This window comes from Vulpes lagopus, chromosome 6 (genome assembly GCF_018345385.1).
Source record: "Vulpes lagopus strain Blue_001 chromosome 6, ASM1834538v1, whole genome shotgun sequence".
Lineage (NCBI taxonomy): Eukaryota > Metazoa > Chordata > Mammalia > Carnivora > Canidae > Vulpes > Vulpes lagopus.
The window spans coordinates 58,678,971-58,967,328 of record NC_054829.1 but is presented as its reverse complement, the minus strand read 5'-3'; the positions used below and the strand labels follow the sequence as shown (position 1 = coordinate 58,967,328).

Below are 288,358 nucleotides of genomic sequence, written 5' to 3'. Positions count from 1 at the left end.
TTGTTTTTCTGTCTTCTAGGTTCTTTAGAATTTTTTCTCTGCTGATGAAAATTTCCTTTATTTTTTAGTATACTCATGAATCTATTCTTTTAAAATATCTGTGTTTTCAGGGGGGTGTGGGTAGGAGTACATGCACATGCATGTGTTTGGTCTGCCTTCTTGATCCACACTTCCCTTAGAGGGATACTTGAAAAATTATTTACATATGGCCAATTAGTTGTCCTTCATAAAGCAAACAAAATATGGCTGTAGATTGATGAATTGTCATTCTGTTCTCTGGAAATCTTTTTTTTTTATTAAGATTTTATTTACTCATTTGAGAGAGGGAGGGAGAGTACAGAAGGAGAGTGAGAGGAAGAAGCTGACTCCCCACTGAGCAGAGAGCCTGACACAGGATTGGATCTCAGGACCCTGGAATCATGACCTGAGCCGAAGGCAGACACTTAACCGACTAAGCCACCCAGGCGCCCTTTAAAATCTTTCAGTAGTAAAAATACTATTCATTTGTAGGCCTTATTTTAAAGAAATGAATATCGATATCCTGAAGTACTAATTTAGTATCTCTCAAACAGTTTTCCCCGAAAATTGGTGTTTTTCGGCACTCTGTGTGCTTTTCTTACCTTGGAGACAATTTCTTTGAAAACAAATTTTCTTTTTTAATTAGTTGTTTTTGGACAATACAAAATTTCCTAAATGTGATATTTAATACTAATGCCTAGGAATTATAAACGGAAGTTCAATTTGCTGTATTTCTTATTCTTTTCCTTTATTTTGGACAGGGAAAAAGGGTAGAAGAATCTTTTCTTGTTTTCTTTAAAATGAAATGTCCATTAATTTGTTACATTACCATAGCAACATATTTTATATTCAGCTCACCTTTAGGGGTGACTTCCTGTACAGCAAGAAAACCTTGGAAGCTCATCTAATGACTAGCCTGATGAATTTCACTGCACAATGAAGCCCGTCTTCCATGCTGCCTATGGAATATAGGACCAAGTCAGCATGACCATAAACTCATGGCAGAATCTGTAGACTTATATTGGAAAATGAAAAGGAATTGAAACTTGCTTGTTTTAATGGTGGGCTCTGGTTTCTCATCCTCAAAAGCTTGATGCTCATCATAATAAAATGCTACAAAAATTGTGTCACATGAAACCAACATCTAAAGATTCTAAGCAAAACACCATGTCCTTAAATTAGGAAAATTAAGTGGCCCCTATAATTTAAAGCCTTTCTGTTACAGAACTGCTGGAGATGATTCCACAAATGAGAACGCTGTCTTAATTCTTGCTTTTTATTTTATTGACTCATTTTATTTGGAAGGGCCAGTAGTATTACAACCAGTGGTGCAGATGAGACTGAGTAAATAATCATGCTAGAAATTAATTATTGGATAGCTCAATAAAATAGACAATAAATAAATGTTACATAAATAAATACAATTAATAAAACAAAGACAATAGCAAGTATCCCTTAGTTTTTACTTCCAGGAACTATTACTTTATTATTAGTGACTTAAAAATACCATATCTCGTGGCACCTTGCTGCTTCAGGGGTTGAGCACCTTTGGCTCAGGTCGTGATCCTGGGGTCCTGGGATCCAGTCCCACATCAGGCTCCTTGCAGGGAGCTTGCTTCTCCCTCTGCCTATGTCTCTGCCTCTCTCTGTCTGTGTCATGAATAAATAAATAAAATCTTTTAAAAAAATAACCGTATTTTTAGCACTTTCCTCAGAAGGGGAGAAGTAATTAAATACATGGCTATAACTCAGTCCTCCTTGGCCTAGTTTGTAAGCTAATAAAATTTGGAGGGAGAATAAATTGGACTGTTATTAAAAATGAGGTTTTAGGATTTTTCAAGAGGAAACATTAATTTTGTGTTACGGCTTTTCATTCTGCTTAGTCTTTGGTTATAGATTCTGCATTACTGAATGGTTAATATATGTAGAACTGGGCATCCAAATGGCCAAGAGAGACTGTAAGAGTCTCTGGACAAACATTCCTGCTGGGCCAGATATGCTGTCATAATTTTCTGAAGGAAAAATTATCTCAGTGTTTGTCTTTATTCTAATTTAAATCACATGGTGATTTGCTAAAGCTTCAAAAATGCAATTTAATCCTGTTCAGTTTCCAAAGAGGGGTGAACATACAATGAAATGAATTAGCTAGGCCAGTCATAATCAAACATTGTAGGAAGCCAGGCAGATCCACCATATGCCAAGGGTTTTGCAAACAGATATTCTGTCTGGGAAAACTTGACACACTCTGTGTGTGTGTGTGTGTGTGTGTGTGTGTGTGTGTGTGGTAACTGGGGGATGTAAGATACCTCTTAAGGAGCATTACCCCTTTCAGGAAATTGTTCATATGACTTTTAACAAAGCACCAAAATTGTCACTGCATTTTGTGAGTAGTTAAATTCTTCTGGGAGATGAGGACAAAATTTGAAGTCACTATGAAAGCGGTCTTTTTTCATCTCGTACCTTGGTTCAAGATGGAACCCATATTCTCTCTAAAGGTAGTTTGTTCATCTAATAGAATGTCATTGAATCAGCAGCAGTCACTAAGTGTTTTCTAAACTCAGGGTAAGAAATACCAAAAGGGCAGCAGTATAGCATTAAGAACAGAGAGTCCTGAGTAAGACAGTATGGCCCTGTATGCTCGCTTTGCTACTGATTACTTATGTGGCCTTGGGCAAGTGACTTAACTCCACTGAGCTTTGAATTTTCTCATCTGTAAAATGGGAATAATAACCACATGATGTTGTTAGATTAAGTAAGGTAATCAAAAGTGAAGTACTTAGCACATATTTATATTGTAAGTATTCAGTAAACAATAATTAGTATTAATTTTATTGCTGTTATTATTAAAGCAGTCAAAAATACTCCAGCTTTTCCTCATGTAACAAATTCTTATTGTGCATTTACTATGTGTCAAGCCTTACTAAATACTGGAAATTAAGAATCTGCATCTCTGTTGGTTACAGACAGTGCTTTCTGCCACCTGACCTTAATTCTTTAAAGACAAAACCTTACAGTGAATCATTCACTTAAACAGATCAACCCATTACTACATTAAAATTTTTTAATTAAATTAAATTTTTTAATTTTTAAAACTTTAAAAAAATTTTATCACTAAAATTTTAGTGATATTTAATGAACAACTATAGCAGGAACAAATAAAAGTACACTTCAACTGACTTCTGTTTCAAATAAAATATTGGTATTAGGGTTGCAATCAGGATTGCAGAAATACCAGCCCACTATTACATGCCACTGCGATGCTTTCATGTAGATTTTTATTATTTTGCTCCCCTCCACTTTTTAAATCTGATACATGCTAAGATTTTCACATACATATAGCTACTACCTGCAAAGATGTGGTTTTGCCTCTGTGCAAGCATGGAATCCCCTTGATGGTTATGTTTGCTTGTGTACCTCTAGCAGCTAGAGGAAGAATCACATGAGGCTGCAGGGTGTCTCACTCTGGGTCTCCCCAGTGAGTGCACTCCAAGGTCTACCTTCCTGGAGAATGTGCTTTGGAGCAGGGTAGACTGTGGGCCAGGGGCTTGTCTGGGCTTCCCATTAATCTCTGAAGGTGGGAGGGTAATCCCTTCACAAATATGGGAATGGGGACTGCTCTGAGGCTGGCAAATAATAAACAATGAGGAGGTTTTTCATCCTGGATTCCTCCAGCCCTCCTCTCTGTAGTCCTCAGCAATAACTTAGCCCTTGTCTTCCTCTCTGAAGGATTTAAATGGAATGACCTTAATTCTTGCTTTGTTTGCACTCTATCTTTTAAGGAGCTGCAGTGAAGACCAAGACAAACAGTAGATTAACAGTGGTACCTTTTATAAAGCTGATTAGTTCTTAAAATATGCTGAAAGGAAACAAAACCAAAGGGGGGAAAAAAGTGGAATGGGGGCTAAGACAGAAGCCTTTGTCGGTGAGTTTGAAACAGCTCCTTTCCTTTCAGCAGTTGCAGATGTTGACCTTCCAGTAAAATATTTCTTTTGTGTGTGAAGGTTTTGCCACGATAGCGTTTATAGTATTAAGCAGGTACCTAATAAGCGTTTCTAAACAAATATTACGTTACTGCCTAATTTTGGTTTAAGGGGGAGAATTGTACTGAGGATGAATTCAGAAAACATTTGATTATGGCTCATGTGCTGCTCCTTGTAGCAGGGGCTATCAAGTGGCTGACAATGTCAAAATCAGAATTCCAAAGATGCTGTTCCATGTGGAGTCATTAAAAGAAGTACAGGCTCCTAGAATCTCTTACAGCTCCTCTGGATTTGAAGGAATTTACAGAGAAACTTCCAGGACACCTCAGTTATATCCAAATGAAAGCCAAAGCATTATAGTGTGGCAAAGCTGAAAGTGTGTCTCTGGAAAGAAAAAAATATATTAAAGCTCCACAGAAAATATGTCTAGAATCAGCTTCTGTTTCCTTGAAGGGATGTTACTGAAATTGTTCAATTTAATTTAAAGTTAAATAAAAATGTGAAAGGCTAGGGTGCATTAATAAGATGATCCATCTGCTTATAATAATAGGATAATTCACATCTTCATTGTCAGAGCAGAAAGCCTCCGATAAGGTCAATCATTAAACTCAATATGTCTCATTCTTTGATGCCGTCTCACTTAGATTCTCAGTGCCACTTGTCTGTCCTTCTTTTCCACTATGCACCTATATTGCAAATTTAGTTCCATTAGGTAGATGCTTGCACCATTATGAAGCCTGATTCCATCATGTTTAAAGTGCCAAGCCATTTAAATACGGTGCAGTCTTTGGTCATATTTAATCCAAACATTTACACACATCCAGCTCCTTCTTATCTTTTTAAATAGGATGCAGGGCTTATTTTTAAATTACATCCTCATTCATGCTCTATAAAAGCATCAAGAAAAATAGTCCATGGGATTTAAATTCTGGTCCACAGGTGCTGCTTCCAATTCCTGGCATGGCCATTAAATCCTAGCCCTAGTGTAATTCTCGGCATGACACTCTGTGTTGAGGCAGAAAAGATAAAATAGAAACAGCCATTTTTTCTGCTCCTAGAAATTATACCATGCTGAAGTGTGATGTAGCTTTTGCTTTCTTCCCTATTTATACCTAATTTAAAGAGCATTTTTAAATAAGCGCCCCTAGAAAAGAGACATCAGTGGAAAGTCATGATGCTTGAAATGAGGCAAATACCAAAAACTGTGAGGTGTGCATGATTTCTTTCACCATGTGGAGTCAGTTAGAGGTGCATCTATTTGGGGGAGGTTTCTGTTGGTGTAATGAATCTTACCATGACTTGGGTGCTAGGACTAATGCCAGTATATCCCAACAGTTCTGAATAATCCATGGTTCCCTTAAAAGTCCCTTGAGACTACCTTTTCCACAGATTCCCTCTCAGTAGTTTCTAGTGTCAGTATGCCCTGAAGATATAAGTGCTCTAGCTTCTTTTTTTCCATTGCTGTATATAGATATCAGTGCAGTAAGCAATCTGTCTTGTCAATCTGGAAGAGCAGTTCACACAAACTACTTTGTACTTAAACAAGCAAACAAACAACTTGGTCTCAACCTAACTTATCACATTGTGTACTTGAAAAAAATTCCTAACGCTGCATTGGGGGCCGCAAGGGGAGTCTGTGTGAGACAGATCCCCAAATGATCAGAATTGTACAGTTGTGCTGGGTGCACTTGTTTGTAAGGCTGCCATTTGTTCCCACTCACCTAGAGAGCTTGTAGATAGCCTAAGAGGTTTGTGTGCGTGTGCGTTTTAACAAATTGTCAAAAGTTGCCATGGGGAGAGAATAGAAAGAAAGCCCTTCAAAAAGAAAATTATTTTCAAAGCATCATCACCAGAAAAACACCCCTGCAATGGATTCTTTGAAGGTCGACTGCAATCTGAACTAATTGGGGAGGGAGGGGGGCAGAGCTTTCAGATTTGCTCACCTTTTGTAATGGGTCTCAGAGAAGTGATTGGTAGCCAAACGCTTCCTGCAATGAGTGGTTTGGGCACTTTCTAAGCAAAAGGAAAGGCTCCTCCAGTTTCTTCTTGTTCGTGTCACTGAGAGAGGTCACCACCTTCCCTCTTTTACTTGCCACTTCTGATTATTGGGTAGGTTCTGCTCCAAAAGTCATCTTTTGTTGTGAGGACATTAATCTTCTCCCCAGTGTTGAAATGCTTGGTAAGGAGGAGGGGTGGAAGCGGGAAAACTGATCTCAAAAGCCTCAAGATCACAGCCGAAGAGTGTTATTTATAGACCTTTACTGAAAATCAACTTCAATCTGTGTGAATGTACTACATTAAACCAATAACAGACAACAAGCTTATGAATATTTGGCTCAGTGATGAAATCGGCTGCAGCCCTTCTGCTGTGGGAAGGGAGAGAAACACAATCTAGGAAGTGCTGGTACTCCTCCTTGGAGTGTGTCTGTTGTGATTGCTAGCTGGTTTCCACAGATCCTTGCTGAATATTATGCCATTAAACAGTATGAAAGAAAATCAAAATATATGTTTACGGGGTACTAAATAGTAAGTGCCCTTTCAAATGCCTTTAATGGCTAGGCTTTAAAGTCATCGTGGAGTACCCTCAGAAAGGGAGAGCAGCGTGTTTCCCAGATTTCTGTGGCTGTAAACCACTATGAGATGCTGAATGAAACCACGCTGAGATGTATGAACACCCCACACTCTGTACCCTTTAAAGGCATATTCAGAAAGAGAAAACAGCTCTCTGCCATACATATTCTTGAATTTGTAGTTTTAATTGAAAAATTGATGATGTCTCAGCTGTATTTTCCCAGAACTTGAGTGACAATCCATATCTGCTTCAACATAATAATGGATATACTTCCTGGGGCAATTAAGGAAGGAATATATGTTTGGATGGTGAGTTGGAGTGAACAGTGGCTAAATACAGCAAAATACTTGTAGTGTGAAAATATAGATATCATTAAGAGCATTTAAGACTAAGTACAGTTCTTATAGTATACTCTTGATTGTGTTTATATTTATTATGTTAGATGTACTAGTACTCCATGTATGAACAGACACACAGGTCAAGGTAACTGAATAGGAAGTCCAGAAATAGACCAAAAACATTGACGTTAGCATCTGGTAAAGGAAGTATTATCAAGTCAGCGGGGAGAAAAGATGTATTATTCCAGAACTGGAGATAGGACGACTGGATAAGCCAGCAGGAAAAATCTAAAGTTGGATCTGTGTCTTATACCCCCTGCAAGGATAAAGTTTAAAAAGGAAAAAAATTAAAAAAAATTTTTTTTTTTCGTTTTTAAAAAAGGCACCTGGGTGGCTCAGTCGGTTAAGTGACTGCCTTCGGCTCAGGTCAGGATCTCCAGGGTCCTGGGATCAAGCCCTGTCAAGCTCCCTGCTTAGTGGGGAGTCTGCTTCTCCCTCTTCCTCTGCTGCTCCCCCTGTTTGTGCACTCTCACTCACTCTCTCTCTCTCTCTCTCTCTCAAATGAATGAATAAAATCTTTTAAAAAAAAAAGTAAGAAACCATACAAGTACTACAGAAATGCATGGAGGGGTTTCTTTGTAGTTTTGAAGTGAGGATAGAGAAAAAAGACAGGACCACAAAAGATTTGTATGGCTACATAAACATCAGAATTTCTCTATGGGAAGAAACCTTTATATGGAAAGTCAAAAGACAGATGAGGAGTTGGGAAAAAATATTTACCAACTCAGCATAACAGGGTACATTTCCAAAAAACATAAAGAGCTCCCAGAAATCAATAAGAAAAATATCAGCACCCTAAAAGAAATATGGGCAAAGTATTTAAAGAGAGGATTAACAGGAAAAGAAATATAGCAGGCTTTAAAATATATGAAAAGATATATGACCTCACTCATAACAGAAATTTAAATTAAAACTGTAGAATGTTACTATTTTTTTACCTATTGGGTTGGTAGAATTTCAAGAGTTTAATATTATCTTATGTTGGTAAAGCATGCAGAAACAGGTATTTTTGTACACTATTAAGGGAGTGTAGATTGGAACTTTAGAGGGCCATTTGACAATTTTCATCACATTTACAAATGCACATATATTCTTTTTTTTTAAGATTCTATTTATTTATTCATGAGAGACACAGCAAGAGAGGCAGAGACGTAGGCAGAGGGAGTAGTAGCAGGCTCCATGCAGGGAGCCTGACGTGGGACTTGATCCTGGATCCCAGGCTTACGCCCTGAGCTGAAGGCAAATGCTCAACCACTGAGCCACCCAGGCGTCCCCATATATATTTTTAACCTAGAAATTTCACTTCTGGGATTCTATCTTTTACATATATTTGCGCACATAAAATTAACAAATGTTTAAGATGATTTGTTATAAAAGTAAAATATTGAGAACAGGCTAAATGTTCTTTAATAGAGGTTGCTTAAATAAATTATAGTACAGCTATATGCTGTTGTAAAAGGAAGAAAAAGGAGAAGAGGGAAGATCTCTGTGTTCTGATATGGAAGGACCCAACCACTGGTCCTTAAGATACTATTAAGTGAAACATGTAGAACATCAAATAGCAGGCAGCCCCGGTGGTGCAGCGGTTTGGCGCCGCCTGCAGCCTGGGGTATGATCCTGGAGACCCAGGATGGAGTCCCACATCGGGCTCCCTGCATGGAGCCTGCTTCTCCCTCTGCCTGTGTCTCTGCCTCTCTCTCTCTCTGTGTCTATGAATAAAAAACAAAACAAAACAAAAAACATCAAATAGCATACCACCATGATGGATGAAGTAGAATAAGAATCTCTCTTTGGATTTTGCATCCTAACTAATATTTGCATAAGGAAATTCTGGAAGACTACAAAAGAATCTAACAACAGTGATTGTATGTGGAGGATAAGAGAGCTAGATAGATTTCAGGGGGTAGGAGGGAAACTTGTCAGAGTAAACCATTTCATGTTTTTAAATGTTTTAATCATATTTTACTAAATGTTACCTACTTGGGATGCCTGGGTGGCTCAGCAGTTTATCGCCACCTTCCGCCCAGGGTGCGATCCTGGAGCCCTGGGATCGAGTCCCACATAGGGCTCCCTGCATGGAGCCTGCTTCTCCCTCTGCCTATGTCTCTGCCTCTCTCTCTGTGTCTATCATGAATAAATAAATAAAATCTTTAAAAATAATAAAATAAAAATAAATGTTACCTGCTTAAATAATTGAATCATTAAAATAATGAAACAGTTAAATAAAAATTGAGTTAAATCATCCCCAAATCAAACAATTGAAAAAGTTTGTAATGACAAAAATAATACCAATACTAATGAAAGTAATTTCTGATTAAGGCAGGTATATGTCTACCAATGCAATGATGAAAGATTAAGAGCAGTTTTTCATGGGAACTATTATTAATTTGGTCCCTGCCTATGATATATCCCTCCATTTATCATATATCTATGCTATGTCTCTCCATTTTCCAGTTAAAAAATCTAGAAAATTCAAAATTAAACTGAAGAATGATTATATTTATTTTGATTGGCTTCAAAAACATTTGTTACCTTTTGAATAAAAAGTTCTCCTTTGTAGTCAGCTCTAATCTTTAAAAAATAATTTCCACATTCTCAAAGTAGAAATTGACCCTAACACTATCGTTCCACCAAAAGAAAATTTACCCAACTCTTAATTCTGCTTAATTCCTAACTTCCAACTTGCTATCTTTGGGTTAAACAGAACATAGGTTAAAGTAGCAGAGCCTCGAGAATCAAAGAGTTGATGCTACAATTGTGTAGTTAAAAACTATATTTACTCTAAATTGCAAAATGGTAGGTATTGTATGTGATGTTTAAGTTGCAGCAATTGTTCTAGTAATAAATGTAATATTCAGCAGCATTTTTCATAGATTACTCAGTTCATCATTAGTGCCATTTGCCTCTTTATAATAATGTGCACTTTCCTTTAGAAAGAGCTTGGTTATTTCTTTGGTTGGGCCTATTTGCTCCTTTTTTATGTGAGATTTTTCAATACTACGAAATGATGCAGAGCAAAAAAGGTCCATCCACTTCACTTGTGTTGCCTCCTGCGTTACCTAAACCACAACAGAACAATGACAGACAACAGAGCCTTTCTCCTCTCTAACAATTCAATCACCATGACAACCAGCAGAAGAACGTTGGGCCAGAAAAAAGCATTGAGCTTGAGGGACTAGACTAATCAAAAAATGGAATAACATGGCAACAATTACCCTGATGAGTGAGAGGGAAGCTGCAGATGCATTCAGACACCTATGGCACTGCAGACTCCACGCATTCAGCATTTTGTGTTTAGTGTCTTGTGTTTTTGAGAGCAGGTAAATAGACAAGATCGAATTGTGTAACAGAATGTCAGTGCTCTAGTTAAATAGAAAATTCCTTTCCTTTGGCTGTGCTACTTCAAGCGCATTGAAGAGGGTTTAGGGGAGATGAGGTTTTGAAGTGAAATGTGTAATAGATACAATATGAGTGCCACAAGGCAACATTATTTAGTTTTAAAAAAGTAAACTTGGGTATGTTTCCCCCCATCCACACCCTTTTTTTCAAATATATAGGCACAAATAAAGGGAGAATGCTGTTGAGTTAGTGGCTGGTGCTGTCTTAAATCTACCTTCTTGTCAAGAACATATATGATTCACTTCTCTTAACATGTTTCTGGGAGTATATTGATTCTTTTAACAAAATCAAGCACCATGATTTCAGTAGTGTCCGTTCTAATGTCTGGAGAAAGAAGCTTAAAGGGGCATGACAGTTTAGTGGGTTGGATAACAGGAGTATGGGAGTATCGTTACATGTTCTATTCATCTCCTGCCTCTGTAACTGCCTTGGTTTACTTCTGATATAATTCTTGCCCCTCCTGAAGAGAGCAACATAATGGATATGTCTCTTTCTTTTAAATAGCATTCATATTGGCATTACTTCTTGATTGCAGACATAGTGGTGGGTTGTAAATAAATTTTCTGTACACTGACCTTGGCCATGATTTTTCTAATTAAATTCTTCCCACCATTTTTGTACTTTTCTAGGTGCCATGTTTAATCAATTTGGTGATGTTTTTAATGAATCACATTATCCGGTTTTGATTTATCAAAGATAAATTTTTCTTCCCCTCCCCTAGGTAGAACAATTCTAATTAGGATTATTTCATTAAGTCATAAACAGAAACTGATAACCTCCTCTCAGAAAAAAAAAAGCAAACAGTTTGAAATACTGTCATTTTCACAGAGAAATTGGAGGTAAGAGGAATGAGACCTAACTTTTCATAATGCCCAGTTTAAATTGTTTGTGTTGTGGTGGGGTTGTTAAGGCTCCAGTCAATATACTTTGAGCTAGTTCTCTCTCCACAGACTTCATAGACTACAACATCTCCAGTTGTTACCCTCTTCTAAAACTTAGTATATTTTCTTAATCTGATTATTTTGACTTCTGTGACTCAGTATACCTCTCTAAAATGGGCTGCTTTTTTATTCTATGCTATTTTTTTTAATGGCCAGTAGGGAATGAGAGGAGGCAGCTGTATGGATTTACTTTGAGCATATAAGTAAATGTTTATTAACGATGAGAACTTTTTCTACATGAATGAGTTATTCTCTTCATTTTGGTGTTGGTTAGGCCAAAAGTTACCATCTAGAAATCACTCACTGGGAAAGATGATTTTAGATTGTCTTTTCTGGGTTAATTTTCCTATTGCTCAGGTAAAAAGAACACAGTTAGAATAATGCTAGCCACTTTAAAAATGTTCCTTTACTTGGGACGCCTGGTTGAGCTCAGCGGTTGAGCATATATACACCTTCGGCTCAGGGTGTGATCCCAGTTCAAGGATCGAGTCCCACATCAGGCTCCCTGTGAGGAGCCTGCTTCTCTCTCTGCCTATGTCTCTGCCTCTCTGTGTCTCTCATGAATAAATAAATAAAATCTTAAAAAAAAATATTTCTTTACTCTTTGTATACCTACTTCTCAAAAAGAGATTGAGGCAAGTTATACAAGAAATTTAATTCTAATAAAACAGAAACTCATTAATAGAAGCTAAAGGGAAGCAAACAAACACGAAGTGATAGCTGAATATTTTTAAATATTTTTAAAATAAGTTTTCACTTGAAATCATGAAATGCTGGCCAAAAAAGAGAACAGTTTCTGGCTCTAAGCTTTCTAGGAGCCAAGCAAAGAGAGAAACTCTGTGAGTTACATAGCACTTCTCAGTTTATCACAAAAATCATGTTAGTTCTTTAAAAGAGACAACCTTTTTTTTTTTTCTTTTTCTGTTTTCTGAACTCCTCCAGCTGGAATTCGTCCTGGTGTATGAGAGGCAGCCAGTGAGTTTTCACAAGAAGTTGGCTTTCAGCAGCCCCCTGGAGAAGGATTTGTCTTTCTGACTTTGCATCTTTCTGATGTGCATTCTGATCCAGGAGCAAAGTAGAGTCATTCTTCCGCTCTTTGTGATGGTGTAGAGATGAGGAAAGAGAAAAAGAACTTCACTCTCTGGTCATAAAGAAGAGTCCACATCCCCTGAAAGCGAGTTATAACAGCTTGTTTGGAAACCAACATATAGAAGAGAACTTGAATTTGACCAAGTGGTTTTTTGTTTTTGCTTTTTAAATCAAAGAGCTTCTTGGGCAACCCGGGTGGCTCGAAGGTTTAGCGCTGCCTTCAGCCCGGGGTGTGATCCTGGAGACCTGGGATTGAGTCCCATGTTGGGCTCCCTGCATGGAGCCTGCTTCTCCCTCTGCTGGTGTCTGTGCCTCTCTCTCTCTCCCTCTGTCTCTCTCATGAATAAATAAAACCTAAAAAAAAAAAAAAATCAAAGAACTTCTTAAAAGGTGGAGCAGCTGATGACTGGGTAGTTGGAAAGGGCTCATCAGCTGTGGTGGGCCTCCTCCCAGAAAAAGACCAGTTGAGCTGCTGCCAGATTTCATGTCACATTCGAATGAAAAACGAGGGTTTTTTATGAGATTATTGTGAGAAGGTGAGAAAACAACTAAATGGGCTTTGTAGGAGATAAACAGTGATATCTTGAGTAGACCACACTTTACAAAAGCCAGATCTTATTTTAGACAACATAAGCGTGATCATTCTTTCTACACAGTCCCCAATATTTTACTGTACTGCAAAGAAAATCTGCTTATCAGTTTTAACACCCTTCTCTGAGTTGCCAGATAAAAGGCCACAGCAATTGGAAGAAATTTATCTTTAAAATGTTTCTATTATGCTTGGTGACAATGCCGTTTCCACTCAGGACTTCTCTAGTATGTATTTTTTTTTTCCTATGGATGAAGCAGGAATCAAAAAGGACTTTTGCTCTGCCTCAGAAGAACAACACAGGCAAGCAGACACTGAGCCTGGCATTGCATTAAGCTCAGAAAATGCTTTAGGGAACCAGTGGTGCTGTGCTTGTGCATCAAGGCAAGAGACTTTATATCCTGGGAAATGTATTGTTGTACAACAGTTTGTGTGGGGATCCCAAATGGAGTTCATTCCTGTCTAGTTCTCCCTCTTTTTATTTCCCTTCAGTGGCCTTATACATCCTGGAATATGTCTTAAGGTGAGGCATCCACTGAGGTTTCAGACTAAGAGAAAAAGTAGCCCACTGGTTCAGTTTACCTTCCTGCACATGGTGTTTTCATTATAGGATTCTGAGGCAACATCTAGGGGGTGTCTACACTGTGCAGGTACCAGCTGAGTCATTTCGCTGACAATCCTCTCTGCAGCCTTACAGAAATAGGTATTCTTCTTCTGTCTGAATTCATGTGTTAATCTGCCATTCATTCAATACAGTTTTGGAGAATCTATGCTATGGGCCAGTAGATATAGTCATATATGTTGAGGATGAAGTGACAAATGAGATATGGCTCACTGCAAAGAATTGGAAAATCTAACCAGCAAAAAAAAATTAAGGGACCTCACTAAGGAAAGTATAGAATTAGAATATGAAGCCATTTCATAATTCTGAAGCTCATGCCAGTTCCTCCTCCACACTGCTGCTTTTCTTCACTAACCCCTATCTTCTGATTTGTGATTTTCTGAGGTTAAGAGCATTGATTTGGGGCTCAAGGCAAAATTTGCCACATTTAACTGAATGACCTTAGGAAAATTATTTAACCTCTCTAGTCTTAATGATTTTATCTATGAGACAAGAATGCTAAATACCTACCCCATAACTTTATTCTTAGGCTTAAGTGAGATTGTATATAAAAAGCTTAGCATTGTGCTGAGCACATAAAATGCTTAGTAAATGTAAAATATGATTATCATCATCTTCATTATGGTTTTATCTTACACTGAGGGGCCTCTGGAGCTGTTTGCTTTTACTAGAATTAAAGTCTCTTTCCTTCCTTCCCTGACTGGCTTTGCCTTATGGCCTGTCAGAGTTTTTGCTCTGACCTATAAGGTGACACTTGCCATGATTTTACTGTTCACAATAGGGGTCTATGGGAACAAAGATGGAGAAACGTACCAAAATGTTGTGTGGTGGGATGCCTAGGTGGCTCAGTGGTTAAGCATCTGCCTTCAGCTCAGGGCATGATCCCACATTGGGCTCCCTGCATGGAGCCTGCTTTTCCCTCTCCCTGTGTCTCTGCCTCTCTCTCTCGCTCTGTGTGTGTGTGTCTCATGAATAAATAAATAAAATCTTTAAACAAATGTTGTGTGGAACACTGGTTTTCTCCACGTGTTGGGATTTGGAAATGATGTTTTGTCTTTGTGCTTTTAGAATTTGGCAGATTAATAACATTAACAGAAATTGATTTTATTGAGAAAAGATTTCTAAACTTGATGTGTGAGTTGGAAGGGTTTGGTATTTCTAGACCAAAGAGTGACATGATGGGAGCTGAAGCCTCGAGAAATTCAAAGTGATGGTTGGAGTGCAGAATTGTCCTTGCCTTCTCCCCCGGTATACTGAGCAGACCATGGTTAATATGCCTTTGGAGTTCAAATTATGTCACTCCTTTATGGAGCTCTTGCCTCTGAAGTCCATATTGCATTCAGCCTTCCAGTGAGGGGCCGGAGTGACCTAATCCCATTGAGTAGGGGCCAGAAAGATTATGCCTTTGGCCCAAGTTTAAGGTCCCACATTCTGCTCTCCTATAATCTCATATTCTATACCATAACTCAGAGCAGTGTCTCAGTCCCTTCTCCCCAGTGCCAATGCTTACTGATAGGAGCAATCGGCAGGAGCCAGGATGTCTAATTTTATTTCATTTATAAGCAATGTCATTTCTTAATGGATTGAGGAAGTTTCATTCTTTCTCCTTTCCTCTGCTGCAACTAACTCTCATAACTGGTTGTTTTCAGCAGTGATTGACACGCTCTTACCTCATCTTCACGATCAATAGAACATGAAGGTGTGTTTTGTAGACTCTGAACTCTGTTGCTTCCAAACTAGGCTGTGATACTGCTATAAAGGTTATGACTCACTGAGGCATAGTTCCAGCCAATCCTTTGCTGCTGTAATCTCACAGGTTCTTTGAAAAATTCATGCCGAATCGTCATGCTGTTATTTGGGTCTACACAGGGTGACAGCTGTGTCTTCTAGTAAAGATTCAGTGTCAGGCTGGTAAATTATTTGACTTCTTGGGAATAACAGGCACAGGCTTACCCTATCAGGCCATGATAAGCCTCTTTCTCTGGCAAGAACTAATTGGTGGGAATACAACACCCCAGATTAGGAAGAAGTGAGTGGGTCTCATGGGCATGAGGAATTTGTAAACTGAGTTAGTCTTGACTAGATTTTATATCTCTTTAAAAAATTTACTAGTGGTAGCATGAGCCAGATTCTCCTGAACACATAGTTTATTATTTGGTAGTAATTTAGGCAATTTGGAGAGATAAGTTAAATAAATTTTTTTTTAATTTTTATTTATTTATGTATTATAGTCACAGAGAGAGAGAGAGGCAGAGACACAGGCAGAGGGAGAAGCAGGCTCCATGCACTGGGAGCCCGATGTGGGATCCAATCCCGGGTCTCCAGGATCGTGCCCTGGGCCAAAGGCAGGCACTAAACCGCTGCGCTACCCAGGGATCCCAAGTTAAATAAATTTAATCTCTGCTAATGCTTTAGCTAGCTAATGTATTATGTTTCCCAGGCACATCCTTTTGCTTAGTTAACTTGCCTCTGTTTCTAAGAGACCCTCCAGGGGTGATGCTAATGGTAGAATTCCAAGTTCCTGAAGACATCTTTTGTCAGAAGACACTTTGAGAGGCACCAAGTGCTCTCCTAGAAGGGACCCTTCTCCTAGAAGCCCCTTGTTACTTTAGATAATTTTAAAATACACCCTGTAAAGTCTTTTTTTTCTTTTAATATGGGAATAATTGAGCTTGCTTAACTTAATTGGCTTTTAGGAAGTTGTAGTGGTGTAGCCAGTTGAATGGTAACCCCTCAAAGTTTGTGCCCACGCAGAAGCTCAGAATGTGACCTTACTTGAAATAAAGGTCTTTGCAGATATAATTAAGGTAGAGATCTCAAAATGAGATCATCCTGGATTACCAGTTTGGCCCTACACCCAATGATAAATGTCCTAATAAAAGACAGAAATGGAGAGGGCATGGAAACAGGAGAATGTCATATGAAGACAGAGACAGAGATTGGAGTTTTGCTGCCACAAGCCAAGGAATGCCTTAGAGCCACTAGAAATTGGAAAAGGAAGGGAAGGATTCTCTCCTAGTTCCTTCAGAGGAAGCTCAGTCCTGCTCATATCTTGATTTCACACTTCTGGTCTCCAGTATCATTGAATAAATAAATTTCTGCAGTTTTAAGATAGGCATTTGGGGTAATTTGTTTTAGTAGCTCAGGAAAACTAATACAAACACATTCCTTGAGGTCCATAACCCTAAGTGTCCCTAGGGTGGCAGAATGATTTGGGAATGTGCATTACTTAGCATCGTTTTCTGAGAGGTCTGGATTAAGTTGGTTGGTTAGAGTTATGTTGTATTCTGTTGGCACCTAATGAGACATCAGCATATTTTAACTCACCCTGGAAAAGACCCCAAATCCAGGACACTAGCTAGCAGTTTTTGGTAAAGGACTGATTATGAATGCAATAAGTTCTTTATGCATTCTTTGGGTAAGTAAACAAATAGTTCCTAACACATTTTCCACTGGGAGTTCGCCTTCTTGAAGAACCTGAGGAACACCAAAGGTGTGAACAATAATTAACTTTTGATTGCAGTGTACAGCCAAAAAGTCCTGTTTTGTTATCAGTTCTTTGAATCTCTAAGAGATTAAACATTTGATTAAACATATTTCAGCAACAGAAACTACTGAAATGGCTTTTGAACCATTTTAGTCACGTAGCTGTATATTTACCATCTATGCAATGAAACAATATCCTGTACTCTGCTCATTTGTTTATGTGCTTGAAGGAACTGGGCTTCTACATCTATTCATTCCACCCTTTCTTGAACAACAAAGAAATGATTCAATTCAAGAAATATTTAGCCAGTGCCTAGTATGTGCCCTGGACACTATTAGAACTGGTGAGTTACAATAAATGTGAAAGGCAAGGATTATGGGTGCTTCCAGGTTAATCTAGGAGGGAGAACGAAATAATCCTTGCATCAGAGACACTTGTACTACCTGAGAGAGATACTTGGAGAGACATGCAAGCAAGTGTCCCTGCACTGCTGATTTTCTTCTTTTCTTTGGCAGCTCCTTCTTGGTATATTACCAGACCACTACCTCCCCTACTATCCATTAATTGGAGGAATCCTACAATATTTGAGTAGAGGTCTCTTTTCTTCTCTCTTTATCTCTCCCTGGACAAGAAAGTCCATACCCACTAATGCTTCAGTTGCTACCAAGATCCTCAGATACAGATCTTCTGCCCAGAGCTTTTCTCACAGCTCTGGACTGCTGCATACAATTACTTCATATCTCTTGTATGTCCCAAAGGTAACCTAGCACTTAGCATGCCCAAACAAAACTCCTTAGCATCGATGCCTCCTTCAGGTCTGTCCATTTTTCAGTGTTCTCCATGCCAGAGAATGACCAAGACAGAAACCAAAGAGTTAGCTTTGATACTTCCCTCTTCCATATCCTTATCTCTAAACCACCACAGAGTCCTATTGGTTTTACCTTCTGGATTTTTCTCAAGTTCAACTTTCTCTTCATTTCCACTGTCACTTCTCTAATGTGTGTTACAATCTAATCACAAGAGTGACTTCCATTACTTTTGCCATATTATGTTGGTTAGAGATAAATCTCAGGTCCTGTTCACACTAAAGAGGAAGTGGCACAACAGCAGGTAACCCAGGTCACAGGGCCATCTGAGAATTCTGCTATCATAGATCTCAGCTCCAATTCACTTCTTTAGGAAAACCTCCTCCAACCCAGAATTGGGTCTAATCCCATTCTTAACAAGTTCTCATAGTACCATGTACTTCTTTGTAGCATTTACCACAATTGTAATTTTAACTTAGTTGAATGACTGTTGGAGTACTCTCTGCCTCCCCCACTTACCAGTTTCCTGAGGGGCAGTTTTGTTCATTGTAGCACTAGGACTAGAACATTGTAGAAGCTCAAAACTGTTGAATAAGTGGACAGAAGAGTCATGGAATCTGTCTATATTTTGTTGTCTTGATTCCTCCTTTAGAAATCTGAGAAGTCTCACTTGTAGGCTGCTTGCTTAATACGTTGCTTCTCACTCTGCTGCAAGAATGATGTCTGTAGTGGATCAGTGGAAGTTTTATTGAATACAGGAGTGGGGGGCGTCTGGGTGGCTCAGTCAGTTGAGTGTCCCACTCTTCATTTTGGCTCAGGTCATGATCTCAGGGTCATGAGATCAAGCTCCGTGTTGGGCTCTACACTCAACACGGACTCTGCTTGTCCCTCTGTCTCCCCCAGCTTGCACTCTCTTGCTCTCTCACTCTCTCTCTGTTTTCCCTTTAAATATTTTTTAAAAAGAAAGAAAAGGAGAGAGGAGGAGAGAGGAAAGGAAACTAAGTTTTTATCCACCATAATGAAAACAGGCAGGGATGCCTAGGTGGCTCAGTGGTTGAAAGTCTACCTTTGGCTCAGGGCGTGACCCCGGGGTCCCTGCGAGGAGCCTGCTTCTCCCTCTGCCTATTTCTCTGCCTCTCTCTCTCTCTCTGTGTGTCTCTGGTGAATGGATAAATAAAATCTTTAAAAAAGAAAACAGGCAAATCAGGTTTTTTCAAACTTGTAACCACAATAAACATCCCAAATTGATGATAAATGTTAGCAGAAGTCAGGGAAAGAGTAGTAACCTGGAATCACCAATAAAATTTATTACAACAATTTAATTTTTATCTTGTTTTCTGGAATTTCAGATTAGCTTATGTTCAGGGGATCTGTGCTAAGCCATTGACAGATGTAGGTTAATATGGGAATTATGGCCAGATTCATGTTTGAACAATTTTAGAAAACAGACATTTGTTTGGTTACCTGTGTGGTACCTGGAATGAGCTTTCTTTCCCTTTGCTTTCCCTGTTCTATTTGTGGCCCAGGTTTGTAGGATCTTCCTCTTCTGCTTCATGAAGGTGGCTACCACTACTGCCTCCATGATTATCTCTGTCAATTACAGAACGGTTAATCTGTTCCAAGCCTGCACCAAACACTTTAGGTGTGTTATCTTGTTTACTTATTACAATCCCTGTTAGTATGAAATGCCTACCTTATAAGAGTGGTTCTCAAATTGTGACTAACATCAGAATCAGCTAGAGGATACTGGACCCTGCCAGCAGTTTCTGATTCAGTAAATTTGGTGTGGGGCCTGAGAATTTACATTTCTAACAAGTTCTTAGATATAGTTATGATGAGTCTAATCTGGGGTCACACTTTAAGAACTGCTGTTCTATGAGGTATTATCATTCCCCATTTTACTGATAAAGAAACTGAGGCTTACAGAAATAGATAAGGATAAGTTGCACAGCCAGGATTCAAATCCTTGTTGGGTGGCCCCAAACCACTAGGTATCACTGCCAGAATCAAACATTCTTCTAAATTCCTAACCAAAGGTCCAGAAATGTTAGGATAAATCAATCTTCAGAAAAATTCAAACATTCTTGATCACATTGATATGGTTGAAGTAACTACTCATATAGTCTTAAATGGTTATGTCATTAAGTTTCAGTCTGAAGTCTGTCATTAAGTTTGAAGTCTGAAAAGAGTTGACAGTTCGAAAATCTTAAGAAACAGAGGAATCCAAAAATAATTTGAATAGGTTGACTCCAGAAGAAAATCTCTCATTCACTTCTTTTTTTTTTTTTTTTTAAGATTTTATTTATTTATTTATGAGAGACACACAGAGAGAGGCAGAGAGAGAAGCAGGCTCCATGCAGGGAGCCTGATGTGGGCCTTGATCCCAGGACTCCAGGATCACACCCTGGGCCAAAGAGAGGTGCTCAACTGCTGAGCCACCCAGGCATCCCTCTCATTCACTTCTTAGAGAAGATGAAAATAGGTTGGCTAAGATCAGATACAAGTCTAAGCAAGTTCTTTTCTTGATGGGTATAAGAAAGGTCTAGCAAGCAGAGAGGAAAACATAACCTCACTATGTTCATTCTCTATGCAAATCTATACCTAGAAGCTTGAAGTTTTGAAGTGATAGATACTGTAGGTCAGGAGTAATTTTCAGGTCTTGCTTCAGTATTCACTTACTAGAAGTGGATCCTCCTTTCCATTCCCATCTCCCATTTCCTTCCTCTGGACCTCGCCCCTGGTGCTAACTTTATCCCAAAGTTAGCCTGGTTTTCCAGTCCTAGACTTGCCTCCCTAATGATAACCAGCAGAGTAACAACTTTATCTTTCTTTAACCAGTGTTTTTACAGGATTCTTCCCAACTTGCAAGCTTATAGATGCGCTATATTCAAGATTCATCAAAACATACACAAAAAAAAAAAACATACACAAAAAATAAAAAAGACATATACCTTTTTCTTTCTGTCCTTCATCTCACCAACCTCACTTTTATTTCTTTTTTTTTTTTTTTTTTTAAATTTTTTTAAATTTTATTTATTTATGATAGGCACACAGTGAGAGAGAGAGAAGCAGAGACACAGGCAGAGGGAGAAGCAGGCTCCATGCACCGGGAGCCCGACATGGGATCCGATCCCGGGTCTCCAGGATCGCGCCCCGGGCCAAAGGCAGGCGCCAAACTGCTGCGCCACCCAGGGATCCCCCTCACTTTTATTTCTTAATGAAATTTCTGCTCCAGAGAGCAAATCCCCTTTTCCTAAGCCTTTACACATTTTATTCCTGCTGCCTCTACTCCCGTCCCCATGCTCACCAGTTACCATGATTCATTAACCTCAAACCCCATTCAAAATCCCCTTCCTTAGGCATTCTTTCAGGACTGACTTCATCTAACTCAGGTATTGCTCATTGGTCTTAATGGGCCAAGTTGGCACAAAATTAGTAAAATTAGTTTGAGTGTTCAAAGGTTATTTCTATAAGTACTCTTCAGGCATTTGATAAGTGTTTTCTATCTTTCCAGACTGTAGGCCCTTTGAGAGCAGAGATTGTCTTCATTTCTTTTGTTAAGTGCCTACTGGACCTCATTCATTCATTCATTCCTCATATTTTCATTAAGTACTTCATATATTCCAGACAGTGGGCTCATCCTATTGCTTTCAGGAGAGGCTTGATTGTTTTCATAAACCCTGTACTTCCCAGGAGCTCTCTAATCTAGAACTTTGGACTTGGATGTGGTGGGTAGTTGTGAATTCCTTCCAATTACTTTTTGGGGAAGTCTGATATATAGTGCAGGAAAAGAGATCGGAGGAGGCTTGTTGGAAAGTCAGAGTGTTTTTGTGGTGGGGGACTGGGTTGGAGAGGGTGAGGGGTTAGGGAGTCTTTTTAGGAAGTTGAGTTGATCTGCGTAGCATTTCCTAATACAGATCCTTTTGTCAAATATTAAATGAAAGAAAAAGTTATTGTCAACAGCTTTGACTAAGGCAGGGACAGATACCTTATATTTTCAAGAGGCAGAGGCTAAATAATAAAAATCCAAAGAGAGTAGCTTTCTGAATACATCTGACTTGGGAGTGTAATGACTTCGAGTAGTATCTGTATTCCTGAGTCTCTCTCATCTTTTAAAAAGTAGTTGTTAGAATTGGCACATTGAGGTGCATCACTGGCTCAGTTGGTAGAGCATGTGACTCTTGATCTCAGGGTTATGAGTTCAAGTCCCACTTTGGATGTAGAGCTTACTTAAAAAAAAAAAAGAATTGGCACATTAATGAACCTGAGCAAGTTATAAATTAAAAGTAAGTTCCTTGAGTCATTATAACATTGTATATACAGGCATTGACATTGTCTATGATTATCTATGTATGTAACATTTTCTATATCCAACAGTTACAAAGGCAAACAATTCAAAGCTCAGGAATGGTTATATAGGGGCACCTGGCTGGCTCAAGTCAGTGGAACATACATACAACTCTTGATCTTGGGGTTTGTAGGTTCAAGCCCCACTTTGGGTCTAGAGATTACTTTAAATCTTAAATAAACAACAAATTTTTTAAATTTTATTTCATGTACATTAGAACTATTATATATGTTAAAGCTAAGATAAAGAAAATGGGGGCATAACAATATTTTATATTTTTGTTTATTCTAAACAATTTTTTTGACAGCCATAAAGACAAACCATCCCAGTAGTAAAGTGCCAACAGTTTCAACAGTTTCAACCCCTTTGTTACCCTGTCTTGCTCTGTGGCTAGAACCATCAGGTCATCCCATCACTCTCAGAAAGGGGCCCGAGTTCTTATGCTTTGATGGGTTTGTCCTGCATGAAGGGGACAAACACAGAGATCACTGGCAGATGTCTTAGGAGTTAGAGCCTAGTAGTCAGCAGCCCTCAGGGCTGAACATTAGCTGCTGGAAGATAACTTTATAAAGAAAGAACTAGGGAATCTCTCCCAAATGTTTTCTCAGTGTTCATCTTTTTCTTTCCTTTCCTTTTTTTCCCCCCTGTCAGCTTCACCTTCTTTGCCTTTGTTTCTCTGGCCTAAAACTATGCCAAAGCACACACTCATGGCTGCTTCCGTCATTCCATTTCAGCTAGAGGAGCTTTCTCAACATTAACACTTCCCTTTCCTAGAACCCCATATTAAACCCAACTGAAAGGCAGTTCTCTTGGAGTTGTCCTGTCCTTCCCTTCCAAACTGATGGAAGAAGGCAAAAAGTCTCATGCTGACAGAGGCAAGATAGATATTGGGAGGAATAGGCTAAAGGATGTGACAGCCTTATTTTCCCTTTGTGTCCCCCAAGCAATGGGGAAGGCAAACAAACTATTCCACAAAGACCCAGGGTCAATTGTTTTTACATATAAGATGCATAGGCATGATGTGGTGTGGGGACAACATGTTTTACTTGGTAATTTTGCAAAGAAAATTATTTTAACCACTAAGCTAACCTTGTTCCTTCTTGATGTACACCACTAACAATACAAAGTAAAACTTAAGTCTCTTATGTTAATAAATTCCAAGCATGCCCCATCATATTTGATGTAAATATCTTAGGTACATTATTATTATGAGGAGAGGAAGATATTAAAATTTCATCAAATTTTTCAAAACCTTCATGTTAAAATCTAATCTGTGGGGATTGGGGCAGGATTAACTAGAAAGAACATGAGGGAACTTTCTGCAGTAAGGGTAATGTTTTATATTTTGATAGGAGTTTGTGTTACACAGGTGTCTGCATTTGTCAAAACTCAGTGCATGTACATTTAAGATTTGTGCATTTCATCATGTATAAATTTTACTTCAAAAGAAAAAATCCATAAATATTGAACTCCAGTTAATGATATGTGTGAAGTATTTAGGAAGACATGTGCTGTAGTTTACTTTGAAAAGCTTAAAAAAAGTAAAATAAGAAAAGATAAGACAGACTGAGGAATGGGTAATATGTGATAAGGCAAAAATAGAAATATGTTAATGGTAATATATAGATGGTGGGTAAGTGGGTAATATCTAGATGGTGGGTAAACTCATTGTAAAAGTTTTAGAACTTTGATTTATGTTTGAAAATTTTAATAATGTTGGAAAAAGTTATTGTTAAGGGAATTTAATATCATCCATCAGCCAACTGCTGTCATTTTGGAATATCCCATTTATTCTGGCTAATGAACAAAAGTAACATTATTATCTAACTCATTAATGTTTTATTTAAACAATATTTTAAATGTTGTATTGAAGAAATAATACCTGTCCCTGTGAAGACTCTGGATAAAAAAGTCTTTATTGGAAATGATGCCTTTATTCTATTGTACATACATTGATAGAGAACACTAGTTTTGAGATGGGAGGAAGCAGCATTTAATCACCCACAATACTGACATATGTTTTTCTGTAATCACTGCTATATTAATCAGACGTTAATTTTATCTATTTAAGGTATTTCTGTGATTTTTCTCATATAATATGAAAAAATTCAAAGGAGGTGACAATATAGAGTTCTCTATTTTTGCTTTGTTTTGTCATATTTGTATTTTGTTTACCTTGTTTAAAAGAAGAGAGGGAATCCTTCCTAGAAATCAGATGTCAAATAATTTTAGATGTCAAGTAATTTTAGATATAAAACATATTACGGTGTATTGTCTCTCAGTGACCCCTCAATTCAACAATCTCAGTGCTAGTTCATGTGGAAATTATACAGGGAGTAATATGTAAAACTTTGGGGTCAGATGTCAGTTTAGTGTCTTGGGATGTCAAACTGGGTCTTAGAGGATCAATTTTTATATCTTCCATAGTACCTAGTAGAGTAAGCACTAGGATGAATGTTTAGTCCGAGTTGTAGAAGTTCAGAGGTCAAGTTCCTAAACATATTGGAAATGAACCAACCTGATTAAAAGTAAACTGTTATTTTACTTAGTGATCAAATATCAGTGTAAGGAATTCTGAGACAATGAGAAACTTGAAGGTTTTTCCAAGATATGTGACCCTCCTTGGAGAAAAGAGATCCTCTGCCAGGGAACCAAATATTGTGTGGTGTGCTTGATTTTCTTAAAATAAATATTACAGACTTAATCTGCCCAAATAAATCAAAATGGTATCCCTGGGAGACGTAGGTGTTACAATTCTTGGCAAACTTTTGGAGCCCCCTTCTTGGAGTGGTATTCAAAGCCTATGGCACTTTCTTTTGAATATCTTCAGAGAAAATAGATTTGATTTCTGAGGTAAGAAATTCATGCAGAGGCCAGCTGAATTGAGTAGAACTGGTTTTGGAAAGGGGTGCGGCTGTAAATTGACCCTGATTTTCTTGATATAAATTCGTTCTTAAATTACCAAAGAAGAATTTCAAAGCTGTGCTTAGCGTCATCAGAATACATGCATAACCTCCTGCAGTGACTGCTTTGCAAGGTGAAGCTTAGGGAAAAAAAATAATACAGTCACACCTAGAAGCCTGGGAAGCATAAGCACACATTCCCACTGACCAGTGCTGCTCAGAGGGAACCAGGGCAACTATACCTACACTTCACCTGGCTCCTGAAAAGCACGGGCTTCTGAGGCAGTTTGCAGGCAGTTCCATGCCTTCCTCAGGGCCTGATTCTACAGAAGCAGTTCTGGAAAATAGGCTGCTTAACATTTTGCTTTGTGGAAAAGCACTGGGGGGAGGCAGGCTGAACACCCCAGGAGCTTTAGAAATACCCCCAAAGCGCAACCCCGGTGGCGCAACGGTTTAGCGCCACCTGCAGCCCGGGGGCATGATCCTGGAGTCCCAGAATCAAGTCCTATGTCGGGCTCCCTGCATGGAGCCTGCTTCTCCCTCTGCCTGTGTCTCTGCATCTGTGTGTGTGTGTGTGTGTGTGTGTGTGTGTGTGTGATGAATAAATAAATAAAATCTTAAAAAAAAAAGAAATGCCCCCAAAATTTAGCAAGAAAGAGAAAGCTGTCATTCACCTTCAGGTTCTGGTATTCACCCAGATTTGGCTGCTGAAGAGCAGGCAGGTGATGGTCCTCAGGTGGTAAAAGCTAAACACGGAAGATGGAAGCAGCCTGAGTCTTGTATGCTAACCTGAACCCTGAAGTGCTGGTGGGAGTGTGTTTTCTGGGAGGCTTGAGAGCAAGATGAGGTGTAGGACGAGTCATGGATAGCCAGCACTTGGAGAATGCAAGAGGGTGCATTGGCTGGTGTGGGTGAGAGGGGTGGAGTTCGCGTTGGTGGGCAGCAAGTCACAAAAGTGTAGAAGAAAATCAGGGGCCTTGAGCCTTCATGAATTCTCCCCTGCTGCCTCTGACACTCCTTTGTCAGGAAATAACATTTTTCAGTATAATTATTTTGTGCTTGGGCATTTACATTTATTCTGATTTTTGGCTTATCCAGATTTTTTCTTCTCCTTTGAGTGACATTTCCCATCCAATTCCTAAGGCATAGCAGTTTACTTAGTGCTTCATGTTTAAGTGACATCTTACCACCGTCTATTTTCTAGACAGATAATTATGATGTCCTTGATACCTTGAAACACCACCACCTCCTGTTTACCACCACACCCTCTTGTAACCAAAAATTTGCAAAAGGTATTCTCATGCTCAATTTTTTCTTCTTTGCAGGTTCAGCATTTAGAGTTAGTCATTTTAAAATACCACAGTTTTAGTGGATGAACTCCCAAATAATTTGCCCTATTCTGTCACCATTTCCTAAGGAATTTTCCTCCTCATTCTTTCCCTCTTTCTTTAAGAAATGTGGTTCCTTTCACAGGAGCTGGCAGACATTAAATGCTCGATAAACATATCATGAATGAATAAATGAATGGTCACTTGATAACACAAATCTTTATGAGGTGGTTTAACCACCATGTTTTCTAGAGGCATGGAGACAGATGACTTTGTGGAGTCCATTTAGTTGGTAGGCTTTGAGCATTTAAAGACATTCCTTTAGAGAACTTTGAGTGAAAAAAGGGATACTGTAGTCCATTGTCAGCATCATGTGAGGTGAGTTGGATAAGAAGGTGTCTGTAAATAAATGTGTATGTGTCTGTATATATCCCACCATATAAACACATAAATCTAACCATTCCTCACATTCATCACATGGTATTTGGCAGAAATTCTTTTATAATCAATACTCAATACATAGCTCTAAAGTATCCACATTTCATGAAGAATCTTATGCCTTTTTATTCATATGTGTCATTGCAACTCATGGACAAGGTGAAGTCATAGAATCCTTAGTGCTAGAAGTAGGCCTCGAGTAATGGATAAGGAGACTCAGCCAGAAAAGTTCCATAGGCTCCCGAATCGACACAGGAGGCTGATGGCAAAGGAGAAACCAGACTCCCAGGTTTCCACCGCCTCTTCGGCCATGTCTCAGCAGCCTCTTTCTTATGGAGGATTGTCACGGTGCTGAGAGTAAGTAGTCTGTCTTGGGAAAAGCTCTAAGAAGCAAAACATAATAGACTATTTTCTTTTCACACAAGAGGGCTTAGTGACTTAATGGGATGGGAAGAATAAATAAAAAGATTTAAAAAAACAATTGTTAGAAATATTCTTTCTTTTAAATTGCCACGAACAGAGCAATATCTGTAAAAACTCCACATACCTAAATAGTTAGGTGATGTTTTATTTTGTTTTTTAGATTAACTAATTTGGTATGCTTTGGGGTTAACTAAGGGTTCCCTTTTTTTATTTTTTTTTAAAGATTTTATTTATTTATTCATGATAGACACACACACACACAGAGAGAGAGAGAGAGAGAGAGAGAGAGGCAGAGATACAGCAGAGGGAGAAGCAGGCTCCATGCTGGGAGCCCAGTGCGGGACTCGATCCCAGGACTCCAGGATCATGCCCTGGGCCAAAGGCAGGCGCTGAACTGCTGAGCCACCCAGGGATCCCCAGGGTTCCCTTTTAATATTAAATACTCTTGGGAAATGTCCCACCTTAAGTCTATTTCACTCACTAGCTCACATAAGGAACAAGAACATTAAACACATTGAAATTTGGAATATAACTTAGAAAAAGAAGTTTTGAAAAGAATATTCAACAAGAAGGGGAAAAAAGCAATTGACTTCACAATTACGGGTTTCAAAGAATAACCTTTTCTTAAAAACTTATTCCTATTTTTACATGTACTTACTTTTGAAGAAGTTCTCCTATAGGTAAATAGTATTGTTTTCATTTCTGTTGCTGTAATAAAATATTATAGCTGACCAGTTGGTGGAGCAATTACATTTCCATAGCTCTTAATGGCTATTTTGCTTAGATACTGGTAACTTAATTGGAATCAAGAAAGAGACTATTAATATCATAGGACTAACCAAACTGATCACAAACTTTCAGGAGGAATGACAGACAAAATCACTTTAACAACATCCAGCCCATTGAAGAAAACCTGTAATTAAATTAAAGTGATCATTTCACTCATGACAGCTGGAGAGTCCCCTCTTACCTCACCTCCAAGAGATAGACCCCCTTCCTACAAAGTCACAGTTACAGGTAGACATGAGTAAGGAATGCAGAAAGGTCAGCCTTAGTGCTTCATCTGCCAGAAGTCTGAGGTTAATGCAATTATAATTTTTAATGGCAAACCAGATACCCTTTTACAAGACCATCCAGTTTCAATATAATTATTAGCCTCTTTGGTTTAAGCAGCTGTTCTAGAGAGACTGCCTCTGGGAAAGCAATTTGCTCAATCCAGATTTCCTTCAAAAGAATGGTTAGCTGAATGTTTACCAATTCAGTGTTTAAGTCTCCCAAAATCATTGTAGCTCCTTAGAGTACTTGAAAACTTTATTCACTTGTGATATATTCAAATGAAAAATATAAGAATCAGTATAGTTATGATTATGTGAACAATATAAATTTGAGTAAACAAAAGACTATAAAGAAATATAAAATGCTAATAATGATTGTACTTGCATAGGAAGACCGTGATTTTTTTCTCATATTTTCTTTGATTTTCAAAATTTTCTAAAATAAATGTTTATTAGTTTACTTTAAAAGAAAACTATTGGGCAGCCTGGGTGGCTCAGCGATTTAGCGCTGCCTTCAGCCCAGGGCATGATCCTGAAGACCTGGGATCGAGTCCATGTCGGGCTCCCTGCATGGAGCCTGCTTCTTTCTCTGCCTGTGTCTCTGCCTCTTTGTCTCTCTCTGTGTCTCTCATGAATAAGTAAATAAAATTAAAAAAAAAAAAAAGAAAAGAAAACTATCTTAAGGTGTTATTCAAAAGGTAGGAAGTGAGTGCCAGTGAGCTTAAAAGAATGATATGAATAGATGTATATGAACAAAGAGCATTATCTTAAAGCTATCTAAATACATCCTTGCCATAGAGACCAGGCAATACAGAGGCTGGACACCTCCTCTTAGCTGAAATCAAGAACTTGCACGTGTTGATCAAGTTATGTTGCCTGGCAAGCTGAGATCAAGTTATGTTGCCTGGCAAGAGAGACCACGGACTGGCACAGGTTAGGGTTGAATTGGATGTCTTATTTTCTAAAATCCAAGTTTCTTGCATACATACGTTGAAGCCAGTTTTAAAAACAAATATTTTTAAGTACCTACAATATGTCAAGCACTGTTCTATCCTTGTTCTCTTGGAGCTTATATTTTAGACTGGAGGAGATTAAGAATAAACACGTAAACCAAAAGAAAAATAGAGAAGGGGGATAAAGAGTGTCTGGAATGGGAATAGGGAGGTCACTTTCTAAAATGATGGCTAGGGAAATGTCACTGATAAGGTTATATTAAGCTAAGACCCAAAATAGCCTTGATGAATCTGGCACAAGAGTTCTAGGTAGAGGAACCATCAAGTTCAAGCATGCCTAGAATGTCCCGGAACTAGCCAGGAGGCAAGTCTGGATGAAGCAGTGTGAAGAAGGAGGGTTTGGGAAATGAGGTTAGTGGTAATAATGAGATACTAGACTACTTAGACCTTGTAGAGCATTCAAAGAATTTGGGCTTTTACTGAGAAGAATGAAACTATTGAAGGGCTTGGGACAGAGAAGTAACTTGATATGATTTTTAAAGGATCACTCTGGCAGTTTTAGTGAAAATAGACTGTAGAGGGAAAAAGCAATGGTAGGGTCAGGGAGATCAGTTAAAAGACTATTGAAATAGTCAAGACAAAAAATACTAGTGGTTTGGACCAGGGAAATAGCAATGGAGGTAGTGAAAAGTGACAGTATCCTGAATAAATCTTGAAGATACAGCCACATGATTGCTAACAGATTAAATATGATACAAAAGAAAGAGGAGCCAAGGACAACTTTAGATTTTTGGTCTGAGAAACTGGAAGAATAGAGTTGACGTTCACTGCATTGGGGAAGACTGTGTGAAAACAAATATGGCTGCAGGTGAGGATTTGGTTTTGAACATACATGTTAAATATGAGTTACTTATTAGATAACTAGATGGACATGTCAGATAGACAACTGGATATACCAGTGTCAAATTGAGGGGAGATCTAGGCTGGAGATATAAATTGGGAAGTTGTAATACTCGATACCACTTACAAAGTGAGTGTAGATAGAGAGGAAGTCCAAGGACTGAGCCCTCCCATGCTTGGATATTTAGAGATTAGAGATATGAAAAATAGTCACCAAAAGAGACAAGGGCCAAATATGGCCTCTGTACATTGGTCCCTAGGTTGTTTATTTCTTCACTGTAGGCTGAGATTTGTTAGTTCAAAAGCCCACTGGCACCACACTCAGGTTTTACACATCCATTCATTTTAGAAATAGTCCAAACAAGCGAAATTTTAAACCATTTAGAACCTGCCTGCTTTACATTCCCTGTAAAACCTTACTGGACAGTTGTTACCCATTGAAAAGATAAAGCCTTGGGATTATAAGACTCCCAAATTGCCATAACCCTGGGTCTCTCTGACTCAGAGACTCCTCCTTGTGTTGTTGAGCAAAGTTTTCTAGACATGTAGCATCCATTTCTTTTTCAAGATTTTATTTATTTATTCATGAGAGACACAGAGAGAGAGAGAGAGAGAGAGAGCCAGAGACACCGGCAGAGGGAGAAGCAGGCTCCATGCAGGGAGCCCAAAGTGGGATTCGATCCTGGGACTCCAGGATCATGCCCTGAGCTGAAGGCAGGCACTTAATGGCCGAGTCTCCCAGGAGTCCCATCGTTTTGAACAGTTAACATGAAAATGAACTCTAACAAAATGTAAATTAAACACAGATCAAAAATAGGAGAAATTGTGCTATGGAAGGACTAGCAGTTAACATCTGACCCATTTAAAGAATTAAGCTTAAATAATCAATGAAAATGTGATCCTTGAAATAAATGCAATATATGAAATATTTTTTGAGGAGAAGGGTGAGTACGTGCAGGGAGGGAGTGGAGGTGTAGAGGAGTAGGAGTACAGCTAACAGAACAGAACGATGAAAAACATTTTTTGAAAGAAAAATATTGCAAAAAATAATTTTTAATGTAAAGTCTGTCTAAAGCCACAAAAATGTTAATAACTAAAGCATATTTTGTGTTGTGTGCCAGATATCAGATTCTAATTGCATGTTTTTTAAAAGACATGTATATGAAGCAGAATAGGGACCCATAAGAGGATGGATTTACACATAAATATCAAAACAAAATTCCTGAAAAAAAATCCTGTCTAAAAATATCAACAAATCAGTTGCTATTTACTCTGAGAATACGAGAATGGTCTAACATTAGGAAATTGATCAGTGCTATTTCTTACATGAACAGGTTAAAGTAATAAAATACTCTGTGTCAGGAGGAACCTGATAAATCTATTCAAAATAAGAAATTATTAGAAACACAGGCATTAAAGATTTTGCACCTAATATGATGAAGAATGTCTCTGTCAAAACTAAGTCATAATAAAAACTCTAGAGGTATTTTTTTACGATTTTATTTATTTATTCATGAGAGACACAGAGACAGAGGCAGAGACATAGGCAGAGAGAGGAGAAGAGTCCGATGCAGGACTTGGGACTCGATCCCAGGACCCCGGGATCATGCCCTGAGCCAAAGACAGATGCTCAACCACTGAGCCACCCAGGTGTCCCAAAACTCTAGAGGTATGTAAAAGAAATTCTAGAGGTATTTTATAAAAGATGAGGGACAAAAAGAATGCTAACTACTAACACTATTCACCATTTTTGGTGGTTTTAAATATGTCCACAGATTCTTTGAAACTTATCTTGAAAGCAGATTCCCCAACTCAGTCAAGGTTTCAAATGACTTGTAATCCTGACTGACATCTCAACAGCATCCCATGAAACGCTTGGGTCAGAACTACCCAAATAATCTGCTCCTGGATTCCTGACCCTCAAAAACTAAGGTAATAAATGTTTATTGTTTTAAGTTGCTAAGTTTAGGGGTAAATTTGTTACACAGCAATGTTGAACAGTATACCCTTGCTTAGACAGTTCTATTCAATATCAAATCAGTTACATAATTCATAAAATGTGCTATGACTGTGGGAATGAAGGAGACAAAAACGATTTCTGAAGATTATATGAATTGAGTGAAAATTTTTTAAGAAGTCAAAAACTAGGGCAGCCTCGGTGGCGCAGCGGTTTGGCGCTGCCTGAAGCCCAGGGCATGATCCTGGAGACTCTGGATCGAGTCCCACGTCAGGCTCTCTGCATGGAGCCTGCTTCTCTCTCTGTCTCTCTCTCTCTCTCTCTGCATCTCTATGAATAAATAAATAAAGATCTTAAAAAAAAAAAGAAGTCAAAAACTAGAAGAAAATATAAGTGAATATTTCAGTGATCTTTAAATTAGCAAAATAAAAAACATTAAAAACTATAAAAGCAATACTAAAAATCATCATTAAGATATCTAACATTTCGGGATCCCTGGGTGGCGCATCGGTTTGGCGCCTGCCTTTGGCCCAGGGCGCGATCCTGGAGACCCGGGATCGAATCCCACGTCGGGCTCCCGGTGCATGGAGCCTGCTTCTCCCTCTGCCTGTGTCTCTGCCTCTCTCTCTATCTCTCTGTGACTATCATAAATAAATAAAAAAAAAAAATTAAAAAAAAAAAAGATATCTAACATTTCTTAAGCACATACTTACTATATGCTAGACATTGTATCAATCACTGCAATTCTGTAACTCATTTTATTGTCACAGCAATCCACGAAATTGGGGAATTGAGGTTTAGAGAAGTTATTTTGCTCAAGTCTGTAGCTAATTTATTGGATCTAGGCTGTCTAAATGCAAAGCCTCTGCTCATAAGTATTTAGAGTTAAAACTCTAAAAAATTTGAAGTACTGTTGGCAAACTATGGGAAAAGAGCCTCAACATGTGACAACAGATGAGTGTTTAAAATATATAAGGATGTACAAGAATGTTCATCACAATGTTATTTGTACATAAAACAAAAACTCTAAGTATCCAGCAGTAGAGAAGTGGTGAAATTAACTATACAAATTCATAAAGTTGAATTTCTTGCAATTATTAAACAATTATGTTTTAAAATCCATTAAGAAAATGAAGAACAGGGGCAGCCCGTGTGGCTCAGCAGTTTAGCACTGCCTTCAGCCCAGGGCGTGATCCTGGAGACCCAGGATCAAGTCCCACGTCAGGCTCCCTGCATGGAGACTGCTTCTCCCTCTCCCTGTGCCTCTATCTGTCTGTCTGTCTCCCTCTGTCTCTCATTAATAAATAAATAAAATCTTTAAAAAAAAAAAAAAAAGAAAATGAAGAACAGGCCAGGAGAAAATAGTCACAAAACATTATCAAACAAAGGACTGGTAATCAGGATATATAATGAACTCCTAAACTCAATAATAAAAAGACAAATTATCCAATTAAAAATAGGCAAAAGGGATCCCTGGGTGGCGCAGCGGTTTGGCGCCTGCCTTTGGCCCAGGGCGCGATCCTGGAGACTCGGGATCGAATCCCACGTCGGGCTCCCGGTGCGTGGAGCCTGCTTCTCCCTCTGCCTGTGTCTCTGCCTCTCTCTCTCTCTCACTGTGTGCCTATCATAAATAAATAAAATAAAATAAAAAAATATATAAAAATAAAAAAAATAAAAATAAAAATAGGCAAAAGATTTTAGAAGACATGTTAGAAAAAGAACAATGTGAATAGCAAACACATGAGAAAATGCTCATTAGTGATCAGAGGAATGCAAATGAAAATTAAAAGCATAATAAAATACCACTTTATACTCACCAGTATCAAAAAGACTACAACATAAAATGTTGACAAGGTTTAAATACCAATTGGAACTCTCATACATTACTACTGGGAGTGTAAAATGGTAGGTACAACCAGTTTAGGTAAAGTTTCACAGTTTCTTAAAAACTAACCATATACTCACCCTAGCTCCAGAAATCCCACTCTTAAATATTTACTCACATGAAAGAAAAACTGGCATTCACAAAATAACTTGTCTAAGAATATTTATAGTAGATTTATTCATAATGGTCAAAAACTGGGCTCAGCCTAGGTATCCAGTAGAAAAATGGATAAATTGGTATATTCATATAATGAAATAGTAATTAGCAGTAAAAAGGAACAAATAGCTGCTTGTTTGTGTATAAATACAGCAAATAGATAAATCTCAAAAAAAAAAAATGCTGAAAGACAGAGGCCTCACACAGAAGAGCACATACTGTATGATCCCAACCATATGAATTTCAAACTAGACAATGATATGAAATTCAAGACTTGGCAAAACTAGGGTTTGGTGATGCATACAGGGATTAATTGGACATAAGGGGACTCTCTAGGGTAAGGATAATGTTCTATATCTTGATATGAGCTTAGGTTACACAGGTATGCATTTGTCAAAACTTTGTGCATATATACTTAAGATCTGTGTATTTCACTGTATGTAAACTTTATGTTGAAAGAAAAGCAGTAAGATTGGACTGTAGTTAAAAATATAAATGCTGAAGTATTTAGAAGGAAGTATAGTGAAGTCTGCAATGTCTACAATGCATCAAAAAGATAAAATGGGTAATGAGGTGAATAGATGACCAAACGTGTGATAACGCAAACATAGTAAAGTGTTAGTGGTCAAATCTCGGTGGTGGGTTTATGGCCATTCACCATAAAATTCTTTCAACTTTTCTGTAGGTTGAAAGTCTTTATAATAACATGTTGGAAAAAATTATGTTTTCAGACAAATTCAAACATCTCACCATATTTTTTTAAAGCAGAAAAGAATGTTGCATATGTAATATGATATAGTTTAGAGAGTATGGAAGCACTAAAAGAAAAGTGGTTATTTTGGGGGTTTATGACAATAGATAAGTTTAATTTTTTTTTTTAAGTTTAATTTTTAAAATATTTTCTTCACATTTTCAGAACTTTCTACAATAAATGTGAATGACTATTATCAGAAGAAAAGTACTGTTCACCTAACACTCTTTAAAAGCAGTTTCAAGGAAGCAGATTGTAATTTAGAGCCCAGAGGTACACTTTCCGATGGTCAGAACTGGATACAGATGGAACAGATCTTGAAAGAGAATTTAGCAAGGTTTGGGGGATTTTAAGATAGCCTCAAATCCTGAGACCCATATGTGAAACAAAGTGCTATAGAAATGAAAAGACCGGGGAATCCCTGGGTGGCTCAGCAGTTTAGCACCTGCCTTTGGCCCAGGGCCTGATCCTGGAGTCCTGGGATTGAGTCCCACATAGGGCTCCCTGCATGGAGCCTGCTTCTCCCTCTGCCTGTGTCTCTGCCTCTCTCTCTCTCTCTCTCTCTCTCTCTCTCTCTCTCTCTCTCTCTGTGTGTGTCTCATGAATAAATAAATAAAATCTTAAAAAAAGAAATGAAAAGACCTCTTAAGCTTTCCTAACCTATTCCAAACTCAGAACTACTTCATGCAAACAAAAATGCTAGTCCAAGACTTCCTGTGCCAGCATACATACGGCCTGAGTCAATATATAACTGAAAAGTCATTCTAGGCACCAAGTCAGAGTCACTTTAACATCTTAGCTGTGCTGTAGGGGTGGTAGAGTCCTAACAGTGTTTCCTACTGCAGAGTGTTTTCGAGAGAGCAGAGCACTTCACTGTAACATTACCTCATCTAAGTCTATGACAACCCTGAGACACGTTACGGGGAAATGTGATTTCCAATGCCGAAGGCAGCAAGATTGTTCAGGGACACCTGAGCACTGACTCTCTTTCCTTCTGTCATGTGGGAATGGTCCTTGGTGGTAACTACTTGTGCTTCGGTGTGACTAAGAAATCCTGGTATTTGTAAACATTTTCTTAAAGAGATGCACAAAGTTTATCCAAGTATGTTTTTCTGACTTCGTATAATAAAAATGTGTTTTTTTTTTCTTTAGTCCTTTTAGCAGCCTGTCTGGAAGGAATGTCAGTATTAGCTAAATGCCCCACGAGGAACCCAGGGATAAAGGAAAAGCTGAACAGAGGTGTACTTCCTTCTCTCCTGCTCTTTGTGAGAGTATCTTACAGTTACGGGTTTTGGTGTATAAGGGCTTTTACTGTCAGCTAGTGATGCAAGTTGATATTGTCTCTATTTTTCTGTCTTTATTTTTTTTGTAGACAAGGAAATTGAAATTCAGAGAGATTAGATAGAAGAACCAGGACTAGAAGAATGATACCAGTGCTATTGGTGGAACATAAATGAGAACAAATTTTTCCGAGCATTGCTCAAATGACTTCCCAGTAAAACCTGTAAAATCCTTTAGGCTTGCCAGCAGATATGAGAAACAAACCAAAAGAATGCTAATTCACACTTTGAATTCAAGTTTGAAAAATGTCTGAATGCTGTAAATGCTGCCCTGAGCATTCTAAAAGCTTTATCCTTTGTGGGCAAGACCATATGTATCCAAGATGAAACATTGGGTGTTCTCTTTTTCCCAAATGATAGCAGAGAACTTGAAGAAAGAGCTTTGCCTTGTATACTTTTGATTGATGCTCCATTTAAACTGGGACTTTTTTTTGTCTGAGACATTCTGGCTGCTTGCCCTATTCATAAAGACAGGGCAATTGCATCAAAGATAGGCCAAGGAAGAGAGTTTGGAGTGAGTGTGCAAATACATTACCACAAAGCAAATAACAATGCAATAAATAGTGTAACATTTTTGGAAAGCTCCTAATGAAAAACTAGAATGGGATGAAGGCAACAAACATTTCAGTAGTCCAAAATCATTACTATGAAAAGAGATTCAACTCCAAAGCTTGGAGAACCTTCAACAAAATCTTTTCAAGCAAGACCAGCATAGATGATTTTTTTCTAATTCATGCCTTCAAGGTTGCAAATATAAACAGTCCAGAATAGAGTACTTCTTTGTTTGATTAAGTTCTATTAAGTGTAGTAAATCCTGTCTTTACTGAGCCAAGGGCCCCTCATACTGCAACCCTAGAACTAAGGGGCCAAACCCAATGCCTGTGCTTCAGTTAACTTCAACTGGTGTGTTAGCTGCTTCTGCTACTTTCCGGGTTGCCACAGCCTTATCTAAGGACTTCAAAGAAAAAAACTCCAGAAGAGCAATGTTATTTTCATTTTTCCAAATATTGAAGTCCATCAGGTCACCCAAAAATCTGCATTTCCAGACTCTCTCCAAAACTCCACATGCAACCCATGGCTGGCTTTAGGTAAAGCCTAGGTAACTGCTGAGGGCAGAGTTGACTGGGAAGAAGACTGCCCACTCTAGAATTTCAGGGCCTTCAGCAAGAAGTGAATGCCTGCCTCTTTGCATTCACTTCCCCTAAATATTTCTCCAACTCCAGGGTTGCCTGAAATCATTCAATCAGAACTTGCTTCTGTTAAAATACAATACTACTGGAGGAGTTAATAGCAACTTGCAACTTAGTGTGAAGATGTTTATCAGATTCCTTAGGAAGAAAGTTGTGATGGAACAATATTTGTGCCCTTCCAGGAAAGCAGGAAAGAGGGGAAAAGATTTCCTGAAGGGGAAGCTTCGAATATGGACACCTTTGGATTACACGATTTTCTCCAGCTGCTCTGGTCTTAAAAGTTAAAATGCTCTCCACCTCTATCTTGAAATCTTACCTACTTATCTGATAAACTATTTCAATCAAAAACCACATCAAATTTGTGCCCAATATTTCTCTATCTTGACCAAATAAAGGAAATGAATCACTTTGCAAAGCACACGGAGAACAGCCAAAGCAATCTGCAAATTGTGTAACTCTGTCCCAGCTCTCCGCTCTATGTATTCAGCAAGGACTTTAAGAGAACCTCATTCTTGTTCTCCCTCTGAAATGCACACACCCAGATTTTTTTTGGTACATTTGCCACCTCCAGTTTGGGAAACAAGGAAAAAAATAGTAACACTCCCTTTATTTTGTGCTTCTTCCTAGTGTTTTGTCTTCATATTGAGATACACTGGAATAGACTTTTGACTAGGAAAATGTAGACGGTAACTCCTTTCTTTGGACACACAGACACACACATACACCATGTGACAAAGAATTGGTGGCCGATGTAACTCTGTTTTTAGCATGGAATGAAAAAACCTGAGGGACAGGAGAGGGAATTGATTTTCCTGAATCACACAGCCAAGCTATTGGCAAAGCTTGGAACTAGACTCAGGTTTCAGATATTCTGCTTTATTGTTGTTTACTGAGTTGTACTAACTGTGGAGACTTACTATACTTTCTGTTTCTGAAGCTGTTTTAAAAGCAGCCAAAGTAAGCAGGTATATTATTTTTGCTAAGAGATGGTGTGATGTTCTCTCAAACTATACTTATCACTGAATTCAAGTACAGAATCTTTATAAAGTCTCTGTGCCATTATTAAACTTTTAACTTCAAAAGCATACGAGGTAGACGTGATAGTATACTGTAAATGGAATTTAAAGGCAAATTCAATTTTCTTCTTAGAGCTGTCATGAACTTCAATTCTGCTGGCCATATTTCATTTGTCACAGGATCTGAAATGAGTACATATTGTGTGCAATTGTGTAATGTAGTTGTCCTAAACTTTAATACATTTACTTTTGAGTACCGTTTACAGATTGTGTCTCTAACACGCACAACCAGAGTTATTAAAGTTTAAAAGTGCACAAGGCCCTTATGAAGACCCTGTTTATAGCTCAAGTACAGAGCACAGGAATTCTGGCTAAATTACCTCTTTTTGCCGACAGCCCATTTTCCTTTAGGCTATACAGTATCAAGAGAACTGTATGTTCCTTTTCAATGAAAAGGAGAAATTCTTAAACTCTAGTGAATAACTGGTACTAAAAGGCATGGCTTCATTTTTAAAGTGCTTCCTGCTTAGAATACACACATAACGTCAAATCTAACATAGGGAGACTAGGAATTGACAAAAGGCACTAAAGATAAGTAGGAACAATAAATCAGATGATTAGAAGGCTGACTATTCTGTAGACACATGCCATTCAGCAGCTACCAATTTAGACACTAGCATTTCTTCAAAGTCTGTGCAAGTGCATATCATGTTTCTTGAACATTCTTAGTTCACAAGGATACAGTTCTTCTCTGAATTCTTAAAGCATCTTTAAAGTTACTGAACTCAGGATCATCTGGCCAATTCATGGAAGAGTTGGCATAGATAGTTCCCTTTCTTTTTCTGCCAGACCCTGTCTTAGTCCTGGGGTAGGAGTGGTTGAATTTGTTGCATGGAGGGAAAACCAGATCTCAGGGATGAAAAAGGAAGATCCAAAGCTGTCTGAGGGCTTGGCCTAGGTGGCTTACAAAATTGGGAAGCTCATATTGAAGAAAAGGTGTGGGTTTTACTTTAAATATGTTGAGATTGGGGGATCCCTGGGTGGCTCAGAGGTTGAGCGTCTGCCTTTGGCTCAGGGCAAGATCCTGGAGTCCCAGAATTGAGTCCCACGTCGGGCTTCCTGTGTGGAGCCTGCTTCTCCCTCTGCCTATGTCTCTGCCTCTCTCTGTGTCTCTCATGAATAAATAAATAAAATCTTTTTAAAAAATAATAAACATGTTGAGTTTGATCTGATTGCAGAGCATCACATCTGTTTGGCCGGGTCAGATCAAGATTCTTGGAATAATAAAGGCCAGAAATTTTGTGAAAAGGGCAGCAATCTCTGCAGAATGACAGACAAAACAAGTTTTAATTTTAGTAATGAAGTTTCAAGCTTGATTCAGTGACCTAGGCAGTGTGGAGGTTTGGATGATATGCCAAAGCTTAGTTAGAGTGGTGGGCAGGACACCTTCACTGTTTCCTTAACAGCAACTGTGGCCTTTTTATTTGGAGCAAGTCTTTCATGGTCAGCCCCATTTAGTAGGTTAGGTCAAAGGACCGCAAACTACAGCCTGTGGCCAATTCTGGCCCATCCCCTATCTTTGTATAGCCTATTTGCTAAAAATGTTTCTTCCATATGTAAATGGTTGAAAAACACCAAAAGCATAATAACGTTTCATGACACATGAAAATGATAAAATTCAAATTTCAGTGTCCATAAAGTTGCATTAGAACATATCCACATCCTTTACATATTATCTATGGTTGCTTTCATGCTATGATAGCAGAGTTAAGTCATTGTAGCAAAGAACGGCCCATAAAACCTAAAATATTTATGTGATTCAAACATTCTTCTGACCCCTGTCTTAAGTCTTTCAGAGTTCAGGCACCTAAAGGTAGTTTCTGATCCTTAGCATTCCCATCCATCCATCCATCCATCCATTTGTCCATCTATCAATATATCCAGTCATTTATCCAGCCAACTAGTATTTATCAAGTATATACTATATGAAGCTGTAATGAGTCCCAAGACCTAATTCCCCCCTCAGTACCAGTATTACATAGCGGCACAATCTCCTCTTGAAAGAATTTGGCATTTAGTTGGAGCATTAAAATACTTCACAGGATAGTGGAGGGCTGAATTTTCAGTATTCTTAGCTTCCTTCTCATTAGAGTTCTCTGTCTCAAGGCTTAGCCTTCCCTATGGCTGAAGAGGGCAATCCCTGAAATGAGAATAGGACAGGGCAGCCCAGGTGGCTCAGTGGTTTAGTGCCGCCTTCGGCCCAGGGTGTGATCCTGAAGACCCGGGATCGAGTCCCACATCGGGCTTCCTGCATGAAGCCTGCTTCTCCCTCTGCCTGTGTCTCTCTGCCTCTCTCTCTCTCTCTGTGTGTGTGTGTGTGTGTGTCTTTCATGAATAAATAAGTAAAATCTTTAAAAAAAAAAAAAAAAAGAGACTAGGACAGAAACTGCAGCTGTCAGCCCCAGGGCTCCAGTTAAATGGAAGAGAATTGCTGAGGTTGAGAAGTAGGCTGCACCTGAGGAGCTATAGCGTTTGCCCAGCTATCTAGGACTTGTTTCTCCAGCTCTAGGTGCAGGGCCATGTTAAAACTATTATGGGCCTTATATGCTTTCACCTTTGTGGGTGCCTTCCTCCATAACAAAATAATATAAATTTAAAATGTTGTGACTGTGTTGGTGTAAATAAATATGAATATAAATCAGTGTGGGTTCTTTATTACTGTATCTGTTTTTTTTTTCTGATTTCAAAGAAATTAAAAAGTAATATTTTTATGGATCCTTTAAAGTATTGTGGGCCAGAGGCACTGTGCCTACTATGTTTACTGGATATGTCAGCCTTGGCTAGAAGCTATAAAATCTAATGGAATGGGACCCCTACCAGCCAGGGGAGAGCTCAGAAACATGGATCCAGTACCTGCGGGCTCAGTCTAAATCCCTCCCATGAAGTTCTGATTTATAAGGAGAATTACAAACTGCCCCCTAAGGACTCCAGCTCCAGTTCCTCCAGTGGCGCCTTGCACCTGTGAACCAAATTGATGTTTCCCACTTCTGGTATCATGTCTAGCTGAGCTACTCAATAGACATTTTTCTATTCTATTCTATTCTATTCTATTCTATTCTATTCTATTCTATTCTATTCTATTCTATTCTATTCTTATTATATTCTCTTGAGGGAGAGAGAGGGAGGAGGGGAAGAGAGAGAGACTCTTAAGCAGGTGTGTGGAGCCTGATGCAGGGCTTGATTTCACAATCCTGAGATCATGACCTGAGCTGAAATCAAGAGTCAGATGCTTAACTGACTGAGCCACCCAGGTACGCCTAGACTTTTTTTTAAGTTAGAATTTTATAATGTTATTGTTTTTTAAAAATCTGTTTGATAATAGAAATCATTGATGGAATTCATATTGGAATTTCTCATTAACAAAGAGGACTCTAGGCATACAATGTGTATCTCATGCTTATATAATTTGGGATCTATCACTGCTAGCGCAGCACCATATACTTTTGATCTGAGATTCTATCAGCTTCACATATGAAAGACAATTTGGTTCTCATTAAATATAATCTACTTGGACCATAACCTACTGTCCCTTCTCTGTATAATTTGGGTATTTATGTTGAAGAGTGGAAATCTGAGGCTGCTCTTTTTTCTTCTCTGTAGAAAATTCTGTATTTGAAAGAATGTGAGGGGGAGAATGTTTTGGATATTCTTCATTCAAAGTGCAATGGTCTTTTTTTGGCTGTGTTACACTTAGATGGGATCTTATACCACCCTGCAGCACTGTTTGCTGGCAGTCCAAACTTGTGAAACCAACAGACCTATATCCTCTGCCTCAAGTTCTGTTACTCACACTTTTCCTGCTGTACCCTAGTGTAGACTATTTATTGGTAGGAAGTGCCCTTGTCAGAACTGCCTACCACTGCTCATGCAAATTTCCAACACCTTCAACTTTGTTTCTTTCTTAGAGGTCTCTTGCAAAGGCATTTTGTAAATGTTGAATAGTTGAGGAAATATGGGGTCAGTGGGGGACAATATTTTGGCTTCCTCCAAATGCATCCCAGTTTCTTATAGGGTTAGCAAGAGTGCAAGTTATTACAATGGTTTTGGAAAACCGTTGCAAAATACACATTAAAAGCTTTAAAAATGTGAATGCTCAAAGTGTACACGTATCATGATGAGCACTGGGTAATGTATAGACTTGTTGAATCACTATATTGTACACCTGAAACTAACATAGCATTATATGTTAACAATACTGGAATTAAAATTTAAAAAAATGTAAATGTTGGGCACCTGAGTGACTGAGTGGTTTAGCATCTGCCTTTGGCTCAGGTGGTGATCCCAGGGTCCTGGGATCAAGTCCCACATCAAGCTCCCCACAGGGAGCCTGCTTCTCCCTCTGCCTGTGTCTCTCCCTCTCCCTCTGTGTCCCTCATGAATAAATAAATAAAATCTTTAAAAAAAATGTGAATGTTCTTTTTGGCCCCAGTAGTTCTATTTTAGAAATATAGCTTAAGAAAAGTATCTTGGACATAGGCACATAGTTTTGTTTTAAGTTGGTGACTTTTTGTAACAAAAGTTGGAAATAGTCTATGTGACTAACAGATAACCAAGTAAATGCTAATATTCCTAGATAGTGAAGTATCATAAAGCCATTAAAATAACGTAATGAGGGCAGCCCGGTGGTTCAGCGGTTTAATGCTGCCTTCAGCCCAGGGCATGATCCTGGAGACCTGGGATCGAGTCCCACATCGGGCTCCCTGCATGGAACCTGCTTCTCCCTCTGCCTGTGTCTCTGCCTCTCTGTCTCTCTCTCTGTCTCTCTCTCTCTCTCTGTGTCTCTCATGAATAAATAAAGTCTTTAAAAAATAATAATAATAAATAAATAATGTAATGAGCACTGGGTATTATATGCATCTAATGAATCACTGAATTCTACCTATGAAACTAATAATACACTGTATGTTAATTAATTGAATTTAATTAAAATAAAAATTTTTTTAAAGTACCAATTTTGGAACCTAATCCTTTTTTTTTTCTGTGAGGAACCTAATCCTTAAAAATAATGCAATAAATTTTAAGTAACTATAAAATATTATACAGTACAAAAATATACCAAACCTACAAGTACAGCATTATGTAAAATTTGTTTAAAATTTAAACATTGTTTTTATACATAGAAGTATATATTTATGTTTTGTACTAAGGGAAAAATATATATATATTTATGTTTGTAATCAAATGCATCTTTTTTAATATCTAAAATTAATATCTAAATTTTTTATATCTAAAATTTTTAGATGATAAAATTTTGGTATCACCATACAGTGAAACTCTATAAATGTATATCCATGCAAATAGATGTTTGTAAACATGGAAATATCTTCAACATATATTGGAAGAAAAAAATAGTTTCATGGATTGTAATGATTTCATTTTGTGAAATAATGTGTGTACATATTTATGCATAGTTTATATACCTGTAGTCTCACAGAGGGAAACTAGAAATGTATGCTTCTGACTTTTAACAATTTAGAAAGGAAATATGAATAGTTATCACCTCTAAGTAGTAAGATTATGGGTGATTTTCTTTTTCCTTTGTGTATATCTAGACTTCATGTATTTTCTACAATACATACTCATTACTTTTGTGTTATTAGAGAAATAAAAATGATTTAAAAATGTAGTATCTGCACAGTAGTGGAAAGCTGCCCAGTTATATCTGTCCTGAGCCAGAGAGGAAATATAGCTGTGGTCAGGCCATGTTCCTCCCCACCATTTTCTGTGTGGTATTTCAGTCAGAAATGTTTTCAGCTACAAGTAACAGAAAATCTAACAGACGGTAACATTTGTTTACGCATTATGTCTGGAGGTAGGCAATTTCAGGATTGGCCTGGAAGTTTATTACCAACCTTCTTTCTCCTCTGTGATCCTAAAGTATTGGCTTTTTATCTACATGCATGAACCCACATGGTATTAAGATGGCCACTCTCTCCCTTTTTACATTCAAGGCACAAGGAAGGAGGAAGAGGCTTCATTGGCATGTCTGCAAAGCAAGTCTTTCTGGGACAGGGGAAAAGGGGCTTGGGAAGAGTGTTGAATAAGCCGGTCAGAAATGTTGGCCCCAGGTGAGAAGGGGCTGTTCAATTTGTTGACACATGTCATAGGCTGATTATTATTTATGTCATTATAGCTTTCTGAATCTTAGTAAAAAGTTTCTCCAAGATGCTAGGAGTGAGTTGTTTAGTCATCGCAAGTTTTCCTTTTTTTGTGTTTAGGGGAGTTTGGAGTATGCTATGCAGAAGACAACTGACTGAGTTTTGAGTTTTCAAACATTCACCACCTTTATTTCTTATAAGTATGTGAAATAAGTATGTATGGTTAATAAATAAGTTTGAAACTATTTGCAAATTTTGCATATAATGACATTGGGAGCTGAAGAGATAAAGAAGACAAGTGTTCATAAGTCAGAACATTTTTACATTCAAGGATAATTAACTATTGAGCTAGATACGGCACCGTAGTACAGTTACAGATCAGACACATACTTCTATTGAGTTTGGTTCCAATATATAATCTAATGATAAAAGATCATTTTAGAAATGAAAGACACATTGTCCCGACACATATCCAGGAATGTCACCTTTCTCTAATGTCAATGTTGCTTTCAGTTAAGCAATTTTGCTGTATTCTATCTGTATAATGGGCATTACTTTCTGTAGTACCTGCCTTGCTAATGCTTTTTGAATTAATTTGGTGATAATGCATAAAAGGCTTAAGATGAAAAGTTCTAGGCATTAATATTAGTTCTTCTATTGGTGTATTTAGTGCACAATGGCTACTCAAACAAAACAAAGAAAAAACCCTGAGGGCAGCCCCGGTGGCGCAGTGGTTTAGCCTCGCCTGCAGCCTGCAGTTTGATCCTGGGGACCCTGGATCAAATCCCACTTCGGACTCCCTGCATGGAGCCTGCTTCTCCTTCTGCCTGTGCCTCTGCCCCTCTCTCTCTCTGTTTCTCTATGAATAAATAAATAAAATCTTAAAAAAAAAAAAAGAAAGAAAAAACCCTGATAAAAGGTTGAAATTCTCTGTAATACGTAGGTGGTGATGTTACTGGCTAAATGGTTAGGAGTCATTTTAGTATTCTCCCAAGTGTAATTCTAGAAAATAAAAATTAAATGAGCCTCACTTAGAAACAGAATTTGGAGTTTAATTGACCTACAGGCTTCGAATATTCAAACAGCAAGGTTTTATGTCATGTGAGTATCTCATTTGGTGTATTATTCAATTCATTCTAGCTTAATATTCTTTCTTACTGTTTTCCTGTCATTTCCTGCAGATAACCATTGCTAAATGAATGAGTTATACACCATCATATATATTACTTCATTTCTCAACTAAAATGCTTCCTCAGCATTTATGAGCTTTCTCTCTACACAATATAAATCTTTTTGTCATGCCAATCTGCATTAAAATTTTCCCCAGTGGTTTCATACGTGTGTATGTTTCCTCCCTAACTACAAGAATAGAAGGTGCTTCCTTTACTTTCTTTGGAAATACTAATGAAAATGTTAATATAACAAACATAATACAACCCTTTATGGGTTTTTTATGTTCACATGATACTTAACACCATCTTCAAAGCATTTTTCATATCTGTTCATTTGATCTTCATTTGTGTGTGTATTTTTCCTATAAAAATACCTGAATCATATATATTCATAGCATTTTTCCTTGCCAAATGAAAAAAATTCTAGGGCACCTGGGTGGTTCAGTCAAAGCGTGTGCCTTTGACTCAGTTATGATCCCAGGATCCTGAGATGGAGCCCCAAGTCAGGCTCTCTGCTCAGCCAGGAGCCTGCTTCTCCCTCTTTCCCCTGCTTGTGCTCTCTCACTGTCTCTCTCTCTCTTTCAAATAAATGAAATCTTTTTTAAAAATTCTAGTCAATTCATGATTTATAAAGTCTTTATAAAGACATAGAATTACTATTTTCATAATATTAACTTACACTGAGAGGCTAGCACTAATTGGTTGACCTAAGCCTTCCTCTTTGGGAGAGCCAAGCATAGAAACTGAGTGAAGTTTTGATTTGCTAACATTGAACTTACTATAAGCAACTACAGCTTGGGACTAATATAATCACTTTAACATGACTTTTTGGCTGAACAAGTGACTCTAGAATAAAGTCTGCATCTCTCAGCCTTTCATGTTGCTAGGTATGTGACTAAATTCTGGCAAATAAATTCTGGACCCCTGCTTAAGAGCCAAAGATGTTGGATGCATTTAATTTAAAGAAAACACCAATAAATTTTCCAAACACCAATGAGAGAGTATAGCCAAATGGAAGAAGGAAACAGCTAGTTGATTGTGATAGCTATAAAGGAAGGAATTGGCATTGGAATCTCTGATTCTGATAATTTTTAAAATAAGGAGAGCTGATATAAAAAGATAAATTTTGAAGATTTTATAAAACGTTTGTATCACTACTTTTATACATATTCTTCTGAACAGTTTTTATAATTTACACAAGTATACATTAATTCTGAATACCTTTTCTTTCCCTATGGAAATTCTTCTGTATCCTTTAAGATTCCATTCCAGTGTCACTCTGCCATGAAGCTCTTGAACCCTCACCCTGCCCCTTTTCTGAGCACAATTGACTAGAGGGAATTTTGAAATTGGTAGCCCTCGTAGACACTTCTAGTCAAGATGGAAGCTAAAGCAAGGTGCCAATAGTCAGATGGGTTGTTACCAACAGTTTTTTCTTTAGAGAGGTCACCTGCTGAGCTTGCTGTTTATAGCCAGGAGACATTAGTGTTGATTCTTTGAACTTTGTCCTTAAAAAGGTGAGGAAAACTTCCCTAGCATGGGTACTCGGGAAATTTGACGCTGCTCTCCAGTTTCCTTGAGAATTTTTAGTAGTTTTATTGTGCCGCTTTAGTACTTTGACTTTGATTTCTGTATACCCCAAGGTCAGGTCAGCTCTGCTTATAGCTTATTACTTAAAGCCTTCAGACTGTCCAGAGCCTGATCTTTAACATGCATCCACACCTGCATGTTTGTTTCTTTGCTTTGCAGGGGATGGGGGCTCCTTTTCAAACCTAAGTTTCAAAAGACAGTAGCCAGAATTTATGCTGAAGTGGAGTAACAGGCTTTGGATCGGAGCAGTGTCCTACTACAGGTGAAAAGCATGTATTGATTACCAAAAGAAAGTTAAAAGCAATTTTTCTCCCCATTTCAGCACATTGCAGCTTTTGGCCTAACCACTCGTAGCTAAAAAAGCATTCTTTCCTGATAATCAAGCTTCAGCTGTCTGAATTTCAGACCGAGCCTCTCCTCCTGAGCTCTGCTGAAGAGCTGCTTTAATTAACCATTATACCACAGATGTTATTGATTTTTTTTTTTTCAAATCTGGTTGAAACATCATTGTGCTGGATCATGGCCAAAACTAAGGCCTGAATTTGTGTGTGTGTGCTGCTTTTACTCCTTCTGCATACCTTATTAGTCTCCATGTCTGTTAAGTGCAATCCTTAGTATTAACTCAGAAAATATAGAATTGATTTTTACCCTAGCAGCTGTGATCTAAGGGCTCCTAATTTGAAATCTGAAAACCTCAGTTGCTGAGGAAGTCTTTCTGCTGTTACTCTACACTTCCTTGAAGTAAGCTTTTTATTCTTTAATTTAAAACAAGAAATCTCCCTGTGCCTTTTACTTCTGTTTCTTTTACACACATTTGGAGGTTTCACAGGAACATGACCCATTCTCCACATTTTGAACATGCTTCTGTGAAAGGTCCCTGAACTTGATTGACTCTTGTCTGTCCAGAAAGTGTGACCTGCAGTGTGGACCGTATGAAATTTTGAAACTGAAGTGTCTCAACACTCTCTATAGTTTGAAGAAAATTTGGAAGAAGTTGGGCAACATCCACTTTGAGCACATTGCAGGGTATCAGAAACAATGGGCATCTGCATTCCTTTTACAATCCCCCTCCCAGTGATGATGAACTCAAGGACCAATCACAGTAGGTTCCTCAATTCTGATAAGGTTTCTGTGAGTTTCGTGATACATTCTTTAAGCATAATTTGAAGCTTTTAAAATATTGTAATGGCAGCTCTTGACCTTTAAAAAAAAATCACATGGAGCAAGAGGTGGTGAAAAATGTTTATTTACTCTGCATTAGTGGCTAAACTCCTGTTCCCTTCTAGAACTGGTAGTTCTTTTATACTGGGGAACTCACGCATATCACCCCTATTCTTCCAACATGAACCAGACAGGCCCACTTGAGCTTTAGAAACAATGGCCTGCAGTCGGTCTTATGCCTCAGTGAGAAACAACAATGCAGGCCTCTTGACGAATGCTGGCGTTGCGAGTGGAATCTTGCAGTTCAACATGTCTGCTGAACAGAAGTTGGAAAAAGAAAAGATCATCTTGTAAACAATTAATTAATGTTTGTCATGAATTATCATTTTTACTTCCTTCTCAAGAGGCTCAAAGGGAATAAAAAGGCATTTTTGCAGGTGGTGGCATTCAAAGTAAGGGCAATCAAAGGTTTGAGAGCTGAGGCACAGCACTCTGAGTCTCTAAGGGTGAATGGTGCCAGGATTAGAGCACAGCGGGGGGCTGAGGGCTTCAGGTGTGAAGCTTAATGTTTGTGATCAGCAAAAAAAGTCTTGAATTTATCTAAACTGCTCTTCTGCTAACAGTACTTCTAGCACATAAATGTTCTGAAACTGACAAGTGTTCTCATTGCTCTTCTAATGCAAACATGATCTGCATTTGAAAGATTCATCCCTTTTGCCTAATTTAGAATGTGCATCACAAAGAGCGTTAGATGATGACCCCACAAAGAGAGAACACACACACACACACACTTCAGACGTGCATGCCTCATGTGAATACACACATGCAAACTGCTTCTCTCTTGCCTGGATCTTCTTGGAAGCTCCCAGCAAGGGTCCTGCAGGATTTTCTGTAGATTGCTAAACCAGGTTGAAAACTAGGAGATTCAGTAGCCATCTGACCAATGAGTTCCTCTGAATACAGAAATAATTCCTTTTCATTTGGTTTAGATAATTGCCTAGAATTTATCATGCTGCATTTTAATTTGTAGTCCTTATCTTGCCTTTCCCCCACCCCTTCTCTCAGCAGCAAGACATAGAAGGTTATCCAATATGTAGAAATTTTAAACACCACACACACACACACACACACACACACACACACACAACCAATGATAATAAAATCTGCTAAAGAATTGTATGTTGACAACTCCTAGAACCAGTACCCAAGGCAGGCGTTGTTGATGGTTAGAAGGTTGCTAATATCCATGCAAATGCATCTGATTGCTTAATGAATTCTCTATAACTGCTGCTGAAGTCTAAATACCCATTTTCTCCCTATATTTCATCCATAGATGCCATCTACTTGAAGAGCTCCAAGAAGAAACTCTTAAGTGAAAGGTTGATAAGACATGACTTAGTGAAAATCAGTCATAGGCAAAACTTGGAAGGACCAAGATGAGTTTGAGATTGAGTTAATTTTAACCTAACCTTCCAAAATTCTTCACCATCCCATGCTACCCACCCATTTTCTTTTCTGCATTTATATTTCATATCCTTTTTGTATTCACTTGCCATAATCCAATCAACACAGGCTCTTGGGGCTTCAAGCCTCCTCTTTCTTACTGGAACACTGAGGCATCTAAGATGACAAAGGGCAATGTAGGCACAGGCTTGCCTTAGCTCCTCCGGAGCTGACGAAGCCTAGTGCACTCTGAGCTTTGTGGCCACCATCCTAGATCATGTCATTGGGTTTTCCCTTGAATCCAAACATGTAATACAAACCTGTGGGCTCAAACTATAGTAGAATTTGGGCAGAAAGAGCCAATCTGGAATATCATCATTTAAGGGACATGAAAGGAGTTTAAGAAGGTTTAGAAGAGAAAGGGACCTAGAAGGAAAGAAAACCAACACAACCTCTGAGATAGAAGGGAGGTAAAGGACCCCCTTTCCTGAAATTTTGGGCAACTTCTGGTTTAAGTTAACTCTGAAGAGTAAAATGACTTACCAGAAAAAGTAACTTAATTTTTCATAATTATCAGTTATTCAAACCCAGTAGTCTACCAAAGTATTTAATTTGGTTTCACACTTTTTGTGAAGATCTTAAAATACCATTAAAAGCCTCATGCCAATTACTTTAGAATCACATATAAAAATAGTGCAAATAGGAGTGCCTGCTTGGCTCAGTCAATATGACTCTTTAGTTGGCATGAAACTTCTGGTCTTAGGATGAGTTTGAGCCCCACATTGGGCATAGAGTTTACTTTAAAAAAATAGTGCAAATAAACTAGAAATGGTTGTGCTTAAACTGAAAAGGAAGAGAGTTCATGAGCCTTGGTAGCTGGTATGGAAAGGAGCACCTCAGACTGATAGGTACTTTGGGATTGTTCCTAACTCCCAGGATCCTCGACCTTTATCAGGGTCTATGGCTCTGCCGGGTGGTCTGTCCCATGCCCACACTGTTTGAATCTATCTAATTACCCCTAGCCTCTTGCCGAACAGTGTTCTGGATGTGTCACTATCTCTAAGATAATTTGTATGGGGAGAGGAAGCCCACCTTTATTCCATGCTTGCTTCATGTGAGGCTTGATGTCACACGGCACCATTCATTCTGACTACTTTGTATAGTATATGGCACTCACTAGTGCTTGGTTGGAGGGGTGGTGTTGCTGAAAAGGGGAAAACTTAAAGTCTGTGTGGCTTTTATTGGTATTGGATCAAGTAGTCTAGATCTAACTGGAAAGTGTTTTACTGAGGGATGTTTTTACAAAATTAAGAGCATTTAGCTTTAAAATAAATGGCATTGACTAATCCAACCATAAAAAAATATGCAAAGAAATATTAGTCTGATACCCTCTTCCCACCAGGAATGGCAGATTGCAAAATAGAGGGCAGTGATTTTTCATAGTTTTTTTTAAAAGCAAACAAATAGATTCCCTCAGGTGTTCAGCTGCAAGATGCACTAATCCAAAGCAGCATAGTTTGAAGGAGTATTACTAGGAATATATCTACTTCCTTCTATAGCAGAAAAAACTGAGTTTTTGAAATAAAGTCTTCCTTTAAATTGCTAATAAACGCCACCCCCAACCATCCAAGAATGAGTTGATGATCAGAGAATTAAAAATTACCGCTTGAATGGCTCTCTCCTGGTTGGATCTGTCTTTTCCAAAGGGATTGACCTTTCTAGGACTACTGCCTTCCTGAGAGGTCCCACCTACCCTGTTACTATTTTAAGGAGATCTGTGAAAGCCTCCTTCTTTTGCGGCCCTACCCCCACCCCCATTATGCCACCACTGTGTGCTAGTGCTTGAAATTAATCAAGGGCCCCTTCTGGGAAAGAGATTCCTCTTTGAGAGAAACGGAACTGGACACTTTTCTGCCTTCCCGCATCCTCTCTCCTTGCCAGACCCTGCTCCCCAAAGCTCCCCAGACAAAGCCCCAGAATTCTGAAGGAAGCTGCTAGAAGCCACAGACCTGTCTTTGCCAGACAGCTGCTGTTTGAACCCAGCTCTGACCGTAAAATCAAAAGTGGGTCCGAGGGAAGCGGTAAACACTGTGCAATGAGCCTTTTGAAGGCAGCTGATGCCTCATTTGGGGTGACATGTTGTGGCTGATGAGTGTGGATGATGTGGGGTTTTCGATAAGTGCCTCATCAGTATCCTCATCATGCTCGTGTTGCTCCGCCGCGGCGTGTGCCCTGACTTGATTGTAATTGCCCGAATCTGCTCCCGCTGCTCAGGCGCGCACAGTAATATGCAATAAAACAGCAAGAAGTGAATGTTAACCATCTGAGTTCTGACACGGCAGCTCTGCAGTTCAAGATCTCCATTAAGAACCCCCCCTCCCCAAAAAAAAAGTCTGTAAGAAAAAAAGGAATCAAAGAATTCCCAGGGTCTGCTTCTGTGATCAAAGGGAAAGCCCAGAAATTAAAATGTTTAGCTTTCCTAGTCCTCACAGGTAAAGACTAACAGAGAGCTTGCTGGAATTTATAACAATTATTGTTACATCCCAGGTGCCCCTGCTTTGGCACATTAGCTCTAAAAGTGTGCTGTGCAGTTGTCTTTTCCAAGTGTCATCATGGTCTACTTTCTTCAGGGCCAGTGAGCCCTAATCTGTCAGTGCCTGGGTAATGCAGGGGGTTGTTTCAGATGCTGAATTCCTCAGATCCAATTTCCAGCAACTAGAAGAGGCAGACACCTGAAACAGTGCTTAATCAAATCACCCATGGCTGACTGGCTTGGTTGTGCAGAGTGACCTAAGTTGTCCCATCTTGCTACCATCTCCACACACCGATGGAGGCCTCATTCAGTACTTTGAAATGAAACTCTAACAGTGTCCCAGGCACCTGGGAAACCCAACTCTTAGAGGGTTAGATGATCCCCAGGACTGTGCATTTATTTTTAAAGAAATAATTTTCGTAGGTAAGTAAAGTTAGATATCATTTTCAGTCTGAATTTTAGCATAGGTCTAATGATAAATATACACACTTCAAAATGTAACTCATATTATAAACCTATTTTTCTTAGCTTTTTCTTCTACTCTGGAATGAACACAATCGCTTATCATTTGGAGGTAAAAACTACTATCCAACCTCTTGTCTATGTAGAAGCATTTCTTTAAAGCATCTCAAAGAAGATATCATATTCTTTGCAGTTCCCTGTTAATTGAGTCCTTTGGAAGCCAGTGGCAGTGGCAACTTCAGAATGAGATTTTAATTACATATGGAAACCTTTACCATTGTTTTTCATTTTGAACACAGTAGAGTTTTCTCAAAAGCATTTTTTTGTCCCCATTTCCAGTAGCAGTGTCTTTTCAGAACTTTATAAATACTGTTTGTTTAAACTGCGGGTTTTCTCCTTGCTTAAAAAAAAGGGGGGGGGCCTCCCATCTGAAATTAATGAATTCAGCCTGCACTCTCACTTGCAAGCTCCTATACAGATGGAGTTTCATTAACTGTTTGAATATCTGTATCAGTAACTGCTCAAGAGAAACAATTCCTGCCCACATGGATAATTAATAGAACACTTCACAGAAAAAGACCATCTCTTACTGAAACTACCTGGCTCTTGCTTAGCAAATCTGTCAGGTTTCACTTCTTCCTGCCCATGCCAGTCCTTCCTAAAAGCATCCAGAAAGCTCCTCTTCATTTGGAATGACTAACTGATTCCCTACAACTGCTGCAGCCCACCAGCTCTTGCCTATATGCCTGGTGTGTTCTGTTTGGGGCTGCACAGAGAGAATGTAATTACCTTGCAGCTGGTACCCTCAATAATGCTGTAGGAGGCAGCCTTTTCTCCACCCGAAGGACATGCTCTAGCCTGGTGCTTGGCAGACCCTCTGATAATGAATGGTCTTATCCATCTTTTATTATAAAGCAAGATTTAACCCTGAGTTTTTGGTCAAATTCCCATGTAGGGTCATTGCATTCCAGCTTTTAAACATCCCTTCCCCCATCCTGCCCTGCAAATTTAGGTAGAGAATTTCCATTTATTGCCTGCCTTACCCAGGTGTGCAAAGTCAGCAAGGCTGTGCTTTCTCACAGCTGCTACTATTTATCCAAGGAGTGGCTAAATTTCAGAGGTGGGTGATTCCAGGATAGAGCTCTGGCTTTTCTAACTAACTTGGCATTCTATTGCAGTTTATAAAAGATACTCCCTTAACAGGTGACATACAAATAAAAGAGTTTAGGATTTTTAAACTCTTAAAGACAAGCACATTAAATTAATACAATTTTATTTTATTTTTTAAGATGTTATTTATTTATTCATGAGAGACACAGAGATAAACAGAGACACAGGCAAGGGATGTGGGACTCCATCCTGGGGTCCTGGGATCATGCCCTGAGCCAAAGGCAGCCACCCAACCAGGGGTCCCTAATGAATACAATTTTATTTTATTTTTAAGATTTTATTTATTTATTCATGACAGAGGGAGAGGGGGAGAGAGAGAGAGAGAGAGAGAGAGAGAGAGAGAGAGAGAGAGAGAGAGGCAGAGACACAGGCAGAGGAAGAAGCAGGCTCCATGCAGGGAGCCTGACGTGGGACTCGATCCTGGGTATCCAGGATCACACCCTGGGCCGACAGCGGCGCTAAACTGCTGAGCCACCAGGGCTGCCCCAAATACAATTTTAAAATAAGGTTTTTAAAAGCTAAAAGGAATAAAGGAGATGCCTGCCTTCGGCCCAATGCTTGCCTTCTGTGGTTGGGCGCCTGCCTTGGGCCCAGGGCGTGATCCTGGAGTCCCTGGATCGAGCGAGGAGCAGCACAGCCTTGCTGACTTTGCACACCTGCTTTTGTCTCTGTCTATGTCTCTGCCTCTCTCTGTCTCTCATGAATAAATAAAATCTTAAAGGAAAAAAAAAAACTAAAACAATAGTAATTGTGTTAGAAAAACAAGAATGGAAAAACAGAATAGATAATTCCAGTGAAAGTGAGAGTACCCTAAAGCAAGGTGCTACAGGAGGAAAGAAAAGCAGCAAATGTTATCAAGTATATCAAATGTTACTTGGGCACTAGCAAATTTCTTCGCAGAAACTGATGTGCCTTTTTTTTCAGATACTAGTAATAAAGAATTTGCAAATAAGTGATGTATAAAATATTTGGCGCAGGGGGGGGTTTAAGGTTCTGTCTTTAACCAATATCAATTGGTTAATATGATAGACCAAAGAAATGATAAATTGAAAAGAAACTCCATAGAACTTTCTAGACGTAGAATGTGTGAGCTTTAAAATGCATATATTCCTTCCAAGTATTGCATGTATGTGTGTGCTTACATTGTGTGTGTGTGTTCACATAAATCTGAGGCAAGAGGTTGAAAGAGTTTGCTCCCAAAAGTAGTTTTCTACTATAGCAATTAAGAAAAAACAGTGAAAGGAGGAAAATGAATTTTGTAATACAAAAACGCTTTTGTTAAATGGCAGGTTTAATCAGTAAGAATGCATAAGTCAGCTTTTAGATGGTGTGTCTTAGAGAACTTGATTGGATTCAGGCTGGTAAGTTCCGGCTGTGAATTCTGCATAAGTTGAAGAATGTACAAAAACTGCAGCATCAACAGTTCATTTCAAAACTGTTCTAGAAACAAAACAAAACAAAACAAAAAAAACAACGCTGCGGTAACATTTCAGCATTAATAGATGGGGTTGCCATGGGCACCAGAGAGAAGCTCAGGATCAGGACTGCTGCCTGAGGTTACTTGAGGGGGATGGGCATATGCAAGAGGCAGGATATATGGGGTCTGGCATCATCAGCTGAATGGTAGTTTGTTTATTCCATGGGGCCTCAACAAATGCTGTGTACTGTTAGTCAGTGGAAGGGAATGGACCCATATGCTTGTAATATGCTTGTCAAATGAGAAATAACTGATGCCCTTGAGAAAGAGAGAGACTGACCAGGTCTCTTGGTCAGGTAATAACAAAATTACTTGGTGATCCGATTCAGTTGCCCAGGTCTTAGTTCTGCTCCCAGGTGCTATAGTTTAGGGAAGTGACTGGCCAGGTCTTCTTCCTGATTGCAGATTAGCTCAGGTCAGAATTAACCCCATACTGTAAATATGGACGGAATTTGATAAGCCTGGGGCAAAACCAGTAGAAGATTCAGGGAAGGATTTAGATTCTTCCAGAGTCAAGATCTGGAATTTGAGTTTATATTCAAGAAGAGAAGAGGTTTAGGTAGCTCAAATAAATCACCCCTCCTGATGGTTGGGAACTTCCTGCAGCAGACTTGATTGACCCCAAAGGGCCAGAAATATAATGTGTCCTCAGATTAGGACCACAACTCTAAATTGAAATGGGGTTGAAAAGAACAGTTCAACTTATTATATTTGATTACATAAACATATAGAAGGAGCTTTCTTGATTAATGGTAAATTCATAAGAGAGTGTCTGTTAGTAGTAGCATCATAAGGAAAGTGTCTTAATGAAAATGGTGCAGCAGAGAAAATGAGCCAATACAGAAGTTGAGGACTAAGACAGTCCCATCTTTCCAAAACTTGGGTCAAAAGAAACTAGGCAAGGATCGGATTTTTATTCCTTTTTTTTTTTTCAGCCAATAAAGTGAATTTTTTAAAGAAAAAGAAATCCCTGGAATAAACTAGAAATGTGCCTCTAGACAGACAAAGGGAATGCAAAATTAATTTCTTGATGTGAAAGGGAAGGCACAAAGAAGCCTTCTAGATGAGATACCTTTGGAGAAAATTTCAATTTCACTTTCTTTTCTTGCTTGCTTGCTTTATTTTTTTCACAGATATACTCTGTGGAACACCTGAAAGCCTTTTTATTATTTCTTATTTTCTTTTTCTTTTACTATGTGGTATACATTCATTTTTTTTTTATCTCCCTTCCAGTGTTGAAGCAGTTCTCATTTTTCTAGTTTTGTTTCTGACACCTAGCTGTGACCAATAATACCTTCCATTGAATCTTTTCTTTCACTGCTCAGTTTTTCTTATTTCCCTCATCTCTCCTTTCCCTTCACCTCCTCCTTACCTCTTATTAACTCTTGCAGTTCCAGCTATAGTGTGGCTCTAGTAAAGATACACTTCTCTCTCCCCCCCACCCCAAGCTTAACCTGTTTTTCTACATATACTGAAGTTTCTATCCTTGATTCTAATTAACTAGATTCATGGACTCAGTCATTTTAGCAAACAAGGAATTCTTACATTAATTTAATATATATATTAATATGTATTTGTAAGATACTGTTTTCCTTAGGAGAATAGAGCATATTATAGTCTGGGCATAGAACAGCTCCACAAAATATTGTATAACCTTGCTAAGTCACTGACTTCCAATTATACTGACTTCTAATAATACTGAGTTATGGCATGATTTGAACATGACATGATGTCCTCTATCATTTTTTCATATGGTTTTTCTTATAGGAAGGTAATGAGTATCCCATTGAGTGTCATTTATGTCAGGAAGACATCTTTAGGAAGCGAAACTTACAAGAGATGAACTAAAATTTTAAATTGCCAGATAATTTTAATATCTTAAGCTCTTCTTCCAGAAACATAGATGGCATGATATTTGGGTTCATTTATAGTTTCTCACCATTAAAATCCCGTATTTATTAAGGAGAGTTATTACAGTACCTTTCCTATTTGTGAATCTTTGCTTTATGTTGTATTCTTCCGCAAATTTATATTTTAGTGTTTCTCTACACAACACTCTGAAACATAAGAAAAAAAATAATGTTCTTTAAAACCAGGGATTATATTTGCTTGTAGATATGGAAGTTGTAAGCTCTTAAAATAATATAAAGTCAGAAAAATATTAAAATATACAAGAGTAAAATAGAGAAGATGTAAAATCTCAATGTGATTATTTATGAGAAAAAAAGTTTTCCTTTAAACCTACCCAGAGAGGAGGTTTTTTTTTTTTTTAACTTACAATTTGACTTAATATTCACAGTTTATGTAACACAAGAGACTCTGTGAGTTGAGGAGCTTATTGAAGCATTGATGTATGTGGTGATATATTCTGTATGGATCAACAATGAAATTTTTTACAAACAACTTAAAAATTTCCTTTTTGGTGGTCTTTTCCACTTGGAAGTAAGGCTTAAGGAAAGTACTTTTATTTTTTTCTCTTCCAAGGCAAGACTTGCTTTTAATACAACATAGAAGTGAATCTTTATTTTTTTAAAAATTTCAATTTTCCAGTGAATGGAAACTTTGAAAAACTTAGGGGAAAACTTTCTGGATGTATCTCAGTAGCAAAGGAATGTTATTATTGTGACAATATAGTCATTAATTCCACCCAACTTACTTTAGGTCATTAAGTAGAGCAAATTTAACATAAATGAAGTAATTCATCTTGAGGAAGACTATAGTCAAATTAAACTGAAATGTGAAATATTTAGGAAATCCTAGAAACTATTTAATGTAATATTTTAAAAAACATTTTGAAAGTTATGTTTTCCAAATTCAGAAAATGCATTAACTCTGCAGGCTTATGTAACCTTAGAAATCATGAAATTCAGAATTGATCTCCATCACACTGCTCTGAAGTACTCACAAAGCCAAATGGATCCAAAATATTTTTCATGCATCTCATATGACTTTTTGATTGAACTGTCATATTTAACATCAAAATATGTATTTTTAAAAACTTATTAGAAAGTTATGGCAAATTATCTTTTTGTCTTAGGACCAGTTTCCTTTTTTCATTTTAGTACTGTCTTCCTGTATTTTCTTAGATGTCACTTAAAGCATCATCAGTTGGACTTAAACAATAATATTTTTATTTCCACCACGTTCTGGGAAAGATTTTTGTATTAATGAATTGCAAAGCCTGTGAGTTTGGGACATGGCTTTTCTTTTATTCATGAATTCGGAGGTATTGTTCCAGTAAAATATGCTTTCAGGATTGCTGAGGATATCATATTCTCTTAATAGGCAACAGTAATTTTCTCCATCTACATTATGTCTCTCTGTGTCAGTCTAATAATTATATGCTATCAGTTTTGTGTCATTTCCTCCGGGATTCCCTGTCTACTGTGCACCACTTTTGACTGTTTCACTTCATTCAGCATACACTCTAATTGCCATATCAAAGGTTTACTTGAACTCATTTTTAAGTATAATGCATTTGACCATAAAATCATGCATTTGCAGTTGAGTATGCATTTATATCAAACTTACAGCTTAAATTTCACTTAGGAGGAAAGCCTCATATTTTAATGCAGGTTTTGAATGCAGATTTACTATAAAATAAGTGAATAATAATGCCAGGTTATTTTGGAAAGTGTTCTTTTATGCAATCGCTGCATTTAATACAATCACAAAATGGCTGCCCAACAGGTGGTCTTTTCAGAATGTTAAGCCACAACAATCAGAACAAAAAGGACACCAGAATCTAATGTTCTTCAGAATTTAAAAAGCTGTTCACTTTCTTTTGTTAATTTTCAGATTTAGCCATGTTCATTATTGTTGAGCCCCAAATGCAGGACATTCTTTTTTGACATTTTGCCCTAAATAGACACTGACCAAGGCTGACTCTCCAACTAGCTGTTTTGTCACAAGCAAGCGGAAACTAGTCATGAACAATGAGTGTGCATTCTTGGTACTTAAATGGCTAAGGAAAGGACCAGTTTTGACATGCTGCAAATCTGGCAAAGTCTGGGTTAACAAAAGTGTGTTTGACAAAAGATAAAGTTTCTTTTCCTATATTTTCCCCAGAAGTAAGTATTTAATTATGTCCTAACACATTTTCCTCTTCTTTGCCTAGAGGATTATATGCCTTAGTGACAAGCTCATTCACTCTCTGAGGTTATCGTGTGGCATTATGGACCATACCATTCAAAACTCTCCTTAGGAAGAAGCTATTCTTTAACCAATAATTATTCATGTAAGGGAAAACAATTACAAAAATACATAATTTCATTGTAGAGTTAGCATTATGCTATGGTTTTAGCATTTTATAAGGTAGTTATTGGGACTTCACATCAACTGCAATTGATAAGTATTGCAATTTAATTTTCTAAGCAAAAGATGAAGCTATATTAAATAACAAGAAGAAAAACATTTCAGAGGATTTGCATTTATAAATACTCAACTGAATAAAATAAAAAAGTTTTTATGTTTAAATGCGAGACTTAAAGTACACCTTAGAGGAAGTTGTTGAACATCTTATCTTTCCTTGTAAAACTTGTAGCCTTTCAAATTGAGGTTTTAAATATTAATATATACAGAACATGGCATTGTTTATATTGCCATAAAGCTAAATAATCCTTCAGTTAGAGAAAGAGGCTTGTTACAGGTGTTCACAAGAAAGGCATAAATATAGATTTTATGAATAAATTGAATTAATATATATCTAATAAATTCCATTCATCTGCAATCAATATATAAGAAAGTTAAAATAACTGAAGTGTTTTTGTCTGGGTAGTGTAGCAGAAAGAAAGAAGCCAAAGAAAAAAAAAAAAAGAAAAAGAATCTTGCATTTCAGGGTTTTGTTTAAAAATACAGCCTAGAAAATGTCATGGGATGCTCCAAGTCACCCTTACCTTTTGCATCAGTTGTACTATTTAAAGAATGCTAATGTTCAGAATGGTGAACAGCATTTAGAATTCTGACTTGTCTGTGCAATCATCAAAAAAAGATCCCATTACATCTGGTAGAGTTTTTAAAAACCTCTTTACATTATTGTATCTGAATCCTTGACACTCAGTAATGCATTATAAGTAGAACTTTCAATTTTCAAGATACATAATCTTTTTAAAAAACAGAGTTTATTGTGATGCTCATTGTTTTTATTAGACTGACCTAAACAACTTTAATTCTTTAAAGATTCCAAGGCTTTCTGGTTTCTTAAATTTATTTAGATTTATCCAAATGACAAGTCTAAACACAGAAGAAAATATCTATATATGTTTGTATAGCCCATTCCTAGAAAAAAAAACAGTGAAACGTTCTAAATAGACATTGATATTTCAGTGGTACTAATTGTAATTCAAAGCAAGACTATAAAGGTGTGAGGCTCAACATTACTAAGGTAGGTAAGAATCTATTCATTGAAAAAAATTAGAATCACTAATATCTGTGAACTATTCGAGTAGACTGTGGCTCTCTGGATTATCAAGTGTATATATCTTTACTTATTTTTAACAGATGATTATAATTTTTTATCCCCTGGTTCAAAAGTGTGAGGAGAAGTATAAATCTTCAGTGTAAAATATAATATCACGTAGCATTGGAGATGACCTTTTATTATGCTCTTGGAAACTTTGTTGTATATTGTAAAACTAGAAAACTATGCCATAATTAATTTGGGTAGCTAGTCCAGGCACACAGACAGAAGTAATTCACTTGCACTTAGGAAATTGATTGGTAGAGAGAATCTATTTTACTGCTGAGACCAAATAGATTTTTCATGATATTGTTATGCTAAGTTGAACATCACACCTTTTATGTTCTCTCCATTTGGCCTTGAATAAACATCAGTACAAAATTAATCTAAATGGTTTGCAAGTGGTCATGAGCAGTTGCCCATCTGCTTTGGACCGAATTATACAAATCAATTACATGTACATAAAAGCCAAACAACTGTAGGTAAATCAACACAAAAATAAAATGGATGAACTCTTAAGTTTTGTTCATCATATATAACCCCTTTAGTAACCAAAGATGGGTAAATTACACTCATTAACCTTGAAAAATTAGGTGATTTGTACATAATAGGTTTGAAACAATACCCTTCTATTTCCAGTTATGATGAATATTTTGTCTATGACACAGCATAGTTTAACAGAAGGTCTACAAAGGGGATTGTTCTAATATGGTTTGTTCCTTCCTAGAGAGATTGTTCCATAAAATTAGCTTGTATTTGTTTTTCACTTTAGAACTCAAGCTAAAAATCCAATTACTTAGATAAAGGAGAACATTGGCTATCTAAGGAGTAAAGTATGAAGAAATCAGCACTGGGGCGCCTTGGTGGCTCAGTTGGTTAACATCCAACTCTTGATTTCGGCTCAGGTCACAATCTCGGGGTCATGAGATTGAGCCCCATGTCCGGCTCCATACTAAAGTGTGGAACCTGCTTAAGATTCTTTCTCCGGGGCAGCTTCGGTGGCGCAGCGGTTTAGCGCCGCCTTCAGCCTGGGGCGTGATCCTGGAGACCCGGGATCAAGTCCCATGTCAGGCTCCCTGCATGGAGCCTGCTTCTCCCTCTGCCTGTGTCTCTGCCTCTCTCTGTGTGTGTCTGCCATGAATAAATAAATAAACTCTTTAAAAAAAAAAAAAAGATTCTTTCTCCCTCTCCCACTGTACCTCCACCTTCCTTTCTCTGTAAAAAAGAAAGAAAGAGAGAGAGAGAAAGAGAGAGAGAAAGAAAGATTGATTTAAAAAGCAGCACTGAGGGACCCCTGGGTGGCGCAGCGGTTTGGCGCCTGCCTTTGGCCGGGGGCGCGATCCTGGAGACCCGGGATCGAATCCCACGTCGGGCTCCCGGTGCATGGAGCCTGCTTCTCCCTCTGCCTATGTCTCTGCCTCTCTCTCTCTCTCTCTCTCTCTGTGACTATCATAAATAAATAAAAATTAAAAAAAATAAAAAAATAAAAATAAAAAGCAGCACTGAACCTGTGGGCAGGGGCTTACCTTGAAAGAGGCCAAAGGAAACACTGTTTAAGCTTTCTATTGGATATTGGTCAAAAAAGTCTTAAAGGATTTATCACTGTTATTTTTTTAAATAATAAATTTATTTTTTATTGGTGTTCAATTTGCCAACATACAGAATAACACCCAGTGCTCATCCCGTCAAGTGCCCCCCTCAGTGCCCATCCCCCATTCACACACACACACACACACACCCCCCCCGCCCTCCTCCCCTTCCACCACCCCTAGTTCGTTTCCCAGAGTTAGGAGTCTCTCGTGTTCTGTCTCCCTTTCTGATATTTCCTACGCATTTCTTCTCCCTTCCCTTCTATTCCCTTTCACTATTATTTATATTCCCCAAATGAATGAGAACATACACTGTTTGTCCTTCTCCGATTGACTTATTTCACTCAGCATAATACCCTCCAGCTCCATCCACGTTGAAGCAAATGGTGGGTATTTGTCGTTTCTAATGGCTGAGTAATATTCAATTGTATACATAAACCATATCTTAAATTTTTATTTATTTATGATAGTCACACAGGGAGAGAGAGAGAGAGGCAGAGACACAGGCAGAGGGAGAAGCAGGCTCCATGCACCGGGAGCCCGACGTGGGATTCGATTCCGGGTCTCCAGGATCGCGCCCTGGGCCAAAGGCAGGCGCCAAACCGCTGCGCCACCCAGGGATCCCTAAACCATATCTTCTTTATCCATTCATCTTTCGATGGACACCGAGGCTCCTTCCACAGTTTGGCTGTTGTGGACATTGCTGCTATAAACATCGGGGTGCAGGTGTCCCGACGTTTCATTGCATCTGAATCTTTGGGATAAATCCCCAGCAGTGCAATTGCTGGGTCGTAGGGCAGGTCTATTTTTAACTCTTTGAGGAACCTCCACGCAGTTTTCCAGAGTGGCTGCACCAGTTCACATTCCCACCAACAGTGTAAGAGGGTTCCCTTTTCTCCGCATCCTCTCCAACAAACCTGTCAGTGAAGAAAACTTGCATATTGGTATAAAGTTAGGCAAAATCTGAAAAATTTTAGCGTTTCTGAGGCTTCCATACAAGTAAAATTTATTGAGCTTACTTTTCTAGCCATGAGACTGTTGAGGAGATCATTACCAGGGAGCCCTGAGGGACAGATTTTGGATCGTGGTTTTCTCTTTTTGGTAATGAGACATTTCAGTGTCACTTACTACATGTTGGCTGCCCCTTCCCCTGTCAGGGAAGCCTCCAATTTACAGGATCTGGACTGAAAATTCCAGTGTCCAGAATGCCTTTGGAAGAAGCCACTGGCTCTAAGTTCTCCCAACTGAGACAAGCCTATGCATAAAAAAAAAATTGGATTGTTTTAGAGAAAGAGAGTATTATGTTGGCACAGGAAGAATGATTTGACTACTTAACTGATTAAACTGAAATAGGCTATGTACGTTGATAGTAATACTGTTATGGTTAGTTCTGTGTGTCAACTCTACTGGGCTAAGGCATACCCAGATAGCCAGTAAAACATTCCTAGGGGTATCTGTGAGGGTGTTTCTGAAAGAGATTAGCATTTAAATTGGTAGACTGTAAAGATCATCTTCACCATTGCTTGGTGATATCATTCATTCTATTGATGATACAACATCAATACATGATGATAAATACAACAAAAAGATAGAGGAAAGACAAATCTCTGTTCTGTTGAGCTGGGAAATCCATCTTCTGCCCTTGGACATCAGTGCTTCTGGTTCTGTCTTTCAGGTTTGGAGAGGAACTACACCACTGACTTTACTAAAGCCTCTAGCTTGCAGATGTCAGATCATTGGACTTCAATCTCCATAATCATGTGAGCCAGTCCCTCCTAATACGTCCCTACCTGTCTATCTATTTCTCCTATTGGCTCTGTTTCTCTGGAGAACGCTAATATACATGCCTATGATACCGCATCAGATGCTACTGATGTGGACAAAGATGCCTTTCTGTGCTGCACATGTACTTAAAATGACCACAGAAAACTGTTCTCTTTTCATCCCTGTCTTTTGTCACCATTTTTCATTTGTTTATACTAACTTGTTTTGAGTATTTACTCTGTCCTAAGAGCTTTATATCTTTCATATGCTTCATACCCTTCTCCTTCCTGCACTTTCTTCTAAAGTGACACGTGCTATAAATCTAGCATATCCAGAGACCTAAATCTTTAGTGTATTCTGACAATTTGTCTTGGCAATCTTTCTTATTTCCATTTGCCATCTTTCTGCATTTTTTTTTTTACCAGCATCTGCACACATCTTGATGTCTTAATCACCCTGGGTTATTGCTTACCATTGTTATGTTTTCAGAGCTCTTCATGCATCAGGAAAAATCCAGAGGATTTAAACTTGGCACTGGGGGAGTTAAAACACTTGAGGAGTAGTGTACGTTCTTAATTAATACAGAAAGAAGAATCACTTATAATTTATTAAAAAATATCCAGTGCTGATCCAAATAATATTTTGGAGTAAATGGGTATGTAGTGAACAGTCTTCCATGGTTCCTCATTCACTGATTTTTCCTGCTGATGTGAGGGCTGTTCAAAATAGCACTTCACTTTTTGGTTTATTTATTAAGATCCTGCACTCAACTCTAAGAAATTAGCCTCCTAGAGGTGAATCACTTCCTACACAGCAAAGGAGAAATCTGTTCCTATAGCAAAGAAGAAAATCCTGCATCCATTCCTGGGACAGACAGTAAAGAAAAGATCAAATAGATTTATTGAGTAACCTATTCCAAGTGTGAGATAGGGCAGCCTGGTGTTTAAGTAATATGAACTATAGTGTCTGAAAGGGTGATCTTGTTACTACCCATTAGACAAGGGGTATGTCCAAAATGGGAACATGATGGTTTTTTTTTTTAAGATTTATTTATTTATTCATGAGATACACAGAGAGAGGGAGAGAGAGGCAGAGACACAGGCAGAGGGAGAAGCAGGCTCCATGCAGGGACCCTGGTGTGGGACTCGATCCCAGGACTCCAGGACCACGCCCTGGGCCGAAGGAAGGTGCTAAACCGCTGAGCCACCCACGGATTCCCCACATGGTGGGTTTTTTGGTGAACTTTTAAACTCAAAGCTCTTTAGTAATTGAAAAACGGAATAGTTCAGGAAAAGTGTTTTCCCTACATAGGATATTCTGAAAGCTAATAACATAACTGCACTGGAAGAGACATTGAAAGAGCTCTAGTCAAGCCGTGTTTTTGGTATGTTAAAATCATCCTGTTGCGAGTCAGTCTTTGCTTTAATTATCTGTAAAATGCTCTGGCAGTGGGAATGTTTCTCTTCCCTTCTGTTCTCATACTGGCTGTTGGTTTATTGAATCAGAATTTTCAGACTTTCCACTTCCATTTCTAAGTAGCTAATCCCAGTTAGACTTTAAGTTTCTCAGAGAAAAACATATTCCTCAATAAAGCCCACCTTGGAGACAAAGGTATATAGATTTGCCCTTGACCTGCCTGACTAAGTGGTTCTATCCACAAGCCCAAAGAAGAGGCCAGACAGGGGCTAAGAGAATTACTAAATTTGGTCTAGCCTCTCTCCCCTTCCTACTCTTCCATCATTTTTCTTTGCTTCTTTGCTAATAATAATAGAAAGATACAAAACATCTACCCATATTTAGAAGAGTATTAAAAAATGCAAATGAATAAATTCAAAAATCTAATAGGCTTTATTCAGTGATTCATGAATTGGGCAGCATCTCATCTGGCAAAGAGAAAGGAGCTCTGAGGAGCTGTACAAAATGGAAGGCTTTTATAGGCAGAAGGGGGGGAAAGAATGGATTGTCTCAGGCAAGGTCATTTTTTTTTAAAAAGATTTTATTTATTTATTGAGACACACACAGAGAGAGAGAGGCAGAGACGCAGGCAGAGGGAGAAGAAGGCTCCATGCAGGGAGCCCGACGCAGGACTTGATCCTGGGTCCCCAGGATCACACCCGGGCTGCAGGTGGCACTAAACCGCTGTGCCACCAGTGCTGCCCAAGGTCATTTTCTTTTTGGAGATGAAAGGGGTCTTTCAGGCAGATTACCTCACTAGGGCTGACCAGGAAATTCCAGATGGACCAGTTAAGATTACATTCCTGGGAGGGACTGATACTGCAATTAGGTTAGGTATTAAGTCTTGGTTTGCTGATGTGGAGCTCAGCACAAGTGACTCCATTTCATTTTGGACCTGTTGTTTCTTTTTAAGAAGGAAAAAAGCTCACACATAGCTCACACCATGCCCCATGGAGAGGGCATATATATATAAAACTTTCACTGCATTTGTTCAACTAAACAGTTTTCTCCTTGTTCAGATATAGCAAGTGGAAAACTTATTAAATATGTATTAGTGTGAGGGCTGTCCCCTAATCTCTTACTTCTCATAACACTTCAACAATTATTCAAGAAACACTGAGTAGCGACTGTGGATGGTATGTTGAATATACAGATCCTATCCTCTTTACCTCAACAGATTCACCTGCCTCCTGGCTAGCCAGCCTTCTCTTTGAGATTTATTACCCTGGGCTAGCATTCTCCCCTTGCACCTTCCCTGTCAAAGTGTACCAAATTTGTGTTCTATTACCTGTAGTTTTGGTAGATGATTGGTCAGTTAATGAGGTAAGTGGGTAATGACACAACCATGCATATTAATCCAGGATCTCTACTCAGTATATGGTTGCCTGACTGGCCCTGGATTACCCTGTGACTTTGAGAGGGCATGAAGTAATGCCTCAGAATGACTGGATCTCTCTTCAAAAAAAAAAACCAGTTTCTATTCTAGAATTTTTGGTGTAAACCTGGATAAAAGTTTATTTGGGGGACAGGAGAACCCCTGTTCCCTGTAGCAAGGAGTGTTACTTTGCCAGGCATCCATATTCTACTAAAAGTAGCTGGCTTTCAGGGATCTGCATGCTGATCAAGCTTTCTTGGCCAAAAGCAAATACCAGGCTAAATGAGAGGGATTGTATTAAGTAAGTTAATAAGTGGATTTCTTTTCTGTAGCATTTCATCTTTAATATTAGCACCTCAGCAAGAAGGCCATCTCTTGGATTCTGAAGTTCAGTAGGAAGTATATTTGTGGTTACACTTGTGGTATTCCAAAAGAAATGCAAAGTTGATAATCGTCATAGCTTTATCTCTATTTGGGAAGCAAATTGCCCTTTTTTGCTCTTATCAAAAGGTTAATTCCTCAGTTTTATTTTTCCAGTTAATTTTTTGACTTTGCTCTAGCTGACCATTTTCTCTCTTTATTCTGTCTTTGTTCAAGGTTACCTCAACCTTTCCCCTCCCCATCTACTGCCTAACTTGGCTGTACTGTAAATATATATATATATATATATATATATATATATATATATATATTATTATTCATAGAGATGCAGAGAGAGAGAGAGAGAGAGAGGCAGAGACACAGGCAGAGGGAGAAGCAGGCTCTATGCAAAGAGCCCGACGTTGGACTCGATCCCAGGTCTCCAGGATCACGCCCTGGGCTGCAGGCGGCGCTAAACCCCTGCGCCACCGGGGCTGCCCTGTAAATATATTTGTACAACTTTTTGTACAGGCAAGAACGTAGGCTTGAGAGAGCATGAGGCAGGTTAATCAATCCTGCCTTTTACAGAGGGCAGGACTGACCTGAATCTCAAATCCCTTATCTGCAAATAGGGATAATAATACAATAACCTCTCAACTTAATGTAAAGGTTAAATGAAATAATGCATGAAAAAAAAAAAAGAAATAATGCATGAGAATGCCTTTATCCTTGTGTGGTTTGAGGAAGTAATCACCATACTCACTCACTCATGCCAGCTCTTCCTTTTTCTCCATTCATTAGGAGAAATTCACAGAGTTGAATGAAATTGCCAATGTTTGCTATACATATAGTAACTTTAAAAACTACATTTAAACAGACCATAATAAGATATTTAAAACAGATCTACTATGGTTTCTTTAGAGGGCCCCTTTTCTGAAATTATTTGACTGTTTTCAAAGAAAGGGTCTAACCAGGAAACACCAAAGTGTTTGATTCTTTTTTTTTAAGGTAATTTTCCCTCATGGTAATTTTCTATCTTGTCAGTTATGTGTCTGGTGTATTTTCTGCAGGACAGACTTCTATCGTTTATAGCAAATGGTTAGCTTTAAATGGAAATCAATTATATTAACAAATGTGTATATGCATTAGATGTATAAGAATAGTTAAGAGTGGAGAGATAGAAGTGCCTAACTTTTCCCGAGTGTTTGCATGAAAAACTTTCAATTCTTCAACACAGTGGAAAAGAAATGCGCTGAAAATAAAAATTAGAGCCTGGGTGGCTCAGTTGGTTGAGCATCTGCTTTCAGCATAGGTCATGATTGCAGGGTCCTGGGATCCAGCCGAGCCCAAAACAGAATCAGACTTCCTGCTCAGCAGGGTGTCTGCTTCTCCCTCTTCCTCTGCCTGCAGCTCCCCCTGCTTGTGCTCTCTTTTTCTCTGTGTCAAATAAACAAATACAATCTTTATTCTTTTTTATTTTTTTTAAGATTTTATTTATTTATTCATGAAAGACACACACACACACAGAGGGAGGCAGGGATCCCAGGGATCCCACAATTACAATCTTTAATAAAAATAGATAAAATAAAATTCTTTGACCATAAATCAAATCTTCCTTTTATCTTGGAACTGCTTACATGGAGATGATTTTCCAGAGAAGGGAGACAGATAGTAAATGTGATATTTAAGACAATTATGTAGTTGGTTAGAAGAAACTGAGTGTTATGAAGAAAGAAAAAAAATAGAGCAAGTGAGAGGAATCTGTAAAATCTTAAAAAATGGGAGGGGGGCGGGAATCCCTGGGTGGGTCAGCGGTTTAGCACCTGCCTTTGGCCCAGGGCCTGATCCTGGAGGCCCAGGCTCCAGTCTCACGTTGGCCTCCCTGCATGGAGCCTGCTTCTCCCTCTGCCTGTGTCTCTGCCTCTCTCTCTCTCTATGTCTCTAATGAATAAATAAATAAAATCTTAAAAAAAAAAAATTGAGACGAATCTGGAGTCTGGGGGAGAGGGAAGACATGATACATACTTCGGTTGGGATAGAACCCATTGCAGGGTTGCCAGATTTAGAAAAAAACAAAAAACAGGAATTTCAGTTAAACGTAAATTTCAGATAAACAATGAATACTTTTTAAAATATACAGTTGTCCCATGCAGTATTTGGGACATACTTACACTAAGATGCTATTCATTGCTTATCTGAAATTCTGAAATTCAGATATAACTGATGCCTTGTAGTTTTGCTGGTTCAACACCCCGCCCCCCTACAACCACCACCACCACATTAAGAGTGAGATTTGAGCAAAGATAGAAGGAGATATGGAACAGCAGTGTTGGGAAAGAATGCTCCATGTTGATAGATGGGACTGTGGTGGGTACATGTACAGCAGCAAGGGACTGAGGAATAATGAGGAAATGAGAAAGAAGGGAGTGGGAAGATAATGGGACCTTGCAGTCCTTTGGAAATATTTTGCTGTCTTTCTTGAATGAACTAAGTAAAAATCCACTGTAGAGTTTTCTGCAAAGACATGTTGTAAACTAACGTCTTATTTTTAAAAAAATCACTCTGGCTGCTGTGTTGAAAATATAGAACAGAGGGGCAAGGACAGAAGGAGGGGGTTTTGGTGTAATCTAGAATAGTGTGATGGTGGCTCAAACTGAGGTGATAGTGATGTTGAAATGTTGAGTTTGGGAGCAACTGGTCAAGAAAGAATTCTTGAAACATCTTTTGTGCAAAAGATAAGTCCTTTAATAAGGACTGGGACAGGATTCATGGGCACAAAGAGCTGCACCCGGGGTTGTGACAGGTGACTCATTGGTTTGGGATAGCATAAGTCTCCAAGGAATTTTGGAAGCAAGGTTTCCAGGACCTCAAGGGGGCTAGCTGTTGATGGGAAAAGGTCATTTATTACTGTGTAGTAAAACCTTAGTCATGAGACTCTTCAGTTGTATATCAGTGGGTCATATGGTTGGAGGATGATTGCTAAGAGACATCTTGGGAAGTAGGGATAAAGGAAGTTTCCAAAGGAATTTTTATATGTTAAAGAAGACTTACAGGATCTTGAGGGGGTCTGGCTAATGTTAAGCTAAGAGTGCCTTTTGCCTTTAGCAAAGTATCAACATTAAGGCAACTAAGTTCCCAGAGGAAGGTCACTTTGCTTGTTTCAAGGACTTGTCAATGGGCGGTAAGTAGTAAGGAAATTTAGTTTTTTCTTTTGCCTTTGTTTCTCATATCAATAGTAGTGAAGCAAAGAGAAATAGTTGGATTTTGAATATATTTTTTAAGAGACAACATAATTTTCTAACAAACTGTTTGAAAAATAGGAATTAAAGAATGAAAGGTAGTTTTTAAATCTCAGAGCCTGAAAAGAAGGGAGCTGCTGCTATCCACTGGGATAGGAAAGATGTGAGTGGAGCAGGTCAGAGGAAAATATCAGGAATCTACTTTTGGAAGTGCTAGATTTGATAAAAATCAAGATATCTGTGCAGTGCCTTTGAGTAGACCACTAGATATAGAAGTGTGACCTGGGAAGGAGATGTAAATTTTGTGCTCTCCATAAACTCCATTTAGATCAGCATTCCCAAGAGAAATGGCTTGTCACAATCCTCCTCAGGAAGTATTTGATCCTTCTAGTTTTAATGAGAAAATATCTTTGTTTGAACCTGTTGCTTTGTTTAGTTTTTTATCACCTATCCATCACTTTTCAAAGATTGAGGCAAGAGTGATAGATTTAAAACATTTCTTCATTTTTTTAATCCTCCTGAAATCCAGGAAAGTAGGAAGAGTTGTTTTTCTTAAACAAGGTCCCTTTTAGTGAGATTTTTCTCAAATTTGTCATTGAGGGTCTCATTCTAGATAATCCTGTTCTTTTTTTTTCTTTTTCTTTACTTTTTCTCTCTCTGTTTAAAAAATCTTGTTCTTTTCAATTTGATTTCAGCTCTTTCAGAATCAGGATATAAATAGAATTTAAAGTCACACAAGTATCTAGGGCCAAGGCTTGCTGGATTCTGAGTTTATATGAAATATGTAGCAATTTCTAATAGAGGTGATAGGACCATTTGAAAAAAGGAACATTTTGAACCTAATATATCTAAGGTGCTGAGACTTCAGGGACCTAACAACTGGGTCGAGGTTGAAGAATAAGACCTAAAAGATGTTATATTTTAATTTTTTCACAAGATAGATTCCAACTTTTTTTTACAGTATTTAAAATAGACTTTTACAATATCAAACAATTTTAAGTTACATGAAAATTTGTTAAATTGCTCCAAAAGCATTGGATTAGGATTGAAGTAATTTGGTTTTAATCCTGATTATTTAACTACTTAGCTCTGAAGTCTTTGGGCAAATCTTTAACTTTTGGCATAATAAAAAATGTCATATTTAAAAAATGAGGAACTGGGATCCCTGGGTGGCGCAGCGGTTTAGCGCCTGCCTTTGGCCCAGGGCGTGATCCTGGAGACCCAGGATCGAATCCCACGTTGGGCTCCCGGTGCATGGAGCCTGCTTCTCCTCTGCCTATGTCTCTGCCTCTCTCTCTCTCTCTCTCTGTGTGACTATCATAAATAAATAAAAATTAACAAAAAAATATAAAAAATTAAAATAAAAAATGAGGAACTAATTTTGCAGCTGTTTACCCCTTCCTAGAGTAAGAATGAGATATAATTCAGATTAACATATGAGAAAGCACTTTAAAAGCATAAAGTAGTCTACAAATTCAAGGGATTATTTCCCTATTGTCAGCAGTATTATTTAATCCAAGAAGAATTCCATCTAATCATTGACATAAAACATAAAATTTGGCTATTGGCAAAATATAAAGCAGGGGTGTACTAGTATTTCTTGAAAGAGAATAGTATTCTTTCAGTAATGGTGTTTCATTGATGAAATGAGTAAGAGTTTAAATATTGAATGATGGCTAATTTCTGTTATATTTCCCCTTTGAAATTTTAGATATATAGTTCTTTGGCTGAGAGCAAGAAATTATCTGGAAAACTTTATTGAGGGAATAGGCATCTCCCAATGTTGGTCTTGTCTCCCAGTAGCAGATAGCTAGTATAGGTAAAGGGAAATACTAAAACAAATAATTATTGATCAATTTATTAACACAGATTTAAATTTCACATCTATATCACTGTCCGCATATTCCTGAGCCTTACATGATAGTTGTATTTGTTTCTTCAGTTTAAAGTAGGGGACAGGGATGCCTGGGATGCTAAACTGCCTGCCTTTGGCCCAGGACATGATCCTGGAGTCCCAGGATGGAATCCCACGTCAGGATCCCCGCAGGGAGCCTGCTTCTCTCTGCCTCTCTCTCTGTGTCTCTCATGAATAAATAAGATCTTTTTAAAAAGATAAAAAATAGGGATCCCTGGGTGGCGCAGCGGTTCGGCGTGTGCCTTTGGCCCAGGGCGCGATCCTGGAGACCCGGGATCGAATCCCACGTCGGGCTCCCGGTGCATGGAGCCTGCTTCTCCCTCTGCCTGTGTCTCTGCCTCTCTCTCTCTCTCTCTCACTGTGTGCCTATCATAAATAAAGAAAAATTAAAAAAATATATATATTCAAAAAAAAAGATAAAAAATAAAAGTAGAGGACATTTGGCATGTGGATGCTCAATATTTTTAATTGAGCTAAAGTAGTCTAAGCCAGGTCTGGAAATGTAATTCCCTTTGCCAGTGATCGGTTTAGGAAGGCACGTGATACAGTTCTGGCCAATGAGATGTAAGAGGTTGTCTCATAAGAAAAGAGACACCTGAGAAGAAATGGTGACATTGTCCCACAATGCTTCTTCTCTGTCCTGCTGCAGAAGATGTGACATCTGGAATTGTGACAGTCATCTTGACACCATGAAGGCTTTGAAGTAACAGCAGAAAGATGGGAACTGTCTTCAGTGACAGTTACCGACCTAGTGAATTAACCAGCCTTGATTTTTTTCTTTGTGTGTAATAATAAACTCTCTCATTGGTAAAGCCAGTTGAGTAGAAGTTTTCTGTTATTTGTATATGTTGTGCCCAAGATTGCGAATCCGAGAAACCACCGAGGAGCCAACACCGGTGCAAACACACGGGGGGTTTATTTACAAGCTCGAGCCTGGGTCCAAGCGTACCCGACACAGCGGAGCAGGGACTTGGACCCCGAGACTAAGAGGCTGAGCAACTTTATAGGGGCCAGTGGCCAATGGGATACGCAGAAAGTTGCACAGTCATGCTGATCCCGACACTCGCAGGTGGCCGATTTAGTTACGTTTTACCCTAAAGTATCCGTTTGAACTGGTCTATCACCGAGCCGATTTCCGATTAGGGTGTGCCCTGGGCTTGACTAGGGTGGGGCAGTGCCCTAAACAGGTCGGCACAAGGCGGGTACAGCGCAAAATAGAGTCAGTCCTGCTCTGCTTGTCCAAGGGTGGGGGATTTTGTTAAATTTCCTGGGTCCCACAGTATACAAAAGATTCTCTAACAGCCTACATTGATTAAGGCTTGAGGGCAGAGATTCCATCTGTTTTATGTATCTGTATATACCCAGCCCCTGTGTATAGTGCTGCTTATTCAATAATTTTTTTTATTATTCAATAAATGTTAAATGAATAAATAAATTTTCTGTAATTTATTTTTTGTTGTTGCTTTTGCCATCCTGGTACAGTGGACTGACAACCTCAGGCAACAGACTAAGGTTAACAGAATGCCCTTTCAATTCCCTTTTTCCAACTTTACCTAATAAAGGCAAATGAAGGTCAGAGGCCAGGACTTTTCAAGTATCAGTCATATTTTTTTCTCCAGATTTGTTAATTGGCATGAGAGTTCATCTATGCTTGTCTTTCTATTGAGATCAGGATTCCAAGAGCAAGGGGGAAAAAAAGGCAGTGAATAGCAGCTATTTAATAGGCTGCCACATGAAGGCTAAAGTTCTTTAGCAACAGTGAATTTCAAAGCATACTTCCCATGCTATTAAGCCCTAAATGTTAAAATCAACTGAGATGGTACAGGAAAGAAACAGAATTGTCACTGTTAAAAAACGAACATACATTTTATGCTTGGTTATACTTTCCTGTCTACCACTAGATATGTCTAGTTCTATCTGTAATATTTTTATTTATAAATAACTTTCATCCCTTTTTAAAAATAACATTCTAGTAAATCTCTGGAGTAGCTTGTTTTCCAAGGTTGGAAGCTATGTGCATGAAAAGCTACTTCAGAGGCTGCCTCACAAAGTTCAGGGTGCCATCAAAGAAATAAAGAGAAGACACAATTTAGGTGTTCCCTCATGAGGTCCCCCAAATGAAGGACACAATTTATTTATACATTTGAAATGTTAAATAGTAGTTAAAATAGGCAAAGTATAGCTACAAAAATCAATGTGGTTAAAACTCTAATGTTCAGTGAAAAGGAGGATGAACCAAGCATGACACAATTAATGTAACCTTTTAAAAACAGAATAGTAAAAAAAAAAAAATGCATATGAATGATGAGTACAAACTTCAGGAGTATGGTTCCCTCTGATAAAAAGAGATGGGGGAAGGGGGGGGAGGAGAGGGAGGAAGCACGGGGGTGGGGTGGGCAATTGGGTTTTGCTAGAATTACTTGGTCTGTTCCTTTAAAAATAGAAACCTGAAATATATATGGCAAGTGTTAATATCTGTTAAAACTGGGTGGTTATCTGATACTTATTATTATCTATACTCTTCTGTATGCTTGAAATAGTTCATACTTTTTTTTTAAAAATCTAATCCACAATTCTAGAGTGGCAAAATCTATAAGTAACCCCTTCTGTTTGATATCTAAACTTTTATCAATATTCATGCTCTTAAGATAACTTGGAAAAAATTGATTTATAGCAGTGTTAAGGTAATCCTAGAAAGGCCATTTAAAGATAATAGTACTCAGTAATAAATTCCTCTGACAGTACTGCGCTTACCAAGAGCTGCAAGTTATGAGGTAAGTAAGAACATTGGAAGCATTTTGTCCTATAAAGATGGGTTGCTTTGGAAATGGTCCCAACTTTTTACAGGGAGAAAGCAGTTTGCCAGCTACTTAATACTTTTTTAAAAAGCAGAAGCATGCAAACATTTTGCAACCCAGGGATTTTCTCACAGTTTTATTCATTCCTTTTGACTAGTTTCCTAGAAGTCGTGGGGAAGTGATCTCACAGGTCTTAAATTTCTTGGAACCATTTTTTAAAATTAAATCTTTGAAAGTACTTTTAGCCTGCCTATGTATATGATTTTTTTTTTACTTTAGTACTATTATAAATAATGTTAGGCATATATGAATTTTACAAAGATCTTCAGATTTTAAAAATGCATCTTTAACTTTAAATATACCAGAAAAAAACAGTCATTGCCATTTACCATCTGGGTCCAGTGAATCTTAAAATTATATATATATATATATATATATATATATATATATATATATATATATATTCATTCATGAATAATTTCATTTCATGAATAATTTACCAACTATAAAGCTGTTGTTCAGTTAGAAACTTTAATAAGAATTTAAGCTTTGTGGGCAGCCCCGGTGGCCCAGTGGTTTAGCACCACCTTCAGCCCAGGGCATGATCCTGGAGACCCAGGATCAAGTCCCCTGTCAGAACCCTGCATGGAGCCTGCTTCTCCCTCTGCCTGCCTCTCTGGGTCTCTCATGAATAAATAAATAAAATCTTAAAAAAAAAAAAAGAATTTAAGCTTTGTAAACACAATCTTTATTTCTTATATATTGGCTTTAAAGATACATATATGTGTGTGGTATGTATATGTATATATGTATATATGTGTGTGTATAAAATAGGCAATGTCAGTTGAATGTGACCAACTGCTCATCATGTAAATAGTAACTCAACATTTCATATACATTTCTATTAGGTTCAAGCTTATTGTTACTTCTGGTTCTTCTTGCACTTGCATCGTGAAAATGCAAAACAAATGGCATGATATTTTGAAGAAGGATGGCAATTATTGGAAAACATTTTAATTTTTAGATTTATAAGCAATTACAATGACCACTCCAATAATATTTTCATTTCCTCATCACTTATTTCCTTTCAGTCACCTTTGTATACATAGCCATCTTTAGCATTTTTCAACTTAGGAACTATATCAAGTAAATTCTGGTACATAAACATCATAAAAAGTCAAACAATTATAACCACACCATCCATATAGCAAAATTAGATGGTCTAGGTCCTTGTAAAATTTGCACAATGAAGCCCATCCTGTTGAATAAGTAGATGAGAATACCGGATTTTCTCATTGTCCTTAGAAATACATGGTTCAGGGCAGCTCAGCGGGTGGCTCAGCGGTTTGGCACCTGCCTTCAGCCCAGGGTGTGATCTGGAGACCCAGGTCAAGTCCCACGTCGGGCTCCCTGCATGGAGCCTGCTTCTGTCTCTGCCTGTGTCTCTGCCTCTCTCTCTCTGTCTCTCATAAAAAAAAAAAAAAAAAAAAAAGAAAGAAAGAAAGAAAGAAAGAAAAAAGAAACCTTAAAAAATAAATATATGGTTCAGGATGGCTCGTGGGTGGCTTAGTCAGTTAAGCCTCTGCCTTTGGCTCAGGTCATAATCCCAGGGTTCTAGGATCACTGCACTGGACTCCCTGCTCAGTGGGGAGTCTGCTATCTTTCTCCCTCTCCCTCTGTGTGTGTGTTCTCTCTCACCAATAAATAAAATCTTAAAAAAAAAAAAAGACATATGATTCACTAATCTAAATTTGAGAAAACTGATTTAGAATATATAGTCTGAAGACTCGTGGTCTGAGATTTGGCTTATACGGTCAATCTCATCAATATCATTAGGGTCCAGAGTACTGCCCTCTGTCTCTTTGCATTGACTTTCTGATTCCTTTAATAATTACGGAATTTCTTCTGTTGATTTCCTTCCACTTGCCATTGTAGTCAAAACAAAGAATTCTGAACTATCAACTATAATCATCAAAAGCCTTAAAAAAAAAACTCTAAAGATGGTGTCCCTCCAAACTTTTATACCTTCTTGAAAGATAATGCGGTACTTTGGGCAATGCTATATGAAAACTGAAGGATGATCATTTATTTTACTATTACATACCATTAACATTCTTCTCAGTGATTCCATCATTGTTCCATTTCCTTACTACTTAGTTTTTTAAAGTATAGTTGGAAATAATTGATTAATAATTAAATAATTCCTGAGATGAAATATTTCAAAAGATGTAGGAAGAATTAAATCACAGAAATCCCATAATGTATCTTAGAGTTATGAAAGGGTCCAGTGGGCCTACATAGGAATTGAAAGATAAAAGTTTTATTCTATTTTTAAAAAGCACATTTTCTCTTTATCCCTTGGAGAATATTAAGACTAAAAGTCATGAAATATCTATCTTTATAAAATTAGAACTACTCAAAAATGAAACACACAGCTAAAATTTTGTTCAATGGACCCATGTATTATCTCGGATAGTCATAGAAAAAAAAGTATTTCTTAGAGAACTAAAGACTGTATAAAGGTCTAGATCCTACAGGGCTTTTCATCAGTGTAGATCACAGGGGCAGAGTTTCGGCCCATGCTTTCTTTGTTGGAAATGTTCCTCACTCCTCAAAGGATTGGGTGCATGCAGCTGGCTCTTTTTATTCTCAAATATCCCAACACTTGGCCACAAGTAATTGGTCTAGGGGCAGATAGTTTTTAATACAAATTTCTCTTTTTTTCTGATTTTAAATCGTAATAAACATGGGGCACTAGAGCCAAAAGAGTTAGGGTCAGAGCTAGCAATACCATAGACACCAAGTCTTAAGCAAGACTAAACTGAAGAAAAGAAGACATTTTCAGAGAAGTCAAGCTATAAGCAGAATGAAGTGGATATTTAGAATCCAGACAACATGACCCACTGAGGGGGAGACAGTGACAAAACCTGGCTGAACTTACCGCAATTTGAATTATATTCTTTTTAACACCCCTTTACAGAAGTTAGAGTTGGGTTTCTGTTTCTTGAACACAAATCCCTGAAACAGAAATTAGTGGCAACAATGGGATTGTAACAGACTCTGAGAGAAAATGAAGAACTAGCTATGGAGTCAAGGCAGAGGGATGGGATAAAGGCAGGAGTGACAAAAAGGATTCCCTAGAAAACCAGTAGTATGGGGAGGTAAGAGCAAGATAGCTAAACCCTTGTCTAAAATCTCTTGGGACCCAAATCACACGTCACTAAAGGCAAAGCTTCAGATTTAATAGTTGTCAAATGTCAGGGAGCCTGGGTAGTTCACTTAGTTAAGCATCTGCCTTTGGGTTAGGTCATGATCTCAGAGTCTTGGGATGGAATCCCATGTCAGACTCCCTGCTCTATAGGAAATCTGCTTCTCCCTCTTCCCCTGCTCATGCTCTCGCACTCTCAAGTAAATAAAATCTTAAAAAAAGAAAAAAAGTCAAATGTCAAAATGTAGGAGTGTGTTAATTTCCTGTGGACATAATTAAAATGCAATGGCGAAAAGTTTTTTTTTTTTTTAATTTATTTATATCAGAGACGGGGCAAACATGAGTGAGCCACCCAAGTGCCCCAGTGAAGTTTTCTATACCAAGTTGTCTGGCTAAAAACAGGGAATAGTAGGAATTATGTATCTATTTTACAAAGGGAAGTGTTTTCTACGGAGATTGTTGAAGATGAAGTACAGATACTATTTATGAATCTGGGAAAGTTCAGGGCTCAGGAGTCTAGAAATTGAAGATATCTAGTAGTAAGTAGATATCGTTTGGGAAACTAGCCCTTTCCGGAAGGATAAACTTTATCATGTTAATTACTATCACCCACACTAACTCCCAGCCCCTAGTAAATCACTTCTTAAGAGTGGAATGTAATCTGTGGAGGGAAGGGATTTTTACGGGTAGACTGTGGAAAAAGTGCTTCCTGTTCTACAAACCTTTTCCCACTTTTCCTCCTTTGTTCTCTTGAGGGCAGGGCCATTAAGAACAATGGGTCTAAGAGCTGAATTAACAAAAATCCTGAGGGAATGGTCATTAGGTAGCCTGGTAATTAAGGAAGTTTACCCCCACAGGAATTCCTGGCATTGCCTTTTAGTCAAGTATGTACTTCAGAAAGACAATGATTGAAAGCTCACTAAAATTCTGGGGTAGTTATCATCAGAACCTTAGTCTTGAACAAGTACCTGTACCAACTCATATCAACATGGTGTTGAGTCCTAGTCTCTTCTGGAGGTTCTGACTCAAGTAGAAAGGATGCTGGCCCCAGACAATACTTACTAAAGTGGAGAGATGATGGACTCCAGTGTCCTTCAGAAGGCCTGAAGGACAATGGGGAAAGTAAATCCTTCTAATGGACAGATTCTGGGACTGTCAGGCATGATTTAGAACTTATTCTATTGCTAAGAGGGTCAAGAAACAGACTCAGGACATTTATTTAGGGGCAGACTAGTGACCAGTATATGATCCTGTTTTCTAGGTTTCTTCCCTACCTCTAAGTCAACCTCTTTTTCTAATTGATCATTTTTATTAATGTTTTTCCTATTGTATTTTTGGCATGATGGTAGTAAAATGTACCAGTAAATCCAGAGGTCATTCTGGCAGGGTGGTGATTACAATAACCAGATGGAGACCGAGGAGCAGTAATTTGTAGCTGTACCTGTAATACTGGATCACAGTTAGGCAAAACTATCTTGAAGGAGGGGTCACTTTGCAGAGAAGAAATAAGAGTGGTAAGATGTTAGTGGAATCAACCTAGTAGTTCACATCCTCTTCTTGGGAATGATTCCAAAGCTCCATTTTTTACCAGGTAGCTCCACTTTCAAGGATTCCGCAAATGGCTGTGTTCATACTGCATATTTCTATGAGGAGGTCCTGGCCACAACTCAAAGACCACTGATCACACTGAGTGAGATTCAGTCTCAGGAGCAGAACTAAAAGATTCCAAGAGGTAAGTAGCAGTCAGTGGAGTTGTGAGGTTCTATAGAGTTGGGTTCAGAGTATGCACCATGGCAACTCAAAGGCATGAATGCCAAAGCTATGGAGACAGGGTTAACATGTTACCCCATATGGAGAAACAGTAATGAGAAGGCCTTCAGAGAAATCAGAGAGAAAATAAAGCAGACACAAAGATGATTAGGTATAAGAGAAAAAGAACAAAGAGAGAGACAGAGGGAAAGAGGCACACAGGAAGAAGGAGAGCAGAAAAGGAGGTAGGGGGCAGAAACAGAATTAGACATAGAAACAGCCAAGAGGCACCTGGAGACACAGAGAAGAGATGAACTGTTGGTGACCTCCTAGATACCACTATGTCCAGCTATACTTCTTGCAGTTAAATGCCAGACTTCGGATTATTTTTAACAACTTCCTGTTTACAGGCTATTTTAGGTGACTTCTGATTCTTGCAACCAAACAGTTCTTGACCTAAACATCTGCTCCTTGACTGTAGCTGCATCTTATTAAATGTTTAATTTGTAACTATGGAAATACATATACTGCCTAACATAACTGGGATTCTAAAAACGTGAGGCTGAGAGGGACTATTTGTAATATCTAAACACTTTCAAAGACAGTCTTGGTTTTATAGAGTAACAATAGCTAAGATTTACTGAGCACCTCCCTTGGGCCAGTTTCAAAAGCTGTGCATGCATGATCTCACCTATTTATGACAAGTGTAGGTTTTATTATGATCAATCCCATTTTGCAGATAAGGAAATTAAGGCACAAACAGGTTAATTTCATCAAGGACACAGTCATTAAGAGAATAAAGATGGGATCTACTATTTATTTACATTAAAATTGACATTTGAAAAAAAGTATGCATTCATTTAAAATTCATTTCAGTTGATACATTTTTGTTGAATGCCTATTAAATACAAAGTACTAATTTAAACTAATAAATTGGTTAACACTGATGTTACAAATATAAAGTCCTTTTCAATATCACTATTCAAAATAAATCTGTGGTATACACACACACACACACACACACACACAGATGTGCTTTCAAATTAAGTTTTTCAATTTCCAAATACCTCCTTTAAAACAGAAGGGAATACATTCTGACAATGCTGTTTTTAATACCTTAACCATTTCAAAATTCACTGGAATATCTGAAGATAACTTGTTGCAGGCTAAACTCACATGAAAAGAAACCTTGACTTCAGAGGGAAGTCTACATTGATAAATACATATCCACTTTGTTAATTGCAGTGTAAGTTACATGTACATATAAAAAAGTAAAATGACAAGAATGAGAGGAGTTTTTCACGGAAGGTGGTGAGTAGCCAGGGATTCTGCTTCTCTTGATTTTCTGAGCAGGGCTTGTTTGAGGGCACTAATTTTTTCATCAAGTTCAGCCAGTGAATAGTTCTGCTGTAAACAATAAGAATACAAATTGCTGAATGATTCTGAAGTCTCTTAATGCAGATAAAGTGCTAAATGAACTCTATTTAAAATATGGTAAATATCTTTTTTTTCCTTCATGAGAATAATTCTTAAAGTGAACTATATATGTTGACTATATCATTAAAGATATAAAATAATAAGGCTTAAATATTTCTTTCTTTCTCTTTCCTAATGACAAAGCTCTCCTGGACCTCTTATACTTTGAAAGGATTGTAAAAACCTTTTCTTTAACCAACTATTCTCATAATCAATAATAAAAAAGTTAAACTTTAGGATTAAACTGCTGGAAATTCTCTTGATGGATCAACTGCAATCAACTACCTCTCCTGGAAAAAACAGATGCTCTCAAAAATTTACTCAAAATTTTACAATTAAAAAATAAGTAGTATGCTACTCTTAAAAAATAAATTAAAAAAAGTTTAAGCTTTCCCCAACTTTAATTTTACATTACTGCCGTGAACAGATACCAGAACCTCACTAATTAAGATTCAACTAATTAATACAGTAGTACTGTGGACAAGTGAGTGGTGGGCTTAAGTCAACTTCTGCCAAAGACCCTTTTATGATTTAGATACTGCTCATCAGTAGTGTCAGCAAAGGGGGGAGGAGGAGGGGTGCCTGGCTGGCTCAGTGGGGAGAGAATATAGCTCTTGATCTTGGGAGTCCTGAGTTCAACCCCCATGTTGGATGTAGAGATTACTTAAAAGGTGGAGGGTGGGTACTAGGGTGTCGGAGTGGCTCAATCAGTTAAGCAGCAGACATTTTTTGGCTCAGGTCCTGATTTTAGGGTCGTGAGATTGAAATCCCATGGGCGTAGTGCATTGGGCTCTGTGGTCAGGGTGAGGGTGGGGTGGGGAGGTGTGGGATTCGGAGGGTGGGTGGGGAAAAGTGTCTGAGATTCTTTCTCCCCCTCCTATTTTCTTTCTCTCAAATCTTTTTAAAAAGCAGAGGTTATGTTACCATTTATTATTTTTCAGCATTTTGTAACTGATACATTCTGCTACAATTAACAGCTAGACAGGCTTTTATATTTAGCCCATCTGAATCATTCCATGCCTTGAAATAAAATTATTTAATTCAAGTCCATAAATTTAGGCTGCCCTTTTTTTCCAGTGCTTAAACCCCAGGATATGATCTAAAAGCAACCAAAGTAGGAACTTTTGATAAGAGAAATATAAAACTAATCAAACTATTTCAGAAGCCTCCATGAGAATGCAGTAATTTACCTGAGGTGGTTGAACTTTTCTTCTTTTTCCAGAAAAGCTCTAGATTAAAAGTAAAAAAATAAGTAATCAATGCTTAGAAAATCTAAACAATTTTATTTTATAGAATACTGAACAAAATATGGAGTACCCTGGCAGAAATGAAGCCCACAACCCTGACTAGGCACTAGCTGCCAATGACATCTGCCTTCGTTTATCTTGGAAGGTACCCTCCAAATGATGATAATAAAAGGACATGGTAGTAACATTGAAGCAACATGCTCCTCCCTAGCTATACAGATATTCCCATTAATTCCCAGGTTCTAATGAGGATAATTATGGAAGGAGATGCTCTGGGGTCTTTTTACTTAGTTTCCTTTTTTCTAGCCTTTCATCCCAGGATATTGAACAAGTGAAGCAACATTAGACAGAGGAAAACACAATTTAGAGTACCTGGCCAAAGGGTGAAAAAACACACATGCACACACACCCTTGAGTGACATTAAGGATCATTGTGATTGTGCAAGCAGCTATCCACTGCTCCAAGTGACTCAAGGGAATGCCGATCGTACCCTGGTCCTGTCAGTGACTGGAACAGACATGGGCCCAATTCTGGCCAGTGAGTAAGGGGGAGAGCTTCTGGAAAAAACGTCCTCATTCTGAGAGAGAGCCCTCAAAGGATACAATTCTTCTGGACACTGCTGTATCTGAACAGGACACCTGAAAGTAGCTGTCTTGCCATTGGCCTGGGAAAAAGCCAACACCAAGTAGAACTGACAACCCTGATTTAGCCAATGAATCAATTACCGTGAAGGGTATACTACGCTGAACTTCCTTTATAAGATAATTTCCACACTGTTTTAAGGCAGTTTGAGTTTAAATGTTTATTACTGGGATGCCTGGGTGGCTCAGCGGTTAAGCATCTGCCTTCAGCCCAGAGCGTGATCCTGGAGTCCCAGGATCAAGTTCCGCATTGGGCTCCCTGCATGGAGCCTGCTTCTCCCTCTGCCTATGTCTCTGCCTCTCTCTCTGTGAAATAAATTAAATAAAATCTTTTTTTAATGAATAAAATATCATGAATAAATAAAATCTTAAAAAAAATGTCTATTAAGCTGACAACATTCTCACTGACATGCTGCTGAGCCTTTTAAACTTTGACCAAATGAATTTTTTTAGATTTTGTTCTTAGTCTCACAGAACCCCAAACTTCCGAATGGCAAATTAGTATACATTTGATAAAGACAAGGTCAGTGTAGGTGGCAAAATTTTCTCATGAACATTTCTAACCACTGAGATTTAGAAGAGAAGGTAAAAATTCACATTTCCCTTTGTGTCAAAAGATGTTTCAAAGAATTTCCAGGTATGCCTCTTATCAGGAAATCATAAAGCGTTGGAATTATTAAATATGGGGGGAAAGTGCTTATATAAACAGGTTCCTTCCTTTGCCAAATTGAGCTAGATACCTGTGATGGGGCCCATAGGCAAGTTAGGGCTTAATGTTTAATTTTGGTCAGAAGACTTCTTAGTCTTCTGCCTTTCCAAGAGGTGATTAATAAAATACACTTCCCCTTATTTTCCTAATAGCTTAAGTCTGTAAAATATTGATAGTTTCCATGTCACTGAACAATCAGACTATTATTATATCATTAAACAAAGTGAGAAGTATCAGAATCAGGAGAATAAGGACTGATTCAGTAACTTAAACAGTAAAATATGGTCTTTGGGGGCTTAACTAAGTGTAGTTTCTTAAATATTTCTTCTCTTCCAGTCCCATCCCACCACCTTGATTCAGATTCTCATTTCTCCCTGGTGTGGACAATGATATGTTTCCTAAACTATCTTCCTTGATTCTTCTCTCTCTTCAACTCGGACTTCATAATGCCACCAGATAGGAACCTAAATTATAGGCTCCTCTTTCTCAAAAAATTATGCACCAGTGACACTGTAATTGCAAACTGGTTAGTGTGCCCTTCAAGGCCTTCCAAAACATGTTTGCAATTTAATTTTCCAGCCAGATCCAGTTGCCATCTCTTATTTCGGGCCCACCACACACTTTACAGGAGATTAATTCCCTCTCCCTATCCTTTAGAACCAGGAGTTACCATTATAGACTGGAGTTAAGATTCCACCAAGTCAGTGCTTTGGAACAAGTTACACATCTTCAAAAATCCAATAATGAACTATCAGCCAAACCCCATACATTCATACATTTATTCAATGCCTACTAGAGCCTATATGCTCAAAGATGAACAAGACAGTTCCTGCCCTTCAGAGGTTCACATTACAGTGTGAAAAATAGATGTGTAAACATATAAGTGGTAAGTGCTAAAAATCAGGAAAGTGCTATAAAAATGAACTTGTGAAGCATGTTATATTTACTGTTTCAAAGGTCATAATTTAAAAATCAGTAATTCTTTGGAAATACTCATAAGGATTGTGTGTTTTATTATTTTTTTAAATTTATTATTATTATTTTTTTAGATTTTATTTATTTATTCATGAGAATACACAGAGAGGAGAGAGAGAAGCAGAGACACAGTCAGAGGGAGAAGCAGGCTCCATGCAGGGAGCCTGATGTGGGACTCGATCCCAGGACTCCAGGATCACGCCCTGGGCTGAAGGCAGGTGCCAAACCACTGAGCCACCAAGGGAATCCCGTTTTTTTTTTGGAGTTTTATGTCTATTTCATAACTGAAAAGAACTTCACTTTTAGTCTACTTTTGTTCTATGAGCCAAATACAATTTACATTTTTTTTCTATTAGCTTTTTCCCTTTTTTTTAAAAAAATTTTTATTTATTTATGATAGTCAGAGAGAGAGAGAGAGAGAGAGAGAGAGAGAGAGGCAGAGACATAGGCAGAGGGAGAAGCAGGCTCCATGCACCGGGAGCCTGATGTGGGATTCGATCCCGGGTCTCCAGGATGGCGCCCTGGGCCAAAGGCAGGCGCCAAACCACTGCGCCACCCAGGGATCCCCCCTTTTTCCCTTTTCATATGCTGCACTTTGATGTTACTCATGATAACCAATTTCTATTCAACTATGAGTCTGCCCAATGTGTAGAATTCACCTATATATGGGACGCTCAGCGGTTGAACTTCTGTCTGCCTTTGGCCCAGGTGTGATCCCAGGGTCTCGGCATAAGTCCTGAGTGTGGCTCCCAGGGATGGCGCACATTCATTCTATTATGGAAGGGTAAGTGAGTGTGAGACTTCCTTCCCTTTGGTGTTGTAACATATTTATTCATAGGACTTGAGGACAGGGTTAATCTGAATATTTAAACATTTTCAGTATTTCATGTTTCCTTGTAGCTCACTATTAACTTGGACATGTCATTTCCAATACTAATCCTGAAATGATCCTTCTAATCAAATAGATACCGTTTAATAGATTTGGAAGTATTTTTTTAAAGTACTAGTTTTATCACAGGTATGGCAACCTAACACATCTAGGCCCATTCTGCTTATATTTGTAATGCTTCCTGGGACTGAAGTTAGGTAGTCACCAAGTTCTAGACTTCAGGCCTCTGACAGTCTTAGTTTTTACCCATTCTGTTGTAACTATCACCTCTTACACAGACTCTCCTGATTCTCTCAAGTATAGGTCCTAACTCTTGAAAAGCTTAGCTGATGTTTCTATCTGCTAACCTGATAGGACTTTAAATTCACATTTCCTCCCCAAATATCTCCCCCTTCGGATTTTCTTATTTCTGTCAATGATGGTATAATTTTTCCAATCAGAAAGTAGACTCATCCTTTCTCTATATCTCTTTCCACAGCCAATCAATTATCAGTATTTGTCAACTTTATTTCCCGTCTTTTGCATTAATGTCTTCTATTCTCACTCTCTTGTTCTTACTTAGTCCAGGATCTCACTTCACATCTATGGTAGTATAAAACTATCTCCTCATTCTTAGTCTCTCCCTTCCCATTTATCTTCCAGAACAGTATTAGATAAATCTTCTAAATAGCTTGCAAAAGTTACTTCCCTGCTCAAATAGCATTTAGACTTTAAATACTTTATATTTCTGGGTATAGCATTTAAGGTCCTTTATAAGCTGACTATTCTACCTCTTTAGAGCCAAACACTCTAAACATTCTATGCTGTGTATAAGAGACCCCCAAAACAAGATTATGATTTGAAGGGTTGTTCTTTTGTTAACCAAGTTCAATGACACGTAGATATTAAGCTTCATAAATCAAAGAGATTAATGAAGGAGCAAGGTCTCTCTGGAAGCATCTAACACTATGATACTCTCTTGTAAGATCAGTTCTGTTGTAACAAGAACTGTATTAACAACGTATGAAATTGAACTAGAAAAAATAATCTGCCTACGGATTACTTAATGAAGGCAGCTTGAATGGGAACAGCTTACAGTAGACTGTCATAGGCAAAAGCATAAAATCTTTATCAAGTTTTCTAGGAAGATACATTCAAAGAATAATCATAAAATTGGAAAGACCTTTGTAATTATGTAATACAACCAAGAAATCTTCTAAATTAGACCAGTAAAGGCCACATTTATACAGCTACTTCATAGATGGTTTCTGAAACTAAATAAATACTAATAGTTACTGAGATTTTACCATGTACTAGGCAGTGTGCTAAGTGCTTGACTGATATTATCTCATTTAATCCTTGCTTCAGGCCTCAGAACTTCAGTAAACCTCATTTTTTCATGAGAGTAATAAATCACTAAAACCCTCTAAATTTCTGATCTTTGGGATTCATTGCTCATGTGTTATGTGATCTGCCCTCTTCATCTGGAAAATATTTCTCTTCTGTACCTTACTCTAAATACTCAATTTACCACTTTGGAAAAACTGCTGCTATATCTAAATAATTTTAAATATATTTCACCAGTTACTTATAAGGATTCATGCTAATGAGTAATATTTTCTTTTTCTTTTTTTTTTTTTTAAATATTTATTTGAGACAGAGAACATGAGCAGGGAGGAAGGGCAGACAGAGAGGGAGAAGCAGGATCCTTGCTGAGCCAGGAGCCTGATGCAGGGCTCAATCCCAGGACCCGAGGAACATGACCTGAGCCACAGGCAGACGCTTAGCTGATTGAGCTACCCAGGTGCTCCATGAGTAATATTCTCACTAAATGTTTTATAAATCAAAAAAATGTGTTCACTTCTACACGTTATTTTAGTTCTTTCTAATATGGTGCTGCTTTAAAAAAAAAAAGAACCTCAGGCATTATGTATGTAGTCACCCCAAAAGACTGAGGAAAATAACACAATGAGCTCAGGATCACTTGTCTGAAACCTGCTGATAATCAGCACAACATTGTTTCTTAAAGTCCTTGGAAAAGGGGATAAGGATGAATCAATGAATGCTAGAGTTGAGGAATTAAACATTGACTAGTCTTTCAAAAAGCTTGGTGGTTAAGGTAAAGAAAAAAAATAAGGTGGCAGACTGAGATGTTTGTTTAGTATGGAGGAGAAATGCATAACATGTAGGAGTGGAGGGAAGCAGTCTGTGGACAGTGAGGGATTAAAGAAACAAAGGATAAGCAACATAGCAGGATCCCAGAGGAAGCCTTTGTTCTATAAGCTAGCATGTTCATAATGACAGATCAACAACTACCCAGGCTCATTTATTATGCCATGAAAATGGCTGAAGTTTGAGAATTTGGGTAATATATAACAATACCTCTCTAAAAAAAATTATGAGTCTATATATAATACAGTATTTCAGAATCACAATTTTAAATTTGAGGGTAACCCCCTACGTATGACTATGTTCAACTTTGAATTATTAAAACAGTGTTTTGCCTGTAGCAAATGAGAAAACTGTTAATATGAAAGCATTGTAAAATAAAAAATATATATACGTTTAAAGACACTTATACTTACTACGGATTGAAAATATTCAGGAGAGATTCCTTCCAATTCAAGGATTTTATCCTCAAGTTTTTTAATTCTTTGATAAATATCCCTTGGCACTGGACCACCTAAATACATTTAAAAAAAAAAAAATCTGAGATACTATTGAGTAATTCCTCTTACAATTTTTATTCTTAAAATACCATGCAGGGACACCTGGATAGCTCATTCAGTTAAGCAGCCAACTCTTGATTTCGGCTCAGGTCATGATCAGGGTTCTGGGATCTAACCCTGAGTTGGGGGCTCCCTGCTCAGTGTGTAGTCTGCTTCAGAATTCTCTCTCTCCCTCTGCCCCTTCCACCCCCTCTTTAAAAAAAAAAAACAAAACCAACCAACCAACCAAAAAACCATGCATAGAAGATACTTATGCAGAGGTATGGGAAATATTTAAGCCTGAGAGGATAATGAACAAGAGTAAAATAAAATGAAATTCTTAGCTCACATTTTCTTATCACACACTATAGGGCATATTATTCTATTACATCTCTCCCCAAGCCCCATTTATGCTTCCTATATTGCTAGTTTTATGTTAAATTCATTACAAGCTACTGAAGAGTTCCTGCATAGAAAAAATTATACTTCTGATAGATTTTGATAGTTACTTGGGAGGAGAAAAATGCACAGGGACAACTAACAGCTCAATTCAGTGACTGCTGTTATGTCTTTACCACTTCCTTCCATTTGTATTTCTCCTTACATGCCACATTTTCTCTTATAACCTCAAAAAATGTTAAAAGAGGAGCTTTATCATAATTCTTAACTAACAAACTTTCCATAGAGAGGGAAGATAAATTAAGGTTACTCAAATTTCAAGGTTACGATTATATACCAAACCCTCTTATTTCTCAGCACCTCAATGTGACCATTCTGTCTACAACCCCCCATCTCTCTATGGATACCACAACCTCCAAATTGGTCTCCTTTCTGCCTTGCTTCCATAGTCTATTCTTTTTTTTTTTTTTTTTAAAGATTTTATTTATTTATTCATGAGAGACACAGAGAGAGGGGCACAGACACAGGCAGAGGGAGAAGCAGGCCCCATGAAGGGAGCCCGATGTGGGACTTGATCCCGGGTCTCCAGGATCACGCCCTGGGGGCGCTAAACCACTGAGCCACCCGGGCTGCCCCTTCATAGTCTATTCTTAACACAGCAGTGACCCTTTTAAAATGTAAAAGTCAGTGTCATATCTCTGCTCAAAACCTTCTACAGCTTTTGCATTTCACTCAGATTAAAAATCAGAGCCTTTATAGTATTCAAGGTTCTGCACAATTTGGACCTTGTCTCCACACCCTTATCATTCTAGCCACTTGATTCCTTTTTTCTGTTATTCAAGTAGGCCAAATACTCTCACCTGTACTTCCCTTCTTCTCCATATTCACAAGGCTTGCTCTCCCCAACTTCAGGTCTGAGATCAAAAGTTTTCTTATCAGCAAGGCCTTCTCAGACCACCCTGTAAAAAATATAATGCTACAACCTCCCGCCTCACCACAATCCCTATCCTTTCTCTTATTTTTCTCCAAACTATTACTACTACCTGACAGTCCATATATTTTGTTTATTGCCCATTTAGCTACTTTAATATAAACTCCAGGAGGGCTTAATATTCTTTGGTTCATTGGGTTTGGCTGTGCAGCTTGTGCACTGCACAAATCTGGGAACCATCAGTTCACAAACCACACAGGTGCTCGATATTTACTGACTGAATACATAATTAGATAATCATTATGCAATTAAAGCATATGGGCAAATTTTCATATCAAAAGTATCACCTTGTTAAATACAAAAACTCTAGGAATAGGTTTTTTTTTTGAGAATGTTTATCTTCGATTCTGGGTTGTTCCTGCTCTTGAGTAAGGTAAAATGAATAACTTATTCAACTGACTTTGCTCTTGCTGTCTCCTTTACCTAGAATGTCTATATATCTCACTTCTGTATCTTTCAAGAGCTAGTTCAAGCTTTACTAAATCAGTGAAGCACTGCCTCAATCTCTTCACATGGAGGCTCCTTGTGCCCCCACCATACACTTCCTTCATAGCCCCAGTAACATTTCACTTCAATATTATTCTTTCTTCAGATTATAAAGTTTTTGAAGCTAGGGACTGCAACTATATCATTTTAGCATCCCTTATGTCTAAAATAGCACTTGGCACATAGCAGGCATTCAACAGATATTTTTCATAATTAACTACTTGATACAATTAGATTTTTTTTTTAAATCTAGAGAGAGAGGGAGGGAGAGAGAGCACAAGATGGGGAAGTGGAGGGGCAGAGAGAAAGAAAGAGAATTCCAAAAGGCTCCCATGCCCAGTGTGCAGAACCCTACAAAGCTCAATCTCATGACCCTGAGATCATGACCTGAGCCAAAATCAAGAGTTGGATGCTTAACTGACTAAGCCACCTAGGTGCCCTGATACCATTAGACCTAATAAGCCAATCAATCCTTTTATACAGTTGTTTTTTAAAATCCATTTATTATGGGTAAGGAGATTAATTTTTAATGCTAATCTCCTATTACCCTCATAGTTTTACTCAGTCTCATCTTCTACTTCCATCCAGCAAATACTCCAGCTAGACTGGACTCAAATTCCCTAACTGTATTTTTTGTGCTGCCTCAGTGCTTACAGATGATGTTCCCTCTTTTTGGAATAATTTGCTCCTGTCTGGTTACTACTCCTTCAAGGGCACAAATGTCACTTCACCAGGGGTGCCATCTCTTGACAGTAAAGAGCTGAACAATAACTTTGTGTACCCACTGTATTTATCTGAAAAGGTGAAACGAGCAATAGTTCATTTAAAAACTCTTGAATACCTGGTTTGGTACCAGACACTGCACTAAGTACAAAGTTAAAGAACATGACAGATAATTTGCTTTCACAGACCTTATTATCTAGCAAGGGAAACAGATATTAAACACACACAATTGTGATAAATGCTATAAAGGAGGATAGGGAGTTACCAGGTGCTATTGAGACTACATAAAGAGAAATCCATACCAGTCTAGGATCAGGAGGAGAAAGCATAGCCAAAGCCTTGGTAAAGGCCCTAGGACAGCAAAATGAGTGGGAATTGGGAAGCCTCCAGATGGGGCTAGAACTATCAATGTAGATCATATCATGTTACTTAAAATTACAATCCCCTCCTATCCCAAGCCTTTTTTATCCTCTCCATGTCAAGCTTTTATCTGTAGCTCTTCTTATGTAGCATATAATTTATGTACTAGAATTTCTGTTCACATGTATTTTCAGTGCCTAGAATAGCGCCTGGCTCATAGTAGGAACTTAGTATTTATCTGTGGAATGAGTAAGTACTAAGTTTGGTATGCATATAAGGGTAACAAGAAACCACCTAAGAATTTTCAGCTGGGGAATAACAAGATCAGATTTGAACTTCAGGAAAAGTAATTTGGCCACTGGTAGAGAATTGGTCTTGAGAAGAAGTCTAGTGGCAAAGCAACCAACTAATACCTTTCCATCAGTCCGAGGCAGAGAACACAGTGATTTCAACTATAGTAGCTGTGGAAGTAGATAGAAGCAGATAGTTCTTGAGAAATATTTAGAAGAATCAAACTGGTGATTAGAAGAATCAAACTGGTGACTTCTGGTGACTAAACAGGGAGAGAGACTCAGGCTTTGCAGCCAGTTAAGATTGAGGTTTGATTTCTATTTGTGATTACTACCTTGGGCATGTTGCTCGAGCCCTCTGTACTCAGTTTATCTGACAATAACAGCATTGACACCTTACAGGGGTACTATTAAATACTGAGTGAGTTGACATATATACTACTTTGAGAGTGACTGGCACCTTAGTATTATTTAGTTCACTTCCCCTGTGGCATTTACAATTTATATGCTTATCCTGACTGAAAGATCCCTGAGGACTAAGATCACACTTACCGATATTTTGTACCTAGCACAGTGGGTGATAAGAATGACATATGTGATTAAGTTACGAAATTGGTGGCAAGAAAAAAGACTACATTAGGGATCCCTGGGTGGCGCAGCGGTTTGGCGCCTGCCTTTGGCCCAGGGCGCGATCCTGGAGACCCGGGATTGAATCCCACGTCAGGCTCCCGGTGCATGGAGCCTGCTTCTCCCTCTGCCTGTGTCTCTGCCTCTCTCTCTCTCTCTCTCTCTCTCTCTGTGTGACTATCATAAATAAATAAAAAATTTGAAAAAAAAAAAAAAAGAAAAAGACTACATTAATTTCCAGCTGAGACTTAATAAACTGAGAATGTCAGTATTTGGAATCTGTTCCCATTCTACTAACAGTCTCAAATTGGTGAGAAGTGTAAGAGGAGGAGGAAGAGCATAAACACATAACCATAGATTCCTTGAGAGTAGGGACTATGCTTATTCATCTTCGTACCAATCAGAACAATGTTTTGTACATGGCAGGTACTTAATGGAAATTCTATGACTCAATAAATTAGAGTTTCTTTATCTGTGGGGCACTGCCAAGCACTCTGCTTACCTGTTTGCAATCGCAAGTGAGCCTCAATATTTTGTAGTCGTTCTTCTACAGCCTGATTACCACAATCTCGGAGCATGCTGTTAGGCTTATGACCTGACCCTTGAATTCCTTCAGGTCTAGTCTGTGGTCCATATGTATTCACAACTCTAGAAACTAAATAAGAAACTTCTGAAACATAAATTTAATAGGTTTAAAGTCAGAAATTCTATCTCCCTAACAGTACTTTATATTCTTTGTATGAAGACCATCTAACCATCAACCCAAGTAAGAAGCCAAGACTTTTTGTTTAAAAATAAAATTTAGACAGGAAGGTGATTTCTATTTCATTTTGCTTATAATCTACAATAAGCTTCTGTCAATGATGAAGATATGTAGTGGATACTTACCTTTCACATGACTTTTAAATCCTGGGTAAGGAGTAAAAATGGCATCAGTTCTTGCACAACTGTTTTCTAAGGAGAATTCAGATGAGTATAAGTTTAAATATATTCTTAACTTCAAATGTATGAGATTTTGATAAACTTTCAATAATTCAAATTAACATACTACTAACAAGAGAATTATTATTTTAAATAATAGTAATTAAATTACCATCTTATACAGGATAAAATATAGTGAACCTTACCCTCTAAAATTTATAATCTGTAATCTTCTCTAATTTTCAGATTTACATACAGAAAAATATCAGCATTCAGTGGCATAACTTAATATAATTTTTAATAAACACCAATATCTCCCCAAACCATCTGGGTCTTTGGAGAAAATATATTTTATAGAGAGCATTTTAATTCTAAGACAAAGAGACATTATTCCCTTTATTTCATCATATAAATAAAAAGAACTCAGTACTTTTACTGAAATATCTATTAAAAAAATACAGCATTTTGATATTACTGATCAAATTAGGGATCATCTAATAAAAAGGATTAATTATACATTATACATTTTTATTTCAGAACTCCACACAAAAAAGAATAACACATACTTTTCCACTTTACCTAGGTTTCCAATGCTCATTTAAAAATCAAGAGCAGCCCAGGTGGCTCAGCGGTTTAGTGCCGCCTTCAGCCCAGGGCGTGACCTGGAGACCTGGGATCGAGCCCTGCATCAGGCTCCCTGCATGGAGCCTGCTTCTCCCTCTGCCTGTGTCTCTGTTCCCCCCCTTCTCTCTCTGTATGTCTCTCATGAATAAATAAATAAAATCTTAAAAAAAAAAAATCTCTAATCACAAAAGCTATCTCTTTCCAGACTGCTCTTTTCAAAAAATGCAATTTTTGGAAAAATAAGTTGTAAAAATTTGTTCTAATTTTTTCTAAGCTGAGAAGTATAATTTTCTTCAAATTAGGTATAAGCAAATAAATTAAAAACCCGTGGGAAAACTGGACTAATGTTAACATAATATAAAAATGTTTCAAATATAAAATATTTAAAATGACATTAAGTAAACCATGCATTGATGTAAATTTCCTGAAAAACTCCCCTGATTTTATAATAAAAAATAGTTGGTAAAAGAGATTCTGAAAGAAAATTCTTTTTTTCCCTATGGAATTAAAAAAAATAAATCTGATGTTTATATTTTAAGTCAGATTGACTTAAAGGAAATACACTAACACTAACACATTACAATACATTCATATTTTTTCACGCTAAGTTTCCTTAATTGTTCTGCTGACAAATCAAACTGTATGAATATAATTCCAAATTCATCTTTTGTATATAGATACTAAACAAAATCATTTTCTTTTTCTTCCCTTTCTCTTTGAGACACCTCAATATACGTCTAAAGGGCCATCACTTCACCATTCTCTTTCTACCATTTCATGGGGCTAAGGGTTAAAAAAAGAAGCTATCATCCATTCCAGAGTTATATTCCAAGTATATAGATTAACTGACCCATCAGTGAGAAATTCAGCATGGTGTGAAGATAGTGAATGTATGAGTGCTAGTCACTCTCCACAGCAATTCTTGCTAGCACTGTTTTGAGCCAGCAAGGGATTGAATGGACCAGGGAATCCTGCTGAGCATTTCAATTCTTGTCAATTTCTATCCCCTGGTGGTTTATAATAATAGAGTTAGCAGGGAGAACAGAGGAATAACATTAGTGACACATGTGCTTGCTCCCTCAACAAACCCTTTCTCATAGGTTGTTTGCAGTTGGATGGACTGTACCTGAGATTTTGCCACTATTGTACCTGTTCTGAAAAGCTAACAGGAATATACAGTAAGTCTAGAAATATGCATATATAATGTTAATAGCAGAAAAGGCTGAATTTAGGACCCACTTGAGCCTGTATTATTTCATTATTAAGAGAATCAGTGCACCAACATAAGAGTCAATTCTAGGTTCATCTGACAATTCTGTATTCATAATAATTAGCTAAGAGATGTTACAGGCAACAAGAAAAGTGTTCATTCCAATTAGGAACTCTTCTCCATAATTTTTTCTAAGAACTACTTGTTCTGATTATTACTAGGATGCCTGAGTAAGATCTACGCCAGTGCTATGCAGTATTTTGTATTCTGCAGCATACCTGCAGATCTGTAAATACACTATAGCATCAAGTGGAGAGGAAAAGGAGAATCTGATGAAAAACACCAAATGTATACATTATGAGAGAAAGGAAAAAAAAAGCATAAGACACCATAGTCTTGATGACAGATTGCTTTTATCGTGACAGAAAACATTTCAAAAAGCTAAGGAGTAGCGAGAAAACTGCTCCCTCTTGAGGAGTATTAACTTTACTAAGCTCACTTTATGTATTAACATAGTTTCAAAAGTACATTTATAGGCTCAAAATTTATATAGCTTAGTTCCTTATTAGTGAGACTAAACAATGCAGTCACCCATACTTCATTTCCTAAAGGAACTTTAAAAGAATCTTCACCAGTGGCAAACATTAGCCCTTTTATGTCTGGATTTATTTGATTTTTTGCATAATTAAAACGAAAACTGTTTTTGCAATGTAGTCTTAATAAATAGAAAGAATTTCTGTTGCCTTAGTTTCTAAATAAACCTGTGAAATAAAGTGTGATTTAATGTTCATTTTTAAAAACAAATGAAAAATCAGAGCAACTCTAAAAACTATGCTTAAAATCCTATGAAAATTTACTTCTTCCAGGTAGTTACCTTGATTACAATCAATAACATTGCAAAATTCCCTGACGTTGTTTTCATTGATTTCAGCTTGCTTTCTTTCAATAAACGCAGATATTCGTCTGTCAATCTATAAACAATAAGTATGCATGTTTTAACAATTCAAGCATAAGACTTAAAATCATACTCTTCCCACCCCCAAATAAAACCTTCTTACTTCTGCTTTTCCAGCCTTTATTTGTACTACTTCTGGATCAAAATGGATCTGTGTCTTTTTCACATCTCCTAAATCACAATCTTCGTGCTTTTCTTCCTCTTGTAGGTCACTAATGGGAAATTTGGCATTTACTTCATTCTTGTTCCCTGTTTCTGTTCTTTCTATCTCTCCAACAATAGTTGTATTCTCCTCTTTAATCAGAGGCTGAAGTTTTGCTAAAAAAGGCTGAAAGAACACAATTCCATCTGCAGAGGTTCAAACTAATCAAAATTAATTACATATTTAATATTCATACAAATTTCCACTAAGTAAATGCAATATTTACTACCAATTAACTACATATAAAAACTTGGCATATCAGGACACATACATCTGATCACATGTAAATGTTTGCTGTTCTCTGCTATTGTGACCATTATAATTTGGTATAAATCTGCTTAAAAAAAAAAAAAGAAAGAAAGAAAACCTGAGGAAATTTAAAATTTTCTTTGAGGGAATCATTCTGTCACTCATCTTTTATTTTGTGCCAAATCAAAGCCTCAGCCTCTGGCACCAATGCCACTTAATTAACATGTCATTCAAATGCCTCCTCAGAACACTAAGGCTTAGTATTTTTCCTCCTTAACATGAGAGCCAGTGCTCTCACTCAGCAAAGCCCTGCATTATCACTGTATCACTGGAGATTCTCCACTTGAAACTGCAGTTGGCCAAAGTGAATGAGAGAGCACAGACATGAAATATATAGGTGTTATGCTGAGTGAACACTCAGGCTTTTCCTGACATGGCAAGATATCTTCTTGGGTCATGAAATTAAATTTTTAAAAAAGAAAGTGAACAAGGAAACAAACAAAAAAAAAACCTACCAAGATCCACAGCTGAAAAGAGATATATGTCTATCACTATACTAGAGGGGGTTAAAAAAAAACAAAAAACCGATTATATAATGTAAATTATACTACTCATCTCCCTCCCCCCCATAATCAGGCCTCAATTGAGTTCTATTGCTCATTATTTCTGTCCTTTAACATTAGGGTTAACTATTTCAACATGAAACAGAGTTAAAATTTCCTATAAAGGCATTGAACAGAGAGCTGAAAATTAATGTTTATTCCATTAATCAAAACACACCAATACTTGCCAATGTTCCAGTTATTTTTCATACCTATAATTTTGCTTGTTGTTTATTATACCAAGTACTCTTCTGAAACCTTGTAACATTTTGATAGCAGTAAAATGACCAATCCAAACAGTTCTCCCACTTACCTTCTGACACTTCATATTTTATATTTTGATTAGAGATAAACCGCAAACTTACAACAATTATAATTGCAGAGATGTTCAATTGGAAACCAGCAAGATCATAATACTGTTCAATTATTGAACTGAAATATTAAAAATATTGCAATACTATTATAAATAATTCAATGTTGACTTCTAATATAAAGGATGAATTCAAACTGTTAAGATAAAATAGTGACTGGCTACTTACTAAGATGAGACATTAATGTCACAGAAATTACTTTCTTTTTAAAAACTATGCTGAAACTGTTTAATTGCAATAGACACTCCAGGATGTGTCATGCTGGGATAATGCCACTTCTTGAACCACTGAAAGCACTCCATGAGCCTCCAAACTCACCCAAGGCATGGAATCATTATCATAGCATGACACACACCTGCCGTGTCTTATTGCTTAATTATAACCCACCATAGATGCAACTGTATTGAATTTTCAGTCCAAGTCTAGAATTGAATAGAATTGCATTCATTCAATCTTCATAGCCACACTGGCCTATTGGGCTATATTTCCTGACTGTTCGGATCACTATGTAAATTAACAGATTTGGATCTAATCTGGCTGAAGTAACCTTTTATTGATAACACTATTAATACAATGTTAGGACAGAACTGACAAATACTCCAGCTTATAATTTAACTACAATTAATTCCCATTCTTAATACTGACTTAACATTTTTAACAAGAAATTTACCTGTAAATATAAAACATGTTGCTCAAGTGCACTAAAGAGCAATGCGGGCTGGAATGCTGAGAGGCTCTGGAGCTTGTTCCAATCGATTGTAATTTTCACCACATCATCTCTGAGGTTAAGCTTCAAAGGGGCAAACCAGCAACATCACAAAAATTACACGATTAAGCTGTATATATAGGATGTCACAAAAATAGTATTTCTTTAGGGTAACATGACTATTTAGCTCAAAGTTATCAGATTTTTAACAATACATTAAAATGCTCCACCTCGTTACCATTTTAAAAGGCCATGAAAGGTGCAATTTTCATAGAAAAAACACAATGGTATCTCATTCTAATTCTATTCTTGGGTCTGTGTAATGGGACCATCTTACAGGTGAAACACCCATCCACAAAAGATGGAAACATGAGGCTTTTTTGATACTTCATTATCTAAAACCTTTGGATAAGGGCCAAAATAGGCTTGCCCTATTCAGTACTTCCAGCTCAGAGCATTAAACAGAAGGGGCAGACACATTTATGAAAGTTCTCATACAAATATTTCTTTTTGTTAAATATGTACACAGACATAACTGACATATATCATTACCCTGATGTTTTCTGAATCATATTTTTATCATTTTCATCTTTAACCAACTTTAAAATAATCTAAAAATCAAGATTATTCATACATATCATAAAGCCTAGGGATAAATGGCAACATGTTTATCTACTTCAAATAAAAAACTATTATCTAGCTGTGGAAATCTGAACGTGAAAAACAAATACTCCTCCACAATAGTGAAATAAATGGTCAGAGACTGAATGGAATGGCTAGATCTTTTGCTAACTAGTATTTTCTAATACTGTGTGAGGGGGCTTGTCATATAAAACTTATAAGTTGGCTATGTATGACCTATTAGAATAAAATTATAAACAGAAAACTATCAAGAACCTGAATATAAAATTACCATCAAAATCAATGAAAATTTTAGAGTGAAAGCCTCCATCTCTAGGCTTTCAAGTGAATACAAATGAACCTCATAAACTTTTCTAGAGACATGTGTTTACAGCATACTATAAAGCTATGATGCATGGTAGAATTAAGTTTTTTTTTCAGAAATCATTTATTAAAAGTCATGTTTTCTACAAAATAAAGGCAAGTATTACATTAGTTCAAATACAGATGTTATGAGTTGTGATTCTAATATAACAAAAAGATGAATCACTGTACAAAAAACCAGAAATCCAAAGTTACCCAAAAAAGGCAGTATACTTAATGAATACTGTATGACAAAAATTTACCACCTTTTCCATGAGACAAGAAACATTTAAAGTCTGTATCAGACAACTATAAAGAAATAAGAAATTTTGGATAGGCTACACTGGCAGAGATTAGATTATATTAACTAAAGTTTTACATTAAGATTACTGCATTAATCTTAGTTTATATTATTTAATTACTGTACTCCTACAGTCCTCTAAGAGATCTACAGTTCCTAACAAATTTATAAATAGAGTTTTGGGATAACACAGACAAATCCTCAAACAAAGTAAAGCATCAAGTTTCCTAAAGAAAATAAATAAAATAAATCTTAATGTTGGGATCATATTCTCCTTTCAATTCAGCATAATTATGTAAGCCTTTCAAGCACAATTAAAGACACTTGGTTTTTTTAAAGAAAACTACATAATAATACAAATTAACTTTAAAATTATCCTAATATATCCAACTATTTATTCAACAAATTCCCTATTAGTAATATGAATTCTATGCATTTTTACCCTTTATAACTTGTAAACGTAAAGCATTCACTCAAAAATGTATTGGTGTGACATTAATATGGACTATTTAAGCATTTTCCGTAAAAAATTAATATGAAACTCCAAGCTAACAATAAATAATGCTTCAACTTGGTAGAATGAGCCATGCTGTGGCAAGCAATAAGGTTAAAATAAGTAAATTTGAAATCTGGGATACTTTATAACATTCAATTTTATGTTTCCTATTGAGGAGAGCCAACAATATAATGATACTATGCAGAATGAAACTAGGCATATTGAAACTTACTTTTTTTTTTTTTTTTTTGAAACTTACATTAAAAAAAAATATCCCATAAACCTGTTGCAAAAGTACATAGTGATTTCCTCCAGGGGCAATTTTATAATATTGTGGCTTTCATTCTTCCCTTTAAACAATACATCTCAAAATGTAAAGACTAATATCAAAATAGTATTTAATTGATGAGACAATGATTTAATTTTTTGACACCTGTATAGATGGTCCCTTCAATGTGTCTTGTAAACTTTCCAAATATGTACTCTCAACATTTTGGACAGGTGACATAAGTAAACTTTAATCACAAAATATGCGAAGGTTTAAAATCTGTAAATGAGTTTTAAAAATTCAGTATGCAAAAATATTTCAAAAGAAATGTTTAAATTATTTCTTAATGTTACTTTAAAAAATTTATCACCGCTGAAAATAAAACTGTAAATTACAGGTAAGCATAAACTTTTTTCATCGTGACATTAAAATATAAATAAACCTTAAAATTCCAATATCCAAGACAGAAAACGTTCTCAGACTTTTAAACCATTACAGGTCTTGGGTGATAAGACTAAAATATTAATGTCCCCAAGTCTTTAAAAAATTTTAATAAGTTGGCGGCAAACAACTGAGCTCAAAAGTTACAACTTTTAGCAGATTCTGTTAATAATTGTTCCGTTAGACCAAATTAAATGTTTAACTTAGAGTAATGCTTTTTCTAAGGACAAACATATTAGGATTTTTAAAAATACTGAAATAACCTTTTAAAAAATTAATTCTCCATCCACTCACGGCTTTTAAAAATAACTTTTTACAAACCAGACAGGTGTTGTTTTCATAAACATTATCCTCGACATAAATGTTTGCTGTGCCTACTACATGCACTAATACCAACCCCATAACAAACTTTTAGAGTAAAAAAATATTCCAAGATACAAAAGATTTCCTTTTTAAAAGCAAACAAACTTATTTTCAAGTTGTTTATCATTTGTAATATGCTTTGCATTTTATTTCATGAAACAAAATAGTTGACTTGATTGAATAGTGTAAGGAGTACTTTTATTTAAACCCAATTTATTATGACATTTCTGCAGAAGCTATTCATCAGTCAGTTAAATTAGCTAATAATTAAATGACAAACAGTTCTGATGCAAACTCTACCAATCATGGATAACTCATCGAATTTTATGCAAGAAGTATTTACATTAATTCCTTTCATTTTTCCTCCCCATGTGAAAGGGTAAGAGATGCACATAACAACCAGAAGGAAAAAAAAAAAAAGAGAGAAAGAAAACCAAGTGACTCCTAAAAGCAAATCAACCCAAAAAGAGCGGAGAGAGCTTTGCCAAAACTCTCAGGCCGTTACTTCTATCAATTTCTATCACAAATTCACTGAAGGATAGGGGATGCTGAGCGCCAGGCACCCTCCAAACCCACAAAGCGTTTTACGCCTTCGCTGTCTCCAAGCTTGTTCTTCTGGGAGCCAGGTTTTTCACTTACACTATCCTCTCACTCTTGGGGAGAAGAATTGCCAGCCCGTACGGCCTTCCTCACTCCGACCGCAGCTAGGCTCAGGCTCCTCCGCCGGCCTCAGCTACTCAGTCCCGGTCCCCCGCAGCCCTAAGCAGCCCCCCGCCTCCGCTAGAGGAAAAAAGGGGGGAGGGGCCGGAGAGTTCCCAAACCCTGCTCTGCTCCCACAGACCACCACTCACTTGTCCCACCAGGCTATGCAGTGAGCGAAAGATTTCGCGGAGCACCTCTTGGGAGAGATTGGGGCTGCAGCTCCGTTCCGGACTCCTGTCACCACTGCTCGAGCGGCTAAGCTCAACGGCAGCAGCCATGACACCTTCGCAGGCTACCCCCGCCACCACCAAGTTGTGCTCACAACACCCGCCCCCCTCCCCCTTCCGCTTTCGTCGCTGGTAAATGACGTAGAAAACACAGCGTCTCGTTCAGCCCGGGCCTTCGAGGACCCTCGTGACTGACAAGCCGGTGCGCCAATCAGGTGCAGCTGGAGCGTCACGCCAAGGACCCGGAGCGGGTAATTGCCGGCCTGGCGGAGCTGCGTACGGAATTTGGGACGGTGATTGGGGCGGTGGTGTAGTGAAGGTTAGCGTCTGAAGCCTGTCTTGTGTTTTTAGGTGTTGCTTATGAGTGTTGATAAGAGGAAACTTAGACTTAAACGTTGGAATTTTAGAAGTTAAAATTTTAACTTTTAACATGGCGCTGTGGAGTGGTCTGGACAAAGATTGCTGTTCGGGGGTGCAGCAGGGCCCACACCTCTACACCCTGGAAAACTCTTTCACGTACGCTTGTATTTAGAACATTTTCACTTCTGCAAAGTTTAAACTTACACAAATTAACGTGACTAATTTTTCATGTGAGGGAGCAGAGGCTATAAAAGAACAATAAAATGCTCTACTGTTCCTGCTGTACTATCAACGGAAGGAAGGGCATTAATTACTTTAAATCTGCAAAATAATTACGTCAAGTTTTAAAACGTGCATCAGTGGCTATTCTCTGAGTGATACTGTAGAGACACTCACCTAAACCGTTCAAAGAAGTGAGACACTCCAAACGATTCTAACAGTTTAATTCAAATAAGTAATTGCATGCATGCAGCACAATCTTTGAAATTAGAAGAAATAAATGCGAATTGAAATTTGACAGCGTATTTGACATCAGATAGATTTATTAAAAGATATTTGAAGTACTTTTATAGTCCAACATTTAAAAGCTTTGTTGTTCAATTGAAGAAAAGAACAAAGGTTAGAAGAATTTTAAATGTTAAGCTCTATTAAAAAACAAAACCCGTCAGTTCAGAGATTAGGGACAAGGTATTTAAAATTCTTAATTCTAATAGTCTAATGCATTTACAGTAGAGGAAGCAAAGGTAGAAACTTGCACAATATGTATTCTTCAGTTTTAGAGTAGGCTGAATGAAAAGGAGCAGAATAGGCATCAAGGAACTGGAATGGGGTCAGTCGGGATAAAAGAACGCCTTTGACCTGTCCCTAGGGAGCCTCTTAATTAGGCTTTCATTTCCAAAGATCACCAGGCTTGACAGGATCTTGAGAAATCTTGTCTGTTCCCTTGTTCACAGCAAGATATACAATTTATAATCCAGCCTATGTCTAGAAACATCCAGAAAAAGATTTCACAATATATAATCCCAAATTGAGCAACCTTCTCATTCAAGGCACTCATCTCCATCTCTAATTTAAATTCATGATTCTTTGCAATGCTGTATATTTTCTTTGCCTCTGGTTCTCTTTTTAGAAGAGAATAATTATAACAGGGTAACTAGAAAAAAAAATTTATGTAACGAATTAGCAACCAGTTTCAGATCATTTGTTTTCATCTACATGTGAAGGTTTTTTTTTTTTTTTTTAACCAATATTCAGGACACTGTTAGGAAACGGTTGGGGACATGTTTTGTATATTATAAGAATACCCCATAGATGTTTGGGTTGCCTGAGTGGCACAGTCAGTTAAGTATCTGCCTTTGGCTCAAGTCATGATCCCAGGGATTGAGCCCCACATTGGGCTCTCTGCTCAGCAGGGAGCTTCCCCCCCCCCCCCACCGCTTCTGCGGCTCCCCGTGCTTGTGCACTCGCTTCCTCTCTCTCTGTCAAATAAGTGCGTAAAATCTTTTTAAAAATACCATTTTTAATACAGTAGTTCTTGTTCCTGTCTGTGCCATCACTGACTTAGAAATTTCAAGTTTTACCTGTTCCCTTGAACCTCTATTATAGAATTGATGGTCATTTGATTTTATATAAGTTCTCTATGTTAAATTCTGTGTTTCAATATCCAGACTTACACTTACATCTTGGTATTGCTTACTGAGATAACATTTGGGGTTTAACTCTTTTATGCATTATTTCTACTTTCTAAGACCTTTCTTACTCCTTTATGATGTTTATTACCTTCATTTTGGAAAATTTCTTATTTTTGTCAATTTATTTTAAGTAGAAGAGTTTGTAGGCTGAAAAGATGTGGATTTCCTTGGGCTAACTTTATTTTTTTTAAGATTTTATTTTTTATTCATGAGAGACAGAGAGAAAGAGAGAGGCAGAGACACAGGCAGGGGGAGAAGCAGGCTCCATGCCCGGAGCCCAACGTGGGACTCCATCCTGGGTCTCCGGGATCATGCCCTGAGCCCAAGACACACACTCAACCACTGAGCCACCCAGGCATCCTCCTTGGGCTAACTTTAAATAGAAATATGTAGATAGTAATGTATAACAAAAATATGAAAGTTATGACATGTAGAAAAGGAATAAAGGAAATAATTTTCCCTTTATAGAAGACTAATTATAGTTTATAAAGTGGGTTTCTGAAAAATCTGCTGCCTAGCAGAAATGATTCAAAGTGTTAGTCTTAGCATTACCAGCAGAATTAGAAATACTGCCCTGCAAGTTTATGATAAGAATCAATTGAGAGGCTAGAAAGTATAAATGAAATCTGGGCTATCTATCTTATCAACAAAAATGTCCTTTATAAAGAGCCTTAAAGGCACAAATCCACTAAATAATCCAGTGCACAGCAAAATGCCTGCAGTATTATATGTGCTCAACAGATGTTTGTTCAATGCATATAGTACAAATTTTAACTAATGTAGCAAAGGAAAAATAAATATTATTTATCTTCTCTGGCTCCCCATCACCTGTGGATAAGTGCAAGTTCCTTAGAATGGCATCTTACGTTCTTCTCATGATCTGGCCTTTGCCTAAATTTTCAGCCTCGTTTTCTGCCACAAACCATCTTGTGCTTAATGCTTCTGAAACTGCCTTTAGTTCTTCAAAACTTTACTATTTTTGCATTGATATTTTGTTTTTGTTTTTTAATTTATACCCCTGCTTGTAAAACGCCTATTCCTCCTTCAAACTCCAGCTCAGAAATCTCTGGAAAGTCTTTCCTTAATTCTTCTCATCAAGAGTTTATCTTTTCTGCTAAACTACTACAACTTGTATATACTTTCCATTGTTGTACTTATTCAATTGATATTGAAATTTCCTTGACTCTGAGTCTGTCTCCTCATTGAACTATGAGCACTTATGTATCACGTTTTTGTGTTTAAGGTTTGCTATAGTACCTTGCATACGGCAATTACTTAGTATATGCTTGTTGAGCTGAATTTATTTGCCTATCTAGGGTGAATAGATATGTAAAATGGAAAAAAAATTGCTACTCTTGACGGGAAATTGTAACACATAGTAAAAATGATATACAAACTCATTTCAAATAACAAAGCATGTCTGCTTATCCTCTTTTGGAGTAATACCTGATTCAAAGTGCTCAAATTTTTCTTAATGAATAAATATAGCTAGCCTTCATAACCATTCTCATGAATGATAGCCACACCAATTAATTATACCTTCTATATGCCAGACAATCTGATCAGCAGGGAGATATAAAAATGAATCAGACAAGGACTCTCTCAAAGAGTTCCAATTTTAGTGGGCTAGATATATATGCAAACAAACAACTATGATATAATGTGACAGTGATCATTTTAGAAGTATGTATAAGGCAATACAATTAATTAGTTCCTTTGGGAAGATGTTTGGATTCAGTGTCAGGAAAAGCTCTAAACACTTGATGTAAAACATGGATTGAGGCTCAAATGATGAGTTTAAATTTCTCAATTTAGATAAAGCATGAGAAGCAACTTGAACGTGCTTAATGTGTTTAGGGAGGATACACTGAATAGAAGTAAGGCTAAGTCAGCATTTCCCAAAGTTTGTTCTGCTGAGTACTAGTCCTGTAACATACTTCTCTTAACAAGTTTCCATGGCCAAATAAGTTGGAGTATTATTGACTAATTGTGTTGCCATGTCATGAAATGGATCACAACATTCCACTTTCTGTTAGCAAGGAGCTCATACTACAATCAAAGGACACAACTAAACAAATCCCAGAATCCCATCTTTGAGGATATGTTTACTGGGATTCTCCATACCAATTTCTGAGTCAGCCAGGGTTTAGTTAGAAAATAGAAGCCATACCTGTTATTTGAACAGAGAAAATCTTAATAAAAATTGTTATTAGGATAAATTGTTGACTCAAAAGATAATAAGAAAACAATAATATATCATAAAGTTAGCAAATTCAGGAAACAGCTAATCCATCTTGGGCTAGGGGAACAAAGGGAAGAGTTTGGAATTATTAAAATTTAGCTGCTTAGAGGAACATTCCTGTGAAGTCTCCCAGAGAAGGAGGTGGTGCTCAGCTGGGATTGGTATCTTAAGAGGTGAGGGGATGTGATGAGGCTGATTTGGCAAGTGTCTGAAACTGCAAAGAGAGCATCCAAGCACTGAAGGACAATTCCATGCAGTCTGACAAACATATAACTGGAATCCCTAAAGGAGAATAGAGAGAGATTGGGATAGAAGAAACATTTCAAGAGATGATGGCTGAGAAATTTTTTTTAAAGATTTTATTTATTCATCAGAGACAGAGAGAGAGAGAGAGAGAGAGAGGCAGAGACACAGGCAGAGGGAGAAGAAGCAAGCTCCATGCAGGGAACCTGATGTGGGACTTGATACCGGGACTCCAAGATCACACCCTGGGCTGAAGGCGGCGCTAAACCGCTGAGCCCCCCCCCCCCCCCAGGGCTGCCCAATGGTTGAGAAATTTCCAAAAATATTGATAGCATCAAACAACAGATCCAGGGACGCCTGGGTGACTCAGTGCTTGAGCATCTGTCTTCTGCCCAGGGCATGATCCCAGAGTCCTAGGATCAAGTCCCATATTGGGCTTTCTGCATGAAGCCTGCTTCTCTCTCTGCCTGTGTATCTGCCTCTCTTTTTGTGTGTCTCTCATGAATAAATGAATAAAATCTTAAAAAAAAAAAAAACCCACAGATCCAAGAAACCCAGAGAACTCCAGTATTAGTTATGTACTGCTGTGTAACAAATTACTCCAAAACTTAGTAGCTTAAAACAACAAAAATTACTTGTCTCCTAGTTTCTGTGGGTCAGAAATAGGAGTGGCTTTGCTTGGTAGTTCTGTCACCCACTGTGGAGAAAGCCAGCAAGGCAGAAGCCATAGTGCCTTTTAGGACCTAGATTTTCAAGTCATACACTCTCACTTCCATCTGATTCTATTTGTTAGTAGCAAGTTATGATATTTGGCCCATATTAAGAGTAGGGAAATTAGGTTCCACATCTCCATTTCAAATATGAAAGGGAAATGAAATTTTTTTTATGTAAACAAAACGAAGATATTTGATTATCAGCAGACCTGCACTATAAGAAATGTTAAAGGAAGTCTTCCAGGCAAAAGGACTGTGATAGCAGAAAGACATTTGTATCTACACAATAAAATAAAGATCTTAAGAAATAGTTAAAATAAAATGACATATAAAAGACATTCTTTCCTGGGGTGCCTGGGTAGCTAAGTCAATTAAGTGTCCCATTCTTGATTTAGGCTCAGGCTTTGGCCTCAGGGTCGTGAGTTTGGGCCCCATGTTGGGTTCCACACTGGGTGTGGATCCTACTTAAAAAACAACAACAACATTTTTTCCTCATTTTTATTTGTTCTAAAGATAGTTAACTGTCTAAAACAAAAATAGTGGCAAATTTATTGTGGACTTATAGCATATATAGAAGAAGTGTGTGACAACAATAACACAAAAATTAGGAGGGAGGAATTTTAAGTGTATTTATATTGTAATAGAGCAATATATATTTGAAAGTAGACTGTGATAAATTAAAAATGTAAATTATAAGCCCTAAGGCAACCACTAAAATTTTTTTAAAGAAATAAAATTAATAAGCTAAGAATGGAAATATGAAGGAATCATAAAAATAATTCAAAAAAGTGTGAAAAAGAAGGAAGAGAAAAGAGATGGGGCAAATAGGAAATAACAAGGTAATAGATTTGAGTCCAACCATAATAATAATTACATTAAATGTAAATGATGTAAACACAAATTGACAGCCCAATTAAAAATTAAGATATACTTATATGCTGATTAGTGGGAACTCACTTTAACTATAAAGACAAGAGATAGGTTAAAGGTTAAAAGATAGGAAAATATACTGTGCAAGTACCAATAGAAATAAAGCTGGAATGTCTATTTTATATCAGACAATGTAGACATCATAAGAGTAGTATGTAATGTTAAAAGAGTCAGTTCGCCAAGAAGACTTAAAATACTGTTTATGTACCCACAACGGTACTTGCGAAACATTTCATACTATCAGCAAAAACTGCTAGAACTGAAAGGAGTACGACATAAATCCACAATTATATTTGGAGACTTCAACACCCTTCTCTCAATAATTGGTAAAAAAAATATAGAAAAACAGTATGTTTGTTGCTAATTTTAGTAGAAGATACACCAACTAAAAGAAAATGGCTCATCAAGGGAAGAAAGGCACATTTTAAATTTGTTTGTTGTTTTATTGTAGTTATTAATCACCTTATTTATTTTTATAAATGCTTACCTTAGATTAAAAAATTTTTTTGCAGGATGCCTGAGTGGCTCAGTGGTTGAGCATCTGCCTTTGGCTCAGGGCATAATCCCGGAGTCCAGGGATCGAGTCCCTCATCGGGCTCCCTGCATGGAGCCTGCTTCTCCCTCTGCCTATGTCTCTGCCTTTCTCTGTGTCTCTCATGAACAAATAAATAAAATCTTTTAAAAAAATGTTTTTTTCCTTGAAAAGTCATGTAAATCAAGCTTTATATTCAATCCTCCTTTCCTCTTTGACCTGCAGTTTCATTTCAGAGATAGTATTCATTTCTAATTCATTTTTCACAAGTCAGTAATTCTTAATATTTAAGATTTAAGTTTTCCAATAAATGTATAAAATCTATATGAAGAAAACTGTAAAATGCTTTTGAGAAACACAAAGTAGACTTGAACAAATGAAAAGATCTCCTGCATTCTTGGCTAAGGATTCAATATCACAAGGACAGTTCTTTCCATATAAATGTATAAAGTTAATACTCACTGTGATCAAAAATATCAAAAATATTTTTTTCTGGATTTGGAATGTTCATTTTAAAGTTAATATGGAAAAATTAGGCAAGAATAGTCAGGAAAATCTACATATGTTATGCTTTCATAAGAAATTATTATTGAACCTTACACAGGCTTTAAAAAAGAAAACACCAAAAAAGTATATTTTATATTAAATCACATATTCATCCTTTCTGGTGCTCTTCATTCCTTTGTGTGGATCCAAATTTTCATCTGGTATCATTTCCCCTTTGCTTGAAGAGCTTCCTTTAACTTTTCCTGAGTGAAGATCTGTTGGTAATGACTTCTCTTCAGTTCTTCTTATGGTTATGGATCATATTTTCCTGACTTTTTGGTTGCGAGACATTATAAATTTTACAATGTTGCTTTATGGATTTTGAAGCATTCTTTTAAGTAGGGTTTTATTTTGATATACAGTTAAATTACATGTAATCCGTTAGCTGCTTTTTGAGGCATAGTTTTAAGTTTTGTCTTGGCATGTTTAGAGTAGCTGTAGGCCAGGACTAAATTAGCCCCACAATGAAAGCAATACCCATTCTGAGTGTTCTAGTTAATGTTCTTTGTATTGCAAGAGCTTTTCACCGTTTTTGATGAAAACAAACTATTCTTATCCCTATCCCAATATGAGCACTGGGAATTGTTTTGCCTATTAGTTTCCAGCCTTGAGTATTTCCTCTCACATGTACGTGAATCAATACTCAGCCAAAGAACCAAGGAGACCTCTGTGCAGATCTCCAGAACTATCTCAGCAGAGCTCCCTTTTCTCTGGTACTCTGTTCCACCAACTCTCACTGCCTTGACTCCTCAAACTCTGATTGCTGTCTCCTCAATCCAGTGACTTTATTTGTCCAGTGACAACCAGACTTTATTTGCATTCTACCTGCAGGCAGTAAACTGTCTATAGGCAGTGAACTGATGGCAATTATTGAGCTCAACTTGTTTGTTTCCTTTCTCTCAAGGATCACACACAGTCCTATACTTCCTATTATCCAATATCTAAAAACAGTTGCCTTTTTTTTTTTTTTCTGTTTTAGTTATTTTTTTCACCTAGTTGTTTAAGTGAGAGAATAATCTGGACCCTGTTACTCCATCTTGGTCAGATATAGAGACTGATTTTATTATTAGGCCTTTTGATTCTCTTATGGGTCATGCAGGGGTTGTGACACTCAGCACAGGTAAAACCCTTCAGAATTGAGAAAGCCAAATTTGTGCTAAGCCATGAGTACCAGCAAGGCAACATTTTCATTGTAGGGACAGGATGTTGGGCAAAGCACATATGATTCCCAAATGTCCCTGACAATGCCTCGACCTCCAGTTTTCTACTGTTCTTAAAAGTTCATTCTCTGACCGATTTAACACCACTTAAAAGAGTGGTTCTGTTTGTTTAAAGAACTACAAGTCCACTTCTCTAAACATCTGAAAGCAAAGATCTGTGGGTGTTAAACTTTCTATATTCTCATGTGTCTGAAAAATCTTTATTTTGTCATAAGTCTTAAGTGATATTTTGACATAAGTCTTAAGTGATATTTTGACTAGCCAAAGGTTTGTAGGTTCAAAGTTTTTTTGTTATTATTTTTACTCAGTACCTTGTAAGTATTTTTCTGGATTTTGTTTTTTCCTACTACTAATAGTACTGATAAGAAATATAATGACAATATTTTCTCATTTCTTACAGTGTTCAGTATTTGCCTGGAAGCTTGACAGTATACTTTACTTTATACAAGTTTCACCATGAATTTAGATATGAATTTTTTAAACTTAATTTTGATCAGCATTTGATAAATATTTTAAATAAGTACACGTGGGTCTTTTAAAAAGAGTTCTGCCAAATTTATTTTAAGATATTGCCCACCTACCATTCTCTCTCCTTTTCCCTCCTGAAACTATGTAATCTAATGTCATTTTTTATGTATTATATTTTTCTTGTATCTTGGTGCTGAGAGCTTTCCTCAGTTCCATCTCCCCACTCATTAATTTACTTTTCATCTGTATTTTGTCTGCTATTTATCCCGTTTTCTGAGTTTTTAAAATATAAAATACGGTTTTTATTTCTAAGATGTCTGGTTATTTTTCTTAACTACTAAGTATAGTGTGTGTTTCATCACCTGTTTTTGTTTGTTGATTTCCTTTTTCATCTCTTTGAAAATATTAAGTGTATTCATTTAATATTTCTAACCCAGATTTCTGTATTCTGTCAAGCATTTACTGGCCAATTTCTCCCTTGGACTGTGTGGGGATAATCCCACCAACTTCATAGAGTTGTATGAAATCAGATAGTATTAAAAATTCAGAGAACACCGGTAGCACAAATAATAAGCCTACTTTTTTTTTTTTTTATCACTTTTCTCATCATTTGACTATATTCTGTTCTTTGATTCTCATTGATAGTCCCATCCTTACCCCTTCTATTTTGCACCATCTATTACTTTAAGAAGAAATTAAACGTGTACATGTCATTCATTCCTTCTCCTAATTGTTTTCTTCTTCCATTTTTTTATCTCCCCTAATTGGAAATTCTATAATATCCCTCAAGATTGGAAAATGTCTCTTGGCATACTTCCTGGTTGACTAGTAGCAGTTTTTCTTATATTCTACCTTTATTTTAGGGAAGCCTAAATCTACTTCCTGTGTTGATAAATTGGCTCACCACACCTAGTTGCTGAAGTGATTACTCTTCATTGCTTTTCTCAATTACGTAATTATCTTTATTAAATTAATGCATTTAAATGCTAGCACATTGTGCCATGCACATAGTAAGTTCTTAGTAAAGTTAGTTATCATTATTTTAACTTCTTTATCTTTTTGAAAAGAGAATGATAATTAAAATTTTTTTCCTAAAGATTTTATTTATTCACGAGAGACACAGAGAAAGAGCGTGGCAGAGACACAGGCAGAGGGAGAAGCAGGCTCCACGCAGGGAGCCCAATGTGGGACTCCATCCTGGGTCTCCTGGATCACACCCCAGGCTGAAGGCAGTGCTAAACCGCTGAGCCACGAGGGCTGCCCAAGAATGATAATTAAAATTCATGATATTCTTTAAATATCTTATTATACTAAAATAGCAAAATGAAAATTGATTTGAGAGTTTCTCTTTTTAACATTTAAGGGAGATGAAAGGAAACCTTTTTTTTACAGATTTTTAAGGATTGTAAAAATAAGATTGTTCTCAAAGGCTGTAACATTGACTGCATAAAATCAAATCCCTTCTGATCCTGTGGCTGCTTCTTGTATTTGGTAAATGTAATCTTGTCATCTATGCTAAGAAATTATTCTAAAACACAAGAAGTTTTGAGCATAAAGATCAAATGCCTTTCGGTTTTTCCCCAAAATACCTTTCTATTTATACATGTTTAAAAACTAGAAATATCTTGTGAATTTACTCTGATGATACCTAAAGACTCAAACAAAAGGGAACATGCTTGTTATGATGTAAAGAGAAAAATGTAGGATAATAAACTGTATAGGTTGTTAACTCAAATACTGGAATAATGCACAGAAAAAAGACTGAAAGGAAATTCACATAATATTAACTGTGATTGGTTTAGAGTGATCTTTTTCTGCTTACTTTCCTGATAATTTTTTCCTATAATTTTCTACAATGACTGAATTGTTTGAAAAATCAAGGAAATAGGGCAAAAAAAAAAAATCAATGGTCTAGTATTAGCTGCATGACTTAACTTACAAGTTGTTCAAATCAATTGAGATAGAGTATGTGAAAGCATGTTGTCAACTATAAACTGAAGTAGTAAGCTAAATTATTGTTATTATCAATAACTGAAGGATAATATAATTAATCTTTTGAACTCTTTGCATGGAGAGCTCTCTTTTCAGTCAATTTCATCTAATTTATTTTTGTCAATACAAATGGGGTTCCAGAACACTTGGAAAACCTCCCTGAGGATAATAAACTATATTATCTTTTTTGTTATTGCTTTGAACTTTACTTTGATGATAACAAACAAAACCCTTTAAGCTGGTTTTACCTCCTATTCTTATACCCAAGGTAGCAGCAGTATCTCCCTTAAAAAAAAGTGGGGGGAGAAGAAAAAATAAAACTATTCAGATTTAAAATCTGTAACTTTCTCTAAAAGGTGAGTTTATAGTTAAAGTATGGGCAAAGAAAATACCAAATTTACAGGAACAAATATATACTTATTAAGTAACACATTAACTGCAAGTAATTTCATATGTAGATTATATGTAATTTGAATGCAATTTTCTAAATTTTTTTAATGTGGGTAGTTTCAAAAGTCCTTTGGTGTTTAATAACATGCTATTATTAAGACAGTTGTTTAAGTGCAGATGTTTTGTTTAGTGCCTGATGCTTTCAAGATACTGCCTATGAGAATGTTATAACTTATAGTTGAACTATTTTGGGGCTCTTGACTTCCTTCCTTCTTGGTACCAGTTATGTGTCTGATGCTTTGGTAGACAGTGGAGGGCCAGCTATGAACAGGCCAGATATAGATCCATCCTTGGGTTATAGAATCTTGTCACACAAATATTTGAGTGTCTGGTTTGTACCCAGCCCTATCCTGAGAATTTTAGGGTTCCCAAAGAAAACTGTACCCCTGCTGAAGAGCTTTTGAGTTCTTACCCTCTTGCATGGTATTTTCCTGACTGCTACATAATAGTTTATTTTTACTTTACCTGACTTCTAAAACAGAAGAATTGAGAATAACCAGAGTCAGTCAGCTTTTCATCTAAGACTAGGTACCCAGCTAAACTGAGGAGAATCCAGGTGTGAGAAAATTGATTTAAAATAAAAGATACTAATTCTGCCATAGAGTTTTAGAATTATGATGTATTCAGTCATATCATTTTTGAATAAGTTAATGCTGTTTTGCTATATTTTCTTATGGTCATTTCAGATATGCAGACATGGGATATATAAATTCTGACTAGCTAATGAGCAGCATAAATGAATGACAGTAGAGACTATTAACTTGTATATATTTAATGTCTTCTGAAAGGAAAGCACATTTATTTGAAAAAATAATTTATAGGGCTTATAGTATAGGATTTCCAAAATCTCACAGTGGAAAAGTAAATGTTATTTATTTAATAAAAATTTTATAACATCTTGCAATTAATATTCATTTAGTTTTATGAAAGTTTAGAAGTTTACCATAAGAGGACACTTCTGTGGACATTCTGATATAAATAAAACAATTCTAAAACAGGTTTATTAATCATACAACTATTTCAGAAGTCATGTTAGAATGTGATTTTAGAATATAATTCTAATTCATTTTTTATGGGTTAAGGATGTGAGAGAAATGTCATGTAACACTACATTATTTGGAGTAGAGAGGGCTTGCTTATAGGGAAGTGAAAAACTCCATTTTGTGTTTGTTAAACCCCTAGCTTTCTGCCATGCCAACCCTGACTTTTAGTCACCACCCTACCTATATGTGTTTCACTGATCCTTTTCCTGTTCTGTAGAGAATTTTGTTCAAATAGTATTCTTGGAGAAAGCCATACCACTGTCTACCTCTGGCCCAATGCAAAATCAATCTAACCTACTCCAACTGGGTTTTTATTGCTGCTTCACAATCTTGTTATTGATCTCCCATTTATTCCCCAGCACACTTCCCTCAGCAGGTGCTTCAGATCCTTCTGCTCACACATCTAATTCACTACTTACCCTTTCCATTCTCACCAGATAATATCCATCCTACTGTACTGTGAAATTTACAGATAGCTAGTGCTTTTTCATTTTTCCTGGTCTCTACCTTAAACAGCAAATTTTTATTGTGTATCAACCATGTGGCAGGCTCCTCTGCTTATTGCTGGCATATAGTACATGCTCAATAAATGTTAAAATGCATGTATTGTGTTGATGAAAAGATAGGTTTAGAGGCTGAAATACTTTAGGTAGAGGAGAAGGAGAAAGGAAGTACACATTAGATACTATGGCCTTGGATGTTCTTTCTTAGTAAAGAAAGATGGTTTCCTATCTCAAAGAGAGAGGTGTTTTTTATTTCCAGAGCTAGACTCTTCATACCATTCCTTTCTTCTTCCTTTTGAAGGTGATCTGACTCTCTCAAAGGAGGACAACTTCACTATATCGAAACACACCCCCCTGAAACCCATCATCATCAACTAAAACATTGACCCTACTGACTATAACCATCCCATTTTCATACTTCCCTTTTGCTTAAATGCTCTGCAGTTACTACAGTATACTCATTTCCTTGTTACCTATATTGTCCTCTTGCATTCATTTGTTCTGTTTTCTTATTCCCATCTACACCAACTAAAATCTCACCTATTTATTTTTAAATTGCACCTATTTTTTAAGACTCACTAAGCCTTCTTTGGCCCCTGTAACTGGAACCTTTCTTGAGGGGGGCCTGCAATGTCTGTGCTGCTCCTATGGCATATATCTTAACCTGCCTTCTACTTCTATGCAATGCCGTGGGTTTCATGTCGTTAACATAGACAGGGTTCAGTAGATATTGGTTGAATGAGTGTTGATAAATTGAATATCTTAAATGGGGATGACAAAAGAAAAAAATGGTTAATATTTTTATAAAATAAACTTTTGCTTTAATCACTCTAATAAATCATTTTAAATGCTATTTCTATCCATGTCTTGGCACTCCAACAAATGAAATTGTCAGCGATTTGGCTAGTTTTAGTTTTTAGCTAGCAGGATGTTATTGGAAATAATGATGTTGGTATAGCCTTATTCCTTGCCTTTATTGTGGGAGGAAACTAATGCCTTATATGTATTACTAAAGTCTAGATTTCTCCAATGAAACTTAAAGGGATTTGAGAGTCACCTGGAAAGACTGGCTTCTGAACCAATTTCAAGGTGGATTTTTAAGACTACAAATGGGAATTTCTGGTTTGCTTTCAAATGGTTCTGATATTCTTCATTTTGTTATGTTTTACAGCTGGTACTGGTTATCACTGCACTTTATTAAATGGCATCCCCATTTCAATTGAGAGTTGAAGAGGTTCTTGGATAAAGAACTTTAAAAATCAGGTACAATAATAACGTCATAGATGATTCTTGGAATTTGCTAAAATGAAATGCTGCATCTAAGTGCAATATAAGTACAACATCTTAGCCATATAAGATCATTATCATAAAGTAATCATCATGATTAAAAAAACTCTAATTGAATCATTATTCTTTCCAAAAGATTTGAATTCTAAGAATACATCTCAGAAGCTCTCAAATTTAATATGGAGCAGGAAATATTGCAATGAGTCCTCAAGAGTGAGAAATATAAAAAACAGTTGTGCTGTTCTTTCATTGTGTTTTTTAAATTTCATTATTCATAACTGTATAGTACTTATGCATGGTGAAGAATGTAGTCATAGGAGAATGTATCTGTCAGCATATTAGTATATAAAAAAGAATAAAAGTAAAAATGAAATAAGCATGCTCAGTAGGTTCTCATATTTCATATTTGAAACTTTAGCTATATATTCCTTTTGAAACAAATATAAAAAAACAAATAACATTTTTAAAGCATGTATGTCATGACTAAGTAAAAGAAACTTTTATGTAGATAGATAAAGCTAGCTCTGTGATTTCTTATTTTGACTGCTTGGACAATACCAACAGCAAGATAATGGCCCAAATATGCATATCAATTTGTAGCTATAGCTACAAGGACACAAACGATATTTTAATATTCAATTAGAAATATTACATATATAAAATTCATAGAAATCTAACACTAAATTTTGTGGTGGTTAAGATTTTCAGTAAAGTCTATGGTCAGTATAAAATTTCAGAATTTCAGGTGTGCCTGGGTGGCTCAGTGGATGAGTGTCTGCCTTTGGCTCAAGTTGTGATCCCAGGGTTCTATGATTGAGTCCTGCATCAGGGCTCCCCATAGGGAGCCTGCTTCTCTCTCTGCCTGTGTCTCTGCTTCTCTCTGTGTGTCTCTCATGAATAAATAAATAAAATCTAAAAATTAATAAAATAAAATTTTAAAATAATGTTCAGAGTTTGAAAGTACGATAGATATCACAAAGGAGAAAGAAAAGAAATTGTAAACAACCCAATAAAATGTTTGAAGGATCTACTGAGCTTGATTCTTTGTCCATCAGATTAAAAAATGAAGTGCCTAATCTTACATATTTATAGGTTATATTTTAAGATGCTTTAATTTAGTCATTCCATTTTTCAGTCTTCTCATATCTTGACATTCTGAATCCCATTTGACCTAAGTAAGCTATTTCAGCAGGGAGCATAGACTATGCTCCAGTAATAAACATTAGGGGCTTGAAACAAGTTTGTTTCTTGCTCCTGTTACAGGTACATCAGTAGTTGGCTGGGGTCTTTGCTGTACATTATTCTCATTTAGAGAGCCTGGCTGAGGAAGGGGGTCTACCTGCATTCTTTCACAATTATTGGAAGGAAAAAATAAAATGGAAAATCGCACAAAATATTAAAGCTTCTCCCTAAACGTGATATTTAGTGCACTAATGAGTTCCACATCCACCTAGAAAAGATTGGAGATGGCAACTCTTTTAACTCATTCTCTCTTCAAGCCAGATTTGAGTGTTGCTTTGTTTTCTAGTGCAGAACTAGAGGGATATCCATGGATGATAACTTTCTTCAAGGACGAAATATAAGAGAATGTTATATGGAGCAATAGGGTAAACTGTTTTCTTCTCTCATTTGTTTATGGATTCATGGTCTTCTTTTGCCCCCAAGGAGACTATAATTTGGTGGGAAACATAGGTCTAGGCTCCATGAAACAACTGAAGAATGAGGCAGACTATCATATCATTCCAGTGAATGGTGATAGGCCAAATAATAAAATCAAAAAGGTAGATGAAATTAAGTGAAAGATCAGTGTTGAGTAACTTAAGAAAATTTCCTTGAAGAAAGTATACCATTAGATGGACACAAAGTATTAGGTTTAGGTTGACAGAAAGAAGGAAAGCATGTACTTCTAATAAGAGACACAGCAACTAAGAAGTCAGAAATGGGAATTAGCAAGGAAAAATCAGGGATGAAATTTGCTCAACTCCCTAAAGGGTGAAATTAAAAGTTGAAGTGACACATTAGGGTTAGTTTTCTGTGAACTTGAACACCAGGCTAAAACAACACCAGGCTAAAACAACACCAGGCTAAAACATTTATATTTGACCTGATGGAAAATAGTAAGAAACTATGGATTCAACCAAAGCCAGAATAAAAGAGTGTTTTAAGTTATAGGAGTTTTAGGACGGCTGGGTGGCTCAGTGGTTGACCATCTGCCTTGGGCTCAGGGCGTGATCCCAGAGGAGTCCTGGGATCGAGTCCCACATCTGGCTCCCAGTGAGGAGCCTGATTCTCTCTCTGCCTATGTCTCTGTCTCTCTCTGTGTCTCTCATGAATAAATAAAATCTTTAAAAAATAAATAAATAAAAGTTCTTTTAAAAAAATTTATAGGAGTTTTAAGGATACATCTGAAGAAGAAATTCCTAAGAAGTTAATATTTTGTTACAAAAAATTTTTTGAGAAAGCTGAAGACAGGGTTCCTTTTAGACCTCAAGGAGTTTGAATCTGGTTGGGGAGATAGACTGTGCCTTTGAGATTAAAGTAGTCTTTGGTTAAAGTATAAATTTGGTCACTGATGCTTTTCCTAGAAATAGTTAAGAAAAATAAACTTTAATTCAATTATCCAAAAAAGTTTTGATTCTTCTGCCTGGAGATAAGAGGTTGATTTAGTTTATGTTACAATGATTAAGAAACCCACACATATACCATAGAAGGTAAATATGTACATATGCCACCTAATAAGAGAGCTTATGGTGTTTTTAAATCATGAAAAAATAAAAATTCATTTTGTCCTAGTAATTAAAACATGGACCATGGTTTCACAGGAAAAGCATGGATCATGAATCCAAGGTCTGCAAATTGATAAAGAAGTAGAGAAGGTTAAACTACTCTGTCTTCTAAGCCTCAATTTACCCAACAATAAAATGGCAATAATGGGGCACCTAGCTGGCTCAGTTGGTAAAGCATGCAACTCTTGAACTTGGGTTGTAAATTTAAACCCCAAGTTTGGGTAGAGTTCACTTAAAACATTTTTTTTAATAAATAAAATGGCAATAATAATTGTATCTACCTCAGAGCTGTCATTAAATGATGAACCATATATAAAGTACCTAGCATATAATTGGTATGGCAACAGTAACGGCAATGATTGTATATAAGTAATTACTAAATATTATTGAATTGAGTTAAATTTAAGGAAAATTTCCTGTCTTCATATATTTATAAAAATTACAAAATTAGGGCAGCCCGGGTGGCTCAGTGGTTTAGCGCTGCCTTCAGCTCAGGGCATTATCATGGAGCCCTGGGATCGAGTCCTGCATTGAGCTCCCTTCATGGAGCCTGCTTCTCTTCTGCCTGTGTCTCTGCCTCTTTCTCTGTGTCTCTCATGAATAAATAAATAAAATCTTTTTAAAAATCACAAAATTAATAAATCCTAATTTATTAATGATTTATGAACTAAAATTTACTTCATAATATTATTTTTATTCTAAAAATAAGTAAAAATAATAAGTAAAATAAATTTTAGGTCAGAGAATACAATGTTATATTTCTAATGTGTTTGTGATCCTTGATGGATTTGTTTCAGTTAGCAGATGTCTCTCTTCCTACCCCCAAGGCAGAAACTTTTATCAGTGACTATTCCCCAACTGTGGTGAGGAGTGTACTCCTATTTTTCAGATGAAGCTATACAAAATAAGTAGCATTCAGGAAGTTTGTTGAAAAACCAGTACTTTAAGTCATGGCATTTGGTTTACATCACTGTGTTGACTTTGTTGTCCCTCAGTAGTTTTAGAGTACCTTGCTTTTTAGAGGAAAAGTTGTGGTTATGAGTGTGTCAGATCTTCACACTATCCCAAGGACCACATTTGGCCAATCTAAGGTCCCTAAGGATTTAATCCTTTAGGATTTAATCCTAAAATTGTACTCCTGGTTCTTCCCATATCTGTACTATACATTGAGTATAAGAGATCTGAGAGTATGGTAATAAATAAAATGAAAATGAAGAATTAAAATAGAAATTCATATTTGATAGCCTTAAGTAGTAGTCATGAAATTTTAATTTGAAATTGTCTTATTAAATTTTAATTTGAAAATGTCCTGTATAGAGGCTTTTGGAGCTTTTGGCTTAATGGAGTATTAAGGTCTGATACTTCCTCCAACTGGGTGGATCAGTGTAGTGAGATACTAGTGTTCTTAGTCTATACAGTTATGAAGAAATGAACAATGGTAATCTTTCTCCTGAAGTATTTATTTTGGTGGCTCCTCAAGAGATAGTCCAGAGTTTCTGCTTTACTGGAGAATCATCTACCTCATTACCACTTTGGCATCACTGATCACATATCTTAAAATGGATTGTGTGTGTGTGTGTGTGTGTGTGTAGAAAAAAAATCACTCAAGATGGCAAAGTAAATTCTTTGTTACTTAGTTAGACTAGGTAAGTATTTCAGCCTATATGCGAAGGGAGTTTTGCACAAATGCATTTGACAAAACACTGAGGAAAATAGACTTTTGTTACTAGACATGAGTGTCTATGCCATACAAACAAACAAACACACACATCTAACCCCTCCTAAAAAAAATAAATAAATAAAGATAAAAGGAAAGGGGGAAAACACCACAGCTTAAATGATAGGTTTTGTAAATGCTCTGCTGTTTTACAATTTTACAATTGAAATCACAGTTTCCTTTTTCTTCTTTCTACTTTTATACACACAGCCTAGAAGATGGACTTTTGGCAACCCATAATAGACTGCTCCTTTCCCAGGTATCTCCTGCTTGTTTCCTTTATCTGTGAATAGGAAATGGCTTAAAGGCACCTGTGTGATGAAGGTCCCAGGGGCAGCTGCCTGACTAGTGAATGCCTGATTATGTGTTAACATGCTTTGTCAGATATTGGCAGAATCTGTTCTCTTCTTTTGCCTTTTCAGCAAGGGTACCATTGACAGCCTGGCTACCCATTTATAGAAATGTTGTCCATCAAACTGTGAGGAAGGACAATAGTGTTTTTCTGTGGCCAGTGACTGTGGGAAACTTTTCTTTGGCTATTCAGGCAATTTTTGTAGCTTGCTCTGAAGAGGAGAGACTGATGAGTGCAAAAAGTACAATTAAGCAAAGCCAGACTTCAATTGAAGGCTCTAGTGTAGTCTGCTGTTCTCATTTTTTTTTTTATTTAGGGAGGGGGAAACCCTATGGGTTTTCACGTTGCTGTGTGGCATTCAGCAGGGGGCTATTACAATCCTAAATTTTTTTTCTAGACCACCTAATTCTAAGTTAAAATTAAATGTAATGAGAGCCACTTGGAGTTCTGAATATTTTAAAGCATAATTCCCACAGAAGGGATTCGACCTAAACTGCAGTGAGCATCAGTTGGCTAATTATAGCTGCATTTTATATTACAGCAGGTGTCAGATGCAGTCATCTCAATAAAGTCCACATAATACTCTGGGAAATAACAAAGACTTTTCTTTGAATGTGGGTACTAATTTCTGCTAGGTGTCATATGAGCCTTGATACTTCTTATTGGCATTAACAAGAGCACTGCAGCACTCAGAAATGCTTTTTGCTTGGGATGAATTGATACTGTAAAGCACTTACCAGTCAGACTTGGCAGATGTCAGTAGTTAATACTAATGTTGCAGAGGTCGGAATATAATGCAAAGAGTCTTATGTAAATACTCTTAGATGATGGGCTGGTTTTGAGAAGGCGCCTGAGCACTGCACCAACTCACTTAATGAAAGTTAAATAGATAGCAGTGGGATATCTGCTTTTAGTTTGGCTCCTGCTTTATTGCAAGTCCTTCAGAAGTGAAGGGCAGATGGTAAGGCAGTAAACTAGGTGAACAAAATACACTGGACTTGGATAAGGACTTTTTATGTTCGCAGTACTTTTCTTGAACTTGTGTGGGTGATTCAAATTACTAAAGTGACAGGGCAGAGGCATGCCTGAAGATAAGGGCTCCTGTGCATATCCCATCGATAAAAAATAAATTAAAGTTAGAAACTATGTCTGCAGCTAAAATACAATTAGGCAATGGACTAGGCAAAAGGGATGCCACTTTAAAATCATGGTAGTTGTTCTGCACTGCTCCATTCTTTTAGAAGTTTTACAGTTTGTCAAACCTATTGTAGTCATGTTGGATCATAGCAAATGGGATAAAAATGGAAGACCTATTAAAATCTTGTTATAAAATACCAAAAAAGATAAGACACAAAGGCAGTTGTCCTTAATTATATCCCCCAAATCAGCTTTGGGGTCTCATCTTGGTAGGTTACAGTTTATGTACATCTCACAGCAAATTCTGTAGGGTGCTATCAGCAATAAGGCAGAACTTTAGGAGTTTAATATTCATTTAACATTGATTCAAACAATGAATGAATACTGGCAGGAGCGCAGCCCTATTAAGCCCAGCAGTAAAATCCAAGATAAGAACGAGAACACATTGTCCCCAGAGTGCTGACCATTAGTTCACAAAAGCAGTGTCCCCCATAGCTGTTTGAAGAGCTTTCTTTCTTTCTTTCTTTCTTTCTTTCTTTCGAGAGTAGGGGAAGGGACAGAGGGAGAGAGAAGGAGAGAATCTTAAGTAGGTTCCATGCCCAGCATGTAACCCAACGCAGGGCTTGATCTCACAACCTTGAGATCATGATCTGAGCCAAAATCAAGAGTTGGACACTTAACCGACTGAGCCACGGAGGCACTCTGTTTTGAAGATTTCCGTTAATTCTTGTTCAGATCATATATGATCATGGATTTTGGTAATTCCAGGACAAAACTGTGAAATAGTATGAAAAGTTGCAGATAAATCACTACAAAGGAGAACAAGTAATCTGCTAATGGCAGTTGTTTCCTTACAGTCTTCAATAATGTTCAAGTGTTTTAAATATTTAAACCTCAATTGTGAATAATTTTATTTTTTCTTACATAAATGTAGTATTTATTATAGAAAATTTAGAAATCACAGATAAGATTCAGTAAAGAAAATCCATCTACTACAGTGACTCAGATAACTTAGTATTTTGGCTTCTATCATGTTTACTCTTCATCCTGCATTTATATACACATATAAAATGTTTTAAATAGGGATCCCTGGGTGGCGCAGCGGTTTGGCGCCTGCCTTTGGCCCAGGGCGTGATACTGGAGACCCGGGATCGAATCCCATATCAGGCTCCCGGTGCATGGAGCCTGCTTCTCCCTCCGCCTGTGTCTCTGCCTCTCTCTCTCTCTGTGACTATCAAAAATAAATAAAAATTAAAAAAAAAAATAAATAAAATGTTTTAAATAATGGAATTTTAAATAATGGGATTTAAATATTTTATAATTATCTTTTAAAACAAACCTTATGATATACTAAGATAATAAGAGTATTATTTATTTATAAGAATAAATAAGAATATTTATTTATTTATTTTTAAATATTTTATTTATGCATGAGAGAAACAGAGAGAGAGAGAGAGAGAGGCAGAGACACAGGCAGAGGGAGAAGCAGGCTCCATGCAGGGAGCCAGACGTGGGACTCGAACCTGGGTTTCCAGGATCACACCCTGGGCTGAAGGCAGTGCTAAACTGCTGAGCCACCCGGGCTGCCCTACTAAGAATATTTATATTATTTAAAGTTTAAGGGGATCCCTGGGTGGTGCAGCGGTTTGGAACCTGCCTTTGGCCCAGGGCGCGATCGTGGAGACCCGGAATCGAATCCCACATCGGGCTCCCGGTGCATGGAGCCTACTTCTCCCTCTGCCTATGTCTCTGCCTCTCTCTCTCTCTCTGTGTGACTATCATAAAAAAAAAACGTTAAAAAAATAAAAAAATAAAGTTTTTAAATTTATTTGTTTATTAGAGAAAGAGAGAGAGGGAGCACAGAGGGAGAGGGATAGGGAGAAGCAGACTCCCCTTTGAGCAAAAAGCCTGATGTTGGGCTCAATCCCAGGACTCTGAGATCATGACCTGAGCCAAATGAAGGCAGATGGTTAGTTAACTGAGCCACCCAGGTGCCCCAAGGATATTTATATTATTGTATATTCTTTCACAACACATTTTTATTGATTATATAATATTCTAGTGCATGGATATGACGTACTTTCTTTCTAAATTTGCTATTACTGTTCATTTAGATTATTTCCTATCTTTGTTTTAAAGTCTTCTCATCTGATGTAAGTATTGTTACCCAGCTTTCTTTTCATATCCATTGCATGAAAAATGCTTCTCCATCTGCTCACTTCAATCTGTATGTGTCTTTAGGTCTGAAATGAATCTCTTGTTGGCAGCATATAGATGGGTCTTGTTTTTTTATCCATTTCATCACCCTTTGTCTTTTGATTGGAGCATTTAGTCTATTTACATTCAAAGTAATTATTGATAGGTATGTATTTATTGTCATGTTGTTAATTGTTTTATAATTGTTTTTGTAATTCTTCTCCATTCCTTTCTTCTCTTGATCTCTCATGATTAGTTATCGCTCTTTAGTGATAACTTGGATTTCTTTCTCTTTATTTTTTTGCATCTCTATTACTGGTTTTTGATTTGTGGTTGCTATTCAGTTTATATATGACACCTGAATATAGCAGTCAGTATTAGGTTGATGATCACTTAAGCTTGGACCCGTTCTTTACTCTTTTCATTTTTGAGTCCCTTAGCTGATTTTTACAAATATACTTATTTTTACTGCTTTTGTGCTTCCTCTTTTCCCTTACAGTCTTTCCTTCCCATTCAAAGAATCCCATTTAATGTTTCTTGTAGGGTTGGTTTAGTGGTCATGAATTCCTTTCACTGTTGTTTGTCTTAGAAACTTTTCATTTCTCCTTCTTTTCTGAATTATAGCCTTGCTAGCTAGAGTGTTCTTGGCTACAGATTTTTTCCTTTTCTGAACTTTGAATATATCATGCTACTTTCTTTTAGCTTGCAAAGTTTCTGTTGAAAAATCAGCTGATAGCCATATGGGGTTTTTCTTCCATGTAACTGCTTTTGCTGCTTTTAAAATTTTATCTTTATCACTACTTTTTGTCATCTAAATTACAATGTGTTGTGGTGTGGACCTTCTTGGGTTGATTTTTGGGAGGGACTTCTGTATTTCCTGGATCTAGATTTCTGTTTCTTTCCCCGGAATAGGGAATAGTTTTCAGCTATTATTTCTTTAAATAAATTTTCTGCCCCCTTTTTTTCTCTTTTCCTTCTGGGATCCCTATACTGTGAATATTATTACTCTTTGTTCTCATCTTCTATAATTTTCTTTTCTCTCAGCTGCTCAGCTTGATAATTTTGCATTACTCTGTCCTCGAGGTCACTGATTTGTTCTGCTGCTGCTTCTGGCCTACTCTATTTCATCTAGCATGTTTTTAATTTTTATGTTCTTCATCTCTGGTTCTTTTTTTATCTCATTATTAAGAGTTTCACTGATATACTCCACTCTTTTCTCAAGTCCAGTGAGATCTTTATGATCATTATTTTAAATTCCCTATCTGTTGTATTGCTTATCTCCATCTTGCTTAGGTCTCTTGCTATGATTTTTGTCCTGTTCTTTCATTTTGGACATATTCCTCTGTCTCCTTAGTTTGTCCAATTCTTTGGGACTGTTTCTGTGTTAGGAAAGGTAGCTACAACTCCTGTACTTGAAAGTAATAGCTTTATGAAGAAGAGGTCCTATAGTGCCCAGCCATGCAGTGTTCCCTGTTCATCAGAACCTGGCACTTTAGGGATGTCTCCTATGTGTGAATGTGCATGCCCTGCTGTTTTAGCTGAGCTACTTTTTCCTTCAGTCCAGTTGTCTACAGTAGCTCTGTTTGCCTATTATGGACAATGTTTGGTTCCTATGGTGTTAGTGAGCCAGTCTAGGGATGCCTTGGGCTTGAGTTGAGTCAGACCAGATGTTTGCCAGAGATGCAGTAGCACCAAACTGCAGGGTGCTTTCCCTGTGTTATCCCCTGAGAAGCTTTCATTAGTTGGCAGAGCTTGCAGTCCTAACAGTTGTCTACTTCCAGCCTACTGCTGGGGCCTCCATCTGACTGGTGTGTGGGTTATCTTTCCTTCTTTCTGGGGCAGGAGTCACTTTGAGTGGTGCTGGCCAATGTAGAGGATACTTGCACACTGCTAGGTCTATGGCACTGCCTTGTATGGGGTCTGTCCAAAAATGTATTGGAAAGGTAGATCCATGGAAGCACAGTATGGGGAGATGGGGCAGTAAGACAGCAATGATAGCAAGCTTTGCATGCCCAGGTCCTCTGTGGGAGGGGTCCTGTACTGCCTGGGCTGAGATGGCCTGTCAAAGGAGTGGATTGGCTGAAGCACAAACTGGGGGCAGAGGAGAGGGTGTTGGGCATGGCAACAGTGTTATTAAGTTAGATAGTGAGTCCTGGGGTGGCTGTGTGTTTATGTTAGGGGATGGGGAAGGGAAATGGCACCTGCCAGTTCCTTTTTCTTGGAGGAGTTCCTCAGCAATTTCTGTCTCTCTGAGATTAGTAAATAACTCTACCTTCCATATGCTCCAGGCACCTTTCAAACTGCTGCTTCTATGCTCTATTTCCATGGGCTGTTTGTTGTGCTGTCTTTTTTAAGGGTGAGGACTCCATTTCCTCTTACCCACTTGGCTCTCCCAGGGCTGATCTTGCTGATTTTTTTAAATTCTAGGCTTTAAGTCCCACTGGTTGTAAAAACACATGAAATTTGGCTCCTCTGTTTTTCAAAGCTAAATGTAATGGGAATTCATCCTCTGTGGGCTTTCCAGTGTGGAGGGCTGTTTCTCTTCCTTCTCCATGCGCATAGCATCCCTCCCTCCTGCAGACAGTCCTGCAAATCTATTTAGTTCCTGAGTGCATCTGGGTCCTTTCTACCCTCTTTGATGTGGCTTCTTATCTACCTTTAGTTGTGGAATTTGTTTTGTCTTTGGGTCATTCTCTGGGTCATTTATAAGGACATGAGTGTTTTCTAGTTGTATCCATGAGACAAAGTGTGCCTAGGATCCTCTTACTCTGCCATCTTCTCTGAAAATCTAGATTATTTCCAATCTTTTGCTGCTACAAACCACACTGTAATGACCACTTATAACTAGATTTTTTTTTCTAATTCCATGCTAATTTGTTTATTCCTGGTAGTGGAAAGGCTGGATCAAAGGGTATGTGCCAAAAAACAAAGACATCATCTTTAATAAAAGCTATAGATTTTAAGATACCTTTCATAAAGAAGAAAAATATCTTAATATGAAATTTTTTATTGCTTTCCATTTAGGTTTGAGATTTTAATTGTTGAGAGACTTTAAAGTCAAGAGTTTAGTTAATACTAAATTGTGAATAGAACAGAATTTTTCATCTAACTAAGAAATGGATCAGTTATTATCTGATTAATATACAGGTGGCTTCTGTAGCCAGGATATTTTCAGTATAAACAGAATCTATGCAATATATATCACCTGGCAGCATAGTGTGAATATTCAAGGTATGGGGGCATTATTTAGGCCTTTATGTGGAAAGAGCTCTAGTATATATTTAAATATTATATGAGCAAAGAGTTTGGATGTACATTGGATTATTACTGCATTAATTGGCACTATCCCTTTAATATCATGAATTTAAATAAAGAGTGAAAAGGCTGCCTCCAATTTAAACTATCCAGTTTCAACTGGCCTTCACTGTGGCTTAGAAAGCTTTTGGTACATAAGTTCTTTACATGTTTCACATAATATTCCAAACCTTCCTCATTCTCCCTCAGGCTAATCTAGGAAGACTCATAAGAACGAGAGAGAGATTAAAGGCACTAATTTCTATGTTTTGCATTGATAGCAAAATAATTTATGTTTTGCTTTAATAGAAAATTAGGGATAGTAAGTGATCTTGGAAATATTGTTGGGCTTTGTCCTTTTCTAGATAGGGTACCATAACTGTAATCATTGAACTTGAAGTGGGAGAGGTTAGCTGATTGCCTTAATACAGCATGTAACCCTCAAAGAGAGCCAAGATACTCCTGCTTTGTAATATTTTTAGTTCAGTGATATATCCTACCTTATTAATGCATTCCATGATTTAATACAGTCCCTTAAATTATTTCACATAGCAGATACAAATTGAGACAGTTGCCTGATATTTGGCATTCGAAAAGCCTGTCTGGGCTCTCTGTCAACATGGTTTTGAGGAAACCATTTCTTTTCCACCTCTAGACATTAGTGGATTTTAACAGCTGGGTGTGGCCATGGAAAAAGTAACTATAGGCATACCCTGAGATATAAAATCAGAGGCTTAACACTGGAGGAATAAAGAATTCATTAAAATAATCCTAACAGTCTGAATAAACAAGCAAATAACAATAATAAACCCTGGAATTGGGGGACCAGTGCCTGTTTTATATAATCCTCCACTTTAGGGATGGACATAATACCTAAACAGGGTTCAAGAAAGCTTTCCATGGCATATTTTATAATGGGAGATGTTAGGTAAGATTTCTTTCCTCAGAGAATATCTGAGGATGTACGTTTAGGACTGCTGGCAGCTATGTCACTTTTCCTACACAGAAACTGCCTGTGGTAGGAGAGAATAAAGCCAACATGGAAGAAAGAAATAGAATAAGAGGCAAAGTGAGGAGAGATACCAAGAGAATGCATTCAGAAACAGCTGGGCAGACAAACTGACCCATCTGATTCTATGCATCCCAAAGGCCAGTTTCAACACTTCTGTGTTATGGCAAAATAAACCACCTCATCTCTTTTTCTTCTTTTACTTGAACTACTTAGAATTGGGGTTCTGTTACTTTCATATAGAGTCCCTGCTAACATTCTAAATTTCCTATTTGTGTACCTAGTACAATTTATAGAGTTTACAGTTAAAATTAGAAGTGGGTTCCTCTTCTCTTGAGCTCTTAGTAGGGAACCAAAGAGAAATATTGAGAAATCACACTAGAGAGTTCACAGTCCATGAATCCTTCTAATTTTTGTTTTAGTGACTATGTAGTAAGCATTTTAATTTCAGTTCTCAGATTAATTTAAACTGTCATTCTAATTTTTTAAAGATTTTATTTATTTATTGAGAGAGAGAGAGAGAGAGACAGAGAGAGAGAGAGAGAGAGAGAGAGGCAGAGACACATGCAGAGGCAGAAGCAGGCTCCATGTAGGGAGCCGGATGTGGGACTCGATCCCGGGTCTCCAGGATCACTCCCTGGGCTGAAGGCGGCGCTAAACCGCTGCACCACTGGGGCTGCCCTGTCATTCATTCTATTATCATTTATTGATGTTTTTATATATGCAAGGGATAATAGTAAGTACTACAGAGAAGTAAATAAAATAGCTCTTCTACCTTGAGGAGGCTGCCAATTTGGTAATAATCATAATAGCAAATATTTACATATCTGGGCATTGTTCTAAGTGCTTGACATATATCCTTACCACAACCCCATAAAACAAGTGTTAGTATTTCCTCCATTTTATGGATGAAGAGACAACCACAGAAGCTTTGAGTAGCTTGTTCACGGTCCCACAGCTACAAATGACAGAGCTGGAGTTTGCACCTGAGCTGTGTGGCCCCAGAGCCTGAGTTCTTAATATTTACTCTATTGCCTCTTCTGGTAGTAAAGGCTAATACTTTATAATAAGAAGTCTTTATATAAAAAAATAAGATGATATCAGAGAGGGAGACAAACCATAAGAGACTCTTAACTCTGGGAAACAAACTGAGGATTGCTGAAGGGGGGTTGGGTGGGGGGATGGGGTAACTGGTGATGGGCATTAAGGAGGGCATGTGATGTTTTGAACATTAGGTGTTATACACAACTGATGAATCACTGAACTCTACCTCTGAAATTAATAATACACTATATGTTAATTAATTGAATTTGAATAAAATAAAATTTTTAAGAAGATAAAGTATAATCATTCATTTGTATTATTTATATAGTATGTTTCAGAAATGGTAGATCTTAACTATACCTTTATAGAATGACTCTATAAATTGTTAAAGTATTTACCTGTGTAGAAACATCCTCATCTCTTGTACATAGAAAAACACAGCATGGAGAAAAATAGATTCAGTTACATGTCTAGCAATTAAAGCTTCTCTCTATGAACACAAGCTTCTTTAGTGTTTTCTAACATTTAACCACTTTTTTTTTTGCTGATTCCAAAAAGGGTACATTTATTTTGGGTATATAGAAAATATAGAAACATATTTAAATCACCCAGAATTGCACTATCAATAAATACCCATTGGTAATATTTATTATTTAGTTTATGGTATGATCTTACAATTTTTATTTCTGTTAAGTAGGACAGTAATATCAAAAATATTTCTCCATTTTGCTTAGTATGAGAATATTGATTTTAATATATTTTTTTAAGTTTCTATTCCAATTTAGCTTTATGGGGATGCTTTTCATATTGGGTTTTTGATCATTTATATTGAGACTGGTTGATATAACACTCAACTGCATTAACATTGTTTCTAGAAACCAAGAATGTATACCAACTATACATTTCATAGCTGTTATACCTCATTTAATTTATGTATTTTCCTGGATACTCATAAACAGGACAGATATGCCATTTCTTGTTTGAGAAGCACCAATCAAATTTCTTTTTTTGAAGAAATAATTCTGTCTAGCTTTTGTTGGAAATATTACCCCAAAAACCCCTAAAACTATTTGATTTTTAAAAAATATTTCATTATTAAAATGTGAGTATTATAGGATCTTAATCCTAACTAGTATCAATCAATGTCTTTTTAACATGTTAACTGGAATTAGTTGAGTTAGCGTTTTGGAAAATAAACCAGTTTCTGGGAGTGAGGAGAATGAGACTGAAAAGAAGTTTAATCCAATAGTCAGGTGGCATGGGTTCAAATCCTGCCTTTACCATAGCCTCATTGTATTCATTCTCTGTACCTCAGTTTCTGTGTCTGAAGAGTAGGAAGTCTTATTATTAGCTATCAGTTATTATCACAATTTCCAATCATTGATCTGCATTAAGTAATTAATACATGTAGATGTTAAGAATATTATTTTAACAACTTTCTTTTTTTAGCACCTACTATGTGCAGGACACTTTAAGGTGCTAAGGATTCAGCAGTGAACAAAACAGAGTTAAAAATAAAATCTCTGGGGGTGCCTGGGTGTCTCACTCAGTTAAGTATCCAACTCTTGATTTCTGCTCAGGTCCTGTTCTCAGGGTTGTGAGATCAAGTCCTGTATTAGGCTCCACCCTGGGTGTGGAACCTACTTGAGATTCTCTTTCTCCCTCTCCCTCCAGTCCTTTCTTCCTCTTTCTTTCCATCCCTTCCTCTCTAATAATAATAATAATAATAATAATAATAATAATTAATAAAAATAAGTCTCTGACCAAAAAAGAAAAAAATGCAAAAGAGATAAGTGTGCCAGTTTGGGGGAGGAGAATTTAATGTTAAACAGGATGGTGAAAGAAAGCCTTGCTAAAAATATGATTCTGGAGTAATCATTTGAAGGGAGAGAGGGAGTAAACCTTGCAAATGTCTGAAGAAAAGGAGTTCTAGACAGAAAAGACAATGCAAAGGTCTGGGAAAAGTTGTAGTTAATGGATGATGTAAATAACTCTGATATGTAGAAATTCTGACATGTATATTGGCTGGGGTCATGCCGACGCAAAAATGACAGTTAAATTAGAATTTAGTTTAAAATTTTAAAACGCTGTCTGATTACTTGCTGGCATGACATGAGTTCTTCTGACTTGCTCTGCAGTGAAACTGGTCAAAATTATTTTAAAAAACTGGTCAAAACTGGGACATTTGGGTGACTTGGATAGTTAATCATTTGCCTTCGGCTGAGGTTGTGATCTCCAGGTCCTGCAATTGAGCCTCACACTGGGCTCCCAGCTCAGTGGGGAGTCTGCTTCTCCCTCTCCCTTTGCCTCTCCCCCTGCTTGTGCTCCCTCTGTTTCTCTCTTTCCTGTTTCTCTCTCAGATGAACAAATTAAAAAATCTTTTAAAAAAACTGATCAAAATTACAAACAACAAACAAAAACAAATCATGCAAAACTTTTGGAAATGATCCTAAGGCAAATGGCAAATGAAAAAAAAAATCCACTCAAGAAAATCTAGGTTAGAAAAAGAAAAACAACTAGGTTTGAAAGGCAAGTCTGTGGTATTTGAACCACTTCCTTTCTCCCATCCCAAACCAGGGAGGCAGATTCCCCACCCTCACTCTCCTATCTCCCAGTTAGAGGGCTTTCTTCCTGGGACTAGCAGGACCCTAGCATTTCTCACCCTGCCCCCAACTGCCTGTTGCCCAGATTAATTACTGAGTGAGTGAGCAAGAAGTAGAGGATCCCTTCTGCCCAATCCCGGCTTGTAGTACAGAGGCTCTACCTTGGAAGTAGCATGCTAGAAGAACTAGGGTCCTGATAACCATTCCCGTAGCTCCTGACATGTTAGTTTCCTACCAGAAAAAGCAAGTTAAGAGGACCCTGAGCACTGACTCAGAGTTTGTCTTAGAGAAGAGGTCAGGCCATGAGCCACATATCTTCTTATCTCTTCCCAAAGTAATTGTCTTCATTTGCAACAGAGAGTGGAAAAATTTAAGCCTAAGGATGCTCTCAAATATAGTAGATGTGTAGTAAAAAGCAGTTGGGAAGAAATTTGATTTATGAATCTAATGAAGATATAGCCAAGACTGAGGCTGATTAGTTTGCAGGATAGAAAGGAAAATAAGACAGCTGAGAGAAACTTTCCTAGGGTTGGAACAAATATTAAACACGTCAAAAGCTATTCCTTCAAAAGAGCCACGATTTGATTAAATTTGTTTGTACAGAAATTAATTCCTTATGGCATTATTGAAAACAATGGAGCAATCAGCCTGCAATTAGTGGAGTTTAAGAGCTGGGTGTGGTCTGAGAGAGAAAGTGACTATAAGCATTCCCAAAGTTGTGCCTCTTTGAGGAACAACATCAGCAGTGTAACAATGTGGGAGAAAAATAGACTTCACTAAAATAATCCAGCCTGTCAGTAAACAAATAATGAAATAATCTCGCTGTGGAAGAGAGGGTAGCAGTACCCAGAGCTGCAATATATTATCAAAAAAGTTCAATTTCCAATAAAAAATTATGAGGCATTCAAAAAAATAAGAGAATATAACTCATACATTGGGGGGTAAAAGCAGTCATCATAAACTACCTGTGAGAGCAACCCGATGTCAAATTAATAAAAAAACATTAATATTTTAAAATTATTTTTATAAATATTAATAGACGACTATTTCAAAGTAGCCTATATATATATATATACACACACACACATATATATATATACACACACACATATATATATATATACACACATATATATCCACAGAACTAAAGAATGACTAAAGAAGCAAAGGAAGGTATGATGACAATGTCACATCAGATAGGAAATATTAATAAAGAGGAATCATAAAAATGAACTAAGTGGAAATTCTGAAGTTGAAAAGTACAATAAATGAAATAAAATTATTCAGTAGAGGGTGTCAACAGATTTGAATTAGCAAAAGAATTAGTGAATTCAAAGATAGATTGATAGGGATCATACAAGCTGAAGAACAGAGAAAGAAAATAAGGAAGAAAAATGAACAGAGCTTCAGAGATATGAGACATCATTAGATACACCAACATACAAGTAATGGAAGTATCAGAAGGAGGGGAGAATAAGAAAAAAAATATTCAAAGAAATAATGGCTGAAAACATCTCAAATATATTGAAAAACAATAGCCTACATATTCAGTAAGCTCAACAATCTCTGAATAGGATAAACTCAAAACCACAGATACAGCATAGTAAAAATGATGAAAGTCATAGACAAGGAGAAATCTTAAAAGCAGCAAGATAAAGGAGATAGTTATAGGGAACCTTGATAAGATTATAAACTGACTTTTCAATAGAAACAATGAAGGCTAGAAAGTAGTGGGCTAAAGTATTTAAAGTACTCAAAGATTAAAAAAAAAAAAAGTTCAAGCAAGAATTCTATAACCAGCAATGCTATCTTTCAAAAATGAAGGCAAAATAAAGACTCCCAAATAAACAAAAACTGAGAGAATTTGTTTCCAGCAGACCGATTTTACAAGGAATACTAAAGGAAGTTCTTCAGGCTGAGAGCAAGTGACCCCAGACAGTAATTTGAATACGCACTGGTAAAGAGCTTCTTGGAGTAATGGCTGATCTCACCAGTTGGACACGGAAAGTGCATGAGCCTGGATATCTTATTGTGTCAAAAAGTAAAGAAATATTCAAAGAATTATGGTGTCATGTTGAAAGAACACACAAGGCAACCTGAAGGCACTTCCATTGGGTAAATCTCAGACAAATGGGCACCAAAATAAGTAGTTTTAGTAATTATTTATAGCACATTGAATCAAACAGTAAACCATAAGTCCATACTGATAAAATAAGTAACTAAAATTTTAAATTTAGTTATTAAATAAATAACTAAATTGATTGAAAGTAAGATGAGGAAGGGGATAGTTACATAGTTTTAAAGTATCTTTTCACAAAACTCTTACTAATTACATAAGGGAAAAGAGAAACTTTATAGTGAAGATGCCATGGCAGATATCACTTAATTCAAATTATCAATGTGAATATCAATAATAGGGCAAATTGAAATCATGAGATGCCATGCAATGTAAATAGAGATGTTGAACTATTGAACATGAGATGCTATGCAATGTAAATAGAGATGTTGAACTATTCGACATCTCTGAGATATTCTAGAAAAATATTCTTACCTAGTCATGATGGAATATAAGGAAACATTAAACAAATCCAAATTGAAGAACATCTTATAAAAACCCAAAATGAGGAATATTCTACAAAGTAATTTTCAAAAGTTCAAAAGTGTCAAGGTCACTTTGGTGGATTGAACCTAAGGTGACCACCCACACATACAAAGATCCCTGTCTGTTGGTGTTCACACCTTTGTGTAATATTCTCCCCTTCAGTTTGAGTAGAACTTGTGACTTGCTTTTAACCAATACAATATGGCAGAGGTGATGGGATGTCACTCCATAATTATATATGATGTATATAAGACTCCATCTTATTAGCAGAGGCCCCAGAGACATTCTCACTATCCTTGATGTAAGCTGCCATGCAATAAGTGGCTGTGTTGAAGAAGCTCACATGGTAGGGAATTGTGGACTTCAAGGTGGCTTCCAGCAAGAAATTAAAGCCTTAGTCCTGAAGCAGCAAGAAAATGAATTCTGCTAACAACCTGAGGGAGCTTGGAAGCAGATATTTACCCACTGTAGCCTCTGATGAGATCACAGCATTGACTGACAAATACAGTTCAGCCTGGTGAGACCCTGAAGCATAGAACCCAGCTAAGCCAGGCCTGGACCCCTGATCCACAGGAACTTTTAAATTATAAATGTGTGTTGTTTTAAACTAAATTTGTAGCAATTGTTATACCATGCATAAAACTAACATAGTTGTGAAAGTCGATTAAAGACTAAGAAAATTTCAGATTAAAGCATACTAATGTGTTAGACAATTAAATGCATGATTCTTTTCCTTTCCTTTCCTTTTTTTAAATTTTATTTTTCTAAGTACTCTCTACAGCTAATGTGGGGCTTGAATCCACAACTCTGAGATCAAGAGTCACATGCTTCACTGACTGAGCTAGCCAGGCACCCCTGCATTACATGATTCTGAACTAGATTCTTCAGACAAATCTTTGGAAAACTTGAACAAGGTCTGAGAATTAGGCAGTAGCAGTGTGTCAATGTTATTTCCCTGATTTTGATGGTTATTTTGCAGTAAAGTAGGAAGAAATGTGTAGGAAATAAACATTAAAAATTTAAGGATGAAATAAAATTAGTTAATAAAAGTGTTTTTTTCTTCACTTTGCCTAACAAGATTATTTTTCTACTTAATTGAAGGAAGCATTGCTTCCTTCCACCTTTCCCCTAATGAGTAGGGAAGGGGATAAAAAAGAGGAAATTAATATTTGATAATCAATAACTGTGTGCCAGAACTCTAATATCCACTTCACATGACTTACCTACATTTAATCTTTCTAACACATGCTAAGGTAAATATCATTATCCCTGCTTTATAGATCAGATTGGATTGACATTCCTATTTTGTACTACTTCCCTCCACCATGTGACTTTTCATTACCTCCCACAAGAATGGGCAGAGTCTATTTCCTCATCTTATTATTGATGTTGATGTTAGTCATGCAGTGTACTTTGACCAAGTATAATGTGGGGAGAAGTGATGTGAGTCAAGGATTATTATGTGAATTGATTTCTTTGTTGTGCTTTCGCTGTTCACCATAAAAAGAACATGCCTGCACAGCTCCTATTCTGAAGAGAATAAGGAGAAACATAAAGTAGATCTGAACCTAATTCAAAGCCTGACGCCAGTCCAAGCAAATCTTGGCAGAGCAGAATCACAGTCTGCCCAAAGACTTGGTTATTGTCGTAAGCCCCTGAAATTTTGGGGTTATTGGTTACATAACATTATTGCAGCAATAGCTGACTGATACACCGGCTCAAGTTCATCCACTTATTCAATTGGTTTGATTCTAAAACTCATACTCTTGGGATGCCTGTGTGGCTCAGTGGTTAAGCATTGGCCTTTGGCTCAAGGTGTGATCCTGGAGCTCCCTGCATGGAGCCTGCTTCTCCCTCTGCCTATGTCTCTGTCTCTCTCTCTGTGTCTCCCATGAATAAGTAAATAAAAATCTTTTTAGAAAATAAAATAAGTAAAAAATAAAACTTATACTGTATTTTTTATTATTACTACTACTCAACTATATTCAGAAGGAAAAAAATCTATGTTAATTGAAATCTTTTCAAAGTGTCTTGATAAGTTTATTTTTGCTTCCTATATTATAAATTTGTATCTTTAAACCATCGTCTTTCCGTAGTAAACTCAGGCATTTATCATAAAATATAAATGTAAACTTAATATATGTAAACTGGAACTTGAGTTCTGAGCTATCTGGGTATAGACTATATTGGTCATAGCTTTTAAGTCAGAAGTCTTTAAGATTAGGATCTATGTTATTGAAGGTATGCTGTTATGATTAGATATACACTTTGGTCATTTAGGATTTTTAAAAAGATTTTATTTATTTATTATTTTATTTTATTATTTTATTTTATTTATTTGAGAGAGAGAAAGCATACAAGTGAGGGGAGAGGCAGTGGGAGAAGAAGAAACAGAGTTCCCATTGACCATGATGTGGGGCTCAATTCCAGGACCCTGAGATCATGATCTGAATGAAGGTCAGATGCTTAACTGACTGTGCTACCTAAGTGCCCCTAGGATTTTTAAGGATGTGCCAAACAGTTACAATTCAAAGAAGTAAATCTGCAGGTCACTTGTAGGGATTTAGAAGTTCTTCAGTTGGTAAAAATTTAGTTGGTATAAGAGAGGTCTCTGGTGCCCTGTGTTGCATCCCCTCAGCCTACTTCTGATTACAATCACAGTTTTGGTGGACAGTAATTGCAAGTTCAGACTCAGGCTGTTATTGGCTCACTTCAGGTGTGCACTGTGTGGTTTATCTTTCTGCCTCAGCATCTCCTCCAAAGATACAGAACTTGCTGGACCTACTTTCAAAGGCAGTCTAGAAGGGGGAGAAGTTAATGTCTCCAGGGCATTCTCAACCAGTTGGGACAAGGGCAGTAGCTAAATGCTCTAGTCCTCTGTTTTGGGGTTGGGCAATTCTGGAGGGCAATTCTCTATATTTCTTAATGATCCAGGTATAATGGATCCATTATATCCAGCAACCATCTTGATAACACATTTTATTGCTATCTCCTTACCTGTCCCACTCCCACAATTCATTTACTCCTGCTTCCTAGAATATCTCCAAGGTAAATTACCTTCACCCAAATTTTTGCCTTATTAAACTAAGACAGAGTTTCCCAGAAACTGAGGAACAAATAAATACTCCTCTCCAAACCAACATGAGTTTGAATATGGCAGGAGTATGAGAGAGGCAACCTCAGTGGGTATGACTCCCCCATTTTTTTACTTAGATCATGTCGGAACAGGGCCAGTTGGCACCAGGAATGCATCAGTTTTACACACTGATCTTGAAAAGTTCCTCATCTATGCTTCCAGTTTTTGGCACCTGGCTACCTTTGTTTGTATTGTGGGACTATATTGCTATGACTCCTTGCAGCATGAAGGAGGAATGGCCTCTAGTGCTCAAATCTTCACTCTAACTCACTGGATAACTTTGGGCCTGCCACTAAGCCTAAGTTTCCACATCTGAAATGAAAATTGTATAAGTAAACGTGCTTTATAGATTGTAAAACACCTTAGCATTAGAGCCAGCACAGTATATTCATTAAGAGTATCAGTTGAAAACAGCTTATTAGTTGCATAACCTTGGGCAAATTACTCGTCATCCCTTAATAGGGGTAATGGCAACACCTACTTCAAGAGAGTTCTTGAGAAGACAGAATGACATAGAGCATGTAAAGAATTTAAACAGGACCTAAAACATAGTAGTTAATAAGTGTTAAATAATAATATTTTTTGTAAAGAGATTTTATTTATTTATTCATGAGAGACACAGAGAGAGAGAGGCAGAGACACAGGCAGAGGGAGAAGCAGGCTCCATGCAGGGAGCCCGATGTGGGACCTGATCCCGGGACTCCAAGATCATGCTCTGGGCCAGAGGCAGCGCCAAACCACTGAGCCACCCAGGGATCCCCTAAATAATAATATTATTACAAAATATTTATATAATCAAACAAATTATAAGTGTGTAAAATAAGCAAAACTCTGCACAGGAAACAATATTGTATTATTGTAAGATATTTTAAGCAACTAATTTTTTAAAGTTTTTATTTAAATTCCAGTTAGTTAACATACAGTGTAATATTAGTTTCAGGTGTACAATTTAGTGATTCAACACTTACGTAGAACACCTGGTGCTCATCACAAGTGCCCTCTTTAATCCCTGCTACCTATTTAACCCATCCCCTCACCCACCTCCACTCTGGTAACCCTCAGTTTGTTCTCTATAGTTAAGAGTCATATGAATAAAGTCATATGATATTTTTCTTTCCTCTTATTAACTTATTTCATTAAGCAGACCTCTCTAGTTCCATCCATGTCATTGCAAATGGCAAAATTCCATTCTTTTGTATGGCTAATATTCCAGTGGTGTGTGTTTGTGTGTGTGTGTACCACATTTTCTTTATCCATTCATTCATCAATGGACATTTGGGCTGTTTCCATATTTAGCTATTGTAAATAATTGTAAGCAGCTAATGTTACTTACCCTGATGGATATAGTCGTGTACTCAAATATATGCAGTACCAAGCAGTATGCACGGAATGTTGGGGGAGGGTTGGCGTTGAGCAGGGCATGCATTGAAGAATGGTTTCTATCCTGATATATGAAAATTAGGGTTAAGTGCTTTAGTCAGTGAAAGTAGTCAGTGAGAGATGCATAAGCAAAGCCACAGACATAAGAGTATTGTGGGATTTAAGACTAGATAAATATGTTGAGTCGAGGTTACAAACAGTCCAGAATGGCAGGCTGGATTTTTCTCTGGACAGCAGGAGAGACCCTCTGATAGACTTTTAAGCAGTGGTGTAAACAGAGCACTGTGTTACGAAAGTTAGTCTGATAGTGCTTCATGTAAAAGCACAGAAGAGGGAAGCTTAGATACCAAGAGATCATTTGGAAGAAATGATCTAGTACTCTAGTAGTAAAGGGATCATGGTCTGAACCAAGGTATGGCAGCAGAACCAGGAAAGTCAAGACACATGTGAGAAGCATTTTGTTGGATAGGTTGATGATGATATATTCTTTACCCTTTACTCATAGAAAAGAACTTACCTAACTGGTTTACCTCAACATAGCAGCCAATATAGAAATAGCCAGTGATTTGTACACAGCTATACAATGCACTCATCCTTATGATACACTTTTGTGGAGTTTGCCAATGGTAACCTTTTTGCTTATTTAAGGCTTATGCCTTATCACTCTGAAGTGTTCTGAAAGGTGACCCTGGAAATCTACACAATGAGTTAATAATAGGCAGTGGCAAGGGTGTACATTCCTTAACAAGTAACTATTGCTTCTGAACTATCCATGAATTTGGGTTGACCCTGTAATCATTCTTGCAGAATAACCTGTGAGAACTAGTATTATCCCTGTTTTGCAGATGAGAACATTAAAGTACAAAAAGAGAATTTTTAAAGCTCTCTTTATAAATTTTGTCCATCCTTCTAGTCTTAGCTCAAGTATCTTCTCCTGAGGACTTTACAGAGCCTAGAAAAAATCTGAGCTCCTTGAACACTTGTTTATAGTTTTTCATGATATTTAGAGTGGATATTAGAGTTATTTGTGTACATTTTATATCTCATTTATTTGATCACATGTTTCTTTAAAATAGAGGCTATTGTATTCATCTTCGTATTCCCCATAGAGCATGTCCTAGTACCTGACACATAGTAGGGGCTCAATAAATGTTTGTTGAATTGATTGAAGTATGAACACTAATAAGCCCTAGCCTGCAATGGGTATGTTTATTTGAATGTTTAATTGGTAGTTTCCCCATGGATCCCTTGAAGTGTGTGTTGATACCTTAGCAGCTCTTTGAAGTTTGATGCATTTAATTAATTGTGCAATCTTTTCAGAGTTCTTGTATCAAGAAGATAGATTGCATATTATAATATATTCATTGTTCATTCAGAAAAAGACCTTTTATCTATTTCAGTATTCAGTTAACAAAGACAACAAAGAAGAGAAATAACTGGATTCAAAGTATTAACCAATTCCATTCTCCCCCAAATTAAATATTTTAAGATCTTCTCTGTTGTATTTCATATTCCTTTTTCCCTGCTTTTGGTCAGAAAGGATCCCTTCCTAAATGATTCCACATGGTTCTATTTTTCTTGTGTTTTTACTTTATGTAAGCATTTTAAAAAGAACACTGGATTTCTCTAAGCTGCAGTTTATAAGAGGACCTGTTTTGAACCAGGGGGAGTTTGCTTACACGGGATGGAGCCAGGAGGAGGTGTGTGTCTTGCAGGTAAATACACAGCTACAGCCTCATAGATTAACGCTGCTGTGGGGGCTCTGTACTTCCAGCCCTCTTCAAGAGTAGATATTCTGTACCCTCCAGCTTCCAGCAGTTTCTAGGCTTTGGGATATAGTAAACCTGGTTTCCTAAGAAGCATTTTTGGTATTAGAGCACCATTTCTCAAACAAGGCTGATCATAAAAGTGACTTAGGGTGTTTGTAAAAAAAAAAAATTATTCTAGAATCTACTTCCTAAAAGCTTCAGGGGAAGGGCTAGAATACCTGTTTTTAAACAAAGCACCTCTGATTAAACCTTATGATCAGGTGAACTAGGACACTTTCATATAGTGGTTTAAAATACTGACTCTAGTACCTCTCACTTAATGGCTATGTAAATCTTAATTTAGTTTCTTCAAATGTAAAATGAGGATAATTACAGTATACAACTATTAGAATTTTAGAGAGGATTAAAGTAAATGATAATGTATGTTAAATGCTTAACATAGTATCTGGGACATAGCCCTCAATAAACATCATCTGTATAGTGCAATCTTTTCCCCTTTTACTTATAGCCACAGTCTTGCCTTTTAGAGGATGTTCTACATCTCTAGGTCACTTTTTCCAGGAAATCGTTCCTGTCTAACTAGAAGAGATTCTTTGAAGTCCTGACCTTACTAAACCCCTGCAGTATCTCTCCTAGGAAATCACACTATTTTTTGTATTTCCCTGGCTTAAGAAGGACTTAGGGATGTACATTCCAATACCCTAATGTCATTTTCTTATTTTTGGACTATTTCTTATTCATTTTCAGTTAGCTCCCTATTCATGTATAGCTGTATAGTACCTTTCTAGGACCCATCTCCTTCCTACTTTCTTTGTAGACTGGGCGATGTGGATGACCTCCCAGATGGTTCCAGGATCCCTCTCACACCCAGAAAATGTTCTGGTGTGCTTGTTTCTTTGATGGTTATAAGATTTACCCTTCCACCAAACATCTTTTCATTGAGCTTTCCCTTTGCTGCCCAAAGAGAAACTCTATGAATGCTTGTCCTGAATTTTAAAAGCTAACATGTTTTCCTCACTAATAGTAATCTAAGAGTAAACCTTATTAAATTTTTATTATATGTTTTTCTAGTCTTTTTGTCTACTTCTCTGAATCAATGTTGTCTCAGTTAGATTGTATAATCCTGAAAGAAGTTTTCATGTTTTCCTACTGTCTTAGGAAAAATTCTGCACAACTATGTAATAAATGCCAAAACAGTATGATACTGATGTTGGTAGAAAATACAATGGACTTGACTCAGTTTGTTATATTGTTCTTGTTCTAGTAAAATTCTTTTGGTTCTAAGGTATATTTGCATGATTTCTTTTCACTTTAAAAACAACTTAATGGGCAGCCTGGGTGGCTCAGTGGTTTAGCGCCGCCTTTGGCCCAGGGCCTGATCCTGGAGACTGGGGATCGAGTCCTATGTCGGGCTCCCTGCATGGAGCCTGCTTCTCCCTCTGCCTGTCTCTCTCTCTCTCTCTCTCTCTCTCTGTGTCTCTCATGAATAAATAAATCTTTAAAAAAAATTTAATGCACTATTAATCTCTGTCTCTGCATTTCTCCAATTTTAAGAACCACTTCTTTGTGCTAATTTGTCAAGCAAAACTTAATAACTCCTGAAAATTTAGAATACAGAATTTTGAAGCATTCATTTGCTTTTCTTGGCATTTACTTCCTTAAAGAAGTCAAAAAATTATTGAAGCATGACTTTTTCATTCCGGAGACTGCATTGGCTATCTTTAATCAAGCTGTGCTTTTCTCAGTGTTCCCCATTTAATCTCCTAAAATACTTCCTAAGACTTTGCCCCCCACAATGGAATCAAAACTAAATGGTCTGTAATTTCCTCAAGTGTTCCCAGATCCTGTTGTAAATAATGACATTGTGCTGGCCACTTTCCAGTCTGAATGAAGTGACCTTGTAAAAATGTCTGCTCACTCTTCTATAATGTCTTTTTCTACTTTCTGTAGGGCTCTTGGATACAGCTTGGCAAACAATACCTATTCCAAGAAACACCATTCTTCACCTCAGTATGTTATTTCCTTCATATAAGCAGTACTGTATCCAGAGCTAAAAGACTTATCTTTAAAAGTTAATTAATATTTTAAAATAAGGAATTATAGGTGCACTGTGACAGAAGGCCAGACTGGATGACCTATGAATGATCTGAATTGACAGAAAGAAAATCTATTGTGGTTTTGTAAACTCTTTAAGAAAGTGTTGAATTTCCATCTAGTCATTAGATAGCTTTTATTGTAATCATGTTCAATGCCTTTTTTAAGAAAAGGAACTATTCCAACTTTATAATACAAAAACACTTAAAATTAGTTATTCTAGTCTGGCAGTTGGAAAGGAATATTTCACATTATTGGTAAAGATAGATGTTCTTTCCAAGCAATTATGTTGAATTCAAATGAGACATATGTGATGTTTTGGTTGTCCCAATGCTCGTCCCCCCCTCCCCCTGTCAAAAAAAAAAAAAAAAAAAAAAGAATCAGGACATCTGGCAAGGCCTAGGAAAAAGCAGCTAAACTCACTGAAGGAACAGGGTACTTCTCACATGAAGACAGACTAAAAATACAAAAACCTATTAGTGTGAAATAACAAAGGCTGAAAGGGGAGAAGTAACTGGGACTTCTGAATCCCCAGCTATGTGGGACCACCAGCTAGACAAGCTAATTAAAATTAGCAACCCATTTTTGTTTATGGCCTACAGGAGCATACAAGTTTTAGAAATCAGATACAAGTACTACAACTGAGAGGAGTTAAAGAGAGGGAGACGTTGGTAGTTTTCAACAGATGGCAGTGATTTTATTATTTTCTTTAAGAAAATCCAAAGGATAATCAACTTGAGAGAGCATTTTGAACTTCAGAAATCAAATCAAGATTTAAAGACATTTTTGTAAAGTTGTGAAGCTAAGAAATAAGCCAGCAATGTTTTTTCCTCATAAGATAGAAGCAAAGTAACAATATTTAAAATTTGGTTGTTTGGTTCTTATTTTGAGTAAAGCAATTGCTTTTGCTCATGCTTTTGTAACTGTAAACATGACATGCATCTGCGGGGTCAGCATGTATTCATTTACCTTCCCTTGGCATTGTTCAGCTCTATCAAACACCTGTAACACAATATGCTCCATTGTAGGAGACTGGCAGCAAGGTCCTATTTAATTAACTAATTGGATGACTCATCCTACATGTAAATTAGCATTATTAGGCCTTTTATAATGATTGTTGAAGCATTGTAAATTAATTTTCTTACTGGCTATGACCATCATTTGCTGCTATCACTGCTATCACAGTATTTAGAGATAATGCCATGCACAGTGGGAAACCTCTATCCGCAGAAAATGAACATGGTCATCCTTGGATCACCAATTAGAAAACCTATTGTGTAGCAAAAACATCATTTCTATGCTGTAATATGATCAAATAACCATTAATTACCTTCACTAGTGAGAATTACCTTCTTTGTTGGAGGAGTATTACATTCCATATTATAGTTCAAAAATGTCAGGAGAAACCAGCAACAGAAACATCAATTTCTAAAACTGATACATGTAATCCAAATCATATTAACCTAACATGCTACATGTCAGGTTAAATTAGCATAAGCTTTGTTACTGAGTCTGAATAAGATAGCTTACCTCTTAGCCTTTAGATGTATTGATTAAATAGGTCATCCTCACCTGCCCATAAATACAAATATAATCAAACTGCACTGTTCTCCAGGGAACTGAATAGCAAAAATACCTTGATAAGTATCCAATCCAGATTCATGATAATTAAGAGCCTGTTTCTTTGCCTAATGCAGAGATGACAGGACAAAGATAAGCAAATTCCTAGAGGCTATCCTTACAGCTTGTCCATGGTTGTGTGTGTGTGTGTGTGTGTGTGTGTGTCTATGTGTGTAAATATGTATGCTTCCTACAACCAGGGTCCTGGAACTTTCTTTCATGAGATTCTCTTGCTTTCATGAGAGGGATCTGTGACACCACCTTCCCTTCCAAAGTACACCACCTTAGAAGCTCATGTGGAAGCAGCCATTGTGGAGAAGACTGCCCATGTATGAGTGTCATGAAGGTTCAACCATGAATGAACAGGAATGCCAATGTGAGGTCCCTGTCTTGTTCAGCATAGCCATTAAACCTTCACTGGGGAAGGATTTGATGTGATGGTCAGGAGACAGAACCCTGGTTTAGGTTGCCAGGATTTGGCCCAATTCCTACCCTTTAGAAGCTATGTCCCTAAGGCAAGATACTTTAGCTTCTCTGCGGCTCAGTTTTACTCATTTTAAAATATTACTCACCTCAAAAGTCTGTCGTGGCTATATATATTCTCAGGGAATTTCTGGTGGTCTAAATAGCAGAACCACAAAATGAAAAACTAGTAAGTTTGACTACACAAAAATTAAAGTCACTGCAGGACTATAATTATCATAGATAAAAATAAAATAAAAGGATATATTTTATTTTAAAATAATCCAGCAGGGCAGAGGAAGAGAGGTAATACAGGCAGGCATGGTAATAAATGAATTAAGTTTATATGTATATTGATAATGCTGGGTATTTAGCCCATACAAATTTTTAATCTATTTTCTTTGTTTATGTATTTGGGATTTTCTGAAATAAAACATTAAAAAAAATAAAAACAAAAATACCATGGACAATATCAAAAGAATAATGACAAATTAAGGGAAAAAATATTCATAAGACATGAAATACTAAAGGGCCTAATATATAAAGAAGTCATACAAATCAATTAAAAAAAAAACCCCAACAAATCAACATTTCAAAAATAGAAAATGAACACAATTACAGAAAAAAAGAAAAATATATCAAGTAAAGTATTTATAAAATATATATTTAAACTTTAAATTACATTTTATTAATTTAAATAAATATAAATTCTTATTTATACTTTAACAAAATAAAATTTCATCATATTTAAAATATATCAAGTAATGCTCATTTTATTCATATTAAGAGAAAATACAAATTAGAAGCAATAGTGAAAATCCATTATGACCTATTGAATTGGCAAAAATCAAAAAGTTTTATAATATATGTGGGTAAGAGTATAAAGTAGTATAACTTCTTTGGAGAGCAATTTTATAATACCTGTGAAAAGTTAAAGTGTACATTCCTTTTAACCCATCAGTACTGCTTCTAGGAATTTGCCTACAAATATATTCACATATGAATCCAAAGCAAAACATACAAGGATATTTTATGTAGTTGATTGTAATAGCAAAAGATTTGCAATATCCTAAATGTCTATTAGGAAGGAATTGGTTAAACAGATTATAGCATGCCCATGTAATGGAATACTGAGAGGTGGTTAAAAAAGAATGAGGCAGCTCCATAATATGAGTTGATCTCTCATGCATTAAATGTGAAAAAAAAAGGAGTAGAACAGTAGATTAATATATGACTGAGTGTAAAATATATCCATATGTTTCCATATGTATAGAATAAGAATCTGTAGAAGGATATATAAAAACTGCTACCAGTGGGTGCCTCGGGAGAGGGGAAATGAGGTAGAGGAAGATACAGATGTAGGATGGAGTCTTACTCTTCACTGTACCCTGTGTCTTTCTAAACTTTTTTTATTTTTTACTGTGGGCATATATTAGCTATTCATAAATATATTTTTTATATTTAAGTGCTTAGAATTGTGTTGGTATGTATTAATCACTCAATGCTATCTACTCTTAGTGTACTGTTGCTCTAACCTCCATTTTAGGCCTATCTTTCACTCTGCCTCTGCACATACCTTTTTACAATCAAAAGTGAATAAAAATCAGTCCCCAAATATGCTCTGTTTTGCTGTTTCCATACTTATATTCAAGTGCTTGCCTCCTCTTAGAAGGTCCCTTTTCCATCTTTACCTATTGAAATTCTACCTACCTTTCAAGGCCCAATTCAAATTTATGTAACTGCTTCAGCCTTGGTTTTCACGTCTGTTAAATGGGTGGTAATAATAGAAGTTGTAACAATTAAATGTAGTAAGGCAAGAAAATCTACTCATGCACTTATTTAACACGTAGTTCTTAGTTACCTATTTTGTACAGGCACAATGATAAACACTTGGGCTAGAACCATGAAAAAACCAACAGTATCCCTGCCCTCATGAAGCTCACGGTCTAGAAAGGAAATTTCCTTACTATTGATAAATGCTATGACAAATGTGGAAGGATGTGGAAGTGCAGAGAAGCGGCACCTACCCAAGAAAGAGAAATGGTTGAGTTGAAAGGAAAGTCAGAAACAAAATATGATTTTAATTTTGAGTGAACCCAAAGAAGTTGTAGGTAGGGAGCAGCAGAGAATTGAGAAAGATTAGTCTTGACACCTCTCATGCTCGTGACCATTTTGAGTCATTGGTCTCTGTACCTCAGATAAACAAAGGCAATCCAGAAAAAAAGAGGCAGTGTGCCTCTTGCCCTTAGTCCGGAAAGCTCTCAAGGGTGTAGTTTTTCTGCCGCCCCAAGCCTATCATCTTTCATGAAGGCCAAGCCCTTCAGACTATCATACAAAAAACAAAGTTCTTTACTGAAGAGTCAGGCAGTTCTGGAAATGGTATTATAGGGGGAAATAAAAGTTTAATTTAGATATACCCTTGTACTAACTAAGGGCTGAGGCCTTGCAGAATTAGGAGTACCAAAGCATAGTGCCTCCCCAGCCTCTAACCTGCTCACTTCTGCCAGAGGTATCCCCCCAATCTGGTTCCCTCTCCCCGTCCTGGACTCCCTACCCCAGCCCCCATCTCAGACTTTCTTCAAGACTCCCAGTTAGGTGAAGCCCATGGCTCTCTCTGGGAGCAACTATCACTCACCCTTCAGAAGGAAGCTGCTTCTGGCTCCTTCTAGCACTTGCAAACTCAGGCAAGGCCCCAGGTTTGATCTAGATATGAGCTGAAGTTCTCAACTCAGTCCATAGCAACCAGAGGAATATTTTCATTCCTTGAAGAGAATGTAGTAAGAGTACAGTCTTCCCCACTGATGAAAGATGTGTCACTGGTAGAGTAAATGCAAGGTGTAACAACAATCATTCACCTTATCAGACTAATTCTCCATAAAGGAAAGAATATTTCTTCTATTAGCCTGGTTTGGTCTTGACCTTTAGGGACAACTGCTACCAACCCCTGCTATCACTATGCTGAGAAACATTTTCCTCTTACAACTGAGATCTGACAGCTTCCAAAAGCAACCACTTGGGCCAATTGGAAGAAAAAGTTACAATAATATCTAATAAGATCCTTTTGATTCAGATGCCCTTCTGATGGAGGTAAGGAAAAAAGTTTGCCAATTTACATAGCTGCTAGTTGAATTTCTCTTTCAGGAATTTGTTTGGTTTGCCTTTTTCAGGAGGAAGCTCCTCTCACTCACACATTAAAAATATGAAAAGAAAGAGAAAACAAACAAAAAACTCTGAGTCAAAAATGAAATTCTGTGATTCTTTAAAGAATTGTAGAGTAAACCCAGGTGACTCCCCCCATGGCTTCTGCGACTATGCCCAGGTGAAAGCAAGAGAAGCTTTCATTAGTTTTGATCAAATAGCCATGAACTGGAAACATGATTGGGTTAAACAGCACAAAGAATCACATGGTGACTCAGTGGCACCTAGGAGACAACCCTCCAGGTCCCAGTTTACCTCTAGAAGAAGAAGGTGAGGTCCAGAGCCTCTCTGAGCATGTGCATGGCAAAAGATTTATGCTGCCCTCTGCTGGTAAGCAGCTCTACTGCAAATTTTTTACAAGGGGAAGGGGGCCTGGGTAGATTGACTACTACCCCACTTCTAGCCCCCTTCCTAGCAGCCTCAAAGAGAAATAATCAGTTACACTTAGAAGTTGAGGGGAGTGGGATTGAAGTGAGTGTGGAGTAGGGGGCGAATATAAGACAGAAGAAGCAGAAAGACCAGAAACCAGTAATATGTCACTATTAGAATCTAATATAGCCCACAGGGTTCATCTGTGTATTTGCTTTGTGGAGAGAAATTTTCATTAGGACTATCATGTGACATTTGAGTTACTTAGTAGTGAATGCATTCAGAAAATGCATTTCACTAATGCTTCCCTAATTCATAGGGGCTGCTGTTTTACCAGTCACCATGATCCTTAATCAGTGTAGTTGTATAGCATGTAGATGGTCTATAAAGGTGCTTCATAAAAATCATTTAATTCTAAATTACATGAGTGCACTTAACCCTAAAGATATTAAAACTGATTGTTTGATGTATTGCCATGGGTAGGTAGAAATTCAAAAATAAAAGCTTCCTGCACCTAAATCAAAGAGCACCAAGCTCATAGCCACTTGGTACAAGCACATGCATCAGTGTCATGAAGCTGGGCTATGATAAACTAACCCATTTTAGGCTTTTAAACTGTAAATATGAAGTACTTGAATTTGATCAGCAATGAGATACATAAGTGAGTTTTTCCGAGCAAAGTACTGTGTGTGACCTGATAGCCTGTTAGAAGCCTGTGGAGATCACCTGTCATTTATTTGCAGACTTGGTGAGGGCAGCAGTGGGGCCAGCCACTGGTGTTTGGCAGGGCTGATACACAATGCTAGTCTAGACTCTAGCCTAGAGGCAGGTTGGTGTGAGCAAATAGGAAAGAGCAATTTTCATTGACTCCATTTTTACCTTGAATTTTCCTTGTAACTACATTCAGACTTGCTTGACTCACATTATACAGCCCTCAACGCAAAACCATGTCTGTGACAAAACAAATCAGTCTTGATTATGGATCAAAATAAATTTTGGAGGGATATGTCCATCAAATTTGAGGTATCTCAATAATTTCCATGCTTTAATGAGTATAGTAAGAAAGATTATAAAATACCTACTCTTTCTCTGTTCCAGATAACAAATATGCTTACCTTTTCATTTAAGATTGTTTTCTCAGTTATGAGATTGACTTTGCTTTTCTTTTTTTAAAAAGCTTTCTTCTAAGTGGTTAAGCTGGCAGAAGAGAAGAAAAGAGGTATCCTTTTCTCTTGTCCTTCTCTCCATGTTAACAGTGCTTTATGTCTGACTTTTAAAAGCTTCTGTAAAGCTGAAGCTTGTAGAGTCATTTCAAGGAAAATGGAGATTTTGAGAAATATCCAGGAAAATGCACAGATTCCCTACATCCCATTGAGAACTAAGTGGAATTGACCAATCAGGTAGCTAGCTCATTGTGAATCATCTATGTAGTACCTGTTGAGTGTAATATAATACGGTAGGTGATGAGAAACTTAAAAATAAATGGAAAATAAAGTCTGTATTCTTGGAGCATACAGTCTGGCAGGCCTAAGTTCAGAAGAAAACACCCATTCTTTTATCATGTAAGTGCATTCAATGCTGGCAAAAGTCAGTTTCTCTCGAAACAGCCTCTGAATTGGAGATTGTACACAGGAGACTTTCTGGGGAGTGTGAGGAAGTGGGAGAAGCAAAGGTTGGCTGAGGAAGAAGTTGAGCTGTGATGCAATTGTCATAGAGGTCTCAGCTAATCCTCCGGAGTGCTCTGGGATGAGGATAGTCTTTAAGAGTTGTCCCAAGTGGAGGCAAGAGGATCTGGCTTTTATGTCCCTGCATTGACTAGTCTTTGGATGCAGGCTGCCCCCATGGAGGAAGCAAAGCCTTGGTTGAGGCAAATCTTTTTGGCCCAGGGAAACTTCCAGAAAGGGACTCAGCTTTAAACCTTCAGCAGGCAACACTCCCAGCAGCTGAGGGTGTGGAGGATGAGGGATGAGTATCTTGGTCCTGACAGCAGGAATCTGGGTAGTACACTATAGCATCCACAGTAGTCCCACCTGTGTGCTTCTTGGAGCCATTTGCTTTTTACAGTAACTTCACTCCATCTGGAAATAGCTTCTTCAGATTTGTGCTTTTTGGGTACACAGCCAAAGGGGAAAATGACAACCCCTGCTACTGTTGCTGGTCTCAAGGACCATATCTGATACTTGTGTCTTTGTCCTATATTTCTTATTCTAGATTTCCTTTACCCTTGGGTAGCATCTCTGCTGGTCTAGATCACTTAACTGGCAGGGTAATTTAGATCCTCAGCCCTGAGGGTTATGAGCTCCTGGTCACCATGCACTTCTTAGACAATGGCTACTGCATATGTCCAGAGAATACAAAAACAAACCCTGGTGGATCATCCGAATAAAAAACCTCTAGACCCATTGTATAATAGCAGCTCTGTTTTCTCCTAATGGTTAAGGCCAATTGCTTGGTAAAGATGGTGACTTTCTTCGCTTACTGGTGCCTTGGCATGAGATGCCCAAAGTGACTAAGCAGAAACTATTGCTTAAAGTTTGAAGCAACTCTTATTGTGTCCCTTGGTAAAAGTATTTCCCCTGTAGGAGTTAGGATTCTTATTTTCATAGAACCAGAGCAGATCACTGGGAGTGTTTTAGTAAGCAGAACCATCCCTACTTTTATTTCTTTATTCCCAGTTCAATATTTTCTATCCATTAAGGACATATAACTACATGATGATGATTGATTTCTGGTATAGACCATGTCCTAGGGGATGCTGCCCATAGTTGCAGGGCATCAAGACTAAGCTGGCCTCAAAAGAAGCTGACCTCAGCCAGCCTTGAAAAGGCTGTTCTATATATTGTTTTATTTCACTCCCTAAGGACAACATCTTATGGATGGTATGGTATTTGCCTACTGATATCCCCCCTTCACTTTAAAGACAGACTCTCGGTCCAAGTCAATGTTATATGAGACCCTGTGTTGGTAGATAACTCTGAGCCCTCAGACAGAAATACTGCCCAAGGCCTCATAGGCAGGAAGGACAAATCTGTACCTGGAATAGATATCATTTCCAATCAAGATGAATTGCTGTCCTTCCCAGGATAGAAACTGCCCAAAGTAATCAAGTTACCACAATGTAGTTTCCTAATATGATATGCCCTATGGGAGGCTCAGCTTGGTCTCTTGTTATTGGTTGGACATTTAGCAACAGAAGTAACTGGCCTGAATGAGGAGAAGGCTATACTGTTAGGCCCATAAAGTCTCCAGTTGTGCCACCAAAGCTCCATAAGCCTATTGTACTGCCATCAGGATAACAGAGATTAACTTATTTCATTGTTGAGTCTTTCTGAGTAGTGCCCTCCATTATTGATGCTCTCTAGTGGATGCTAACTTGGGATACAAATATCTTCACACTCATGCTGCTATGGACTGAATGAATATGCCTCCTTTCTGAAGCCCTAATTCCCACTATGATGGTATTTGGAGATAGAAAATTTGAGAGGTGATTAGGATTAGATGAAATCATGAGGATGGGGCCCGGCCTAGTCCAATAGGAAGTTTCCTTATAAGAAGAGACACCAAACAGCTTGTTTTTACTCTCTCTGAACATATGAAGAAGAACACACACAGGCCAAAAGGATAATTCTCACCAGAACCCACTCTGGATCAATGCTGGCACCCTGAACTCGGTCTTCTAGTCTCCAGAACTGTGAGAATATAAGTTTCCGCTGTTTAAGCCACCTATTCTATGGTATTTTGTCATGGCAGCCCAAGCTGCCCTCCTATATTTCATCCAAATGTTTTTTCCCAGATCTCCTTATCCCAGCTTTTAAAAATCTTTCTTTCTAGGCTCTTGACCAACCAAACAGGCCATTTGCTACTTCCCATGAGTCTATTAATATACTTATATTAAGCCATTTCTCTTTCCACACACAGTAGAGGCCCAAAGTTCTGTACATTAGGAGGATTTCCCTTGAGCACTCTCTTTTAGGACCATATGTGTGTGGGACCCTATAGAAGCCATCATTTTTTTGGCTTCTACCCATATACTAGGTGATATATCCATGAACCAAGCTTGTCCTTTTTTTCTCTTCTGTGATCTGGTCACAAGGGAGCTTGTGTTGACATAGGTTTGAGTTGAGGAAGAAGTTCTGGTGCAACAGTGGTAAATGATCTGGATTCTGGGTCAACTGTTTTAAGCTTACCTATGTACTCCAGCCCTGCTCATACCCAATCTTAATATACCACTTCCATCTTATGATAGAGTTCTTCTGAGTCCTTATAATTTGGTGGTTCTAACAAAATCCAGTTTAATTCTTGCCATATAGTCAATTGACATCCCATGGTTTTCATCTCTACCAGGACCTAGTAGCATTCCAGGAGCTAGTTTTAAACGGTATGGAGTTCTATGGTATAGGTGGCATGTTCTTGCTCTATAATCCTACAGCTCTACATTTTAAGTCTTCTATTGGTGGTTGCCATAAACTCCACACGGTGTGTTTTCCAAGTGTGAAAACAATAGGGTCTGCCATATTTTTTGGCCCAAATGGCAGAGTTGCTTGCATCTCAACCCAAACCTGCTTCAGACCCTTTACTCCTCTGAGCCTCTCTCAAAACTGGCAGCCTTCTATGTCATCCAGTAGATGACTGTTGTAGTATTCCCACATGTGCAATATCCTGTCTCCAGGGCCTGAAGAAATGTATCAGAGGTTTTGCTTCCTTTTCAGAGATGGAAGGTGCAAGATGCTATGATTTGTCCTTTATTTTGGAAGGGATATAGTGGCATGCTCCAGACCACTGGACCCCTAAAAGCATCACTAATTTGCTGGGCCCCTGGGTTTTCATAGGGTTTATATCTCACCTTCTGGGTTGCAATTGTCTTAACTAATTCTATAATTATTTGCCACTTTGTACTCAAATGGTCTTGTTAATATAACATAATGAATCATTATGATGTTCTGTGGAATATCCTGGTTTTCTAAGTACTTTCAGGCTATCAGAGAGGGTGGGTGAGTTAACACAACTGTGGGTCAAGAATGTAAATGTACACCATATTTGTCCCACATGAATGCATAGTACTTTGATCCCTCTATCCAGATCACTGGCTTCATACCATGTACCCAAAGCTGTCTTCATCTCTTCCAGCAGAAATACCATATGTGACATAGTAGCTGCAGTTGAGACTGCTATTTGGTTGTTTGCCATAGTCCACTGTCATATAGAATTCACCAGTTCTTTTTGTATTGAGCCAGACTTGGGGATAATGATGGGGATCATTACCCCTGTATCCTTTATGTCTTTAAGGGTGACATTAATCTCTGCTATTCCCCCCACCCCCCAGGCCAGGTATCAATGTCAACTCAAATCCTGTGTCCAAATGTCACTGAAATATCTGTATTCCTCATCATCTGCTCTACGGTTACCTTAGTAAATGACCATAGGTCTCATAGGGAAGGGCTACGGGAATCATTACTGCATATTACTAGCCATGATGCTGCAGGGTCATAGTCTCTCATTCAGTGAATGGATTTCGGGTCTGGGAACTGGCTTAGATCCAAAAACTAGGCAGAGGATCATGGTTTGTTTTTGTTTTGTTTGATTGGGATGGTTGCTCTTATTCATTCTTGATTTCTTTTGAGTATATAAATTAAGTAATACCCTTGTCAGCTGACATCTGTCCTGCCCCTGGAAACGCTGTTCTATTAACCATCTCCATACTTTTCTGAATGTCACACTATGCTAGCTGCCACTCTGACATGACTGCTCATTAATTTTGTGTTCAACTTACTTTTGATAGTTATGTGCCATCATCTAGCCTCTATATTTTCAGGATATAATTAGCCCCATTCTACTGTCACCAGTGCTATAATCAGTTTTTTACCATAAGCTATGGCCTGCAAAGTATATCTGTTCTGACATACTCATTTCTCTGTGACTTTTGATTCCATCTGTGATGGACTTCTCATCTAATGTAGGAGATTGTTTTTTCTAAGCTTCCTACAGCACATTAGCGCTGACTCCTGGGGTTGTTGCCAGAAATTAAATCCTGTGTCCCAAGCAAGTATTCTTGTACTGATAAACTCTCCTTTATCTAACTTCACATTTTACCTCCTTTAATCCAGAATCTTTAGGAACCAATCCTATAACATTATCCTGGCTTTTGCCAATACATTTGTGGGTTGGTTCCCAAATTCCTTTAGCATATATAATCCCTTTCCTCACTTACAGTCCTAGCACTTCCCTAGCTGGGTTGTGTTGTGACTTGATCCTTTTGTTGGTCTGGTAGCCAGGAGGAAAGTGGGCATAGATCCCAAGGAGAACATATATGATTTAGCAAGCAGAGGCCTTTACATCATCCTCAGGTGGGATGCAAGGGGAACTAGCTTTTGGCAGGAAAGCATAGTTTCCTTCTGAAGATCTAGAGGACTCAAGACTCATCTGCGTTTTTATTTTTTTCATTTATTTTTTTTAAAAGATTTTATTTACTTATTCATGAGAGAAACACAGAGAGAGGCAGAGACACAGGCAGAGGGAGAAGCAGGCTCCCTGTGGGGAGCCCGATGCAGGCCTCGATCCCAGGACCCCAGGATCACAACCTGAGCCAAAGGCAGACACTCAACCACTGAGCCATCCAGGCATCCTCATCTGTGTTTTTAAAGTTCTTTTGTGCAATGGTGCAGGTGTCAAGTCCCAGGATCCCACTCATCAGTCAGGGTCCTGAACTTGGTGTAGGAGGCTTGCTAGGATTAAGAAATCAACACTCTCTGTGACCCTTTTAATCTTAAAATTAAGTCCTGGTCTGACCCTCAGCATTTTCTGTCCCCTTGCTGTAGGAAATGAGAAACTATATACAGCCATGGAGGCCCTGTGACTTTCATATCTTGCCTTAAATTGGTGGTTAGTTATCTCTCCTTTGCCTTTTCATTATCTTTGTCAAATATGTATTGATAATACCTAGCAACAGTCAATCAATTCCATAGTCCTTATAGGTACTTTTCCTGTTCCTCTCAAACATCTGAGGTATTGTACCGGTCAGTACATTCCCTTCTACTGGCATCTTGTCTGGTTCACCACCTATAAGAGTTCTAATAATTGCATTGATATGGCATGCCAGAACCTATCAGTACTTCACTAACACTAGTGGGGTCCACCAATTGGACAGTGCATAAGCCAGCCTCACAATCCTATTTTATAGTCAGTTTCCTAGGATCATTCCTATGCCAGCTGTCTAAGTTGCCAACTGAGGAGATTTCCTTGCTAACTTGAAATGCCTCTAGTCATACTATAATTTCCAGTATACCAGTGTAACATAGATCTGTTGGTTTTCTCTTTTTTTTTTTAAGATTTTATTTTTTTATTTGAGAGAGAGAGAGAGAAGAGCAGAGGGACAAGCAGACTTCTCACTGAGTGCAGGGCTCAATGCAAGGCTCGATTCCAGGACCCTCAGACCATGACCTGAGCCAAAGGGAGATGCTTAACCAAGTGGGCCACCCAGGTGTCCCCACATGGGTCTGTTTTTAGACTTCCTGTTAAGTTCTGAAGATGCACATGCCTATTTTGGTATCAATACCCTGAAATTATTGAAAATTATGAAGTTATTTTTCTTTTTCAATGATAAAACTTTATCTTTTTCTGGATAAAACTTAAAGTAGACTTGTAAATTCCTAATCTTCAAAAATTATGATTTGAATATTTATTAAAATTGCATTAAATTTATAGGGTAATTCAGAGAGTGGTGTTACAACATGAAGTTTTCTCCCTCTAGAAACCTGATATTTCTCTCCGATTATTCAAATTTTCATTTATTTACTTCAGTAATGTACTATAGTTTTCTTTGATCTAGATTATGATGTACATTTACACACATGGGAAGAAGGCTATTGTGTATGAGTTTTTCTCTATTATATTTTGACGTTTTACTAGAAAATGATTAATTTTAATTTTTTTTCACTGAATTTTACTAGTCTGATTGCTTTTATTTATTTATTAGAAAAGAGTTGGGGAAGGGCAGAGGGAGAGTTGGGGAAGGGCAGAGGGAGAGGCAGAGAGAGAATTGCAGTTCAATTTGTCTCCACACCTAGTACGGAGCCAGATGCATGGCTAGATCTTACATCCCTGAGATCACGACCTGAGCCAAAATCAAGAGCTGGATGCTTAACCAACTGAGCCACCCACATGCCCCAGAACTGTTGCTTTTTAAAAGGAAGGCCTCTGATGTTTTTTACCATTAAGTTTGGTGTTTGTGGTTCTTTTCAGATAAATGCTTCATATTCTTTTATCGACATTTTCTTCTTTTTTGTGAGCTCTGCACCCAGTGTAGGGCTGGAACTCACGACCCTGAGATCAAGAGTTACATGCTTTACTGATTAAGCCAGCCAGGTATACCCCATCTTCCATTCCTAGCTTATTAAAGGTTTATTAGTTTATTACGGTTTCAATAAGAATGAATATTGCATTTAGTCAATTGCCACTGAGATATTAATAAATTAATCATTGTTTAGAAGATGGCTGGCAGACTGCTAGTCATCTGAGGGTAGAAGTATACTGAGCATTTCGGAAATTAATTACCTTTCTGTCTTTCTAAAATGCCTTCTAGGTAGAAACTCCCCAGAATGAAAGTACATGTACTCCAAACTGAACACACACTTGGGAGGGATAGAGGAATCCACTGGGCAACTATATCCCTGTTTGAGCGCAGAGAAACTCCAAGAAATGCAGACAGGGATGGCAGCAGCCAGAGATAAAGAAAAAGAGCCAAGTTGAAAGAATATTCTTTAATGAGTACACTGGGTCCCTATGCCAGAAAAGGGGCATCAGAGAGAGTGTACCTGTGTGTGTTTATCATGGCATTATAAGATGCATCACTTTTGGCAGACACACAGTTTAACTCCTCAAATAACTACACTTCGAAACTCTAGTTCTTCTCCTTATTCTTAGAGCCCATTGCTTGGAGAAAATGAGCTACCTTAGAAATTGAGATTAATGACAGTCTTCTCAAGGAAAAGTAATAAAAAGTAGACTTTCAAGTAAACAAAATAGGTAAAATCTATGTGCACATTACTAACCCATCCTTAGTTGAAGCTCATTTGAAACTTAGGTCTTTATTATTTGCTGTTTATGTTGTATGCCAGTGCTTAATCAGCTTGTCTCTTTCTATGATTGGTTATACAGTTTCCAAAACAAACAAACAAGCAAACATTAAAAGCTGTTTTGTTTATAGGGTAAGCGTATCTTTATTCCCTCTTCTATTAAAAATGTAAGCCAGCCTGGTCTTTTTTTCACTTGCCAAGGAATCAAGGCAGCCAAGAAGCTCTGGGAAAACAGGGACACTTCCCTGTGGTTCTACCCATTTTATACAGCTGCAGGATCAGGAATGCCAGGGGATCTTTTAAAAGGTGTCAAAGGAAGGTTTACTTTAGATCCCTAAAAAAACCTTTATTATAGGAAGGGCTTGCTCGGAAGCTGAACCCTGTATCAACTTTGCTTTGGAAGGTCTAAGAAGATTATTGTGTTCTCAGATATTTGGGGAAAATAAACAAGAAAACCAGTGCTCCGGTGTGATACAGGGGATAGAAACAAGGGTATAAGCAAGGACCAGGTTAGTCAATAAGACCTGACAATTTGACTATTATTTTATTTTATTTATTTTATTTTATTTTATTTTATTTTATTTTATTTTATTTTATTTTATTTTATTTTATTTATTCATGAGAGACACACGGAGAGAGGCAGAAACACAGGCAGAGGGAGAAGCAGGCTCCCTGTAGGAAGCCAGATGTGGAACTCCATCCCTGGGATCACAACCTGAGCCAAAGGCAGACACTCAACCACTAGGGCCACGCAGGCATCCCTTGACTATCTTAATGTCTCTGGAAGTCATCTCCCATTTGCATTTGAATTTACATTGCCCTACCCTTATCACTTTTCATCTAGATAATTGAAACAGCCAACACTCTACAGCCCCAGGATAACTTTTCCCACCTACCTGCCTTCTGTTCTCAGAGTATCTTCCTTCAATGCAGGCTGATCGCGTCACTGCCTAACTAAACCCCCTTACCTGCAGTAGCATTTTCCAAAGTGAGGTCTCAATTGGAATCATCTGGAATGCTGATTTTAAAATGCAAATTTTGAGCCCTAACACATCAAGATCAAAGCCTCTGGGTGTGTGGAATTTTAAAAAGCTCTCCAGGTGATTCTTTGCCACATTACAGTTAGACAACCCCTGAGCCACTGTAAGTGCAAACTCCTTGTGGCATGAGAGAGCCTTCAGAATCTGGAACCTTGGCTTATTTTCTCAGCCTCATCTCCACCAATCACTCCCCATTTGTCCTAAAAAGCTGCACCCAAATAAACAACTTGTGTTTTGTTGAAACATGCTGGGCATGTCAGGTATCTGTGTCTCTTGATACATCATTGCCTTTTTTTCCTTTGACTGTTAAAACCCCTGTGTATCCTACAACTCATCTCCTCCTTGAAGCCTTCCTTGATGATGCTGTCCATAAGAGTGTCTTTCTTTCCTTGGGACTCCCACAGTTGGGTGCATGTTATTCTATTCCAGCACTCACCCCCTAAGCTATTGCTCTGTAAATAACTGCCCTTCTTTTATATGGAAGCTGCTGAGAGCAGAGCCTGGATCTTATTTATTTTCAGCATGTTAGAGTGCTCAAAAGGGATTGACTGAGGGATTGAATGAGTATTACGGTTCTCATTCTGACCAGCACTGTCCAATCAAAATATAAATGTGAGCGTTATGTAATAAATTTTTCTAGTAGCCATAGTAAAAAGAGTAACAAGAAACAAGTGAAATTAATTCTCCTAATATACTCTTGCTTAACGCTGTCTATCCAAAATATTGTCATGTCAGCATATAACCCCCATCAAAAACTATTGAGATGGTTTATATTCTTTCCTCATACTAAGTCTTCAAAATTCTAGGGTATATTTTATGCTTAACATACGGCAAACCAGACTCACGTTTGAGCACTCAGGTGCTTAACAAGCACAGGTGCATCGTGGTTACTCTATTGGACAGCATGGTTTGAGACTAGAGAGGATGCTGTTAAGGTGTATGTGCGAGTCTTCGCAAGTGAAAAAAAATGCAATCTAGGTCAGTGTTCATCTTTGGTGGTTACGTGACACTGGGATGGTTTTTACCAAGACTGTTAACCTTGGCCTCATTCACCGCACAGAGCTGTTGAGTCCAGTTCTGACTGATGGTCCTGCATACCAGCTATACACAGCCCACAAAGAAACTTCAGGACAGTGAGCAGCTAACAAGCCTCCTTCTCTTCCAGGCCTTTGGAGCTGAAATGTCCAGATACACTACCTCTCTAGGGAACATTAAAGGCAGTAAGAATGCTGCATTCTTTGGTGTGCAAAGCCACACCCTCTAATGCCATCATTACGGAGGCTCTGGTCACCAAAAGAAAAAGCCACAGAAATGTAAATACAGTTCATTTTGTAGATGCCGTGGTAGAGGTAAGCTCCAGGTATCCACACCCTCTAGGGACATCATTCCATCTGAGGGAGGAGATTTTTAAAATGTCTTAAGCAGGAAACTTAGAACACTTCCAAGACATGAGCTGTTTGTCTTGCTCAGGCCTGTCTGCTGGCTCCCTCTAACTCAACCTCAGTGAGTGCCGAGCTCAACCTCTCCTCAACCTTTCAGGTCAGAACTAAGAAAAGAAAATGAATCTCCAAATCCTTGCCCCATACTCTGTTGACCTCAGTTAAGAAACCTGGTGCCAACTGGCACTAAGTGTAGGGTGGCACCAGCAGTCGACTTGGCATTCCCTGCCTGGCATCTTCTTGCTGGGCAGTGACTCAAAGTAGTCTTTCCATCTGCTCCCTCCTTTCCCCCACCTCATTTTCAATTAAACAATCAGGTACACAAATTAGCATTGGAACCAAAATGGTTTCCTGGGAAACTAATGATAAAAATCCCAGTTTTAAAACATTTTCTTTGCAACCTAGAGAGCAAAGCCATGTCTTTCAAGAGGACAAAAGCCCTGAGCCAGAGAACTCCACCTTATGTAAAAAAGTGTCCCTGACCAGAGATTCTGGAAGAGATGAAAAGTGCTATTTGAGGCTTTCAGAACATGCTGTATGTATTTTCCTATTCTTACTCCCACATAATCCTTGCTCTCCACTCACTCTTGACTGTTTTTACAGAAATGAAATATTTCCTTGTTAATTAGTTTTCACTGGGGACCTCCTTCCTGAACTCTTTAGAATGCAAGCAGCTGGAGGACAGGTCAGGATTTTTGCCATTGTCAGGTGGACCTCTCCATATTATATGTCCATCCAGAGAAGTATACCCCCTGGAAATTATCTCAGAAAAAAATTTACATTCCAATAATAATATATGCATTTTGTATGATAGTTCATAGTTTACAAAATGCCTTCATATGTATTTCCTCAATTTAACTTCACAATAGTTGGAGTAGAAACAACAGGTTCAATATTCATATGAATATCCCTAATATTCAGGATTCATGTGAGTATCTGTAGAAGCATTCGTTCAATTGGTGAATATACTGAGACCCTCTGTGTGTCTGGCCTTGTGGAATGCACTGGGGAACAGAGCTATCAAAACATAGTTCTTGGGCAGCTCGGGTGGCTCAGCGGTTTAGCTCTTGCCTTCAGCCCAGGGCCTGATCCTGGAGACCCGGGATCGAATCCCACACCAGGCTCCTTGCATAGAGCCTGCTTCTCCCTCTGCCTGTGTCTTTGCCTCTCTCTCTCTCTCTCTCTCTCTCTGTCTTTCATGAATAAATAAATAAAATCTTTAAAACAAAAAACAAACAAACAAAAAAAACCCCCATAGTTATTTCTGGGAGGAGCTGAGTCTTGTGGGAATAGAAAACAGACAATTAAAATCTATATAAACACTCTTGCAGATATATACAGCATGCTGAAGGAACACATGAGAGGGACCCTTAGTGCAGAATTTGAATATCAGATAATTTCTTAATCTGAAGAAATTAAACTTCTTAATAATGGAATTTCTGATATCCTAACAAACTAGTAAGGGAGCTGTTGCAGGGAGGCTTTCCCGGAGACCCCCAAATCACATACCACTGGCTGTGTCTTACCTGGAAGGTATAACTATACTATGTATATAGTATGTATGCAGTGCACATACAGTTATAGTATGAAACCAGAAGTTGTGTAGTAGTCATAACATTGGATATGACTCTAAATTGCCAGGCCTGGGGGGCACCTAGGTGGCTCAGTGGTTGAGCATCTGCCTTCAGCTCAGGTTGTGATCCCAGGGTCCTGGGATCGAGTCCCGCATTGGGCTCCCTGCAGGGAGCCTGCTTTTCTCTCTACCTATATCTCTGCCTCTCATTCTGTGTCTCTCATGAATAAATAAATAAAATCTTTTAAAAAATAATAATAAATTAATTAATTGACAGGCCTGATTCTTTCACAATATACCAGGATCTGTATGCTCTCCAAAGGAGTATTAGACTTCTAAAGTAGAATAACTACTTCTGAATGCAGCCTCTGCTTAAAACAGTTTATAATCCCCCTTTATTGGCATTTTCTTCAGAATGTGGAGGTAATATTTCTCCCCTATCTTTTTCTCTTGTTTTCTAAATACACATAGATACTCATGCTAAACAATCCAGTATCACTCAAGTATACAATTTAAAAAATGAAAGTCTCCCACAATCATTTACCTCCCTCTGCCATATGCTGTTGATAGTTTGCAGCATATCTTTCCAGGTTTTTTTTTTTCCTTGAAAATTTTATTTCTTTGAGAGAGGGGGGGAAGGGAGCACAAACAGGGGGAAGGGCAGAGGGCTTCAAAGGACAAGCAGACTTCCCACTGAGCAGGGAGCCTGATGTGGGCTCCATCCTGGGACTCCAAGATCATGATCTGAGCCAAAGTCAAACACTTAACCTGCTGAGCCACCCAGGTGCCCCCTTTTCAGGGTTTTAAAAATGTATGTGTTTATACATTTTTTTTTTAGCAGAAATGTGACATAATATACATCGTATTCAATACCTTGTTTGAGGAATAGCTCTCTTAGATAGCTTTACATCTTGGCACAGAGTCAGCATTCATTTAAGTGACTGCATAGCCATTCATTATGCAGATGCACTATAAATTATTTAAACAAACTTATGGCAAATGCTGGGCTATTTTTAATAGTTTTTCAGTTTTATACACAATGCTGTAATAGCCTTACAAACACTTATTTGCTCATTGGTTTGAGTATTTCTTTAAAACAAATCCCTAGAAGTTGAATTGATAGCATGTTCTTCACAGATCCTCAAGGGGGGCAGAGCTTTAACATTTAAGAATAACAAATCATCTAAAAACATATTTGTCAAAATACAACTTAACATTAAGTGGGGAGGAGGGGAAAGATTTACTGAGAAGCTACTAACTGGGAGTCAGTCACAGGGCTAGAAACTTGTGTTATCTCATTACTTCTAAAAATTCTGAAAATTATTGTTCCCATTTTAGGGATGAGGAAATTGTGACACAATTGTGAGAGGCTAAACTTTTCCAAGGTTACATAGTTATCAAATGGAAGAGCCAGGATTGGAGCTTAGGTCTTTCTGACCTGCCATTAAGTAGGATAAACTCACATTGCTGGTTTCTTGATTTAAACTCCAACTGACTCTAAAGAAAATCTCAAAAACGTTTTGATCAGTTCCAGAAATGCTAAAATAAATACACATCTTATCACAGACATTACACATCTGAAACATAAATTCTGCTGTTAATTATAAAATGTCTCATTAACTTAGTTACCTCTTCTCCCTGTTCTTACTGAATAACAGTGCTGTTTATAAGAAAAATGCATCAAAAAAAAAAAAAGAAAAGAAAAATGCATCCAAATACATACACTTCTTTGTTCTGAAATCCTTTTGCTCTAGGTTTATGTAAATCCTGTTATTTAAAACATTGGTAAAGAAACAAGCTCATTATGAAGCCAGTTTGGCTACACCCTCCATTGTACTTGATGGAACTAACCTGTTTTCGGAAGAGCCTATACTTTGCTTATTAATTAACCACCTCTTTCCTTTCAACCTGCCTTTGAAAATTCAGTTCTATAGTATTCTTCAGGGTTTCTTTCTGGGGCAGTTTCTTCTGGAAACAAAATACAGAAGTTATGAGATGAAATGGGTAACAACAAAAAGAAAGAGAAACCAGGAGGCCAAAAGAATAGTAACCAGATATTTCACCTCTTCTCTGAATGGTTGTCTCAATTGCTTCAATTTGGATCATCAACTCACAAGGCAATATTAATGTTTTCCAATGTAATGTTTTACTCACGTAATTTGCTCTTCAGCACTGGGTTTTCCTTTTCTCAAATCTTTCTTGGCACCACTCTTAGGTGCTCCTGTAGTCTCTGCATACCCCAGCTACATCCCTTGTCACATTGTTTCTCATCCTTCCTCATTAGACTGAGAGTTTCTTGATAACAAAGACCATTGCTCTGTTATTGTGCCCTGGATTCAGAACACAGCACGTAGCACATGATTAGTGCTCAAGAAATATTTGTTGCTTGAATGAATATTTTCAGGAGCATTATTTCCCCTAAACCTTCAGTCAAAGAAGCACACTCCTGGGTTGGCCTGATATAAGTGATAGATACACAGTCACAACATAAAGTCAGGAAATTTGATGGCTGTTTTCCTCAAGTGCAGTCTGTTTTCATCCTTCACACATGAACACAGAGCTCAGCACTGTACATTCACCCAGAAAGGATTCATTCATATCATAAGCATTAGTAAACAATGTTGATTTCATGGAAGATTTTGTAGGAATATTAGGGAAGGGTAAACTACTTAAAAGTCTTGATCAGACTCATTTGTTCTCTGAGGTCTTTTCTTTCCCATAAGCTTCCTCCCTCTATTATACAGGACAGCTCAATCCTCCCCTGGATTCTTTCTTTAGATTTCCATGTCCACACCTATTAAAACATCTGCCTTTCAGAGATAGTGGGTGTGTGTTAAAAATAGCATTTTCCCTGTCATATCAGCATTTTCAGTTATTAGTACTTAAATTAGATTTTCAAACAGCTTTAAGCACTCTAATGTAAGCAAAAAATCTTGCTTCTTCCAGGCATACCATTTTTAGTTATCCTCTACCTCTCCAGTCCAAGGAAGAACTGGTTGCTTCTTATTGATGACCTCCATCTCACAGGTAAGTAAGATCCTTTGTGTTTGGCTGTCAGGCTCACTTCATCACCTCTTACACCTCTTGGTTTTTAGCCCTCGAAGAAAAGGTCTTCTCACCCAAGGCCCTGACGTCACCGCACCAGCTGAGGCAGAAACTTTTTTCACCTGATGGTTGGTGTCTCCTCTCTGGCCTTTAGGAAATATTCTTCTCCCTTATTAACTTTAACACTTATAATACAAGTGCAAATATATTAATTTGCTCACTGCTCACTACTATGAGTCAGGCACTGTGCTAAGCACTCTTTATACATCACCCTGTTTATTTTAGTTTTTTAAAGGTATTCATCTACAAGTTACTTTTATTTCTCATTAAATGAACACAGAGTTCATTAATAACAGTTATGTTTATTATACATATCCATCAGTGCAGCTTTCAATACCACTTGAAACATGCATGTCATCCTAGAGACAACTCAATTTTCCAGATACACATTACTGCAAAGCCATTATAATTTACTGAGGAGGTATTTGGTTAAAAAAATAAATAGGGATCAGGGATCCCTGGGTGGCACAGCGGTTTGGCGCCTGCCTTTGGCTCAGGGTGCAATCCCGGAGACCCGGGATCGAATCCCACATTGGGCTCCCGGTGCATGGAGCCTGCTTCTCCCTCTGCCTATGTCTCTGCCTCTCTCTCTCTCTCTCTCTGTGACTATCGTAAATTAAAAAAAAATTAAAAAAAATAAATCATACTGTCCATCTGAATCAACTCTTGCTATTGGACAAGAGTTTAACAGTATTTATCTGGTAATTCCTGCATTAACTGGAATGTATTACCATAATTTTCTTTTATGTTAATGTAACCTTCAAATTTTGCAGAATTTTATAAAGTCATTCATTATTGTAGTAGATAGTTTAATGCAAAGATTGTACTCAACTAATGGAAGTCCAGCAAGTCCAGTCTAATTAGTCCAGTCTAATATTTTAAATTAAGCCAATTATCAATGAAAAACCCACTGACACATAATTTTTTGAAAATATGTTCTTATGGGGGCAGCTGGGTAGTAACTTAGTTGGTTAAATGTCCAATTCTTGATTTCAGCTCAGGTTATGATCTCAGGGTCCTGAGATCAAGCCCCGTGTCAGGCTCCATGCTCAGCATGTAGTCTGCTTCAGATTCTGTCTCCCTCTCCCTCTGCCCTTCCCCCTGCTCACACGTGTCTTCTCTCTCTCTCAAATAAGTTTAAAAAAAGAAAATATGTTCTCTTGAAGTTTCTATGTTTAGTCATGACAGTAAAATAATTCTTTCAAATTAAGACACTAAAGGGGCAATGCAACTCCCACTGAAAATGTTCTAAGAATAATTTACATTTCAAACAGTGCCATGTTACCCTGTTTAATCCCTAAGACAGCCCTGTAAATGGTTATTATTCTTATTCTTATTCTCATTTCACAGATAAGAAAACTTAGGTGAGGGGAAATTAAGTAATTTCCCTAAAAGTGCTTAACTCACATGGGATTTAAATGCAGCTCTGATTTCTAAGCTTATATGTGTGCTTTGATCCCACTCTCTCTGAATATAGATCCAGCATTACCTCCTTGCACCTAGGGCAATCTGAACATTCCCTTCTTCCTTCCTATCTCGTGTTGATCTAGAACTACTCAGAGTCGGTGACCTTACCTTTGCCCTACAGGCCAACTAGGCCCTGGTCAACTGTCTTGCTCTTAACTCAAACTATGTAGATCCCTCTTTTCCCTTTTTTTTTGTTTTTTTCATGCTGTCTCCTTGGCTGATGTGCTGTTATCTTTTTTCTTCCTCTTCAGTATTCCTACTAAATCTCTACTGAGAAAAATAAGATGCCAAACTCCATCAGCATCTGACCCAACCCCAAGAAACTTCCTAATTTTTCCTTATTATGTCATCTTTGAAAGGTCCCAGCAATTCTTAAAGGTTCCCTTTATTCTCTTAAAGAAAATAATTTTTATCAAATGTTAAGTAACTCGAAAAAGATCTCTATGTTATATTATTAAGTGAGAAAGGCAGAGTGCACAAAATGGATATGTTACCATGTAAAAAGGATAGAAAAACTACCTGGCTTTGGTAGTTTTGAGGTGAAATGAAGATTTTTGACTACGCAGATGAGAAATAGGGGCAGGAAGGGATTCCACTATATAGTTTTGGTAATTTTTTGATATTTGGACCATATTACTATATTACCAACTTTAAAAATTAGATGAGTGATTTTTTTAAAATAAGAAATATGAGTAACCTTCCTGATGGGCAGGAGAAGGTGTTTTACAATAATGGTAAACAATCATAAAATATACTAAATGAATAAAATAGTTTTGAGTAAGACCAGAAAGACAATGAACCTATTCCAGAGGAACATTCAGGGCAATGAGTATTTCACATAAATCTGGTAATCCAAAACACCCAGCATTATGGGCAATTTGGGCAATGGTCTGAAAGCAATCAGTTGAGAGTGGAAAGCACTGATACAGCTTTACGTGTCGTGTTTCTTGCACGACACATGCCTAGGGGTCAGGGACTTTCTTTCTCATACAACTAGAACTCAATAGATATTTAGTAGTAATAGGAAAAGATTGCCACACAGAATCCCTTTAACTCTGAGAGGAGCAAGAAGCCATTTCAGTGTGATTTGTTGAGTCCTAAAAAGACAACAGAACCTTTTGGGGGCACAGTTTAGTTGATATCAACTCAATCTCTACTTAATAGCATAAAATAGAGGGCAGTTAAGTAAGCAGCTGTGCCCTCATTCACATTCCTAACCCAAGTCTTGGAGAATGGATAACTTGCCCTAGCCTACTCCAATATGGTTCGTAATACAAGTGACTTGAGGAAGCTAGGATCAATTCTCAGGGAATCCAAGAAGTTTGCTGGCCTTAATTTGTTACCTCCCAAATATTCTTGAGCACATCCTAAAGTAGAATGAATCCCTGAAGCCATCCCTAGAAGTGACTGGTTTCCTGTTTTCTTTGGCTTGGAGATGACCAAGGGTTGACACCCCCAACCTCTCACATCAAGATCAGAATGGATTGGACATAACATATGGCCTTCTCTATGTTCAGTTCCATCTTCCTAGCATCTTGGGACCAGGATAAATGGCAGCTTGGTTTCTGTCATATCTCTCTTGTAGCAGATGTGATTTCATCCAGATAGTATTTTAAGATTTAAGGGTATGAGGGAGGCAGAATGGGGCAAAAGGAGAAGTTGAGTTTAATTCAGTCACAACAGAGACTTCAGTTGATCCCTTGGGGACCTCTGAACCTAGAGTGGCTCTTCAGAGCTTTCCAGAATTGAGATAAAGAAAGGAGTGGGCCTTCTATTATTGTGTAGATCCATCCTTGGATTTAGGCTACCAAAGGAAGGAGGTATAACCTGTTTGAGACTGCTCCCTTAGGCTAAAGGCAATTCCTGGGGAGGGACTCAGTTATGGAGCTTCAGCAGAAAACACTCTTAGTAGCTGAGAGAATAGCTACTTTGATTTACAAAGAGGATCTGGTACAGATGCAATGAAACGCCAGGACACCTGCACCCCGATGTTTATAGCAGCAATGTCCACAATAGCCAAACTGTGGAAGGAGCCTCGGTGTCAATCGAAAGATGAATGGATAAAGAAGATGTGGTTTATGTATACAATGGAATATTACTCAGCCATTAGAAATGACAAATACCCACCATTTGCTTCGATGTGGATGGAACTGGAGGGTATTATGCTGAGTGAAATAAGTCAATCAGAGAAGGACAAACATTTTATGGTCTCATTCATTTGAGGAATATAAACAATAGTGAAAGGGGATAAAGGGGAAAGGAGAAAAAATGGGTGGGAAATATCAGAAAGGGAGACAGAACATTAGAGACTCCTAACTCTGGGAAACGAACTAGGGGTGGTGGAAAGGGAGGTGGGCGGGGGGTGGGGGTGACTGGGTGATGGGCACCGAGGGGGGCACTTGATGGGATGAGCACTGGGTGTTATTCTATATGTTGGCAAATTGAACACCAATAAAAAATAAATTTATAAAACAACAACAACAACAAAAACCCAAAAAAGATCTGGACAGCACACAATGGCATCTCCTACATAATCAAACACCTCTAAATGAATACCAACAAATGCATCATGGGTCTGAAAGCAGCTTGCAGTTAGCCCAGAGAATACGGTAGTATGAAATCTAATGGAGCTCTGCTCTGGCTGAATATGTTAGGAAAGTTCTTGAAGCCATAATTGTCTGTGTATGATTACCTTCTGACTCTGAAATTGCCAGTTCAGTAAGCGAAAGGAGGCTGATTAAAAGCCATATCTATTCTAAAACTCTCAGGGGCAGGGCCTCTCAGGGCTAATTCAAAAAGAAAATTCTTGCTACAGATTCTTCCACATTTTTTCCATTTCTCTGTATTCCATGAGCAGGTGGCCACTACCTGCAGCTGATAATTATAGACTTTATGCATGCCATACTATGAAAGGAGCTTGTGTGTGGTGCTAGGGCCGTTAGGGAAGTATGCAGCATATATCTGACCCTGTAAGAGGGGGAAATATCCTTTTGTTATGGGCCATAGGGTTTTCAAGGCTGCTATCCATGGCAAATGTTCACCATGCTCAAAGTCTAACAGCCAAGCATACAACCTTTTAAGAGCTTGTCAGCACAAAGTCCATTCACTGAAAGCCTTGGCTCTCCCATGCAGTATGCAGGTAATCAGAGCCATATTGTGTTCCCCTCTTTGTAAAAAGGTAAAAGTTCTATAGCTTACACCACTGAAAATATTGAATGTTGCGCATTTAATTTTCAATAGTGATGATGGTGATAATGATGATGATGGTGATGACAGAGAAAATGCTGCCACAGACTTTGTAGATAAAAATGGATGTTTTGAACTTTTGCAAAACATTTTCTCTTCTGAGATGGAGCAAGGCAGCCATTTTGACAATAGCTAAGAAAATGACATAGCAGTTCTGGACAGGAATATTACAAAAGCTGTATTGAAATTACAAGAACAATTGAAACAAAGAAGTGGCCCCAACCTGGGTAAGTATGCTCTCCTCTCTCAATCTACTCCCAATTCACATCCACTGATAGCTGCCAGACAGATGTTTATTTGATTATTCGGGATATTGAAAAATGTTGTATCATTGTATTGCTATTATTAGAATTTTTATTCAATATTGATAGTCACCTAGGTAATTTATAATAAGATGTTCATAACCTAAATTAGATCACAAAGTGATGATAGGAAAAAGTGGAGTGTTTTCTATTGTGACAACAATAATTTTGTTCTTTCTGATTTCTAAAGTGATTACTTGAGACTATGCTAAAAAAATCACACATTATTTGCCTGATCATATGGATTTTTTTGTAATTAGAGGCAAAAATGTGAAATTTTAGAAGTAGAGCTTACTTTTGAAGTTATTGACTACAAGTCCAACTTTTACAAATCAAGAAACAGTCCCAGAGAACTGGAACTGCCCATGGTGTTACATTCAGTACAAGGATCCAGGCCTCCTAATTTTCTGACAGTCTTTTTTCCACTAGAAGAAACACATGCTCTGATTATTAATATTATACGTATATGTTGGTGGCACATTTTTTTTTTATTAAAATAAAAGGAAAATCTAGATGCCTTTTGACTAGACCATATCCAGGATTATTTCTTATGTCCCAGAGAAAACTAAATTTGAGACTAAACTCTAACTTAATTTGAGTCTCAGGCATAGATGGTTATTTAACCTGGACTCTGATCAAGCATATCAATGTGTGACTTCACAGACTGGGATTTGAGCATTGCTGGCTTTCATGTCATTGTGCCCAGAATCCTCACAGACCTTAGAGAGTGGTTATGACAGCAGCACCTAGTGAGACTTCTTTTTTTTTTTTTTAAGTGCTTTATTTATTTATTCGAGAGAGAGAAAGAGACAGAGCCCAAGCGAGGGGAGGGGCAAAGGGTGAAGCTGACTCAGGGCTCAACCCGGGGCTTGATCCCAGGATTCTTGAGTTTATGACCTAAGCCAAAGGCAGCTGCGCAACCAACTGAGCCACCCAGGCATCCCAAGACTACTGAAACTCTTAAAAGATACCAATATGTTTATAGATCCCAATGTACCCCCCCCTTTTTTTCAGATTCCCACATAATGGGACACACTCACAAATGATGGCATGGATACATTTTTCTACTAAGAAGAGTTGAATTGTGTTCTGCTAAGGCTAACTCTGCAGATCTGGCTCTACATACTCCAATGTCCTAAGAGAGTGTGTGTGTGTGGGGGGGAACTAGAGAGGTCAGAATACAAGTCACTTATGTAAAATATCTCCCATCTTTATAAGCATAGCCAATGCAAGTGGTGTAAAGATTTTTTAAATAAAGCACCAGCCTTTCTTACTTTCATTTCACAGGGTTTTCCCATGGCTGCTAATTCCTAGGGATGTAAATGTATGTTCCACTTCTCTATACATCTTGAGGGTCCAGTTTGGGAGGTGGAGGTATACATGAAGATAAGGCATATTCTCTACAATGATGTACAGCCCATCCTAACTCGTACACCTACTCTGCAATGCAGGATGTTGATACATGCTGATTTGCAGACAATGTATTTATTTCTTCAAATGAGGGTATTGCAGATTTGTGTTGCTGGGGACAGATGACAGGATCTACCAGCTGAAACCTGACAGAGTACCAGTTGAGTTCATAATAAGCCTGAAAATAGTGCTTTAATGTGCATCTATCTCCCGGAAGGCTGCAGTTCTTTACAAATATCCTTCCTTTTTCTTTCCCTTTTCATTTATTCCAGAGTTTCCATTATGGGAAAGAGGGGTCCCTGGGAGAATGACTTATACATGTGAACCACAGCCCAGATATCTCATGGAAAGGTTCCATGGAATTGAGATTTTAGGATTAGTTAACTAAATTTTTTTTATTATTATTTATTTATGATAGTCATACAGAGAGAGAGAGAGAGAGGCAGAGACATAGGCAGAGGGAGAAGCAGGCTCCATGCACCGGGAGCCCGACATGGGATTCGATCCCGGGTCTCCAGGATCGCGCCCTGGGCCAAAGGCAGGCGCCAAACCGCTGCGCCACCCAGGGATCCCTAACGCTATCATAACAAAGTATCACATTCTGGATGGCTGAAATAACAAAGTTACTGTCTTGCAGTTCTTGAGGCTAGAAGTCCAATATTAAGGTGTCAGCAGGAGTACTTCCTTCTGAGGGCAGGGTTCCGTGCCTCTCTTAGCTTCTGGTGGGTTGCTGGCCATCTTTGGTTTTCCTTGGTTTATAGATGCATCATCCCAACCTCTGCTCTCATCTTCACATGGAGTTCTTCCTGTTTGTGTGTCTGTCTGATATGCAAGTACCCTATTTCCAAATAAGGTCACATTCCCAGGTGCTGGGGGCCAGGACTTTAACATCTTTTTGGAGGGACATTTTTCAATCCATAACAGAGCTTCTAATGTGGGTCCAAGAAAGACAATGGGAACCACTGGATCAGGCAGATACAGCCCTAATCACCCTGTTTTCCTACCTCATAGAGATATTGCCTCATTCCCCATTCCTCCCCAGCCATATCCGGGCAAGGCTTTTTTTTTTTTTTTAAGATTTTATTTATTTATTAATGAGAGACACACACAGAGAGGGGGAGAGAGAGAGGAGAGAGAGAGAGAGAGAGAGAGAGAGAGGCAGAGACACAGGCAGAGGGAGAAGGAGGCTCCATGCAGGGAGCCTGATGTAGGACTCTATCCTGGGACTCCAGGATCATGCCCTGGGCTGAAGGCGGCTCTAAACTGCTGAGCCCCCTGGGCTGCCCAGGGCAAGGCTTTTCTGAAGGAAAGTCTCTGTTGGCCTATGATGGCATAAAGCTTCTTTCTGTCTCCTGAGGCTTTCAACCTGCTATCCTGATTCTAGGCCTGGATTTCTATGCTTCTGATACCCAGCATCTGCCTACATTTTTGATCCCTCGTGGTAGAGACAAATTGTCTGTGTCTCTGGTCCTTTTCATCTAAACTTATGGATGAGGTGATATAATATAAGGGTTAAGAAGTTGGGCTCTGAAGCCAGACTCTCAGCTCTGAAACTTCCTAGATGTGTAACCTGGACAAGTTGCTTAAACAGTGTTCCTGTGTCCTCATCTGTAAATCCATCACCTCCAAAGATGTTAAGATGTTAACTTAAGATGTTGTTAAGATGATAAACTGAAATAATTTGTATGAAGCAGTTAGAACCATGCCTGGCACATAGTAAACACTAGTTAGCTGATATTATTATTAACTTATTGCTGGCCCAGTGAGCTAGCACTGGTTCTTGGAGATGCAGGAAGGGCAAGGGTGAAGGGTGAAGTGCAGCATGAGGAGAGGTCCCCAAGGATGAGCAGTGGGGGAAACAAGTCCCTGTAGGGCAAGCATCAACAATGGGGAATCAGAGGAAGCCAGGACTCAGAAATGAAAGAGTAAATGAGAAGGCAGCAAAGGAGGTTAGCCTTATGGTATAATGGTCAGCACTTTGGACTCTGAATCTAGAGAAGGCAGCAAAGGTTCAGCATCTGGGCAGCAGACCCTTAGAGTGAGACGAAGAGTCTGAGAAAACAGTTCAGGGACTTCTTGTCTGCTTTCTCCCTGGAAGAATAATGATCTCAGAGTGTGGGCAAGCTTGAACTTCAGCAGGTATACCTGAAGGTAGACCAATAGTACGTGTGTGTGTGCGCGCTCGCGTAAGCTGCAGGGTGTTTTTTTTTGCTCCATTACCCTTTACCTAAAGTACTATTCTATTCTATGTTATATATTTAGTCTAAGAAGACTTTGGGGACCATCTCTTTCTCACCCTTCAAGCTTTCTCTCTGTTCTCTCAATCTCAAACCCATGTCTTTCATCCAGAACAGCTGCCACCCTGGACTGCTGCTGCCAGCAGAAGTGCTCTGCTTGCAAAATTCTCTGTTTGGTTGTCGCTGTTTGGTTATTACCCCACTGCAAAAGAACAACTCAACAAATGAGTTTAAACTATTCACTTTTCAAATATTAGGTTAAGGCTATCTGACGTTTGATCAAGATATGGTGGATAAGAAATCGCTGCCCCTCCTAAAAATTTAGGTTATGATTCAAGTGCTCTTTTAAGAAGCATTTCAGAATGTTGACTGTATGCATTATCCCAGTGCCCAGCAACCGTGGCATAGCTACATTCATCAGTCTTTTGTGATGAGAGATGTATATAAGTGAAGCATTTGGTCATTCAAAAAAGCATCAACCTTCTCCTGACCCTGGCTATTCCCTTAAGGTACCACCCTATCTCTCACTTTCCCTCTACTCCCCAAATTGTCAATAAGCAAGTCAGTACTCATTTTCATTGCCTCACCATGCACAATCACATTGGATTATATAATCCTTACTCATTGTGACCTTACTGTGCAGCAAAGTTGCTCCTTGGGGATTGTCATTACCTATTGCATCATCAGATCCAAGGCTGCATAATAGTCTTTAACATTCCTGACTTCTCTATAGCAATGGAAACATTAAAAATCCTCTCCTCCCAAGCTTCCATGACCCTGAACCCCTCTCGGCTTCCTGTCTCTCTGACAGCAATTCCTCTTGATCCTTCTTTAGCTCTTACTTCTTCCCCCTAAATGCAGGTATGACCAAAGTATGTGTTCTCTTGCTCTTCTCCTGCCTCCTTATACCCTCTCCCTGGCTATGTCTAGTTAATTGGGTAAGATAGTGGGTTATGGGAAACACAGAATATCCAAGGCTAGGTATGTTTAGCCATGAGATTTTGTGGAATTTCCTACCAGAAAATGTGAGCGAGTAGTAGTCCAAGCACCCACGCAGAAGGAACCAGCATAACAATGGCATGCTTGGCTGCAGCATAGGTTATGGGATGGGCACCAAGGTGCTGAACAGTAAGGTAAAGGAGGAATCCAAAGCAGTCTGTAGGCCAACATGCTTGAAGAAGCTTATTTCTAATGGCTCTATGTATCAGTTTTAATAGTGTTCCTGATTTCTCCACAGGATTTATTTTAAGGTTTATTTATTTATTTGAGAGAGAGAGAGAGCAGGGAGGGGCAGAGGGAGAGAGTCTTAAGCAGACTCAGCACTGAGCACACAGCCCAACTTGGGGCTCAATCCCATGACCCTGAGATCAGGGTCTTGAGATCACAACCGGAGCTGAAACCAAAAGTCAACCACTTAGCCAACTGTACTCCCTTTGTACTCTTCTCCACAAGGTTTAGGTATCCCTTTATACTTCCTCATCAAGTCCTTTATCACCCTGGATATGGTGTATTGTATATTTGCTAGTCTATATTCACCTCTAGACTGTAAGATCTGGAGAGTGAAGACCATATATATCTGTTTTACCATTTAATTTCCAACACCAAGATCAGGGCTTGTCCCACAGAAGATGCTAAATAAATATTAATTGAAAAAACGAATGAACCAGGTTTTTAAATTTGGAAACCAAAGAAGTGGAAAGTATGAAAAAGGAATCATATGTAAACCAAGATAAAATTTGTACAAAGTACATACCATATGGTGATGAAGCACCTTTAGAGGTGGGCACAGATTGCATTATGAACTTCCTAGCAGTCAAAGCAAAGGAAAAAAAATCGCTCATAAAATTCGTAGTGCCTATTGAATTTAAAAAGAAAAGTTGCTCAGGTAAAACACAGCTTTTCCAATGTTGACTTAGAGAAATATCTCCATGGACTCTCCAAGGAATTACCATCTGGGTTATAGACAATGTGTTCCAGGGTATCTCTATATTAGACATAGTAGTGGATGCTGTAGAACTATTTTTAAAATGTCCTTCAATATAGGTTAACCACATACCTTAAATTTAAAGTAATTTTCTGACAGGGAGACCAAGGAAATGTAATTAAATGCCCAGAATTCTGATGACCTGGCTTGATCCAAGGACAAAATTTAGAATATCTAAAATAATATGTGTTCTGAGAAAAATGACTACTCCCTATGATATGATCTAAAACAAAGATTTCTATGGTCAAGTGTATTTGGGAACTATTGCATATTCATGTCAGATTTCTCTTTTTAAGATACTTGCATGCACATTAACATATATTAATTAAGTGCTCTAAGAAGTCCTTCAGTAAAAGAACTTTGTCTAACCCAGAAGTTTTACCAAAATAATTTGATTCTCTTATAATATGGTATCTGTTTACATTTCAGGGAAATTTTAGCTAACACTTTAGGAAACAGGCATGTAGGGAAATTATGGACTACATATCTTCAGGCAACCCTATGTGAATACTGTTTCTGAGAACCAAGTCCTTGATAAAAATCTTGAAAAGAGTGTTACATTTTATTCCCTCTGGCAAAAACTTGGGAATGCAGATATTCTGTGCTGTCAATTAAAAATAGACCTTTTGCTGTGACAGTCAATTGAATAACAGGTCATCTAAGGAAAGTAAAAGCTCCTAATCAATCTTGTGCCCACATCTTGCCCAGGGAGGACTGAAAGGCAGGCCAAATATTGTCGTAGGAAACATTCATGGTTCCAGTCTATTTAAACCCAGTGATACAATTTGAATCGATTCAGTGGAAATCAATCTGAAAATCTAAGTTTGTTTCAACTGCAGTAATGGATTTCTTTCCAAGAACTTCTAAGTGCTTCTAGAAGTGGTAAGAAACACACTGCTATTGTTATTGAAAATAACATCTATCGAATATCTTAACCAATGACCCTATTCTTTATAGGTTAATGTGCCAATAATTTAGGCTGCTTGATTTTCTCCACTGAAACTTAAGATTTAAGTTTATGATCACTAGATCATAAAAAAATGGTACAATACAGCCCTTTCTATCTAGGCAGGCATGCTTCAGACTAACAATACTGGGTAAATGTAATCTCCATGGCAAGAGGAAGAGAAGTGAAGTTTGTGTCCTGATATATTCTCTGCTTCTAACCAAGTGAAGGCTTTGTAGTATGTCAGAAAACCATCGGCTAAATGAGGGACTAGAGACACTCACAGTGCAAATCACCCAGGCAAAATGGAAGAGAGCTCTAAGAAGGAAGAGGAACACCTAATTTCTGTTTTGTTTTGTTTCTTTCTGTTACTAATCTCCTTGAAATTTCTAAAGTATTTCCTGCCTTAACTTACTAGGTTTAGTAGAATCAAGAAAGATAGAGCACCATTTAAACATATCAGATAAGTGAGCTAAAATGAATTTTACATTTCATTCTGGAGTTCATTATACTTTTGGCAGCAAATTTATCTTCCTAATTATGTTTTACTTAGGTTGAAATTAATTTTAATTGGTATTTCCTGTGAACACACTGAATAAGAAGCAGAAAAATCTGCCTGAAATTAAAAGTTGACCTTGAGCAATCCAAAATTCACACTTACTCTGGATGACCTCATTTGTGCCCATGACTTCACCCTCCCTGATGCTCTGAGGACTTCCAAATCAACACATCTCTTCCAGCTTCTCTCCTGAGCTAAGCAGTACATCTCAACTGACTCTTGGGCAACTTCGCCTATATGTGACATGTGCAATATGAGATCTCATCTTCCCTGACATGTTTCACATCTATTCTCCTCTCCCCATAATCCCCAACCTCAGTGATTGGAACCCTCCCACCCAACTGCTCAACCTCAAATCTGGAAGCCACTCCAGATTTCTTATTCTCAACACCAACTTTTCTTTTCTTTTTCTTTTTTAAATTTATTTTTTATTTGTGTTCAATTTGTCAACATATAGAATAACACCCAGTGCTCATCCCGTCACCCAGTCACCCCCACCCCGCACCCACCTCCCCTTCCACCACTCCTAGTTCGTTTCCCAGAGTTAGGAGTCTTTAATGTTCTGTCTTCCTTTCTGATATTTCCCACTTATTTTTTCTACTTTCCCCTTTATTCCCTTTCACTATTTTTTATATTCCCCAAATGAATGAGACCATATAATGTTTGTCCTTCTCCAATTGACTTATTTCACTCAATATTCTCCAGTTCCATCCACGTTGAAGCAAATGGTCACCACCAACTTTTCTGAGACTAAAATCTAAATTCTTTGTCAGGGCTTTGAAAGGTCTTCACAGTCTAGCCTCATGTTTCCCAGTAAAGACCCTACTGACAACTGGGGCACAACAGATTTCTTCTCTGTTCAGAAGTACCCTTCTTCTTCCTAGTCCCACGCACTAAAAGCCAGTAATAATTCCTATTCACCTGACAACAAAAAAACAAAAAAAGATCCTTCACATTTCCTAATGCTCCTTTGTGGAGTAATACTGCCTGTAGCTGAGAATCACAAGTCTAGCCTTGCCCATCTTTCCAGCCCCATCTCCCACTATGCTCCTCCACAGCCTTGGCATTCCAGCCATACAGGAAGATTTATTTACCCCACGTGTGCTGCGCTCTCTCAAGCCAAACCTCTGCCATTGCACACGCTATTTCTTCTGTCTTCAATGCTCTCCTTTCAGCCCTCTCCTTACTAGACAAGTCAAAAGTCTATAAACCTCAAGAGTCAACTCAAACTCCTTTCTCCTTTTGAAGTTTCCAACCACAGTGACTCTTCATCCTTGTACATTTAGGTGGTACTTACTGTAAGTATCTCCTCCTTTGGACAGTTCTAGACTGACCAAGCCTCAAAAGACCTGCCACACATACATCCCACTTTGAAGAAAACTGCCATTCTCATAGCTCTGCCATTCATAGATCCTATGACCACCTCACAACTGATGGCCCCAGAGCAGCCCTTCCACAGACAGTAATCCACGATATGTCATAGTTTTTTTTTCTTTTTTGTCATAGTTTAAAAAGATGAGTTAGGCTCATTAGATTCTCTGTCTCTGTCTCTCTCGTTTGTAGTAAGAAATACAAATAGAATGAGCCATTTGTCAGGAGCTGCTATTGCTGAAAGGTCATAGGGTAGAGATGCCACAAGGAAAAGGTAATGAGCCAAAGTCTGTGTAGACATGAGAGAGATGGGGAGACCAGAAGAGTCACCCAGGTAGCACACTAGACTACCAGGACTCCTCTCCACCATTGCCCCCCCAGTCCTTGGTAGCACTAGTAATAGTATCAGGGGACCCCTGAGAAGAACAGAGAGAAAGCAGGGTACCAGGATTGCTGAGCAATGGAGAGTGGCCTTTATGGGCAGAGGCAATACTTGGCTCTGACCTGCCTCCAGAGAGCCTCCCAAACCCCAATGTGACAGATCTTTTTTGCACTATGCTGACCTACAGAGGAGAGAGCAGGCTGAAAGGAAAAGCTATTTCCTAGCTCTGCTTCCACTGATCACAATCCCTGTAGCCTGGGGCAAGTGTTTCTAGAGCACTTTTTCTTATCTGTAAAATGAATATTTTAGTATCTGTCCTGCTTGTGGTTCTACTGAAAGATATATTCTTTTAGAGTTTTACTTTTTAAAAAAACAAGATTTCATTTATTTGAGAGACAGAGAGAGTGAGTGAGCCTGAATGGGGGGATAGGCAGAGGGAGAAGCAGAATCCTCCTGAGCAGGGAGCCCCATGTGGGGCTGATCCCAGGACCCTGAGATGATGACCTAACCTGAAGACAGATGCTTAACTGTCCGAGCCACCCAGGCACCCTGGTCCTACTGAATGATTAATTAACTGTATGACATTATGCAAGTCATTTGATCTCTGTGAACCTAGTTGCCCAGTTTTAAAATGGAGTCAGTAAAACCCATTTCTTTTTTTTTAATTTTTTTTAAAGATTTGTTTATTTATTCATGAGACACACAAAGAGAGAGGCAGAGACGTAGACAGAAGGAGAAGCAGTCTCCATGTAGGGAGTCCAATGTGGGACTCGATCCTGGGACTCCAGGATCACACCCTGAGCCGAAGGCAGGCACTAAACCACTGGGCCACTCAGGGATCCCAGTAAAACCCATTTCATAAATTACTATAAAGAGGATGCAATTGTCAGAATAGGTAATGTATATAGTAAGTGGTTTGTAAACTGATTGTTGCCATATATATTTATAAAGTTAAAATTACTATTTCCTTTTCCAAGACTTAAAGTATCACAAAGATTTATTTATTTATTTGAGAGAGAGAGAGTGAGAGAGAGAGCATGCATACACACACATATATGGGGTGGGGAGAGGCAGAGGGAAAGGGAGAATGCTAAGCAGGGGCTCCATCTCACGACCCTGAGATCACAACCTGAGCCAAAACTAGGAACCCCATGCTCAACCAACTGCATCACCCAGGTACTCCTCACAGAGACGTTTTTATTGGTGTTTATAGTTGTATACATAGATTTATCATATCCATTAGTATTATTCTAAAACTTTACTCAGTTTTACTGACAGTATTACTTAAAATGTTAAACCTATTTTACACTATTTTGTAACTAAAGATTGTCATTTAAATTCAGCAATCTTAGTCACTAAGGGATTGCTATACTTCTAAAAACCATTTATCACTCACTTCTTATCACAACACTTTGAAATCCTTCTGCAGGCTATAAATCAATGTTTTTTCCCTGCGTACTACCTGCTGTTTTAGTTTTACTATAAATAATAGCTTTAAAACCTATATGTAGCCATGGAGCATTTTTTCTGAGATTGTTTATTATTTGATTTCCATTACTAACCGTTGATTTTTTTTTTTTAAATCCTTTTGAGCACCTGAAACTCTGAGAGTCCCTGAAACCTGGGCATTATTCTTGATCTTTTTCTTTCAAACTCTCCAATCAATTATTGACTTGTTTTGTCTGCTTCATAAATATTGCTAGAATTATAGTCCACTGCTGTTATCCTAGTCCAGACCACTGATATCTCAATGAACACCTGCAGCAGTTCTCTGACTGGTTTCCCTGTATTCAGTTTCCCAGGCTGGTGCTATGGATACTTCAGTGAGTAACAAGGTAAAGTATAATATTCCAAGGCTGTGGAGTTTTTTAATTAGTGGGATAAAGTCTAAAAATAAAAAAAGATAACCTCAATTTGCAAATTGTAATGAATGCTATATAGAGAAGTAAGCAAAAACCTAAAAGAGAATAGAGGGAGAGAAGCATTGTAATTATAGGATATTGTCAGGGAGGACGACTCTGAAGAGGTGACTGCCAAGCTAAGACTGTAAGGTTAAGAATGAGCCAACCAAGAGAAGAGAAAAAGCATGCTGAGTGGATGTAGAAGACTTAGGAGGAAAGAAGTATCTGAGAATCTAGAATACTAATATAGCCGAGTCATTCCCCATAACCACAAGCAGAATCAGTGCCCCTCTACCCTCAAGGATTTATAGCAAATGTGTAGAAATAAGAATAAGGCACCCCATCTAGGTGGATGAATGCCGTTTCTACAGTATAAATACAACTCAGTCATTAAAGAGCTTCACGATTTCCCATTATCTTTAAGTGTTCAAACATCTTAATTTGTATACGATTTACAAGAAGCTTCACACTCAAGCCTCCACCCACTTCCCCCGTTCCCACTGTTCTTCTCATTCTTCACTGACCTTCTTGTGTGGTTCCTTGAATGTACCATGTATTTTTGTGTCCAAGACTTCTCTGTCCTGCTAACTGGAACATCATTTCCCTCCTCATTACTTGGTCAGTCCTTCCTCACCTTTGAAGCTTCAGCTTAAATATCACTTACTCTGACAAAGCCTCTCAAAGCATATGTCTGAGAACTTCTCTGTCCTTCACACTGCCCCTTAGATACTGTGTGCCTAATTCCAGTCACTGCTGTCACTTCAGACCTCTAGGAAGGCAGTTCAGGGTGCCTGTGATGACTACTTTTGGTGTGGTCAACATTATATCCATCAGCTATTTTTTGGCTGAGGGTCTCAAACTGTTCTATAATGGACTCATTATCTTTTAAAGCTCTTTTTGCATGTATGGATGGAGTACTCTCTATCTTGCTATTACAATATTCAGAATGACAGCTCTGTCTAGGCTCTAATTCAGAGTGGTTACAGATGTATCAGAAGACCACCCTCCTTAAGTAAACTCCAAGACAGAGTAATAGTATGGCTAGAATGTCTTAACACAACAGTCTATTTGGAGTTTGCAAGCAGTGGAAGGAAGAGAAGTGAATCCAGCTTCCTAAGATCACATTTCCAAGCTAAGCACAGAGCAAAAAAATCATGACATTCACCTTTGATAGCAACCTTTTATATAGAGAATCCAAAAGTGGGGAAATGGACTTAAGATGCTTAAAATCTTGCAACAGAGAAATAATGCTTTCTATCAACTTCCTTCCACTAAAATTTGTATGCAACCAGGCTCATCCTAGAGCAAATGGTTTGCAGCAACACAACAAAATATTCGTATACCCACATCTGTTTTTTTAAACCCATATGCCTATAGATTTCTTGAGACCAAACCTTAAAATAATAATAAGTGTTTATGGTTCTGAGTAAAAATGCCATGAAGTAATCAAACACAAATTAGTGATTTATCTGTCAATAAGTACCTCATGCTTGACACTTTGCTCTTTAGCGTATGCAGAAAAGACCAAAAAAGAGTATAATATAGTAGCTGCCTTAGGTTACTCACATGATCTGAGAAGCCTACTTTTCTTCACTTAGGTAGGAAATCATTTCAATGTTAGATTGCAGAGGGGCTCATAAGAGATATTCATACTGAAATATACTTAAAGTTTCTTACACTGGTCCTAAAGTCATCAACAGTATGAGCCTGGTTTATTTAATGTGCACCCTACTTGTTACAAGAAAGAATTTGAGGTTATATATGTATATAATGTAATCAGATCAAAAGTAAAATAAAAATGGAAGTAGAGGGAAAGGAGTAACAAAAGGTAGAAAAGTAAGATGAAGCTGGGAGTGAGTGATTGCGTTGTTTCCAAAGTCTTAAGTTTCGATGCAGTTTGCCAGAACACAATTTTTTTAAAAAAACACTTCTTTTTTTTAAAAAAAGATTTTATTTATTTATTCATGAGACACACACACACACACAGAGAGAGAGAGAGAGAGACAGGCAGAGGGAGAAGCAGACTCCATGCAGGGAACCTGACATGGGACTCCATCCCAGGTCTCCAGGATCACGCCCTGGGCTGAAGGCAGTGCTAAGCTGCTGAGCCACCTGGGTTGCCACAGAACACAATTTTTATGTGTGTCAGGGAGATTTGTTATTTCCACATTATGTGTATCCTCATTTAAAAACAAAACAAAACAAAACAAAACAGTACCCAAAACCGTAAGATACCTAGGAATAAACCTACCAAAGAGGTAAAGGATAGAACACTAATGAAAGAAAGTGAAGAAGACACAAAGAAATAGATAAACATTGCATGCTCATGGATTGGAAGAACAAATATTATTAAAATGTCTATGCTACCCAGAGCTATCTATACTATCAATGCAGTATCTATCAAAATACCATCAACATTTTCCACAGAGCTGGAACAAATAATCCTAAGATTTGTATGGAACCAGAAAAGACCCTAAATAGCCAAAGTAATGTTGAAAAAGAAAGTCAAAGCTGGAGGCATCACAATTCTAGGCTTTAAGCTGTATTACAAAGCTGTAATAATCGAGACAGTGTGGTACTGGCACAAAAACAGACAGATTAATGGAACAGAATAGAGAACTGAGAAATGAACCCTCAACTCTATGGTCAACTAATCTTCGACAAAGCAAGAAAGAGTATCAGATGGAAAAAAAGACAGTCTCTTTAACAAATGATGTTGGGAAAATTGGACAGACACATGCAGAAGAATAAAACTGGACCATTTTCTTCTACCATACACAAAAATAAACTCAAAAAGGATGAAAGACCTAAATGTGAGACAGGAATCCATCCAAATCCTAGAGGAAAATGCTGGCAGCAACCTGTTTGACCTCAGCCACAACATCTTGCTAGACACATCTCCAGAGGCAAGGGAAACAAAAGCAAAAATGAACCATTGGGACTTCATCAAGATAAAAAACTTTTGCATAGCAAATGAAACAGTCAACAAGACCAAAAGACAACCTACTGAATAGAAGATATTTGCAAATGTCTTATCAGATAAAGGGCTAATATCCAAAATCTATAAAGAATTTAACAAACTCAAGACTTAAATAATTCAGTCAAGAAATGGGCAGAAGACATGAACAGACATTCTTCCGAAGAAGACATACAAATGGCCAACAGACACATGAAAAAATGCTCAACATCATTTGGCATCAGGGAAATACAAATAAAAACCACAATGAGATACCACCTCACACCAATCAGAATGGCTAAAAAATTAACAAGTCAGGAAATGACAGATGTTGGTGAAGATGCAGAGAAAGGGGAACTCTCTTACACCATTAGTGGGAATGCAGGCTGGTGTTGCCACTCTGGAAAACAGTATGGAAGTTCCTCAATCAAAAAGTTCAAAATAGAGCTACCCTATGACCCAGCAGTTGCACTACTAAGTATTTACCCAAAGGATACAAACATAGTGATCGGAAGGGACATCTGTACCCCAATGTTTATAGCAACAATGTCCACAATAGCCAAAATATGGAAAGATCCCAGATGTCCATTAACAGATGAATGGATAAAGAAGATGTGGTATATATCTACAGTGGAATATTATTCAACCATCAAAAAAACCCAAAATCTTGCTGTTTGCAGTGGTGTGGATAGGACTAGAATGTATTATGCTAAGTGAAATAAGTCAATCAGAGAAAGACAATTATCATAGGACTTCACTCATATGTGGAATTTAAGAAACAAACAGGATCATAGGGAAAGGAAGGGAAAAATAAAATAAGATAAAGCCAGAGAGGGAGACAAATTTAGAGATTCTTAACTGTAAGAAACAAACTGAGGGTTGTTGGAGGGGAGGGGGATGGGGGATGGGATTGGGTGTTGTATGCAACTGATGAATCACTAAACTCTACCTCTGAAACTAATAATACACCATATGTTAATTAATTGAATTTAAATTAAAAATATTTTTAAAAATTTAAAAAATAAAGACAAAACAGAACTTTTTTTCTAGAAACTTCTCCATATTTTTCTTTAATTTTGTTTATAAGCTCCTAAAAGTAAACCCTAGTTGATTCTACTAGCATTTTATCCCTTGGGAATAAATATTCTTTTAAATTCTCCTATATTTAATAAATACAATCCATGAACTTAACATTGATAATGTTCTCAATCACCTGAATGACATTCCCTGGGGTGAAAGTAACGGGATACTGTCAGTCAAATAGTTTGATTCTCCCAACAAAAGCCTACGGCTCACAATTCCTGACAAGTGGGCATCATCAGCCTACTGTAGAACAAATGCCTGAGTGCTGCCCACAATGTAGCTTCACAGGCTACATTTCCCAACTAGCCAAGGCTAAAAATTGTGACCAGATTTAAAAGCACCATGATGGTAATATCTTAGGAAGCCACTATGTAAATGTAAGGCATTTTTTCCTTAATTCACAAGACCTTTGTTCTCTCAATCTAAGCCATCCCTTCTAATGAATAAGAGCTTTAAATTAAGTATTTGTCCTGATTTTTTTTTTTTGTCATTGCATCCTCCAGATAAGCTTGTTATTGTTTTCTCTTACAAAGAGACTTGTTTGCAAGGGTACATTAGCACCTTCTCACCAGTTACCCCCGAAAGAGCAAACATTTGAAATGAGAAGGGGTAATTCTTAAGATCTGTTTCTCATGTGCTGGAACTGTGGCCAGGATGGTCAGTTGGGTTAAAGAACAGCAAGCAGTTTTGTGTGACCAGAAAGATGGAGTCCTCATGGCCACGGAACTAGGAAGCAGTATCTCAGAAACAATGGAAATTGCATGAGGATATTACCAGTGTGTTTGAGACTGGTATCTCATGTGAATAGTATTAAATAGAAATATGAAGACAGAACCAGGGAAAGTAATGAAAGTAGTTATTCTTCAGTATAGGGAAGGAGAAAAGAAAGATGTTGCCCCTCTCTTGCATCCCCTTCCCTTCCAACATTAAGAGCCACATGGCAGCAGCTAGGTCTTAGGAGAACTGTCTTGGATTGTATGATTTGGTTCAGTGAGCTAAGGGGGCCTTACAAGGCTCTGTGGACTTCATTTGGGCATGTTTAACACGCAACCTAGGGAAGCCTTGTCTGAGTGGCTCAGAATACAGGCATTTTCCCCAGGTCCTGCTCTACATCCTCACTTTTTACATTAATAGTGGTCAGCATACATGTATAAAAGGGGGGACAAGGAGGGAGAGTTTAAGTAGAGAAAGTATGGCAAAATTGAGAAATGTTCACATCAAAGATTCTTACAACTTACTGAAAGCTGTTGACGCTTTCCTTAAAAATTCAGAGCTTCCCAATTTACCTGATTGAATTAGTAATGACAGAAAAGTGGACCTTTTTTTTTTTTATTAAAAGTGTTTTTTTAAATCAAGTCACAAAAATAGAACATATTCCTCTTATTTTTTAGCATATGATGAGTAGAGTGCATCTAGTAGGATATTTGAATATTGGTTTAAGATGATTTCACAGAATAATTTGGTTTTAAAATCAAGGCTAAGATGTAGGAAGTATGAGAGACAAAAAGCATATAATTTTTTTCCCCTCTGGCCCCAACAAATGTCCTGATGGTTATTCACTCCTCCCTTTTCCTTCTGTATAATGAGGGAGTCATGTACCCACTTTACACAGTACCATGAAGATTTATTGAGTTTGGAATATTCGTAAATAGCAGCCTGAGCAGGTTCCTTGGGGGAAAAATAGTGTTATCATGACTAAGGACCCAAAATCTTGTAAGCTCAACATGAAAGGTTGGGGTTGGAAGCAATATACCTGTCTCTTCAGAGAAGGTGGTAGAAAGGATTAAAAACTGTGGCTAGTATAAACAGCCAACCCAACTAGATTTTTGGCTGGAGCTTCTGGAGAAGTCTGATACTACAAAATGCTCCTGAGAACCCTGTCCTGAATGAGAGAAGCCTGAATTCTGTCAAATTCAGGGGTGCAACAGTCAAATGAGCCAAAGTCTGATGAAGCTCACTTTGTATGTATGCCCCTATGGAATAAAAACAAACAAACAAACAAACCACAAACCTCCTTTTTTTCTCTTTCCAAATATGGGAAGTAGATTTGGTTAAATAACAGGAAGAGGCTGCAAGGAAGTCAGGGAGGGGAAAGAGTGGTTGGAGCCTCCCTGGAAGTGAGGCCCAAGTAAGGAACAGCAGGAGCTGAGCTGCTGGAGGCTTTCCCACCACAACTTGCATCTGGCCTATGTGCCTTCTCTTCCTCTGCCTCATCTCAGAGAGGATCAGGGCTACATTTTTACAGCTCCTGGGAGCATCCAGAAACTGATGAAAAGCATCCAAGAGCTCATCCTAGTCAGGGCCAATGGGCTACTTCCCTCACAAAAGCATTAGCTGTTGTGGCTTATTTTATCAAACTTTAAAGAGACTTGGAGGGATATAAAAGTAGTGTAACACAACATGCTTGCTGTGTAGAGGTAACAATCCAGTTAGTGATGTGGAATATGGGACAGACCACCAGCTGAGGCCATGAATGCAAACGGTGCAAATGTGTAATGAAGCCCATACATGCAAATGTGAAATGAAGTTAATCATAGGGAGGTCTCCTCAAAGGTTTGAGTTTTGAGCCATGCTTTAGAGGAGGCTCAGATGGGGGCAAGTGACTTCTTGGTGCCCAAATGGACATTTCCAAGGTCAAACTGGAAACAGGTGGGGGTGGAGGTTCATCCTGCCATGGCACAGAGCAGCTGTTTCTGGGGTGGAGTCAAAATGGACTCTGGAAATACACTGCACATATACCCAGCTGGCCACAGCCACCGAATTTCAAGGCAGAAATGAAAAGGGTGTTAAGGCCTAGGCAGGGTGGGTATTATCCAACATTAAGCATGAATAAGAGTTCTACAGCTCTTCTTGTCTTCATGAAGAACAAGAGAGGTCTGTGTTGAGGAGCAATAAACACACAGCAGGCTCTATGGCTTAAGCCTGGCCTACCTAGATGAGTCTAGATTTGACTTGCCTGACACCAGGAAGCCTCTGGAAGTTCTCAAGAGAGAAGTGACATTATGCAGAGGGATTTAAAGAAACCTGTTCTGATGACTTTGTCCAAAGAGCTTAAGAGGAAAGACTATGTGTTTCTGGAAGGGCTCCGGTTTAGGGGTTGTATCTGTAGCCCAGAAGCACTGCTGTCTGACTCTAAAATGAGTTTGCTGGTTTGGAAGTAAACTACAGGATTAAGCTTCCTGTCTATTATAGTAGGCATCATCTTGTCAAGTTAAAAAAAATTGATGCAGTCTGTTGATCTCTTGCTTCAAAAAATAGTTCATGGTTAAAAAAAGACGATACAAAACAAAACACTCTGGTCTCTCAGTGTCATCCGTTATGGCCAATAAAATGTTTTTATGGGGCCTGAGGCTTGCTAAAGATGACTGCTAATAGTCTGTAACCCTACTAAAGCAAGACATTTATCCAGAGGGGATAAATGACCTCACAAAAGAGATCAATTGCATTAATTAAGACATTGTTCTACCTTTGCTGGAGTTAAGTGTTTTGGCCAAAAATAACATTATTTGAGGAGTAAACCCTGAGCAGTGAATTTATAGACTCAAGACAGTGATGACTATATTCTATATATGCAGTCAATCTGTCTGACACCTGCCCACTAGAGTGTGGCACGGGGCTCACTGACACTCAGCAGAGCACAAAATCACAAGTAAAGCCAAAGATATGATGATGGCCTCCAGTGCCTGTTTTTGCTTAGACTGGTGATTCTGTGCCTGGCTGGGCCACTTAATCTCCTGGGGAACTTTTCAGAGATAGGAGATGCCAGGGCTCTCACCAGAATCTGAATCTTGAAGAATGCAGCCTAAATTTATCTATAGCTATGTTACCTATTTTTCAGGTTCCCCAGATGCTTTGGCATATAGCTGGAATTGTGAGCCACGGGTTTATTTCATAAAGTCGAAATGGTCGCACACAAACACATGCACATACGCAAATATGCAAATGTACCTTCATACACATACAGGCACACATTTCTGTAATAGCCAGTCAGCGTTGCCCATTTTTTTTTAAATTTTTTTTCCATTTTTTTCTTATGGACAGAAGTATTCACAGATATTCTGGGATTATCAGGCTCTCAGAGTCCCTAAATTCTTTATTCCATAATACTGTGTCTCCTGGGTTTTCTTAACTGAGTACTAAAGCAATGTAACACCTTTCCAAAATACTGTAGCACTTTTTTTTTTTAAAGATTCTTATTTATTTATTTGAAAGAGAGAGAGAGAGAAGCAAAGACATAGGCAGAGGGCGAAGCAGGCTCCATGCAGGAAGCCCGACGTGGGACTCGATCCTGGGAGTCTGGGATCATGTCCTTAGCTGAAGGCAGACGCCTTCAACCACTGAGCCACCCAGGTGTCCCTAATACTGTGGCATTCTTAAAAAGCAGTTTTCCTAAGCAAAAATGAGTTCTTATTTGCTGTCTTGTGGGAAAACTGGAAACTTTTTCTTTGCAGTCCTCATTTTAAAGCCAGCTCTTCATTTGCATTCTGTCCTCCTCTCAGCAGTATTCGCTGAAATCCACATTCCTTGTTGATCCCTTCCAAAAAATAAGTGGGGGTGGGGCGGGGGGTAATAGTTTCTGGAACCATTGGGGAAGAATTAGTCTCCATGGAACAAAGTCACAGAGGAGCCTCTGAATTAACTGAGGTAATCTCCATTGAATCAAAACACAAAGAGAGAGGCTAATTCAATTAGCAAATGATGCCTTCTAGAAAAAAACTTCTCGAACTAGTAAGGGGTGGGGGGGGGGGCACCTCCAAGGACTGGTGCCTGGACTGCAAACAGAAAAAATATTGGCAATGCTTGGAGTCTACCACCAAGAGATCATTGGTTGTTCATTTTATTATCATTATTACTGAAAAATCAGCGATGTGATAGGCTCTTCAGAACACAAGGCTATGTTCACAAGATAAAGTACACTGATAAAACACAGAGAAAGGGAAGGGATCAAAATATTCTTCAGGGAAATGGGGGTCTTAAGTACAAAGGTTAATATATGTAGGGGAACATTTCACATTCTGGCTTTTAAGTGATTTGAAATCGCAATTCAAGAAAGAAATGCATCTTGAGAGTGTACTCAGCATAGAGCCAGGAGTTCTTATAAGACAATTTGAGGGGGAAAGGGAGGTTACTTATTCCACATTCAACATGGTGTTTTGCATGTAGTAGAACCAGAGAATGTGCATTGAATTGAATGTTATTTCAGTACAGATTGGGGTATTTTTCACTCTTCATAATTTGAAAAAGATACTCAGAATAGTAGAGTTGAAAAGGATCTTGATATTATCTAACATGTTCCCCAGAGTCCCAATGCTTACTCTGTTTAGATGAGTGTCTCATGAAAGATGCAGTTCTGATTGCCAGACCTTCCCTATGCAGTGACCCTAATCAATCTTGAAGAAACTAAACTAGGAATCTAAAACTCAAAGGGTGTGGCAGACAGAGCCCACTGCTCTTTCCATATAACCAGGGGAAGTTCTCTAGAGGTGTTCCTGTCCATGTTTTTCTCATGCATCCCATGTGGATGTTTTGTCTTGGACCGCTGAGATATAGTGAAAAGAACAGGGTTTAGGGTCAGACAAACCTGGGTCTGAATGCAGCTCTACTTTTTTGCCTTATATTCCTGATAAATTATCTAGCCTCACTGAGCCTCCACTTTATTGAATAGTGATAAAATGTACTCTTTAGATCTTAGCAGTGCATGAAAAGTGCCTGGTGTGTGGTTTGGGCTCTCTTCTGTGCAGGCAATTGAATATTTGAACATAGAGACAAGAGAGGCAGAGGGCATTGTCATAATAATAGTAATAATTGCACATGGCACTTATGTGGCACGTTCTGAGCTTCTAAGTTTGGCACATCACATATATTAACTCAATCTTCAGAATACCCCATGCAATAGATACTATTTTTTTATCTCCATTTTATAGGGAAGGAATCTGAGGTGCAAACTGATGGAATAACTTGTCCAAGGTCACAGAGCTAAGTAGGGAGGTTGGGAGTTAAATGCCAATTATATGATAAAGAACCATGCTTTTAGTCAACGTACCATTTCTGCAAAAGTGCAGGATAGGAGGCAAGGGAGGACCAAAGTGGCAGATGTGGTAGGGAAGGCTTGGTTGGTTGGGGTGAAAGGAATGTGAGACCTGGAGTTAATGGGCATGTCTAGGGGCATCTGAGTGGGGGATCGTCTGCCTTCAGCTCAGTTCGTGATCCCAGGGTCCTGGAATCGAGTCCCACATTGGGATCTACACAGGGAGCCTGCTTATCTCTCTGCTTACGACTCTCCCTCTCTTTCTGTGTCTCTCATGGATCAATAAACAAAATATTTTTTAAAAAATAAAGGGCATGTTTACATGGTCAAACATTTAGAGAGTCTGGTATTTTCCATAACTCTTTAGATAGCAGTTAGCTCAGGGCTCAAGAGCAAAGAAATCTGAGATTCTCTCTCTCTCCCTCCACCTCCATATATATATATATATATATATGCATACAAACAAATACCATAAACCCCAAACTATCGTATGTTGAGCACTTACTGACCCACTGTATGTTGGTACTTTCCATGCATTATTTTATTTAATCTTCACAACAGAATCTTATAAGAAAGTGTTGTTATCTAGAGCTTAGAAGCTAAAAGAACTTGCTCATAGCCACATGCTTAATAAATCTTAGTGCTAGTATTTGAAACAGCTGAAGGACCTTTACTGGTTCATGGGTCCCAAGTGTTTTTTCCTGTACTAGTTTTAAAAATACTTTCCTTAACTCTTCTCCACCTCCCAAATTATTTTTACCCAGCAGCACTAAAGTCATCTGCAGATGTCAATGGTCATGTAGCTTTTCACTTGTGGCATGCCAGGCATCTTTTCTAAGTTCACAAAGGACATCTTGATATTCTTCTTTACTAGGGAGAGCCTCTCCTAGTGGGCCACAGTTACAGCCTTCTTTAAATGTACAACCTTTGCCCTGTCCTCACTCTTTCATTTGGCACACAGTGATTCAAATCATCTCCCCTATCCATAAACAACTGCACTCGTGAAGCAGAAATGACTATTAAAAAGAGTGGTAGAGACTCCCTGTTGGGACCTCTAATAGGCTCAGCCAAAGACCAGGGAACATTACTATCACGTCCATATGTGTCCTCTTACGAGGTCAGCCTCATGGAAACAGGCACAATAATAGCTCCGGACAAAAGCCGGGGATAATATTGAACTCACTTTCCTGGGAGAAACCTTTCTCAAAGGCCACCACATTTTTGATTAGGGGCAGCAGGCCCAAGAGGAGGAATGGATTTGAGATTATTTTTTCATTTTCAAAGCTAGTGAAATTAATTTGTATATGCTTCCCTGAACTCTTTTTTTTTTAAACTGGGCCTTTAGTTGGCAGACTCAGTGAGAGGATCATCATTATACACAAAACCTGTACCTTTCATTGCAGAATATAACAGAAAGTATGTTATTGATACCTATTGTCTAAACAAGGCAGACAAGCAAACAGCCCTGCAATGTGAGCGAGCCACATCATTCACTTTCACTCTCACAATATATTTGCAATTGCAAATATCAGATGCCAGGTTTCCAAAAGGTTTTAAAAATAGAGCAAGTTTTTTTTTTCCCAATCTGGGTTAAAAAGACCATTAGTTTCAAGTTAGAATGTGAAGGATGTAAAATAGAAACCCTGGTGACATCTCCATTTCTATGGAGCACATGAAGCAGTTCTGCGAGGGCATTTTCTATGTGGATCGAGTTTTCTTTTCTGTTGCAATGCATGTAATTTTAGTTGTCATGTGTCAAAGTTTATACTCCTGCTCTAAAGCATCTCTTCAACTTTAACAGCATAAGTGAAATCACCCAAGTGTATGGCCTCACTGGTAATATGGCTTTTAAAATATAAGCTCTTCTCCTTTATACCCCTTGTCATTAACTGGTAAATTACTAATTTATTTCCTATTAGAATTTATATAGTTTGCAGCAATTAAGAAGAAAGGCATAATTGCTGACAAACCCAGGGCACTATTTAAATCACTTCCTTGTTGACAACATATTTCTCTTTCCTCAAACTGAATGTCACTGAAATCTGATTTGTGCAGAACCCTTGTGGACGAGCACGCTGCACCTGTCACCTGGGCGCTAGCATTTTGCTAAGGATCAATTTACATAACCTCATTTAATGGTTCATAAATCATACCCATTAAGCCCAGCTAACAGGAACCAAGGGTTCTAATTTATGCTGCCTTTCATAGCAGAAAATTGGGAGGCTGGAGCCTGTGGATAAAGAACCCAGGTCTTGCCTTTGATTGTTGATTGTGATGGTAAATGTATGGATGATGAGAACAGATTTTCACTTTATTGATTTCCTGCCAAAGCACAGCATGCTTTATTGTGAAAAGGCGCCTTTTGGCAGCAATGCTGAAAGTGGCAGTTGTTTAGGAGCCCTTTGCCAAGATGAGGTCTAAGACAATACAGAGTGGTAAATACTAAAATAATATCAAGCTGAAATGTTATTCTTTAAAGGAAAAAATGAATCTTTAACCTTTTGGAAATCAGTGACCTTTTCTCCTTGGCAGTACCTCCCCACCCCCACCCAAAAGCATGTGAAGCCAAGAACTAGAGACAGGATGGTTTTAAGAAATTAAAAAAACAATGCTTTCCATCCCCTGCCCTAAGTCACTTGCCTAGGGAGGCTCATGCAAAATAATGCAGATGTCTAGAATCCTTCAGATAATGACATTTCAGCCAGTGCGCTTGTAGGGGCCAAGTTTGCAGCCTCTGCTCCTCTCTTCTGCTATGGACTGCTTTTTGGTTGAAAACCCGGAAACACCATTTTTCTCTCTATTTCATTTTTCCCTTTAGGTCAAGATACTGTATCCAACTATATATAGTTCTCTGCAAAATGCAATATATAAAAGGTCATCTTCTCACAAGTGCTTGGGCTGGATTTCAAAATAGCAAAAGTGGTCCTAAGATCATTTTCCAGATGAAAAACATCTCTAAGTATTGCTGAGGCATATTGATTCACTTCTCTCATCTCAGTTCTGCCCTATAATGGACATTGTATATTCTCATTTTAGCTTGTTCTCAAAGTCTTTGTTAAACATGATGATTTTTCCTGATAAAATGGAGTGCCTTTCCTTACCATCTCTCACCTCAAGGCAAGGTTTTCTGAAACACTTCACTTTGATTCCATGTTGTAGATGTTGCTATGGAGGCTTATTTGATGTGGAGTGCAAACATGGTGGCCTCCTTTCCACCCCCTTCTTTAAATTCTAAACCTGGGGGGATCCTTGGGTGGCTCAGTGGTTTGGTGCCTGCCTTCGGCCCAGGGCATGATCCTGGAGTCCTGGGATCGAGTTCCACGTCGAGCTCCCTGCATGGAGCCTGCTTCTCCCTCTGCCTGTGTCTTTGCCTCTCTCTCCCTCTCTCCTCTCTGTGTATCTCATGAATAAATAAATAAAAAATCTTTAAAATATATAAATAAATAAATAAATAAATACATAAATACATAAATAAATAAATTCTAAACCTGCCATGTAGAAAACCTGCTGGAGCCAGGCAAGAGAATCTAAGAAAGCTTGACAATCATTGCTATCTGTGTTTCCATCCAACATGAAATATCTCTTGCTTCATAAGGAAACCTCAATAGTATCTATGTCTTTTTTAAAAGGAAGTCCTTCTTTATAAAGGAAAATCAATGACATATATCTTTTCTATTATCTGGGAGGATTTCTATATAGTTAGTTATTTAGAGCTACTAATTGAATATAAGTGGACATGCAGAGTTCAATCATATTTGGAACACATTCCCTCCAATAATAGAATAATAGAACCCTCTTTCCCAGGAAAACCCATTCCATATAATGAAGATAGGGTTGACCTGACTTCCAATTCCATCCCAGGAGATAGGCCCATAACCGAAGCCTGGCCTGTAAGAGGATAGCCATGTTCTAGTGTGGTGATCAGTTCAGGAACCGGTACCAGACATGACCTTAGAGTTATCTAAAATCGCTGTCAGGGAAGACTATCTTTCCTCTCTAGAGTTTTTAATATGGTAGTGGATAGAGTTCTGCCCAAGAAATGGAGAGAACAGGACAGAGCTTCGAAGATGTCATTGGAGCTCCTGGATCCAGCCAGCCATGTCTGAAGTTTAATACATCTCCGGGCTTGCTAGTTTAATGAATTCATAAATCTATATTCTTTTTTTAAAAAATTAAGCTAGATTGAGCTGGGTCTCTGTCACTTGCAATCCTAGTAGTTCCACTTAATACATAGAGGAGCTTGATATACAAAAATGCGGTGAAAAAATAGAGCTTTTTTTGGTAGTAGATTCCAGATTCCCGTCCTGACGTTGTCACTGAATCGCTAGGCTTTGGTGTTCTTATTAAAACAAACAAACAAACAAACAAACAAACAAACAAACTGTATTGGAGGATATGTAATTAAATCTACATTTAATTCATCCATTTATCCTATTATTCATTCATTTAACAAATATTTATTGAGAGACGATTCACTGGCACTGTACTAGGCATGGTGATACAAAAGTGAACAAAATAGAAAAAATGAAAAAACAAATCCTGCCCTCATACAGCCTACATTCTAGTTAGTAGATGCAGACATACAAATAATTAAAGAAGTATCTGGGAAGATATTAAAATCTTAAGTGGTGCTTCACTTACTTATTATTAAACAGCAAACCTCCCCAAACTTAGTGGCTTAAAACAAGAAGCATTTGTTATTTTTCACAATTCTGTAATTAGGTCTGTACTCAGCTGGGAGGTTCTTCTACTGATCTTGCCTGGGGTCACTTATGCAACAGCTGTTATCTGGCAGCTTAATTGGGGCTAGAGAGTCTAAGATTGTCTCACTCATGTGTCTGGGCCTTGATGTAGGCTGCCTGTAAGCCTGCTTTCTTGATATGGGTTCTCATCCTCTCATCCACTGTTTATTTAGCCCAGGCTCGTATACCTGGCAGTGGGAGCATCCCAAGACAGAGAAACCAGACCTGCAAGGCCTTGGCTCTGAAACTCACAAATATCAGTTCCACCACATTCTGTTGGTTCAGGTTAGTCATAAGGCCAACTCAGATTCAAAGCATGAGGAAACAGATTCCAACTCTTGATGAGAGGAGCCACAAAATATTGTGGCCCTATTTTTCAATCTACTAGAGGTAGGGTGGCCAGAAAAGCCCTCACTGAAAAGATGCTATCTCTGTAAAGACTTGGGGGGCTAAGGGAGCAAGCCATGTGTATATCTGGTGGGAGAACAATCCAGAGAGAATACTTGTAAAGATCCTGAAGTGAAAGAAGACAGAAATTCAGGAAGCAGGAGGGAGGGGGCTAGCAGCTAAAGTGGAATGCACAATAAGGATCTCTGTAACTACTGTGTTTTGAATAGACCAACCAGGTCAAGATGGAGAGAAGGGAAGAGCCTGAGAGATAGGCTCAATAGTGTGGAGCCAGTTTGTAAAAGATCTGGAATGCCAAACAGTAGGTTGGTATAGTAGTGGGTTCCCCCAAATTTGGATCCAGGATTTCTTCTCATCTACAGAGGAACTAAAGGAGGACAGAAAGTGAGGACTAGTTTCAGTCTATGAGCTATATTCACTATTTTGGAAAGTTTAAAATATTAAGCTTCTTTGCTTTTGTTAAGTATTACATAGCACTTTTTCCTTTTAGAAACCTTGGTTAGATCATATTGATAAGCAGGTTGGCTTGACTGTCCCTGGCAACATAGGCATTTCTGGGAAGTTATTGGGCCACTTGGTTCTGTTTTCAGACCTACAGGCTGGGCAGTCATTGCAGAGAGAGCATTCCACAGGGACCTGTGATTGTGTGGCAAACATATTTATGGAGACCTGGTAACAGTGCTTAACTATACTTTCTTAACTGGTTTGGTTTTTTGCATTGTAGATTATTATTTTATATTATTATGCAGCCCTGATAAGCACTGGTTACTGATGAAAACTTGACTTAATGTTCAAGTGGAAATTGTGCCAACATGTACTACATGCTATTTGTCTGGTATATAGGAGCTTTTAAAACATGGTATCCATGATACTCAGCCATCAAAAAAAAAAAAAAGAAAGAAAGAAAGAAATCTTGCTACTTGCAATGACATGGATAGAACTAGAGGGTAATTACACTAAGTGAAATAAGTCAACCAGAGAAACACAATTATCATATGATCTCACTCATATGTGGAATTTAAAAAACAAAACAGAGATCATAGCAGAAGAGAGGGAAAAATAAAACAAGACAAAATCAGAGAGAGAAACAAACCACAAGAAACCCCTTTTATTTTATTTTTTTTAAGATTTGTTTATTTATTCAGAAAGAGAGAGAGGCAGAGGGAGAAGTAGGCTCCATGCAGGGAACCTGACATGGGACTCGATCCCAAGCCTCCAGGATCACACCCCGCGCTGCAGGCGGCGCTAAACCACTGCGCCACCGGGGCTGCCAGAAACTCTTAATCATAGGAAACAAACTGAGGGTTACTGGAGGGGAGGAGGGTGGGAGAATGGGGTAACTGGGTGATGGACATTAAGGAGGGCATGTGATGTAATGAGCACTGGGTGTTATATAAGACTGATGAATCACTGACCTCTACTTCTGAAACTAATGGTACACTATATGTTAATTAATTGAATTTATATAAAAAAAAAGAAAAAATGAAGACGGAAGAAAACAAAACATGGTATCTATAGGCAGAATGTACACTGATTGCTTTTCCTTTAAAAGTAATAATGGAAGATATAAGCCCTTTATTCTTTTTGGACCTGGGTGGGGCATAAGTTATAAATAATAATGTCCTATATTTCTGAGTTTTAATTACATATTTTTGGTATCACAGGACAGAAAAGAGAGAGAAAAGAGTCTTCTTCCTTTTAATTTTGAACTTGTCTGTAACCGATTTCTTAGGTTTATTAAGTTGATGACATTTTTTTCAAGCTACTGAAACTTTTATTTTTAAAAATTTTATTTAAATTCAATACTGGGGCAGCCCCACTGGCTCAGCAGTTTAGTGCCGCCTTCAGCCTAGGGCGTGATCCTGGAGACCCGGGATCGAATCCCACGTCAGACTCCCTGAATGGAGCCTGCTTCTCCCTCTGCCTATGTCTTTGCCTCTCTCTGTGTGTGTCTCTCATGAATAAATAAATAAAATATTTAAAAAAATAAATCCAATACTGAAACTTTTAAAGGTCATAAATATTTAATAATCAGAGATAAGTGATATATTATGGGACATTATAAATGGAATACTATATAGGCATTAAAGATATTGTAAAACCTTTATTGAATGAACAAATTTAAATCGTAAAATCACAGACATGACATGATTATATTTTTTTAAATGTGTGCATGTGCCCACATGTCTCTGGAAACGTGTGTGCATGTGTGTATACATATGTGCTTGGGAAAAATAAGAATAACATAGACAAAAATTTTTATTTTTTTTAAGGTTTTATTTATTTATTTGAGAGAGAAAGACCGAGATAGTGTCAGAGAGCACAAGTGGGGAGGAGAGGAAGAAAAGGCTTCCCGCTGAGCAAAGAGCTGGTCGTGGGGCACGATCCCAGGACCCTAGAACTATGACTTGAGCCCAAGGCAGATGCTCAACCAGCTGAGCTACCCAGGCGCCCCATAGACAAAAATTTTTTTTTTAGACAAAAATTTTTAAATAAATTATTTCTAGGTGTTAAATATAGGGTTTTTGTTCTAAAAATGTACCTATATTTTCTGCATGTAATTAACATGTGTTGTTTATATAGTTTTTACTACTTGACACAGAATTAAAGGAGCCAAAAATATGACAAAGTTATTTTTTACACCAGATAGTTACATCCTAACTTCGGTTCATCAGGCAAGATGAGTTAAAGCAAAAGGCTGCCTAAGACCCTTCCAAGTTGTTCCTTCAACTACTGCGTCTGTCAGGGGTTTGCAGGATGATTTTGCCCATCCTAGGTCTCACATGGAACCCTTTTTTCATGGAACACCAATTAATTGAAAAGACTGGTGTTGCAAAAAAATCCAATTTGTGAAACCTGATCTAGACGTTTTCAAAATTACAAATCACAGCCATCATTAAGAGCCTTCTAGAAAGTGCTTTTTCATGAGGGCTGATTAAGTACATGGGAGTGGGCAGGGAAGGAAAGAGGTGAGGAACGTGAAGCATATTTAATGGAAATTACAAGTGAGGAAATTGGGACTAGAAACCCATTTCTTTTTTGTTCTTGTGTCTTGTAAACCAATGTAGCATGTCAATAAAAGATTTGGTGCATCTGCTAGATTGAACTCTAAACTTTTTATTTAGGAGGATTTGTAATATTAAAAATTCACTTCCCCTACCTTTGCAATAGAAGCACATTCTTAGATTTAAGTTTACTGATGGCCCTCTCTATTCATGACCTTGTTCTCTTGCTATCTGTGAAATCTGGAGAGTATCTTTAGGGTTCCTCTGAGTCAAGAGGCTAAAGAAGCACCTGTAGGTCTCAGGAGTTGAGTCACATTTCAGGAACAATGCAGAAATAAGTTTCAAATGCTTCATCCTTACTCTTGTGGCTTTCACTTACAGCATTAGCACTATGTTTGATATTTTCAATGAAATAACATTCTAGATCAGTATAGGTATTATTTCATTAATGTTGATTTTCTTTTATTATGAAAAATGCATTATTTCTCTTTAGGGAAGGTTTTTTGGTCAGCTGATCTTATGAGAATGTAGAGGATTGAGAACAGTGAGTTATCTGTGTTTCTTCTTTTAAATCAAAGTAGCCCTGATATCATTTAGCAATTGGATTATATGAAAAATCCCAACACAGCATAGCTCTTCTATTGAAATTGGATTGATTTCTTTGGAGACCATCTGATCTCAACAGCAGTCTGTAAAATATCCTCTGGACCTTGAAAGAAACTAAAATTAATGGATTTTTTAAAAATCTAAGCTCTCAGTTTTTTGAGCATGAAAAGATCCCTTCTCCCAGCAATTTACATCTAAAAACAAAAGTGAAAGTGTACGTGTCCGTACATATAAGAAAACCTAACACTTCACTCTTGTGCTGAACTTTCTGATTTCTCTGTTTACTAAAGAGAATTACTATATTTTCGGACCTACTAAAATTTTCTTTGAAATATCATATCAAAAAATAAATAAATAAATAAATAAATAAGAAATATCATATCAACCTATAAACCCAAAGTTCTTCCAATGGCATAAACTTTAAGAAAAAATGCACAGTTTTTTTTTTTAAAGGGAATTAGAATATGCCTGCCATCCTTTCCATGTGCAGAAACTCATTAGGTATCCTTCCAACCTTGTGTTAGGGTTGTAAACTGGAATATGGATGTCCTTCTCTTGAAGCAACTTGAAGCCAAACATAAGATTTTGAGTCATTTACAACAAAGTGTGATATTACGGTGATTACCAAGTTACAAAAAGATTAATCTGGGGCAGTCTGGGTGGCTCAGCGGTTTAGCGCCACCTTCAGCCCAGGGCGTGATCCTGGAGACCCGGAATCGAATCCCACGTCAGGATCCCTGCATGGAGCCTGCTTCTCCCCCTGCCTGTGTCTCTGTCTCTCTCTGTGTCTCTCATGAATAAATAAATAAAATCTTAAAAAAAAAGATTAATCTGAAGTTTTAAAAATTAATCACCTCTAAAAGTTTTAAAGCGATTTAACTTGAAAACATCTTGTACATTTAGTAATACGTATATTGTATGTAGTAACATTTCCCAAATTTCAGTTTTTCATATACATTTTGTTGTTGTTGTTGTTTTATCTATGCATTAGTTGGTTCTCAGGTTTTCAGACTCTGGGACTTACATCAATGGCCTCCTGTTTCTTGGGCCTTTGGCCTTGGACTGAATTACAGTACCAGTTTTACTCATTCTGTAGCTTGTAGTTGACAGATTGTAGGACTTTTCAGCTTCCATAACCTTATAAGCCAATTCCATATACACACACACAGATGTATGTATTATCTATATTCATTCCTATTGATTCTTTTTCTCTAAGAACCCTAATACAATCTCATTGCCTTTTTTTTTTTAAGATTTTATTTATTTATTCATGAGAGAGACACAGAGAGAGGCAGAGACACAGGCAGAGGGAGAAGCAGGCTCCATGCAGGGACTCCAGGATCATGCCCTGGGCTGAAGGCGGCGCTAAACCGCTGAGCCACCCAGGCTGCCCGCCTTTTTTTTTTTTTTTTTTTTTAAGTGTCACATGAGTCTACTGTTTGCATGTGGAGATTGTGAATAAGCCTTGTTCTCCACCTTCCACTGCTATAATTCAGTCCACAGTCTCCTAGGCTAAAGCCCCACGCCGAGTTCCTAGTATAAAGGACCATATTTCCCAGCATTCCCAGAGTGGCCCTATGTACCACCAGCAGCTCTCCCCACCTGCAGTTTCTCATTGCCCTAGATAGGGATTCTCACTCTTTCTTATGGCGGCTTTGGGTCTCTGAGTTGTAAGATAGAAAATTTGAATGCCTTGCTTTTCCCACTATCTGCAGCTACCTTATATTTCTTTTCAAATAGATCTGAACAGGGGCACCTGGGTAGCTCTGTCAGTTAAGTGTCTGCCTTCAGCTCAGGTCATGATCCTGCAGTCCTGGAATGGAGCCCCATGTCGGGCTCCCTGCTCAGTGAGGAGTCTACTCCTCCCTCTCCCTAGGCCCCTCCCCCTCTGCTTTTGCTCTCTCTCAAATAAATAATAAATAAAATCTTTAAAAAAATAGATCTAAACTAACCTGGCGATACGTGTCAAAAGCCTTAAAAAAATCCATGTGTATTTGACCTAGCATTTCTACTTCTAAGTCTCTACTTTAGGAAATATTCAGAGATTTGGAAAAAGATTAATTTACAAGGATGTTGATTATAGTATTGTTTATAATAATATAACAATATTATTAATATAACAGTAATATAATGAACATAAGGAATATGAAAAGCTATCTAAACTATAGGAGATTTATTAAAGTGTTATATATATATTCATATCATGGAATATTATGAAGATATTTAAGAAATCAAATTATAGGACTTGTAAAAATGCTCATGACATAGTTAAGTGAAAAATAAAGGCTATGAGATTATATAGGAACACTGTACTTTCCACTTATTTTCCTATTAACCTAAAGCTGCTCTAAAAAATAAATATATTTTTTAAAACTGTATGAACTATAAATAAACATTAGAAAGCAGTATGTTTTTTATAATCCTTATTTATAAAACCAAAAGACTATATACAAAATATTAGTAGTAGTTTTCTCTTTCAGTATTGTGACTGATGCTAATTTTCTTCTTTATACATTTCTGTTTTCCAAGTTTCCAAATGACAAATATTTACTGATTTTTAAATCAAAAGAAGAAAATTAAACAAGCAATATTGTTTAAAAAATAATTAGAGTGGGGTTAGGTTTGGAGAAATAAGCCCTGAGTAGCTCAAAATAGTCCAGGATACAGGAATCAGAGAGAGAAAATGCAAGACTGTATGAGTCCAGCCCCTGACCTTAGTGACATTTTTCGAGGAGAAAAAGACATTCAGAAGAACAGGTTATCATTGCCAGAGGAAATCCTCAGAATATCAGACTGCTTTAAAGACCTGGACTCCCTTCTTGCCTTTTGTGGCACCTTGACCTATATGATCCTCTGCTGTAGAGACCTTTCAAAAGGTCCTGTGATCTCTTAAAAGAGAGAAGGCAGATGTAGAATTAGGGGCCTAGAAACAGGAGAGGGCTTCTCAAAGGCTTAGGAACGGGCTTAAGCGCTTGCACTGGGCTTAAGGGGGAGGAGATTCTAGTTTCCCTTTACTATGCTCTATGCAGTTCCCTGAGAAAGGTAGGCCAGGATTCCTGAAAGAAGCCCTATTGAAGAATAAAGATTTTATCTTTGATGCGGAAGTCTCTGTATTGGTTTGGAAATATCTCCAGTGTATGTTGTTAAGGAAGGAAAGCAACAGTCAGAACAACATACAGTATGCTACATTTGGGTTAAAGGGAGGAAAAAATAAAAATAAAAAAAAAATGTGCCTGCATTTCCCTGAAGTAACATTGGAAGGATATACATGAAACTAATAAGAGAATTTACTGGAAGGGAGATGGGAAACAGGGTGGACAAAGATGGAGCTATGAGCAGGTCTTCTCAGAGAATGTATTTTTATACCATGTTGATTTTTGAACTATATTGTCTGTTCAAAATAGGTAAAAATCCAGCCAGAGGTTAAGGGGAAAAATAAGAAGCTCATCTCTTTGGGGGAATGGGGGACAGGAGTCAGGAGGATTTGCAGGTAACTTAGTGTCAGTCATTTTCATCACAAGGTAGAGGAATTATGAGACAACTCTTGATGATGGGATGTGGCCATGTAGGGTCTGGAGGTCAACCTCAAAGTTTGATGAGAACCTCTCTTTAGTATCTTACCAGGTTCTCACCTTCTCTCCTAGTCAGGTTTGGGCCCAGAGCTACTCCCTCACTAGCAGGACACAAGAAGGCATTTAGTACCTGGGATACAGGCTACTGACCTGCAGCTCTGGGATGCTTAGAACCTGGGGTCTGTCTAAAGCAGAGCACCTGCAGCTGAGCCCAGGATACAGGATACAGGCCAATTCTAGAGTAAGTGGCCCTGACCTGTATCTTGCCCTGCTAATTCAACAACCCACGGAGGAACTACTACTGCTCGTGTGCTTTATGTGGTAATGTGTTTATAGGACTGGAAAATGTGACTTACGTATCTGCCAGTATATGTGTTATGTTAATATGGATACACTCGATTCTTGGTTTTCCACAAATAGAATTGTCCAGCTGGCAAGGACAGGGTCAAAGAGGGTTGGGGCTGGGTACAGAAAATTTGAATACATGCATGGAGAGAATTCAAAAAGTGAGTGTTTAGAGGAAGATGGAGACAGGGAGAGGGATTAACTCCATGCCAAAAACCAGAGAAAGGGTTCTTCCTCTTTCACTAACCTGAATAGGGAGAGGTCAGATCAGAGGCTATGAAATTTTAGGGATCAGAAAGGTATTAGAAATAAACCAGTGGAACTGCTTCAATTTACAAACAAGGAAACAATATAAAACATACTGTGTGGTAGGTGGAGGAAGGTGCATATATGCACAAGGGTATAACTCGTACCTGTTATCTACTCACAGGAGGATACACCTTGGAATGTTTCCCCCTCCTCAGGCAACTTAATTTACATTCGGTTTCCTTTAAAATATCATTACTAGCTCATTCTCATTGCTAAAATGAGTCATGAACATCAGGCTTCTCTGTCCATTTATTATTTTGAAGCAACCGCCAAATGCTGTGGAAATGGTTTCATTTACCTCCAAAATTTGCCAAAAAAAAATCCAATGGTGACTGAAACCAGTAATGACTATTTTCTATTTTCTTTTCCCTGAGTAATTGACCATTAATTATAATATCAATAGGCAGTGGGTAAGGAAAGCAGACCCATGTTAGGGCTACATTTCATTTGTAACTGTTTTGTATATATCATAAATCTCCAATATTGGGCTATTGTCACCCATGATGAATTATTGTAAGCATGTCAGCACATGGTGGAAGTCAAGTACATTCAAATACTACTCAGTCAGAATTGAATTTGGCATGATAGTCTCATAAAAGGGGGCTCAATTGAGAGTTTCCACTTGCCTGCTCTAAACTTGTCACTTGTAGGTGCTAAAGAGCTTGTTGTGTTGGTTTAATTAGTCAACAAATCGGTCCTTACTTGATTGCGTGGTCGTATCACATATGTTAACACTTCAGTGTTTGATGGAGATATTAACAAGTGACAAGAGTCTCTTGGTCTGTGGACTTTAAAGAAGAGAAGCTCTTCTATATTATTTCATTTGGCCCTGCCAATATTTATTAGATCATGCAGCCCGCAGGCTGCCAGTTAAAGAAAGACAACACAAACATTTTTCAGGGTTATGCTCATCTGTATCCCAAAGAAGGGTCACTGAACAATCGATGGGAGAAGAGCATAAGTAAGATAAGTGTTTTCTTCTACCGCTTACAAATTCATTATTTGATACAGTTTGCTGCAGACCTCCTTTGAGCTTTTTTCACTTAAAGATAATTTATGACAAGAACAGAGAGGTTCTTGAAAATGCTATAGCAACTGAAGCTGAATGATACCACACTGGTGTGAGACGCGGAGTCACCAGAGGCTGGTAAAGAGGAAGTTTGCATTTGTATGAAGAATTGTATTAGTTAACATTCATCCACAGTGGATAAAATTCCCATATTAATAGCCAATATGAGATTCAAGGAAAAAAATTCAATCACCCAAATAATATTCCCTGGACCAGGGATAGGCAATACAAAGTTGGTACCCTGAAGTTTGCAAAAGACCCGTCTATTCATTTTTTCTATAGCAGAACAAACAAAGGGGCTGTGCTTACTCTGAAGGACTGGCTTCATTTGTTCTGGCTCCATTTCGTTATGGCTTTTATCTGTGCATTAGCAAGAATCAGGTCTCCATGCCACGTGCAGAAATGAAGCAGAGTGTATGAACCAGAACCATCAGATAGTTCATTTTGGTTGGGCATTGCTTTGCAAAACAAACAAACAAACAAACAAACAACCTTTGCATAACTACTAACAATTCAAAAATTGCCAGCAGTAACTTAACCAGTGAATATGGCAGGATAAAACTATGAGTAAAGGGTTTTCTGTCAAGATTCTCTAGTGGGAAAAAATTTTAAAATCCAATTTATTTTTATTTTCCTTAGGAAACTGCCTGAAAACTCAAAAGTTCCTTGTCTCTTTGCCTAACAGATTTGCCATTCCTCTCCTTAGAAGTGCTTACATTGATTTATTCAGTATTTAATTATGCTGTGGTCACCATGTTGTTGGTGAACCACACCCCCAGGACTGGCCTAAGTGTTCACCTACTTGTTGGCTGATAGTTGTCTTGGAGCTATGGGAAAGCACCAGGAGGGGGTGTACATGAACAGTGGAGACAATGATGTCTTGACTTTCTCTGCACACAATTTTGGAGAGCATAAATATCCATGGGTTAAGGAGGTTTTATCTAAGTAATAATAAATAGTCTTCAAGAACTTATAGCATCTTCCTTCTCAAGGCCACTCCATTTTACCCAAGCTGTGGGCCTGAAGCAGCTCCAGTGCCCATGGTAAAGCCTTTCTACTCTCAGATCAGTGTGTAGAGAGAGTTGAAAGGAGGACCACACTCTCTCTTGCCTACTTTCACCTCAGCTTTTGCTTAGTCTAAGCACTAAACTGAGTCACCTTTAGGAAGTGATTAAACTTCTTAGCTTCCTCATCCTACCCGCCACCGTCACACGTGCTTTTCATTGGAGTTTCCACCCAATTCCCAGATACACCCAGTCAGGTTTTGCTGGGAAGCAGGCCTTCGGTGAAAGCTCCTTGAGTGATTGGTTGATTGACTCCGATAAATTATGGGCGTTAGTCTAACCAATAGAAGCAAAAAATAATTTGAGTGAGTTACTAGCGAAAGGTTAAAGGGAGCAAGATGGGGTGTGCTATGGAGTAGCACAGGTTGATGTTAAGAATGTGAGAGCTTAAAAAAAAAAAAAGAATGTGAGAGCTTTGGCAGAGTAATTTTCTTTGGAGGAAAAGGAGATGGGAAATGGGTTGGTTGGCCTGCAAAAGATACCAGTATCCTCAGTGCAAGAATTTTCCTGCACTGAGCCCTAAAGAAAAAAAAGAAAGGCAAAGGATGCAGAGAATGAAAAGCCATTTGATGTGAGGTGAAGAGGAAGGATTAGGGGGAGGGGAGAGGGAGTAAAAGCTGTTAAAAGGGAAGCAAAGGAAGGAAGAAGGGAAGCAGGAACATGTGTGACTTAATTTAAGGCTCAATCTCCCAGAGCTTCCAATTTTTTGCTATTACCACAATCCTGTTAAAGAACATCCTTATGCACATAGCTTTGTGTCCTTTTGAAAATTACTGGGAGAAAGGGAAATATGAGGGCCTTCCCTGCTACTTTTTGTAATTCTTTAATGTTGAAATTTCATATAATTAAAATGGATTGATTTTATAGTCAGAAAAAAAAATTAAGCCACATTAAACTAAGAGACAACTTTTGAAGATGTTACTATTTACGAATAGAAACAATAGAAGTTTCAGCCTCTGAGGCTTAGCGATTTAATAATTAGTTGTGACTGTTAAAATGTTTTCAACTCATTTAGGAATATTTACCTCAGCTTCCAGAAAGGGTTTGATTTCGTTAAACATATCTACTTTCAAAAAAGTTTGTAATCTTCTCCTCAGTTCTAAGAGATTGTTGCTTGCCACTTCAAACAAGGACAAAAGCATTTTCCCCCGAACCAGCTAGAAAAACCTTATTTCACTAGTTTTTCCAGTCCCTCCACAGGATGGGAAACTGTTCTTAAAAAAGAGAAATGGGTTGACAGCAGATCTGTGTTGCCTGGGGCCATGGGTGGCAGAGGGGACCAATAGGAAAGGGGTACATGGGAACTTGTTGGGGATGATAGAAACGGATCTTGACTGAGGTGGAGGTTACATGACTATATACGTTTGTCCAAATCCACCAATGTACACTTAAAATGGGTGAATTTTATTGTATGTAAATCATACCTCAGTAAAGCTATTTTTTCAATAGCTTTAAACTTAAAGTAAACTAGTACTTTTTGGGTGATCATGTACATGAATATTCTAAATTTTGTAACGATCAGGAGGATTCTCTTTTCAAAAGTCCTTAAACTAGTTATCAAGTGATGCATTAGATTGAAAAGCTTAAAGGACTTTATGTACTTAAATGCCATTTTTATCTATTGGAAGCTAGCATAAAAAGAAAACAAATACATTTTTTTAATTGCAGATTTTTATTCTCTAATTCTTGTAGTTCTTTTTTTAAATTTCCCTTAGAAGGGTGACATCTTCATTCCAGTATCGATGTTTTGATTAAGACAAATATCCACATATTCATTAAAAGTTTCTCTCCTATAAAGGAATTCAAAAATTTTTTTTGATTGGTGCTAGACTCACAGACAGACAGAAATAGGCTGCCATTCTTCTATTTGATAGCCAGACGCTGCCAGTTGTAGCCAGGGCAGTCCTGCTGTTAAATTAGGTCTAATGAAGGAGTAATTGCTTTAGATATAGTGAACCATTTCAAAGAAAACAAGGATTCTAATTGATTTGCAATTTGTTTGGCACGTTGCATTGTCCACAGCTATTGATTAGTCTTCTGGATTTCACACTGCATGTGTTTCCCTTTATTAAGGGAATAACAGGTTACTGATTACTTTCTTTCTGGGTTTAATGTAGCGGTTAATGTCTACTTTGTTCTTGTGTCATGTCACAGGCGAGGAAGGAATAATAGGCAAGTGGGTGGCCCTTTGCTAAGCAACTTCCCTGCTGTTCTGAGCTGTGTGCTCTGAGACAGGCTGAAAAGCAGATCAAGAGAAAGGGTTAGAATAGCAGGACTCACAAGTTAGGGCCTGAGTCAGGCTAGACCTGGCTCGAAACTTGGCTTTCCCCTCCCAGTCAAAGCATAGCATGGGACTAAGCAGCTGGTGGTAGATTTGTTCTTGTATCATTCGATTATTTGTAGACAGGATATGAATCTGTGCCCATTGTTTTGTTTAATAGGTATGCATACTAAATGGGTGCAGAAAAAGAATATTTGAGGTTGAGGCCTTTGGTTCATTTAACCCTTTGGAAAGTGACATTTTGTTGGCACCTGGGAAGCACTTGTTGCTGAGGTGTCGATATGATCATCAAAATGGCTCTTATGTTTATACCAACTGCAGGGGAGGGAGAAAAAGTTCTCAGGGTTGCAGTCATTTCATTGCCCTCAAAGCACAGCAGGAATTATTAGCTTACCCTGGTGTGCCCCTTTGTTTTCCTAGGGCTTTGCTCCTCCAGCAGATACTCATTTAAGGCGAATCCACTGCTTTCTGAAATGTGTTTTGCAATGGTGCACAGAACAGGCACTCACTTAGCGGATCTAATCCTTTCACCGCTCAGCTTGTTAATGTAGCCAACTGCTGAAAATGGGAAATGGATTCTTTAATGAGACAGGTCCCTTCGTGGCTTTATTCTCCTAGTCCAACCCCCAGGCATTCATTCAAGTCGCCCCTTTCCTCCAAGCCAGGATCAGGCACCTCCACTTCCCACCCAGCAAGCAACCCATTTTCCAGCACAGAGTCCCCCACCTCTAGGCCCCTTGCCTCCCCACCACCTCCCAAGAGCCCTCGGAGACTCACAAATAACAAAGGGGTGTGGGCAGTGAAAGGTTCTCCTTTCTCTGCATCAGTCACCTCCTTCCTAAGCCACAGCCCATCCTTTCCTGAGCTCCCAACATCATCAACAAGGTTAGAGAGAGGAGTTACATTCAGAGTAGCAAATGCACAGGGATAGCCTCTAAACTTTTCAAATAAACACAATTTTTATATACTACCCAAGACATTTAAAAATTTAATATTTTTAATGAATACAGTTTTTGTGCATAATGGATTTTATAGTGATCCCGATTGCAAGGGTTTAGAATGCAGCCAAGCAGGTAAACCTGGGCTCTGGTCTTAAAATCCTTTTTCTCTTACCATTTTTGACTCTTGTGAGTCTTCCTGAAGCCTGTGTATTTCTCCTCCAGAAGTTTCACTGCCCACCCCCCAAATTTTTTAAGCAGGTAAAATTCAGGTTAAAAGAAATGTTAAAGACAATTTGGAAGTCATGACAGGATAGTCTGCAGTTTGAAGTATGCATTTTGAAGAGAAAATATGGATAGTTCCACCTGTTTTGCTTTGAAGACAGTTGACTTGGGGAAGTGAATTATATATACATGAGTTCAGATCTTCCTTTAGTCTGAGTTCTTAACCTTTTCTCATGTGTGCCATGGAATCCTTTGGTAATCAGATGAAACTTGTGGACTTCTTCTCAGAATTATTCTTTAGGGCCACCTTGGTGGCTCAGACGGTAAACTGTCTGACTCTTGATTTCAACTCAGGTCATGATCTCAGGGGGGTGAGATCCACACCTGCATGGGGCTCCACATTGGGCATGGAGCCTGCTTGGGATTTTCTCTCTCTCTCCTTCTGCTCCTCCCTACCCTCACTTGTGCTCTCTCTCCCTCAAAAAAAGAAAAGTTTCTTTAAATTTATAAAATAAAAAACCCAGGATTACAAAGAAAGCCAATTATACTGAAATAAAGTTATTAAATATTTAGGGAAACCAAATTTACATATAGCAGCTCCTTTATTATTTTTTGTTAAATAATTAATTGCTTTAATAATAAGATCTATGGGTAGATCTAGCCACTCCTGCAATTTTGAAGTAATAGGGAGAATTAAGTTATGATTACCTATAATAACTTTAATATATTATCATCTTTAAAAATCTATGATTTCTCTTGATGACACCATCACAGGTACAATAGTTATTGTTTTTTGTTGCCTGAACCAATAATTGAAAGGGGTTATAAAAATAAATATATATAAGGTGACTGGGTGGCTCAGTAGGCTAAATATCTGCCTTTGACTCAGATCATGATCTCGGAGTCCTAGGATGAAGCCCTGAGTCGGGCTTCCTGCTCAGTGGGGAGTCTGCTTCTCCCTCTGCCTCTCCTCCTGCTTGTGCTCTCTCTCTCTCTTATAAACAAACAAACACATAAATAAATACATAAATAAATAAATAAATAAATAAATAAATAAATTATTTTTTAAAAAGGTGTCTATGGGGCACCTGGGTGGCTCAGTCACCTAAGCATCAGGTCATGATCCAGGAGTCCCAGGATCCAGCCTGCATCGGGCTCCCGACTCAGCAGGGAGTCTGCTTCTCCTTCTCCCTCTACCCCTCCCCCTGCTTGTGTGTGCACACACATGCACTGTCTCGCTCTTTCTCTCTTGCTCTCGCTCTCTCTTGGTTACTCTGTCTCTCAAATAAATAAATAAAATCTTTCTTAAAAAGGTATATATATTTTTCCATACAAATTCATGGACTTCCTAAATTCTACCTACAGACCCATAAGACCTCCTGTTGTCTATAGTAATGGCCTCTTCCAATGTTCAGTCAGGTGCCCAGCAGCCTGTCATTATAGTTCTAGTAAGAGGAAAGAGAGAAGAAATGAGCACTGGAGATGCCCAACTGATAATGCCCCAAATCTGAGCCCTCCATCATGAGTATATAAAATTTCATGGAGCATAAATGTCTTCCATGCCTTCCTAGACTATTGCTTCTCCCAGTGTTCCCCATCTATAAAACTCAGGGCTATTGAAGCCAAGGCCATACCCAATGGATGCATGAAGAGAGGAGAAGCTGGCAAGAGTACAATAGAACAAGCACATGAATTGTGCATCTTTTCATTATATGAGTCTAATTATAAGACACACACTTAAAAAATAAAATCTTCCTGGGTATAGGTAAGATGTGAAAGTAACAAAATAAAATATTATCAAGGAGAACTCAGTTCACATTTAGTTAATGAAGGTTGGCAGATTTAGCAAATAAAAATACACATATTTCATGGAACAGACTTATACTAAAAATTATTTCTTGTTTATCTGGAATTCAGATTTAACTGGTTGTTCTGTATTTTATCTGAAAATCCTAAATTAACACATTGTATAAAGCAAGTAAATCTAAGTGCAGATTATAATTAAGTGATGTGGGAGGACTTTTGTTTTACTGGCCAAATACTTTGAACTAAATTTAGAAGTGGCAAGTGTTTGGTGATTTGTTTTAAAATCAAGAAGGTGTTGAGTTTAATAAGTTCTTTATAGATTTTGGAAACTAGCCCTTTATCTGATATGTCATTTGCAAATATCTTCTCCCATTCTGTAGGTTGTCTTTTAGTTTTGTTGACTGTATCCTTTGCTGTGCAAAAGCTTCTTATCTTGATGAAGTCCCAATAGTTCATTTTTGCTTTTGTTTCTTTTGCCTTTGTGGATGTATCTTGCAAGAAGTTACTGTGGCCGAGCTCAAAAAGGGTGTTGCCTGTGTTCTCTTCTATGATTTTGATGGACTCTTGTCTCACATTTAGATCTCTGATCCATTTTGAGTTTATCTTTGTGTATGGTGAAAGAGAGTGGTCCAGTTTCATTCTTCTGCATGTGGATGTCCAATTTTCCCAGCACCATTTATTGAAGAGACTGTCTTTCTTCCAATGGATAGTCTTTCCTCCTTTATCAAATATTAGTTGACCATACATTTCAGGGTCCACTTCTGGGTTCTCTATTCTGTTCCATTGATCTATGTGTCTGTTTTTGTGCCAGTACCACACTGTCTTGATGACCACAGCTTTGTAGTACAACCTGAAATCTGGCATTGTGATGCCCCCAGATATGGTTTTCTTTTTTAAAATTCCCCTGGCTATTCGGGGTCTTTTCTCAACACCAAAGAAGCAAACAATCCAATCATGAAATGGGCAAAAGACATGAAGAGAAATCTCACAGAGGAAGACATAGACATGGCCAACATGCACATGAGAAAATGCTCTGCATCACTTGCCATCAGGGAAATACAAATCAAAACCACAATGAGATACCACCTCACACCAGTGAGAATGGGGAAAATTAACAAGGCAGGAAACAACAAATGTTGGAGAGGATGCGGAGAAAAGGGAACCCTCTTACACTGTTGGTGGGAATGTGAACTGGTGCAGCCACTCTGGAAAACTGTGTGGAGGTTCCTCAAAGAGTTAAAAATAGACCTGCCCTACGACCCAGCAATTGCACTGTTGGGAATTTACCCCAAAGATTCAGATGCAATGAAACGTCGGGACACCTGCACCCCGATGTTTCTATCAGCAATGGCTGCAATAGCCAAACTGTGGAAGGAGCCTCGGTGTCCATCGAAAGATGACTGGATAAAGAAGATGTGGTTTATGTATACAATGGAATATTACTCAGCAATTAGAAACGACAAATACCCACCATTTTCTTCGACGTGGATGGAACTGGAGGGTATTATGCTGAGTGAAATAAGTCAATCGGAGAAGGACAAACAGTGTATGTTCTCATTCATTTGGGGAATATAAATAATAGCGAAAGGGAATATAAAGGAAGGGAGAAGAAATGTTGGGAAATATCAGGAAGGGAGACAGAACATAAAGACTCCTAACTTGGGGAAACGAACTAAGGGTGGTGGAAGGGGAGGAGGGCGGGTGTTGGAGGGGAATGGGTGACGGGCACTGAGGTGGACACTTGACGGGATGAGCACTGGGTGTTTTTCTGTATGTTGGTAAATTGAACACCAATAAAAATTAATTAAAAATAAATAAATAAATAAATAAAATCAAGAAGGATTTTCAGGATCAAAAGGGAAGTGAGATGAGAAGCTAAGAGGTGACGAGGAATGAGGTGAGTCAAAAAGCAGGAGGGATGATAGCTAAAGACAAGCACAGAGAGTCATCCTTGTTGAGAATCCTGGGCAAGTCAGCTTCTGGTGGTACCTACTATGTGACTTCCTTCTCTCTCTGGACAAGCACTCTGCTGTGAATCTTTTGACATGGAGAAACCCAATGTTGCTCAGGCTTCTGCTTCATCCTCACAGGATTTAAAGGAACAAGGTCCAGAGAAGTTAAGCAACTTACCATCAGCACCAAAGACTTCATGCTTGCCACCATAGCTCACTGCCTCTCCAGAAGTTAATACCCAGAATTTTATCCTCCCTACTCTGCACATTGCCATATCTCCTGTTTACTGAAGAGGATCGCAACTGTCAGCGCTGGTAGGTTTGTGTCGTATGTCAAAAACTATGAAAGCTCCACTCTCCACAGGCCTTGCCATTGTCCAAGGGAGAGCAATTAAATTAATCAGCTGGAAAGCTCACTTCCTGAGCAGGAAAGAGCAAGCTCAGTCTAGCTCCTTATTAACAACAGCAATGACAACGGAGCAAAGTCCTAACATGATAGCATATCTCAGCCTTTCCTTTATTCCCAGGTCCTGGAAATTTAGATTTGGAGTTTTAAAATTGAGGAGGGCAGCTTCAGATCTTAATAGCTGCCTGTGGACCTGTGTGCTCTGAAATTGCTCATCTCTCCCCATGACGATGCTACATCCCAGAAATATACGGGGAACCATGTTCTCAAGGTCTCAAGATGAAGAGCCCTCACAGCAAGGCAGTGTTAGTCTAATTCTCCTTATGCCTCAGGGCACAAGGGCAAAGGCAACCCCACACAAACTTCAGACTCTCTTTTTGGAAGTCCAGACTTGCTATAAATCACCTCAGATGGTCATGCTCATGTCAGCTCAACCAGGGCCCTGCCTTCCTCTCCAGGAATCATGCTGTGTTTAAAGCTGCACCAAGGGAAATCCTCCCTGAATGAAGTCTTCACCATCAGATCTCCTCTTAACCGAGGATCCCATCATCTCATGTTGATATTCAGATATTTCCCCCCTTCGTAGAGGCATTTTCTCTTGCTTTATCACAAGTGGTATCAATAGGTTATTTATATTTTGAACTCTATTGAAAAGAGGATTATACCAGGACATTTAATTTTAGTTAAGAAAATATAGAAATTACTCCCATGTAAGAAAAGCAGTGCTTTAAAATGAAAGAAAATAGTTCACTCCTCGCTGTCACAGCAGTAGCACTGCTAAGTACTTCTAAATTACTCCACTTTGCTATTGTCTGAGGCCCTTGATAAGCATTCTGCATTTTAAGCTTTATCTATTTCTCATCATTAAAAAGCTCATTAGTTAGCGTACTGGTACTTTCTTTACGGTTCACAAATTCAGATTATAACCTTGTGTCCTATAAATGGTGCCACTCATTATATCATCCAAAACACTAGTGTGGAGACATTTAATGGCAAGATTTAAAATTAGATTTCTACATTTAGAAGTGTCATTAAAATACCCTGACGACCCAAAGTTTTTAAAGGGAGACATGAAATCAGTAGAAATGTGACAGGACTGTGCTTCTTACCAAGCTACTACAGGACCTATGTTATGTAGCCTGGGATCAACACTGCCTATATAATAGCTGAATGAGGATGTATGTATGGAGTTAGTGCATCCAAGCTTAAATTCTTGATGCCAAGTTCTTCTTTTCCTGATCTAATAGAAGTAGTATATCCTCTTTCCACAGTAGTCGAATTTTGTAGTGATCTTCCTTCTAATATGATTTGATTGTGAAGCTAACATATCTTAATTTGAACCCAGGGTTTTTGAACATTATTTGGACAATTGATGTACTAGAAAAAGTCCGTCAGTCACAGACTGACAAGCCATGGGCCAGATAGGAAACCAATGACCTTAAGGGCCTTGATTCCACACTCGAGTAACCTTAAAATGCAGAAAATCTCCTAAGAACATGGCTGGCCCAGTGCCGAATATCTTGTTCTGACAGTTGGAATTGGGAAGAAAAGAAGAAGGTGGCAAAGAACACATTAGAAAAGTGGAATGCATAGACAAGACATTGTTCTGTCCTCCTGGCTTAAACCAAGGAGCAGATATAACTTTACCAGTCTAAGTTCTAAATGAAAGCAGAAGAAACTAAGCTCATAAAAACTAGGATTGACACCAAATGAAAAAGAATCAAGAGAACAAACATTACTGAGGGTCCCCAGAACACACACAAAAACATTTTCTCCTCCATGTTCTTGTTTTTTCTATTTGATATTTTGCCCTGGACTGGACATCGTTGATCTCAATGGACCCATAATACATTTATACTGCTGTCTTTCCCTAACGTGACCTACTCAACTTCCAACGTCTTCTAATAGTGAACTATCTTATGGTATAGAGGAGTGAGATATTGAGGCTAAAGGATGACAACAGAGCATCTTGGAGGGGGCCAGGGGGTTGGGCAAAAGTAGGAATGTTCTAGTTGCATACCTATGAAACATGGCATTCCCCAACAGAAGGCTCTAGGCTGGGTATAAAATTTCTTATGCTGGAGAACTTTAGGAATATGCTTTCTGTCCTGTGCTATACTTGACAAGTAGGCAGATTAGGTGATTTTAACAGGACTACACTTGACTATCACTCCACTTGTAAAAACTAGAGTGAGAAGAGACCTCCTTTCCCTGGCTACTTAGCTCCCTGTCCTCCCATTTCCTTTAGAGTGATATTTGACAGTTTCCCTTCCATCAGCCACCTCTGACCACAAGGTAGCATTTGGTTCAATAATTTTTATTCATTCAAGCCTGTCTTTGAGAATCATCCATGATACTCAAGGCCTAGATTGCACCGTCCCTTACCCTGTAAGGAGCACATATGATTTACCTTTTCCTAACAGATGCCTCTTTCTTTTCCCTGTCACTCCCCCACTGCCCACTCCACCACCTTTCATGTCCACAACCCCCTCTAACTTCCTCATTTAACTTCTATGCCATATTGTGAACACACATACCAGAGAGACCAACATCAGAATACAGTTGGGAATTCTAGGCTCTATTCTCAACTCCATCAGGCCTGCCTCTGAGAAACCAAACTATTTTCTAACACAGAGTGTCTTGGCATCTGTAAATAAAAAAACATAATGACCTGAATGCTGAATGCTAGTGAGACACCAGCAGTGAAGAAAGAGTGCCAGGTCATGGATAATGAAGCCTATATGCATGCTCTAAGCCATATAGTTCCTCTATGTAAGCCATAGTTGTTCTTATGCGAACTAAGGGAAGTCCTCTGGTGTGATGTCTCTCTATTGAAACTCATTTTTCCTTAAATGTATTGTTCAACTTTATTGCCTTCATTCTAATGACCTTGCCTTACCACTGGACAGGTTTAGTCTTTCCCAGACTTCATCCTCACATCTTGGCCAGCCTCTTGAGTTGAGGCCAACACCTTGAGATTTTAGCAAAGCATTTTTAAAAAAAGATTTCAATTTATTTATTCATGAGATACAGACAGAGAGGCAGAGACATAGGCAGAGGGAGAAGCAGGCTCCATGCAGGGAGCCCGATGTGGGACTCGATCCCGGACCCCAGGATCATACCCTGAGCCAAAGGCAGACACTCAACCACTGACCCACTCAGGCGTCCCTTAGCAAAGCATTTTTAAGTTGTGGCTCCATGTTTCCCAAAAGTTTTCGTGGTCCACTGTTTTTCAAGAGCCTTAGCTTGAGTGGATGGCTTGCTCTATACCACAGATATGCTGTTGGGGGAGTACAGTACAGTTTTTTGCGGATGGAATTCTGTTTTAAACACAGAAGAGAAGCTCACTATAGCAACAACCTATTTGATAAATTATTTTGTGAAGCAAAAAACCCAACATTTCTATTTAGAAGAGTAGGTTTTCTTAAGACAAGTCATACCTCAATAACCCATCCCTTCTTGCTGCTTGGCAAGGGGCCTCTGAGACTCAGTTAAACTCAGTGGGGATTTGTCCTCTGGATGTTTGACTCCTGCCTGCCTAACTATTCTCGATAGACTCTGTTCATCCAGTCTCCTCTCACTTAAACAAACACAATATGTTGTTGTATGTACTGCCACAAGCTGGGCCCCAACCTCCAACATAGCTTGCTTCCCGACCTCTCCCTCTAAGTAAGCCAGGCCCTCCTCAGCCTCTGCAGCCTGCAGCCAGTCGGTCCTCTGGCCCAGCTCCCTGGGCGGATCATCATGTCAGCTGAAGCCCTTCTGAGCCGTGATGTTCAGCTCATGCTGATGTGCAGATAAGGTCTCAGTCCTGCTTAGGAATCCAGCATTTTGCCTCTCCATCACTGCATTTTAGAAGTCAGGGCTGCAGTGGGTGGTGATTCTTTGTGTAGTTCAGAGTTTCTTTGGCCTGCAGGCCATGTCACTTGTTCACACAGTCAGGAGCATTCTGCAGGCCGGCACCACAGAAAAGCACAGTACACATGGTAATGGCTGTTAGTTGGGCTAAGCCTGCATGCTAGAAGGCAGTGTTCTCATCAAGAGGGTGGAAAGGCCCTCCAAACTCGGAAGTCCGAGAGTGACAAGACAAAGCCCAGCCTACACAGGCTCTGTGGGTGAGTTAAGAAACCTGACAGGGGAGGGTCATAAGCAGTTCTTGTCTGTGGAAGCCACGAAAGTCCATTGACCCATCCTGGCCATCCACTCCTAACTAATCTAATTCCCTGACATCTAATTCCCTGCAGTTGTGAGTGACTCCCTCACAACTGCAGAAAAGCCCACATTTACTGTATGTGTATTTTTCATTGGTTTGTCTGATAGGCAGAATAACAGTCTTCCAAAGATGTCCACACCCTAATCCCTAGAATCTGAGAATACTGTTTCTGCACATGTCAAAAGAGATGTTGGAGATGTGATTAAATCAAGGACCTTGAGATAGATTATTCTGGATTATTCCTGGTGGGCCCAATGTATCACATAGGTCCTTACAAATAGAGAATCTTTCCCAGCCATGGTCAGAAGGAGACATGAACTATAGAAGGATGACAGAGATGCAGTGTGCTGGTTTTGAAGGGGCCACGAGCCAAGGAATATGGGCAGCCTCTAGAAGCTGGAAAAGCAAGGAAAGAGCCTTCAGAAAGGACCACAGCTCTGGAGACTCCTGGATTCTAGCCCAGTGAGACCTATTTTGGATTTCTCACCTCCAGAACTATAAGATAATAAATGTGTATTGTTTACGCCACTATTTTGCAGTAGCTTGTTGGCCACCATAGGAAACTGATACAGTTTGGAAGAGCAGTGTGTTAAATTTGTTGCTGCAAATAGCTTTCATCATATCTCCCTCTCCTAGAGGGTTTCTGGAAACAAACGACTCCTCTGCCTTTTAATTTTTTTTTCTTTCACATGTAGGCTAAGGTTTATTCAGGCTTATATTACTGAAAGTCTCAAGCAATATTCTCTCAGCATATAGCCCCTGACAAGAACACTCCTCACAGGATGCTCCATTTTCTGCCGCAGGAAGGCGGGCAGGGTGGAGGGCACTGTGCGGGGGTGGTGACTGCATTAACTGAAGATATGTTCTGGGGAAGAAGAATGAAAAGAAGATGTTTTGACCAGCTTGACTGTGGCACTTCATCCCTGGAGTTGTTCCCTTGAGTCGAAATTGCTGCTGACTGGGCAGTTTTCCTTCTAAAAGCTTCAGGATGACCCAGTGTGCTGCCCTGGGAAAGAAGACAACAGCTCTGAAAGACTCCAAGATCTCACCCCCACCGCTGCGCTCCCCAACGAAGAAAAGTTAAGAAAACAGCCAAATGTGTGCCTCAGAAAAATGCCTAGTCAGGCAGTTGTTTCACCCCTGCCTGTTGAACATTTGGGTCGCCCAATGCAAGTGTTAAAGCTGTGTTCAAACCAGAAAAAATAAAAATAATAAGCTGTCAGAATAATTACTAAGAACATGCAAGGATTATACAAAGTAAACTGCAGCCTGCAAAAAAGAGAATTGCATGTTAGCTAATTGTTAATTTTAGCAATCGCAGTGGCTAATTACCACGGCACACATTGACTATTAGCTTGATGCCCCGGCACCTGCTTTCTCCAATGAACAGATTTCTTCATCGCTAGCACAGGAGCAAAATGTGTAATTATTGGCCATCATTGGGGCGATTTTTCAGTGATTCTTTTGTGCGATGTGAATAAAGCATAATGACATATTTTATTAGAGGGCAAATAGCTGTTTGTTAATGGAAATGATTTGAAATCCAAAAAACTAGAAGCTAGGAGCATGTTTTCGGTATCAGCATGAATTCAAATGTATTTTCTTTTAACTCTTTATAAAAGGAGCATAGAAATCAAATCTAAACTGAGTATAATATATTTAATGATATGTACAAACACAGCATTGATTAATTACCTCAAATGCTTTCAGTGGTACACCATTTATTTTGTTTCAGTCATGTATTAAATTTTAGTATTTCATATTTAAATTCTTATTTCTTGGTCCGAGAGTCTTGGTGAAGCTGGCCTGCGTCACACCTCATTTCCTGAAGAACTCTTTTTTTATTGGTATACGTGGCACTTGCAAAGAGTGCTCTAAAAATCTAGGCTTCGTTGCTTTGATGCTGGGCACACCAGTGTCTCCCTGATGAGCATGAATTAGGTTATCAACACCCAACTGTCAGCCACCAGGTGGATTGTACATTGTAAATAAGTTGCCCTGAAGACAAGACTGGAACTCTTTTAGACTTGGAAATTACATTCTTTTTCCCTTTCATGGCACAATTAATAGATCTGCCCCCGGGAACCTATCAAAGAATAAAAGTAATGTCTGTCTTCCTCTGAGACATATGAATGATCATATATGGGTAGGGGTGTGTGTGGTGTGTGTGTGTGTGTGTATGTGTTTACTGGAACACAGTGCTTCCATTGGCAGTGATGCAACACAAGAAATAGGGTCTTTTCTTTCAACTTTGCTTCCAACAAGGGTCTAGAACCTCTCTCTGCCTCCATTTTCTCCTTCACCCCCCAACCAACACAATCTTTGTATTTTTATCATGGGATAATAGTTCTAAATAGGGTGCTGTAGAGCATGAGTCTAAAGTTCTCTGGATCTCTCAAATGAAATAAAAGCATTTGAGAATGGATCAATGAAGAATTAATATTAACATGATCAACATATCCCTGTTGTCTTGATTAAGCTCAGGGGAAGAAAGCTGGTTTAAAGAGAGTGTTTAATTCCATCACATATTTATACCTTATTTGTATTTCTGTGAACACTCTGTGCTGCATTCTTCCTAAACCATGACATGAGAAAATGTACCTCTTGTTCTCAACAGGAAAGATTAAAGGGCTGCACTTGAGCTGTGTGTTTGCTGAGCTTTCGTCACTCCAGTCCACTCTTGAGTTCAGTTATGAAAGTTGTGTATTTTCAGAGGTCATTGGAAGGCAACACACCTCTGTTTTCTGAGTGTGGAGAACTCGCTCCTAATCGCCAGGCTTATTGTTTTATTACCACTGTTTACAAACAGGGAGAAACCCCCTTGAATGGGCACTTCCTTTCTTACCACAGGCTTCCCCACTATTTTAAGATGTAGATAAGTTCAGTATTCAGGTTCACTGTTTGACCCATTAAACTGGTATTGAGGTATAATTTGTGTGTTTTCCCAGTACCGTTGCACATAGAATGGGGTTCATTTCCACACGTTTGAATAAATTTATCCAGTTCAGTGAACCTGTTGTGAAGCTCAGCAAAACTCAGTAGGTGGCTTTAAAGTCCTGTAATTAGCCCATTACAGAAAATCTGTACTTTGGATTTTTGCACATTGGTTAATAAGCATAACATGCTTCATATATAAATAACATTACATTAAATGATGCAATATAAAGGAATTAAAGGCCAATGGAGTTAAACAAAATACTTGAAAGAGACCTCAAATTAGCATGTTTAATTCCAACTCACTGCACAGGAAAAGCCTCTTGCTCTTACTGTATCAGTTCCACACGAGCTTAGAATGGCATGCATTGTGTGCGCCATTAACACATCCTACCTGCCTCTCCTCCACTCTGTGAAGCTTGGGGTAAGTTTACCTTTACCTCATTTCCTTTCATTTCTGATCATGGACAAGGAGACAAGTTGAAGGGGGAGAGAAAATAAGACTTCAGCCCAGCAGTGACTTCCTGGGATGATATTTGCACGATCACTTCCTCCTGGATTCATAGGAGTACAGTGAGCCTGGCTCTTGCTTTCTCTCCACTTTTCTCACTCATGTCTGTTTGACAATCACTTCAGGATGAAGTATCATATGAATATCCCATCTACAAGAGCTTCCCTCCCGAGTTTTAATCACTTTATTAGGAATTTCACCATTAGACAGCTCCGTGTAATATTGCCTCACTCTGCCCTATTTGAAAAAGCTTTTTCACCTGTCTGTAGAATGAAGTTACGTTTCCATTTAAATGGTGCCCAAATACAGCATAGCAATAAAATAAGTCTGTTCCTGTGAGTTTAAGAACAAGTACACACATAGACAAAGTCACACTGTAGTTGTCTAATCAGTAATAGAAAATTGCTGAACTACAACTCACCCTAGAATGTAAGCTCCGTGAAGCCAGGAGCGCTGATGGTCTTATTTCCCTTTCAATTCCCCTCACCCAGCACAACTCATTCATTTATCCATTCATCCATCCATCCATCCATTCTTCAGCTATTTATTGAGTATCTTCTGCATGCCAGGCCCTACAACAGGTTTTGCAGATACAGTGATAAATAAAAGAAACCCCAAATAAAAGAAACTGGCCAATTGGCCAAATACTGACCCTGCAAAATTAACTCACCAAATAATCAATTTATTGAGTCACTGATTTGTCAAATTTACCAAATACATGTTTCTTTTAACTATACAATTTACAACAATTTGTTGATATGATCTTATTGATCAGTTTTCTTTTGCTTTTAAATATAGCGGCATTCTTAGATATTTTAATTTGTCAAAAGCCAATGGTAGTTTACTCCTCTTATACGTACATTTTACATCCATAAAATATTTCATATTCTACCTAAAATTTTAGTTATTTTCCTTAGAAATATTCAATCTTCTACAGATTTCTTTTTTTAAGTGATTTACAGTTTTGTCAACTAACTAGCATCCATAGGATTATATTTACCAATTTTCTAAGAGAAATATCGGCCTTAATATATGAAGTTTTTGCTTTGTTATTTCCTAGTTCATTTCTTACTGTAGCCATCTTTTAGCATCTTTAGAGTTTTTAGCAAATCTTTTAAATCCTTTTTCACAGGGACGCCTGGGTGGCTCAGTGGTTGAGTGTCTGCCTTTGGCTGGGGGCGTGATCCTGGGTCACGGGATCAAGTCCCACATCAGGTTCCCAGCATGGACCTGCTTCTCTCTCTGCCTATGTTTCTGCCTCTCTCTCTCTCTCTCTCTCTCTCTCTCTGTGTCTCTGACTAATAAATAAATAAAATCTTAAAAAAAAAACATTTTTTGCAAATGTTAGTTTTATGGTAATATATAAATCAAGTTTGAAATTTTGTCATTCAGTTAATTATGCCAATCCCTTCTGAGCCTCCTGTCTTCCCTTATGGATCTTTGAACACATTTGCCCCTTCATTTCAAATCTTCTACCTGCATACAACCAGGTAAAAACATCTTAATTTCTCCTCACTAGAAAATAAAAAATTGAGCATTTCATCTGCAGCTACTTGTGATTTCTGTAGGTTTCTATTTTTTTCAAATTATAAACATAATTAGTTTTCTTTTTACAATTGCTTGATGGCATGGTGGACCTAATTTTTATGTCTAGTAATTAAATTTTTAAATTCAGCATTACACATGGGATGAGATTGTTTCAGTAGATGTAGAGTTTTTCTCCATCTTTCTTAATGTCATTTAGAATCTCTCTATAAGCATTATTTCATTCTTTTACCAATGCCTTCAGTGGCTTACCAGCCTTGATTTTATATGACTACTAATTAGTGTCTAAAATCTCGGCACTTCACATTGACTTAGTTGCTCTGAATCCTTCTTTAGCAATTTCATACTGAAAGGAATGAATGTTAGACTTGAAGTACTAATCTTAACTAAAGTTTTGGTTACTGATTACTAAAGATGCTTTTCTGAATATTAAATATAGATTCTAAAAGGCTAAACCATACTGTGTCCTTTAGCTGTTAACAATCGAACATTCCTTAAAATATTATTTTGAGGACAAAAATTAAAGCTTCACAGAAATCATCAAAAGCTGTTAAAACATTCTGTCTAAGGCAGCCCCCGTGGCTCAGCAGTTTAGCGCCGCCTTCAGCCCAGGGTGTGATCCTGGGGTCCCAGGATCAAGTCCCACGTCGAGCTCCCTGCATGGCACCTGCTTCTCCCTCTGCCTGTGTCTTTGCCTCTCTCTCTGTCTCTGTGTCTCTCATGAATAAATAAATAAAATCTTTAAAAAATTCTGTCTAATACAATTTGCTGTATAATTTATAAACAGAAAAACAATCCACTCTATTAACTGGTACATTGCTAAATGTGGTAAAGTATCATTCAGAAAACTGGATTTCAGGAAATTATTTTTATGGGTAATTTCGTGCTAAATCAAAAACAAAAAAACCCAAAACATGGTCCCTGCTTTCATTGGAGCGCACAAGTGAGAGAGACAGGCAGTAATCCAGGAACTCCATTTCGAGGGTTAATGATGCCATGAGGGCATATCTGTAGGAACTGAGCTCATTAGGGAGGCCAGGTGTTGAAGAGTAAAGTTAACTAAGTGAAGTTGGGGGGATAGTGGCCTTCCAGAAAGTGAGAAAAGTCTATGCCTGGCCCAGGGCCTAAAGCAGATATAGGAGGCCTCTACAACTGTTGAATGAAGGAATGATCTGCTGTGAGAGCCATCAGATACTCCAAGCTCTCCCTCAAAAGATGGCCCTCTCTGAAGCCCAGAGGTCCTTCTGCCTGCCTGCCACAGTGCCTAGAAGGTCTGTTCAGCTGAGACTGGCAGGGAACACAGTGGTGCACCCTCTTACCCACACACTGCCCATCATCCTACCCTCAGACCTGTCTCGAACTTCTCCTAGAAGCAAAGTGTTGAAGGAGGACAGCAACTTTTTGGCAGTAACTGCAGACACTGTCAGCCATCACCAGCTCTCCAAAGACCAACATTCCCGGGCAAGCTTTATTCTGAATAATCCCACAGGACCAGCTCTCTGAGCACTTGCCTAACTCCAGGCTTGTTTTCACAGAGCTTACTTCTCTGATCAGGGACATGAGAATCTCTCTGGGTATTGTCTAAAATTCAGAGTCCAGGAACTCACCCCAAACCTATGGAATCAGAATTTTAGGAGAGGGGATCTAGGTATATCTGGGTATATTCACTTTATTTATTTTTATGTGTTTGCTTGTGTATTTGTTTTAGTAAACTCTACCCCCAATGTGGGGCTCAAACTCATGACCCCAAGATCAAGAGTCGCATGCTCTTCTAACTGAGCCAGCCAGGTGCCCCTGGGTATACGCATTTCAACAACTTCTCTCCTCCCATGATTTTATGCCCTGAATTTGAAACCTGCTAGTACACATGCCAAATAAATAAAACTTAAAGAGAATATTGCAGTGGGTTTATCAAATGGAGTTTTACCTGTTCCTTTGTAAATCATTTAGTCTTATGCTCTCCCTTATTTTGGGGCACATATGTGAGGGCATCACTGTTCATTCTCTCCTAACAACAGGCAGAAAGCTTCTCCAGGAGCTGGGTTCTAGACTCCACATATCAGCATGGATTCACCTTGCATGCCCCGGGGGGAGAGGGGGTAGGGTATTTGGGGCTTCAGGTCCAGAGCCACAACTCCCAGGTGGGCCCTCAGTCCCTTATATAAGCCCATTTTGTTGCTTAGTTGTGTGGGAGCTCCCTCCCATCAGAAGTGAAGAAAAATATTTGAACCTTCAAGTTGGCCTCTTTTCGTTCCCATCATTGTCCCCCTCACAACCCACATTCCATAACATTAGGAATGTGATCTCAGGACATTTTTTTGGGTTGAAAATGGTATTTTTTTGTGGACAACCTGTGCTTCATTGCCATAGCTCCTATTTAGAGTTTGGTTTGCTCTCAGTAAACAGCCCCGGACAACTACCAGTTCAGTTAAACAGTTCCATGGGAAGTTCACTAAGGAGAAGAGGTGAAGGAAACTGTGAAACTGGCAAGAAGGAATGGGATTAAGAGCTCAGATTATGAATCTAAACAGACCTGAGTCCTGATTTTGCTGTTTCCCAGAATTGTAAGGTAATTTGGGAAAACTCTCTAACATTCTAAGGGGGCAGTTCCCTGAGCTCATCTCCATCCCAGTGATGTGGGAGTAATAAGAGTTCTTCCCTCATGTGGTGTTCTGAGGATCAAACAAGACACAATGTTTGGAAAAATCTTATGCACAGCTCCTGGCACAAAACCCTAAAAACAGTGTTAGTTGCCTTTTATTGTCTTAGGTTTTTCAAATTTATTTTTCACAAACTGTCTTTTTCTGCCAGCTAAGCAGAATGGCAAATAGACATGCATGAAAGGAGCTGTGGTCGATTAGAGTTTATCACCTTTAACCAGATATGGGACAAAGTAAGAAACCCCATGATGGCACCCCACACTGCACACCAACTCTTTTGCCATAGGAGGAGGGGCGCTGTTAGGACCTGGCCATTTCTCCAGGCACAACAATGAGGCACAATAAAAACACAAGGGACATTATGTGCACCTTTCTTCAGTTTGGGGACTCTAAACAAATGTGAAACATCAGGCTCAATGGAGCATAAGCATCAAAGAAGAACTGGGGGGGGGGGAATTTACATTTATATTGCAGTTACTCAATATAAAGGAATTGGGTGTTTATTTTCTTTCTTTCTTTCTTTTTTTATTCTTAATGTTTAAAATGTTGAAGGAAAGAAAAACAACTTCAAAGCCTAGGACACTGATCCTAGTGAGGAGACCACTTGGCAAGTCTTCTCTGCATGCGTTCACAACCTTCTTTTTTAATATGTCACAAAAGGTTTGTCCTGGGATATTTCCAGGAGTCCTACACCATCATTATCCCCTCAGGACAAGGAAGTAGCAAGCCACATCCATTTGTGGCATTATGCAGATTTTCTTTTTACATCTCAAAGATTCACAGTCCTCAGTACATTTAAAAAATACCTAGGGACACCTGGGTGGCACAGTCCAGCTCAGGTCAGGATTTCAGGGTCAGGAGATGGAGCCCTGTGTGGGGCTCATGCTCAGCAGGGAGGCTGCTTCAGACCCTCTCTCTCCCTCTTCCCCTCCTCACTGCACACCCTCTCTCTAAAATAAATCAAGGGCAGCCCTGATGGCTCAGCAGTTTAGCGCCACCTTCAGCCCAGGGTGAGATCCTGGAGACCAGGGATTGAGTCCCATGTCGGTCTCCCTGCATGGAGCCTGCTTTTCCCTCTGCCTGTGTCTCTAAATCTCTCTCTCTCTTTCTGTGTCTCTCATGAATAAATAAATAAAATCTTTTAAAATAAAAAAAATAAATAAAACTTTTAAAAAATTACGTTAGTCATGCTAATGTATACTCAATACAGGTGAAACTGATTTCCCATCAAGGACACCATCTCTCAATAATCCAAGGTTAAAATAGAGTATGTTGTATTTCCTAAATATGTGGGTGGGCTCTTACTTTGGTGGATGCATTTGTGGATGTGATATATCTTCAGATACTGCATCTCAACCTGTCAGCTCTTGGTGTGTTGAGAAGAAACAGATAGCTAAAGTGTAGTAGAGATACATACCCAACTATTCATTCATTTAACCAGCTTTTATTGAACATTTACTATGTGCCAGATCTCAGACCCTGGGAATACATAAATAAATAGGATGTTGGCCTCTCCCCTTATGTTGTACACAGTCTAGTAATGAAGGCAGAAGTGTCTTCCAATCATTATAGTACAATGAGATGTGTATTAACAAAAGCCTGATTCCTCAGAACTTTCTCAAGTTACAGGAATAATGCCAGAACTTTCTCATATAGTTACAAATAAGAAGTATCCATCATCATCATCATTATCATCATCATCATCAAGACACTGGACCATTATGCACAGTTGAGTATAAAAGGGTATCACATTCTAAGAGGGCACTAGTCACTTTGTAGGCATCATTGACCGATTTGTACACTTATTAGATAATTTTAAATAGATGGGAAAAGGATGCCTTTTTCTCATAAACACAAAGGGCCTCACGTGGCTTTTGACAGTCATGCCACAATAGTACCATGTTTCCATCCATTGGCACTTAATCATTTAATACTAAGGATTAATTGTGTGAGGAAGGCATTCTTTTTCCATGCTTACAGATGGGGAAACTGAGGCTTAAAAAGATTACACAGCTTGTTTAAGCTCACAAAGTTCCACACACGCAAAGTTCATGATTGAAGACTGGTTAAAAACTAATTCATATTCCAAATTTCTTTGCACAGCAGCCCTGGGAGTAGTAAAAGATCCCACTTGAGTTGCAAACTAGTTTGTGTTTGATTCAGACAAAGCAAAGGCGCCAGAAATTGCCCATTTGGAAACTTGTAAAAATATCAGGACAACTCAGTGCTGTGTTCCAGAGAATAGATTAGGTCATTCCTGGATTGTGTACATTTCTTTGGTTGTTTGTAACTCTTTACCAATATAATCATGCATCACTGACCGGCATTTTGCTGGTAAAATATGTTCACTGAAGAGATATTTATTGAATAAGCTTACAATGTGTAAGTCACTGGAATTGGTTCAGACATGGATCCTAATCCCAGGAAAACTACAATCAAGCAGGAATGATGAAATAGATGTAAATAACCACAAGGTAGAAAGGTAAATGGTCCTCATGGTTCATTAGAGGCACGGATTCCTTCTAAGTAGGACAGCTGAGAAAGCTTCATGGAGGAGAGAACGTTTGACCTAAACCTTGAAAGAGGAGAAGGAATTGGACAATCAGAAGTAGGAATGAGAAGATCAAAGGAAGAGGTGCATCCCAAGTGAAAGCAGGATATAGGAGAGCAAGAATAGATATGGGAAATGGGCAGTCTTCCAGCAAGCCCTCTGCATTGATGTTTCCCACAGAAACTCTAGGAGTTCTCTTGGTACTTCCCTTGGGTAACAGGTAAAGAAAGGTTCTTTCTCAGTATAAACACTCAAAATCGGAAGTAGCCCCTATATAGGTACTCTGTTCCATTTTTGGAAGAGAAAGGTGGTACCTTGGTAAATGTTCTAGGTGAAAATACCATTATTAGATGTTGTGGCAGTGATATAATAAAACTTCCAAGGATGCTGAGACTAACAGTTCAATATATAACAGGTTTTCACTATTTGTATCACCTTTTTAAAAAATGAACTGTAAACTCCCCTGTTTACCTCTGGGGATATGGTGAATATTTATGAGATGATCATGATGACATGAAATATCTTGGGAAAAGAATTATCAAGGTGATCACCATGGCTAGGGCATTATTCTTTAATAACAGCAATACAGCAATATGAAAACGCAGTTGACATTTGCCTCTGTTTTAGCATACCAATGTCTTTCCTCATACAGTTATATACAGCACTTGCACATGCCCCCTAAGGTGTGGGTTCAATTTTACCCTTATTGCAACATTCTTTTCCTTTAGAAATCTTCAAAAGGAACAATTCAAGAAAGGGATAATTAGAAAAATGTTAAACTTATATTCTTTTCATAGTACAATTTTAAAAATTAAATTTTTCCTTATAGGCAGCTACCTGGGTTTACTATGAATCATTTTCAAGCGTTAAAACTATGATTGTGATTGTTACTTGCCCCACTGGAAAAAAAATCATGAGGAGTTAAAATAGGACAGACATTATACAATTCTCTTGGGCCAGTGGCTTTGCCACTACTTAAAGATGTTGAGCATGACCAGCAGACAACGATAATAATACAAGGACCCAACACTCTCCCTGGGGCTTGTTGGGAAGGAGTATAGCTGACACAACTTGTCTGTAGAGTGATGGATTGGTAGCTGCTTGCTATGTGAGAACATAATTTTACCCATATTAGAGTAACAATAACTACTTGGGGCTATTTCCAATTTTGTAGTATCATGGGTTGGATTTAACAGATGATTTGTCATTTGATAATGGGTCGCCTTCATTATAGCATTGGCTAAAGAATTTTTGACATCACTCAAGGGTAGAAAGAAAATTAGTTTGACTAAAATGTTGTATGTGGTTAGGTCTTAGGTAAAATAAAAAATAAAAACTAAGGTAGACTGTCCTTTCATTTAGTTAAAATAATTCAAAAAACATAATTTTAAAGACAAAAAAGTTCCTGAACTAGAAAAGCTGCCTAAGGAAAAATAAAACAAAATTCTTGAAATTTAAGATACTACATAGAATACATATGATTACAATATGCAAGCAAAGTGTGTGAATGATTGGAATTAGAAGAAAAGAGTTAAAAATGTGTAAAGAGAACATGTAAGAAATTGGCTAAAGTGATAGTATCTGGATGGTGGTCAGTGGGTGAGAGGAACTGTTTGAATAGTCAAACTTTACATGACAATGCAAAAAAATCTTTAATTTTTTAAATTAAAAATAACTTTCAAGACATTAGGTGTTCTTGGCACTGGTAGTATTTACTTTTTATGTATATTATTTGTTATGGGTTTGCCTCAAGTCAGTTTTTTGGAAATTGTTGGATTACAAATGGTAAGTGAATAAATAAATAAATACACAAAATTCTGTGAGAAGGCAGAGTACAGTAGGCTGAGGGGGATTAAAACAAAGTATTTCATTGCTCTGGCTTTTACCCGTCCGTATTTTATGTTTTACATTCTAAACTTCATAGAATCTCTCTGCAGATTTCATAATTTCAGTTTTACCCAACTCATCCACCTTATAATTATGAATATATGGACATAATTAACTGAATCACTTTGAGAGAGGAAAAAATACCCTACTTAAGGCTAATTAGATGAATCATGAATGCCTGGAAGAATGCATTTCAATAAGGTGAAAAACTTTGGATAAAAATTTAATGAAGTTTCCAATTGCATTTGACTACAGAGAATATTGATAAATGTTCATTCCATGCCGATTATTAAATTGTATCGATTTAGGGTCCCAAACACTAAATACTGCCATTGCCTCCAGAGGAGACCTGATTGCACTTACATGTCACATTCATAAAAAACATAGTGCACTAATTGGGAGTCTCCCGCCATCTGCACACTTGCTTCCAGGAGCACATGAAATGATCAATGGGAAAGCAGGGTCAATCCAGGCAGACTGCGAGTGAAATTAAAATAATAAAATGTCTAAACATTTAACTGCAAATAGGAAATCTTTATACCCACCCACACCCTATTCTGTAGCATAAAGCTAAGGCACAATTATTCATATACCTCAAGTAATTTGCAGGCTCCATACAAAATCTCATTTAAAATAAGAAATTGCTATTTCTGCACATTTATTCTACCAAATGCCAGCTAATTGCTGCAATGGCCATTATAAAGAATAATTTTCGCTTAGTGAAAAAAAAAAGGAATGAAGAGAACATTTTCTGGTTTTGTTCCACTGCGAAGGCTCTATTCAGTGAATACTGAATGCACAGCGTTTCACTGCTACACTTATTATGCTGAGAGGTCAAGTATTACACAGCATCTTGTATTACGCTTTGCATGCTAAGTATTTCACTTCACAAATTGACCCTCCGGTGTACTTGCTACATAATGCTTTAAAAACCCAGCTAAAACGCAGGACAATTAGCAATACTTTTACTCCCAGTTAACAATGGGAACACCAATGTAGGTGATTGCATTTACAGTGTAGCTTTCTTCACAAAACATTTTTGACACATTAAGGTACTTCGGAATTGTGCAGTACCAGTCCTCTCTTGTGAATGGCTTTCCAGCATTTGCTGAGAGAAACAGTTACTGTATGTTAGAGCTTAATTGAAAAGAATTCAACCACGGCCTATGAAGCACCAATTAGGGTGATATTATATCATAAAAAGCTGTAATATCCATTTTCAGACTTGCGCATCAGCCAATACAAAGTAGGACACAATTAAAAAGATATACAGTTTAAACTCTTGAAACTGTTAAATTTAATTAGGAGTTCAGTATTGTGTGTGTGTGTGGGGGGGGGGTGTTTGTGTGGGATGGGGCAGGGGTGGCAGAGAAAAAGAAGTTCCCTAGGGGACTTGAGACCCTCAGGCACCAGCTGCCCCAGGCAGAAGTCAGTTGGCCTTTTCCATTTAAACCACCTTTAGTTAATGTAAGTGTGGGGTGTTTGCTTTGCCCCCATGACTAGTTTCTTAGGTCGGATGAATATTCATGCTCAGCCAGGCAGCGCCGCTTCCCAGTGATTCTGGGGTTGGCCAGTGTCTGAGAGGGAGAGAAGGCAGGACCTGCTTGGTCTGCCTGGACCAGGGAAGCGAGTGTGGTATTGACGTCCTCTGGCCCACACAGATCAAACACAATTAAAAGAGAGTTAACTGCATTGCTTTTCATGAAGAAAGACACGGATAATTGTGAAATAAAATGGACATGGCCAGATCAGTACAAGTGTCTTGCAGGCTTGGCTCTGAATGTAATATTTAAATACTGGAACCTGCATGAAATCCCACTCTGAAGTGACAGCCGGCAGGTAATTATCAGTAAAACAACATTATCAAAGTTCTCGTGCATAGCATGTTTGACTGACTGGAGTGCTTCTCCTTACAAATCCCGCTAATATCCATTTCAATCTGCTTTAATATGCTCACAAGTTGGGGCTTATTTTGAATTCCACTGGGTAAATGAGGACAGCACACTTTGAATTTGCATACTATACACATTCCTTTCATTTGTGGAGGGTTTCCAGAGTATTTTTTAAAGGAAACTACTAACATCCAGGATCCAGAACTTTTTCACTATAACTAGAGTGAAAATAGCAAACAGCTCATATCACCATTGTATTTATTTCATCTGAAGTTATACAACAGGTCTGTGAAGATGATTCTTATTTTGTTTGAAGAAGAAAATATATTTTTAATTTTATCAGTGTTCAAATAAATAAAATTTATCCATGTTAATGCAGTTTTCTAAGGTATTCAAGCTACTGAAATTATTTTTTTAAGGACTTTATTTATTTACTCATGATAGACATAGAGAGAGAGAGGCAGAGACACAGGCAGAGGGAGAAGCAGGCTCCATGCAGGGAGCCCGACGTGGGACTCGATCCCGGGACTCCAGGATCACACCCTGGGCCAAAGGCAGGCACCAAACCTGAGCCACCCAGGGATCCCCAAGCTACTGAAATTAAAAGTTAAATTAATTTTTTAAAAAGTCTGTCTTTGAAAAATGCAGGTGAAAAATCTCATCTCTGATTTGAGAAGGTCTCTCCCTCTTCAATTCATGAGGTTTCTTCACGCCTTTTTAAATTTCTACCTCTTTTCCAGCAAAAAAGCAGAACTGAAGTGGCATTTTATTGATGAGATAAATTTGGGTTTTGGATGATCTACAATCAGATATTCCATATTCCCTTCTTTCTCAACCAACTCTTCAGAACCTTTAAAAATTCAGCAAATAGAAATATCTCATTAAAGATCCAAGAATGCCACACTCTCAAAACCACTGTCAGTTCCAGGTAATTCAAAGATACAGTCGTTACTTTGAAGCAATAGCTGATCTCACCTTGGTTTCCAGTACATTGAATTAAGTTAGGACATTAATAAAACAGTTATGATACCATGGAAATCTAAAGTAAGGTTATATTAAATTATACATGCCACTTTTGTGGGGCACCTGGGAGGCACAATTGGTTAAGAGTCAGACTTTTGGTTTCAGCTTAGGTCCTGGTCTCAGGTTCTTGAGATCCAGCCCCGGGTCAGGCTTCAGGCTCTGTGCTCCACACAGAGTCTGCTTAAGATTCTCTTTTCCTCTCCTCTGCCCCTCCTGCCTCAAATAAAAAAGTAAATCTTTCAAAAAATCGTGCAGGTTGTTTTTGTTTTACTGGTTGCGCATGTAACAAGAGGCATATTTTTACTGGGAGAGTCTGCCTTTGAAAACTAGGCCAGTTAGCATGCTGCAAGATGGTAATGGTATGAAGATATTTTATCTTTTAATGAACATTGGAGCCAAAATGAGGCATGTAATTAACATTGGAGAGATATTAAGGGACATGAATGTGAAGGAATTTAGATAATGCTGAAACAATTGCATAGGAATTACACAGTGAACAATTTGGATTCTAGACCTTTCTGTCCAACCTCTCTTCTGTGTTAGATACTCCTTCCCAAATGAAGAAGATGGAGGAGGTTCAATTAGAAGGTTTTATTGACAATTCAGTACCTTGTTGTATGAAGATTCTTCCAAGATGACAGATTTTGCCAATGTTTTCCTAAATTCATTTCCTAATGGTATTTCTGAAATTCCCACTCTATGAGGGGGCGGAGAGAATTAATTATCTCATGTGGTTGGGAACTAAGTTGTTGATGAAAATTGCTATTGATACCTCAATATCAATATCAATAAAGAATACTTTTATTCTTTTCTGCAGGAAGAGAAATATCTCTTCCTCCACTAGCCAGTTTTAACAGAAAGGTATCAAAGCTTTTCCTTCCTTCATAGTGAGTTATCTTATTTGTACCTAGACCTCACTGTACCCTACTACTCAAGAAATAATCAAATTTTCATTTGCCACAGTGAGGGGTCACACCTTCATATACAACCCTGGACCAGTAGGAAATGTAAGTGGGTAAAGTGGATTGGGTATAAAACCAACCAAGGTGGTGGGCCTTGGGGAACTAGAAAATGCAGTTACTCAGCTCTGGAGATTTAAGTCATGCGGAAATATAATCTCACAGTTGCAAGGTCTTCCAATTTTTCCAAGAGAAGCCAGAAGTGTGTGAGTGTGTGTGTGTGTGTGTGTGTGTGTATGCGTGTTTCCCTGATTTTAAAACATTATGATAAAAGTAAAACACACCTATGCCCTAGGTTTGGAACAATGGGCCATCAGTTTTCAATCACTGATTTGACTCATCATCTTCAAGTGTTCTAAGTTTCCTTCCTTATATTAATATATTATATTATATAATATATATTATATTATATTATATTATATTATATTATATTATATTATATTATTATATTTCCTTCCTTATATCTTCTTATCGGTGTGAAATGGTTTGCATTTTTATAGGCATTAAACTTTTAACTACAACATTTAGCACACAAGTCAGATACTTCTTCTGGTGCATGTATCTTCTTAATTACCTGAAATTAAACCATACGGCCAGAAAGCCTTGTCTCCAGACTTGAAAGTAGCTTCCTTATCATGGCTATTTGCTAGTAATTTTAATTCTATTCCCTACATTAATTGATCTGTAACTTGGTTCCAAGTTATCTTAGAATATGTGTCTGTACATGTGTGATCTGACCCAAGCCTCACAAGAGTCCCATCGGTTGAAATGAGCTGGGTGATATGCAATAACAACCCTACAGCTTCTGTGATTTAACATAACCAAACTTTATTTCTCACTGATTCTACATGTCCAGCATGGATCATGAGGGTGGCTCTGCTCATCGTTGTCACTTAGGAACCCAGGCTGAAAGAAGTTTCATCTCAATCAGTGCTTCTGCCATCACCAAGATAGGAAAAGAAGATGAGGCATATCATATGCTAGCTCCTAAAGCTTTTGTCCAGGAAACACAACTTTTGCTTACACTTATTGGCCTTAAAGTTTACTTAAAGGGACAAACACCTGAAAACATAACTGAATTGTATTTTTTTAAAGATTTTATTTATTTATTTGAGAGAGAGCACAGAGAGAGAAGGAGAATCAGACTCCCCACTGAGCAGGGAGCCTGATATAGGGCTCGATCCCAGGACCCCAAGACCATGACCTGAGCTGTAGACGCCCCTGAACTGTATTTAAAAATTTTTTTAATTCCAGTATAGTTAACATACAATGTCATATTAGTTTCAGGTGTACAATATAGTGAGTCAACAATTCTGTATATCACTTAGTGCTCATCATAAATGTCCTCTTAATCCCCTTCACCTATTTCACCCAACCCCCTCCACCCACTTCCTCTCTGGTAACCATCAGTTTGTTCTCTATAGTTAGGAGTCTGTTTCCTGGTTTGCCTCTGTGTCTCTTTCTCTCTTTTTCCTTTGTTCCTTTGTTTTGTTTCTTAAATTCCACGTATGACTAAAATCACATGGTATTTTTCTTTCTCGGATTTATTTATTTATTTATTTATTTTCATTTTTCTTTTTTTTCTGTGTATTTTTTTATTGGACATCAATTTGCCAACATATAGCATAACACCCAGTGCTCATGGGCAGCCCAGGTGGCTCAGCAGTTTAATGCCACCTCCAGCCCAGGGCCTGATCCTGGAGACCCAGGATCAAGTCCCACATCATGCTCCCTGCATGGAGCCTGCTTCTCCCTCTGCCTGTGTCTCTGCGTCTCTCTCTCTCTCTTTCTCTCTCTCTCTCTCATAAATAAATAAATACAAATCTTTAAAAAAAAACACCCAGTGCTCATCTCGTCAAGTGCCCCCCTCAGTGCCTGTCACCCAGTCACCCCAACCCCCCGCTCACCTCCCTTCCACTACCCCTTGTTCATTTCCCAAAGTTAGGAGTCTCTCATGTTTTGTCACCCTCACTGATATTTCCCATTCATTTTCTCTCCTTTCCCCTTTATTCACTTTCACTATTTTTTATATCCCCGAATGAATGAAACCATGTAATATTTGTCTTTCTCACTCAGCATAATACCCTCCAGTTCCATCCATGTCGAAGCAAATGGTGGGTATTTGTCGTTTCTAATGTCTGAGTAATATTCCATTGTATACATAGACCACATCTTCTTTATCCATTCATCTTTCAATGGACACTGAGGCTCCTTCCACAGTTTGGCTACTGTGGACATTGCTGCTATAAACATTGGGGTGCAGGTCTCTCGGCATTTCATTGCATCTCTATCTTTGGGGTAAATCCCCAGTAGTGCAATTGCTGGGTTGTAGGGCAGTTCTGTTTTTAACTCTTTCAGGAACCTCCACACAGTTTTCCAGAGTGGCTGCACCAGTTCACATTCTCACCAACAGTGCAAGAGGGTTCCCCTTTCTCCACATCCTCTCCAACATTTGTTGTTTCCTGTCTTTCTCTAACTGATTTATTTCACTTAGCATTATACTTTTCTAGATCCATCCATGTTGTTGCAAATGGCAAGATTTAATTCTTTTTTATGGCTGAATAATATTCCAGTGTGTGTGTGTGTGTGTGTGTGTGTGTGTGTGTGTGTGTGATCTTTATCTATTCATCTACCAGGGCATGTGGGTTGCTTCCATAATTTGGCCATTATAAATAATGCTGCAATAAACATAGGAGTACACATATCTTTTTGAATTAGTTTTTTTTTGTGTGTGTTCTTTGGGTAAATCACCAGTAGTGGAATTACTGGATCATATGGTAGATCTATTTTTGACTATTTGTGGAACATCCACTGTTTTCCACAGTGGCTGCATCTGTTTGCATTCCCTCTAACAGTACACAAGACAACTCAATCATATTTTAAATAGAAGGAAAAGAAGAATATTCAGGGGTCTAACATGCATTGTCAAATATCTGAAGATCTCATAAAGGCACTGAAAACAAATCAAGTATTTGCATAAGAATAGGTAAATCAGCAGAATAGGACATAGAATCAGGAAATAGATTCTGATATATATGAAAACTTAATATATGATGAAAATGTTAGACCAATTCAGTGGAAAAAAGGGTGGTATAGAAATGGTATAGAAAGATTTGATATAGAAAACAAGTTGAACTCCTATACAAAAATGATTTTAAATGGGTTAAAAGCTTAAATAAAAATAAAAGGATAGGGTGACTGGGGGCTCAGTCAGTTGAGCGTCTGCCTTTGGCTCAAGTCATGATCCTGGGGTCCTGGGATCAATCTCCACATCAAGCTCAGATGGGAGCCTGCTTCTCCCTCTCTCCCTCTGCCTGCTGCTCCCCCTGCTTGTGCTATCTGTCAAATAAATAAATAAAATTTTTATTAAAAAAAATAAAGGATAAAAATGTTTCAAGAATGTACATTTTGGGGACATTTTCATAACTAAGAAAGTAAACCTAGAACCTGTAAAAGAGAAGATATATACTTTTAGGTATATTAAAATACATATTTCAAATGATAACAAAAATAGGCAAATGAGAAATTTAGAAAAAAAATGTGCACAAATGAAAAATATAAGATTCTTATGCAATGAGCTCCTCTAACATACAACCCAAAATAGAAAGAAAATAGCCAACTTGCAGAGGAGCAAAACCAGATGGCATACAGATTTGTGAAAAGATTAAATCACTAGTAGTTAGGGAAATGGAAAATAAAGTAACAGCGAGGTTTAAACTAACCATTGATATGGCAAAAATAAAAAAAAAAATAACATCCATTCTGGTATGGATGCAGGGAGAAATGCTGTCATTATTCCTGGTGGAAATGGGAATTTTTATATCTTTTGGAATCTGATAACATTTATTAAAATTAAATAGCTACATCCTTTGACTCAGTTCTCACTTATGGAAAGCTCTCCTATAAAAATAAGAGCCCTGGTACACAAGACAAATGTACAAAGGAGCTAATCATAGCGTTGTTCAATATAGCAGAAAACTGAAAACAAAATAAGTCATGGTACGTGGGCACCAGAAGTAGTAGAAAATGAAGTAGAACTATGCCAGTTGACTTGGGGACATTCTCCTGAGATATTTTCTAGCGAGAAAGACAAATGCAGGACAAGACTATATAAGATGATCTCAAAAAGGTATACAATATGATTTCTAAAAAATGGTGCCCAAAACACATGTATGGGAATATATATACTTTTATGTACATATTTATGTTTACATAGGACTATATGAGCATGGATAAAAATATGCAAAGATGGGGTGCCTGGGTGACTCAGTCATTTGAGTGGACTCTTAATTTTGGCTCAGGTCATGGTTTCAGGTTCCTGGGAGCCTGACTCAGGCTCTGTACTCAGCGGAAAGTCTGCTTGAGGATTCTCTCTCCCTCTGCCCCTTCCTGTGCTTGCACTCTCATACCCCATCTTTCTCTAAAATAAATAAATCTTTAAAAAAGGAAAAATATGCAAAGATACATGCTAACTTGATGACATGGGTTGTGGTAGGGTTTGGAGTAGCAGGAAAACAGAAGAGGAGGAAGGAGGTTTGCAGAAACAAAAGGAAAAAAATTAGTCTACACCCAAAAGCCCCAACATGTATGATAGAATCCCATTTATTCATTAGTGCAAAGATTTATATATAGTGCATATGTGGAAATAATTTCTGAATATAATAAAATATGTAAAAACAAAACATTTCAAAAGAATTGCACTTGGCTATGGTTGAGGGTCTGGATTGAGGCAAATCAATCACTTATTCCATCAAACACTAGAAAGGACTTAAAGTGTACCACCTAATGGCAGGTGCTTTCTAGAAGTAGATGGCATCCATATAGGCAAAGCTCCTCAGTGTTCCTGAAAGGATGCTTTTTAGTTGTGTGTTTGTTAGATTTTGAAAGTATTTGGATTTGCCATCAACCATCCAATCCCTACTCTTCGGGTTCTCTCAGGAGAAAATAATATCAAACTCTTTGCTATCTCTATGGGCTGCTATCCATATTTCAACTGCTTCAGTTTCCGAAGAGGAGAATGGGTTCATTTTGGTTGCTGTTAGCTAATAATTTAATAATGATGCTATAACTGGGATTTTCTTCTAGTTGATAAGTCTGGTAAACTTATCTGGGTAAAAGTTTATAATGGAGGGGTGCCTGACTGGCTCAGTTGGAAGAGCCGCGAATCTTTATCTCAGGGTCGTGGGTTCGAACCCTACATTGGATGTAAAGATTACCTTAAAATAACGTCTTTTTTAAAGCTTGTAAGGGAAATTGGTGTACATTTTGACTGGATCTTCAATAGGAACAAAACCACTTGTTTCACAGCAAAGTAGACTCAAAGAAGCTGTTGAAGTGGCTGCAACCTGAAAATTTTAATAATTAGTAGTCTTTCTATGGCTACTAAGTAATTTCTTTTCTCTTATCATGGACTTTGTTACCTCTGCAAACCATTTTCAGCCCCTAGCCACCACACTATAAGCAAAGAGATCTTAACCAAAGAAGAAAACAATTTTCAAAAATTTGAAGTTTCCATTCTTGGTGCAGATATTTAGGTATCTCCAAGGCTGCCCAACATTTCAAAATGATGGGGAAGCAAGGAAAGGAGCTCATGGATTTTGGATTTCCATCACTTAGCATTAGCCTTTCACAGTCAAATTGGTGAAACAAAGAACAAGTGACTGAGTCTAGTGCCAGCTCTGTGATGCTCAGCTCAGTGACTTGAGACAAATCACTTTCACCCTTTACAGCCTAGTGTTCTCATGTATTCTCTAACACATGATCTCAGTGAATCCTGCTCTTTTACTTAATAGCACTCATAAAAATATGTAATTATATGCTTATGTGTATGATTATGGGTTTAATTGCTCTTTCCTCCACTAAAACATAATTTCTATATGGATAGGGACAGTATACTATAACCTCAACACCTAACATAGTGGCTGACACACACTCAGATTCAATAAAAACTTATTAATTTAATGGATAAATGAATATATAAAATGATATAAATGATCTCAGAGTATCCATGAATCTTATAGTATATGATTCTCTAAATGCAAGAAACTTTTCATTTTTTAAGTTAGGCCATAATTCTGTCACTTTGCCTACACATCATCTAGTCAATGAAATGCCAAAGAGAGCATGGCTGTGTACTGTGTAGTTACTTTGAAAAAACTAAACCTATTAGTCATAATCCCATATCTCTATAGGAGTCTGTAAGATGCCCTTTCATCTACAGCTTTTAACAGAACTACAGTTCATACAAGATAGATATTTGTTGTGGATTCTAAAATATTTTCAATCTCCCTTGCTATTTTGTTCCTGGATCTTGGAATCCCAATGGCAATTGAAAAATTACTAGAAGGAAGAAATTCACAGAAGGAAAAGGACTTATAATTATCTAGTCCACTGACTTTCAAACTATAGTTTAGTAGTAAAACCCCATTTTCCAAAAAAGAAATCTTATACAGAAACTTGATATTTCTATGTGTTATTTTATGATCTATATAAATAGGTATAGATTTTGGAAGGAAATGAGGGAGGAAAAATGGAAAGAAGGAAGCAGAAAAGAGAGAAAACACAAAAGAAGGGAAAGAACGAATAAAAAAGAGAGGGAAGGAAAGGAAGGAAGGAAAGAAGAAAGTAAGGAATGGGGCAGCCCAGGTGGCTCAGTGGTTTAGCGCCACCTTTGGCCCAGGGCGTGATCCTGGAGACCTAGGATGGAGTCTCACATCGGGCTCCCTGCATGGAGCCTGCTTCTCCCTCTGCCTGTGTCTCTGCCCACCCCCCCCCCCCATCTCTCATGAATAAATAAATAAAATATTTAAAAAAAAGAATAAAGAAAGGAATAGATGGAGGGAAGAAGGGAAAGAAAAGATCTGCTCTGGTTGGAGTAAGAAAGGGAACTAGAGCCCTCTCTCCCCCAAGCTTTGCCTTGACCTCCACATTGGGCTCCTGCTCCATTATCATCATCTTCTCTGCCTCCTCCTGACCTGTCTGGTCCATAATGTCCTCTAATGTACCACTGAGACAAGTTTGAAAGTCACCTGTTTGAATTGAGTATCTCCTTTGAACAAATAAGGAAACTAAGACTTGATGACTGAGTTACATTCTGTAGTATTCCAAATCCTTTCTTCTAAAAATAAACCCATTTTATTTTTGTTTATTAGTAGATGATTCTGTACAGTCTTCTCCAAATAATTCTATATGAATCCAGATTATCATTGCTCAGAATATTCTTCTTATAGTTAAACTAGTATAATTTAGTTCTACCCATGTAATTTTTTTCAAAACAAGTTTTGAAAATATTAAAATTCCATAAGCATTGCCTTCTTATTGCAAAAATATAAAATTTATTTTAAATTTTTTAAAAAATGACCTTTATAATCACTCTGTAAATCTAAATTTTGCTTCTATTTATTTTGAAAACACAGATGGGAATTAAGAGAAGATATTATTTAACATTATGAAATGAAGCAGAGTTTACCCAAATGAAGAGGAAGTAAATGTGGTTACTTAATAGACAGCAAAAGCTACATCTACCAAAAAGCAGACATGCAGTTATTGATCTGGACTTGGCACAATGACAAACTACTCTGCAAATCTTCCTCTTCCCAATTAAGGTGTCTCTCTTGAACTGATTGAAAGCCGTTTGATAAGTATACTTTTTTCAAGATGGTGTGCTCAGTTGGGGGTCTTTTTATTAAACTGAAATTCCGTCATTAGCTTTGACTAGCACCAGCTGCTTTATAAATTCTATGTTGATGTAGGCCTCCACTGGTATTCCAAACATTGCAGGTGAATCTCTGACTCCAAAATCCTCAATCATGCAGTATGAATAATTAACATCTGATAAATGCAGAATAGCAAGAACTCTCATTAGAAGACACAGTAGTGGGGTCATAATCCCATCTCAGCTTCTCAGAACACTGAACCAAATAGGACATTAGTTGTTTTTTAAAAAAGGCAACTCTAAATCTCACCACTTCCCAGTTTTTTTCTGTACCTGATCAGAAATGGGAAAATGAGGACACAAGATGAAATGTCTTTGTCTTGCTGCAAGTTTAAAGACAGAATCCAAGATCCAGCACATTCTAATGGATGTTTGCTTGACTATTTTAATTCCAGATCAATTCCCAGGGATGTGCAACTCGTATCAGCCATAATTGTTCTCCCTTCTAAATAGTTTACATTCTATCACTACTTTAACACAAAAGAGAAACTTTTTTATTCTTGAATCTAGTAATATTTTTCTGAGATACATGGTAAAAATATAGCACCAAAGAGTTATAGGAAATTTCCTTGTAATGTTGAATTTATAAAAACATTTACTTTGCGTATTGGGTTTGCCTAGTAAAGCCTTTCTTAAATATAGTCAGTATGATCAGGAGATAAACTTTAAACCATGATAAACTTGAATTTATGAAATGCAATACATTAAAATGAAATATGCAATGAGAGTTCAGTGGTTGAGAGCAGAATGTTCTAGAATTCAATTCCTGAGCCTTGATTTCTTCATCTGTAAAATGGGAATAATATTAGTGTCAGGCTCATGAGGTTACTCCAGGTACTAAGTGAGAGAATGCCTATTTGGTATTTAGCATAGCACAGTGCATTTGTTTTCTATTGCTGTACAACAAATGACCATGTACTTAGTAGTGAAAAACAATACCCATTCATTATCTCACAGTTTCTTCAGGTCAGGGCATGGCTTAGATGGCCCCTCTACAGTGTCACAAGACCACAATCAAGGTTTCTTCTGGACTGTGCTCTCATCTGGAGGCTAAATTGGGGAAGAAACCCCTTCCAAGCTCACTCATTCTTAGAAGAATTCATTTCCTTGAAGCTTTAAGACCAAGGATTCCAGCTTATTTCTGGCTGTTGGCTGGAAGCTTCCCCCAGTTCCTCACCATGTGGGCTTCCCCAACATGGCTGCTTACTTCATTAAGCCAGCAAGGTCAGTTTCTAGGTTGAGTCTTCCATCAAGACAGAGTCATTATTATGTAACACAATCATGGGAGGAACATTGCATCACCTTTACAATATTCTACTGTTAAAGCAAGTCATGGGTCCCGCCCACACTCATGGGTGAACACCAGAAAGCAGGACTCATTGGAGGCTACATGTGAGTCTGTGTGCCACGTATAACAAATACATGAATGAATAAATGTGTGAATGAATGAATAAATGAGTGAGTGAATGAGTGAATGTGGATACCAACTTAGGTATGAATGGAGTAAGCCATAAACCTTTCAGACATCAGTCAAGGATAGTGGGGCATGGAACCCTACGGGAAAATCAGGGTTTGTAGTCCCACTTTAAGATGATAATCTTCTTCAAACATATTTATGAATATTACCAATACCTCAGTGGGTAAATGGGCAAAGGACATAATTATGTGATTCATGCACAGGAAATATAACTAGTAAATTTAATTTGAAAAAATATTTAAATCTAATGTGGATGGGACAGGAGACTTACAAACAAAAAATTTTTAAGACTTTATTTATTTATTTGACAGAGAGAAAGAGAGCAAGTTTAAGCAAGAGGAGGAGCAGAAGGAGAGGGAGAGGGAAAGAATCCCAAGCAGACTCTACACTGAGCATAGAGCCCCACACAGGGCTCCATCTCACAATCCTGAGATCATGACCTGAGCCAAATCCAAGAATCCAACACTTAACCAACTGAGCTACCCAGGCGTCCCCCAAACAAAAATGTTAAAAGTATTAATCTGTAATCCTTGTTTTATTAGCTGATTACTCTGACATGAGTGAACAGTAAAATAAATTGCATTAGTGTTATTCCCCAAACACCTGCCATAACCTGTAACTCACCCTCAGTGGATGGATATTTGATGATAATTAACTCTCAGTCAGTGGTAAAAGAGTTAGTATGGATGACTGCAGTAGCCAGATCATCAAAAACCTTATTTTCAGATCTAGGTTCATATGGGGAAGGGGAGCTATTTACATTTTAAAAAATTCATTTCTACTACCTTCATAACTGAAACACAATAAAACAGATAAAGATCAGACTCAAGAAGAACAAGACTATTGGTCAAAGGGAATAGATACTCCGCAGGACACAAATCTGCCCAAGATTGAAGTCGGTGCCTTTATATTAAATTAATATTCTTAAGGCAACCCCCTTGACTTCTGATGATTTTCCTCCTTTGTAGTTGGCTTTCTGGATGCCGCTGGGCAAACACCATTCTTGGACCTGGAATGAAGCAGGTAGGTTTTTTGCTTTTCCCTCTCCTGTTGGCCTGTTCCGAGCACACAGGGAATATTAGTCTGGATGCCAGTGATAATGTGCTAATATGTTTGTCCACATGTGTCATCAGATCTTTTCAGGAATAAGTTATAGCATGTGTCTTTTCATGGCCAGGAATGGAAGGGTCAAAAAGTAAGTGAAAGATAGTAAGTTATTAATGTTTTTTATCCTTGGTGGGAATGAGGCAGCCAAGGTTGGATTTGTTCCTGGAATGTCAATGGGCTCTCTTGTGGTATCAGGGAAGTGGGCACTGGTGGGACAGCTGCAGTGGAGAGTGGTAGGAGGCGGCCCAGCCAGATGAGCGCATACCTGAAGATGATGCTGACCGGTGAGCAGCAGACAAGGTCTAGGAGGGCCACAGTCAGGTCAGGGCCCGTGTTCCCAAACACAGCTCCAGGTTTACTATCTCCAGAAGATCTGGTGAGTTCTTCAAACCAGTGCCACCCACCATCCCCACTGATCAAGGGCAGGGACAGTTCGGGACCTGAGGCTGAGCTGGGGAACAGGAAGGTAATATGGGAAAGATGGGTAGAAAGTAAAAGAACCAAGCAGATGGTGATACAGTACATTTCTGAGAGCAGCCACAAGTTACTGAGTACTGGAAGAGAGGAGAAAGTAGGTTAGGATAGAGACTTTCAGAAGGAATGAGCAGATCACATACTTGTTCTTTATATTTGGCCCAGGTGAAGGCTGGCTGTCCCAGCTGGTGTCCACTGGTCTCTTCCCTCCTCAGTCTATATAATAAGTGTACTTTCATCCTGATCTTTTTTTAAAAAGATTTTATTTATTTATTCATGAGACACACACAGAGAGAGGCAGAGACACAAGAGAGGCAGAGGGAGGAGCAGGCTCCATGCAGGAACCCCAATGTGGGACTTGATCCCAGGTCTCCGGGATCATGCCCTGGGCTGAAGGCAGACGCTTAACCGCTAAGCCACCCAGGCATCCCTGGTCCTGATCTTTTAAATGTAATTGCCCTAGACTTGTCTGGGCTAGTTCCAACATATGTCTGCTTCGGGTGACTCTGAAGTATGCATGTCTGCATTGGTATGTCTTTCTTGGACTATAAACTTTTAGAACGTGGTGGTCAAATCTACGTAGTTCTCTACGAATAGTGTGCAACACTGTAGGCAGTTAGGTGGCTAATATTTTTAAGATGAAGGACATGATGCCACATAGAAAATGCAGCAAAGGAGTGAGCCTCTTTCTTGTTTGTAATAATACCAACAGAACTTGAAAAGTGAGTACTGTGCTGGTGGGAAAAGAGCTGTACCCTTCCAGTGCCGAATGTGAAACCAGCTTTCTTATTCCTCCTTAGATGTTTACTTCTAGAAGCCTGGTGTATGGAAAAAGTCAGCAGCATGAACAAAGATTTGTTGAGAATCACTTTTCACTATTAAAGATAAACATTGAAACAAGGCCACTGGGAGAAGAGAGCCTCTTCACAATGAGCAGAAGTGAATCTTTGAGGAGTGAAAGAAACAGGAAGGCTGGGATAGTTGGAGTGAAGTCTCAGTGAGGACGTGGATGACTTGGAGGTGGCTAGGAGCCCATCACCTCTGCCGAGCAGCTGAATGTGCCAGAGAAGGTGAGGGTAGGAATAAGCCAGATGGGAGTTCACTGTATGCATTGTGTCCATCTGGGGGCAGTGGGGACAGATGAGACACGAGGCCAATCTACCCTAGTTCCTAAACTTCATCCAGAATTACATAGAAAGCCTTCTAAAACTATAGGCATGCAACCAAGAAGGCACAAACCAAAGTGGCCATGTCATATTGTGGATAAGAACAAACTGAGATAAAAGAAGGGGGGGGGCAGCCAGCGCATAGAGAATAGGGGAAGTACAAGTCTCATTGCACGCACGCTTGGCTTATGTGCTACCCTCTCACTACAGCACCCCATTGCCAGTATGCTCTCTCCATTTAAGCCTCTCCCAGTCCCTCTCTTGTTTTTATTTATACCCTTCGCCCTTCTCACTGACTGTTCTTACCCCCTGCTCATCTTGCAGCTACTACACTCCCCTACGCTGCCCTCCCATTCAAAGCCCCAATTCTCTAAATGATCAACTACATATACTCATTTCCTCATTCCCCTACATGCCTCAACCCACTAGCATCTGGCACCCATGCCCACTTTCGTTCTAAAACTGCTTTCCCCAGTGTCACTGGAGTGCTCCTCATTGCTAAAAGTAATTGCGTATCTCCATTCCTTACCTTACCCGACGTTTGGGCCACGTTTAATGACTGAAATTCAGCTTTAGAGTCACATGTCTAACTACTTAAATGGACACCCCATAGTGTCTTTAAACATCAAACTCAGGGGGCCAGAGTAGCTCAGTTAGTTAAGCATCTGCCTTCTGCTCAGGTCATGATCCCGGGGTCCTGGGATCGAGTCCTCTGTCAGGCTCCCTGCTCAGCAGGGAGCCTACTTCTCCCTCTCCCATTACTTGGGCGTTCTCTCCTCTCTCTCTCTCTCTTTCTCTCTCTCTGCCAAATAAATAAATAAATAAATAAATAAATAAATAAATAAATAAATAAATAAAAGAATATTTAACAAACTAAAACTGAAACTCAGTATGTTCCAAGCTGCACTCATTTTCCCAAACCTAGTCTTATTCCATGTCAGTAAATGACACCACCTCTAAGCCAGAAACACATGGGTTTTAACCAGGTCTTTTCCTCCATCCTGCAGTGTTCTCTCCCTCACTGCCTATAGCATTACACTTAGTTCAGACCACCACCATCACTCACCAGTGTCCCCAGCCATCCACTGCCCCACCACCCATCATCTCTCATCTATCCTCTGGAAAGCAGTGGAAAGGGTCTTTCTAAAATGCCAGTTTGATTATGTCAGTCATCTCCTTAAAATTTTTCCGTGGATTTCTACCATTCCTAAAGTAAAGTCTTTCTTTTTATGGCTTGCAAGATCCTCCTCAAGCTTCATTTTCAACACATTCCCCTCCGTACATCACAACCTGCCAGGCTTCTTGCTGACCTTCTATTATAGACTCTCTCTTTTCTCTCTGGCTGTTTCCAGTGCCTAAAACGCTATCCTCCAATCTTTCTTCTGGTCAAGTCCTTCCAAACCTTTCGGTCTCAACTGTAATCACTTCCCCAAATCCAGGTTAAATATCCTTCTAGGGGCATTTATTATATTGTAAATGTTCTCAAAACTGACTTCCACTCAACCAACTCATCATGTCCTTAGTAAAGCCTACTGACTCCAGCCCCTGAGCTCACTGCTGAAAGATGGTAAACTACACTCTAGGACATCCACCTTACTTATGCTCCCACAAGGTGAATTTAGTCAGGTGCCTAACTAGAGTCAGACATGTTTGTTGCAAGCTATGTTATACCAGTTTTACTTGGTATTAAAATTATGTTATTCAATGAAATATTATATAAATTCATAAGATATGAGTACAGAAGGAAAGTTATTATTTCTATGAAAACTAATGCAGGCTCCTTAGTATAAGCTCCTAAAAAATTACTGTCACATGGATGTAAAAGCTATAAATCTGAAAAAACCCCGGATATCTAAACAGATTCTACTGAGAAAGATTTGTAGGTACCTAAATTCTTATCCCAATTTAAATAGATTAAAGCTGGAAATAACATAGAATACATTTATTCTGGGTGTGATTTATACCAGAAAGATGACCTGGGGCTTCAGTTATGGGCACATATGTAATTTTTTTTATTTATTTATGGTAGTCACAGAGAGAGAGAGAGAGGCAGAGATACAGGCAGAGGGAGAAGCAGGCTCCATGCACCGGGAACCTGACGTGGGATTCGATCCCGGGTCTCCAGGATCGCGCCCTGGGCCAAAGGCAGGCGCCAAACCACTGCGCCACCCAGGGATCCCATGGGCACATATGTAAAGAGTCCTTAGCCATACACCAAAAGGTTGACAAAATGATGTACATTTATATAATATTTTATCGAAGTAAACTTCATGTAACATACAATTAACCATTTTCAAGTGTACAACTCAGTGGCATTTAGTGCATTCACAATGTTATGCAATCACCACCTCTTTCTAGTTTTAAAACTTTCTCGTCACCCCAGAACACCCTGAACCCTTTAAGTAATCATTCCTCATCCTCCCCTCCCTTGTTCCTTGGCAACCTTGAATCTGTTTATGTTAAAATAGAACATTTAAAACATGTAGGTAACATTTTTTGTGGTTCTCTCTACTTTCTTGACTTATTTGATCAGTCTATTAACCATTGATCTAACTCGAGCTGGATACATGTGCTATCCTTATAGCTCCACTATTTTTGCTTTTTTCTGCTTATTTAGTTGCCTGTATCCTACCCCCAGGCACTGAGTGCTCTGTAGGCAGGGTGATGTTGGGGTTGTTTGTCCATGGGTCTACAGCCCATGGTACAATGTCTGGCATACAGTGTGCTCCATTCATAAGGATAATTCACATTATCAAGAAATTAATTAATCTGTCCAAGGACATAAAGCTAGTAAATGTTGAGTCACAATTGAAACCTAAATCTCTCTCACCACCCACTAGGTAGCAAATGGGGCCTGTTTGGAAGGCAAATTTAGACAGCAGTCACACTAGAGTTGATACTGAGGAGAGTTTACTCCGTATCCAGTGCTGTCCTAAGCTCTTTTCAAGTATTATATTGTTTAATCCCCTAACAACCATAGAAGATAAGTAGTAATATTAGCCCAGAAATTCTGGAATGTGAAATGGTGATGCCTGAATCCAATCCAAGTATTACAGACCTTGAGCGAGGCTTTGAGTCCACGAGTAGCTTAGTCAAATGCCAGGAGAGACCCATCATTTTATCACTTTAATAACAACTTTTAGGACTGGTTTTAGGGAAAAGGAAATAGATGTGAAGGCTAAAATGGAGCCTGCTCTAGAGTTTGCCTTGCACACACACACACACACACACACACACATACACACACACACACATCTTGGATTGTGTCTCATATATGCTTGGTTATAATTCTTGTGGAAGATGCCATTTTTATGCTTTTATGTACTTGCATCCTACAAGTACAACCATATCTACTCTAAAGTAGAATACTGCTGCCTCTCTGCTAGGTCCTGCTAAAGCTCTACCATTGTGCCTCTCCGAACTACTGCCTTCTGCACAACCAGCAAGGCATCCACCCCTCTCCTGGGCACAACCACTCCAGATTATGCAGGGTGATACCAACAAAACCCTAGAGCACCAGATGGGCCAGTGGTGCTCAGTGGTCTGTGGTACAGCAGAGGAGAATACCTTACCATTTTCTCTCAGCATCTGATGCTACCAAAGCAATATTGGCTAGCTCTCCCTGCAGGGAGCTGCTTCTCCCTCTGCCTGTGTCTCTGCCTCTCTCTGTGTGTCTCTTATGAATAAATAAATTAAAAATCTTTTTAAAAATTCTGGAGGCTAGAGTTAGGGGTGATTGTTATATTCACCTTTTTGCTCATCCACATTCTCTTATTTTCTATAACACACATGTATTGGTTGTGTGCTTAAAAGTGAAGTAAAATTAAACAGGGATAAATACTCTTCAATCAGAGTTGACATTCAGCTCCCTGATGGCTCAGTCCTCCTGCAGCCTTCACCTTTCTCACTGAGCAGAGGATGGAAGTGCTCAAACGGAATCAAAGGAGCTCTGGTCAAATCTCTTTTGCTCCCTCTGCTTTATCTCTGAGTAAATGGGTATTCTTGGGACCTCATGAAAGCCTTCTCTGTGCATTGGACAGTCCCAGCTGTTATGTTTAATAATAATAATAATAGGAGGAGGAGGAGTAGTAGTAAATAATAGTACTTTTAAAAATAATGTGTCTGAGGCTTTTACAAAATAAATGGGCTCATTATTGAATGAATGTTGACCCAAAATAAAAGTAAAAGGCTTTAAAACCAATGTTTCTCAGTGGGCCTTTCTGTTAACCATTTTTCAATATGATTCTAAATAAATGTTCTACTTTAAACATCCCATTTTATTTATTTATTTATTTATTTATTTATTTATTTATTTATTTATTTATTTAAGATTTTATTTATTTATTTGTGAGAGACACAGAGAGAAAGAGAGGCAGAGACACAGGCAGAGGGAGAAGCAGGCTCCATGCAGGGAGCCCGATGCAGGACTCAATCCCAGGTCTCCAGGATCATGCCCTGGGCTGAAGGCAGTGCTAAACCGCTGAGCCACCCAGGCTGCCCTGAGCCACCCAGGCTGCCCAGCATCCCATTTTTAGACTCAAATCTTTGAGTAAGCCTTCTTCTAAAAATTTGGAATTGGATTAGCTTTTGGGTTTTTTTTTCATTTTCCAATCTGTGTAAGAACAGTATTCTTGGGGCACCTGGGTGGCTCAGGGGTTGAGTGTCTGCCTTTGGCTCAAGTTGTGATCCCAGAGTCCTGGGATTGAGTCCCGCATCGGGCTCCCTGCATGGAGCCTGCTTCTCCCTCTGCCTGTCTTTCTGCCTCTCTCTCTCTCTCTCTCTCTCTCTCTGTGTCTCTCATGAATAAATAAATATCTTTTAAAAAGTACTCCTATGTATATAAATTCTCATGAAAAAAATTTAGGATCTGAATTAAAATACTCTGACAACTGACTTTCTGTAGTGCCTTTCTACGTGTTGGCCACTATTTAAGAAAAAAAATTTTTAAGAGGGAGATCACACACATGTGAGTGAGGAAAGGGAAGGGCAGAGAGAGAGTGTCCTAAGCAGAGTCCAGGGTCAGTGTGGAGCCTGACACCAGGCTCAATCTCATGACCCTGAGATCACGACTAGAGACAAAACCAAGAATCTGATGCTAAACTGACTGAGCTACCCAGGTGCCCCTTGGCCTCTATTCTTACTATCATCATCATCACCACTGCAAACATCTAGATTGGACTTAAAGTTTCCAAACCATTCCTACACACAGTATCTCTTGTCATAGTTGCCCTATGATCCCCATTTTAATGAGGGTGAAACTGAGGTTCCTGGAGATTGAATAACTTTCCTAGGATCTCACAGCTAGTTCAAGTACAGAGCCAGGCCTCAACCCCAAACCTTCCAGCTCTACGTTTTTTATTCTTTATTCTACCACAATGCTATTCCATTTCCTTAGTTGCTAGATTTTAGTAGTGGTGGCATTTGGCTTGGCTTAGAAAATTTCAAATTAAATCTTTGCATAGCTACCTTTACCTCAAGATAACAACCTCAAGATAACAAACTTAGTCTGAAAGTCTTATTCCACATCTGTGCACCGTTTTGAATCTAGCATCAAATTCCAAGGATACACTTTGAAAAATCAAAATTGGTGGAGTGGGGGTTAGGGGTGGGGAATAAAGTGAGTTTTTGAATTTTCTCTAAAATTATAATTGTTCCAGGCAGCTAATGTTTAATTACTGATGTTTAAAATTATTTAAAAATGTGCAGAATGAGGAGCACCTGGGTGGCTCAGTAGGTTAAGCATCTGCTTTCAGCTTAGGTCATGATCTCAAGGTCCTGGGATCGAGTCCTGCATTGGGCTCCTTGTTCAGCTAGGGAGTCTGCTTCTACCTCTCCTTCTGCCCCTCTGCCCACCCATGCTCTCTCTCTCTCAAATAAATAAAATCTTAAAAAAAAAAAAAGAAAATGTGCAGTATGAATAAAATGCTCTGTTAGGAGAAAACAAGCCTAAGCAATAGAGGGCGAGGCAGTATCCAATGAGAATCAAACTGTGAGGCTAGATTGGAATTCTGGACTTGAGGGTTTTAAATCTGTGAGGCATCTTGCCTCAGAGAATAAGCACAGAAGAGCTAGGGAATATGTCTGCCTAAGTATGTTGCATGCAATATTTGGGACATATTTATACTACATATTATCTTTGCTTATCTGAAATTAAATTTAACCGAGCATCCTGTATTTTCTCTGGCAACCTTGTCCTGGAGGTTAGTGCATAAGGCAGCTTTGGGCCAGGTGCAGAGAATGTTGACTTAGGGACATTCTTGATAAGGCAGGAGCTAGACCTGGGCTTATCTGAGCAAGTCTGGATTCAGCCCCAGGTTGTACATGTAGATCTCTGTCAGGTGTCTCACCATCCGCTCAGGCCTCTTGTCTTTGCTTGGAAGTCTCTATAAACTGTGTCTAAATACTATGGCGTTAATCACAAGACCCCTGAAATATTTTCACATTGTAGATAATAAATGGCCCTATACTTAGTATTTAAAATAAGGACTACTCCCTGCAATATTTAGTTAAAATTACAAAAGGAGTACAAATAAAGCCATCGTTTTGTTAAGATGTATCTCTTATTTAAATTTCTCTATGTTAAAAAAATAATTAATTAATTAATTAATTTCTCCGTGTTGTTACATATATGTTTGTTATGTCAAAACTTTCACTGACAAAGTATTTCAATTAGCTGCTAAAAGAAATACATTGAAAAAGTTACAACTGATGTACATTTGGGCTAAATACCTATCATCACTATTATCTCTCACCTGAATGCCTTTTACTGCTGCGATGTAACAAGTGGCCCTGATCACTGGCAGTAGCTTTGTTAACATGTTCACATGTTCAAAATCTAAATCCAAACTTTTCAGACCCTTTCCAGAGGACTGATTTGAACCTGCTGAAAGAGTAAATGATATCTGGGGGGATGGGGGGGACACAATTAAAGAAACTGGTGAAAGGAAGGTGGTGAGTCATTGCCTTGATGTTCATCCACCTCCGTGCCACACTCACCACCAGTTTCCTGGGGAACCAGAGGTTTTCACTTGGGTGTAGTCTTAGGAACAAACCTAGCCACAGTGAGCTGAAAAGGCAAGGGCAGTAACAGTAGCAGTAGTGAGGAGAATCAGTGCAGAAAGGTAGGTATAGGGCAGTAAAGTTCCTCCTCAACACCAGTGGCCTTTTCTGTCACCGGGTAGCTTGTGTAATGATTGGTTCACTCTCCCACAAATTTCTGACATCATCTTTCATAATCATGAAATCATCATTTTTCTCCCAAGTTATTTATTCTCTACCTCCTTCTTTCATAATCTCATAGTCTCAGTTCACAGCGGTGACTGGAGAATTCTCAAAATCTAATCCTACCCAGGCAGTCCCCGTGGCTCAGCGGTTTGGCACTGCCTTTGGCCCAGGGTGTGATCCTGGGGACCCGGGATCGAGTCCCATGTCGGGCTCCCTGCATGGAGCCTGCTTCTCTATCTGCCTGTGTCTCTGTCTCTCCCTCTCTCTCTCTCTCTCTCTCTGTCTCTCATGCATAAATAAATAAAATATTTTTTAAAAAAAATCTAATCCTACCCCACTGTCTTTCTCCACATCACCTGAATGTGGTGTTCTGGAGAATTCACAGAGCCACAGCCTCATCAAAAAAAAAGTATCATTTGTCTGGCAAGGAGCCGATCTCTCTTATTTATAACTCAGCATAACTCCTTTATTTAAAGCTTATAGAAGAAAATGTTCACTTTGCTCAGTTTCATGACTTAAGCAGATCAACTGAAGGTATGGGCAACTCATGCCCTTCCTACAAAGCTCTCATGCGAAACCAGAGGGGGCCACTCGGAGGAGCCTTATCTGGGGAAGTTTAAAGAATGAAATCTACTTTTTAAACTGTTCCTGTGTCTGGCATAGGTCCTGTTTATAAGATATTCCATTTCTGAGAAATTTGAAGAGAACGGTATTCTTCCTCCTAGCTCTGCTCCAAATCATTTTCATGAGAGATTGGGTCTAAGATTGTGGTAAGAAAAATCCGGTAGTCTCTAAGAAGCCTTCTTTCTCCTGTTCAGAGCCTCCTTGTCCAGTCCCATGTAATGTTCTTTATCCCACATGGAAATAGCTGAGCTTGAGTAAATACCTCAGAGAATACAAAGTGTAGAGAGGGGGAATTTTATGTTATGACTTAAGTTTATTTAATATGATTTTTAAATAATACATTCACATGTATTAAATTAACATAAAAAGGTATACATTGAGAATGTTTCACCCTTTTTTCCCATCCACCCCACTAATCCCTGATGCCCACCCCCACCCCATAGATTAGCACTTGCATTGGTTTCTTAAGGGATTTCCCAATGTTTTCATGCATATAAAGCAAACATTAATACATATTCTTATTTTTCTACATTTCTCATATGGAAGGCAACATATATTCCACATATTCTGGAGTTTGCTTTTTTTCATATAAAAAGATATCCTGATGATTACTCCATATCAGTATATAGAGAGCATTTATTAAACCACATAGAGTGTCCTTGTTGGTAGACATTCAGGATGTTTTTTAACTCTTACCATCACAAACAAAGCTGCAGTGAATGACTCTGATCTGTGTGTCCTTTTGTACATGCACAAGTATGTATGAATGTGTAGGATACATTTCCAGAAGTGGGACTTCATAGAATTTTGATTAATACCTCTGTTTTAACACTTATCAAAGAATGGCCTGTGTTTTAGTTAGTGCTGCCTGTCTTCTCAGTATTTTATGAGCTTCTAGAAGGCAGAACTTTGTCTCATTCATCTTTGCATCCACAGTCCCTACCACAGTACCTAGCATGTTAATACTGAATACAAAATAAACTTCCTAGTGTAACTATAACCTTGAGAACATTAAAGTAACCCCTCAATTTAAAAGGCTGAGATCTAGGGTATAGATCAAGAGGCACTTCTAAGTTTCTATTTAAGGATGAAAATGGGACTTATAAAATGCCAGGCCAAATGAAAATACTGAATAAGGAGTGGAGGTTTCAAGGATGAGGATGTCTCATAAATCCAGGAACTAGGACAATGTCAGGTGTATTTTCTGGGTTATTCACACTCAGAGAAGCTGACTGGTAAAATAGGGAGGAAACCTGGAGGATTCCTGCCTGGTAAAGATGAGCTGGGAATGTCAGAGAACAGTACTTCGCTAGCAGCCTGGCCAACACAGGGTGTAAAGGTAGATGCATACCCAAATGTGAATCTGAGCAGAGAGGGAGACTGTATGTGTGTGTGTGCGTGTGTGTGCGTATGTGAATGTGTATATGTGACATGGTCCCATTTTACCTTCTTCTCCATTTTTATGACAATCATGTGACTGGCTCCTGATTCTGCTTGGCAGCCCTCACACTTGTCAGGAAGACTGATAGCAAAGAGACGTGGTGAGAACTCAGACCATTCCTAAACCCATGGCAGCCATACTTCCCAGCTCTTCCCCCCAGTGTTCCTGTGCTGTCCCCTCCTCAGCCCTCACTGCTGTCCCAGCACAGATGTCACAGGAGTGTTCTTTTTCCATTAGGTCATCATGAACCATCCCAGCTGCTCTTCAACTTTTAGTCAAGTTTGAAGAGATGGAATGTAGGGCAGATATGTAACACGCGGAACTCAGTGAGCCCTTTTTAAAAATCCCTGCCTCTCAAAAACTTCCAGTGAAAGGTAAATTGATGCAACTTCTTTGGTTGTATCAATAAGGTGGCAATATCATTCAAAACTTGTGTGTTTTTATATAGCATTTCCCTTTGGGCAATTAATTCTACAAATACACTTATAAAAGCACACAAAAATATGCATATGTTTGCTGAAGTATTATTTGAAAAAACAAGGCTAAAAAAATAACAAGTATCCATCAATATGGGAATGGTTATATCCATAAAAGCATATTATTTGATATCTGTGCAGCTGCTAGAAGAATGAAGTAGACCCATGTATAGGGAATGGAATAATAGCCAAAATACATTGCTAAATGAATAAAAAGCAAATTCAGAATAGTAAATATATTATATGATTTTATTTGTGACTTAAAATAATGTATGCTTGCATATGAATTTTAAAAGTCTATCAATTAAGGCATCTGGCTGGCTTAGTCGGTAAAGCGTGCGACTATTGATCTCGGGGTTGTGAGTTCACGCCCAACCATTGGTTGTAGAAATTATTTTTTAAAAAAATCTAAAAAGTCTATTAAAATATATGAGAGACTTATTAATGGTTACTCCTGGAGAATGGGATGGTGGGGGCTAGGAGAAAAGAGAGTAAAATTTTTAAACTTTATATGCTGTTTTGATTTTATAATTAAAATGTTCAGTTATAGCCAACCTATTGATTCTTAGCTTCCTATGGTGTATAGATTTTAGGGCTTAGTGATCATTTTTGACACAGAATAACCATTACAGTAAAAATTCTCCAGCTGCCCCTTGACGCTGCCTGTGAAGGTGGCAGTCATCTCCTACTTGGCATGACGGCTGCCCTCAGACCTCTGGTGAAGCCCAAGATTGTTAAAAAGACCAGTATGTCAAAATCAGTGCAACCGGTGGAACTGCAGAGACACTGACAATAGGGTACAACAGAAGATTCAAGGAACAGATCTTGATGCCCACCAACATTGCTTACAGGAGCAACAAGAAAACAAAGTGCACACTGCCCAGTAGCTTCTGGAAGTTCCTAGTCCACAACGTCAAGGAGCTTGAAGTGCTGCTGATGTGCAACAGATCTTAATGTGCCGAGATTGCTCATAATGTCTCTTCCAAGAACCACAAAGCCACCGTGGAAAGAGCAGCCTGGCTGGCCATCACAGTCACCAATCCCAATGCCAGGCTGTGCAGCAAAGAAAATGAATAGACAGACAGCTTATGTGCATGTCATATTTGGGTTAATAAAACCATAAGACTACAAATAAAAATAAAAATCTTCCAAAGAGTTCTTTATGGCTGAGTAAAGAGCTATGGTTGACCTTAATTGGGGTTCACAGAACCAACTTCAGCTTTGTGGACATAAATTCAAAGTTCAACACATTGAGAAAACTGGATAAAATTTCCTGGGATTATTTAGCCTTCAGACTGTTGATGGGGTTGATCTTGACTACCCACAGACTTCCACGTGACACTTACCTGCACACATCTTTTAAGGAATGCATTTTAGTTCGTATCTTTTCAGCAAGATTTTCCATGCATGAGACTTAAGAATCATGACAAACTTTGTATCATATTTTACAAGGTCAGGGACAAGTGAAGAAGAAAAGATGCTCCCATATTGTGCAAGTGTCCTGTTGCTAAAGAAGAGACTGCTCAGGGCTGACTTACACACAGTGGTGGATTCTGATATTAGGTTTTCAAATCCTGATAATTGGAGCCATTCAATCAGTCTCTCTCTGATCCTGAAGAAACAGAACCTGAGACAAGAAGCAAGAAGATGACAAAACATCAAGGCAAGAAAACACATTGGTAGATACAATTGGCAGTAGACTTAAACGGGTTCTCTTCAGGCAAGGCCTTAACCAAGAATCTTAAATGTGCCTAAATTTCATTTGGAAGATCAATTTCCAGGCCACCTACCTTGTCCATGACTCCCTGTTGCTAAGATGATGATGTCTGAAATTACTAATCTAACAAAATTTTGCAGGGCTAAAAAGTTTTAGCAATTTGCCTTTCTTTCTGCAATGCAGGAAAAAAAAGTTGTGGAGTATGCAGTGTTAATTTATTTTTTATTTTTTATTTTTTTTTGAGTTGCAGTGTTAATTTAAATGCCTCATATGGTTCCTCTTCACTCTGGAATAGTATTTTGTGTTTGCAGATGTAGAGAAAACTACATTTTCTTGGTAATGAGGTGGCAGGTCTATACCAGAAGCCAATAGATATACCAAGCAAATGTATAATTCATCTTGCTGTGACTATAACCAGGTCGACTTTAGGGAAATAATCCAAACTTGAAATTCAGAAATAAGAGATCTTCACCAAAGCATACTTTTGAGGTTAGCCCCCAAACTTTTGAGGACTTCCGTTTACAAATAAATGCTAAGGTACAATAACTGTTTAAAAAGATCAGCAGATGAGTTAGAAGTAACAGAAATTAAGAGAAAAGTAAAGTAGTAATATAACAATAATTATACCTTTGCTTGCCTAACCCACTTATTGCCAAGCAATTTGTCTTCAGTTATAAGAATGTAACTTTCTTTTTTAAAAAAGATTTTATTTATTTATTCATGAGAGACACAGAGAGAGAGGCAGAGACACAGGCAGAGGGAGAAGTAGGCTCCCTGCAGGGAGCCCAATGCGGGACTGGATCCTGGGACCCCAGCATCACACCCCGAGCCAAAGAAAAGCAGATGCTGAACCACTGAGCCACCCAGGTGTCCTAGAATGTAACTTTCTGAAAAAAGTTTGTGTTCACCAAGTGAATAGGTTCTAAGCATGTTTGGTAATTTAATTTCAAATAAGGCGTTGGTATAATTGGGGGTTTTAAGGCACTAGCCTCCAATTTTCAGATCCAAGTATCCAGAAATAAATTATCTTGGTAACTAACTTGAAGTTCAAGTGCAATTGGTCCCAATTATTGGAATGGTATGGGTGAAAGTATATTTTTGAACTCAGTTCTCCAGATAACTTGCACATAAATACCCAACGGAAGTCCACAGGGTTGGGTAACCTCTTCAAATTCATTTTGGTATAGAATATTTTCTCCTTTGAACCACTAATCAGTTTTATTTTGTTCAGTTTCTACAATACATGTCTATTTGCCTCAATGTCTTAGCATCATAGTACCCTCTCATCAGAATATTGGTTAGATTCCCTAGTGTGAATCACTTATCCAGTTGCTTGTCTGATTTATTCACATGTTTTTGAGATTTGTGAAATGTGGCAGATAAACAGGTTTATGCTGTGTGCAGCTTGGAGGGCAGCCAATGTCTGTCTGCCTATACAGTATATTTACTCTCCTTCCTCAAATCTCTTTCCCATACAAAGAAGCTGTACTTTACGACTCAAATCAGTGTAGAATGCATCTAGTAATGTCACTGCAGAAAACAGCAGGTGCTCATCTACTCATTTGCGGTGATTCTAGCAGTGAAGAAAGTAAATCAATGATTCACCCAATGGACAAAGAAACGTCACAGCGAATATTTGGAAAAGTCAAATGCGATAAAAGAACCTTTAGATTCTCATCTAAAGGTGTGCTCTGATTTTAGAAAAGCAAACCTCCCACAAGAAAATCAGGAATTTTGTTGAAGTGCTCTGGTTGTGCCTGCAGTAAGCAATGACATATTCCCTCTCTCCCTACTTCTACTGTTTTATTGCTTTTGTGTTGTACTTCTAAAATAAATATCAATAAATCATTGCAGTTAGATACTCTAATATAGACAGAAATGTACTTGACTCCCTACAGTCATTACAATTGGAGGGGACTCTGATTAGGATGCTTTACTTAATTAAGTGATATCGTCTAAAGAGAGTTCTTCCCTCCATTTTCTGTTTAACAGTCTTATAAAACACCAACAGAGGAAATTCATTCTGTTGTTTGCTTTCCTTATTGTAAATGGTTTATTCTTATTCATAGTTTACAGAAGATGTTGTGTTAATGAAATGCCTAATAAGCCAAAGTCTGGTTCAGCTACACACAGAGCCTTGTTCAAATCAGCCCAAGCTACCCCAGACTTGAGAACATTTTCTCCCTCAGTCCCAGAAATAGATTTTTAAAAATTTTTTACTACATCTGTAACCTAAAATTAAGATGATCCAAAAGAAAAAAAAAATTTTCTGAGAAATCATGCTTCATCTGGTTTACATTATGGTTCAGTAGAGACTTTAAAAATCTGTTTCTTTGAAAAAAGAGAAAAAATGGGCAAAGAACAAGCAATCCTTATGCATAAGATGTTATTTGTGAGGCACTTTAATTTTACTGAAAGAAGTCATTAAATTTGGATTGCCAATACAAATATGATTATATATGTTTTCTAAATAAAATGTTATTATGTTGCAACTGAACTCATCCATTTATTGTTTGTTTACCTAATGCTCAAACGCATGTTTTATTCATAGATGTCTGGGAGAAAAAAATTTTGCTTGATAATCACACCAAGCATATTTAACAAAAGCAATTCTCCTTTTATTAGTGAACAAGTTTAAGCAGAATGATTTCATTTTTTTCCCATTTAGTTAATTCAGACTTGCAGAATCCCCAGTATACAGCTTTTGTTTCTCCCCTTGCTGCCTTTTATGTCTTTAATATATGCATGCCTATCCACTGATGGGAAAATATCATTTCCTGCAACTCTTCCTTTTTCCTTCTTGAGCATTCACTCTGTTGTTTTCTGGTTTTGGTTAGTTTTCACTAGTCAGTTCTGTCAAATCCTGTAGAAGACAGACAGACTGAAGCCAAGTAAACAGTCCACTATCCTACTGAAGATTCTAAACTCTCTTTCATTACAGCGAATTTGAGTTCTAAACATTTTTACTCATTCCATTAAAAATAAATATTTATATTTTAAAAGAAATAAAAAATTGACAGACAGTAGTCAAAATGTGAAGATGTATTAATATTTATGAAATTGTTTTCATTACCAAATAAAACATTTTAACAAAATACTTGCAACTTTAGAAAAAAGTGACCTCGTAAATGTAACAACTTTATTTCTGTTTATTAAAAAAGAATATAAATGTAAACAATCTCTTAAATGAATTCAACCAGTTTAAAATATATTCTTTTTTTTTTTTTTTTACTTTAACACAATATGCAGCTAAAAGCATTTAATGATCTGGAAATTTTAAATGCATATAAGTTTTAAAATATAAAAATGAATATTAATGAATCACATGCATGGGGCTTTTAATTAATTGCTGAACTATTAAAAGAACACTTTATAACATTGCTGTGAACCTGCATTGTTTTAATTCCTGACTAATAGAGCATAGTCATATTTCAAGCAAAATAATGATTGTAATTATAACGAGCCATCTTTACTAAATTAGCTAATGTTGTATGACTATAAGGTTTTTGTTTTTGTTTTTAATTGCATAACACTAGTTCTGCAATAAAACTATTAGCTGGAAACATTCTGAAGTTACATAAGTTTTCTTAACTCCCAAAGTTAAATCGACTCTACCATAGAAAAACAGTAACACAATGTACCCCCTAGATATGTTACCTAAAGTGAATTTCAGAAGTTGCTCATAATCGCTTTTTTTAAAAGATACTTTATTATTTATTAAAAACTAGCCTTCTATAGTTGATCAAATATTGTTATTTTCTTGATTTGTAATCTAGATCATTTTTACAACCAGAACCTTAGTTAGCTTGCTTTCTATCAAACAAACTTCTTTATCGATTTTCTTTAAGCCCTTCATTTAAAAAGGTGCCTTTGTCCTGAAACTAAGCATATGACATTTCTGTCCCTTAAGAAAAACTTAAAGACCTGAATAACAGCAAGTAAATTCTGTTAAAGACTTTATTTTATTTTCAAAAATTTGTTCATTTCTTTAAAAATAAAGTATTTAAAAATAAAGAATGTGGATTTTTTTAAGGCTTTAAGATGAATGAGGATTGTGTCTAATGAAGTACCACTGAAGTAAGAGTAGCTGCTGAATCATTATCTCACAGAAGAATGTGAGTACTATTTTGCCTGAATCAATTATTTTTATCAAATGACTTTTCTGTCTAAATTGTTTGCTATAAGAAATAATGATATCAGAAATAAGCAAAATTATTTTAATATGGATTTTTGGAGCATTACTATTCCAATTCCTGTAAACCAAACTAAATGCAACAGAGCCAATTTCAGGCTGTTATTTACTGAAACTGCTTTTCATTGGAGCAGTGAACGTTTGTAGCTAATGCTCCAATCTTGCAGGCAAAAATATCAGAGTTTAAAATTTTAAACAAATAGTACTATACATTTAATAGGCTGTTTAGTCAGAAGAAAAAATATTTACATCCTAACGTGTTTTTCTGGACTTGTGAGATATGTGTTCTAAGGTATTTATCATCAAAGCTATTTGTCTCTGTAAAGCAGTAGAAAGAGTAAATTTCCTAAAGAGAACCTAGCTAAGAGTCACCCTCCTGCAATGAAGTAGATCAAATCTGTGCAAAGAAGAGTACAAAGCAATAGTTTGGTGCCAAAGAGAAGATAGTTCTTTGAAAGTATTTTTTTTTTTATTATTCTACAGATACATGTAGAGTGCTCAAGAAAGAACATAATTAGCAAAAAGGTTTTTTGGGGAGCGACAAGAGAAAAAACATCTTGTGTGATGTGAGAGAAAACATACAGACCAAAACAAAACAAACAATGAACAAAAATACCCAAAACCAAACAAATTTGTTGTCCTCCAAAGCATGTTTTCATTCAGCAAGAGATGACTATAGTGTGAGGAGTAAACTACTCTGATAAGCAACTTGTACTTTATAAATACAGGAGAATGAATCATTGACTTGTTTGAAAGACAGTTCTCTTTTCACAGCACCAGTGTCACGGCTATTTTTGCCTCCAAAAAGGGCACTTCCTAGACTTTCACAAATTTGCTTTTTGAGGGAGAAAAAGTTGTAAGCTATGGTCAAAATGTATATAGCTCTGATTCATGTTAAACATTTTTAACAAACTACTTTATGAATGTGTTTTGAAGTACCTCAGTGGCCCAGAGTGAGCTCTACCTTTAATGTAAGAAGACAACGTAACAAAGAATCTCTCTCTCTCTCTCTCTCTCTCTCTCTCACACACACACACACACACACACACACACACACACACACCTCAAAAATTTAAAAAGGATGCAGTGGGGGCAAGGGAGAAAAGAAAAACAAATGTTATTTCTAATGAAAAACTATGAGTTTCATAAAAATATAACAAAAGCAGTATTTTTGCCCTAGTAGAACAATTTCGGATGTAGAATAAATGAAACTAAAGTAAAACTTCTGAGCAGAATCGAGCATTGATCTAATTATAGAAAAATAATAGTATTAAGGATTGTACGTTCTTTTAAGACTTGTATGATACAGTTAATATAGTTAACTTAGGTCAATATTCTGTTAATATGAAAATAGCTATAATGTAGTACTTCATTATTTGTAATATAATAACTAATCATTCATAATATATGGCTCAATGGTCCAGGAAAAGCCCACAGCTATCTTTCATAAGTACAATAACCACACATAAATCATATAACAACTCAAATTTATACCCTAAATTTTATTTTCAAAAATTGATTTTTTTTCTCATATCAAATGCATATAAAATTAAAACCAAAAAATGTAACAAAGATTATCCCCTAAAACACAAATAGAACAACCTTTCAGGATTTTCAAGATTTTATTTTTGTAACAATAACTTAGTAAAAATAATTATTGGTAAGAGTAATTGAAATACATCAAATATTTTAATGACTCAAATATTTATTTCTATTCCTTTTTGCATCAAGACTGTGGGAAATTTTTATTATAGCGATCAGATGGTGCACTGATGTGAGAAATGTTGCAAAGCATCCTGTTGATTGCTTCTAATTAACTGCAATGCTCTTGTGTTCTCAGTTTTAGCCGGCACACACTACACAATGCCTTTTATTTTGCTTTGAATGGATTTTTGCTTAAAAACAGCTGATCTCAATATCCACAGCATTTTGGCTTTTTTTAATCTCTTAACATTTTCGTGGAATATTTTCTTTTCAATTTTAAAAGACAAATTTGAAAACATTTCTAAAGCATAAAGTATAATCAGTTAAATTAACAGCACTCGTGTGGTCTTTCACATGTATTTTGCATGTTCTATAGTACGTGATTACATTCTGAAACCACATTTCAATTCCTCTTTAAAAGTTACACATCTGAGGGATGGTTTAAGAAGGAAATCCTGAAAAGCAATTTAGAGCATGCAGCTAATTTTTAATTTTTTAAAAATTTTTGTTGGCAGACTATTAAATAGAAGAGCTGAAACATAGGACCCAAGCAAGGGATGGATGGTATTTCAGAATTAAAAGTATTAAATAAAATTCTTTGCACTCACCTTTCTCTGATGATTTAAGCTCAAGCAGCCCTGACAGAGAGAAGTCATGAATTTTCATCAACTTCACACATGTCATACATTTAAAAACATTTTGATTTGCCCTGGGACCCCTGCATGTCTCTGAAGCACAGTAACAGTGCTCTGCTGTTTTGTAGGTACAAACCCTATGAACTCCCAGAGCTCTAGAAGATATATTACTAATGTAAACAGCCTCTTAAGTGGAAAAAAAAAAGAGCATTAAATAACAGGAAGTTTCCAAGGAAATGCAGAATTTAAAGTAGAATATTATTAGAAGCAGTACACTTTCTATAATTTTAAGCACCACGATTTTATCCATACACTAGCTTTCTGAGAACATGCAATTATCTGACCCAAGAAACAATCATTTTGGAAAGGAATACTTACAACTTAAAAATTAGAGCTAAATTATTAAGTTAGCATAGAAGATACTGAAAGCGATTAAATAGTCTTCCTTTTGTGCATATGGGGATAAAATGTGACTCAGGTGAGCAGAAACACTACAGTTTCAAAACAGCTACCAATATCCTAATATTTCCAGGAGGAAGGCCAAGAATATTAAGCATAGTGCGATAAACACAGAATTGTGCCCGAAATAAGGTGTCCCAGGATTGTGCTCTAAATACTTCTGTCTCTTTTAAAATTGTGAGAAAGCATAAAGACAACTTAAGAAATAAACATTAGGATAAATTAACAGGTGCAAAGTTGCAAATCATCTAATGATATAAATAAAATGGCATTACAAATAACTTAAACTGTGCCCTCAACTTTACAACTGAGGCAAATGAAGCCCAGAGAGGTAAAGTGACTTCCCCAAGGTCTTTCAAAGACTGAGAAATAAAGTTCAACTAGAGGCAAGTCTCTTGACTTTTGGTAGCGCTCTTTCTACAAACACTACACAGTCTTTCAATGCAGTAAGAGAAGTGTCAGCTCAGGCGCATGGCAATTCTACAGTAAAGTAAAACAACGAGCAATGCACTCTTGACCCTAAAAGGTATCCACAGGGCATACAAAATTAATCCCCGATCTTTACCCAGTGTGATCATTCATTTTCCTTAAAAAGATGCCTCGTTGGAAAATATCTTTATGCCTTCTTTTTTGCTTAGGGTTTGACAATTTGTACCTATTTAGCACTCTTATACCAAGTGGGCAGGTATAAACAACCACCAAATAGTCTCAGCATCACTGTTTGTCCCGCTTTTAATCCATTCTCCAGTCTGGACTACATGATCCTTCCACAATGCACATCTGATTTTGTTTGAATTTTTTCAATGACTTTCCATCTGCTGCAAGATAAATCTACACTTCTTAGTCTGGCATTCAAGGGTCTTCAAAAATGCTTAGCCCACAGCACCGGTTCAGTTTTACTCCCAACAGTCTTCTTACACTTTCTGCTCCCGCAGTACAATCTCGGTATGATTCTCCTGAACAGGATGTTTTTTCACTGCCTCTGGGCCTTTGCACATACTTTTTCCCCCACCTGGAATACCTAATAAAACTCCTTCTCCTTCAAGAGTGAATTCAAGCGTTAGCTTTTCTCCTTCTGCCAAATGCAGATATGCTTCCTCCCTTGGGATCCCCCTGCATTTTGCACAGATCTCACATTACTCCACTCATTGCATCGAACTGTAATTGTCTATTTTCATGCCTATCTCTCCAAACACATTGTTTTTGAGGTCGAAGACATATCTTTTTCTCTATACATGGAACTTTGCCTGGTGTAAGCACTCATGAATGTTTAGTGACAGAATAAATAAATTAATAAATAGGCTGTACATTTTTCTTATCATAAAATCTTTATGTCTGTGGGTAATACCAACTAGTTCTTCTGTATAATGTCGAAACCAGATATGCATTGACAACAGATATTTTTTTTTTGACAACGGATATTTATATCAACCTCCATTTTTGTTTCTATCAAAAAAAAGTATGATGATACTCTTTCACTATAGTAATTGACTTTGACATGAACTTGGTGACAAAATACCAACTCCTATCTACATGTGAATAAAAAAGAGAATTCTTGGGAAAACAGTGGGTCATCATTGTTCCAGACATTGGTAAAGAACATTTCCTTTTTGGGATCCATTTCTTGTTAGGAACACAAGTTGAGGGATGACCAACCCACTAAGTGTAGAAATGCATATTTGGATATACAGGAAGCAATATCCATATCTTCATGCTAAGTGAGTGCTTTAAAAGATGATGTTTAGCCTTAAAGAAATGGAATTTAGATTTGAGATTTAACTTATTTAGGGTTCTGTTGCTGTTTGCATCCAGTCTTTCGTATCTTGCTGAGCAAATGCTACCGAGATGCAAAAAATCTCCTAGGGAGCCTGTTCAGGTGAAACCAGGGATGTCCTTGGTATATAAGCACACATTTTCCACTTGACATAATACCCTCATAGTCATTGATGAAAGGCTTCATATTCAAACTGGAACAGAATCTGACAGTATAGTCTTTTTTTTTTTTTTAACATTTTTTTTTAACATCTTGAGCCAGGCCCCAAATCAATGAAGAGAGATTCCAGTAGTTGTTTGGACCAATATAAAGCATAGGGCATCCCAACTCTGAAGTTGCTTCCAATCTTTTGATTCTCCCTACCTCCACTCCATTGGTTCCATTGTGTCCCAAAGCTGTAGCCTCTTCTCAAATATGAGGGGTGCTCACTAAGGAATAAGACTTGGGAACACAGTAATAGTAACTATTGCTTCTGCATAGCAGGTGCCTCCTCGCCACTGGACCACCTTCCCTAGAGCAGCCTTATGTGGCATTATCATTAACAATCAACACTATTTCTTAAATTCTTTTCTAGTAGAGGAGACCACATTGGCCAGTTTCCACCTCCCCCACTTCTAAAAGAATGATAGGATTTGCAACCTTCTGGTCCCCTCACCACTTCAGAAGATGGCTATCCCTTAGAATTTCTTTTTAAGATTTTTATTTATTTATTCATGAGAGACAGAGAGAGAAAGGCAGAGGTATAGGTAGAGGGAGAAGCAGGCTCCCTGTGGGAAGCCTGATGCAGGACTGGATACCAGGACCCGGAATCATGATCTGAGTCAAAGGCAGAAACTCAACCACTGAGACCCTATCTAAAGGGTAGGTAAGGTGTCCCTACCCTTTAGAATTTTTAAAGGTCTTGAAAGGTAAGTGTGTCATAGAAAGTTAAAGGCCGGAATGTAAAAGGAGATTAAGGATTTTCCAAGTCATTAAATTTTTAGGGTTCATTTTGTGTTACATCTAAGCTTTGGGATCTATTTATTTTAAACATTTCAGTATTATCTCAAACAGTTTTCATTTGAATAGGCAGGGAAATGTAAGGGATTCCTCTCTTGCTAACTAGCATAGAATGGGGCTTCTTTTTGGTCGTATTGAGTGAAACCCGCCTTAAATCTTAACGATTTTTTTGTTCACATAAAAAAAAAAAAAGAAAAATGTTAATACTCTTTTTTCTTTTTGTGTATCAGAAAAGATGACAAGGTAAATAGTGAAAATGTTTCACAAATTCCATCTGTTCAGCAAACTTATTGAACAACTGTTATGGGCAAGGCACTCCACAAGATACTAACCAAGAAACACACAAAGGAAAAGAAAAAAGAATATGGGTGTTCACAGCTCTAAACTTAAGAATATGAAATGTGACCCCTATGAAATCACACAGGCTTAGAATTTCCTTCTGTCCACTTGCTATCTGTTCTCCTGAAATAAAAACTTCTCTGGCAGAAGGTATTAGTCAAGATGGAAAATGTTCATCAGCATAAATTCCGGGTTTATAACTTAATAAGCAAGAAAAAATATATCCATGTCTTCAAATTGGGTGCAGCCATTTGAAAGTTCTTCACAAACTTGTAAAAGGACACAGGCTTTGGTTTTCTTGAGGGTCTGTAATGAATCCATTACATTAAAATGGCTCTTAGTAGCAAGAGCAAGTAATTATTTGCATTATAAGCTAATAAAATGGAGGGTTCAGCATATTTGTACAAGATCTTTTTTTATTCACTTTTATAGAGATGCTCTCCCATTCCTGCTTAAATGAACTTGGGGAGACTGTTCATCATTCAGTATTGTTTAAATTATAAGGCACATATCTGTCATCTAGTTTTTAAATATTTTTCCCCCTTGCTACTGTAGATGAGTAATGTCCATCTTCATTCTTTAAGAATACGCTAATGTAATGATAGTCTAATTTTGACAAAAAATTAAATTAGTTTTTTTATATCTCACATCAGGAAGACCTCTTGACATATTAGAAAATACAATATTCTTCTAAAAGTACACTTTGCTAGCCTTCCTGAACACTCATACTTCAGTGAATTGTACCTTTCTGTTCAAAAAGTGCAGCAAGGCCTCTCACCACAGGCAAACCCCCTGGGGAAAGCTCTATTGATGAAGTCAGTCTACCTACTTTTCATGGTACCTACTGGTAAAAGTCGTGGCTTTATCCTCAATCATGATGGTTCATTCTAGATCCCAAAGCTGTTTCCAGGGTAAGAGCATGAGGAAATGGCCTAGCCTGCCAACAAAGGAGACCCAGGAAGTCTTGTTTCACCCTCTGGTTCTTTTATGTTAGATTTCTAGATTTTACATCCTCAAGGGAAAAAAAATGCTAATATTAGAGTGAGATGCATTTTGCCTTTACAATGTCCCTGTATGCCAAATACCTACCTGTTTCAATTTGAGGTAGGAAAAAAACTATTTTTATATAATCTCAATTTTATGTAATTTCTCTGAAAGTTGAGTGCCTACTTCTTATTAAGTTGTCAATAATTTCTCTATTAAAGCAAATGTGGAAAGGCAGAAGTTTGTCCTATTGACAAGAAGTTATAATTCTCCAAATTTTCCTAAAAGCTCTTGAATTTTTTTCCCCCTACCAATGACAAGGGACACTTTTCCTGATTTTTGTTTCTGTTAGTAATGAGAATCCCATTTCTATTTATGGCCGTTTTCAAAATTGGGACCATTCAAGTAATGCACTCACAACTTACTTTTCAAGGAAACTGCTTGAGAGCTCCCATATCATTCCCCTCCCTGCCCTTCCCACTAGTGAATTCCCCCAGAGGGATTTATTACAGATATGAAGTGGAGAATTTAGAAACAGGGCTGATTGGTGGACCCTCCTGCTGCCACTAAAGTTTTCCTGATACCTTCTAGATGCTACTGTAGGATTATATGACTGATTCACTCCTCTCCTTGTCTGCTGGCAGCTAAATGGGAACACTGGCGAGGTGCCAGAAGGGTAGGTAGCCAACCTGCTTGCCCTTGATTGTGCCTGCCAGCTCTTTAATAACAGAAGTAGGGTCAAGTAAGTGAAATCACGAACTGAGGAGAGTATTCTGAGAATGCAAAGGCAGTTAATGTCCTTCCGAGCCTCAGATGGCTGGCAACCCTTGGCAGAGTAATCTATGATTTGTGGCACCTGACCCCTCCACTGTGACTGTTATCTGTGTATTCACTAGAAACATATTTACAGAATCTCTCCATTAGCAAAGATGCCTTATGTGTGATTACCCAATTGTCATGGTCACACTAGGGTTTTGATACAGTTCCTATTCACAAATGAAAAACTGCCTTAAACTGCCCACAGGATTGATTTAAAGCAGAGATCTTCAATCTATAGATCAAGACTCCTTTGGGTAGATCTCAAAGAGATTATCACAGTCTTGCTCCCCCTTCTTCCTTACCCCAGGAGCATATTCCCACCCCCCACCCCGCCCCAACCAAGGCAAGATAGCATCTCCTCTATTCCTTTGAATACTGATTGCTCAATAAAGTGAAGAATAATCAGCTATTAGAATTATCCAAAAAGATGAGCCTGTTTAAAATATACTCCACCCCAGAAAATATCGGAAGAGACCACCCCTTGCTTAAACTCGTTAAAATTGCTCACATTTATATAGTGCTTAGCCTCAGAAAAGTACTTTCTGCTCATTTAAAATGTTTTAATCACAAAGGCAGACGGAGTGAGGTCGTAGGCTGGCTTTGTTTCATTCTCATGGAATCAAATACAAAGAACATTTAAAATTTTTTCCTCTGATACAAGTGACAATGAGAACACTTGCTATCAAAAAGTTTATTGGAAAGTTTAAAAGGGGGCATCACCCTATCCCCCTCAAATAAACCGCACTGAGCCCCTCCCGTGCCAGAAAATTGCTCTAGTTCACATCCTATGTTGGCTCCCACCTAAGCATTAACTGATAAAGTGGAAGCAAGTATTTTGGGGGAACCGAATCAAACTCACCAGGAGCAAGTAAGTGGCTATGAATCAAAATAGAAAACGGTAACCCAGAGCCATTAGCATCCTGTGTCTCCCCAAGGAGATTTTCCGGAAGAAACAAAGTAACAAAGTCGCACCAGATAAATAAACGAAGGCGATAAACTCACCACACATCAAGCAATAGCACTAAGGTGACCTGACTTGACAGTCACCGCAGGCGACCCTTAAGAGCTGCGTCGGGGTTAAATGCCCTGAGAACTGCCGAGATCCCGACGACCCGGCCACCGACCCGCTGGGCCGCCAGCGCGGCGCTCCGCCCCGAGGCCCGCGCTTAGGCCGCCGGCCCGGGAGGAGAGGCTGGAGGCCGGCGCCCGCGCTCCGGGCCCGGACGTGCCGCCCGGACTCAGGCCGCCCGAGGCGCGACGCCCGCCGGCCGGGTCCCCGGGCAGAGGGAGGGCCGGCCCGGGGTGCCCCCCGCCCGTGCGCGCAGCAGGCCGCCGCGCCCAAGCGGCGCCCAGGCGGAGGCCCAGGGACGCCTAGGGCAGCTCCGGGACGCACCGGCCGGCGGGCGCGCTGCCCACGCCGTCTCCGCCGCCGCCCTGCGGTGGGGCGCGCGGCGGGCGCCGGAGCGGGGACTCCGCGGCTGGAAGGCAGCCGCCGGGCCGCGGCCCACTGGCCGGAGCCCGCGCAGGCTGCGTGGCCGGCGAGCGTGAGACAGCTCGGCGCGGGAGCGGGACCGAGGCGCCCTGTCGGGGACATGGGGACTCGCAGCGGGGAGTCCTCTCCACGCGTATCTTCCCCGGCGACCTGAATTCAACCCCTAAGAAGATGCTCCAGGCATTAGCGAGGAACAGGGGAAGAAAAGGAAGAGGAAGAGGAAGAAAGAAGAAGAAGAAGAAGAAGAAGAAGAAGAAGAAGAAGAAGAAGAAGAAGAAGAAGAAGAAGAAAATTATTTAAATGGGGGAGGGGCGGGAGGAGTAGGAGGAAACCTTACAGAAAAGAAATCCCCATTACCACCAAAACCGTTTCTGAGAAGTCCTGAGGTTTTTAGGCCTGGAGATTTCACTTTAAAGGCTGCGGGAAAAAAAATATTCCACTGCTTTTAATTGAAGTAAACAAAGTGCAACAAATCCTAACTCAAATATGATTGCAGTGAGATTAGGGTCTAATTGCTTAGGGTTCAGGTGGAATCTGCGGGCTAAATCCTACAGGGCCAATCTGAATTTCACAATCATTCTGTCAAAAGGAGAGCGATGAGAGCCCACACGCTTCCTAACAAGTCATTTTTAACAGTTACAAGCTTCGCACAAAGACCACACAGGGCGCCTAAGAGATGCAAATCTAATCCCTGGTCATTCTACAGGCCTTCAACAAAGATGTGCTAAACCCTAATAGAAAAGAAATCAGTTCTCTGTCACCAGCCCCTAGTAAAATCTATTAGAGAATGGACAGAGCCTCATCTACAGCAGTTGCTGCAAAGGTTAAGGACAAGTACAAATAAGAGGGACCCAGTTTTGTTTTCCGTGTGAAATATCGGGAGAAGCTAACCCCAAATGAGTGACGGGATTCGATCCGTGGCTCCGCATTCATTTGAACGCTAGAAAAAAGTAAACACACACATTAGGACTTTTGAAGACTCCGTTTCTGAATTTAGGAGACATGAAACAAATTCCCCTCGAAGTTGAAATCCTTGCCTCCGAAATTATCGAAGGCCATAAAGGGGAAAGAGGAGAAGGCGCGGGCCCTAGAGGGAGGATCCGGGCTCGCGGAACAGGCCGGGCTGCCTTGCGCCGCAGCACCTGGGGCTCCCGAGGAAAGCCCGACGGCAGCGCCGCAGCCAGGTGCGGACCCGGGACGCGCGCGGCCTCTCGCCGCTGGCACCTCTCGCCGCCGCCGCGGCCCTCCCTCCCCGGATAGATGGCCCTGGGCCCGGGTCCCTCTCCTTGACCTCCCCCTGGGGCTCGGCGGGGGCAATCAGGGGCTTCACAGGGCGGGAAGCGGCCCACATGCGCCCTTCACCAACCGAACGAGGCCCAAGCTAACACCTGCGTCTGGCCGGGGTACAAAAGGGTTAACGTGTTGCAGCGAACATGTCAGAGTGCGTGCGGGACTCTTCAAGAACCGGCTCCGGGCTCCAGGCCCCTGGGAGCCTGAGCCCCGAGCCGGCGGGCCCGGGCGGGGCGGGGCGGGGCGGGGCGGGGCGGGGAGCGGGCCTGGAGGGCTGTGCGTGTCGGGGCCCGGGGGCTCCCTTCTCCGCGGAACGGACCCCGCGGCGGGCAAAGCCGCTCTCCTCCCGCGCCGCCGCCGTCGCGGGGCCCGGAGGCTGGGGACGTCCCGGCGAGCGTGACCCGCCCGGGGAGCCGACGGGGGGAGCGAGCCCGGCTCCGCGCAGCGCTCTCGGGGCAGACGCGGCCCCGCCCGCCTGGGTAGCCGGGAGCCGGTCGCTTCCCAGGACCCGCCTTCCGCGGTGGGAAGCGGCTCAGGGCCGGGAGCGGAGAGCCGGGGGCGGGCTCGGCGGAGTCCCCGCGGAATCGCCCAGCCCTTCCCGCAGGCAGCGGAGGCTCCCTCCACGTGGCACCTCCTTCGAGGCCGCGCTGGCGGGGACAAGAGAGGGCGCTGTCCAACAGCCAGGGTCGGAAACGACCTGTTCTGAAGTTCCTTGAACAACTGCACGGAGGAGGGGGGGGGCACTTGGGCGGAAAGAAAGGATTTTTGCCTATTTTCCCGGAAGTTTCCGGAAACCGCTATTTCTACTTCCAGCTGTTTCGCCTTGTGGCCCCAGGCTCCCCTGAATTTTTTTTCCTCGCCGAGGTGTGGAGCCCGAATGGCCAGGCAGGAGCTTGGGGAGCGAGTAACAGTCCCTGGTCCCTGGGCTCCCTAGCCCTTTCGTCTGCTCTGGCAGAAAGTCTCTATTCTTGAGGACTAGCAGGAGGAAAGAAAGAGGCCGCTTGCTTCGCCTCTCAGTGCAGAGAAGACCACCATACACACGCCTTCCGCTTCCTCCTCATCCCCTCTGTGCCTGTCAGGCCACGTGTGCGCGTTAGCTGGGCGCTGGATTCCTTCCTTCGCCTCTACCGACTTTAACTGAATTTCTCTGCGCTGCTGCTTCTCCTTGCTTCTGTCATGTTTCTCGGTAGTCCTCGGACAGGCTGACCTTGGTGGTCCACTGGTCCTCTCTCTACTCCCCCCACCCCCACAACGGGCCTCCCATATGGGCTTTCCTGGCTTTCACTCTATATGGCTCAGCACTTCCATTTTGCCTGTTTTTCCTTTTAGTACCGACATTAGGAAAATGATACCGAACTGCCTGGGAAGTGAGACTGCAGCTAGGAGGCTGGAATTGGACAGGCAAGCGCGCAAAACATAGGCACTGAAATGAAGAAATAGAAAACGAGTGGGATGAAGTAACAAATAAAAAGTAGATGATAGAGTCACATCACACTATAAATATAAGAATATCATGCTCCTGCGGGCGACCTTTCGGTCCTAACGAAGGTGTCCCACATTTACCTTGGGAGACAGGGCTGGGGCTCCCTGAGGAAGGCAGGCTAAGTTTCTTCTCCGTGATTGGGAGTGCTCCTGAAGACGTGTGCCAGCAATCCCCAGCCTGTGTGTTCTGGGTCCCCAGGGACGTCCTGAAGTGTGGGAAGGAATCACTACTACACATCAGCCACCACTCCTAGAAATGGCCACATGGTCACCCTGTCCCTATGGAGCTGTCAGGTGGCTGGAACTTCCTGCCCTGGAAGCCTGCTCTGGCTCTCTGCTGCTTTGGGACACATTCCTATGCACCCCCTCTGTCTACTCAGCCGAGACTAGGCTGGGCCCTGTCCTAGCCTGAGTGAGCGAGCTCACCTTCTCGCTAGTGGATTGGGTCCTGCTGGTCCCAGTCTCGCCCACACCTCCTATCAGTTGTAGTTGGGTCCTCCTCGTGGTTTGCAGAAATAGGGAGCTTGGAGACTCCCTGTTGTAGGAGGCCTGCCTGACTGTACCCCTCCACTCAGGATGGCTTAATGCCTCAGGACCACTCACTTGCTTAACCACACAGAATGAATTCTAGAGAGGGGGAAAAAAAATCTAGTGAGTTTACAGCTGGTGTGTGTGTGTGTGTGTGTGTGTGTGTGTGTGTGCTCGCGCGCACATGAAGGATGTCTTTAGATCTTTGTGGTCTCTATAACTTGACATCTGTTAAAGAGAACACTGGGGCTTTTAGGAAGAGTTTTGCAGAAAATTGAGCAAGCTGGCAGGAGCTGTGCAAAATCCGCCCCCCCCCCCCGCCCATCTATTGGTTTTCCTTAAATCTTTCCAGAGGTGAAAATGCTTTGCAAGGACGTTTAAAAACATAACGCCTGCCTAAGAGGCACTAACTTGAGGAGGTTAATAGATTATCCCCTTTCAAAATAAAAATGAAATCGGCAGGAACTACATACTATTATTAGACTGACTTTCTTTCTACCAGAAAGTTCGTTAGATGTTCCTATGTGAGCAGAGACGGAATCTGTTTTCTGTAGGGAAACTCCTCAGAAAAACAGCAGCAGTTCGCTGGCTTTGTTTGCTTTTGCTTATTTGTCTAAAGAAAGATCGTGTTTTCAGATCTTTTTTTTTTTCTTTCTTTCTAAAATCCCATTCAAGCTAGGGTTTGAATAATCATCTTGACCCAGTGAACTAATTCTCTATGTATTTTGGGGTCAAACTTAACGGGAAATTTCGACTCATCCGCACATCAGATTTAGCGTGGTCTCCAGAAGGGGCTGGGGGCTGCGGGCGGGAACTGAGAAAGGGCTGGAGAGTCACCTGCTAGCCTGGCGGGGGGGGGGGGGGGACGGGGGAGGGAGGGAGGAGGGGGGCGGGGGGCGGCGTCGCGAGGCTGGGTGGGAGCAGAGTGCGGCGGGGGCTGCGCGCGGGACGGGAGACCTCGGGTGGGCGGGGTGAAGCCTGGCACTGGGGTTGGCGGAGGCGGCGGGGCGGGGGGCGCTGGGAGGGGGGACCCCGAAGGGGTGGGGAGTTCAGTGGCCGCGGGCGGAGGGCGGAGGTCGCGTGCTTCTGCTTCTCTTGGTTCTGGAACTGAAACTTTCTGGGACGAGAGGACATAAAATAGCTCAAGAGTTGAAGTGCCCACACTTCCAGCGGAGTCCCCTGACAACAGATTTGAAACCGTGGGGCCGCTAGGGGCCCTTAGGTCTTTGGCGGCGCAACCGGCAGGCCGAGGAGCCACCCCGAGGGCTTCGGTCAAACTCTGCGACCCGGCCCCGCAGACGCCCCGCTGGCCCCGAAACACCCTGGCAGGGCTTCGCGACTCCAACCCGCGAAATTTTAGCCCCGAGCAACTCTTCTGGCGGCCCTTCCTTTAAAAACAAGTTTGAATTTTATATCAAATTTTGTACCCGTGTACTCTTCACTAAATGACTATTAACCAGCACGGAGGAGAAGCACAAACGTGATTTCTCTCTCACCTTTCTTGCTGTTTCCCTCCCCTCTCTAACCACGGAGTCTCAATTTTCTAAGCAATTAAGCTATATATACAACAGGAATATTCGATTTCAAATGCATGGGGACTAAAGATTGATGCATGCGGTCTGAGGCTAGAAGAAAATATTTAGTGCTTGCCTGTAGAGTCTGTCACCCATCATCTGCTCGGAAAGCGCTCTGTATCTTTCAGCGTGTCCGGCTCTTATGATTGCAAATGGCCCTGTTTTCAAATGGAAATAAGACTTGCAAACTGATTATGTGTATTGAATCGGAATCACTCCCTAGATCCTCTTGTTTAAAATGTATTGAGAAAAGGATGATGGCTGCAGACCTCTGTAACCGGCTCCCTCTCTTCTCAGGGAGGTCGATCTATTTTGCAACTTTTTGCCATTTGAGCTTGTTTCAGCTAGATAATTACGTTCCCATTGTGTTATCTGCCCAACCCAGAGATAGTACACACTGCCTTTCAGCCGGTTCCCGTGCCCTTCTCCACTAGCACCAACCCTTAAAAATCACACACACAGCACATACTTATCCATCCGTCCCAATACTTGGACCCAAAGACTGGCTATAACCAGCATGACTCAGCTGTCACAAACGCTAACAGAACTCCACACACTTTCACCAGGCGGCTGTTCCTCTCCTCTCCCTTCCTCCCCTTTCCAGTCCCGTCTCCTTTCCTCTCTTCTCTTTTGTGCGGAACCACATACACACAACCCTCCAGCTTCCCCAGACACCCAGCCAACAGAATCTAAGTATTGAGCCATGTGGAGAATTTTCAGCAACTAAAGTTGGATTGGTGCAGCATTCTAGTTTTTAAAAAACATTCATAGAGGAAGGTTAATGTCAACTGTTCAGGATGCATGAAGCTTCTTGTATGCTACCATAGATCTCAAAGATATTCCCTTTACCCTTATCCAGTGCTAGATTATGACTGTGGGTGAGTTGGCTTTTTGTGGAATATTTGCAAAGAATCTGCCATTTGATTTCAGTGTGAAGCCAGTGAAGTGCATATGGATACCTGAGCTTTCCCTGCTATGTGAGCTGTAGATACGATACCCTGCAGTACTTCCAAAGTTTACTCCACCTAGGCCTCAGCCTCAGCGGTCCAACCAGGAAAGCAACCAACGTTTCAGTTCATAGTGCAGGTTGGTGAGTATTAATGAACTAGCTACAACTTCTGTCTGCCCTGGCAAGGGGCGGGGATGTATGCTCCGTGCACGCCTTTGGTGAAAGGGTTGCAATTCTTTCTGAAGCACACTCAGAAGGGGGGGCGGGGGGAGAGAAGCCGGCCCAGCCTAGCTCGGCACCCCCCCCCCCCATTTAGTCCCCACCCAGAAAAACGGCGCCTTGCAGACCTCAAGGCACCGTCGAGTGGCGAGGCGGGGAGAGAGGTTTAATCCTCTTTGGCTTCAGAGTCTCCTCTGAAAAAGCCGGTCGCTCCAAACCTGTCTCGAAACCCAGTGCTCCGGAGGCGCCTGCAGGGACCCTAACCATGCCGGGTTTGCTGTATACACCGGCACAGCCAGATTTGTTAAACCATTGACCTGTTCTCCCAGGTTAGCACAGAGGGAGCAGCCGGCTCAGAGGAAGCTGCTCTCAGTCCTCTTCGTGTCATTACGGTAATTCCCAGGTTTACATCTGCGCGCGCGCACTCAGCTGCGTGTGTGCTGGGGAGATCAGGTAAAGCGGTCGCGCGCGGACCAAATAAACCCTTGTTTTCCTAGAGCTTTGGCAGTAGTGAGAGGGAGAATGCTAGCAAGGTGGAGGCCCTACTATTGTGAATGATTCTTCCACAGACGGTTCCCCTGCATAGGGACTGGGGAAAGGTATCCAAGGACACTTTTCATTGCCTAACATCTCTGGTTTGGTAGAAGTAACGCCATAAAGAATCACCGAAAACCCGAGAAATGCAACCTTTAACCCTCTACCAACAGCCTGGTGTTATTGACAATTTCATCTGGCAATCAAAGACAGGACTCCTGGAAATGTCGGAAATGGGGAGAGGGAGGAGAAAAGTTTGTCTTTTTTCTTGTCGTCGGACTACACTCAGACCTGCCCCTCTCATTTCCACTACGCTGTGAAGACCAGAATAGGAGGGATGTTTGCTATAAATGAGGGGCAGAAACATTTCCATTTGATTTTGTTAGCTGGCCCATAGTGTTCATACCGACAATATCTGTTAGTGGAGAATGTAGGTGTGGCAAATGACAATTTTTGTTATAGATTGCTTCAAGAAGTCTCAGCTACTTGTGTCTCCGGGAGCACGTTTATTTTCTTTAAGCACAAAATTTAATATTTCCCCCAAATATAATTGGATCTCCAGAATGTCAAGAGAAAATAAATTAATATTCCAATTTACAATAGACAAAACTAAAAATAAAGTTTTTCATTACTTGATTTTTAAAGGGACACTCGGTTTCTTCGGCATCTTAATTGTGGTAATGAATGCATTCAACTCTCTTGCATCTAGTAGGTTCAGTAAGATCCTCTACGAATAGAATCCTACGTTAAATCTTTTCTTTTTGAATATCTTATAAAATAGGTATATGAGATAGATATACATGCATATACTTTTATAATACATACAGAGACAGGTGTCTGTATGCATCCATTTATACCTACAAATGGAGTGGTCAGAATCAGATGTGAATGTCGTCTTGAAGGAAAGAGTCCTCTTTAACAAGACCTATTGCTTGCAATTATTTCCATATCAAGCAGAGTAATAATAATAATCAATTTACATTGCAGTGTCCTGCAAATAACTTAAAAAGAAATAAAACAAGAAGATGGATTTAAATCTCATCCTTTCCAAAACTTCATTACAACTCATAATAACAAAGATAATAAATGTTTATGAAGCAGAGACCAAATGGGAAACATCAAATGAGAAGCCTGGGGCTGTGCCTAGATGCCCTCCAAGTAGGGCATTAGGTCACTATCAGAGAGAAACACAGCCTGCCACTTCAGCTGTGGCTTCAGATGAGGCAAAAAACTGTGCTGTCAAGTTGCTGAGCCTGCTCCTCCTCTGCTCCTTTGAGAAAAATCAAGTTGAGAAACACAACTACACGGGAAGAGGGAGCATGCAGACCTTGGGCTTCCTTTTCAATGAAACACATTCTTTCCACTACTCTTATCCATACCCAATGCCTCCAGCCACTTGGGTGGACAAACTCGCCACAGAGGGTGATTGGGGATAGGACCCTCCTTCCAGAAACTACTGCCCAGAGAAGCACAAGAAAATTTTCTGTGCTCCAAGTTGAGGCAGGAGCCCAAATCGAGCCCCACAGAGGGTCACTTGGTGCCAAAAAGAACCCAATTGCACAACCACAAGCACACCAGTCAGGAGGTCAGGGAGGGCCAGAGGAAGGTGGTGCCCAGCATCTCTTAAGAGGAACCTGGCTGAGCAAGGAAAACATTCAGGATCATGCCCCCAATATTCATCTCTGTCACTTTCCTTCCATTCTAAAAGAAAGACGCATTTGAAACAAACAAGCCAGCAAACCATGCCTAAGAGCCGTATCATCTCAGATTCACATTTCCCAACAGGCTTTCTAGTTCTCCACAAATAATATCCCCGCTCAGTCTGCTCCCCGCTCTAATAATTGGGGGAGGGGGTGAGCGATGTCTAGAGAGACTGGAGACATTCGATCAGAATTCAAGGCAGCTTCTCACAACTCTCTTGTTTATAGAAAATGAATGTCTGCCTGGCTTGCTTTTAGTTCTGGAAAGGGGTCAGTCTTTATCAGCACGGTTCACACAGATCCTGGATTTTTTTTCCCTTATCTTAAATTGACCCGCTTTTAAGATAAAGACATAATAGAGAAAGCATTGACCTTACCTGGTCCCTAATGAGTTGGAAGTCAGAAAACCCCGCTCTCATTTCCTCTTATCTCGAGTCGCCTGAGAAGAGACTCGCGCTACCTTTTGTGCACGCCTGGAGATAGCCCCTCACCGACGCGCTTACGCGGGAGAGCGCGCTCCCAGAGTGTGCGGCCCCAAAGTCTCAGAATTCCTCCCTGGGGTCTCAAGATCGGAGACCTCCACGCCAGCCCAGGCCTCACCCTGCCCCCAGGAGGATTTAAAATCCCTTGGAAGGCTCCCGAGCTTGTGTTCCCCTTTGAAAGGCCAAGTCCTAGGCGGTGAGAAGACCAGCCTCCCGCCAGGCCCGGGGCCTGGAGCGCGCGGGGCCTCCTCCGCCTCCAGGAGCAAGTGCTCCGAGCGAGAAATCGCGCCTTCGGCTCGGGCCTGGGTCTGATTTCACTCGCGGGCCCCAAGCTTCCTCCCTCGGGGCCAGCCCCTATCCCAGAGCCGCTGCCCCGGCTGCTGAGGCATTCCCTGCCCCCACCCGCCTCCCGGCCTTGAGGGCTCCAGCTGTACCCACAAGTGTCTCTGTTGGGGGCGGCGGCAGCCCCGACTCCCTTCTGCCCAGCTCTGCGCATCTCTGTCCCGCTCTTCTCGCCTTCCCTGAACCCAGCCCAGTCCCCGGCCTGGCCGACTGAGAGGGCGGCTTTCCTCCCTCCGCGACGCACAGCGCCGGGCTCCCAGGCTGGGGCGGGGGTGGTGTGCTGCTTTGGGATGCTAAACATCAAACAAGCCAAGCCTGGGGTTTCAGGCCCCGAAGCCACTAGAGCCGCTCTCCAGGGCTCTCGAGAAAGTCCCCGTGTTTACTTGGCAGGATGGGGGTGGGGGAGAGGAGGAGGAGGATGCTATCCGCAAAATCTCCCCCACTCTCCGCAGCCCTGGGGGCTTGGGGATGGGTGGGGTGCTTGGGCGGGGGTGCTCAGCTTCTCTGGGATCTTGGAGAGAACTGCGCTGCCCCCCTACGTGGGGAAGCTTCTGACCCTTCCAGGACTTCAGCGCCAGGTACATCCCCAAACGGCTGATTTCTCCAGGCCAGAACCTGGGCCAGAGATGCTGGAAATCTAGGGGAGAAGAAATCCAGGAGAAGACGACAATCGACTTCGCAGAGGGTCACCGAGATGTGGGGTGGGGACCGGCCCCAGGCTGAGGTCTTTTGATGCGTTCAGCGCGCACCTATTTCCTTATCAGAAAGCTTCAGCCGGCCTTCGAGGGCCGCTTCCTGAAGCTGCTACAATCTCCCGGCCAGAAGCTGGAGTTGGTGGAGCCCGGGTGATGGATGGAGAGAAGCGGCCAAGTCTCTGTTAGTCTCGGTCCCAACCGCAGACCCGGCTGAACTCACTTTCCTCCCCTTCCCCGCCACCAACAAGTAAACAGACTTCAAACTAAGCCGGCTCTAGATGGCAGGGAGAAGAATGTATTTCATAAAACTCCATCCAGCCCAAGGGTGTTAAGGCCTAGGGTGCCACAACCCACTAAAATTGTGACTTTCAGGCTTTGGCTCTGAGCTAAGATGGGGGTGGGTGGGTGGGTGGGGAGACCGCCTTGCGGCTGACCGACCCCGTGGGCCCACCGGCTCCAGATCAGACTGGTGCTGGGCCTGGGGTAGGTTAAGTGGAAGCTCCCATCGCCAGGGAACTGAGACCTTAGAGCAAACATCTCCCAGCCAAGCCCTGGTGGAGCTGTGATTTGATCACCTACATACCCTGTCCCAGGACCAGGGTTGCTCATTTCAACACTAGTGTTCAAACTTTACTGATTTTGGCTTGTTTTCCAAAATGTGAGGCCTGCTGAGATTTTCCCCAACCAGCACACTCTGTAGACCCTAGCTACCATCCTCAGATTCTCTGAGTCTCTTCTGGGTATTGGAAACCATATCTCAGCAGCCAGATCCCTGGGGAAGAAGCCCACCCTGGCCCCTACTTCTAAGGCACCAGGGGCGAGGAGCCTTTAGAAAGTCAACAAAGAGGGATTGCTGGTCTGGAGCAAGGCCTTGGCCTGGGCTGTTTCCCTCACAAGTTCCTAGGGGTGGGATTAGGTGAAAGTTGGGTGAAAAGAGAGATGGAGACAGAATAAGATGAAAAGAGAGGAAGAAAAATTAAGAGAGGCAAGAAAGGAAAAAGAAAGATGAAATTCTAGGCATGAAGCGAGTACATGCCAAGTATGAATCAATCCCACGCAAATACTTTCAGGCTAAGGGGGACCCACTCAGCCACTTTTGCTAGGTAGGTATATCGAGGGTGACACGGAGCGGGCAACAACCCATCTAGGGACTATGATTTCTTTCTGTCCAGAACCACTCCTTCCTCCTCCCCTCTCCAGGGCAACCCTAAGAGTTCCCCCAACAACCACCTCTAGGCACCAAAGAGACCGGGAAATTTGAAGTGAGGAAGAAAGATCGAAGATGATTTCTTTTTGCTGGCGTGGCAGGGTGGCTGGGGCAGCGAGAAGTAGGGAGCTGGGAACAGGAGAAAGATTCCTTACTACGAAGATACTTAGGAGCCCCGAGATGGAAACCGATGGAACCAAGAGAGAAGCCCAGGTTCCAAAGTCCTGCTTTCGGTGGCCCCAGGCCAGTAGCCAAGTCAAAAAATATCCCAAGGCCGGAAAGACCCTGAGAGGCTGGGGATCCATGTGTAGCCTTGTTTGTGAATAGCAGTTTTAGACTGGAAATGAGACCCAGATAGACTTCCCCACGTTTGAAAACAGCCTCCCACAGAAATTCTAATTCCGATGAGGCTCTGCAGCAGATTAGAAATAAGGATTGGTGTTGAAATCTATAGGGACCATCCATCTGTTCAGTAAAAATGGTCCCTCATTCAGGATTATTTAAAATGTATGTTATTTAAAACATTTTAAAATTTTAATTGTTGACTAAGCTGCATAAGACCACAGTAGACACCTCTGAGGTTTAAAACAAAAACAAAAAACAAAACAAAAAAAAGAGCCTGGCTCTGAAAACTAGTCCTTTGGTCTCTTTCTCTTCTGTTCTCCTTTTCCTTCCTGATGGAAGCAGTTTACCTTTTACCCCCTCCCTATTGCCAAGATTCAGGGCTGCTCAAGGTTTGCTTCTACTCAATTTGGAGACAGAACAAAGCTCCATTTCCCTGTGGGACTAGGACTCTGGGCCCAGCTCCTTAGCTGGTTTAGGATCCTTTCAGCTCCCAAACAATTCCAATCCCATCAGGCCAATGATGAGCCACCCCCCCACACACACCACCAAAAATGCCTTTTAAAGCCAAATCAAAATGAAACAAAAGGTGGACTTTTAATCAGAAAAAGAATCCTTTTAATTTGTATAATTTATTAGAAGCTTCTTAGGAACTATATTTAAGCCAGATATCTACATAAGTTACAACAGAAAAAGACTGACGCTGCAAATACCAAACTGCCAAATAATATACACAGATTTGTCAACGCCCATAAAAAATATGATGGGCTAGGGATGGGGACTGGGTTTGTTTGTTTGTTTGTTTTTTTTACAACAAAATGTACAGATTACTAAAAACTAGGTGTGTAGTCCAACTTTTGACAGCGTTTTACAGCTACAAGTTCACATCAAACATAAAACAATTTTAGCCAGGGCTCTTCCCCGGGCTGAGCCTGGGCGGCCAGAGGGCGCTGGGAGGGGGCATTTCCTTTGTGTCAATGACATGTGGGTCCCATCGTAGAGTCTTTCCTCTCCCCAGCCCCCATCTCCCCTTCAAAAGAAATCCTGGTATTTACAAGCGAGTCCGCCTTGCTGGCACAGTGTACCCAGAGTGAAGTTTGCGATCTTTAAGAGTCCAGAGCCGTAGCATCGTAGAGCCCTCTCCAAACTGCACCCTGCCTGAGCGAGGGAAACCCATTTCAATCACCTAAAAGACACCCCCAGAAGCTGATTTTGTCATGTCCTTCTCTGTTTAAAGACTCCTTAAAGAATTGGATTCACTTGGTTGCTTTTGTTTTCTTTTTTAAAAAAAATTCCCACAAATTTTAGAAAAAAAAAAAAAAAGACGTCCAGCAGTTTGGCTTTTGTGATTTTTTTTCCCCCTTGGTCTAAACGGGACAGATTCTTAAGAAAAGTCGAAGCGCAGGGAGCGGCGAGTGGTTGGTGACGTGTGGCCGGCAGGAGGGAAAGCGATGAGGCAGCGCGCTGGGCCCGGCCCGGCCCGGTGTCCTCTCACCAGGTCCGACCATATAGCAAGGTGGAGCAGGACATGGTGCCGTAGTCCGAGCCCGAGGAGTTCAGGTGGGACAGGCTGGAGACCTGGCCCTGGAGCGCCGCGGGGCTGGCGGCGTGGTGCGCCAGGTCCGGAGACTGGCCCGCGCTGCCCGGCTGGTGGCCCGGGTGTGCCCCCAGGCCGGGGCCCCCGCTGCCCACCGAGATCGCCGCCGCGGCCGCCTGGGCAGCCTGCGCCTGCTGCTGCGCCTGCTGCTGCGCGTGGCCTTGAAGGCTGCCGGCCCCCGGCGCGGGGGCGCCCGCCTGGCAGGGTTTGCCGTCTTTCACCAGCACCGGCACGGCCACGCGGCGCGGCGACTGCTGCTGCGCCTGCTGCTGCTGCGGGCACCCGGCGCCCCCGCCGCCGCCGCCGCCGCCGCTGTCCTGCTGCAGTTGCTGCTGCGCCGCCTTGTCCTTGGCTTGGCGCTTCATCTTGTAGCGGTGGTTCTGGAACCAGATTTTGACCTGCGTGGGCGTCAGGTGGATCATGCTGGCCAGGTGCTCCCGCTCCGGCGCCGACAGGTACTTCTGCTGCTTGAAGCGTCGCTCCAGCTCGTACACCTGCGCCTGGGAGAAGAGCACCCGGCGCTTCCGGCGCGGTGCGCTTGGCAGCGGGGCCATGTTCTTGCTCACGTCCCCCAGCGAGCCCAGGCCGCCCATGCCGCTCATGTTCATGCCGCTCGCCGGGCCCATGAAGCGGGAGACTGTAAGCGACAAACGCACAGCGTCGGCGGGGGCCGGGCCGGGCGGGCACCTCCGCCTTCGCGCCCTGGGCCGGCCCGGCCCCCGCCGACGGCGCCCTCCTCGCCTAGGCCGCCTCGGCCGGGAGAGGCCTACGCTCCGCGGACGGCGCCTGCCCGGGCCGCGCCGTCGAGGGATCTCCTGGCGGGCTCCGCCTGCACCCCGCTTGCCTCCCTCCATCTCAGCGCTCCAGCCCACCAGCCGGGGAGAGAGGCCGCTTCTGATGCTTTCTTGCCCAACCCTGGCCAGAGTCGCTGGGTGAGCGGGCCCCGAGCGGCGACCTGGGCCCGGGCCAAGAGCCGGGGTCCCACGGCAGACCCCGACTTTTGGAGCCTGGGAGAGTGGGGTGTTCACTTTCAAGACCTAGAGCCGCCGACGCTGTGCCTCCTGGCCGCTCTCTCCTGTCAGCCCCAGGGAGGGCACTCGTGCCGCCTACTTGGAGCCCCTCTGAGGCCGCGCACCCTGGCACCTGCCCAGGCTGCAGAGCCGGCCGGGCGGTCCCCCAGCGTGTCTCAGCGGGGCAGCCTCCCGCCCGGCCAGGCCCGCCTCTCGGCTCCCCGCTAGCCCGCGGCTCCCTTAGTCTTGGGGGGCCACCCCTCGGCCCTCCGAGGTCTCCTGCGCCGAGCGGAGCCGAGCTGCCAGCCGGCCGCATCTGGGAGCCCTGCCCGCAAGACCCCAAGTGTCCCGCCTGGGACCCCTCCGGCCCGCAGCGGGAAGAGCCCCCAGCTCCCGCCCCCCGCTCCCTGGCGCGGCTGCCGGGCCGCGCGCCCGGACGCCCAGTGCGCGGCGGAGGCGCGGCGCCCTCGGGGCTGCTCTCCCGGCGCCTCCCGCCCCCAGCCCGCGGCCCGGCGCTGGGGCGGCCTCACTTACTGGCGGGGAAGCGCGGGTCCGGGTTGGCGCCGTACCATCCGGGGCCCGAGGCGCTGTTCCGCATGGTGTCCTGGTAGGGCGGCAGCTCGCTCATGTTGCCCAGGTTGCCGTTGCAGTAGCCCCCCACGGCGGAGTGCGAGAGCTGGGGCACCCCCGCCGCCGTCATGTGGTAGGCGGCGGTGACGGCGCCGTGGTGCCCCACGGCGTGCTGCTGCATGGCCGCGGCCGGCGGAGCCGCCTGGCCCTGCCTGTAAGCCGCCAGCGGAGCCCCGAGGCCGCCGCCCTCCATGCCCACTTTCTTGTAGCTTTCCTCCAGGGGACTCAAGATGTCAGACACTGAGAACGGAGTCGTGTGCTTTGGACTCATCGACATGATTCGGCGGCGGCTGGAGGAGGAAGGAAGAGGAGGAAAAAAAAGGGAGAGGGGGAAGGCGAAGCCTCGCTGCTTTTTTTTTCTCCCTTTGCCAAATATTCTGGTGTTACCTTAACGCCGATCTTGTTGGATGTACACGTAACCGAGTGGACCGAGTCCGCCTTAATTGGCTTGAGTGGAGGCTCGGGGGCTGCCTCGCGTTTGTTTTAGCCCGGCGCCAGGTTTTAGGCAGCCACCAGAGGCGGGGCGTAAGCGCTAAAGCAACAAGACAATAGAAGCCTACATCTTGCCCGAGATAATTAGCTTACATGCTGATGACAAGGTAAACACCTTTAAGTTTCACTTGTCAGGATTTTTAAGTCTCAAAAAGGGAGAGAGAGAGGAGAGAGAGAGAGAGAGGGAGAGAGAGGCAGAGACGCGACCCAAAGCATTCCTTTTCCCCCTCCCCCGGACACCCCCACCCCATTTTTTGTGGGGTGCGGGCGGCGCGCAGGGGGTGGGGGAGACGGGGGAGGGAAAGGAGGAGGGAACCCAGGGAGGGGAGGGGAGGGCAAGAGGTGGGGTGAGGAGTAGCCGAGGAGGAGGGATGGTGGGGAGGAAGGAAGGTGAATGCTGCTTTGCAACCAACTTTCTGAGTTACAAAGTGAACCACTTTCCAGTGCAGCCGGGGTTCCCGGGCGGGGACGAGTCTTTAGAGGGAGGGGGCCAAGGGACGGGGTAGGGGTTTCACCTGAGCCTGCTGGGGCTGCTCCTCCCTCCCGCCGCGGCCTCCCAGCCCCGCGCCTTCCCACTGCCTCCGGACCACATCGGGCTTCGAGGCGCCGAGCCCCAGTCGCCACCAAACGAGCTCGCGAGTCTGGGGACGAACCCTGGGGCCGCACTGTTGGTCTGCGGGTCTGTCCGTCTGTCTGCCTCTTCTGCCGCCGTCAGAGGGACACCTCTGCTCCCCGCCCCCTTTCCCCCTACCCGAGAGAGAATCCCAGCGGGCGGAGGGGACGCTGAGCAAGGGATCGGCTGCCTCCGAGAGGCTGTCCCAGATCCCCGCGTCCCCCTCCCCCCACCTCAGGGTCTTCTCAGCGGTCCAGGGCCCCCTGCATCACGCCCCCCCCCACCCCACACGCGGTTCCCTTTCCCCACCCCCATTCCCGGCCAAGGCAAGCACGCTACTGGCCTCCAGTGCTGGGAAGCTGGGGGTGGGGGTGGGGGTGGGGGGGCACTAACCCAGGGCCATTGCTGAAATTGCCCCACCTCGAACAAACCTGGTGTCCCCGACCCTCGCCCATCGCCCGGACACGCGGGGTTCTGGGGCTGGAGCTGACTTTCCGAGGACATCACAGCCCCAGCACCCGAGCCCAGAGCCACGCTGTTTTCCCCTCTGATGCTTCAGGGAGGGCGCGGGCAGGGAGCGTCGTGAGTACCCGCCCGCCTGTTGCCGGGCGGAACTGAGCCTGAGCCCCGGCGGGACCAGCTGGCCGGGAGGGGGCGAATCCCGAGGCGCGAGCAGCCCAGCGGGCGGGAGGCTGGGCTGAGGCTCGCCTCCGCCCGGAGCTCAGCCATGCAAAAGTGCACTTGCTTCCCCGGGAATAACCAAATATCTTTGTTTAAAGTGGCGGCGTAAATGGCCAGTCGCTTTGTGGCCACGCTGGATATTAGTAGATGAGGATCATTCTGCTTCAATTGGGCGCCTCTCATCCGGCGAGCAAGAAACTGCTTAGGAGGAAGTGGGTTTCCTGTCTGCGCGTTCCCAGGCTTCAAGTGTGAGCCCCGCGCCTTGAGGGTCCTTGGGCGCCTGGAGAGGGGGAGCTGTGGGCTTTCGCTCCCCAGCCGGGCGAGAGGCACCCGCGGTGCTGCCCCGGCCAGGCCCCGGGCCTCCAGCCCAGCGAACTACGGCGTCGCGCCCTGCGTGGCGCAGAGATCCCGAGACCCACTTCGACTTTCCTTCCTTGGGT

At 39.1% G+C, this 288,358-nt stretch overlaps 2 protein-coding genes, 1 long non-coding RNA gene and 1 pseudogene across 13 annotated transcripts; 1 reads left to right on the top strand and 3 right to left on the bottom strand.

Moving 5' to 3' along the window:
* Window positions 1–81,380: 81,380 nt before the first annotated feature.
* LOC121493642 (MAP3K12 binding inhibitory protein 1) lies at window positions 81,381–102,866 on the bottom strand. 9 transcript variants are annotated; one of them, XM_041759697.1, is made up of 9 exons: window positions 102,711–102,865; window positions 98,926–99,045; window positions 96,935–97,159; window positions 96,751–96,847; window positions 94,010–94,075; window positions 93,624–93,791; window positions 89,123–89,220; window positions 83,287–83,325; window positions 81,387–82,027 (listed from the first exon to the last, which is right to left on the bottom strand). In XM_041759697.1, the coding sequence occupies exons 1-9, from the start codon at window positions 102,792–102,794 to the stop codon at window positions 81,920–81,922; spliced, it is 1,005 nt and encodes a 334-aa protein (XP_041615631.1). In that variant the 5' UTR covers window positions 102,795–102,865; the 3' UTR covers window positions 81,387–81,919. The 9 variants fall into 9 exon arrangements, with proteins under 9 accessions (XP_041615632.1, XP_041615631.1, XP_041615634.1 ...); XM_041759692.1 differs by having other exon boundaries at window positions 81,391–82,024; window positions 102,666–102,863; XM_041759691.1 differs by having other exon boundaries at window positions 81,392–82,027; window positions 102,666–102,861.
* Window positions 102,867–102,979: 113 nt separating this feature from the next.
* On the top strand, window positions 102,980–258,588 carry LOC121492439 (annotated as a pseudogene).
* LOC121492440 lies at window positions 257,379–280,867 on the bottom strand. The gene is made up of 3 exons (XR_005988238.1): window positions 280,748–280,867; window positions 257,976–258,064; window positions 257,379–257,490 (listed from the first exon to the last, which is right to left on the bottom strand). It is a non-coding gene; the product is annotated as an uncharacterized LOC121492440 (long non-coding RNA).
* A 3,330-nt stretch (window positions 280,868–284,197) lies between these two features.
* Window positions 284,198–287,964, bottom strand: NKX2-1 (NK2 homeobox 1). Of its 3 annotated transcripts, XM_041759325.1 has the most exons (5): window positions 287,669–287,964; window positions 287,278–287,371; window positions 286,520–286,664; window positions 286,037–286,422; window positions 284,198–285,129 (listed from the first exon to the last, which is right to left on the bottom strand). In XM_041759325.1, exons 4-5 carry the CDS (start codon window positions 286,407–286,409, stop codon window positions 284,387–284,389), a joined length of 1,116 nt encoding a protein of 371 aa, XP_041615259.1. In that variant the 5' UTR covers window positions 286,410–286,422; window positions 286,520–286,664; window positions 287,278–287,371; window positions 287,669–287,964; the 3' UTR covers window positions 284,198–284,386. The 3 variants fall into 3 exon arrangements, with proteins under 3 accessions (XP_041615259.1, XP_041615261.1, XP_041615260.1); XM_041759327.1 differs by lacking the exon at window positions 286,520–286,664 and having other exon boundaries at window positions 287,140–287,371; XM_041759326.1 differs by lacking the exons at window positions 286,520–286,664; window positions 287,278–287,371.
* Window positions 287,965–288,358: the final 394 nt, after the last annotated feature.

Excerpts from the sequence above, each read along its gene's own strand:
- NKX2-1 (XM_041759327.1), bottom strand. The coding sequence starts at position 287,741 with ATGTCCTCGGAAAGTCAGCTCCAGCCCCAGAACCCCGCGTGTCCGGGC. Across the intron at positions 287,372-287,668 it reads GCGAGGGTCGGGGACACCAG|GGGGAAAGGGGGCGGGGAGC; the intron begins GTTTGTTCGAGG and ends TCTCTCGGGTAG. Across the intron at positions 286,423-287,139 it reads AGCAGCCCCAGCAGGCTCAG|CCGCCGCCGAATCATGTCGA; the intron begins GTGAAACCCCTA and ends TTCCTCCTCCAG.
- LOC121493642 (XM_041759691.1), bottom strand. The coding sequence starts at position 102,794 with ATGGCTGCTGCCGTTGAGCTTAGCCGCTCGAGCAGTGGTGACAGGAGT. Across the intron at positions 93,792-94,009 it reads ATTTAAAAGTCATGTGAAAG|AAGTTTCTTATTTAGTTTCT; the intron begins GTAAGTATCCAC and ends TTTATGTTTCAG. Across the intron at positions 89,221-93,623 it reads TCACTTGCGATTGCAAACAG|GTGGTCCAGTGCCAAGGGAT; the intron begins GTAAGCAGAGTG and ends AAATGTATTTAG.